Below are 288,358 nucleotides of genomic sequence, written 5' to 3'. Positions count from 1 at the left end.
TTCATCTACACAGTATGTCAGTTTGACCCACTGCAACAGATAAACCCCAATCTGCTAAAAGCATCAAATATCGGAAGGCTTGAAAACATTTTTTTAAGTGCATACAGTTTTAAAAAATCAAATATTGTATTATTTTTCAGATAAGGTGTTTTTGGTGTGTTTTTTAAAGAATCAGAGTGTTACTTTGATGTCCGATTTGGCTCTGTCTGTTACCACTTCTGAAGACAATCCAACTTCCTTTTGTGTGTAGGCTTTGGATTGAACGCCAAGTAACCAAATTTTTGTTTTCTTTGGATGTTACTTTTCAGTGCAACACTAGAGGGAAGAACAACAACTGTGATGTCCAAAAGAAAACTGAAGGAGGCTTCCAAAGCTGTGTGAACTTGAGGTTCAAAGACGAGCTCTCAAAACATTTTAGTCCATCTCCTCAAGAGTGTTAAATTTCATCTTTGCTTTGCTCTCCTGAGCTCCTTGTTTCTGCCACACAGAACCTCCTCCAATGTAGCATGTTATAGTTGTTGATTCAGTTTTTCAAACTCTCCTGAGAATGAATACAATGGTTCACACAGATTCAGCCACAGTGATCCATGTACATATGTATTGTAGACATGTGGAACTTCTGCAGCCCACATGCTACACATATGAAGACAGAAGGTCTTTCAGGTATCTTGCTACCAGGCGGTTTTAAGGCAGGGATGGGGAACTTGGACCCTCCAGATATTGTTAGATTCCAGTTCTCATGAGCCCAGCTAGCATGGCAAAGGGTCAGGGTTGATGGCAGCTGTAGTCCAACAACATCTGAAGAGCCTCAGGTTCCACTTTCCTGGATACTTTATAGACCATCATTATTGGCAATATCAATATAAAGGCTGGCTTTTGTTTGTAGCAATGAATGATAGATGTACTGAAAGAAGATGCATTTTCAGAGGTTTAATAACAGTGCGTTCCTTAGTCCATCATTTCACGAAAGCATTCAACTGATTTTCATGCTCTGGAAGACACAGGGGAGAGGTGTTTTTCCAATCTCATCCAATGATGATGCTGTTCTTGGACTTCCCCTTGCAGGCTGCCTTCTTATACTCAATGGGAATGGGCAATTGAGCTTTCCTTTCTACACAGTGCAAGATGGAGCAGTCTACACTCTCAAAACTAGCAATTTTGACTAAAGATTGGGAGAGAATATGCTTGTATGTCAACAGCAATCTATATGCAGCCCATATTTTCATGTAAGGATCTAGGGACTGGAACCATTTTATTGTTGTTGTTAGTTATTTAGTCGTGTCCGCCTCTTCGTGACCCCATGGACCAGAGCATGACAGGCACTTCTGTCTTCCACTGCCTCCCGCAGTTTGGTCAAACCCATGCTGGTAGCTTCAAGAACACTGTCCAACTATCTTGTCCTCTGTCGTCCCCTTCTCCTTGCGCCCTCCATCTTTCCCAGCATCAGGGTCTTTTCCAGGGAGTCTTCTCTTCTCATGAGGTGGCCAAAGTACTGGAGCCTCAGCTTCAGGATCTGTCCTTCCAGTGAGCACTCAGGGCTGATTTCCTTCAGAATGGATAGGTTTGATCTTCTTGCAGTCCATGGGACTCTCAAGAGTCTCCTCCAGCACCATAATTCAAAAGCATCAATTCTTCGGCGATCTGCCTTCTTTATGTTCCAGCTCTCACTTCCATACATCACTACTGGGAAAACCATAGCTTTTACTATACGGACCTTTGTTGGCAAGGTGATGTCTCTACTTTTTAAGATGCTGTCTAGGTTTTCATTGCTTTTCTCCCAAGAAGCAGGCATCTTTTAATTTCGTGGCTGCTGTCACCATCTGCAGTGATCATGGAGCCCAAGAAAGTAAAATCTCTCACTGCCTCCATTTCTTCCCCTTCTATTTGCCAGGAGGTGATGGGGCCAGTGGCCATTATCTTCGGTTTTGTTTTTGTTTTTTGATGTTGAGCTTCAGACCCCTTCATGGATCACTGCCTTGCCGTGGCGAAGGGGCTTGAATAACTCAGAGAAGCTATGAACTATGCCGAGCAGGGCACCCAAGATGAACAGGTCATAGTGGAGAGTTTTGACCAAATGTGATCCACCTGGAGGAGGAACTGGCAAGCCACTCCAGTATCCCTGCCAAGAAAACTCCATGGACAAAGACAACCATTTTATTAGTATTGGTTATCTATGCATGGTACAGATTGGTGAGCAGGACCCAACAAGGGTCTAGAAGAATTCTGCTAAAAGATGCATAATTGAAAACATCCTGGCTGTGGATAAGATGCCCTAGGATAACCCTGTTATCTGTCATTCTGACCTGTGTTGGAATGGGATGAGGATCTATCATGATTGCAGTTCTATATACTCAACCTGAAGCCATTGTTGAGTGGCATCATTATAAATAAAAAGTCTGATGCACTCATAGTAGAATTAAAACGTCTTTTTTTCCAAATTAATTGTAACTAATTTGTAGCACTTAAAACCTAGATGAGAGAGTTTAAGAGAGAGTTCTTCGCTGCTTTTTTTTTTTATAGAAACCCTTCTAAGTTCAAAACATCCAGGAGGATCAACATAGAAAGTTTGTGTAAGTGGTGATATTTCTTTGGATAACTTATCCATAAGACAGTGGAAGTTTTGATGTCTTACACTCTCTCTGCAGGAATTGGCACCATGATGCAAAAGATTAGCGGAGCTTCAGCGACAAAGAAACATAAACCAAAGGGAATTGAAAGAAAACAACAATCCTTATCCAGATCATCTCACTGTTAATTGTCTCAGCTCTTTATACCTTACTGTAAACAAACATATTTCAAAAGTGTGAGTTAAGTAGGCTGTTAAATGTATGCAGTCTATTCAGTCACATTTGCTGCTGTACAATTAGCGTCTTAAAGTGATTAAGGAACACCTGGTTTCTTAGCAATAAACTTTTTGCAGTGATAATCGCTCCCCCTTTCCACCTCTTCTCCCTTTTTCTTTTTTAAAAAACAATATTAGCAAATATACGCACTATAACAAATATTGTAGCAAAACTATGCTAGGTTGTGTTTATGTAACAACAGGTTTGCACAGACCTTGCTGAATGGGCGTTTACAATTTAGAGAGAGATTGGTGTAGTCACTAGACAGGGATATTAAAAGAAGCCTGATGTTTTAACAATCCCTTTATCTTCCCAGGAATTTCTGTGAGGGGAATAGGTCTCTGATGACAATTCTTAGCACCTTTAACAAACTACCATTCTTGGGGGGAAGCTACAAATGTTTAAGTGATAAGATACAGTGGTACCTCACAAGACGAATGCCTCGGAAGACGAAAAACTTGCAAGACGAAATAGTTTTTCGTTTTTTGAGTTGCTTCGCAAGACAATTTCCCCTATGGGCTTGCTTCGCAAGACGAAACATCTTGCGAGTTTGTTTCCTTTTTCTTAAAACCGTTAATACCAGGGTGCATCTGTGCTTCGCAAGACGAAAAATCCGCAAGACGAAGAAACTCGCAGAACGAATTAATTTCGTCTTGCGAGGTACCACTGTACTGCTTTAAATGCATAGTGCAGGTGGGGCCACAGTTGCAGAAGGCAGGAGAGATTGCGCAACATCAGACTGACAGTGCAGTGAAATGTTTTAAGGATTACTATTGATTCTGAAAGCTTCTTCAGAAACAAAAAATCTCTGAGACAGCAGATCTTCCCATTTGCTACCCCCACAGTATTGTCTGGCTTTATTTTAAAAAATGAAAGCTAACAACCCTTTAAGAAGATAAATATATGCCATAAGCACTGATGTCAGAAAGAAAAGCCTTAGAAACTTGCTAAATAAATCAATAAATGCACACACAGACTTAAAGTACATAATTCCATCAAAACATTAAACACCCACAATAAGACAAGCCCATTAAAACAGCACAACGGTGAGCACAGTTAAAACGGCAATTATAGCAGGAGGTTCAGGGCAGGAGATCAGGGACGCACAATTCCTTTGCCTGACAGGCCCTGAAATCCAACGCAGAGTTCAGAAAGACGTCTGAGTCCCTGACGAGGGAAATGATGTGAAGTTCAAGTGAAAAGGAGAAAGGGTTAAAGAGAATTGTATTACTGTACTTCTGTGCAGGGCTAGTGTGACTGGGCTGCCCCTGAGCTCTGTGCTTGGGTGGTCTGGTACAAATTCTTATGCGGCAATCTATTGGGGCATCTAGCAGCGTGATTTATGCAGCTGTCAAGCAGCCTTCATCAGCACAAGTGAATTGCGGGCACCGTCAACGAGCGCAAACGCCATCCTAGCGTCTAAAGAAAAAGAAAAACAGCCCAAGGTACCACCCACTCATCTTCTCAGTTCTTTAATGACAAGTTCCCTCTACAGAAAGGGGGGGGAGCCCATACAGCTGCTCACATGAGACCACACTTACAGAGACCCTACTGTCTAATCACAGACAGCCCATGAAAAGCTCACTTTCAGGGGCTGCACAAGAGCAAAGCAGGAGAACAGGGCAGATTGGCAGAGCTCCACCGCAAATGAACAGAGGGCTGGTGGCAAATAAGAATTTGATGCAGGAACACATTGGTTAGCTTTCGTAATAGATACGGTGCTATTGTTTTGTAAGGAAACAGCTTGCATAATTTCTTGACGATATACATTTGACAAGTGGAATTGCTAGGGGTTTCTTAAATTGAAAAAATATACCTGAGAATCTCGGTACACCTATGGAAATAACACGTCTCGGGTACATCCCAGTTTCAGGAGTGTGATGAACAATTGGTACAATGTACACACTTGGAACAAGAACTGGAGAATGGCAGGGAGCACGGCGAAAGAGCCGCACACCTTCACTTGACTCTCTGCCCCAGGGATTGGCAACTTTCACAGGCCAGGGGGCACATTTGGAATTTTGAGAAAGCACCATGGGTGCCAAGTCACAAAATGGCTGCCAAGGTGGTGTGTGACATAACACAAAATGGCTGCCACACATTAAAAAGCAGGGGGGAAAGACAGGAACCAAAAAGAGTGTGGGCATGCCTTCACCATCAACCATCTTCAATGATGGTGAAAAGGCACCACCCTGCCAACACATAGAGCGAAGCTCCTTGCACCGCTCCTCCCCTCAGTAGGGAATGATGGGTAGGAGCCCAATACTGGCGTCTAATGAAATGTGTTTAAGGGGCCTGTTCAATGCAGGAGAACATGAGCCACTGCAAACAGGAACCAAGGAGGAAAAGCAAACAATCTCTTGTATATTGTAGAATTTTGAGGGTATATTTACTGACATCTTTTGCGGGAGCTTGGGGTGGGAGACTGGGAAGCAAGTGTCAGTGACCCTTGGTCTGTACACACATACAAATTGTACTCTCATAGTGTTTGGACTCTGCCTTCCTCCTTTCATGAATGCATTTGTGTCTCGTGATCAGGGCTTGTGTGGATGTGTGGCAATATAACATAGGTTGCATGGCTTTGGCCTGTGATAAACTTAAGGGTTCACCTACTATGAAGTATAGCAGAGGAACCAGGTCAAGAAAATCTTATTTGTGGATAAGTCAAGGCTGCAGTCTGTAATGCAGCTGTGATCTACATCAGCTGTTACCATTTACTTCATGACTGGCAGCTGAATATGGATTGGTTGGAGATAGCCCTCTGCCCACCTATCAGAGACTGGGCAGAGGAGGAATGGTGGAGACGGCCTCTCCATCCTGACTCTTCCAGGGAGGAGAAAGAGGGAGACAGTCTAGATTTACAAAAGGGGTTTGAGGGAGGTCACAGCTCAGAGGCAGGTGAGGGGGGAAGTTGGGCAATAATGGGAGATGAGGCAGGACCAGAACGGCAGCTGACTGACACAGTGTCTTTAGAAAGCATTCCAGACCTTCCGTCTCCCAGAACCTGGCGGGCCTTAAAAGTAGGAGAGCAAAGAGCTCAAAGACAGAGGGCAGGTAGCAGCACCCAAGTGACGAATGAGAAAGTGGGAGAGACGTGTGTGTGTGTGTGTGTGTGTGGAGATTCACTCCGGACAACGGCATTATCCAAGAGGCTGGGTTCTATAGCCTCTCTCTGTAATATTGAAATAAAAAAGGACAGTAAGACACTTTTCCTTGCCTTTATACTTTCCTGGGCAATCAGCCGGGAGCTGCTAACAGCATTCTGACACTACGCCTGCTGACCTCTCGTGGCCAACAGGTGGGTAAGGGCCACCAGTGAGATTGCACACACACACACACACACACACACACACACACACACAAAGTGGCAACCAGTGGGAAACTCTGAAATGGAGCATTCCAAGGCTGTGGAGGGGCTCAGCTAGCTCAGGATGCCTTGGGGCCCAAGGTGGACCTGGTTGCTATGCCAGTTTCAGGTAACTTTCTTTCCATCCCAACTGGGCTGCACTGCAGCCAGGGTTGCATTGTCCCCTAAGCTAGCTGAACTTAAGCCACATAAACAGTATATTTTAACAGTACATTGGAAGCGTGTACACACCCACCCAGCAAAAAGAGGGAAAAAAGAATTCTGTGTTGAACCAAAGGTGAACTATTCCAGAAGCTTTGCTAAAAATGCCATCTTGGTAGTCAAATAACCCCCCAGTTAATTGGTAGTTGCTGTAGCAATAAGTTCACATTCACTTGCTTTGATATAGGCTAATTGGCTGGCTTTGATGCTATCCTTATCTGTGGGCTTGGGGTGCTGGGCTCAGAGCCCAGAAAGGGAAACTGTTTGTAGGACTTGGGTATTTGCCACCTATGCCCTCACCTGGGCAGGTGAAACAATGGGGAAGTAAAAGGTAAAGGGACCCCTGACTATTAGGTCCAGTCGTGGCCAACTCTGGGGTTGCGGCGCTCATCTCGCTTTATTGGCTGAGGGAGCCGGCATACAGCTTCCGGGTCATGTGGCCAACATGACTAAGCCGCTTCTGGTGAACCACAGCAGCACACAGAAATGCCGTTTACCTTCCCGCCGGAGTGGTACCTATTTATCTACTTGCACTTTGATGTGCTTTCGAACTGCTAGGTTGGCAGGAGCAGGGACTGAACAACGGGAGCCCACCCCGTCGCGGGGATTTGAACCTCCGACCTTCTGATTGGCAAGTCTGATTGGTTTAACCCACAGCGCCACCCACGTCCCGAAACAATGGGAAGCCCTAGGGAAAATCAAGTATGATGCTTTGTGTATAAAGAATTATACATGTGTTTGCTTGGATGCAGACAAGCTACCTCCTTGCTGAAGTGTCCGCCCCGCATTTGTAAAGCCTAGGAGACCTGGAAGGCTGATTTGCTGTAAGTCTACACCTTTCTTTAATAAAGCACTATCATGAGCTATACTGATGTTTATGACATCCTTCTTTGGTATCCCTGCCCCCAACCATTCCTAGAGTCCTCCTTTGGGCCTGCAGTTCAGAACAACTGTAGTTTAAGGGTTGCTGGGAACTGTAACTCTGTGAGTACCATGGCCAGAATTCTTTGAGGGGAATATGTGGGCTTGAATGTGCTTTAAAGGTTTAGTGTGTATGCAGTTTGTTAATTCCAACTGAAATCAGTGGGACGCATTAGTCATGGCTTAAGTCTCATTGATTCCTGAGTTCAATTAACTTTGTTTTGAAAATATCTTTACTTCCCTCAAACTGTTGTGCAGAAAAGATTCAGGCAGCTGAGTTGCTCTGGTTTCTTTTATCCTTTTGGTTTGTTTGTTTGTTTGTTTGTTTGTCTCCCACATTATTAAGCTCAAATGGTAGAAAGCATTTCCAGGCAGCCTTCCAAACAATGAGATCTATAAAAAGTATATTTTGGATGATAATTTATTCTGAAGAGTCTTTATTCGACTGCCTGAGAAAGGCACCCATAAATCAAAGAGATCAACAAACAAGACAGGACTTCTTAATTTGCATCAAAGTGAAAAGCGACATTTCTTCTAAGAACGATTTGTACCTCAAAAAACACATAAGAGATGGCCCCCCATGAAAGCGTTTTATGAGTTGACGCAAATCCAAGGGCAGCCATAGAATGCCAGAAATATTCAAGGCTTCAAATGCTGGATTTGGAAGCACTTTAAGCCTTCAATGTGTTGACCATTTGGGCCACAAAGCTCTTATGTGAAATAATAAATTCTCAGTTAATTGAAAACATTGTTTTTATAGCAGAAGATTTTTGCCTGATGTTTAATTACACTGTATGCTCTTTCATTTAAATATTATAATTACAGACACACACACATAGATAAACATAAGCACATGGGCCCATGTTTTCTGGCACTAGACTTCGGGCTCATAGTGGATTCACAAATTCCTGACGTAGATCACACACGTCCTGACCCAGGAAAGGCTGGCCAGTGTGACTAGCTGTATGTCGTGCACAAAACCTAGAGTAAGTTTTGTGGAGACAATACACCTTGGTGGTGGCGGTGCCATCTTGAGTCCTAGGATTACCACTGTCTTTTTCTTCACTGGCCTCCTCTGATGTTGTAATGGAACGGGGGGAACTTTTCCCATTGCATTATCTATCTCTGGGTAAAATTTCACCTGCTATAGTTCAGCATGGCTGAGATCATGGAAGCAGGGATGGGGAATCTGCAGCCTTCCCAATGCTACTCCAGCTCCCATTAGCCTCAGGCAGCATGGGCTGATGGGAAGATAGGAGTTGTAGTCCGGCAATATTGGGAAGGCCACCCATGCCTGTGTTACAGAAGCTCCACATGCTAAGTTTCTGTATGGCAGACTGTCTTAAAGGCACAAGAGCATTAAAAGAAAAACTAATGACAACAATCTGTTCTGAGGACTCCAGATACTGCAGGAACCCACGTGCCTACAGGTTTCAAGCAGGGAGTCTTTCCCAGCCCTATCCAGAGATGCTAGGTGTTAAGTTGTGGGTGAACATATCAGACGACACAGCGATTCTTCAAACAGCTCTTGTTTATTCACAGGCCAGAACAGAACTGGACTGAAGGGTTCAGCCAACATACTTATATAGAGCTCAACTACAAGGCAACAGTAACAACTTTCTGTAACTATCCAATCACTGAACGTCACTTTCAATTCCTTATTTGCATATGTGGACCTGAGTGAAAACTATCTACAGTATCCCCCTGCTGGCCCAGGGTGAGAACTTCAGTACATAACACTAGGGATTGAACTTTGTACCTTGGGCATGCAAAACAGATGCTCTCCCAGTGAGATGTTTATTCAGGGGTTCCCCAAGTATCATTGTTTAGTATTGCAGGCTTTCCAGGGAAACACGTTTAGGATCAAGCATGAAGCAGTCAAAGGGGAAACACCTTTGCCAAATGCGACTAGATCAGGCATAGGCAAACTCGGCCCTCCAGATGTTTTGGGACTACAATTCCCATCATCCCTGACCACTGGTCCTGTTAGCTAGGCATGATGGGAGTTGTAGTCCCAAGACATCTAGAGGGCCGAGTTTGCCCACGCCTGGGCTAGATGGTCTGAAGAAGCCTGGTTTTAAATAAGGAAACTGAGATCATCACTGGTGCTGATTTAGGAACATGGGAAACAAAGCAGCTGCTCAGTCACTGAGCTACGGCCAATCTCCAGCAATGGCCAAAAGTAGCTTATAATTCACCTCACCTTATATATCACTAATCAGTCTGAAATGAGAATTGAATTTCTGAGCAGAGCCACCTGTGAGTACATCAGTACAAGAGTACATCAATAACTTGCCAAGAACAGAAAATACAAAGCTATTTCCAAAGCAGTATCCAGACTAGATCTGGATAAAGTCTAGATTTTTCTAAGCAAAGACTTCATAGGATTTCTAAAAGCACTGCTTTTAGAATATTCTTAGTGATATCCAAGTTTAGTCATGCTCAGCTAAATCCCTTGCGTGACATTCAATCAAGTTTTCTTCAGAGTAGACCTATTGAAATTCATGGCCCTAACTTAGTCATTCATTTCAGTGGGCTTGCTCTCAGGAAAACATAGCCATATACTATCCAATACCATAACCCAGTGCAAATATTCAGTAATTAGATTTTTAAAAACAATGCTCAAATGTTCTATAGCATAAACATCTGGAATTCGTTTTTAAGTCTTTCTCCAGTCTCTTGCAATCTACCCATTCTGATTTTTTGGATCCTGTTAGATATTTTTCCACTCATAAATTGTTGGGATGTTTTGTTTTCAGATTTAAATAATAGCGAAAGATTTGTTCCCGTGTTCAAAGACAAGGGTTGGTATGGCTTCGATTTTGATGCAAGCATAGATGAGAGAGGGGTGTTGTTCTTGTATTTTTTGCAGCCTTTTGTTGTTACAGTATATAGAAGAGAGATAAATTTTACATGCAAGAAAGTATATCACAATTTGCATTTATTTTTAAATTTGTGCCGCACCGCTTGGCTTAAAGTATTTCCCTTGTTTATAAGAAAGCGTTAAAAACCAGGGCAGAATTCACAACAGCTTCCTCCATATAAACTCCAGTGAAATGAATGGCAGCTGTACAAGGCACAGATGTTCTTGCACAACTCCCTGGGGCTTGTGCATGTGAAGCTTCCAAATGTATCAAATTTCTTCTCTCTCTCTCTCTCTCTCTCTCTCTCTCTCTCTCTCCCCCCCCCAACTCCCCCCCAACCGGCCCAGTGTCAGCCCAGGGGGGAGGAACAGAAAGGCTGAATGTCTGCAGTCACCCAGCTAAGAAGAACTGGGTATGTGCAGCCAAGCAGGAAAATTGGTGGCTGCAGTTTGCGTGTCGAGGTCCCCAAGTCACCCCAATAAAACGTGGGATTTTTGTTTAAGGTTTTTGGCATAATTTTTGGGCACAACTTTATTAAAACACAAAAAATGTGAGTGGTTGCTTAGGCATCGGTTGCGACTATCTGACCCCGCATGGGGACAGACTGACATTTGCATGACCGTGAAAGTCAGAAAGGGAAAACATTTTGGGGAGCGCGATGGAGCAGGGGACCTGCCCTCACCTCTCCCCAAATGCCCCCAGGGGCTCTTGAGTGGCCCTAGCCCCTTGCCAGGGGTTCGGACAAAAGCATGGCGAGCCCCTGGATTCCTTTAATGGAATACCCTTGCTGCAGCAGCATTAGAGGGGCAGACACAGCCAATCCATGCCCCTCCACCAACCAATTCATTAAACCAATGCCTAACCGCAACCTTACAAGTTGTGACGATTTGCTACGCAATAGGCAAAAACAAAATGGCACCTGCCAATCAGCCAAATGGACAAAATTCCTACCGGGCCCCTGCCGCAAAAGCAGACAACCCCATGACAGGTATAGCAAGGTCAACGCGAACAGCCCGAAATATAGGGAGGGTGGGCGGGTGATACACGCAGCGAAAAAAGGAAACTCAACGCTGTGCGCAGGGAGTTTGAACTCTTCTGGCTGTCAATCACCAAATGGCAACATCAAAATCTCCCCAACAATAAGGGGAGCCCAATCACAATGGTGGCCAACTAAATTTTACCCACCCAGCAACAGTGGGGTGTCATGTTGGCTCCCACCACAACACGTTCTCTCCATGAAGGAGAACACGCTTTCTTCAATGTGCATGCGTTGCCATCTACCCGGCAACTGACAAGCTGCCCATCCATCTTGCTGTGTGTGCCACCCTCCACACAAGAGACGGCGGGTCTTAGTGCATCAGGTGGTATGTACCCATGCAAGGCATCAAGGAGAAAGGAGTAGCATAAACAGTAAAATGCCAGCTGAGTAAGTGTTGCATTTTAAAAACCACATTTTCCACTCCCTTGTTGCCCAAGGTCTGTCTAGCATTGAATTCAATTTAAAGCTACTATGGGAATATCTGAGAAGTCACTAAAGGGCTGAGAAATATTTGTTTTAGGGCTTATCCATGCTGTTGTTTAATGTGGATAGTAAGCTTCCAGTATCTCCATTCATTCTCCCTTGTCCATATGCTGTTCTCCTCTGAAGTGTGCCTTCCCACACTTTCTTCTCTCTCAATCTGGATTTTTAAAATATTGGCTCCTTTTTGAAATACTTTATTGTCACTTGTACAACTTGTATACAGTGAGATTACACGAGCGCCCCCCACTCAGCTCTCTTAGTCTTAATTCCCCTTGTTTACTGACGCACACCCACCAAACCTGAAAGCTGCGTCCAACAAAGAGAAAGAGAGAAAGAGAGGGGAGGGGAGTAGAACTAGGTATTATGGAGTATTGTTTTTAAATAAATTCCAAGAAACATGGGCCAAACAATAACAGCCACTGGGTTATTGAACTGTTCAGGACACCAAAGGTCCTTAGCTTCATATTGCTGTTGGTTTTAGTTTTTTAGCACCAGACATTTTGCAAGCATGCAATTTAAACAATCACAACAAATTACCCTGGTCCATTAGGGCAAGAGGGGCACTGCCCACCCTAAAGCCTCAAAGCCTCTCTGTTCTGTACATTCATATTTGATATAGTACCTCACATTATAAAATATGAAATACTTTATTGTCACTTGTACAACTTGTACACAGTGAGATTACACGAGCACCCCCCACTCAGCTCTCTTAGTCTTAATTGCCCTTGTTTACTGACACACACACACACCAAACCCAAAAGTCAGTTGCCCTGTTGTTATCTTTTCATTCAGCAGCCTAACAGCCCACGGATAGAAGCTGTTCTTTACCCTGTTGGTCTGACTAATCCTGCTTCTATATCTTCTGCCTGAAGGCAGGAGATCAAGAAAGTGCCGGCCAGGGTGTGAATCATCCCTGAGAATTTTCCTCACTGTCCTGAGGCAACGTTCTTCTGCAATGTCACAGGATTCACAGAACAGGCCATAATATCTTGTGCTGCATTCACCACCCTCTGTAGGCCCTTCCTATCAGATGATGTCAAACCAGCGTACCACACCGTGATGCAGTATGAAAGGACACTTTCTATTGAGGACCGGTATATTGGGAGAAAGTGTGCTAAAAATACATATATTGACGAGCACTAAAATGCTGTCAAATGTTTCACAAAAATAACTGTCACAGTCTGATGGGGAAAGGTGGAGAACTGCACTTAAGAATGTGAAACTAAAATTAACAGATTTGCCCAACCCTATTCTGAAGAGAGAGAGAAAATCTGAATGATGCTGTCAATATCAGCACCTGCACCCTAAACCTCTCACAGTATTGTGCAAATACAAAGGGCCAGATTCAACTAACTGGTCCCACTAGTGGAAGCTCACATAAGGACTTCTGCTAGCACAGCAACACTGCCCTCATGTGTCCCTGTGCCTTCCCCCAATTGGATCAGAGGGATCGGGAGAACCCCCAGAACAGTGAACAAGCCGGGGATAAATGCACAAGCATTTATGTTTGCCTGATGGAATAATCTCCTTAGTGCTAGGACTCAGCTATACAGCTGCAAATAAAATGTTTGAAGTGTGTTGTAAAGTGCATTATACATTATCTGACACTAGATGGCAATGGTGAGCTATGGAAAATCCAATCTCTTTTTCACAACGTTTTTTAAAAAACCATTTTCACAACGTGTGTTTTTTATATGTCGAGATTCCACCCTACACTGAATTCCTCCCCAAATCTAGTGTGACTGTTTTCATTTTAACATAAGTAGAAAGGGAAATGAATGGAAGAGGAAGGTGTGGCTGCAGAAACGTTGCACTGAGGTGCTGTGTTGAAGAAGTCTCCTGTGTCTTCCTTCTTTAACACCAAATCAATAACAATCCCTTTGGGGATAAAATTAGCATGGAAACTGTTGAGGCGCCACATGCAGCCTCTATATTGATTACAACATTGTGGTTCTCACTCCACAGGAGTGCTTATTTTGTTGTGTTAATTTATGTACACCTTTGTAGGTATTTCCCCCTTTGGCACTCTCTGTAATGGCTCTGAATAATTTCTACATGCCCTTCACTTTTTGGAATTGTCAATGAGTTATTCTGGGCTGCTGCAAAATTCAAGGCTGCAAGTAGAATTTGGGAAATTGCTCCGGATGGCTCCAGATGTTAAAGTTCATGCATGAAGCATCTGAATCCCAGTTTAGGCTGAAGGAAGCAGCAAGACAAAGGTCCTGTCACACACACATTCAGAGTAGTTAGAAACATGATCACACAAAGGTTAGGGTGGTTATCATAACTGATTTGAAGACTGGCTCTTGTTTCTCATGGGTTTCAGCTGCCCCTGCTCTGGATACACGGAGCAGCTGTCCGAATCATGCTTGCTAATATATGCAGAATGGATGGAAATAAAAATAAATGTCACATAAAGCTTCACAGTTTTTTCCAAAAGTGCCTGCACTTCCTTACCTGATTTGTCTTGATTAGAAAACAGGTTGCAAAATTAAATTTAAAGGTAACAGAAATCCTACCCCAAATTTACAACTTACTTTTTGACTAAAACGGCCATGTTCTACATCGGGGGTCAGCAAACTACGGCCCGTGGGTCGGATGTGGCCCACCGGGCTTGTTAATCTGGCCTGCGAACCTTGTAGACCCTGCCGCCCGCTCAGTCAGTCCCTGCCCTAAACCAACGCGGCGCGGAGGCCTCGTCGCGTGGGAACTGATTTCAGCGACATTGAAGCTCCTGCAGCCAATCCAAAGCTGTGGATGCCTCTGGGCAACGCCCCTTCCTTCCCACTGAGGCCACTGCATATGGCCAAGAGCCGAGCGGGAGGAAGAGGTAGTGGGGAGGCTGCCTCCGCTGCCTAGGCCAGCGGCATGGGCTCTGTGCCCCACGGACCCCTGGCCAAGGCAGAGGACGATGACGAATCTGCTGAAGACAAGGCTGCGGCAGCATGAGTGGTGGCAGTGGGGAGAGGGGGGTTCTTTCAGGAGAGGGTGGGTCCAGCCCCCCGCAAGGTCTGAGGGACAGTGGACCGGACCCCTCCTGAAAAGGTTTGCTGACCCCTGTTCTACACAAAGAGGAGGCCATTCCCGGTTGGATTAAAGACAGAGTGGTACCCAGCGTGGTACCCACAGCTAAGCACTGGCACATAAAGGTAAAGGGACCCCTGACCATTAGGTCCAGTCGTGGCCAACTCTGGGGTTGCGGCGCTCATTTCGCTTTATTGGCCGAGGGAGCCGGTGTACAGCTTCCGGGTCATGTGGCCAGCATGACTAAGCTGCTTCTGGCGAACCAGAGCAGCGCACGGAAACACCGTTTACCTTCCCGCTGGAGCAATACTTATTTATCTACTTGCACTTTGACGTGCTTTCGAACTGCTAGGTTGGCAGGAACTGGGACCAAACAATGGGAGCTCACCCCATCGCAGGGATTCGAACCGCCAACCTTCTGACAGGCAAGCCCTAGGTTCTGTGGTTTAACCCACAGTGCCACCTGCGTCCCTAAGCACTGTCACATACAAACTAATAAATGAAGCACAGGGTGTTTCTGAGTTGTGCAGCACACATCTCTCTTTCCCACTGAGTAAATATGCAACACAACTGAGAACTAGAAGTCAAGGGTTCAGTGTGCATGTTTTCTTGGGAAGCTCAATTCCCCGCACGCTAAGGGGCAGGTGTCAGAGACTGACAGGATGCTAATGAGGGTGATTTGGAGGGGCGGCTGGAGTCTGACTCAGGAAAGGGGGGCAATGGTTTGTGGGGACCTGTAACATCCACGAAACAAGAATCAGAGGCAGGGGAAGCCTCAGAGGCAGGTTAGGGAAGTGAAGGGCTGGGTGCTTCCCCACCTTTCCCTGTACTGCTGTCTCCCAGAACCATGAGAGAACTGAAGTGGGAAGAGCATAGGCAGCTTCTCTGTAGGCACAGTCTCTGGCTACATGCACACAGCCCATTGGGGGAAGGTACCTAAACTGGTGGAAGAGGGGTTCGCCTTCTGTTGCTGCAACTGCTCCATAGGGAATAGCTGCCTAGACGCTAGATTGGTGTACATCCATAGCTGAAGAAGCCACTGCAAGTGTTGTCTTTGACAATAAAGAGCTCACTTTCTGCTATGTACATTCCTTTGGCTGGGAAACACCCTTGGCAGCAGGCAGGTGAAGAGGATGAACAATTTAGAGCATCATTTGTGGAGGGGACACGGGTGGCGCTGTGGTCTAAACCACTGAGCCTTAAGCTTGCCGATCAAAAGGTATTTTTCAAATCCCCACGACGGGGTGAGCTCCAGTTGCTCAGTCTCAACTGCCAACCTAGCAGTTCAAAAGCACACCAAAAAAAAGTGCAAGTAGATTAATAGGTACCACTCCGGTGGGAAAGTAAATGGCATTTCTCTGCGCTGCTCTGGTGTCAGTGTTCCATTGCGGCAGAAGTGGCTTAGTCATGCTGGCCACATGATCCGGAAAAACACTGACAAACACTGGCTCCCTTGGCCTGTAAAGCGAGATGAGCGGCGCAACCCCAGAGTCATTCGCAACTGGACTTAACTGTCAGGGGTCCCTTGACCTTGACCTTTACCTTGTACCAGGACCTAACCTTGGAACTTGTTTCACTATCAGGGCTGAATCCTAGATCTTGTGGAGCCATAACAAAAGATCTTCCACATGACCAGACTGTCATTCCTTCGCCGCTGAGTAACCACAGCCAATCACAGAACATTTGATATCACAAAAAGAACTTGACTTCCAGCCACCTACCAACTAAAGGATGTGTGTGAGTGTTTTTCCCACTACCAGGCCATTCAAGCCAGATATGAAGTAATAATCAAAAGAAAATGACTAGCAAGCCCAACTACACCCTCCTGGGAAGCAAACTCTGTATGCAGAGCACCTCAGAATTGTGTCTCCCAACCCTCTATTCAAAGTCCTAGTAGAGCGACCACATGAGTGAAATTTAAGATGGGGGAGAAATTCAGTTCGGTTCATAAGCTGCACTTCTCAAAACAATCTGTGAACCGACATGGAACTCTTCACACTTCCCTGACCAAAAACCGTGTACAAAAAGTGTGTCTGTTAGAAGAATATGTGCCTAAAAGGTCAAACGCTAGTGAAAACAGAATACAAAAATGCATTATATTAGGGAAAACTGCTTGCAACAATATTAGGCAAAAAAAGAGCTATATATATTAGAAGAAATGCACACTAATTTATGTGCATTTTATGTATTTTATGCTGCTTTTATAATTAAGTGTTTTAAATTTGTTGTTAGTTGCCCTGAGCCCGGTTTTTGAAGGGAAGGGCGGGGTATAAATAATTTTTTATTATTATTATTATTAAATTGCTGTGGGGGGAAATGTAAACTGGTGCAAATATGTGGTAAAATTAAGACTGAGAAAATGTGAAACTGAAATTGGCAGATTCATCCATCCCTGTGCACATTGCAAAGTTTTAATGAGGTTTTACAGAAGGTTTTTAAAACCCGAGAATGTGGACATTTCCAAGGCATTAATTTTTCTGGGATAACGATCCAAAAAACAGTGTCAGTCCAAAGTAAATTGCAGAGTTGTCATGTATGGCCTTGGCATTCCCATTGTTTTGTGTGTTGCCCAGTCTTTGCATTGCACAATCTGGGACTTGGAGTCCTGATGATCTACAGAGCCATGACTGAAGATGGGCCTGAATATTCGACTTACTCTGGTGATATGAAGCCTGTATTTAGTTAACACATCCAATAACTTGTGAGTAAAGGTTATGACTGCGATTCTGTTGAGCTGGCCAGGTTCATCTGGTTCTGATTTAGTTCCTTGACACAGGCTGAATAGCACGAGCTTGACTGTTTCCATTAGCTCATATGTTTTAGAACTGGAGTGAAAGTGTCTAGTTCCTTGATGTCACTGTGCACGCATTATCTGAGCAAAAGTCCCCTCAAAGCGTGCTGGAGAGAAATGCCATGAATCCAGCAGAGAGTTCAGTGGTTCTTAAGAGACATGGAAGGGTAACATGGAAGAAAATGTGGGTTTCACTTCCTCGGCAAAAGAATGTCTTGAAAGAATGCAAGAGAGTTTAAACAAAGGGAAGTTTGTTCTCATTATGCTAACTGTGTCAGGCTGTTTTTCTTTGGTAGAACAATTTAAGCAAACAAGGGATAAGCAGGGGTGCCAAAACTGTACTGCTGCTATTGTTTTCGCAGAAAAAGGCCTTGTTTGGTTTTTTTTTTCAAAAAATCTACTTCTGCTCTGACTGGTTTTAATATAGTGCAGTTGGTTAGTGTAGAACGATGGAGCTGTTCCATCAAGGACTGGTTAGCTCTGCCACAAAAACGCATATCCTAGAATTATTTTAAGTTACTGTTCCTCATTCACTGACACCAACAGCTGGAAGGAATGCCACAATTGTTCCAGTGTAACTTAAAAAGCACTTCAGCTCAGAGCCAATTTAGACATTAGATTCTAGCAAGGCTTTCCCCCCGTCCAGAGCCCCCACTCCCACCCCACAGCAATTGCCCAAAAAATTCCCACAAGGGCTTGATTTTGAACTAATCATGTCAACATTTTGCCTTCCCAATGCAAGCACTGCAGTAATTTCATTGTGTAGGAATTCTCTCACAAAGCTTGAACAGAAACAAGTGGGAAACTGGACTGATAGAAAGTTCATCAGCATAAGACACTCCAAGATGACAGGAACCCAGGGAGTGTTTCCCTTAATTTCCCCAATTACCTTCAGATTGGAGAATGTCCAATGTAAAAATTTGGGAGAGTTGCTGGAGAGAAGGTATAGTGAACTTAGAATCATAGAAATGTAGAGTTGGAAGGCTCATCTAGTCCAACCCTCTGCAGTTCAGGAATCTCAACACGTGGTTCCCCATCCAATTTGAAACCATACCGGACCCTGCTTAGCTTTGCAAATGTGCCGTCAGTTTTATTGCTGCACCATTAGTAGACTTGTGGCCTTTTGAGATGTTGTGAGACTGCAGTCTTATCTGCTTGAGCCAGTAAAGCCATCAAGGGCCAGGGATGATGGGATTTGAAACCCAACATCTGAAGTGTCACAGGTTCCCCATCCTCGTTGCAGAGCCTTCAGGAAATATAGTTAGATGTTACTATTTTCATCTTTTTCTTTATTTAGAAAAGCAATTATATACTAACCTCTCAAAAAATGCTTGCTCTGAAGGTAAGCCATGCTTGCTCTGAAGGTAAAGGTAAAGGGACCCCTGTCAATTAGGTCCAGTTGTGGCCGACTCTGGGGTTGCGGCGCTCATCTCACTTTATTGGCCGAGGGAGCTGGTGTACAGCTTCCAGGTCATGTGGCCAGCATGACTAAGCAGCTTCTGGTGAACCAGAGCAGCGCACGGAAACGCCGTTTACCTTCCCATCGGAGTGGTAACTATTTATCTACTTGCACTTTTGACATGCTTTTGAACTGCTAGGTTGGCAGAAGCAGGGACCAAGCAACGGGAGCTCACCCCGTCACGGGGATTCGAACCACCAACCTTCTGATCGGCAAGTCCTAGGCTCTGTGGTTTAACCCACAGCGCCACCCACACCACTGTACAGCAGTGTAAAAACTTTTTTTTAATTAAAAAACCTCATTAATAAGTCTCTTAGTGATCATAAGGGTTCATAAAATCCATTTTTGTTGCCGTGTCATCAGTGGCGTAGCGTGGGGGGTGCAAGGGGTGCCGGCCGCACCGGGCGCAACATCTGGGGGGGCGCACTCGCCACCTCCAGAGTCACCGAAGAGCCTCGGGGCTCAGCTCCTTTGGGAGGAGGGGTCGGGCTGGGTGACCAGGGGGAGCAGCAGGCGCCAGCAAGGAGGTCCGGAGCCGGAGCCTGGCCAGGATCGGGCGCGGGATGGGGCGCAAGAGGGAGGGGAGAGTCGAGCCTGTCTGCCCCGCGAGGACTGCTGCGAAGAGGCGGGAGGGAGAGGAGGCCCCTTGGGAGGAGTGGGCAGGTGCTGGGGCGGCAGTGCCGGGCGGGGGCCGAGGGGTGGGCACCCCCCTGCGCGGGCATCGCCTCGCCGCTGCCGTGGGCTTGGCTGGGCGACCGGCCGAGGGGAAGCGCCAAACAAGGCCAGGATCCAGGCACGCCCCGCTCTCCTTATTTGGCGCCCATTTCCGGCTCCCGGGTGGCCTCCTCCCACCCGCTCTCGCTACCAGTGGAAAGAGAGACGGAGGTGCAGCGGAACCCGCAGCCTTTGCAGGCGCTGCCGGCCGGGGGAGGGGAGCGCGGAGGAGCCCCGCGGGGCCTGGGCCCGGCCAGCCGAGGGATCTTGTGGCGAGGAAGGAGCCCAGTCTGCGCCCTCCTTCCCCACAGAGCTGCAGAGGGAAATCAAGGTTCTCCTGCTAGTTTCTCTTCTTCTCTCCCCCCCCCACTGCGTTACAACCGTGCCCCCCCCTCTCGGTGCACATAGCACGATTGCAATCTCTCTCTTACCCCCCCCCCAAGTTAAACTAATGGAGCAAGCCAGCGCCAAAGATTTGTAGAACTGTGAATACCCGGCCCAGGCAGCAGCAAGAAGCTGGCAGCGGCGGCAGGTTAGGGGTTAGGGGCGCAAATTACTTGCCTTGCCCCGGGTTATGGGGCGCAAATTACTTGCCTTGCCCCGGGTGCTGACAACCCACGCTACGCCGCTGCGTGTCATTATTCCCTGGGGTGTGGGGTGAGGATCCAATATGGGGTGTCCTTGCAAGTTTGAGTCCTAAGTTTTGTGCATGCGAAGACCAGCCAGTATTTTCAGTGTCCGGCTGTGGAACAGATCTGCCTGTAAATAATTAAAGATAATCTTTTAAAGAAAGAAAAAATCATTTTCCTTTTCGGTCACTCAGAATTCAGTATTTTTATGTCTCCTTTGTTAATTCATAAGGTAGTCCTCTTGGAATGGTCAGTTCTTCAGGATCAAAATGATAGTAGGACTAAAACAAAGAGCGAAGCAATGGCTGGCAAATAGCTGCTAAACATTTCAAGACAAGCAGAATTATCCATTTATTCCTTCCAATGTGACAGAGTTCTGCTTAATGTACAAATGAGCAATGAATGTTTTGTTTGACTTGGATTATGAGAACGTCACCATTACGCTGATTGTACTGTATGATGTTGCCATCTTGTCATTATTTATCATGGATAGATGCTCTGTGCTTTTAATACAGGGATGAAGCCAAGGGGTAGCAGGCCAAATTTCTCACTCTCACATTCACTACTCCAGCTTTCAGTCACAGTGTATTGAGATCTGAGCAGAAGAGGTGAAGAACTTGTGTGCTTCTCCAGATGATCTCGGACTCCAACTCCCACCAGCTCCAGTCCACATGGGTAATTGTCAGGGATGATGGGAGTTGTAATCCAACAACATGTTGAGGGCCACAGGTTTCCTAGTCCTGTTATATCTTGGAGAAGAAGAAGAAGAAGAAGAAGAAGAAGAAGAAGAAGAAGAAGAAGAAGAAGAAGAAGAAGAAGAAGGAGGAGAAGGAGAAGGAGAAGGAGGAGGAGGAGAAGAAGAAGAAGAAGAAGAAGAAGAAGAAGAAGAAGAAGAAGAAGAAGAAGAAGAAGAAGAAGGAAGAAAAAGAAGAGGAGGAGGAGGAGGAGTTTGGATTTGATATCCCTCTTTATCACTACCTGAAGGAGTCTCAAAGCGGCTAACATTCTCCTTTCCCTTCCTCCCCCACAACAAACACTCTGTGAGGTGAGTGGGGCTGAGAGACTTCAGAGAAGTGTGACTGGCCCAAGGTCACCCAGCAGCTGCATGTGGAGGAGCGGGGAAGTGAACCCGGTTCACCAGATTACGAGTCTACCACTCTTAACCACTACACCACACTGGCTTACATCTTTGTTCGCCTTATAATGGTCTTTGCCACTCCTTTGCTCCCCAAAACAGCTTTTACCATGCTGGGTAAGGGCTTTATCTGCTGAATTTCAACCTCTCATGCTTAAAAGTGCAGAGCCTCTGTCCATCAAACCTGAGATGAGCATTTTATAGCCCATGGCCCAATGCCAGCTTTTCTTGGTTTCCCACCTGCTAAGGCAGACCTGATGATAATTATGTCTTGCCCAGAGATTTAACCAAAATGATTACTCCACAGTGCCAGGAAGCCGTAAAGTTTCCTGACATAAACAGTTCAAAAGTCCCCAAGGCAAAAGAGTAGCTTTATTGCTGGCTCTGGAAAGAAGAGTTCTGCCAGCAAAGCAATGCAAATGAAACTATTGAACGTATCAGTTGCTTGCAATTCCGGTGTCAGTAGGAAGAGCCCTGTGCGGCTGAGAAACTTCTTGCAGCACTTTAAGCTTCAGTTAGTTCATCAAAAGATACTGTATGAAGGATGTGGTTATGCCAAGATTCAGAAATCAGTTTGGCTCATTTCTAATGCAGCACTATTCTTTGCAACATCTGCCCGGGAATTACTTGGTTTGTTTATGTCTGTTTCAGCTGATGTTGTCTTTCATTTTAGGAATTGGATCCAGTGCAAACAACTAAGATATGCAGGTCGAGACTATGCCAGTCCACAATTAGGGGAGTCTTATTTGTGCGTCCGCAAAGCAAAGTTACTATCCTTGCACCTGCATGCCCCAATTATGATCCCCTTCTCAAATGCAGCCCACAAAGTTTCTTGGGTTTACCCTGTGCACCTACCAGCATGGTTTGCAGCACCAACACAAAATTGTTATGGCGTGTTGTTAGTGAAGAGGGACAAGAAAACAGTGTGCAAGCAGCTGGGACCAGAGGAGGAAAGGAAAGCATCAGATTGTAAAGAACGCTGCCTTATCCTGAGGTCTTATGGACTCCCATTCACCACCTGCCATGTCCTTTAAAACCATGCAAACATTGTGGAGAGACTCAGACTAAGACTCAGTCCTGCATTCTGACTTTTTAAGTCTATATCATAATAAGATGAGCCATTGACCAAGCAATTAGGTATGTCTGATACAGATTGCTGTTCTTTAGTCTCTGAGAATCATGGCCACATCATTCGCTTTAAAAGCAAACTCATGTGTTGAGTGTTGACAGAAACAGAGCTAAAACGTGCTACTAAGAAGCAAGAGGACAGTATCGGCCTGCTAGCAAGAGAATACTTAGCTATGCAGAAGTACAAAATAACTTTTTAAAAAATAATCTAAAGTGGGAGGCAAAAAACCAAAAAAATACATGTTTTACAAGTATTCTATTTGCATATTCAGAAGGTGTTTGCATACCTGCAAAGACAGTAATTGACAATGCAGTAACAGAGAGACCACACCTGCAGGGAGGGTCATGTCCTCCAAATCCCTTTTGGAATATAAGTATCCTGTCCTTATGAAGAACCTGTGTGTTACTTCTTCAGAGACTCTAATTGGTAGTCAGGTGAATGACTCACTCCTAAATCTTCAGAGGTGACTTTAGTCCACATTGCTTTTAAAAATAATAATGCACGACTGAAATTGATTCAATTTTTTGTCAAAAGTTTCAGACTCAGTAGCACAGATGTTGTAAAGGCTGTTCTAAACAACCCCATTGAAAGTGGCAGTGGTTACTCAGACCTCGTTTCTGGTTGTGAAGGGGGCCCCATAACAGTTCAAGCTTTGTTGTTGTTGTTTAGTCGTTTAGTCATGTCCGACTCTTTGTGATCCCCTGGACCAGAGCACGCCGGGCACTCCTGTCTTCCACTGCCTCCCGCAGTTTGGTCAGACGCATGTTTGTAGCTTCGAGAACACTGTCCAACCATCTCGTCCTCTGTCGTCCCCTTCTCCTTGTGCCCTCCATCTTTCCCAACATCAGGGTCTTTTCCAGGGAGTCTTCTCTTCTCATGAGGTGGCCAAAGTCTTGGAGCCTCAGCTTCAGGATCTGTCCTTCCAGTGAGCACTCAGGGCTGATTTCCTTCAGAATTGATAGGTTTGATCTTCTTGCAGTCCATGGGACTCTCAAGAGTCTCCTCCAGCACCATAATTCAAAAGCATCAATTCTTCGGCAATCAGCCTTCTTTATGGTCCAGCTCTCACTTCCATACATTACTACTGGTAATGACCGCTCCCCGCTTAAAACGGGGGGGGCGCCCTTTGCGTGGACGCGTGCAGCCCCTAGATCTGGAGCGGCTCCAACAGCATAGGCTTGGCTTTGCCTTCCCTCAGATGGGATACCTGGAGGTCTCCGCCTACCTCAGTCAGTTGTCCAATCCCACCTGGGGGAAGCGTTGCCAAGGAGACCAGGCCAGGTAGGGGAGGGATTACCTGCCCACACAATAGAGGGAGGATCTTACCTGGGAATCCTCACTTGGCTCCAGAGCTTCTCCCACCCTACCCACCCTCAGTTAATGTCTTATTTTGCAGGTTAACTTTTCTTCACAGGTATGCGGGCGCTGCTACATTAAGGTCGATGTTAAAGGACCGGAAAGGAATTTCCCTGCATTGGCAGGTTTCGCCTTTCCCGTAGCAAAACGTCACAACTTTGGCGGTATCAGGCCTTGGGCGGAATCCTTTTGTCCATCTTCCTCTTTGCGGCGGCGATACCAGGGTTCCCCGTTAAAGGGGTTTCTGAAGGGAGGCTTTGACCGTACGCCAAAAGGTCGTCATTGCTCTCCCCTGCGGCGGCGGCGTAACGGGGGCGGCTATCTCTGCTTGAACATATGTTCTCCAGAGCTGACCCATCCCCCCCCACACACACACTGGATAACCCTGATGCTCCCTAGGTCCCCGTCTGGGGACTGGGGAGGGAGAACGCCCAATGCCTGAGCCAAGGTCTACCCACATTTGAAATTTACTAAAGTTGTGGCCAATTTAATCCCATAGCACGTTGTCTTGAGTCGTTATTCCACATGACGGGGGGACCACGCGGGATCTGGGGACTCCGCCTGTCCACGCAAAACCATAGCTTTAACTATATGGACGTTTGTCAGCAAGGTGCCCCACAAAATGCAGGTCTGCTGCTGCAAGTGAATCACTCGACTACAGAGCATCTCTTGACACAAAGGAAGCAGTGAGAAAGGAGACCAGCTTGCAAACATCATGCAAAACTGTTCAAAGTGTGTAATATTTAACATGAGGGTGCATCTGGCCACGCAACTCAGCACAATTTGTGCGCCCCACAAACATACCCACTTTGGTTCTCGGAACCAATGGCAAACAATTTAACACCAAATGAGTTCATGCCAAAGATGAGTCTTTCTGCAGCATGTTCATATGACAAGGTAGGGTGTCCCCCCCCCTTGGTTTAAAAAAATCCCCTTGGTTTAATAAAAGCTGTTGATACATGTATACCACCAGGAAATTCGATACACTGACTATTGAAACAGATTAGTTTTTTGTTTTTTAATCACAACAGGGCTAAGGAGGCATGATTAGTATAATTCTCTGATTGAAACATTTAAAAGCAATGATGCTTTCGGTGACAAGTGGCTAATTATGTTTAATAAATAAATGAACAAGCAAACTAATAAATAAATGAAATAGTGCCACAGCTTCTCTGCTGAAATGTGTTGCTTCTGGCCAGAATGCAGGGACAGCTGAGATGGTCACTCTCCTCAAAGATGGCTCCATGTTTCAAGTAAGCATGGGGTGCAAAAGGAGGGGGTTATTCTTCCTAGTGCCCTGCCTCTCTTACTCTCCGTGGCGCACCTGTCTCTCGTATGTCCCCACTTCTGAATAATTAAACTCAAGCAATGCTCATCAGCTGCTCTAAAGGGCAGAAAATTATTTTGAACATCTACATTGACTTCATCTGCTGTTGTCTAATCTCATTTCACAAGGGTGGCTATGTTTTACACTAATTAGCTAAAAGGTTAGGACATTAATCCACTATCAGTGAAATGCTCATAGGAGATGTAAAGCAGGGGAGAAAGTGATCAGACTTGTTCTGACTGATACACAAGAATTTACCCACCATCACACATTCGCCTCGCCGATGAGAATGAGCTGAACTGCTCTTCACGTTGTTTGCACTTTGCCGTTGGCTGGGGAAATTAAGGAAGGCCCAGCTGAAAAGAAGAAATTTTGCAGAGCGCCATAGGCACACTTTCATGCAAAATCTATTAATTTCACTCATCCTTTCCAAGTGGAAGTTCCTGGAGGTTGGGGTGATGTATGGAGGATTTATCTATGTTTAGGATGGTAACATGGAATAAATAAAGGTAAAGGTAAAGGGACCCCTGAGCATTAGGTCCAGTCGTGACCGACTCTGGGGTTGCGGCGCTCATCTTGCTTTATTGGCCGAGGGAGCCGGCGTACAGCTTCCAGGTCATGTGGCCAGCGTGACGAAGCCGCTTCTGGCAAACCAGAGCAGCACTCGGAAACGCCGTTTACCTTCCCGCCGGAGCGGTACCTATTTATCTACGTGCACTTTGACATGCTTTCGAACTGCTAGGTTGGCAGGAGCAGGGACCTAGCAACGGGAGCTCACCCCATCGCAGGGATTCGAACCGCCGACCTTCTGATCAGCAAGTCCTAGGCTCAGTGGTTTAACCCACAGCGCCACCCGCGTCCCGACATGGAATAAATAGTCTGAGTTTAATTGCATGACTGAACAAATACGGGTGTAGAAAAGAACAGAAGCTTGATTTCCCCATGAGAACTATTCCTTTATGCAAAGATTAGGATTTCAACCACCTATACACTTGTACTTTTCCTTCACCCATTTGTCCACAGATAAAGACCGCTGGTTTTCAAACACCACTAAAATCATACATATGATGTGTGTTTTTAAAAAGTTTTTAGCCCACTTTACTCCTAGGATTCTAAGCAGCTTACAGATACATGACATCAATAATGATACCACTTCAATGAAATCTGAACACCACCTCAAAATATGGCATGCTATAAAAAGCAGGCAGTGCAAAGGAATAATAAGAACAAGCCGGTCTTCTTGAGACCTGTTGGTCAACCTTCAAAAAAGCTCAATTGAACTGGACTGTTTGCATTATTTTGTAAAGTTTTGCAAAGTCATATACAGGTACTTCTCCCTGGGTAGATGATTCCAGAGAATGGAATGCACACAATAAAGGGAAGTAGCATATATTAGGGACTGGAGGACTTGTGGACTTCCAAAATTTTACTCCAGCTACTAGCATCCTCACCACTGTTCATGTGAGAGCTGGAGACCAACAACATTTGGAGGGTCTCAGACTCTCTGTACCTCAAACATAGATAGCCAAGAGCAGGGCTGCTGTCAAACATCCTAAGAGACTGGAGGGTTCTGTATTCTATTCCCACATACCCGGTCACTGCTAAGAGTTTAACCCAGGGGTCAGAAACCTAAGGCCCATGGGCCACTAGCAGCCCACAGGGGTCGTTTAACCAGCCCACAAGCCACTCATGAACCGAGCCACCCACAGTGAGTCCCCACGCGTGCGCTAAACCGGTATAGCACGGCGCAGGGACTCCACAGACGCAGGTGCCAGAAAACGCGATCCGGCCCATGAAGGGATCTCTGCTGGAGTGAACCGGCCCAGGCAAGGTAAACCTTGCCAACCCCTGGTTTAATCCATATCATCCAAAGTATAGAGATCTAGGCACCAGCCCCAGGATTGCCCTGATTTAAATCACCCTGTCTCGCAGGAGAAACCCATTTCTAAAGGTCTCAGTTTAAAAGAAGCTGGTGAGAATGCAGTTGTTGAGAGGAGGGTGGTTCTCACATGAATATATTGGCTAAACCCAAAGCTACAGGACAAGTATCATTAGCAGAAATGTTGTGTATGCATTTCTGAAATCTTGGTATCTTTTGACTTACTGTGATGTCAAAATCTTGAATCAGTGACAGTTATCATTTCACTGAAACTCTTATTATTGTACAGTCAGACACAGATTAAAGCTTCCTATGTAGAGTAGCTCATTGGCCAGAAATCTAGGACACTATCCAACTAAGTACTGTACATCCCCTAGCACAGGGATTTCTGCTGGCTCAATGGAGCTTCCCCTCTCTCCTGTCTCCACACGCCCCCTCCCCCCAGTGCTCTCCCCAAATCTACCCTGGATGGTTGGGGGGCAAATCCAGAGCAGATTTAAGGGGGCATGGGGGCAGTGCAGCTAAAAGTCATTGCCCAAGTGGATCAGGGTCTTTTGGGGGGAGGGAACTAGTGTTATGTCATAAAAATGTATTCTCTTGTTGTAGTTGCTGTTTAGCAAACCACATCAATTTATGGAAAAATAACTTGCATTCAAAAATTATGAAGGGAAGATAATTTTTTTGTGAAATTCTGACAGGTGGGTGCAAAGTTTTTGTTAGGATTACCTTACTTTAAAGGTAGACAAAGGATGTTTGTGGTTGAGTTTTATATTATTCTACAAATTAACTCTCTGGTGGTCAGAACTCTGCAAACTTCTTGGGTGTCTGTGTTACCTAAAAACTTGACTGGGCTTTGGAGTAAGGGCAAGAATTTACAGAATTTACAGCGTCATCATATGTTATCTAGTTCAACCACGTGCTGAGACAGGAAATCTGAGAGAGAGAGAAGGAGAGGGGGGGTGAACCAATTCATATCCTTTTCAATCACTGGAGCAACTGAGACCAAATTTCAGTGGCGTAGCGTGGGGGTGCAGGGGGGGCTGGCCGCACCGGGTGCAACATCTGGGGGGGGCGCACGGAAGAGACTCAAGTGCTAAAATCCACGGGTTAGGGGGTGCAAATTACTTGCCTTGCCCCGGGTGCTGACAACCCACACTACGCCACTGCCAAATTTGCTCCATTATCTATATGGAATCTTTCAAATATCTGAATATGTCTATTATAACGCCTCTTCCCCAGGCTTAGATATACTTCAGCATCCCCCCCCCCCCCCGCTCATTGCTTGATCTCCATTACCCTCCTTGGGACATGTTCCAGTTTGTAGATATTCTGCTTAAACTATGGTACCTCAAACTGGACTTCTTGCAATCTGAACACGATACATTTGCTGATGTTTATTTTATTAGATTTTTTTTTTACCCACAAGATAAGGTTGCAATAAAATATACAATTTTAAAGTAAAATAAATAAAAGTTGCAGCCGTAAAACAAGAAAACCTGTGCATAATGAGAAAACTTTGATGAACTGAATGTATTCATAATCAGTTTAGCATTATATTGGTGATGCAGGCTAAGGCTTAATCGGTAAGGAATGGGTTTTCTGCCACCTAGTGGAAGCAAACATTATATATTTTAGGAACACAGGAAGCTGCCCTATACCTCAGTGCTGTCAACACTGACTGGCAGAAGCTCTCCCATAGCTGTCAACTTACAGATTTGAAAATAAGGGACCAGCAGCCTCAAAAATAAGGGATTTTCCAAGCACAGGTATGTTCAACTTCTGAGCCCCTCCGAGCCAAAGGCAGAAAGCCCAGCCAGCAGCCAAACAAAGCCTCAAGCGGTGGTTCCCACAGCGCAGCAACCCAGCAAAGGGGATGCAGCAAGGAAAACCACCGTCACCTCTCCGCTGGGAAGTGCTGAGCAAAGGTGAGTCCCCAGGCAATGCAGCTGATTTGATCGGCACAAGGCATGCAAGCTCCACCCCCCAGTCCTTCTTAGACTCCTTACTGGGTGAGCAACGCAGCCAAGCAACACAGTTGGAGCCTCCCTGGCCGGCAGGGAGGGAGGGAGAGGAGCTGCTTCCTTTGAAACCCGAGAAATTTAAGGGACATCATCAATAAGGACAGCAGCGGGACATGGCACTGGGATAAGGGACTTTCCCGCCAAATAAGGGACAGTTGACAGCTATGTCCCAGTCGTATCTGGAAATGCTGAGTATTGGGTCTGGGATCCTCTGCATGCAGAGCAAATGCTTCCTCACAGAGCTATAGCCCTTCCCCTTTTTTCTTATAGAACATCCCAACCTAGAAATATTTCCCCACACACATTACTTTACTGTATTTGCTGGCTACGTTGCACTGTAAATTTCATCTTATAGAAAAAGGTGTGGTTCATTCTCTGCAATGGGGGTGAAGAGGGGGAGGTCAACAGACCACAAATGAAAGGGATAAAAGCAGCTTAATTCCTAAGCTTTCATAAACTGCAAAATTTATAAGTGCTTCACTCTGCTAAAAGGCTTCACAGCCAGTTTTTCCTTTTGTATTTCTCCCACACAGTTGGGATAGAAGGTTTAGAATTCAGGGGTCAGCAAACTTTTTCATCAGGGGGCCGGTCCACTGTCCCTCAGACCTTGTGGGGGGCTGGACTATATTTTTTGGGGGGAATGAATGAATTCCTATGCCCCACAAATAACCCAGAGATGTGTTTTAAATAAAAGCACACATTCTAGTCATGTAAAAACACCAGGCAGGACCCACAAATAAACCCAGAGATGCATTTTAAATAAAAGGACACATTCTACATGCTGATTGCGGGACAGATTTAGAAGGCAATTGGGCCGGATCCAGCCCCCGGGCCTCAGTTTGCCTACCCATGGTTTAGATCTAAAGCGACAAATTTAATCCACAGCCCATTTCCCACACTACCACTGAGCTAAAACTCCCTTTCCCAGCCTCCAATTTAGGAAGCTCTGCTGTAACAAAATTTGAATAATTGCCTGGATAATACAGCAGCATATCCCTAATGCTGAATGCATTAATTTTTCTTAATCTGATGGGCAGCAGCAGTGGGAATGAACTCTATTCAGCATGCTCTTCGTTGGGGGCAGGCAGAGGAACCAAACTTTGGTTGGTACTTCGGAATAATTGTGGCCCAGTTGCATCACTGGCTTTTCCTCACCGTCTTATTTTGGGGGGGAATCGGCAAATGAAGCGGCTAACCTGACACTGCCGTTCAGCCGCCTACCTGGCACCACAGCCAATGCATCTTGCCATCAGGTATGAAGCGTTCACAGGTAGCAACAGGTAAGCATAACTCATCCCTGTAGCTTGAGAACAAATTGAACCAAACAATTTTGACAACCTTTTGCAAACTCCCTTGCGGCAATCGGTTTATTTGCACTCCTGACTGGCACAAGTACAGAACATTTTACGCAAGGAAGCAAGGGGAGGAACGATGCCAAGTTGAAAAGGAAAAACATTTCAATCAAATTATTCCAGCTCTTTTAATCTGCTGTACAGTTATTGGGGATCATTTGTAGTAGAGATTACTGAAACATTTGATTTTATTAGTTTTACACACACACAAAGTAACTGTGCTATGATGTTGCACTACAAATATATCTTTTAAACCACAAGCCAGTGCATGTCTACTCAAACGTAAGGCCTGTTGCGGTCAATGGGTTCTACTCTCAGAAAAATGTGCGTAAGATTACAGACTGGATGTGTAGTCCTTTATATAATCCACGTGTGGCCAACCTTTTGCCCTCCAGGTATTGCCGAACTACAACTCCCATCATCCCTGGCCATTGGTCATGCTTGCTGGGGCGCAAGAGAACTGTAGTTCAACAACATCAAGAGGGCCAAAGGTTCCCCACACCTGGTCTACTCAGAAGTGAATCCCATTTAATTCAAATAAACTTCTTTCCAGCCAAGTGTGCTTCTTGGCTGTGAGTCTGGGAAGACCTGCTCCCTGAGAAGATGGGCCTGGACTGACTCCAGCTACAAAAGCTGAGGCTGCTGAATAGACTCTTGGGGGTGTTGTTGGCAGGGGGCAGTTGTTGTTGCTATTGGTTGTTTTTATCTTAGACGTGATTTATGTGGAAATTGTTCGGTTTTATTGTATATTTTTAAATTTTGGTTTATTGTTTATGATTACTCGGTCCAGTATACCTGAAGGAGCATCTCCACTCCCATTGTTCTGCCCAGACACTGAGGTCCAGCGCCGAGGGCCTTCTGGCGGTTCCCTCACTGCGAGAAGCCAAGTTACAGGGAACCAGGCAGAGGGCCTTCTCGGTAGTGGCACCTGCCCTGTGGAACGCCCTCCCACCAGATGTCAAAGAGAAAAACAACTACCAAACTTTTAGAAGACATCTGAAGGCAGCCCTGTTCAGGGAAGCTTTTAATGTTTAATAGACTATTGTATTTTAATATTTTGTTGGATGCTGCCCAGAGTGGCTGGGGAAACCCAGCCAGAGGGGCGGGATATAAATATATTATTATATTATTATTATTATTATTATTATTATTATTATTATTATTATTATTATTATGTATGCATGTATGTATAGATTTGCAGCTTTACAACAAATCCAGAAATACTTTTTGCAGCCTTGAGTTGGAGTTGTTTTTGCTTTTTTAAAAAAAAAAGTTGTGTATGATGTATTAAAATACCTGTAAGCAAGGGCCTGATCTTTTTTTCAGCCACTGGTCATGTGTATTTTCAAGGAAAAAGCCACAGTATGTACATAGGCATGTTCCTCATAACTGACATGATGCATAATGTATTTTGCATTCAGAAGCCAGAACACCAATATACATTACTCAAAAGAAGCACCATTTTGGATACATTTGTGCACCTCTTCTTGCAAACGCTTCATGTTGCATTTTTTCAGGTTGCGAACGCGGCAAACCAAGAAGTGTTTACTTCCAGGTTTTGCCACACACAGAGAAGCGTTCTGCATGCTTTGCACATGTGCAGAAGTGCTCTATCACGCTAGGTACATGCGCAGAAGCACCGCTCTGGTTGCAGGCTTTTCGGGGCGCAAATGTCACCCCAGAACGGATCGTGTCCGCAACCAGAGGTACCACTGTACAGATCTGTTCTGGAGCCCCATTCGCATCCTGAAGTGAATGCAACCCACGTCTGGGCATCACAATTTGCTGCTTCCGCGCTTGCGCATGATGTCATTTTGAGTGTCTGCGCAAAACACGGAAGTAAAGCATTCCGTTACTTCTGGGTCACCGCAGAGCACTCAAACTGCAGCATATTTAACCTGAGGTATGACTGTATGTGGGGACGCGGGTGGTACTGCGGGTTAAACCACAGAGCCTAGGACTTGCCGATCAGAAGGTCGGCGGTTCGAATCCCCGCAACGGCGTGAGCTCCCATTGCTCAGTCCCCGCTCCTGCCAACCTAGCAGTTCGAAAGCTCGTCAAAGTGTAAGTAGATAAATAGATACCTCTCCGGCAGGAAGGTAAACAGCGTTTTTGTGCGCTGCTCTGGTTTGCCAGAAGCGGCTTAGTCATGCTGGCCGCAAGACCCAGAAGCTGTACGCCAGCTCCCTCGGCCAACAAAGTGAGATGAGCGCCGCAACCCCAGAGTCCGCCACGACTGGACCTAATGGTCAGGGGTCCCTTTATGACTGTATATAAATTCAATTAATAAAATAAAATAGTATCTTGGCTACTGCTTTTGGTTTGTTTGATGAGAAACAAACCATAAGTCCATATTCAGACAACATGGCTAGCCAGGCACTAGTTTTATCTATGGCTCAGCGCTAGCAGGAAGCAGGGAGGAGCTCCATGGGACTCAAACTGCTCATTCCCATTGAACAAACTGTGGCATGCCAAAGGGGCCCTAGGCAATGCTATAGTCAATCTTTTTTGGACTCCAGGAGGCCAGAAAGAATTCAGCATGGAGCTGATTAAAAGCTGCCCTATATTTCCATTGTGGGAAGAGGAATGATATAGTGGGCACCAAATGTGAAGCAGTTTCCTGCATGGCAAACCTGAACCGTGTTTCTATTTATCTTGATCCCTTTGGACCCCTTAGAATGTAAGCATATGTTTATGTTTAAGCAAATGCAAGGGTGATTTATTATCACTGTTGGATTTACACACGTGATTAACTTTATTGAATTAGGACACCAACTTGTCAAGGCAACAGTGCCGTTCATCCTATCAAAAGGACTATGCTGTAAAACATTATTTATGCCTATGCACCCCCTCTCAAAAAAAAAACACAACCAACCCAAAAAAACTTTGAAGGCCTTTTTTCTCTTTCCCCCCAGATTCCCCCCCCCCCGATCAAGGGTTTGAAGCAAAAGTATTTTTGTTATATGACTTCTTAACAAAATGTTTTATTTGCCTGGTTCCATGAGTCTATTAACTTTGCCTCTTGTCATGGTATTTTTAAAAATCTGAACAACGGGAAGCAATTTAGCCAACTTTTCTCCCAAGAGCTCAAAGACTGGAATGCAACTTTCTTAAGGGCTTTAAAGGGAGAGCTTTGACTGATCATTCATGCTGACATTTGGTTCTCGCACATCGCTTTAATAGGCCATAAGGTTCCAATTTTTGTCTTCAAAAGGTAAAAAGTATCTTTGAAAGGTCTGAGTTTGGAGAGCTAGGCCTAACTAGTCCTGTTTTATTACCCTTCTTTCTTCAAGAGACTACAGGCCTGCATATGAATCTGACGTTTGATTGGATCCATTCAGCCCAACTTGGGATCTTTATTTTTCTCCTGCAAATGATCTCTATAAAATGCAGGAATTCACACACTCAGATAAACAGATGTTTGTCTATTTTTATCACTCTCAAAAACCAGGGCAGAGCAAGGCTCTACTCTAGTTATGGCATAACTAAGCTGACAGATTAGCCATCATATCCTATATGTTCTCAGTATAGGAGGAGAGAAGCATACAACCCAGAAAATCTTTAAAAGATTGCTGAAACTTATTTTCATTTTCAATTTAGAATGGTGCATGACTGTCTTTCTGTGCAGAGTATTTCATGTAATGACAGGATTTCCAAAAGCTACTCCATAGGTAAGAGGCATATCTGATGGATCTATCTGATGGAAAACTCAGCAGTGGCCAGAGGATTGGAGAAGATCAGTCTACATCCCAATCCCAAAGAAGGGCAGTGCCAAAGAATGCTCCAACTACCGCACAATTGCACTCATTTCACACGCTAGCAAGGTTATGCTTAAAATTCTACAAGGAAGGCTCAAGCAGTATATGGACCGAGAACTCCCAGAAGTGCAAGCTGGATTTAGAAGAGGCAGAGGAACCAGAGACCAAATTGCAAACATCCGCTGGATTATGGAGAAAGCTAGAGAGTTCCAGAAAGACATCTACTTCTGCTTCATTGACTATGCAAAAGCCTTTGACTGTGTCGACCACGGCAAACTATGGCAAGTTCTTAAAGAAATGGGAGTGCCAGATCACCTCATCTGTCTCCTGAGAAATCTCTATGTGGGACAAGAAGCTACAGTTAGAACTGGATATGGAACAACTGATTGGTTCAAAATTGGGAAAGGAGTACGGCAAGGCTGTATATTGTCTCCCTGCTTATTTAACTTATATGCAGAATTCATCATGCAAAAGGCTGGGCTGGATGAATCCCAAGCCGGAATTAAGATTCCCGGAAGAAATATCAACAACCTCAGATATGCAGATGACACAACCTTGATGGCAGAAAGTGAGGAGGAATTAACCTTTTATTGAGGGTGAAAGAGCAGAGCGCAAAATATGGTCTGAAGCTCAACATCAAAAAAACGAAAATAATGGCCACTGGGCCCTTCACCTCCTGGCAAATAGAAGAGGAAGAAATGGAGGCAGTGAGAGATTTTACTTTCTTGGGCTCCATGATCACTGCAGAGGGTGACAGCAGCCACAAAATTAAAAGACGCCTGCTCCTTGGGAGAAAGGCGATGGCAAACCTAGACAGCATCTTAAAAAGCAGAGACATCAGCTACAGACAAAGGTCCGTATAGTTAAAGCTATGGTTTTCCCAGTAGTGATGTATGGAAGTGAGAGCTGGACCATAAAGAAGGCTGATCGCCAAAGAATTGATGCTTTTGAATTATGGTGCTGGAGGAGACTCTGGAGAGTCCCATGGACTGCAAGAAGATCAAACCTCTCCATTCTGAAGGAATCAGCCCCGAGTGCTCACTGGAAGGACAGATCCTGAAGCTGAGGCTCCAAGACTTTGGCCACCTCATGAGAAGAGAAGACTCCCTGGAAAAGACCCTGATGTTGGGAAAGATGGAGGGCACAAGGAGAAGGGGACGACAGAGGACGAGATGGTTGGACAGTGTTCTTGAAGCTACAAACATGAGTATGACCAAACTGCGGGAGGCAGTGGAAGACAGGAGTGCCTGGAGTGCTCTGGTGCATGGGGTCACGAAGAGTCCAACACGACTAAACGACTAAACAACAACAACAACAACATCTGGAAGACCACAGATTCCTCTTCCCTGACCTAAAGGCACCCAGTGAGTAGATAAATGATCACGACGTTGAACCAATCTATCCCAGTTCCATGATCCAACCACTGAAACATGCATGTCTCCAGTTTGAACTCAGTGTGTGTTTATTTCTGAAATTTCCTTGAACATGTGATTATGTTTACAGTGATTTTAAGGATCCAGTTCAAGGCTTCCATTCAGGCAAGATTTTCCTCTCCTTCAGTGACGAACCATTAAATATTTGTCTATAACAACCAAACCATCATAGCATAAATGACACAAAGATTAAAAATGACTGGCTTGGGTGGCCATTGTCATTTTACATGGGGATTGCTAATGTCTAATCTACCCAACAGTACGCTAAGCATTGCTCTACTTTTGACAGCTTTAACAGGAGTAGGATTAAACTGGCATTTTCAGTGAAAAACTCTACAGAGGTAAAATGTACTTGTAGCTAATTAAGAACATCTGGATTCCATCCAGGGGTGGATTATGCAAAGTGACTTTTGTTGTTGCTGCTGTTCTTTAATAACGGAGAGCTTGAAAGGTATTCCCTGGGGTTTATGCACTTTTCCAGCCACAGCAAGACATGCTAACTTTGGAGCTGCAGAAAATTGGCTGACATTAAATAAAACTGTCAACTTCCAGCTGTTTCCATCATCACTGTTCGCTGATTGGGCCAGAGTCAATATTTAAGTCAATACTTGTCATATAATAGTAACCTAGGATAGACATATTTCATGACTTTCCAGATGTGATTATGACAGTAACATGTAAAAGCAGCCCTGCTAGGTAAGGCTATCTAGTTCAGCATCCTCTTTTCCAACAGTGGTTAGCCAGGTGTGTATAAGCAGAAGTTGAAGACAAGAGTCCTCCCCCATTGTTTGTTCCCAACGTTGGATATCTCAGCCGATATGCTGTTTCTGAACACAGAAGCTCCATTTAGCTTTCAATGTCCTTAGCCAATTCAGCAGAGGTAGCAAATGTTGTGCCTTCCAGATGGAAGGAACCAAAGGCCTGGAGCCTAGGGCTGGCCTTAGCAAAACCTCTGTACACCTTGCCACTATGTTATGATAATGTACGCAACAGTTGTCGTCTACAGGTATTGCATTTTATCAATAGGCTGCACACTCACCCAGTACGTGGTATGTGAGCTCACTTAAAACTAAATTAATAGACTGCTCTCAAGTCTTAGGCCTCCCCAACCCCAATTATGATCCTAGTGTTAAGTTGTGGGTGAACGTATCAGACAACACAGCGATTCTTCAAACAGCTCTTGCTTATTCACAGGCCAGAACAGAACTGAGCTGAAGGGTTCAGCCAACATAAATGTCAAGCAAAGATTGTGACTCGTGAGGCAAAAGTGGCCATGCGTCACAATTATGGTGCTCCAGATAAATATGCTTCCCCATTTACTGATTAATAAAGTTGCTAAATCACAGTGCTATCCTTATAAATGTTTACTCACAAAGGAAGTCGCAAGTGAATTGTGGCATAGACCACCAGTAAGGGTATAGCACTGAAGCTTCCAACTTTTAGTCTCACATTGGCACATTCGTAAGACAAGTATGCCAATATATCGATATACCAGGTTTATATTATCCTTAGATTAAGCACTTTCACTAGATTTTCCTGCTTATTCCCCCCCATTAAAATAATAATAATATAACATCTAAATGGAGGGGCCTAATAAGGCAAGAGGTGAGATCATCTAGCCATATATACTCTTATTTGCAGTGGCATAGCGTGGGGGGTGCGGGGGGGCCGGCCGCACCGGGCGCAACATCTGGGGGGTAGGGTTAGGGGGCACAAATCCACGGGTTAGGGGGCGCAAATCCACGGGTTAGGGGGCACAAATCCACGGGTTAGGGGGCACAAATCCACGGGTTAGGGGGCGCAAATCCACAGGTTAGAGGGAGCAAATTACTTGCCTTGCCCCGGGTGCTGACAACCCACGCTACGCCACTGCTTATATACGACCCAATTAGAAATAAGACCATAAAGTTTGATTGAGATCCAGGTCTTGTCTGTAATTCTAAAAAAGATACAATGGCGTGCATTAACAATACCATCCATGCCTTTTTATTGTTATTAATGGGAACAGTACTATTGTTGGGAACATTTGAAGCCTAGGAACACCTTCTTGATTCTGCTCTTTCAACTCTGCTTTCACTTCCTGTCTCTTTCATCATCCTTTTTAGCAATCCCCTCTTTTTTTCTTTAGAAGATTTTGACCTTTTAGAAATCAAATGTGAGTGTTCTGGGTTTTTCTTGGCAATCATCCACTTAATTATATGCTGAATTAGATAACACTGTGGTCGCTGTTCCCATTAGGTTCAACAACACTCTTATCTCACACCAGGTCCTGAGCACCACTTAAGATTATGTCTGGGATGGCTTCCTTTCTGCTTGGTTCAGTGACCAGCTGCTCTGTGGCACAGACATTTAGGACAGCTGCAGATTTTATCTGCTTGTCATTGTCAGAACGTGCATTTCCCCAGTCTATGTTGGCAATGTATACAACCACTGCTATGATATTTACACCTTTGGGTGCCTCATTGATTTAATTCCCCATCTCAAGATCACCATAGACATTTTAGTCAGGGGAGCAACAATATTCTCTCAGTACTAAATTACTCTTGAGGATCGGTATTGGCTCCTGCAGCAATAGCTTGCTCTACTGTGTCTTCTTTGCTGTACAGAGTGACATCACCTGTACTCCCTGCCTTCCTATACAGTTTGTATCCAGAGATAACAATGTCCTGCCTGGTTCTCTCCATTCCACCATGTTTCTGTTATACAGTGGTACCTCGGAAGCCGAACGGAATCCATTCCGGAAGTCCGTTCGACTTCCAAAACTTTCAGAAACCAAAGTGCAGCCTCTGATTGGCTGCAGGAGCCAATCGGAAGCCGTGAAAGCCCTGTCAGATGTTCGGGTTCCAAAAAACATTTGCAAACGAGAACATTCAACAGATTGAGGTTGAATCCTTACAAGAAAGAAGTACTGTTTTGGGGGGACAGGGGGCAGGCGGGTGTGGGGGACTTCCTGGTCCTGAATGGGGTAACTGTGCCCCTGAAGGATCAGGGGCACAGCCTGGGAGTCATTTTGGACTCACAGCTGTCCATGGAGGTGCAGGTTAATTCTGTGTCCAGGGCAGCTGTCTACCAGCTCCATCTGGTACGCAGGCTGAGACCCTACCTGCCCGCGGACTGTCTCGCCAGAGTGGTGCATGCTCTAGTTATCTCCCGCTTGGACTACTGCAATGCACTCTATGTGGGGCTACCTTTGAAGGTAACCCGGAAACTGCAATTAACCCAGAATGCAGCAGCTAGACTGGTGACTGGGAATGGCCGCTGGGACCACATAACACCGGTCCTGAGAGATCTGCATTGGCTCCCAGTACGTTTCCAAGCACAATTCAAAGTGTTGGTGCTGACCTTTAAAGCCCCAAATGGCCTCGGTCTTGTATTCCTGAAGGAGTGTCTCCAACCCCATCGTTCAGCCTGGACACTGAGATCCAGCACCGAGGGCCTTCTGGCGGTTCCCTCATTGCGAGAAGTGAGGTTACAGGGAACCAGGCAGAGGGCCTTCTCAGTAGTAGCGCCCTCCCTGTAGAACCCCCTCCCTTTAGATGTGAAGGAAATAAGTACCGTATTTTTCATCCCATAGGACGCACCAGCCCATAGGACGCACCTAGTTTTTTAGGGGGGAAATAAAGGAATAGTTTTTTTCTTTATTTCCCCCCCAAAACCAGGTCGGGAATCCAAACCAGGTCGGGGGACAGCGGTATGGCGGCACTCCGCCTCCCCGCTGTCCCCCGAGCTTGTGGGGCTGCCTGTGTCTGCCCGAAGTATGGGGCGCTCTGCTTCCCGTGGGCTCCCCAGGCTTGCTGATAGCTTCCTGAAGCCTGGAGAGCGAGAGGGGTCGGTGCGCACCCTCTCGCTCTCCAAGCTTCAGCAAAAGCCTGTATTCGCCCCATAGGACGCACACAGATTTCCCCTTCATTTTTGGAGGGGGAAAAGTGCATCCTATAGGGCGATAAATGCGGTAGTTATCTTATATTTAAAAGACATCTGAAGGCAGCCCTGTTTAGGGAAGTTTTTAATATTTAATGTTGTATTGTTTTTAACACTCTATTGGAAGCCGCCCAGAGTGGCTGGGGAAACTCAGCCAGATGGGCGGGGTATAAATAATAAGTTATTAAATTATTATTATTCACATCCAGGTTTGCGGCATTCGGGAGCTAAAACGTTCGAGAACCAAGGTGTTCTGGATCCAAGGTGTGACTGTGCTCACAGAGCACTCCCATTTGCCCATCTTGGCTCGGAGGCTTCTAGCACACCTACACACAGCATGTTTTGTCTCTTGTACAGGCATATTACTTTGGCCTAGTTGGATTGCTATGAAGGAGCCAGGCAATTTACTTGACTAGTTCTCCCCTTCTCCCATTTGGGTAATCATGAACATCAGATGGGCCAATGCTTCAGAGAGAAATTTTGGCAAACCTAGTAGAAAATGTTCTGGTTTGAATCACTTCTATGCAATACCTTCCCTTAGTTTCTAATCTTGACTAATTCCTGGAAAATATAACTATGGAGACTCAATCCTCAAATATATCATTGGCAGCAATTCCTCTATGCATATCTTATTAACTTTACTGTGCTTTCCAGCATTCCCACTTTTGCTCGGAAATCTAGCAGCTTAGAGTGGGGAAAATGCTTGTTCTTAATTGAGTTCTATTATATTTTAAGATAATTTTCAATGGATTTTTTTGGGGGGGCAGTGTGACTTGCACAATTCTACTATAATCACTATGGCTTAAAAATTCTACCACCAGGTATTGCTTAAGTGGTTCAGCCCAGACTGTGAGCCCATTGCCACAGGAGACAAAACTGAGGCAGGTCATACTTGAGAATGTTTATAGAAACGTATATACTTGGGGCATCCAGATCTTGTAAGTTTTTATGGAACCAATAAAAGGAGTGCTAGAAAAGTAACACTGCAGACAATGAGTTCAGACAGAGAAATGTGTGTCACTGTCTGTGACCTGCTCTAGTCTACAGATGTTGCTGGACTCTAACTCCCTTCAGTCCAAGCTAGTATGGCCAAGGGTTAGGAATGCGGGTAGCTGGTGTCCAGCAACCTTTGGAGAGCTAAGGATATCCCTGCTTTTAGGATATTGAATTTTCTATTCTGCATGGAGGCTTCCAGGCTATTTATTTAAGCAAGAGCTCACCATCAGCTCCTTGAACTAGAATAGGGAGAAAGGACTGCATCTGGGCGCCTGGGGTTTCACAGCCATCAAGACCAACTTCAAGTTGGCAAAGGGAGCTGTGAGACAGGAACAGAAGCCTGGAAAATACTAAGGTCACCATGTTACTCTTGGCAGAACATCAACAAGTGTATGGCAGAGAGCTGGGGCACAGATGCAGGGCAGGATCCGAGTGCACAAAGGCTGGCACAATATGTGTTAGAATTCCTGCTCCGTGACTGCAGTAATGGGATTTTTCTATCACATGACGGTATATGTTTTGACTCCACAAAGTGGGAAGTGATGGAAACAGGATGTTTGTGTTACTGTGTTCCATAAAGTGGGACTATTGTCTTTTGTTCTTTTTTCTTTGCTGTCTGATGCTAGAAAGAGAGAGGGAGCCATGGTGCAGTGCTCTGTGTGTGTTTATATGTAAATAAAGTAGATTAGCCAAAATACTGAGTTGCTGAGGTCTGTTACGCAACTGTGAAGACTCTGTGGATCCCTAAGTGTGCCGGTGACAGTTGGCATTGGTCACTGTGATGTTTGGGCTGAAGAAAGCTTTTGAAGCTCCCGAAAGAAAGACCAGGAGGCAGGGAACATGCCAGTCAGGCATGTGTCTCTGCAGTGGCGTAGCGTGGGTTGTCAGCACCCGGGGCAAGGCAAGTAATTTGTGCCCCCTAACCTGTGGATTTGCGCCCCCTAACCCGTGGATTTGTGCCCCCTAACCCGTGGATTTGCACCCCCTAACCCTAACCCCCATATGTTGCGCCCGGTGCGGCCACCCCCCACACTACGCCACTGTGTCTCTGCCAGAGTCCTACTTGAGTGTAGGCTGAGCTCCTGGCTTCTAGTCCACTCTTTTCCTGCTACCTCCATTTTCTCCTACCCTCTTCCATCTCTGCTCTAACTCTATCATGCCTACACATGCTGTTACACAAAATGAGAGACGTGAAAGCCCAGGCGGGGAGAGGGGGAAATGTTCTCCTCCACCCCAGCCCATTTTCTTCCAGGCCTTCAAATGTCTATTCACAATAACAGAGGCCCAAAAGGTGATGCCGTGTCCCAGTGCCAAAATAAAGATGCGTGAAACTCATAATTCAACAATGCCTACACAGGTGCTTTCAGACAATGTGTTATCAGCTGTGTCCCATAATAAATAATAAACCATAATTCCATGTCTTTGAAATCTTAATAATGATGCTCGTTGAAAGCTACTGGGTTGGCCGTAGGAAGTTGCTCCAGAAACATGTGGAGTGGCTACCAAGAACCAGTTGAGCGGCTCTTAAGTGACAACGGTTTAAAGACAGTGGCAGCTCCAAAGTTAAGAGCCCTTTGTATATACCCCATTACTTAGGTTCCCCAGCGCCGCCTATAGTGAAACTATCGCCCTCCAGATGTTAGACTCCAGCTCCCATCAGCCTCCGCCAACATGGACAATGGTCAGAAATAACAGTAATTTCAGTTTTTGCAACATCTGAAGGCCACGGGTTCCCATCCTTGTTTTGGGCCAAATGTTTTGGTGATTGATACGGAGCCACAAATAGTGCCCCACACAAGTCAAGTTGCACAATGTACAGTGGTACCTCAGGTTAAGAATTTAATTCGTTCTGGAGGTCTGTTCTTAATCTGAAACTGTTCTTAACTTGAAGCACCACTTTAGGTAATGGGGCCTCTCACTGCTGCCGCACCACCGCTGCATGATTTCTGTTCTCATCCTGAAGCAAAGTTCTTAACCCGAGGTACTATTTCTGGGTTAGCAGAGTCTGTCACCTGAAGCGTCTGTAACCTGAAGCGTCTGTAACCTGAGGTACCACTGTACTAGTGCAGTGCCAAACTCTGTCCTCCAATTTCTCCAACGTTTTCTTCTTCTGTGAAAGGCACTTCTGTTTTTCGGCATCATTCTCAGGGCACTTTAGATTTTTTTTAAGCATTTCAGTAGTGAGTACAGGGCTAGGCCTTATTGCAAAATGGCCAAATGCGGTGTGTTTCCCCCAGTAAACATTTCTTTTGCACTATGAGGCAAGTTAGGCAGAGTGGTGATTTACCCAAGACTAGCCACAGAGCAAGGATTTGAACCCACATTTTCCTGGGTCCAAATCAAGGAGTCTGGCAACTATAATACACTAGCTCTCAATGGCTGGTGGATGGTGGATGGTCGATTTGCCAGCCACTTCTAGCTATAAGGGAAGTCACAGTAAGATTAGTAGCTATTCTTATGACTCACTAATGGCAGCCCTAAGACATGTAGAACTGGAATGCTACACAGGACAGGGCATGGCATTAGGTGTGGACTTTGTGAGTTACTTACAGCAATTGACAGTACAAACCTTGAGAAATCTCCCCAGTGAGAGGATATCACTTCAATTCTGGTGACGTCAACATAGTAATAGAATCAAAACTGGGGTTTTCCACATGGGAATGCCTTGCCAAACTTTTTTTTTTTCCCTTACCACAATTATTACGCAGGGTTAAAATATATGGATTGAGGGACAGGTTAACAAGACGGTTCTTTGTGATAAACCCCAAATATGAAGCTCGCAGGGAACCACTAGACTTCATCTCAGGCGCTGCCAAACCACAAATTGTATGTGGCTTCTATTTGAAGCCATGAACCAGTCCTGGTTTGCTTGAAATTAGTCCTAATATAACTCAAAACATTTTTCAAACTCTATTTAACCTTTCAACAAACCTGTTCTGAGTTTTGCATTTCTTACAAAATATAAAGACATTCGTGTTCCACATGGTTTGGCCTTTTGATGGGAACATTTCCTAGTTATACAGCACTGAGAATAATAACCATTTATTATGTGTGAGGAGAGGAAATGCAACTGAGGCATCATTCCTTATTCAGAATAACCAGAATACAGGCAATATTGGGGCAGAACTGATTACTGGCATATTAAGTGAATGCTATTTAAAGCTGCAGTCCTTAGGACATAAGTTGAGTAGAATGTCCCAGTTCAGTTCAGTGAAACCAAGCACTGGATTGGGGGGTAGGGATTTGATTCCATTCATCTTTACAGATGTGCTTACCTAATTTAAAGGTAAAGGGACCACTGACCATTAGGTCCAGTCGTGACCGACTCCGAGGTTGTGGCGCTCATCTCGCTTTACTGGCCGAGGGAGCCGGCATACAGCTTCCAGGTCATGTGGCCAGCATGACTAAGCCATCCAAAACAATATGCAAACTGAAAAATAGCCATCCTTCAAAATTCATACTTTTCTGCATAAACTAGTGTAAAGTGTGCGTATTTAATGCATATATCAATGGAAATATCATGCAAAATGCATGCTATGGAAAATTGCTTTGCATAAATGTGCATGGTAGCCAAAATTGCAGATAAAAATGTGTATATTAGGATAGATTTACATTAAAATGCTGATAAATTCTCAAGGGGACTTTTTATATGTTTAAAATATAGCAAATAGATGAGGAAATGTGGAGAAAACTTAAAAGTAGAAAAATAAGAAATGGAGAGAAACCGAAATTGACAGTCACACAATCTGCTCCTTGCTACTACCTTTGTAGATCTGATTTGTGGTTTGTGAGGTGAGGTAGGGTACGGCTTTATTATATAGTCTCGGATGGACTATAGAGCAATAAAAGTGGGAGGGGGAAAAATAACCCAGAAAACTTGTGATATGAAGAGTAATGGGATTTCAGTAGGAAGTTACAGAATATGCACTGACCGGAAATCAAACGGTATGACTGTCCCAGGCATAAATAGTATTGAAAGCAGGATTGCGTATAACTGCCCTAATAGCATCATGAGCACAAGTCGTCATGAATACACAGTAAAAAGAAATTTGGAGAGGCCCTAATATATTATTTCGCAAGTGCTAATGAATGTGTTGAACTGTAACAATGTGAAGATATGAAGTACGATATAAACAATGATTACAAATAATTATATCGAGTTTTCAACAATCAGAAGAAATAGGAGAACAAGCACACAGGTTTTGACTTGATGAGAGAATGCACAGATGAAATTTAAACCAAATAGAGGATGTAGCAGAATTATTATTTTTAAAATAATCTCTATATACAGTAAAATTTCAAAGTTTTGCATTGACTATTGCTAAAGTCATGTGTTGAAAGAAAAGAAATCTTTTTTTGGGCTGCTTTCCAAATGTGGTTGAGGCATTCCTTTGTATGTGCAATTTGAAGCTGTCAAAAACTAATTAAATAATTACATGGTTGTTACTGCAGCTGTGTGAATTCTTCATTACATTAGAGGGCTGCAAGTATGAGGTGCTCTTCGGCTTGGGGTTTCAAAGTATTGGTAATGGAAGGTGTGTTGCCAGTGCATGTTCAGCTGTTGCCAGAGAGAGCAAAAAAGGAAAAGGGAAGCTTTCCACATACAACCCACCCTGTCAGGATCTGTCACTCACTTAAGCCTAGGCACCCTGTGTATATCCCAGGGGCATAGAGAAAAAGCCCCACTTGCCTGAGAGTTTCAATATACAGTGGTACCTCGGGTTAAGTACTTAATTCGTTCCGGAGGTCCATACTTAACCTGAAACTGTTTTTTACCTGAAGCACCACTTTAGCTAATGGGGGCCTCCTGCTACCACCGCACAATTTCTGTTCTCATCCTGAAGCAAGGTTCTTAACCTGAAGCACTATTTCTGGGTAAGCGGAATCTGTAACCTGACGCGTATGTAACCCGAGGTACCACTGTATGGCTTGCAAACAGAAACAATCCAGCCGTGGGACTACAGGAACTGATGTGATTTCCTCAGAATTTGGCTGCATCAGGCTTTGTCAACCTGGTGCCCTCCTTAAGTTTTGGACTACAACTCCTGTCAACTCTAACATGTCTGCTACCTCTTTAGCCCACACTATGTGGGAGCAGTGATGACTGAATAGGACTAAAGACTGCAGAATTCTAAATAGACATTGCATGGTGAATGTGTAATGTGTAGTCAAGTTCTGAGAATATCAGAGGAGCCTTAAAAAGTCAGTCTACTTCTCACTGTGTGATTGTCAAAAGTCGTCCTGAGATATCTCTGGAACAGGCCGTCTTGGGGGGCTCCCGGCTGGAACACAAGATTGGCTATTTGTAGGCTAAAAAGGTAAAGGGACCCCTGACCATTAGGTCCAGTTGTGGCTGACTCTGGGGTTGTGGCGCTCATCTCACTTTATTAGCCGAGGGAGCCGGCGTACAGCTTCTGGGTCATGTGGCCCGCAGGACTAAGCTGCTTCTGGCAAACCAGAGAAGCGCATGGAAACGCCGTTTACCTTCCCACCAGAGCGGTACCTATTTATCTACTTGCACTTTGATGTGCTTTTGAACTGCTAGGTTGGCAAAAGCAGGGACCGGGCAATGGGAGCTCACCCCGTCGCAGAGATTCAAACCGCCGACCTTCTGATCGACAAGTCCTAGGCTCTGTGTTTTAACCCACAGCGCCACCCACGTCCCTTATTTGTAGGCTGGCCAGATACAAAAGAGAAGAGGCCTCCTGTGTCTTTAACAGTTGCATAGAATATGGAATTTCAGCAGGTGTCTCTTGCATGACTTGCTCCCAAGTAAGCGTGCAGAGGATTACAGCCAAAATTACTGGGTTGGCGCAAAGTATTTCCTGACTCCTCTTCAAAGATTTTTTGGTAGGCTTGTTCTCGCCTAGGATGATTCCTGTCCCTCCTATTTTGGAAACAAACTAGATGAAATCATGGGTTTTCCTTCACGCTAGCCAGGCCTGACACATCCCTGACAGACACAGAAATTGGAGAACGGATTTAGACTTGTTAAACACAGGCCAAAGACAACCACATTCCCTGGCTTTTCTGTGGCATGAGATATGCCCAGGGCGGACAAGTAGCGGCGCAATCTTTTTAAATTCTGTCATTAGCTCACAAGAAGCCACATGCGCAATGCATTTTCTGAATCAACACATCGTTAGTTACTGATGCTGCTATTCAGATTGTGCACCAGAAGTGATGTTCAAGCCACAGCCTCCCTCAGTTCCCTGAAGTGAGCATTTTATATGGGAATGAGCTAGCAGGAGGGATAGAAGTACGGGATTCACAAATACAGCTGGCCATTAAGTGGCAATTATGCTTAATAAGACTTTGGGGACAAATTCAGGTGTGGTTTTTTAATAGATTTTCCTTTGCCTTATTAAAATGTCTCAAGCTAGGTACAGTTGCCTGTTGGGCTGCCACTTTAGAAATAATATCAAAGCGGGGGAATTTGAAGCTAAACATATATTGCAATGTTCAGTTTTAAAAGCTCTCCTCCTTCCCTACATTTATGATTTGAACATTGATAGATTACTGTAGTTGTTTCCCAGGGCATCTGAAAGCATCTGTGCAGAGCGTCAGGTTCAACAATATTTATTACATTTTCATCTCTTCCACAGAGCTCACGGCAGTGCAAAGTTGGTGTCAAGGGGCAGCATGCTTGGGCACCTGCTGAGGTCCATAGAGCTCTTCTGGATCAGGCCAAAGGTCCATCTAGTCCAGCATTTGTTACCACAGCAACCAACCAGATGCCTGTGGGAAGCCCACGAAACGGGACATGAGTACAACACAACTCTTCCCAGCATTCAGAAGCATATTGCCTCCCACAGTGGCAGTATGTCTCCATAGAACATAGCTGTCATGCCTAGCAGACACTGGTAGCCTTATCCTCCATTGATAAACTGGAGACACTGATCCAGAGAAGGTCCTAGCATCTGTGAGAAAGACAGAACTAAAAAGAGTCACTCTGTCGCCTATTGTTCCATTAGAAATTGGGAGATAATCCAAAGGTTTTCCTATATGCTACTGTAGCTGCAAGGATTGCTACACATTGGAAGAGCAACAAAGTACCCTCCAAATCAGAGTGGCAATTGAAACTTAGAGAAAATGCTGAGCTAGATAACCTTTCAGGAAGGATCAAAGATAAGCCAAAGCAGGAGTTCACCTCAAATTGGGAAGTTCTCAATAAATATCTTGAGAACAGTTGTTGTGATTTAAATTCTGTAATAGCCTTTGAATATCCTCCGTAAACAATTCGTACAAAAAGAGAATGATATAATTATTTGTACTTTATTTACAATTGTTTAAACAAATGGACAAATTGATGCAGTAGGTATCAATAGAACAAAATATGGAAAAGACCGGAAGTCTGATGCTTTGGAAGAAAATTTATTGTTAAAGAGAGAGTAGCGACCTCATCATACTAAAAGCGTCAGAGGGAGTTGTACTTTGTGGCCTCCAGGCATTTCTCTCAATGGGAAAATGAGAACTCATTCCAAGGTTCCTGTAATGGCAACAGGGGCTTTGGAGCAATTCCCCCCCCCCCATTTTTCCAGAATTTTTTTTGTGCCATCATGCTGATAAAAAAAACCCCAACTTCCAGTGGGACGAGGGCAGGAAGAGAGCAACAATGGGGAACATGGAGAGGAAAGGAGCCACAATTAGAATAGGGGGCAAGTGCCGCAAGAAAGGAGTGGTGGCTCACAAACAACTTGTGCCTGAAGGCCTCACAACCCTGAGAGGTAAGTTGAGCTCTGTCAGGTTTCAAGTCCATTTTGAGCCAATGACCCAAAGGACACCAGGCCTGGACTCAGCCTGGGCAACACCACCCAGCTCGGGTCAAAGGACAGAATGGAAGGGAACTGGCTTCAGCACTAGCGAAGGCAGCCATCTTGAATGGATGTAAATCACAGGTCAGTAGCTCAGTGGTTCCAAGTGACCCTTGCTCCTCATTCTGCGTGAAGGAAGAGTGATACTGACTTCAGCCAAGAACACTCAAAATAAATAAATAAAATCCTTCCAGTAGCCCTTATAGACCAACTAAGTTTGTTATTGGTATGAGCTTTCATGTGCATGCACACTTCTTATGAAAGCTCATACCAATAACAAACTTAGTTGGTCTCTAAGGTGCTACTGGAAGGAATTTTTTTATTTTGTTTCGACTATGGCAGACCAACACGGCTACGTATCTGTAACAAGATCACTCAGTTAGCTTCATCGCCAAATCAGGATTTGAATACAGTGGACACTTGGGTTGCAAACGTGATCCGTGAGGGATGCATGTTCGCAACCCATGTGGGTTGCGATTTGGTGCTTCTGCGCATGCGCAAAGCGCGATTTAGCACTTCTGCGCATGCACGACCGCCGAAACCCGGAAGTAACCCCTTTCGGGTTTCAGTGGTCTGTAAACCAAAAAAACACAACCTGAAGCGGCAGTAACCTGAGATATGACTGTACAAATCTACCCTTATGCAAGGACATAACTGACACGACTACAGCACACAGACTACATTTTCAAGGATGCACATTATACCAGTGATTTTCAGGTATTGCCCTCAAAATCCAGAAGGGATCCTTTGGCTTTCCCCTCACAGACCTTGCAAATAACTACTTGGTAATTAGATACATGCAATTCAGAAAGCAACACCTCTCTCAGAAAAAACAACCACCCCAATTTTACCTTTTTTAAAAAAAACAACAACCCAATTCCCATGTTCCATTTTTACAGGAGAACATAACAGAAATGTAAGTTTTATGTCTTGTCTGCTCCCCCTGGTGGTACAAACTTAAGGCTAGTGATGTTTGAAGCAGGATTCTAAAGCAAGAAACTTTCAGACTGTTGCTATTCTCCAGTGAGATTCAATCACGTACTGGTAAGTTCAGGTTGCATACCGTAACTAAAGCTAACATAACAACAAACTGACTGCCCCACCCCCCAATCTTTTGCAATAAATGACAGGAAAATGCCCTGCAAAGTGTGGAGTTACACTTGCTTGACACAATGTCATATAACCTCCCCACAAAAACATCAGAATTAATGCTCAATAAAGGGTTGGCACCTTATAACCTGCCAAGAAACTCTGTGCAAATAAATCAGTTCAGTTTCTTCATAAACAGATTGTTTGGAAGCAACCTCAATCTTTCCCCCTATAAATGGAAAGGCGGTTGGAGGGTCAATTTTAAGCAGACAAATAGCTAGCATTGTAAAACCCAGCAAACCTTTTTAACTAGAGGCTATATTAGGATAACTGTAACCACTTTAGGCATACACTCTTAGGTCACTCCTAACAGGAGCATTCTGCACATGCTTCAGTGAGTCAGTTATATCTGCATTCACCAGTAATACTTTTTTTTTTTCAAAATATAGTCCGGCCCCCGACAAGGTCTGAGGGACAGTGGACGGGCCCCTGCTGAAAAAGTTTGCTGACCCCTGATTTTGACCATTGTGGAATGGTGGGGTGGATGGAAATTTGTACTGTGGGACAATTAAGCATTGCCATGGCACCTCCAACTCTCTGAAAAGCTATACAGTGGTACCTCGGGTTAAGTACTTAATTCGTTCCGGAGGTCTGTTCTTAACCTGAAACTGTTCTTAACCTGAAGCACCACTTTAGCTAATGGGGCCTCCCGCTGCTGCCACGCTGCCAGAGCACGATTTCTGTTCTCATCCTGAAGCAAAGTTCTTAACCTGAGGTACTATTTTTGGGTTAGCGGAGCCTGTAACCTGAAGCGTATGTAACCTGAAGCGTATGTAACCCGAGGTACCACTGTAATATGCACACCATCTAAAACTGCTGAACATGTTTATTATTAATAATAATAATAAGGATGATGCAGATGATGGGTTCAGGTCAATCTTGAGAGCAATGTGCACAGATGCCCTGAGGAACCACGTACTTTCTGTTCTTTCATTCTACGATTCAGACTAGTAGTTGCTGCAAAGCCATGTGAAAAATGGCAAAGTGCTTTGGCACTAAAAGAGAACTTTCGTTATCTCACTTTTCCAGAACTCCTGGCTACTTTATATACCAAGACCCATAACACTGGTGCCTGGTGTAAACTGCTTTGCTCTCCATTTTCTGATTTTCTGAACTGTGTCACTTTAAGCTGCTACATTTGGGCAGAACATTTATGCACCTTCAACAGTTGGAAAAACATCAAAAGGAGGTGTTAAATTTTCACTGGATTCCAATTCCATGTGCTTAATAGTCCTTGGAACAAATTTCCTCATGTCAAACAACACACCAGAGAGAATGTGGGCTAGAAGCATATATTCAGCCAAAAAAACAACCACCTTGATTTACACAATTCCTGCACCCAGTCATAGTCTTAAAGGCCCAGTTCTTTTCCACAGATGGAAACCCAAATTCTATGTATCTAACCCAGTTCTCTACTTTGCTTATGTTGCTTGCACTGGAAGCCTTAGAAAACAACTTGAGTCAAGATTCAGTTTGAGCAGTGCTGGCTGAAGATGTGAATGTCAGGCCTCAAATAAGCATCTCACCAAACTATTTGCAACTTCTCCAGATTCACCTTTAACTCCAATGTATTTTTGACCTTCTCCCTTTTCCAGTCAGGTCATCATGCCCACTTTGCAGTAGTTCAAATGCCCCAGCTCTTTTTCCCAGATGCTCTCTTGTTTTGCTCCTCTGACGTAAAACCTTGGATCAGGAATTGGGTGTGTATGTAAGATTGTGGCCTTTTGAACTACAACTCCCATCACCCCTTGACATTGGTCATGTTGCCTGGGACTGATGGGAGTTGGAGTCCAACAGCATGTGGAGGCCACCAGTTCCCTTTCCCTACTTAGCCTGCATTGACTCAGGCCACTTGCAGACTAGTCACTATTTTCTGGTGGGATTCAATCACATATGATCAAATTCAGGTTGCAGAATTAAGGCTGATTTGGAGCTCTCGCCCAACAAACCTGCTTTCCAAAACCTGCTTTTGGCAACAAGGAAAGTGATGGGGAAAATGCACTGGAAAGTGTAGCCCTAAGTTTTGCTTTGACATAACGTCATTAACTTTTTCATCAGCAACTCAAAATGAAGGCTCATGGGTTAAACCACAGATCCTAGGACTTGTCGATCAAAAGGTTGGCAGTTCAAATCCCCGCGACAGGGTGAGCTCCCGTTGCTCGGTCCCAGCTCCTGCCAACCTAGCAGTTCAAAAGCACATCAAAGTACAAGTAGATAAATAGGTACCACTCTGGCGGGAAGGTAAACAGCGTTTCCGTGCGCTGCTCTGGTTTGCCAGAAGCGGCTTAGTCATGCTGGCCACATGACCCGGAAGCTGTACGCCGGCTCCCTCGGCCAATAAAGCGAGATGAGCGCGCAACCCCAGAGTCGGCCATGACTGGACCTAATGGTCAGGGGTCCCTTTACCTTTACCTTACTTTCCCTGAAAACAAATCAGAATGCATGCTCAAACTGTAAGTGCCCTGACGCTGCTCTTGAACAGTGCCTAAAATTAGGGAATGACTTAGGGAATCTGTCACAAGCCCCACAGTCTAGAATTTTCTATTAGATTATTTTCAATTGCATCTCAAAAGTGGTGTTTTGACCATATTTTCATGCCACTTACCTAAAGTCCTTTTAGTGGCGTAGCGTGGAGGGTTCAGAGGGGGCCGGCCGCACTGGGCGCAACATCTGGGGGGGCGCTCGCACTCGCAGCTCTCTGCCCCTACCTGGCTCCACGGGTTAGGGGGCGCAAATTACTTGCCTTGCCCCGGGTGCTGACAACCCACGCTACGCCACTGAGTCCTTTGATGGAGACAAAGAAAGGAGGCAGTGGAAGCAGAAATAAATCCTAGGTTACAAACAAAAGCCTCTTGGTATTTTGTGCCTGAGGACAAACTAAGTAAAGATAACTCAAGGCCAAATCTTGTTACTTTCCTCAGATCAGGTCAGCGTAACTGCATATTTATCTTTTAATGTCAAATTCTTCCTTTAATGATACTTCTGGAGTGTCTTCCATTACAGGAAGAATGAAGCATGGGGAAGACCTTGGCATTTCAAATTTGTGGTTGGTAATCTCACATTGTCATAGCTTTACCCCTTTTAACCAAAGTTTGTTTTCTAAGCAAAGATACTACATGGGTCCTATAAAATGTGGTGGTGGTGTCCTGTTGGCCAGAAAAATGGATCAAATAAGGGGCTTGCATTTACGTAGACCACAACTATAGATGGCCTTTGAAAGGTTTGCACAACTGTTAACACATTAAACCTAACAAACCCCTCCAGCCATGTACAATGGGGACTGCCAAGGGCTTGGCAACCTTTGTTTTGCAGATTGATGCAGGGAGAAAACCAAGGAGATTTGTTCAGCCCCTCGTGGGGCATGCTTGGTTTGGATGGGTAGATCTCAAGCAGTGTAGGCCTGTTCTATGGTACACATCTGGAATGGGGAAACTGTGGCCCTCCAGGGACTACCATTCCCATAATCCATGGGCAGTGACTATGCTGATGGGAGCTGGAGTACAACAACATCTTGAGAGCCACAGATTCCTCGCTGTAGGTATACAGTGGTGCATTGCAATGTGCCTTTGTGTGCAGGAGATTCCAGTGCCCTCCTTCCTTTGCAGAGCAATGGAACACTGTGATCTTCCAATGAAACATTTCCCTCCATGACAGTATTTTTTGGAATAACTCCTTTGGAAAATATTGTGCATCGAGAAGTCATTCGCTCTGGTTTTTCCAGGAGGCACCTGTGAAGAGGAGCTAGCCAGCAGCAACCTATGTGGTAATGCATGCTCTAATCCCCAGCCATCACTGCCAAACAACAACCAACATAGGACTGGCTGCTCTGCATTTTCACGTCTTGTCACTTTTCAGTGATTCTGCAACCAGGTGACTAACAAGCATAACAAAAACAGTAATTAATAATTTTAAAAAACCAATACTGAAGAAGAAGGAATTTAAGCAAGTGCCTATTTATTTATCACTGTATATAGCAGGCACCCCCAAACTCGGCCCTCCAGATGCTTTGGGACTACAATTTCCATCATCCCTGGCCACTGGTCCTGTTAGCTAGGGATGATGGGAGTTGTAGTCCCAAAACAGCTAGAGGGCCGAGTTTGGGGGTGCCTGGTATATAGGAAGCTGCCCAACTACCTCTTCCTCAAAAACTTTGAAAGGTGTATGTGCATCTGGTTAGCCTTTGCAGATCCAGATAAATTTTGTAATAGAAAGTACCACCACATATTTCTCCGATGCAAATAGGGATGTCCCATTTCATAATGATAATTTTACTATTTATATCCTGTTATGTACTGAAGTTCTCACCCTGGGCCAGCTGGGGGATACTGTAGATAGTTCAGGTCCACATATGCAAATAAGGGATCGAAAGTGACGTTCAGTGATTGGATAGTTACAGAAAGTTGATACAGTTACGTTGTACTGGAGCTCTATATAAGCAGGCTGGCTGAGCCCTTCAGTTCAGTTCTGTTCTGGCCTGTGAATAAACAAGAGCTGTTTGAAGAATCGCTGTGTCGTCTGATATGTTCACCCACAACTTAACATATCCCATACAACTTACTGGGTTGCCCCAGCCACTCTGAGCAGCTTCCAAGATATATAAAAACTTAAGTAACATTAAACATTAAACAAACTTCCCTATACAGGATTGCCTTCAGACGGCTTGGAGGTTGGATAACTCCAACATTTCTCCAGTGAAAATGGGGACATCCTAAGGATAAGTGGGACATTTCAGTATCAATTCAGAAACTGGGATGGCTTCTGTAAATGAGGGACGTCCCTGGAAAATAGGGACACTTGGAGGGTCTGCACTACTGAAATGAATGCTTTCAAGTACAATGCTTTCAGAGTTGTAGGGCAACAACAACTGGAGGGCCGCACGTTACCCACCCCAGATTTGCATTTCCCATTGAAAGCAATGGGCCTTGATAGTCAACTTCTTTCCTTTCATTCCAGTTGGGCTTCATTGTGAGTACTAACTGTAGCAGGATCAGGGCCCCAAAGTTCTACTATCAACTGGTATGACTGTGTACTTTTGTAGTAATTAATCATATACATCCATAACGATGATTCCACCACCAAAGCAAAATTGCAATAAACTGTGGGCCAGATTACTGGCCAAAGTAAACTAACGCAGTCCATTACAGCAGAACCAATTAGCATTGGCTATGTATACATGTTAGAAATAATTATATTTAATTAGCTCTTTTCCTACTCCCATCCCAGTTGTATATACTTTGCTGGGGGGAAATGACTCAGACTCACTCTAATGTATTTTTAACACCTTGTGTTTAACTTGCCATATTTTGGGAGAAATTAGATAACATGGCACCGGGCAAAAAGAGAAACAAAGAAAATGAAAATGTGGTCTGCAAAACTATCTGGCAAAATAAAACCGTAATAAAATATTGCATCTAGTTTACACACTTAGATGGCTGGAAGGAGTTATGACTTAAGGTTTTCCACTGCAGCTGCAACTTTCCATGAATACATCAGCTGCTATAAGGAAAGAGAGGCAGGATTTATAGGGTGAGGACATATCTTGAAAAATCATTGCCACTGTCAGAACTGACGCATTTGGGAATCATTGCCCCTTTGTGGAACATGCATCCAACCCCATCAGCTCAGAAACATTTGCCACTGTGCCTTTAAAAACAAACAAAAAAGCCCACCTGTAATCAAGCTCACAAACAGACAGTTTACAACACAACAAAGCCCATTGATTTCAGTGGAACAGAAAAATAACAAGAACAGCACAATCTGTCCTCGATGTTATACATACATACATAAATGTAATTTTAATTGCCTTTCTACATTTCAAACTCAAGACAGCTGACAAACGAGAAAAATACTTTAACTACAACATAACAAAATTAGCCATAAACAATAAATGAAACATTAGGAATACACAAGCAAACGGAACCATTTCCACATGGATCGAAACAAGATCTAAACTAAAGATACAAAAAAGCCAAGAGCAACAAGAGCGACAACCCCACCCCCAACGGCAAACCCCCAACAATACCCCAGCCCAAGCGTTTGTTCAGCAGCCTCAGCCGTGGGGAGCCACTGGGAGCCCAGGCCAGAGTTAAAGCCACAGTTTATTTCTCACAAACAGCCCCTTCTGTTCATCTATGAAGAAAGTGCTACATGGAACTAGTGCACAGGATTTTTTGTGAATATTATATCCAGTGCTTTTTCCCAAGAATGAAAGGTGGCAGTACTCACCATGAAGATGTTACCCTCATCTTCTCGAAATCGCTTCCTGATTTTTGTTATCAACTGCAGATTCCCATCATCCCTAGCTAGGAGGACCAGTGGTCAGGGATGATGGGAGTTCATTCATTCAGCCTTTATTGGCATAATGAATTATGGGAGTTGTAGACCAAGAGGTGTGGACCCAAGATCAATAAACATTGGACAACGATTCTACAACTCTACAATCGTATGACCCTGTTGCTTAATTCTTGACATCTGGCTCTTGCTTTGCGCAAAGTTTTCAGCAGCTCCGAAACACAGCTTTAGAGCATCCCTCAGCTTAAGGGGTCTTTACCTCTCCCCACTGCTTTCTCAGCTCCTCACCCAACCTCACAAAAACACCACAAGGGGGTGTTGGAGAGGATGTGAGTGTGAAATGCCCAGGCTGGTGCTCCCTAATGTGGAGGAAGGACTCTCTTTAACTCCCTCACACTTTTATCCCCTTAGTCGGGAGCGGCTGGAGAGGAGCGATGCCAATGGCCTGCACCTCTGGGCTCCATGGAGAGGGGCGGCCACATGCAGTGGTGCTAGGGGGAGGGGGACAATGCCAGAGGACTCCCTCCCCTCCCTCGGCACTCTCACCATTCACAATTCCTTGATGAGCACCATCTTCCCCGGAGAAATGAGGTTCCCTAGTTCCAGCCCAGTGGCACCTCATTCATCCCACCTTCCTGGATTTGAGCAAAGAAATGGTCCCGGTATTGCATTCTGGCGCGTTCCACCAGAAAAAAAGCACTGCTTATATCAGGATTCTAATCAATAATAGTTTTACATGCATGTTTGAATTTTTCTAGGGATGCGGGTGGCGCTGTGGGTTAAACCACAGAACCTAGGACTTGCCGATCAGAAGGTCGGCGGTTCGAATCCCCATGACGGGGTGAGCTCCTGTTGCTCGGTCCCAGCTCCTGCCAACCTAGCAGTTCGAAAGCACATCAAAGTGCAAGTAGATAAATAGGTACCGCTCCAGCAGGAAGGTAAACGGGGTTTTTGTGCAATGCTCTGGTTCACCAGAAGCCGCTCAGTCATGCTGACCACATAAACCTGGAAGCTGTCTGCGGACAAACGCCGGCTCACTTGGCCAATAAAGCGAGATGAGAGCCGCAACCAAAGAGTCGGTCACGACTGGACCTAATGGTCAGGGGTCCCTTTACCTTTACCTTTAATTTTTCTTTTATTGTTTTGTCACTTGTTGCTTGCCACCCTGAGCTCCTTTGGGATAAAGGGTGGAATATAAATTTAATAAAGTAATAAACTCATAAATATGAAAATTAGTATGTTTATACATGCTGGGAATATCTGGTCAAGAGCAGCTTTCAAGTTTACATACAACTGTTTTCAGCACATATGTTAGCTATTCACAAAAAAGGCTTAAATAAAGATTCCTTTAGGAAACTGACTACTGAATAGAAATTATGTTGTGTATAAAATGGGAGGGACCGTTTCACAAGGTGATGTGAATATACATCAGAAATCTATATTTGGGCTGCAGCTACAATCCTTTTTACACATTACCTTGAATCTGCTGCCATCTAGTGAGAATTGTTGATTTTAAAACGCTTGCCATTCCAAATCAGATTTGTACGCAGATTGAATTGATCTTGGAGGTCAGTTGCATGATTTAGTGGGAAAGCAAGCGAGTTGGCAGACACAGAAGGAAACTGACAACTCTTGAAACTTCTGAATTATCTCACAACAATGTTGTGATACTATAATGATTACCATTAAAATGAAACTGGGAACATCGTCCCCAAACAGTCCCAGCTTTGCTTCTGTCCCTCACCTATACTTTACAGTTTTGCATTATTGTATTCCATGGTCCACCATCATCTTGCAGTTGGGATGAGGAGTAGTCAACTTCAGGTCCAAATGCAGACTTCTGGCCTTCAGAAATCTCCCCAAGACACACTGCTCACTGCATCCCAAATATTTTTGTTTGGCTAAAATGAGTCCACGAACTCTGGATGGAGAACAGAGAGGGATGTGTAAGTGTGAGCAGAAACTGACCTACTGGACATGTTATTTTAAACCTTTTAATGCTTCTATCATATGGGTTTTGTGAATGTTGTAAACCACTGTGATATATATTTATGTTTTACAGTGGTACCTCGGTTTAAGGACAGTCCTGTTTACGAACAATTCGGTTTACGAACTCTGCAAAACTGGAAGTACTGTAGTGTTCCAGTTTGCAAACTTTACCTTGGTCTACGAATGGAAACCGAATAGTGGAAGGGCACCAGGGGCGGGTGGCCTCATTAGGAAAGTGCACCTCAGTTTAAGAACGGATTCAGTTTAAGAACAGACTTCAGGAACGGATTAAGTTCATAAACCGAGGTACCACTGTAGTGGTATGGGGTGCTGAATAGCGATGGAAGGGCATTTTCCTTCACCACTTTATATCATCCTTATACAGCCTCTTTCCATACATGTGGGGTGGCTAGATACCAAAGAGGACAGCTCTTTTGCTCTTCTACTTTTCCATTTTAAATGCAGGCCTTACTCAAAGGGTAACCTTTGAGGGTAACCTTTGATATAAAGGGTATCCTTTTGATATAAAGGGTAACCTTTGATATAAGCAAAGGAGTGCCTTTAATAGTTCTGTGCCTTTAATAGCTTTGAAGAAGAGGGAATTCACTTATATACGCCTACTGAAATTCCCTCCCTGACAGGAGCCTTGTCCTCTTTCCTTCCTTCCTGTTTCCACCCAACCTCTTCTGAAGCATTCCAATGGAAATCGAACACCAATAAGTGTTGTGCCTCAGGACTTTTCATTGCTCAGGGTAGTGATCTGAACACATCAGCATCAAATATAAGTTATGTGAGCAAGAGAGCAAATAGTGTTGGAATCTAACATTCCTTAAATATTTCCAGTATTCTGCTGCTGGTTCAGGAAACATTTCTAGCAAAAATTGATTGATTATAACCAGGGCTTTTTTTCCCCCAGCTGGAACTCACTGGAACTCAGTTCTGGCAGCTCTGGTGGGTACCAGTGTCATTATAAGAGAACAAGGGAAGGCTTCATGGTGAGTTCCGGCACCTCTTTTCTAGAACAATAGCACTGATAATAACCACTACAGAGAGTGAAGAGGCAGAACTTAGAAGAGTCAAAGTTACCGTATTTTTCGCTCCATAGGACGCACTTTTTCCCCTCCAAAAATGAAGGGGAAATGTGTGTGCATCCTATGGGGCGAATGCAGGCTTTTGCTGAAGCCTGGAGAGCGAGAGGCATCGGTGCGCACCAACCCCTCTCGCTCTCCAGGCTTCAGGAAGCTATCCGCAAGCCTTGCAAGCCCGGCGGGAGTTCCTGCAGGCTCACAAGGCTTGGGGCGGCAGCTGCGGCTGGGGGGGGGGGGAAATAATTGTTTTTTATTCATTTCCCCCCCCCCCAAAAAAAACGAGGTGCGTCCTATGGGCCAGTGCGCCCTATAGGACGAAAAATACGGTAATCTAGGTCTGTATTTCTAGTATTGAAGGGACCAGCTAAAAGCAATGGTTTCTCTTATAGTTCAGCTATAGTCTGACTATTTTTTTTTTAATATTAAGTGCATGATTTAATAAATAATCAACTAAATCTGCATATATTTGCACATGAATGAATGAGTTATAAGCACAACATAGTAGACATCATTTTAGAAGGGGCATTCCCTACGGTGTGACAAAAAGGAAAATCCCTTTTCTAAGCTGGCCACACACCTACAATTTTTATGTTATATTAAACAATACAGTACATTTTTAAAATCTCATGTTTGATGCATTGGAAATCATAATTTTAGTCAGTTATAAATGGCTATACAGTACTTGCACTTAGGTGTCTTCCTTCTATGTGTTTGCATGTGGTGGCAAAATCCCACCTTTTGGCATTTCAATCAAAAAGCCTAATTTGTGTGCCCCCACCCCCCATGTGTGAGGCTTAAATAGCTTTAAAGCCTATATTTGCCTATTGGTTGTAGTGTTTACATGCATGAGGCTTAAAGCACCTCTCCCTCTCTTTCATGTTAATATAATTGTTCAGAAGAGAAGGGGGAGAATGCAAATGAGCATTCAACATAAATTTTACCTTCAAGAACCCATCAAAAACTTTTTTAATCTCAGGTAGGACAACATAGCTGGCAGCACTGTGCGCCGGTTTGCACCCTTCGATAATAGTGTACTAGTCAGTATCTCAAGCCTTCTCACACATGCTCTGACAGCAGATGTAAAGGAAAAGCCAGCTATAAACACACCTTGAGCAGTGATTATGTTTTGGAAGCAATTTTGGCAATTATTTCCAAGGAGACACTGTCTCATCTAAGTCCTTTTAATCAGTCCATGGATGAGGTTAAGAGTCATTCATATATGCTAGTTTGGCCTAGTTTCTGCTTGGGTGTGGTGCTATGTCGCAAAGACCTTTATTTTAAAGAGATTACTGTGCTATTTCTACTTTAATATGTAGATGAAGAGGCTGTAAATCATTAAAAAAAAAATCAGAAGGCCATCAGGCAATCCTATTAAAAACAGCAACAACTAGTAAAGCTGGAATACTGGACTTCATCTTCTCTATGGCCCTTCTAGACATGCCATGTTTGTAGTTTTTGCCATTTGTTGAACACAACAGAAGGAACGAAGCTCATGCCTTCCTTCCACGGGAATTACAGTTCCCCCTGAACATAAATCACAATGATGAGTGATGGTTAAATACAATTTCATCCCATCCACAGCCACATTATTAGGATAATTTAGAATTCTTTGACTTGCCATCGCATGAGTAGCACAGCACCTAAAGATTATTCTCCCCTTCCCACCCAATTAGCCAACTGTGGCCAGTATTCAACAATATTTCAACAACATTTAAAGCACAGATACATTTCCTGAGCAAGTTGACAATAAAGGTGGAGCAAAGAGCAGAGCTTGTACCCTGCCAGCCTCATACCCACCGACCACTGATGCCCTTGCATTTGAAGTAACAGCTGTAAAGTGAACATATACATAGCAGTCAACTTTCAGATCTGCAGCCTCACCTGTCCCAGGGACTGTCTATGGGATAGGAGTGGGAAGCAGCGGGAAACGGTGCTGGAATAAGGGAATTTCCTGCCAAGAAAAAGGGAAGGTTGACAGCTATGCACACATATTCTGCTGCAAGTATGGACACTAAGGCAGGGAATGTTTTAAATATGTGTCTGTGCCCAATAGCATGAGATGCCATTAAATAAGCAGGGCGGAAAGGCCGGGCAGGAAGAAATCTGTCCTCCCTCCGTCCTTCTGTATCTTTTTCTACTACCATCTTATTTGTGCACCAAACAGCTTTGTGAGGGGTTGTAACCCCTTCAAAAAGCAGACTGGAACTCTATTCAATGAATATTATGATGCGATTTTTTTTTCATGTTGTAAGCCGCCTTGAGCGTGCTTTTGGAAAGGCGGCATGTAAATAAAACTACGTAAAATAATTCACAATATTTTTTATTATTTATACCCCGCCCATGTGGCTGGGGTTGTAGGTATGTGGTGTGGGGGTGTTTGTGTGTTTTTCCGGGAGGCGGGGGCTTTGTTTGTGTTTTGTCAGCGCGCCTTCGTCGCCCTCCTCCTCCTCCTCCGACGGCGAGGCTCCTTTCGACCATCCGCGGAGGCCGAGAGAGGCGTCTCCCCTGCCTCTCGTGTCATGGCGCCCGCAGCCCGTGAGGTAAACACCGCGCGCCGGATGGCGCGAAGGCGGCGCGACGGGCGCTGCTGAGGGGCGGGGCAGAGGAAGGAGGAGGAGGAGCTGGAGGGCGGAAGGACGAGGAACGAGGAGCGGCGGCGGCGGCGGAGGGGGGGCGGCGAGGATCTCGGACGGTTTTGTGCGACGGGGGCTGCTGCTGCGGGCGGCTTCCGCCTCGGTACAATGGAGCGGCGATAAGGCGGCGGCCGGGGCAGCGAGGAGGCGAAAGCGAGGAGGCTGCGGCCCGAAGGGCGGTTAGATCGGTTACCGAGTAAGTTCATCCTCATAGCCGTCCGGCCGCCGCCGCCTCTTTCTCTCCCCCCCCCCCCGCAATGGGGCTCGGACTGGCTCCCGGGTGGGGACGGGGGAGCGCGCACCCGCCGCCGGTAGTATCCGCGGGAGTGCGAGGGAGACGGGCGGTCCGGCGTTGCGCCCGGGGGGAGGGGAATGGGGGGTCTTTGTGGGCCTGAAGGGCTCTCCCCCCCCCCAAAGTCACCTCAGCCTGGGCAAGGGGAGGGGAGCCCACGGCGACACCCACCGCCATCACCCCCGCTCGGTGCCTGAGGCGTTTTTTCCCGTGTGTTGTTGTTTCACGGACTTCGGCTTAAAATCTGCGCCCCCCCCCGGCCGCAGGAAATAAAATAAAATAGAATCGATTGGGCTGTGTAGTCAAGCCTTTAATTGGAGAATAATACTCAGATGTGATCACCGCTCGCCTTAAGGAGATGAAACTCCCGAGACTGGCCATCCATCCTTAAAGGGGCTCAGGGAGGTTTGCAGAAATCGGTTTGTTCATTGGAAAGGTAGCTCTTTTTCATAAGAGATTTCACATCTGTTTGCGATAGGGACTGAAATGTTACCTGCACACACAATTTTTATAAAGTAATGTAGGCCTCAATGTACATTCGATTAAGGAATAGGCTTTATCTTCGCTCTGTCCTGCTGTAGCAATCATATGTGAAAGACAAAGCAGGGAAGTTTCAGAGGTGCCTTCTGTGTTAAAAAGCTCTGCCTGCCGGCTTCTGCCTTAGTAATTACATATTTACTGAGCTACATGTATTTGATGGGTCCAGGGAACAACTCCCTTGTGAGTGATGACTGCCAGAGTTTATTGTTGGTTGGACACTTTCAAGTATAACATGTGCTGTTCCTGCTGCTTGGCAGCTGTAACCACCAGCACTTTTAAAGGAAAATGTGGATGGACTCAAGGTGAGGATGAAGCAGAAATATGGAAATTATGTTTCCCTGACACTGTGCCTTTTTGTGTGACAGTTAAAATAGTGGTCAGCTCCTACCCCAGACATGATTAGAAAACAGAAGGGTTGAAGATATCCTTATGATATTCTCTCATCTTCATGGAGAATCTGTTAATGTACATAAAAAGAAGCTGAATGACCTATGGAAAGAGCTAGTGTCAGCCTTATAATGAAGTCCACAAAAGGACCTAGCCTGTAGATTTTTGTTTTTCTGTTGTATTGGCCTCTAAAGAGGCTAGTAACTTATATTTCCATACTGGCCGTGGAGGGGAAGCCCCCTCATCTGCAGCCAAAATGGAAACACCAACAAGTAGGGTCTTAGCAGGCTAGTTTTTCCTGTCAAACATACTTGTGGAAGAGGAACAGAGTGATCTGTCACCTCACATTCCATGCTGGATGTGGAGGGATACATTTTTGTTCCTTTGCAGCTAGCACAGCAATCATCTCAGTTGGTAGATGGGCAGCACGCAACCCAACCCTCCTTCACTAGCTTGCTCACTTGCAAGAGCCAGCAAGAAGCCCTGGCAACAAGGAAGTTTGTCACAAATACTGCTTGCCCAGGGATGAGTCAAACCCACACTGTGTATTTAAAACACTTAGACAGCCATGACTTCTCCCAGATAATCCTGGGGACTGTAGTGCTGAAAATTATTAGGAGTGCCTTTGCAGAGCTACAATTCCCAACACCCTTAACAAACTACCTTTCCCAGGATTCTTTGGTGAAGCCATGACTTATGGTGGAATAGGATTGCTTTAAAGGTATCGTGTGGCTTTGACCTATGGTCCCTTCCCGTGTAAGGTTGTGGTGTGGTGGTTTTGCACAAAGATTCACTTTCGTGTTCAAAGCAGCTAACTTGATATACCAGTTTAAGATGAAAGAGAAGTCCTGCTTTTTAAGGGAAATAACCTTAGCTTTTATGTGCACACTTATTGTAAGTTGCATGCACATTAAATTGCTTAGCAGGTGTTGGTTTCCTTAAGAATGCATGAAGATAAAGTGCCCTCAGTCTCAAGAATGATAGAACAGGTGGGACTAAATCTCTTACAGTTTTGCTGCATGTATAGAGTTAATGCTTTTGTCTGATTGCTGCCTGCTTTTATTTTCACTTAATTCTCTTTCTATGTGCCATTTTATACAGTACACTTTGAATTCATGTTCCAAAGGTGCTATCTGTTGTGCTGTTAATTTTGGCTGCTTTCTGTAATCCTGTCAGACAGAGGGGTGGGGAATTTTGACAGCTATGGATGTATGTAATTCTCACAGCTACAAGCCATGCACACTCATCGTAGGATGAGTTAAGACTGATGCCACTCCTTTTCTCCAACTTCTGCCTCTGTTAATACAAGAGCAGGAGGCAAGTCCTGTAATTTGAAGTTCAAAGTGCTAGTTGCCTCATCAGCTTCTTATTTGCTGTGCTAGTCTTTAGAGTTCAGTGCTCTTTGTTGGGTGTTGCTTATGTTTTCCAGGTCATTAGCAGAATGATAGAGGTTGAGGAATGTTGGTTGTGTACCCACCCACACCCTTCAGAGGAGCTCTTAAAGGCAATAGTCTTGCTGGAGCTGCTAATCCGCTGCAGTTTGTATAAATCTGGATATATTACAGTGGTACCTCGGGTTAGATATGCTTCAGGTTACATACGCTTCAGGTTACAGACTCCGCTAACCCAGAAATAGTACCTCGAGTTAAGAACTTTGCCTCAGGATGAGAACAGAAATCGTGCTCCGGCGGCGCGGCAGCAGCAGGAGGCCCATTAGCTAAAGTGGTACCTCAGGTTAAGAACAGTTTCAGGTTAAGAATGGACCTCCGGAACGAATTAAGTACTTAACCCGAGGTACTACTGTACAGTATTAGTGTGACCACCTAGGATGGTCACAATACTTGGCATAAATTTTATTCTGTGACCCATTTCTCTTCTCTCTCACATTTCATGCTATATTTCAAAATCTGACAATTGGTTTGTGTAGGGGGTAACATATTTTTGTTCGACCTCCACAGTCAGAGGCAGTATGACTCTGAATACTGGTTTTCTGGGAATCACAGGTGGGGAGTGTGCTCTTGTGCTCAAGTTCTCCCTTGCATGCTTTCTATAGACATTGGGGTGCCTACCGTGAGAACAGAGTGCCGGACTAGGTGGGCCTTTGGACTGGGCCTCTCTTATGTGGGATAGCTCAGTTGGTAAAGCTTGAGACTCTTAATCTCAGGGTTGGGCCCCCCATTGGATAAAAGATTCCAGCATTGATCAGGGTTGGATTAGATGACTCTTCTGGTCCCTTCTAACTCTACAATTCTATGAATCTATGTTTACCAATACAGTGGACACTCGGGTTGCGAACATGGTCTGTGCGGGATGCATGTTCGCAACCCGCAGCTTTCGCAACCCGCAGCTTTCGCAACCCGCGTGACCACCGAAACCCGGAAGTAACCTGTTCCAGTACTAACGGGTTTCGGCGGTCCGCAACCAGAAAAAACGTAAACTGAAGTGGTTGTATCCCAAGGTATGACTGTAAAAGCTTGGCTGGGTGAGAGAGAGTAGTTTGCCCAAGGTGCCCCAGTAAGCTTAGTGGAAATTTGACGCTAAGCCTCCCACATAGTCAAACGTACCCCTGCCCTCTTCATGGCATCCTACCTGTCCCGTTTTGAACATGTATTTCTTTCCCCATCCCACAGGGAAAGAGCGAACAGCTAATATGATGGGAGATGCCGCAAAACCGTGCTTTGCCAGACGTAATAAGGAGCGGGGGATTTTAAATGAGGAGGATTTCCAGAAGTGTGCTTTACGTCACGATTACCAAGCAATGGATGATTATGGAAATGGACACGGCAACAAGATGGACATAGGGATTGAGAAAAGAAAGGGAGCACTGGGTCACTATGGAACAAGTCCCCGAAAGGGAGCACACGGTGTTTCAAATCACCCAAATTCTTCTAAAAACACTGTTCACAATCAAGGGATGAGGATAAATGAAGCCTCAAAAGACCAAATTAAAAAGTGGGTGTCTGACAACCATCATGCTAATTTAGACAGTTGGAGAGAATACAGATCTTCACCCCGGGCTCCTGTGGTTAACAGGACAAGGAAGGATTCTTCTCATGAGTGTGAGAGCCAAGGAAACAGAAATGGAAGGAAGCAGCTCCAGAGAGACTTAACAAGTGACGATTTATCAGATAGGAAAGGAAATTCTGGTAATATAAACACCTTTGGATCATTTTCTTGTATTTTAAATTCAAATATTTTGGGGTGACTGTAGTCTTAAGAATTGTCTTTAGGTATCTTCTAACCTTAGAAAATATAAAATCTACAATATTTCAAGATTTGCTAAGTTATGGCTAAGTTCTATTGCTAAATTATGGCACAATACCTGCTAATCTAAAAAACAACCAAAGAATGACTGGGTTGATATCAATCCTATATCTTGCTTTAGCTGTTGTGGGGTTTTCTTTGTAGCAATCATAGTTGTATCCTGTGTAAGGTAAGTGGCTAAAAGCTGTGTCGCTATCTGCCTTCCCAATAACTATGAAACCCACCAGAAAAGGTTGGGGGGAAATATTTCAGATTCATAAACAGTTGTCCCAATATTTTATGAATGTCGTCTAAAATTTAACAGTAGGCCCTTAAATTTACACAGTATTGCACAAATGCCCATGTGACAGAATCGGTACTTGGGGACAAAATCTAATGGGCAGCTGTGTTGCACAGTTCTTACTGAAATGGTGATGGTCATGCCCAGCTTACACAAGAGAACTTTGGCGTGTATTGTACCCTACATGGATTGAGTAAAACAAGCGTCTGAGATTTTTCCATCTTCAGCCACCTGCTGTAGCCAAATCAAATGTGCACTGGTGCCAGGGGCATATGGGTACTTCCAAAGCCCTGAGTGGGCGCACTTAAGGGATAAAAATATGTTTAAGTAAAAGCTTGATTTCCGGCTTAAGGCATTGGTGGGAACCCTGCTGGCCTTCTGTTGCTGTTGGACCATGTCTTACATCATCTGCGTCTAGCATGGGCATTGTAGTTCAACATCTGGAGGACCACAGATTCCCCATCCCTATCTTAAAACTACTTGATTTCCTCTACCGCCACCTGCATTCATGGCTGTAAGTTAATGTAGCATGAGAACAGGATGCTTAGGATAATGCTGTTTTCTGTTTGGTGACACAAATATTAAGAGATGCAAGCTTAAATTCCAAAAATTCACAGTTGGGTAATACCTTTAGTAGGATCAACCAGAATGTTACAAACTAATAACAAGTTTTGAGTTCTGCAGAACTCTTCAACAACTAAGGTGTTGGTGGGGGAGGACAAACAACACACACACACACACATGCAAAAAGTAGGCCAGATGCTGTAGCCATAAGGTGATTTTGTAGACTCCTTTCCAAGACGGAGGCTGAATAAATTTTTGCTAGATGCTACATAGATCAGGTTACACACCTAGGATTTTGGAATAAAGAAGCATTGGCCACCTCCCATTTTTTAAAACAAAAAGCCTAGCTGTTACCAAGATTAGTCCCGCACCTTAAGCAAAACATACAGGTGCCTAGTTGGGTAGAGAATTTTAAGGTGATCTCATTTTTTTTTATGCAATTCAGATGACCAGGAGCTGTTTGGGAAACTTTGGAAAGAAAAACAAACCACTTTGAGATTTTTTTGAGATATAAAGTGGTATGGAAATGATTTAAGCAAAAAATAAAATCATATCAAGTTAACTCTTTTTCACCACTTTTTGACAGTGCTTATCTGCTATTGGGGTTCAGTAGACCCCTTTAAAGTTGTATCTGAAAATAAAGGTTAAGGGTAATTTGACAACTATGTTTTACTTCGAGTAGTCCCACTGAAATTAAAGGATCTAATTTAGTTATGGCCATTAATTTCAGTGGGTCTACTCTGAGTAAAATTTAGTTCAATACTACCCTGAGATTGATTTCAACACTATTCTACTTTAACAAAACAGGATGTGGTATCCCATTTCAAAAGCGTAGACTAAAACAAACTGTTGGTCCCCGCCTAAATGTTAATGAAAGGGAAAGCAAAATGATGCCTGTCTGAAATTCTGGACTCATAGTAAATAATGGAAGAAATCCAATGTACCTGATAGCCTAATAGGCTATGTACCTGATAGCCTAATAGTCCTCCCTGCCTCCAAAAAATTCAGATGACAACCATTTTAGGTGCATCCCATTGATGTGCAGTCACTGACATTTGGGTTCTTTTGGACCTGGAAAATGGCAGAACGAGGTGGGGGCCAGGTATGGAACCCCATGCAAAATGATCACCACCTATATTACAAAAAAGAAATCAGTGTTGTGAGTCTGCACTATGTTAAGATAAAAGCCAATTTGGAGCAGAATCATAGCTGTCAACTTTTCCCTTTTCTTGCGAGGAATCCTATCTGGAATAAGGGAATTTCCCTTAAAAAAAGGAAAACATTGACAGCTATGAGCAGAATTAACGTGTGTGTGTGTGTGTGTGTGTGTTAAAATTGACTCCTGGGATCCTTTATAAGTTTTGTGTGTGCATAGGAACGTACATTTTGTTCTGTTTCTATATATATGATATACACATACAAACATAAAAATCTATTACAGTGCTTTTGAAGTGGTATAAGCACATAAAAATGGAAATTTTGATATAGGCAAAATGCTAAGGTTTTCCTACCCTATTTGGAGAAGTTGCTTGGGGATGGGGTGGGTCTCAATGAGCTTAGGCATTGATAGTTTCACTTTCCCATTTGTCCCGATAGGTAAATTGGACCCATAAGTAAGTGAAACTTTTTTTTAAACTGAAAAACAGGGCAACACAGGACAGCTGACCCCATAATTGTTGAGGAGTACACAGAGTGTGAAGTGGTTCACATGGCAAAAAAAAGGTTTGCAAATACTGTAAGCCTGACAACTTGCACACATTTAATTTGTGCACATTCAGCTTTATGTGCTTGGCAAATAATTAAAAAATAAATAAAAAAGGGGACAGGCGTTGGGGGGGAGGGGGAAACAAGCAGTCCCACCCATATGCAACTTTGGCTTTAAGTGCAAGTAACCCCAGTGTACGTTGAGGGCTTACTGTATTCCAGACAGTTTCTGGGGTCCACAGCAACCCTATTGGCATTTGAGTCCAAATAAAAAATCCACTTCAATGTACTTCATCATTTTGTTGGTTCTGTTCGCCTGTCAATTATCTTAACATGGTTTGCCTTCTTATCACGTATTTCCACTTCTTTAATAAGTACCGTATTTTTCGTCCCATAGGACGCTCCGTCCCATAGGACGCACCTAGTTTTTTTGGGGGGGGGGGAAATAAAGGAAAAAAATTCCCTTTATTTCCCCCCAAAACCAGGTTGGGGAAACCGAACCAGGTTGAGGAACAGCGGGATGGCAGCGCTGCGCCTCCTTGCTGTCGCCCGAACTAGTGGGGCTGGACGATGTCTGTCCGGCGGGCGGAGCGCTCTGCTTCAGGGCGCTTATTGCGCCGGGCGGCAGGCTGCTATCCGCAGCGTAGGGAGCCCTGTGGGACCTCCCGCAGGGCTGCCTAGGCTGTGGATGTGTTCCCGAAGCGCCGGGCGCTCTGCTTTCAGGGCGCCCATCGCTCCGGGAAGCAGGCTGCTATCCACAGCGTAGGGAGCCCTGTGGGACCTCCGCAGGGCTGCTTAGGCTGCGGATGTGTTCCTGAAGCCTGGAGAGCAAGAGGGGTCAGTGTGCACCGACCCCTCTTGCTCTCCAAGCTTCAGCGAAAGCCTGCATTCGCCCCATAGGACGCACCCAGATTTCTCCTTCATTTTGGGAGGGGGAAAAGTGTGTCTTATAGGGCGAAAAATACGGTACATTAAAAAGGTTCCCAAAACAGCATTTGTAGGAAGATAAAAGCAGTGATACTTTAAGACTGCAACCCTATGCACAGTAACAGCAAAGTTTTATATATGGCTAGTGAGAGGGCAAAGGGACTTACTCCCAGGTAAGTGAGCAAAGGATAGGGTTGCAAATGAAGTCTTGCTGGGTACAATGGGGGCATTGGATGGTACTGCACATCTTTTCATATTCTAGGTGCCTTATGTTATGTTGTGCCTTCCCTTGTTGGGTTGCAAACTCAAAGAGTTTTTGCATCGCAACTGTAGAGTCCATCTGAAGCTTGAATGGTTTCTCAATGATGGTTTGTTTAGGTGCGGAAATGCACTAAGGTCACAGTCGTTATTTGTGCCGTGCACTTACAGCAACTTTGTTCTAATAACTGTTCCAAAGAAACAAAGAAACATAGAAAGCCAAGAAGATCAAGACGGATAAGAAAAGAAGAAAACGATCAAGAGGAGGATATGGACGGGCCGGTTATAGATGAGTCTTTGCTGACAGCAAAAGAATTGCTAGGGCTTCAACAGGCTGAAGAGCGACTTAAGCGAGACTTCATTTACAGGCTGAGGAAGGTAGCTATTTCTGCAATATATATATTCTTGTTTTGGGGTGAAATGTGCAATATTGGTACTGAAGAATACCAGTTAGGAATATGCTTGGCAAATGAGAAGAGCAGCAGTGGTGGGAAAGGACTTGGGAAAGCAAGGAACATGTTTAACCACAGATTACTTTTATGTATTTGGAAATGCTTACAAGGGGATAGTGCTCCTTGTTCATTATGATGAGTAGCAATAATTTGGATGAACACCTGTAATTTATTACTTGGGTTTAATGAATCTTGCATTGGGCAGAGTAGACCTACTGTATGAATATTTGAAGGTTTTTTTAACATTCAGCAAAATGGTCAATAGGTAGAAAATCTAAAGAGCAGAGACATAGCTGGAATGCTATATAAGTATTCTTACCATTTCTGTGATACACTGATGATCTGATGTAATTCATGCTAAACATCATAAGCCACAGTACTATCCTTAGAATAAAAAAATTGGAAAAGCTTACCCAGATCCTTCTTAAAAGTCACATCTCTGTACGGTTGCAGACACTTTCAGGAGGGTGTGTGTTGAGAGTTAGTCCGTCTAATTCTCCCCTCTCTTCTCAAGGAAAGAATTCCTTTGAAGTGGTTAACTCCCATGTCCATAGTCTCTTGTAAAAATTCAAATCACACAACAAAGTCATTAACATAACTTAAATGTTGAGCTGATCCAGGAATATGAAATGTCTGGGTAATTTTTATTAATGAAATTCTCACTTGTCATCACAGATATTGAAGCAATCAATGTGCAGCTCAGATTTAGGCCCAAGGAATGAATATGTAAAAATCATTTCAGATCTGAATCAAAGGCACATTATTGGACCTTAAGCAATTTTTAGAGTCAGGGGAGCTGCCTGATTTAATAGGTAGTACGTAGATGTTTCAATATGAGTATCATGCCTGTGCAGGAAAGACCATGCTGTTAAGTGAACTGGAAATAAGGTCCGTTCAGCATGAATGGAGATACATATCACAGCTTTCCTATAGGACTGAAATGCTACTTCTCAGTGCTATTTAAATTATCCTAGATGTTTTCTGACAAATGGTTTGACTCTGAGTCCAGGTGACTCGTCTTGACAGGAACACTGTGAAATGATATATTTGTAGAAGCTTTGATTTGTTTTAGTCTATTTTATTGTGGTTTAAACTTGGTGTATACAGTCGTACCTCGAAAGTCGAACAGAATCTGTTTCAGAAGTCTGCTTGACTTCCGAAACGTTTGACTTCCAAAGCGCGGCTTCTGATTGGCTGCAGCAAGCTCCTGCAGCCAATTGGAAGCTGGAGAAGCCCCGTCGGACGTTTGGCTTCTGAAAGAACATTCAAAAACTGGAACACTCACTTCCGGTTTTTGATTGTTCGGAAGCCAGAATGTTAGACTCCCAAGGCGTTCGAGGTATGACCGTATTTTAAATTACAGTTGAAATTTTTCTGTAAACCACTTTGAAGTTGTTGTTTTCTACCATCAAGCGGTAAATAAATTTTAGGAAATAAATAAATTAAAATCAATACATTTTAATACATTGTGTTCTCCTTAGCGCCCTCGAAGTTACCCAACAGCCAAATACACTTGCAAATTATGCGATACTTTGATTGAGTCGGTGGCTTTTGCTCATAAGCATATTAAAGAAAAGAGACACAAGAAAAACATAAAGGTGAGTCAACGCCCAGTCAGAGCTATAGAAGCATTACAGGGGTTTTGTGTGTGTGTGTTTTGCAGATTATTAAGAGAAAGCTCAAAATATCACATGTCAGTATGGTAGCTGATGAGCAGCAGCAGCTAAACATGGGAGCCCCTACATTGCCCCCTCCTAGCAACCTTATTCCAACCTTCCCTGCTTCGGGGCAGGATGTTCTGTGCTTGGGACCTATAACTAGTGGGGAGGGAGCAATAGAGATGACGCAGGGAGGGGGAATAGGTGCATGTTGTGAGCTGCATGTATGTGCAAGAGGAAGTGGCCTGCAGCCAAACATGCAGTCCTTGGGCTGAAGCAGGTGAGCCATGCTTGCTCTGAAGGTAAAGGTAAAGGGTCAATTAGGTCTAGTTGTGGCTGACTCTGGGGTTGCGGCGCTCATCTCACTTTAATGGCCGAGGGAGCCAGCATACAGCTTCCAGGTCATGTGGCCAGCATGACTAAGCCGCTTCTGGCAAACCAGAACAGCGCACGGAAACGCTGTTTACCTTCCCGCTGGAGTGGTACCTATTTATCTACTTGCACTTTGACGTGGTTTCGAACTGCTAGGTTGGCAGGAGCAGGGACCAAGCAATGGGAGCTCACCCCGTCTCGGGGATTCAAACCGCCGACCTTCTGATCGGCAAGTCCTAGGCTCTGTGGTTTAACCCACAGCGCCACCCATGTCCCATGCTTGCTCTAGGGAGTTGATTAGGAAAGTTGTTGACTCAGTAGTCCAAATCCCTACCGGAAAAGATTTCTTCGGATGGTGGTGCAAGGGGGAAATAGCAAGGCCATTTGTGGGAGCCAGAGACCTTGAGGAAGCTGAGGGAGGTTGAAACGCAGGAACGAATGTTGCAGCCAGGGATGTACTTGGCTAAGAGAGCCGAGATCAGAAAGTGGCAAGGTTGTGGAAGCCTTTCGAGTTGGAGCATTTGGTTCATGCTGGATCTGGGCATGAGCAGGAAGCCAAGGTACGGATTTGAAATCCCCTGCTTAAAATGGCCTCCCTTGCCCTCTTTTTGGTGGGGTTTTTTACCATGTCATGAATACCTTTCTTTTCTCTTGGCATCTGGCTTGCCATGTTGATGCCTGTTACCCTTGCTGTCATTTTTCTAAACAACGTTGAATTTATGTTGTAAGCTCCTTGGGTTACCTAGGGACCTTTTTGTTCTGCAAACTGTTATGCGCATTACTCCCACAATACAAATAGGAGTACATAGTACGTCTTCCTACATTTGTTTCTCTTGCACAAGAAATGCTTTTCTGTGAGTAAATATTATCTGTGATGTTTTAGCTATTAAGAGGACATACTTTTGGAAATGCTCTTTGCAGGGACATTAGAATTGGTTCTCCCGCCCAAAAAAACAACAACACAAAATAGTATGGAGAAATAAAAGTAGGTAAACTGTACTTTTTACATTATTAAAATGATTCTGAGAGAAAAAAATTATATATTTCTTGCATATTATCTCTAAAGGAAAAGCAAGAACAACAACTGCTGACTGCCCTACCTCCACCAACGCCTTTGCAGATTGAAGCTATTGGTGTTGCCATTGAGAAAGTAGTGCAAGAGTTTGGTTTAAACAATGAAGACTTGGAACAACGGCTTGGAGTTAAAACTGCCATGGAAAGTGTATTGCATCAGAAATTGCCAGGTAACATTTTATTATAATTGTCTTTAACAAATGGTGATCCAGGTTGTATTTCCATGGTATCTTAGTTAAAAAGGTAAAGGTACCCCTGCCCGTATGGGCCAGTCTTGACAGACTCTAGGGTTGTGCGCTCATCTCACTCTAGAGGCCGGGAGCCAGTGCTGTCCGGAGACACTTCCGGGTCACATGGCCAGCGTGACGAAGCTGCTCCGGCGAACCGGCACCAGAGCAGCACACAGAAACACCGTTTACCTTCCCGCTATAAAGCGGTACCTATTTATCTACGTGACTTAAGGGTGCTTTCGAACTGCTAGGTGGGCAGGAGCTGGGACCGAACGACGGGAGCTCACCCTCCCGCAGGGATTCGAACCGCCGACCATGCAATCGGCAAGTCCTAGGCGCTGAGGTTTTACCCACAGCGCCACCCGCATCCCAGTATCTTAGTTACTTGATGCAAAATATAGACCCAGCTCTGTAAAATAGATGAACTGCTAAAGGAGAAGCCGGCATAATGGCTAAAAATAAGCAGTGCTTAAATATCGCTAAATCAGATTCATATTCATGTCCTTTAAACATGGATAGAACATAGTTAACCAGGAATGGATGTGGGGAGTGTAAACTCCTGTTATTCCTGGATCTGCTCTGGTCAGGACTTCTTTGTGGAGAAGAAAGTATTTTCCCTTGTTCTGCATTTCAAATTGAAATTTTCCATTTTCATTCACTATAGATTGTTCTCTAAGACTGTATGGCTCTTCTTGCAGCAGATTTGGTTTCAAAAACTCAGATGTAAATCTAGATATCCAGTTTCCAGCTAATGTAAGTAATCATTTTCTTCAGGAAATATTGTATAAAGGGGATGCTAGCAGCTTTGCTGCCAAATTAAGTTTACATGGTTCATAGCAGCCATAATGGTACTATAAAAATCAACATGCATGCCTACAGTTCTGGGAAAATTATAAATTTGAGCAGTTTATAAAAGCAAAGCAAAGCATAGCAAAGATGCATATACAAAACCTCAAATAACTATTGATGTGAACTGAAGTTTTAATGAGATTCTCTTTTTTAATATGGTTATTGGTTGGCATCCATCTGTCTCCAGAGACAGTGGAAGAGTCAAACCATTGGAGAGTTACAGCACATGCTGTGGCTGTGAGACCGATATGGGAGAGAGATGTTTTGTTGCAACTGGGGCAATTGAGGGTGTCTGGTTGTGCTGACACAGATGTACCATGGTGTTTCTTCTTTCTGCATATTTCCCAGCAGTCATTCCTCAGCTGATTACAGGTCACTGCTGTGAATACATGCACTGAATGATTGTCTGGTTATCATAATTATTATTATTATTATTATTATTTTGCATTAAAGCCACCTCTTCTTTTTAAAGTACCAACCACCGGACAGCTAGTTTTCCCAAGTTAAATGTCACAAAATACTATACTAATATTTCAAAATAAATAATAACATCAGTAAATGTTAAAATTTTATAGTTTTGTTTTGCTGTTCTTTATAGATGTCCCAACCAGATGTTCTCTTACTTGTACAAGAGAGCCTGAAGAATAGTGGTAAGGCCCATTCATTCATATCTCGACTTAGCCATGTCCTCACCTACATTGGGTGAGAATGTCATTTCTGTGCAAGTAGCACCAAACAAATATCTCTTGAGGGTAGGCAGTGGACAGGACTGCCTGTATCTAATGATTGGTGCCATTGTCCCTAGTGGCGTAGCGTGGGTTGTCAGCACCCGGGGCAAGGCAAGTAATTTGTGCCCCCTAACCCGTGGATTTGCGCCCCCTAACCCCCAGATGTTGTGCCCGGTGCGGCTGGCCGCCCCTGTACCCCCCACGCTACGCCACTGATTGTCCCTATTTTCATACAGCAACTAAGAGGAGAGAGTATTAACACAGTGGTGGAAGTTGGTACTAGATAGATGTCTGGATTGGAATGGTTGATTTATAATTCTTTCAAAGCAGCTCATCCAAAGCCCAACAAACCATAGCTTGAGAAAAAGAATGGAGAAATCATATGGATCATAATGGCTCCCCAGAAATTTTGGCTACAGGAGAAAAGTATAGCCAAATGTTTCTTAGAGCTGATGGGGCCTAGGTGTTAGCATGTATCAGGTAGCAGAAAAAGAGGCAACACCTCTATAGTATGCACTTGGCCATACACAACCGCAACCCATCAACTCGTTGTTGTTAAGGCTTCATTCAGGATATGAGGAAAAGGCTAAAAGAGATGGTTTATAAGGGAAGATTGAAGGAAAATGGAAGTGATCTGATGTCTGGATGGCCACTGTGAGAACAGAATACTGGACCACATGGGCCTGATACAGTGGGCTCTTAGGTTCTTATATCCTTGTACTCTGTCTTGATTTATGTGGAATATTGACTGCTGGTTCCACAGGCTAGAATCAGGAATTGCCACTTCACCCCAAAACCTGCATTAAGATGGTGGACAAAACTCCACTGTAACTATTTTTAAGAACCCCGAATAAAGCAGATTGGCTAACGAATACCAATAATTAAAATAAGGTTTGTAACACGGGCAGTCCTTGGCATTTAATGCTAGTTGGTGCATCATTTTCTGAAACAATCGTTCCTGATTTTATATACACCAACAGAGGTGTCACTTATACAAACTGATCAGTAAGTACAACCTGCGTACTACTAAGCCACACATTTTATTGTGAGTGTAAACATAGCCCGTAGACTTGTCTCGCCAGTCATTTTGTTGGTTCTGTTTGCCTGTCAGTTATCTTAACATGGTTTGCCTTCTTATCACATACTTCCACATCTTTAATAAATACATTAAAAAGATCCCAAAGAACCTTCATTGGCTCCTAGTTTCCGAGCACAATTCAAAGTGTTGGTGCTGACCTTTAAATCCCTAAATGGCATGAAGCCACAAAGAACCAGGCAGAGGGCCTTCTCGGTAGTGGTGCCCTCTCTGTGGAACACCCTCCCTTCAAATGTCAAGGAGATTTACACAACTTTAAGAAGACACCCCTTTATCGGGAGGTTTTTAGCGCTTGATGTTTTTAGATCTGCTGTAAGCTGCCCAGTGTGCCTGGGGAAGTCCAGCCAGATGGGTGGGGTATAATTAATAAAATTATTATTATGATTACTATTAGCAGTTACTCCTGAGCCATTGCTTTATGGGTGTTTTTTCAAGCTCAGCCACCTAATCAGCACCATGTGGACCAAGCGTCATGTCTGGATAAAGATATTCATTTGCCTGTTTCCATTATGCTTATAAAAACAGGTAGCTGGTGGCCCTTTTTTAATACCTTGGTAATTAATAGAAGCTGACTGAAGACAAAAATATATGTGTGAATTGAAACTTAGATAAGTACCTTAATCTTCAAATGTATGATTTAATATGGCAGAGATACTACTGTGCCCAAAAATGTCTGTTTACTTACTCAAAAGAGAGAAAGAACAGGCAAACACTGCTGCATTTATATCTCTTATTTTAAGGGCCTGAACCACTGGTCAAGCTGTGACGGATCAGGCCCATGGGTTTGTGTGGCTTAAGCGGAACAGTTGTTGTTGTTCCTGACTAGTTTTATTTATTCGTATCATTAGAGGGTTTCTTCTGGTCTTTAATTTTTGCAGTCTAAGAATGGATTCAGATGACCATCTGAAGCTCCATTCATTTGGGCAAATGTTTTGCCCACTGACAGCTGAACCCTGTATGTATTGAAGAGGTATTTATCAGGAGAACCAGCACATTATAGCATCAATGGGATGGCTGTAGTTGTCACATGAAAACTGCATACATGTGAATGTACAGTGGTGCCCCGCAAGACGAATGCCTCGCAAGACGGAAAACCCGCTAGATGAAAGGGTTTTCCGTTTTGGAGGTGCTTCGCAAAGCGAATTTCCTATGGGCTTGCTTTGCAAGACGAAAATGTCTTGCGAGTTCCTGTGGGTTTTTTTTCCTCCCCCCCCCCCATTTTTCCAAGCCGCTAAGCCGCTTAACAGCTGATCCACTAAGCCGCTTATCAGCTGATCCACTAAGCCGCTAATCCGCTAAGCCACTAATGGGCTTGCTTCGCAAGACGAAAAACCGCAAGACGAAGAGACTCGCGGAACGGATTCTTTTCGTCTTGCGAGGCACCACTGTAAAAGACCAGCAAGGGAGTACAGTGGTGCCCCGCAAGACGAACGCCTCACAAGACGAAAAACCCGCTAGACGAAAGGGTTTTCCGTTTTGGAGGCGCTTCGTAAAACGAATTCCCCCATGGGGTTGCTTCGCAAGACGAAAAAAATCTTGCATCCCCCTGCGGGTTTTTTTCACTTTTTTCTTCCTTTTTTTAAGCCGCTAAGCCGCTTATCAGCTGTTCCGCTGATAAGCCGCTTAACAGCTGATCGCTGGAAGCCGCTTGACAGCTGTAGCGCTAATCCGCTAAGCTGTCAATGGGCTTGCTTCGCAAGACGAAAAAACCGCTATACGAAGAGCCTCACGGAACGGATTAATTTCGTCTTGCGAGGCACCACTGTAGAAGATTTTCCTCTGCTCTTCTGTGTGTGAGACAGTTTTTGCATCTTATTTTTCTTCAGTACCATGATTAATGTGGCTTTCTTTTTCCCCTCCTTAGAATCTTTTGTTGATGTTGATGCAGATTTCCATGCTAGAGTGCCTGTGGTGGTGTGCAAAGAAAAACAAAGGTCTCTGATAGCAAATTTGTGTGTGTGTATAGTATTGAACAATGTAAATTAAAGATCCACACATCTCTGTTGGCTTCTGTATTAAATCATTCCAAATATATTGATTCCCATAGTAATGGGAGCAAACAAATTAGAATCTAACAGTAAGGGCTGCTTCTTCCACTCTCGTCAGTGCCCTAAGAAGCACTTCAGTTCTGGACCCTTGCCTTCAAAGGGCAAAAGAAACAAAACAAAAAGAAGCAATTTCCACATGTGATGCAAGCATAAAGTCTTATCCCAGCTGTAGTTTCTTGTAAATAAGTTTAGGGTTAGGGTCTTACTAAGATAACATCAAGCTAAGTCATGCTCATAGTAGACTCGTGACTTAAGTTACTTAGGTCTATTGACTTTGATGAGACTACTTTGAATATGACTAATGTTGGATATCTCCCCAAGGCTTCAATCCTGTTCCTGCTTACCTGGTAGTAAGCCCCATTGAACTCAGAACTTCTCAGTAGACACATTTGTGCTATGAGAAACATCAAGAACAGCTGGCACAACTTTAATATTAAACAGGGAAAGGACTACACTCTGGTATATTTTTCTAACCATTTACATAGCACCACTTAAAGCTGTTACAGTTTATTAATATGTTAATATGTTAATAAGAGCCATAGCCTAATTAAATGGTTTACATTTACATAGCGCTTGTTTACCAACTGAATTAAGTAAATCATCTATTAAAAAGTAGGCTAATGTAGTTTTTAAGAGTCATTAAAGTGCTGTTCCAAAGCATAATTGTCTGTTAGAAAGCTAATGCAAGTAATGACTGTAATTAAGCATAATCCACGTCACATCAAGTGAGTTTTATGCAGTCATAATGTATATATTTATTATAGCTTCAGCACAGACATTTAAGCAGAAAATCTTCTAGCTGCTTCCTTGTTAGGATGACAATCCATTAGCCTGTCTTTCTTCAAACCCTACTAATGAGGATTCACCATAGTATACAGATGAGCTTTCATACAACAATAAAGCAAACATAAGTTAGGATCCAATAACTGTGATTGTTATATATGCAACACTGGCCCCTGTTATCGCATGTTAATCCAACCGCCTGATTCAACTCTAAATAGAAAAATCTCGCTCTTCAAGCAGGTATCTCATCTGTGAATTAACAAACATCATGGCGGCTGTGATTTAAGTCTTTAGAACCACCCATTCAGTGACTGCCACTGAAAATACCAGTTTCACAGCTGTTCCGCTTCCTCACCTCCTGAATAACATTTAGTAGAAGAGCATGTGATGCAGCAACATTGTAGTCATGATGTCATATCTTGCTTATTTCTGCCATATTTCTGGGAGAAATAAGGAAATGCTGTTTTCTGCGGTATCCACTCATTTCCAGTTCTACCCTTAGTTTGCTTTTCCTAGGGAGTGAAAATATGGTTTTTACATATCTGTCTCTTATCATTTTAGTGGCCTTGTTTGCAGAGTAAGTGCTGGGAATGAAAACGCTTGGCTGACAACAAATCACTTGGCTAAACTAGGAAAACTAGAACCTCCTCTTGTGTCCCTGGTAATTGCCTTTAGACACTGGGCCAAGGTAAGTCTGGCTTTGTAGCAAAGCACAAATACTTACATTGTTTGCCATGATCAGTGTTCAAAAATCCCATTGTTCTAGGCGCATTTTGCGACAGGGAATTTTATTAGCTCGAGCAGTGTCTGAGCTCTGGGTTCAATACTGCACCTAAGATTTCAGATTAAAACTGCAGAGTAGAAGGAAAGGAGGACCTTTTTCTGTCTCCCTATTTCCAGCTACTCTGAAGACTGGAGAAGAGACCCTCTTAAGAATATTAGCGGGGGTGGGGGGGAGCAGGGAAAGGACCTAGACCATGTGAACAAGGAACATAATATTTTAGCTGCAGTTCGTTCATTTTCAGCTTTGTATTCTTGTTATTAAAAAGCACACCTAGACATTCCGTTGTTGTGCCCATAACCTCGGTTCAAAGTGCCATGTAGCTCCTAGCTTTCATATCTCGGTTTCTAACACTGGCCATGATTAAGGTTGTGTGTACAATGTGTACTCTGTCCTTTAATTTTTAATTTTAAAAAAACTTTATTCTGTATATATAATTAATTTAAGCAAATGTACTTAACGCTTTGGAGCTAGCTGAACCTTTCTGCATTCATGATTGAATGTTGCATGCCAGCTACAATAATAATAATAATAATAATAATAATAATAATAATAATAATAATAATAATAATTTCTTATTTATATCCCGCCCATCTGGCTGGGTTTCCCCAGCCACTTTATCTGAAATAACGTGTTTCTTAAACATGGGGGGGGGGAGTTAGCTTTAGACAATCACAGCTAAATTTTCCAACACCTGAACTCTGTTTAGTAGCATTTGAATGTTGGATTAGGAAACATACTTCTTTCTGAAGAATTTGTGTGGCCTCCAACTTGCTATAACTCTGAAACAATAGTCCTAGCAAGTGATTGGAAAATGGTAGAAACCTGAGGCAGCCCCTTCAAGTTTAGCTATTTTATATATAGCTTGGTGCTTCAAATCAGGCAAGACCTTGGAGGTAAGACTTGTTTCACCTATGTATCTATATCTAACCAAGCACAGAAGTATTCCTAAGGTATGACATAAGTTGGAACAGATAGCTTCTGTTGTAATCCTGGCTTTGTGTGATCATAACTATTCATGGGCAGAGTCAAAGTCAGCACACTTTTTTTGTTCACTAAAATACATTGCCCAAACTTTCAAAGCCATGTTTCCTACCTCCTTAAAAAAAAAAGAACACTCAAATCAGGGATCCGAGATCTGTACCCAATACTGAAGTCCACTGAAGTATAGACATTATGTTTCCTGATATCATAATCACAGTTAGGTGATTGGAAGTGCTCTTTGAGCTCACACACCTTCCTCTTCCCCCTCTTCTGATGTGTAACTTCTCCCATTCTGTTCATTTTCAGAGCTGATAATGGTAGTGTGTTAATAGCTACAATGATGCTTGGCTAGCCATGGATAGAAGTGGGTTTGCAAGCAGTTTTATCTGAGTGAAAGTTCCTGTTCATATGTAACACTTCTCTATCTTTGCTCTAAACATGAAAGGCGTGGGGGGGGTTTCACACAGCGAAAGTGGGGGACGTAGAAGGATGTGAGCCTGCGGGGTGCTTGTGATCTCCATACTATAGCAGCATTACCTTAACAGCAGGCCACATCTAATAGGATTCTGAAGCTTGCTCACAGTGCTCTTCAATGATGTTTCCTTTTCCTTTCTTATAGCTCTGTTGTGCAGATCGTCCTGAAGAGGGTGGATTACCACCTTATGTCTTTGCTTTAATGGTCATTTTCTTTCTGCAACAGAGGAAAGAGCCCTTTCTGCCTGTATATTTAGGATCATGGGTAAGCGCGCCTTGCATAAAGGTTTCTTAAACTTCTATAAAAAGTATTGAAGAGAGAGAAAGAATGCATTTCAAACAGTAGCAGCATCTAGACATTCCTCCGAGTTCCACAAGCTCAAATGTTTCCTCTTGCCCTCCTCTCAGCTTTAATACACCCCAATCTGATGAAATCATGGTTTGCAATTCACATCTGATCTGGCAGATGTTATATGAGGTTTCTAAAGGTTTTGAAGAAACTTCTTTACCAAAGACTCCTAGGTGAACTAGCAGTTATGATGTAAGATATATAAAAAAAACCCTCTTCCAAATTGTTAAGTGGGAGAGAGTTAACAGTGAGGTCCCACAAGGACCTGCATTGATACCAGTGCTACTTAAATTAATAAATTACCTGGAGTCTGTCTGTCTGTCTCTGTCGGAACAGCGAGGTTAGCAGATGACGTCACAGCATTCAGGTTGATGAAATCCCAAGTTCATCTGGTTCAGAACATGGTGATTGAGTTATTAACAGAGATTGTGATGATGACCATATCTTCCAAGCACAGTTCAAAGTGCTGATGTTGAACTTTAACACCCTCAACTCTTTGGGTCCAGAGTCTCTGAAGAGTCGACCTGTTCACCTGTGCAAGATTTTACTCCTGCTATAACAATAGTTTTGGTTTGGCTCCTGTTTTTATATGTTTAGATTATTTATTGTTTTTATATCGATGATCTTGACAAGCTATCTCGAGTGCAGTTTTAGGAAGGTGAGGGTGTGTGTGTGTGGTTTTTTAAAAAAAAAACAAGAAAAAAAAACAAGAAAGGCTGACACAAAGCACAAAATTAAGGTAGCAGTATTGGCTCATAACAAAAAATCCAAGTCATCTATAAGCCATGTGACTAGCAAAAGTAATGTCAGAGGAGATAACATTGTATGTGCAAAGCGATGAGGAACTGGAAGAAAAATTTATAGTCTCTTATGAAGATTGATGCGGGACGTGGGTGGCACTGTGGGTTAAACCACAGAGCCTAGGACTTGCTGATCAGAAGGTTGGTGGTTCGAATCCTCATGACGGGGTGAGCTCCCGTTGCTTGGTCCCTGCTCCTGCCAACCTAGCAGTTCAAAAGAACGTCAAAGTGCAAGTAGAATAAATAGGTACCGCTCCCATGGGAAGGTAAACGGTGTTTCCGTGCCCTGCTCTGGTTCGCCAGAAGCGGCTTAGTTGTGCTGGCCACATGACTTGGAAGCTGTACGCCGGCTCCCTCGGCCAATAAAGCGAGATGAGCGCCGCAACCCCAGAGTCGGTCACGACTGGACCTAATGGTCAGGGGTTCCTTTACCTTTATGAAGCTTGATGGGGTCCAAGTGGACAGTGACTGTTCGGGGGGGGGGGATCCTAGACTCACGGGAAGCTTGCTGAGAGGAATTTGACTTCTAATCCTTTTCTCTTCCCCTGTTGCTAGATTGGAGGGTTTTCATTGAACAAACTAGTGAACTTCAATCTAAAAGAAGTTGAAGATGACATTGTGGTCTGGGAGCACAATCCTGCTGTTGAGGATCCTGCCTCTTCAAAGGAAACCTCTCCTAAGCGGGGAAAGGTATCAAAACTGGAATTTAAGTTTTAAACCCTTCACACACTTTTATTTTTAAAAAGTAGCAGCAATCTAGAATTAAACAAGAAACGATTGTGCTGTTTTTTATATTGCCTCAAACACTTTCTTTAAACATATGTCTGTTGAAGGTACTGTCTGATGATTTTGAAGAATTATGTCAAAATGTTTGATAGAGCCTGTCTAATGAAGCTTGTGCTCTGATAATCTGATGTTTGAAGTCAAGTGCAGTGGTACCTCTGGTTGCGAATGGGATCCGTTCCGGAGCCCCGTTCGCAACATGAGCAGAACGCAACATGCACAGGTCGCGATTCACTGCTTCTGCACATGCGCGTGACGTCATTTTGCGCGTCTGCGCATGCGCAAGCAGCGAAACCCTGAAGTAACCCTTTCCGGTACTTCCGGGTCGCCGCGGGACACAACCTGAAAATGTGCAACCTGAAGCAAACATAACAAGAGGTATGACTACTTCCAGCTGTAATAATGTCAGATAGAAATTCTGTTGTCTGTCTTTGGGTCCCTAAAATACTTCGGTACAATGGTGCCTCGCAAGACGAAAAGAATCCGTTCCGCAAGTCTCTTCGTCTTGCGGTTTTTTCGTCTTGCGAAGCAAGCCCATTAGCGGCTTAGCGCTATTATCGGCTTAGCGGGCTTAGCGGATCAGCTGATTAGCGGCTTAGCGGATCAGCTGATAAGCGGCTTAGCGGATCAGCTGATAAGCGGCTTAGCGGATCAGCTGATAAGCGGCTTAGCGGATCAGCTGATTAGCGGCTTAGCGGATCAGCTGATAAGCGGCTTAGCGGATCAGCTGATAAGCGGCTTAGCGGATCAGTTGATAAGCGTCTTAGCGGATCAGCTGATAAGAGGCTTAGCAGATCAGCTGATTAGCAGCTTAGCGGATCAGCTGATAAGCGGCTTAGCGCATCAGCTTATTAGCGGCTTAGCGGATCAGCTGATAAGCGGCTTAGCGGATCAGCTGATTAGCGGATCAGCTGATTAGCGGCTTAGCGGATCAGCTGGTAAGCGGCTTAGCGGATCAGCTGATTAGCGGTCTAGCGGATCAGCTGTTAAGCGGCCTAGCGGAACAGCTGTTAAGCGGCTTAGCGGATCAGCTGTTAAGCGGCTTAGCGGATCAGCTGATAAGCGGCTTAGCGGATCAGCTGATAAGCGGCTTAGCGGATCAGCTGATAAGCGGCTTAGTGGCTTGGGAAAGGGGGGGGAACCCTGCAGGAACTCGCAAGACATTTTCGTCTTGCGAAGCAAGCCCATAGGAAATTCGTTTTGCGAAGCACCTCCAAAACGGAAAACCCTTTCGTCTTGTGGGTTTCCCGTCTTGGGAGGCATTTGTCTTGCGGGGCACCACTGTATTATCTAATCCCATGATTTTTTTGCGCATCTTGCTGATCTGAGTACGGGATTGCACTGTACAGCTGCAAATTTATTCGCCCTTGTCTAGGGGCTGCTGCCTCCGCCCATTTAGCTTTACAGCTTGGCCAAAAGAAGCTTGCCTACCCCTGTGCTCTCCTGCTACCACTGGTGGTGGGTGAAGGGGAGCAAGTCTCCCCCTCATGTCCCCGTGCTGTTCTGCTGCCTCCCAGAGAAGGAAGTCTGCTGTTTTTAAATGCAGACTTCCTTTCCTTGGTGACAGTGAGGGAGAGACGAAGAGGAGAAAGGCTTTCTTCCCTTCATTCTCCAGTGTGGGAAGGCATTCCTAGGCCACCTGCTCACTCCCCTGGTGGACTCATTTGGGGTACATACTTACTTGGTCCCAGCATGACAGTCGATGAATGCAAATACAGTACAGGGAGCATATATGGTAAATTCCGAACTACAGCTCTCTTTCTCCTACAGTGGACCCTCTGGATACGGATTTAATTCATTCCGGGGTCCAAAAACACCCCCCAAAAATCCATAACCAGAGGCATCGCTTTTGCGCATGTGCGCAGCACAATAGAGCGCTTCTGTGCATGTGTGTGGTGCGCAGAGTGCTGCGCATGCGCAAGCGGCGAAACCCGGAAAAATACTTCTGGGTTTGCCGCTTTCGCAACCCGAAGATTACGTATCCAGAGAGATACGTAACCCGAGGGTCCACTGTACTTCACTTGAACTTAAATCTTCAAAATCTAGGCCAAAGTGTGATACTGCCTTTTTTTCGGCTTTGGAGTGCAGATGCCAGGCAAATAAGATAATCCAGCCTTTGTTTTAATTGGCAGGTTCCTTTAGTGTTCGATTCGGATCATCAATGTTTAGTCCCAGTTGGACAGCTCTGGGTTGAACTGCTTCGTTTCTACGCCCTGGAGTTTAATTTGGCTGACTTAGTCATCAGCATACGCCTCAAAGAAAAAGTGTCTCGTGAATCGAAGGACTGGCCTAAAAAACGGATTGCTGTGGAAGGTATTTGAAAGTAGTTTGTTTGCAGGAAGGTCCAATTTGAATTGCCTGTTGGAGAAATGTGTATTGTTTGGCATTTAAAGCAGGCTATCCTTTCCCCCTCTTTTGACATTCTTCTTAAGCAGGTACCCCTCAAATCATAGAATCTGCAAAGGGACCCTGCGGTCATCTAGTCCAACCCCCTGCAATGCCGGAAGCTCGACTAAATCATATATGATAGCCACCCAACCTCTGCTTAGAACCCTCCAAACAGGTCTTACTGTCAGTATTAGCTACAGCTGAGAAAACTCAAACTAAGTTTTGTTTTGTTGTTTTCTCTATTTGCGTTCATTACAACTGTCTAAGGACTCTTGGTTTTGGCCGTGGCGCATAGAACAACAGTTCAGCTGAGCATGCCTTTACATTGGTCTCCCATCACTATTGGTTCTTTGTGGCAAGCCACCTCTGTGCACCTGCTGGTCATGGGTTGGAAGGGACCTCTAGAGCCATCTAGTCCAACCCAGTGTAATGCGAGAATCTCAACACACGCCTTTGTTCCGCGCTCCTGGGCTGCTTCGGGGGCTGGGGAGGGGAGCCGCATGATAAGGTTGTGAATATAAGCCACACTTTAACTTCTCATGGCCTGAATTTAGAAAAAAAATTGTGGCTTATATTCGGGTCAATGCAGTCAGCAGTTTTATCACTGCATCACTTGGAGGTAAAGATTAGGTGGTTTACACACACACACCGCCCCACCTCACCTCAAGCAGCTGTGTAAACTAGCTCCTAGAGAATCATTTGCTGCAAAATATTTCTGATAAACATCTATTTCATGAAAATAGTTTTCTTATTGTTCATCCCTGTGGAGACCCTCAGGGTGGCTTACAGTTGCAAGTATAAAGCAATAAAACCATCAAAAGCAGAATAAACTCAAGTAATAACCACATTCCATGAACAGTAACAGTAAGGTAAAGGGACCCTTGACCATTAGGTCCAGTCATGGCCGACTCTGGGGTTGCGGCGCTCAACTCACTTTACTGGCCAAGGGAACCAGCGTATAGCTTCCGGGTCATGTGGCCAGCATGACTAAGCCGCTTCTGGCGAACCAGAGCAGTGCACAGAAACGCCGTTTACCTTCCCGCCGGAGCAATACCTATTTATCTACTTGCACTTCGAGGTGCTTTCAAACTGCTAGGTTGGCAGGAGCAGGGACCAAGCAACGGGAGCTCACTCTGTTGTGGGGATTTGAACAGCCAACCTTCTGATCGGCAAGCCCTAGGCTCTGTGGTTTAACCCACAGCGCCACCCGCATCCCTTTGAACAGTAACAGTAGCACCCCCCAAAACCAGGGCAGTTGGACTCAATAAGCATGCTCACCTAAATGAAAATGTTTTGACCTATTGTCAATGAGGCATTGAACAGAATTTCACAGTCCAGGCATAATGACCCTTATCACCTGGTGGGCAGGTTTATTGTATTGGGACTCTCAACTCCTATCAGCCCCAGTCAGAGTAGCCAGTGGTCAGGACTGGTGGCAGCTGTATTCTCAATGGGATCTTGGAGGGCTAAAGGTTAGCCACTCATAGTTTAAGCAGCTTGCTGTTGGCCAAAAAGCTTCATTGCTTTCTCTTAAGTTCAATGATTGAAGTAAATCCTGTGGGTTTTTAATAGCCATCTGTTTATGTAGCTTTAAGTGTGTTTTATTCATGCCTCAGATGTGATAGATAAATCTGTGAAGTGGGTGTCTGCTATGGAGAGAGGCTTCCCAGAGTTGCTCACTTGATGCCTCCTTTATGATCTTTTGAGTGCCAAGAGGAAATTTTATTATTCACCTAGACCTTGGGGGTTGGAGATGATAATATTAAGACCTGCTGTAACACTTTCAGTGAGATATAGTTGACTTTGACTCTTGTTTTCCCCAGATCCTTACTCTGTGAAGAGGAATGTGGCAAGAACCCTTAATAGTCAACTAGTTTATGAGTACATTCTTCACTGCTTACGGGCAACTTACAAGTATTTTGCCTTGCCCCATAAACAAAGTACAAAAAACAACCAAAAGAGACCTGCTGAATCCTTGGTACTCTCAGAGCCGGAGAAGAGCGCTCTTAAACCTGGCATCCCTGACATACAAAATGCACATGATGAGGCAGAGAAATCGCCAATGGACAGCTGTGTAACTGCTAGCATGAAAAGTTCTTATTTTCCTCAGGAACCTGCGTTGGATCCTTCTCAGGTGTTTGGTGCTGAAAGCTTTGTGGAAGAGCAGTTGGCAGACGATATAGAGCATTTAGGTGTTTCCCATGAGGACTCAGACTGCATAATTGAGGAATTTATTTCGGGCGACAATGAGGAATATAAACCGAGCTGTGAGGAGACAGAGAGTGGAAATGAAGAGGAAGAAGAAGATGGGCACGAACGTGATAGAAAATGGCAGGGACGTTTGGGTATCACTCAAGGTTTGGATGAAGACAGTGAAAGTGGAGATCTTGCCATTCCAGCTGGTGAGCATGATGTTGAAACTGACAGCATTTCTGATATGGAGAATTTTCAGAATACAGTAGCTGCTGTTGATGGGTTTGGTTCAGAATGCGGCGGTGGACTAGACGACAAGGTTGACATGGATGCAGAGAGCACAGAAGGAACTGATGAACTGGATGATTCCCTGATCAAACTGGAACCAGCAACTCAGGAGCAAGTATTTGAAATGGATAATTCGGAGGAGGAGGAAGTGGAAGAAGAGGAAGAAGAAGAAGAGGAAGAGGAGGAGGAGGTTCACAGTATCATAAACCAGAGACAACTTGGTAATGTTATCAATACTGAAGATGATCTGGATAACACATACACTGGATCTGGCGTTGAAGAGCCTCTATCGGAAGAGGAAGAGTTGTTTATTTCTGTCAAATATGAAGACAGTGAGTTTAGGAAGAATGCAGATGAACCTCCAAGGGCAGATTTGGATAAAGAAGATAATGTTGAAAAAGAAGCATCTTTGGAAAGCAACATGCTCATAGACCAGTGTGGCAAATCTGACTTCTTCTATGAGTTTAATAAATACTCTTTCACAAAAGGCAAGGTAATAACATCTAAATTGTAAAATACTATTTATGCTGCAGTTCCTTCATTCCATTGCATGTTAATCTGTAGAGGTAGGACTAATCTACATTAGAGGCTGTGTGTTTGGTCCCACAAATGTCATTTAATTCCAGAGTCATAAATCGGGACTAGAGGAGCAAGTTTTTTGTTTTTTAAATAAAAAAATTCCATTGATGCATTATAATTTTTACAATCCATAATCAAGCTGACTGTTATTTTGAGTTTCTTCCACATGTCAAAATATTCACAGGTTTGAGCAAATAGCATGGCAGGCTTTAAACACGGTCAGTATGACATGACAGTTGGAAGTTGCAGTCAGACATGTATAATATGATAAGCTGTTAAGAGGATTTTTGTGTTTTCTTTTAATGTGTTTTTTTTTCTTTTCTGTTTTTCTTTTTCTCTAAGTTAATTTTTTGTATTTTTTGTATTTTATAACTTTGTATTTTTGTGTATGTGTTTTTTCTTTTTTCCGTTTGTTGTTATTCCTAAAACTTAATAAAATATTATTTTAAAAAATAAAAATATGATAAGCTGTTACTGATGTACAGAGAGTGTCATTGACCATAGTCTGGCCATTCCTGATAACAGATATATTCATTATCTCCCCATTTATACTTTAAGCTGGGTGATGTTTGCTGTCTCCTACCAGGCCTTGTTCCCACGTATCATTTAGCAAGCTTGAGAGTGTAGTTTAGCTCAGAGAAGAAAAGTTTTCAGTATGTCTTCCTTTCTCTTTGATACAGTCACCTACAGTTGTGTGTAGCCTATGTAAGCGAGAAGGTCATCTAAAAAGGGACTGCCCAGAAGACTTCAAAAAAATTGAGCTGGACCCGTTGCCACCATTAACACCCAAGTTCTTAAATACTTTGGATCAAGTGTGCATCCAGTGTTATAGTAAGCTGACTGAACTTCATTTTGGTTGGAATTTTTTGGAAATTAATACTTGTACAAAATAAACAGGGTCAAGTAATTTTTCTTAGTTTGGGCTATTTTCCACTCAACAATCTTCTGCCACGTTAGAGTTGGGGAGTGTGTTTGCAGATGGCTGGAGAAAACGATTTCTGGAGGTAGGGTTGTAAGATGAGAGCAGAAGAAAGTTGAAAGTAGTTGGAAGAATTAAGTGCCTCTGTTGTTGTTGTTTAGTCGTTTAGTCTTGTCCGACTCGTCGTGCCCCCTGGACCAGAGCACGCCAGGCACTCCTGTCTTCCACTGCCTCCCGCAGTTTGGTCAGACTCATGTTAGTGGCTTCGAAAACACTATCCAACCATCTCGTCCTCTGTCGTCCCCTTCTCCTTGTGCCCTCCATCTTTTCCAACATCAGGGTCTTTTCCAGTGCCCCTACCTACCTGCAATTTTCTCTGCTGCCTATCATGCCATCCTTCACTGTTTTGCAGCTATTTGGCAATTTCCAAACCAGGTCAACTGCTGAGGCTGTACACTAATGCATACTGCTTAAAATCCACAAAACAGTTTTAAAATATACAGGTGAAACTCGAAAAATTAGAATATCATGGAAAAGTTAATTGATTCCAGTAATTCAACTTGAATGGTGAAACTCATAGATGAGATCGACTCATGACATGCAAAGCGAGATCTGCTTCTGCTTCTCAGAGGTCCAATCTTGCTCTATTTGCATCCTTGTTTTGCTGATTTCATTGAATATTCTAATTTTCTGAGATTGTTAGTTTGGGATTTTTTTCAGCTGTATGCCATGATCATCGCAATGATAACAAATCAAGGCTTGACATATCTCGCTTTGCTTGTCGTGAGTCAATCTCATCTATTAGTTTCACCTTTCAAGTTGGATTACGGAAATCAAGGAACTTTTCCACGATATTCTAATTTTTCAAGTTTCACCTGTACATTCATTGGGAAGTTGTATATTGAGTAGCATTTAATATAAAATGCAAAGTATATGTCTTTGTTCTTACATCACTGCTTACCACAATATAAGATACAGTCTAATCGCAAAGTTTTTGTCCAAAAATGTAGATTTATATGTTGTAATTGGTTCTGTTACTTTAGGCTAACAGCATTGGGTATTGCATTATAGATTTCATATTGATGCCTCAAGTTAACTAGATATACCGTCAGTCAATTAACGTGTAGCATAATATTCTTATTATAAAAGAAATTGTCTTTCTAGTGCATCTACTTGCTATCATAATTCTGATTCTAAATGAATATATGCTGTCTCTTCAACAGAGGACTTTGCTCCAAACATTATAGAAGACCAGGCTCGTGAATATATACGGCAAAATCTTGAAAATTTCATCAGACAAGAGTTTCCAGGTGTTCTTTGTGATTATATTTATTTTCAAAGTACTAAAGTATTTTTTATGATGTCCTTAGGTCACTAATCTCAAACCAGTTACTACAGAATGTGTTACCTAGCAGAAAATTTAAGGATATGCTTTATATTTACAGTGGTGCCTCGCAAGACGAAATTAATTCGTTCCACAAGTCTTTTCGTCTTGCGAGTTTTTCGTCTTGCGAAGCACGGTTTCCCATAGGAATGCATTAAAAATCAATTAATGCGTTCCTATGGAAACCGAACCGCCTTCAGACCAGGTCTGGGGACAGTCTGTCCCCCGACCTCTTCTGAAGGCTGGCGGGGGCGAAAGTCTTTGCTTCCCCCCCGCCTGCCTTCCCGGGACAGTCCCGGGGGCTTTTAAAATGCTGGTGGGCGGCAGCGAAGGCTTCGCTGCCGCCCGCCAGCATTTTAAGATCGCCCCGGAGCAGCGGAGGAATTCTCAGCTGTCCCGGGGCTATTTAAAAGCCCCCGGGAAGGCAGGCAGGGGGACAAAGACTTTTGCCCCCCGCCCGCCTTGGGAAGAGGTCCCAAGTCTTTGCTCCCCCCTGCCTGCCTTTCCGGGAGAGCGGGAAGGCAGCGCTGCCTTTTCCGCTCTCCCGGAAAGGCAGGCAGGGGGGAGCAAAGACCTTTGCCCCCCCGCCCGCCTTGGGAAGAGGTCCAGGACCTCTTCCCAAGGCGGACGGGGGGCAAAAGTCTTTGCTCCCCCCGCCTGCCTTCAAAAGCCGTCCGGGATAGCGGGAAGCACTTCCCTGCTATCCCGGGCCGCTTTTAAAATGCTGGCGGTGGGGAGCAAAGCCTTTCGCCCCCGCCGGCCTTCCTGGACCTCTTCTGAAGTCCGGAGGGGGGGGAAAGGCTTTGCTCCCCACCGCCAGCATTTTAAAAAAGGTCCCCGAGATTTCCCTATGGGCTTTCGTCTTGCGATGCAAGCCCATAGGGAAAATCGTCTAGCGAAGCGTCGCAAAAACCGAAAAACCCTTTCGTCTTGCGGGTTTTTCGTCTTGCGAGGCATTCGTCTTGCGGGGCACCACTGTATTACAGCTTGTTTTCTTTATTCTTGGCCTAATTGTCCAATATTTATTACTAAGAAATGCTAATGTGCTCAAATAATTCTCTGAAATATATCCTCCTTTACAGGCACTAAATTAAACTTATTTGGCTCTTCAAAGAATGGATTTGGCTTCAAGCAAAGTGATCTCGATATTTGTATGACAGTTGATGGTCTGGAAACAGCTGAGGTAGCCTTTTTAACATGAGCAACACGACAAATACAAATAAGTGTGTTTATGGGTGATACTCAGTTGCACAGTGGGCTGTTTCCCTTTCCTCTTGTTCCCCTTCCCCTCCTCCTGAGGGTTCTCCAAACCTCCAGTACAGATTGGGGGGCAGTGCAGGGGGCAGAAGAAGGGGAGATTACATGGTGCCAGCAAAAAGTTCATTCCTCTGGAAGACATAGGCTGATCTACTAAGCATCTTTCTCAGGTTTTCCCCCCTGAGCTGATAGTGTTCCATGTGCACACACAGACATGTCTAGTTAATCATAATTTATTCAGTGCAAGAAAACAAGAGAGGCTGATAAATGAGCAAGTTCACTCTTTTAGATTCCAGATAGATTCCAGATAAAGCCACTTTCTTTTTCTTTTTACATCAAAGTGGATATTAAGTAATCACCTACAATGCTCAAACAAAAAAAAAATTGTACAGGAGCACCTTAGAGACTTCTTCATGCACACGAAAGCTTATACCAAGAACAAATTTACCGTATTTTTCGCACCATAGGACACACTTTTTCCCCTCCAAAAATGAAGGGGAAATGTGTGTGCGTCCTATGGTGCGAATGCAGACTTTCGCTGAAGCCTGGAGAGCGAGAGGGGTCGGTGCGCTTCAGGAGAGCCCCACCGCCAGCCCCACAAGCTCGGGGGACAGCGGGGAGGCGGAACGCCGCCATCCCGCTGTCCCCCGACTCGGCTAGAAGGCTGGCGGGGGGAGAAGCCTGCTCCTCCCCATTGCCAGCCCCGCAAACTTGGGGAACAGCGGGAGAGGCGCAGCGCGCCCTTCCCGCTGTCCCCCGACTTGGCTAGAAGGCTGGCGGGGGGGAGACGCCTGCTCCTCCCCGTCGCCAGCCCCGCAAACTCGGGAGACAGCGGGAGAGGCGGAGCGCGCCATCCCGCTGTCCCCCGACTTGGCTAGAAGGCTGGCGGGGGGGAGAAGCCTGCTCCTCCCCGTCGCCAGCCCCGCAAACTCGGGAGACAGCGAGAGAGGCGCAGCGCGCCATCCCGCTGTCCCCTGACTTGGCTAGAAGGCTGGCGGGGGGGAGAAGCCTGCTCCTCCCCGTCGCCAGCCCCGCAAACTCGGGAGACAGCGGGAGAGGCGCAGCGCGCCATCCCGCTGTCCCCCGACTTGGCTAGAAGGCTGGCAGGGGGGAGAAGCCTGCTCCTCCCCGTCGCCAGCCCCGCAAACTCGGGAGACAGCGGGAGAGGCGCAGCGCGCCATCCCGCTGTCCCCCGACTTGGCTAGAAGGCTGGCAGGGGGAGAAGCCTGCTCCTCCCCGTCGCCAGCCCCGCAAACTCGGGGGACAGCGCTGGGCTCCCGCTGCTTGCGGAGAGTTGCCTGCATGCTGAAGCCTGCGCGCGCTGAGCTCAGCGCGTCCAGGCTTCGCAGATCTCTCAGCAAGCAGTGGGAGCGCTCCCACGGCTTGCGGAGACTTGCCTGTTTGGGGGCTGGGGTCGGGGGAAGCTCGAGCTTCCCCCGCCCCAGCCCCGCGCCTGGGGGGGAAATAATTTTTTCCCCTTTATTTCCCCCCAAAAAAACTGGGTGCGCCCTATGGTCCGGTGCGCCCTATGGTGCGAAAAATACGGTAGTTGGTCTCTTAAGGTGCTACTGGACAATTTTTTATATATTATATATTGATATATTTTGACTGTGTCAGACCAACACGGCAACCTACCTGAATCTACCACTTAAAATGCTGTTGTCGCATTAATACCAGCATAAAACCACCGACATCGCTCCTAAAATAGTAGTGACACCTTGATCATGGTGACTGTTTATTTCTGTGGTTTTAAAAAATTGCACAACTTTCAGCGGCAACTACTTCAGATGTGTTAGGTGGAAAGGAGAATAAACAAAGTCACAACAATTTGCACTTGAAAACAGTCTATTCGTTATGTAAATCTGGTGTAGTTGGGTACAGCAACCTGTTGCATGGAAGGCAAAAAGGAGACACCTGTGTCTTGCGGGCAACCTGTACACGTTAGTGCTGTTGCTTGTTCACGATGACCAGTCTTTTCCCAATAGTAGATTGGCCTTGGTTTGTCTCTTGCAGGAAACAGAAAAAAAGTGTCTTTACTTTTCTCCCCCTCCCTCCTAGCCTTTAACAAGAAACTGGAATTATGAAAGGTTTCATTGGGAATCCCCTTGTGAAATTTTACCTGGATAGCCAGATGAAATTTGACCAGGGCTGTGAGATGTTGAGTGCAACAGCAAGTTTATTTTTGCCGTTTTCTAAATTGGAGGTGCTAAAAGCCGTATGGATTGATCTGTTACACAGTCAGGTTCATGATAGAAGAAAAGTGCAGTATGAATGAGAGGACCTTTAAAAAAAAAACCCCACCCACTGGGTTACCTCCAGTGAAGTTGTCCTGTAAGCAAAGGAGTTCTACTCACCACATTGGGAGTGATCTTTCTCTTGCTCTCCTCTCCCGGTGCATCGCTCCCAAATCCATTATGTGGGTTCTACCAGGCCTCTGAAGGGATGGGGGAGCATATAGAATCATAGAATCATAGAGTTGGAAGAGACCACAAGGGCCATCGAGTCCAACCCCCTGCCAAGCAGGAAACACCATCAGAGCATTCCTGACATATGGTTGTCAAGCCTCTGCTTAAAGACCTCCAAAGAAGGAGATTCCACCACACTCCTTGGCAGCAAATTCCACTGTCGAACAGCTCTTACTGTCAGGAAGTTCTTTCTAATGTTTAGGTGGAATCTTCTTTCTTGTAGTTTGGATCCATTGCTCCGTGTCCGCTTCTCTGGAGCAGCAGAAAACAACCTTTCTCCCTCCTCTATGTGACATCCTTTTATATATTTGAACATGGCTATCATATCACCCCTTAACCTCCTCTTCTCCAGGCTAAACATGCCCAGCTCCCTTAGCCGTTCCTCATAGGGCATCGTTTCCAGGCCTTTGACCATTTTGGTTGCCCTCCTCTGGACACGTTCCAGTTTGTCAGTGTCCTTCTTGAACTGTGGTGCCCAGAACTGGACACAGTACTCCAGGTGAGGTCTGACCAGAGCAGAATACAGTGGCACTATTACTTCACTTGATCTAGATGCTATACTCCTATTGATGCAGCCCAGAATTGCATTGGCTTTTTTAGCTGCCGCGTCACACTGTTGGCTCTATTGCACACTACTATTGATCTTTTTCGATGTGGTGAGGAAGTCCCATTTTGCAGGTGTAAATTTCCTTTTTGTTTTTTACAATTAATTTTAATTAGGTTTTGCCTCTTACAAAAATCTAAAAGAAAAAACATTCCAACAAACAGAACAAAAACATTTTGCAGATGTAACTTCCGATCCCAGTGGGGCAACTTCACTAGGTCTGCATGTTGTAGCCATTGATCTGCCTATTGTAATGCTGGCAATTGTAATATTGGGGAGTAATTCTTTTCCTTAAGCTTTGTCGTATTGGTGTGTTTTAAAAGCTTTAAAAAAGGATTCTGGTGTATTTTTTTTTATCACAGGGACTTGACTGTATAAGGATTATTGAAGAACTTGCAAGAGTGCTCAAGAAACATTCAGGTAACTGTTGCTAAAAATGTGGTTGGCTTGTATGTTGTTGTTGTTTTTTAAACCATGCACACAGGAGCATGAATTTTGTGAGGATGTTTGTGAATTTCAGATTCTGCAGATGCAAGACACTCACAAATGGATTTTAAATTTGGGATCAGGCCTTTAATGCACTTTAGCCACAAGAGCTTTCTAGTATGTCTGAAAACCATAAAGCCACTTTCATTGACTTCTTTTTGCATATCATTTATGTGATAAATGAATGGAGAAATTTAGCTTAGTTATTGGTGGACTGGCTATCTTCTCTGATTTAGCATGCATTCATTTGATTTTTGGTACAGAATCCTAACAATCAAATTTTAATTTCCCCCCCAAACCCTCCTGGATGCACAATACTTGATAGTATTGGTCTGTCTGCAATAATAGCGATACATTCTTAAAGTCTGTTAGCCCACATACCTGCAACTCTGTCTGCCCTTAGCCATTGGCCCACAGTCAAAACAAAAACATGCACGTTAGTTGCCATAAAGTGTGAAAATCTGTTCTTGCAATGACCTAAAATGGTGGTGATGGAATAAACCTAACAAAAAAAATAGCACAATTAGCATAGCCTTTGTCTGCATAAAATGATGAAGATATTAAATTTAGGAGGAATAATAATAATGAAGCCGGGTCTTCTTGTAGCCAGGCTGCTAGCACTTCATAGATATTTCTAAAGCTAAAAACAAATACACTAGACAGATCTGTGTGGATTCATCTTGATCTCTTTTGGAAGCACATTGTAATTGTCAGCTTGGTCATAGTTACCGTATTTTTCGCCCTATAGGATGCACTTTTTCCCCTCCAAAAATGAAGGGGAAATGTGTGTGCGTCCTATGGAGCGAATGCAGGCTTTCGCTGAAGCCTGGAGAGCGAGAGGCGTCGGTGCACACCGACACCTCTTGCTCTCCAGGAAGCTATCCGCAAGCCTTGCACGCCCGGGAACTCCCCCCGGGCGCGCAAGGCTTGCGGGCGGCAGCCTGCAGCGTGGAGCACGGGGCGCCCTTTGGAGGACGCCCCGTGCTTCGCGCAGATGTCGGCAAGCCTTGCGCACCGGGGGGAACTCCCCCTGGGCGCGCAAGGCTTGCGGGCGACAGTCTGCAGCGCGGAGCACGGGGCGCCCTCCGGAGGACGCCCCGTGCTTCGCCCAGGTGTCCGCAGCCTGCCGCCCGGCGCGCGGGACACCCTGAAGCAGAGCGCCCCTTGTGCCTGGCAGACATCGGCCAGCTCCACAAGCTCGGGGGACAGCGGGGAGGCGCAGTGCCGCCATCCCACTGTTCCCTGACCTGGTTTTGGGGGGAAAATAAAGGGGGGAAATTCCTTTATTTCCCCCCCCCAAAAAGTAGGTGCGTCCTATGGGACGAAAAATACGGTAATTAGGGCTGCCATACGTCCGGAATCCACCAGACATAGGCGAGATTTATCCGCTGAAAATGGCCTCTGGGTGGAATTGTTGTAGCCCACAGCTTTAAAACTTTTGGGGCACGTTATAAGGCATTCGTACAGTGTGCTAGACAGGGCTTTGAGGCCTTGCCTTGTGCTCCGTAATACACTCAGCACTCCCCTGTGGGTGTAAATTGCAGAAAAAGATCAATAGTGGTGTGCAAGTTGTCTGTCTTCTGTTACTGTTCTTCACATTGACGAATCCCTGATAAGCTTCCATGGAACCCTAGGCTTCCTAAGTATGTCTTGGAACATGGTTGAAAACCACTGCCAAAAATGAGATGTGTTCAGTTCAGTGAGATGTATTCCTGAATAACTCTGTATAGGGTTGTGGCCTAAGTATCATTGTGTACTTAACAATGCTGAATTTCAGCCAACATCATTCTTATGGAGTTCAACTGGTATAAATCTTCATTTTTGTACTTCCATAGGTCTAAGAAATATATTACCGATAACAACTGCTAAAGTGCCAATTGTCAAGTTCTTTCATGTACGAAGTGGTCTTGAAGTAGACATCAGCTTGTATAATACATTGGTAAGAACATCTCCTAGTTGAAATTGAAGCACTTCTTCAAATAGCCACTGGAGATATAGTAAATGGGATATGGGGCTACTGTTATGGAGGAAAAACAGCTTTCCAAATTACATTGATGAGTTCTTCCGTATTTATGATGAACAGAAATGGGGTTCATGTGGACAACTGATCAACAGAGTTTGGGAAATAAAAAAAATATATATGTCAAGGTAGTTACTTCAGTGTCTTGTAGAAATGGTTGGTATTAAAATCTGTCCAAACATGCACTGTGATTTTCAGCATATTTTTGTTGAAATTATGTGTTTTATTCACTTGGTATTTTTAAAACAAGGTTGTTTAATTTTTAGATAGCAAGTAAAAAAAATATTGTGGCTGTGGTGTACATGCTCATTCCACGTTCCAATCGCATGCTTCTGAAATAATGCTGTTTCTGTTGACTGAGGTATTTCAGAGAGCTTTCCAAGTCATACAGTTGCTGTCCTCCTTCACCAATCCATCTCAAAATTCTAATCTCATTTCTTTCTAGGCTCTGCATAACACAAGACTCTTGTCCTCTTATGCAGCTGTTGATCCAAGAGTAAAATATCTCTGCTATACAATGAAAGTCTTCACAAAGGTACATCAATGTTCTAGTTAACTGGGGGAGAAAAAGTGTCAGCCGTTAAGTTTTTCCACTAATTTCTACTCCACCCCTCTTTTCAGATGTGTGATATTGGTGATGCATCTAGAGGCAGCCTATCTTCCTATGCCTATACTCTAATGGTGCTCTACTTCCTTCAGCAGAGAAACCCTCCTGTCATTCCTGTTCTTCAAGAGGTACACACTTTAAGCCTGTGTGTGTTTGTGCACAACATTGTGCATAGGGACTTCGCCTTTCCCTCCTTCTTGTAGCCCCTAGTAAAGGTAAAGGGTCCCCTGACCATTAGGTCCAGTCGTGGCCGACTCTGGGGCCGACTCATCTCGCTTTATTGGCCAAGGGAGCCGGCGTATAGCTTCTGGGTCATGTGGCCAGCATGACTAAGCCGCTTCTGGCGAACCAGAGCAGTGCACGGAAATGCCATTTACCTTCCTGCCGGAGCGGTACCTATTTATCTACTTGCACTTTGAGATGCTTTCGAACTGCTAGGTTGGCAGGAGCAGGGACCGAGCAACGGGAGCTCACTCCGTCGTGGGGATTCGAACCGCCGCCCTTCTGATCGGCAAGCCCTAGGCTTTGTGGCTTAACCCACAGCGCCACCCGCATCCCACCTTGTAGCCCCTACAAACAAAAACTGCTCTGCACTGCCGGGAGACCCTCTGGAACAGATTTTGGGAATGCGGTGGGGGCTGGGGAAGAGAGGAAAGCGAAGTCCTGTTCCAGCACTGGAATTTTGCTTGCACAGCATTGGATTCTACCCTGTTATGCTTGCAGACTCAAAAGCACTAAGCTCCTGCCCTGATAGTCTTAATATTTATTTTCTTAGATTTACCAAGAGCCAAAGAAACCCGAAATTCTAGTTGATGGCTGGAATGTCTATTTCTTTGACAAAACAGATGAACTGGTGAGTGACTCATACAAAAACAACTCTGCTATGTAATCTTAAGTAACCTCCTAACCTTTTTAATGAGGTCAAACTGGCCATGGGAAATTGGGGGCGGGGAATAAGTAAGTTTGCTCAGACTTAACAAAGTATGTTACCTTGTGTTTCATGATCCCAGTTGTAACTTTTTATAAACTGCAGAGGACATTGTGAGACTGTTGGTCATTTTTACCTCAATTTGTATGGAATGAAAAAAGGGCAGTACTGTGCTCATAAGATCCTAAAGATCTAGTGGCCTCTTAAAATGATGTTTAAGTTATTCATTAATATTTATGTCAGCAGATACTTAGATCAGAACCAGTTCTGTTCATTTTCTTCATTCATTGCATTTAGCTACTTCCTTTTTGCCAAGATAGAAAGAAAACATTATGAGAGCATACACAGTGAAATGTAGAATGTGTTGGTGACAAGGAAAAAAATATAGATATAAAAGGAGTTTGGGACAAGTCTTATTTGGTGAGAGAACTCCAGCAGACAGTTTAAATCAAAAATATTCAACAAAGTGTGGAAATATAGTCTGTTAGACCTTTGAAATATGCCCTTCTAAGTTCCTTCCAAAGATTCCCTCTTTCCTTCGCATAGAAAAAGACCACATGTTTGGTAAGATAAAAATGGTTCACATAAACTGTCCAGAGGTCAGATTCATGTTGCATAGGCAGTAAAACTTAGTTTAATTCCAAACTGGTGAAAGTTCCTAAATTATTGGTACAGGAACTTAAAAGAGGCTTGTTAGAGCCATGTGGCTGGAGGGAGCAGCTCAGAACTCTTTGCACACTGGAGTTCACATGTAGGCTAGAGGGAAACAAAGGCTTGATTATTAGTAATTCCCGAGGTAAGCTAAGCCTGGCCGGACAGCTTACTCTATGGTCTTAACCCCTTCATTAATTAGACTTAAACGTGTTGATTATATGAGGCAGATTATCCCACAGAACATTGTTGATTTACTTAAGTATTAATTTATGTTTGTGCAAAAATATCACTGCAAAGGCTTTTGGGGAGTTAATAAAAGTAAGACCCTAAAAAACCCCTTACAAACCTGAATTGTGGTGTATATCTTTAGCAGTTGGAACCTTCCTTACATGAACCATCAAAACAGTTTCATTCTTATCACACCTATTTGCAGAATTCATGTTGGAAATGCTTGCCAATCATGTAGATGGGGTCATTATAACCCATCATTTATTTAGTAGCTCATGATTGGCAAAATATTTGCAGCCAGATCCGAGGATCTCAGCAGACGTAAGATTTGCTAGCAGTTCTCCGTTAGGAACCCTCCAATTTACTTAAATTAGTAGAAGACTTGTATCCATCCTTTCAATCCAATGATTCTCAATGTGGCTTACGATATATTGTAATAATTTACATAAACACAAATTCAATACCTTGACAGCCCAGCAGCCCACTGGATAGAGCTAGGCCATGGGTAGGCAAACTAAGGCCCGGGGGCCAGATCTGGCCCAATCGCCTTCTAAATCCGGCCCGCGGACAGTCGAGGAATCAGCGTGTTTTTACATGAGTAGAATGTGTCCTTTTATTTAAAATGCATTTCTGGGTTATTTGTGGGGCATAGGAATTTGTTCATTTTCACCCCCCCCCAAAAAAAATAGTCCGGCCCCCCACAAGGTCTGAGGGACAGTAGACTGGCCCCCTGCTGAAAAAGTTTGCTGACCCCTGGGCTAGCGTGTGCTTCTCTTTAGCCTGGCAGACCCAGGGTAACTGGCAAATTGACCCTTTCTACAAGTGGGAACAATTCACACATCTAGGCAAAGAGTGACAAGAGATCAGTAAATTGCATGCTATTGTCTACACCTGAAAAAGATATATACATATATATATTTCACTTCCAGCCTACAGTTTGGCCAGACTTTGGTAAAAACAAAGAATCCATTGGTGAATTATGGCTAGGACTTCTCCGTTTCTATACTGAAGAATTTGATTTTAAAGAGCACGTTATCTGCATCCGAAGAAAAAGTTTGCTTACAACATTCAAGAAGCAGTGGACTTCAAAATACATAGTTATTGAAGGTATTCCTCTAAATTCTGAGAGCTTTATTCATCATTTAACAAATATATTTGAACAACAGGGCCAAGTTTGGTGAAATGCTTAATTTCTGTTGGGGGAGTAATACAGTTAAAGGTCTGTCACAGTATAGGCAGCAAACTGCTCGAAGGAATTTGCATTTTAGCAACCTGATTCGAAAAGCATTGTACTGGCAAATTAGTTTTAAAAATACACCGCGAGCTGTTGTATGAACACAGCATCATGAGCTGTGATGCCACAGTTATTGGATGCTGACTGTAGACTAGCAATGCCTTGGCACAACTGCCACTTTGCTCAACTGAATATGGGAGGGGAGGACCTAGGACCCTTACCAGCAGGGGTGGGAAGAGACAGCAGACACCACAGGTCTGTTGCTTCAGCACTGAGCCCCACCTGGCATGAGCACAGATGAGATCACTGACTCGCCCAGAACAGAAGGTTGGTGGTTTGAATCCGCACAACGGAGTGAGCTCCTGTTGCTCTGTCCCAGCTCTTGCCTACCTGGCAGTTCGAAAGCACACCTGTACAAGTAGATAAATGGATACCAGTGGCGGGACAGTAAATGGTGTTTGCGTGCGCTCTGGTGTTCACGGTGTTCCATTGCACCAGAAGCGGTTTAGTCCTGCTGGCCACACGACCCAGAAAGCTGTCTGTGGACAAATGCCAGCTCCTTCGGCCTGAAAGCAAGATGAGTGCTGCATCCCCATAGTCGCCTTTGAGTGGACTTAACCATCAAGGGGTCCTTTACCTTTAGGATAGGCGTTATGTTAAACAATGGGATGTGAGATATAGGGGGAAGGAAACACCAATACACCAAGTTAGGTAAAGGTAAAGGACTCCTGAACAGTTAAGTCCAGTTGCAAATGACTCTGGGGTTGCGGCGCTCATCTCGCTTTACTGGCTGAGGGAGCCAACGTTTGTCCGCAGACAGCTTCCGAGTCATGTGGCCAGCATGCCTAGCCGCTTCTGGCGAAGCCAGAGCAGCACAGGGAAACAGTTTACCTTCCCGCTGGAAGGTACTTGCACTTTGATGTGCTGTTGAACTGCTAGGTTGGCAGGACCGAGCAACGGGAGCTCACCCCGTTGTGGGGATTCAAACTGCTGACCTTCCGATGGGCAAGCTGAAGAGTCTCAGTGGTTTAGACCACAGCGCCACCTGCATCCCCAGACCCCAAGTTAGATTGGTATATAAAGTGGACTGGTGGAGGTGTTTTGTAGTATGCCATCATTGGACTCAACCTGCTTCCTTTGATCCTCCATTCTGTGTCTTATGAACTGTCATGGGCCATGCTAGCACGTGATATTGGCCATCAAAGGGTAGCCTTTTATCACTCCAGCTTTCTTGCATATCTTGTTGCCTTGATTTGCATTTGCTCTAGCTTTCCCTTGAATAGACATAGAATATTATTGGCTAGCTGTCAGGGAGCTCATGCTGGTAATCCACAAGTGACTAGTTCTGTTTGGCTGTGCAGTGTTATCTATATAATCCCTGCCTCTCTATTCTTAATAAACTACGGTATTTTTCGCTCCATAAGATGCACCAGACCACAAGACGCACCTAGTTTATGGAGGAGGAAAACAAGAAAAAAAATATTCTGAATCTCAGAAGCCAGAACAGCAAGAGGGATCGCTGCACAGTGAAAGCAGCAATCCCTCTTGCTGTTCTGGTTTCTGGGATAGCTGCGCAGCCTGCATTCGCTCCATAAGACGCACACACATTTCCCCTTACTTTTTAGGAGGGAAAAGTGAGACTTATAGAACAAAAAATACGGTAGTAAATACAAGGATCGGGCATGCTTTACTGGTGGTTCCTTTTCTGCCTGCTCCCTCTGCCTGTGGATTACTATACAGGTATCTCCCCACTTGTGTGCGATCAGAATGCACATTCCCACTGACACATGCGCTGTTTTTGGCGCCCAAAGATGGTATGGTGGGGGCAGAACGGGGGAATCTCCACTCGCTCTGCTCCACTCGCAAACAGAACCCCTGAGTAAGTAGGGGTTCCCCTGTACTACAGTTTTTTCTCCTCTATACATGTTTTTTTTGCAATAAAATGATTGGCTTACTTTTTCAGTTTGAACAAGTGTTGCTTTCTTGTTGAAGGTTTTTCCTCTTCTTGTCATCAAAATCTTAGATCACTCTTCAGTGTTTTCCCTTTCTTTGTACATGAGGAAGGGAAAGTAATCTGTTTTATAAATGTGGCTCAGCATTAAAAATGTAACCAGCATTCCCATTGGTTTTTTTGTTCTTTGGATTCTGTTTGTTCACGAGCTCTTTTAATATGGGTTTTGTTAAAACCTGCAACACCCTTCTTGCAGATCCTTTTGACCTGAATCACAATCTTGGAGCCGGTTTGTCAAGAAAAAGTAAGTGATTGCCATAAATTATGTTGTAAAGAGATATACTTTTATATGACTCTGTTTCCATTTAATTGATCATTGTTTTTGTTTTGATTACTCTAGTGACAAACTTTATAATGAAGGCTTTTATAAATGGTAGGAGGGTGTTTGGCACCCCGGTAAGAGGATTTCCTAAAGAATACTCTTCAAAGATGGTGAGTGTGTTAGATTTCTAACAACATTTTATTAAGATGTTCTATGCTGTATTGTACTGCATTACAATTTGAATTATATAGATAAGAAATAAAAGTACAGTGGTGCCTCGCAAGACGAAAATAATCCGTTCCGCGAGTCTCTTTGTCTTGCGGTTTTTTCGTCTTGCGAAGCACGGCTATTAGCGGCTAAGCGGCTTTAAGAAAAAGGAAACGAACTCGCAAGACGTTTCGTCTTGCGAAGCAAGCCCATAGGGAATTGCGTCTTGCGGAATGACTCAAAAAACAGAAAACTCTTTCGTCTTGCGCGTTTTTCGTCTTGCGAGGCATTCGTCTTGCGAGGTACCACTGTACCTAAAAAAAATAAAGTTTAAAATCATTATAAATATTTAATATGGACACCCTGCAAACTACCTGAATTCAGTTTGTGAGCCACACTTTAGGAACCCTGTCTTAGATGTTTCACTAGTCCTTGCTGAAATTTTCAAACACAGGAATATGCAACCAGTAGTGTTTGCTTGTTTTGCACTAGTCAGAAAAAATTGCCCATTTCAGTTCAATGCTAACATTTTGTATTTTTGTTAGGAATATTTTTTTGACCCAGAGGTGCTGACAGAAGGCGAACTGGCCCCAAATGATAGATGTTGCAGGATTTGTGGTAAAATTGGGCATTTCATGAAGGACTGTCCCATGCGGAGAAAGTAAGTACACTTTGCCTCGCTGAAGGATAATATGCCTCTAATTGTGCAGATTTTTTTTTACTGACAGTAGTGCAGAAATAACGCTCCCCATTTCCTAACCATTGTTAGCGGATTGGAAATATTATGAGTGCACTGGGGAACGTTGGGTGTGAAACCCCTTGGTGTAGTAATTCTTAGCACATATAAATGCTTTAGTGTGACATTTAGCAAGCCTTAAGGGAATTTTAGTCCATTTTTTCATATTCAGGCTGCCTTAAGATAAATTTTACTGTGATTCATGCATTCTTAGACCCAGAAGACGGCATGAGAGTGAAGATCTTAAAAACCAAAGATACACAGAAAACAAAGAAAAAAGAAGTAAAGAGGAAAAAGAGACCCCTGTTAAAATTGCAGAAAGAGATGTCCTGCTAAAAGATGGGAGATTGCAGATATGTACACCTAACAAAAACAAATTGGGTAGGGGAGCAATGGAAACTGCAAAAGAGAAGACACCGAAGCAGCCAGCAGAGAAATGGAAGCGACAGGAAGACAGAGAAAAGCGTTGCTTTATTTGTGGAAGGGAAGGACATATTAAAAAGGAGTGCCCTCAGCACAAAGGAGCTGCAGGTACTCAGCCCAACAATAATAGTGTTCATGGTACTAAAAATATGTTTTAAGGTCAACAGGGAATTTTAATGACACTTGTGGCCTTCTCTTCTCTTCTCTCTTTTCTTTGCAGACGAGGGCAACCGATATGAAGTTGTTTTTTTAAATTTTCAAGAAACAGGATATAAGCTTCAGCGTAACATTGTCAAAACAATTAGTTCCCCCTCCTCCCACAACAGATGAATGCAGTAAATTGTCCCATAAAACTTTTCTAAAGTTGTGGTTCTGAAATACTTTTCAGTAGAGAGAGTAAATGTTTTCAGATGTTTTGTTTGATTCCTAGGAGTGGCTCGTAGCTTTTTAACCATTTCCCTTTATGCCATTTCCTTGTTGAAAAGCTCCCCCACCGAAGCTGCCCCCCCCCCTTAGGAAGAGAGAGAGAGAGAGAGAGAGAGTAAAAGCAGCCTAAGATATGCAATATTTTCAATGGGAGCATGGGGCAAGGAAAGCCCCTACTTCAAATGTCAGCCTTGGTGGTTGTCAAATACAAAGCCGGGGGTGGGGGGATTTATTTTTATTTTTAAAAAAATAAATAAATCAGAACTGCCCTGAAGGAAGAAAAAAAAAATTTGAAAGTTGACCTTTGGCATGCTTTTTACTGTTCCAATTAATAGGTGGATTTTTCCAAAGTAGATTTTTCTTGAAAGGTAAATTTTAATCTCATTAGATTTTAACTTTCCTAGGTGCCTTGAAGTTGGAAAGTCCATGTGGGTCCCCTTTATCCAGTGCTGTTAAGCACTCTGGTCGATTGAATCAGGTAAACAGTTACCACGTGTGATATATCTATTTTAAAGTAAAAAATTAACTTTTGGCCGCATAGCACAATTCTTATTTTAAATGTTATGCTGCTATTACATCTTGCAATAACTATCTTCAAATGGTCACTCCTGGCTTTTCTTTTTAAGGGACTGCTTTTACATGAAGAAAAAAAGAAACAGAAAGGAAGAATATTCTTGAGTCCCCAATCAGGTTTGTGAACTAGACTTGGCCTATGCATAGCATTCTGCACGCATGAGAATCAGCTAGTCGTTTGTTGTACTGGAGCATTCTTCACAAGTCCCTTGCATAGCACTCCACCAGTCACATCTTTACCTGTGGGGCTACCTTTGAAGGTGACCCGGAAACTGCAATTAATGCATAATGCGGCAGCTAGACTGGTGACTGGAAGTGGCCGCCGGGACAATATAACACTGGTCCTGAGAGATCTGCATTGGCTCCCAGTACATTTCTGAGCACAATTCAAAGTGTTGGTGCTGACCTTTAAAGCCCTAAATGGTCCTGTATACCTGATCTACTGTTATGTAGAAGGAGCGTCTCCATCCCCATTGTTCAGTCCGGACACTGAGGTCCAGCTCCAAGGGCCTTCTGGCAGTTCCCTCACTGCGAGAAGTGAGGTTACAGGGAACCAAGTAGAGGGCCTTCTCGGTAGTGGCGCCTGCCCTGTGGAATGCCCTCCCATCAGATGTCAAGGAAATAAGCAGCTATCCTATTTTTAAGACATCTGAAGGCAGCCCTGTTTAGGGAAGTTTTTAATATTTAATGCTGTATTGTTTTAAACACTCGATTGGGAGCTGCCCAGAGTGGCTGGGGAGACTCAGCCAGATGGGCGGGGTATAAATCAATAATAATAATAATAATAATAATAATAATAATAATAATATACCTGTCTCACTTTTGGTGTCATGTTGTATCAGGTGTGGGTTAGGTGGGTGTGGCTTGGCAAAAATAGCCCTGCAGGCCAAATGGGGAAGTCTGGCAGGCCAGAGGTTCTCCACCCTGGTCTAGAAGAACCAACAGAGTTGGGGTCCCCTCTCCTTCCATCAGAGTGATCAAGACAGCACTAGTAAATAACAAAACCAGTTGAAATAGATCCAGACAAAGTCTTATCCCAGAATGCCTGCATTTGCACGGCAACCACCACCACTCAAGCACTTCAACAAAGAATGGGATACTTGGAGCTTTCCCATAGCTGCTGCAATATTTGACATCTATCAAGGCTTTGTATGAAGCGCTAGATTGGAAACTTCAAGAGAAACAAATTTAGTGACAGACCAAAGAAAGGAATACAGAAGTGGAGGCATGCTGGTGCCGCTGGATAAATATACCTTGAGATCATGACAGAGACATGCTTAGAGAAAACAAAGAAGGTGCTTTAGTGTAGATGTGTAACAGGAGGTTACAGTCAAAGACATGGTGGGTAGCTTGGAAGAGACTTGGAAGTGTCCAAGTGCCCCCGTTTTTCTTGGCTCTGCTGTGTTTGCATCATTGTAACCTAAAAACCTATGTTACTAAAAAAATTAACTGGTTTGGATTCTACCTATTTACTCATTTTTGTGGTCTTTCTCCCCATATACAGGCAGCCTTTCCAGTAAATATATGACTCAGGGAAAAGCTTCACAGAAGAGGCCTCATCAAGATTCATGAGGGATCGAAGCAATCTTACATTGCAATACAGACCGTCCATTTCCTTAAATGTTTATTTTCTTTATAGCCTCCAGGTTCACAAAACAGCAGCACAGTCTTCAATATAAGTTTAAAGAAAACACATTTTATTTTAATTAAATTGCTAAAGATAAAAAGCAATGGATTTTAATGTTTGTTCATACCATGAATCCCAGCTCTTAATAGATGAGCATTTTAATAGAAAACCATGTTTTTGTATTTACTAGGTAAAACATGTAGATCAGGGAGGTTCCTAACTCAAACCACTTCTAAGAGTTTCTACATTCGATCAGAATGTTTTGAGTGCACTTAAATGATGTGCAAGCCAAATATAGTGTCTCCTTCAAAATATTATATTTGAAGGATTAAAAGGGTATTTATTAATTATGATCATTTACTGATTCCTTGCGTAAAAGTGTTTTGAAATGTTTCTGGATTGCTACTGCCGTATTTGCAAATATTTTAATCTGTGGGGAGCTAACACATGGACGTAAGCAAACTTTTATGTAAAATCTCTGTAGAAAAGCAGTGCCATTGAATGAATTCTTCCCTTTGTTGTTTTATGGTTTGATATGCTGCTGTGCTTCTGTACGGAGAGACTGAGAGGCTGGTTCTGTTTGCTGCTGCTGTAATATTTTCCCATTGTCTGCAACACACAAAAAACACAAAACTCCTATAAGGAAACAAGAGGTATATTTGGCAGTTAAAATGAATCCACTTCTGCTTTATTGAAAAGTGAAGAAGATCCACGAAGTAGACAAGGATTTGCTTTTTTATTGTCATCAAGGCTTAATGTCAGGTTTTCTGGATATGGTACAACATACCCCTTTCCAGGAAAAATATACAACAAAAAATTAGGCCACTGTTATTTATGACCTTGAAATAAACCAACCAAGTGAAAACTTTAAAGTTCCTTTTTTTTTGTATTGTAAGAATCATAAAGAAGATTTAGTCTTATTTATTAGTTACTCATCCTTTCAATGTATCCTTCCAAGGCAGGTTGCACAAAACATTAGACTTTACATTTTTTTAAAAAGAGAGAACAATGTCCTCATATAAGAAGTCATCTGGGTCGTTCCTACAGAGCAGCTGGTGGTAAGAATGGCCTTGTGGTTGGGAGGGAAAAGTCCAGTAAGAGCAGCTTGCTTCCCTCTTGCACTATAGACTGTTACAGGTATTCCAGTTGAAGCTAATAATTTTTCAGAGTTGGTTTGGCTTTTCAAAGGATGTAAAACATTAAGTAATCGGCTTCACTGACAATCTCTGATCTGGAGATGAGTCAATGGAAATCAGGTAGACAGAAATCAGAAGTTACTCATCCTTGGAATATCACTTTCAGTGGGATGGACTGCATGCGTCCAAGTCTCTGCTGTTTAAAGTACTACAGCACAGATAGACGATTTCTGCATTTGGTTGTACTTCAGGCTTTTTCTTACAATTCCTGACACTGTACATTTAAGTAAGCATCTGAGCAGTTGACCTGCTATGCGGAGCTTGATATACAATTTGCAAACGTTTAGTAAGTTTAGTCACTGTGTTGTATGTCAAAATCTCTCTGGTCAACTGGTGGAAGTATAAAAATTACTGTGAAGCATTTCTAATCACACGTCCCCAATATCTTTAGATCATAGTAGAACTTGGTTCTGTTTAATAGGTTTTCACGCCACCTTTGACAGATGCCCTCAAAGTAGTGTTTACAAAAGTGAAACCTTGTTCATATAAGCTCCTTTATGACCCAGCAAACTGGCTTTCTTCTGGAATCTGTGGTTCAAGGATAGCTGTAGAATAAAGGATGTCTGTTAACAGAAGTCTGCCCCAGCCTGGTGTCTTTTAAATATTTTTTTAGATCATTACTTCTGTTACCCCCAGCCAGCATAGGTGGTGATCAGAAAGAATGGGAGCTTTAGCCCCAAACAAGACACTAGGTTCAGAGAGGCCAAGTTCCAGAACCCAGAAAGGATCCTGCTCCACCTACATCAGGAATAGTTTAGCAGGTATTGCAAATGGGGTCAAATAACTTTTTTGCATATCCTCGTCTTGGATGGATTGTGCAAACTAATACAGGGACTGCTTTCCAGAAAGCTGCGGGAACTAAAAACAACAGCGGACCTGAGGAAATGGAGTCAGTCTGCCAAAACTTAATTAATGGTTCCGAATTCATGATATTGCAATTGGCAGTGGGACATGGGTCCAAACCACTGAGCTTCTTGGGTTTGCTGATCGGAAGGTCGGCGGTTTGAATCCCCATGACGGAGTGAAGCTCCTGTTGTTCTGACCCAGCTTCTGCCAACCTAGCGGTTTGAAAGCACACCAGTGCAAGTAGATAAATAGGTGCCGCTGTGGTGGGAAGGTGAATGGCATTTCCGTGCGCTGTGGCACTCATCACGGTCCTCTGTGCGCCAGTAGTGCCTTGGTCATGCTAGCCACATGGCCCGGAAAACTGACTGTGGACAAACACTGGCTCTCTCCGCCTGAAAGCGAGATGAGCGCCGCAACCCCCGAGTCGCCTTTGACTGGACTTGACCATCCACGGGTCCTTTACCATTTACTGCAATTGGTCAAAAGGCCTCTCAGTTAATTTATTCAACAATCCTATTGAACGAGATGCCAAATTACGGTATGTCTTTAAGAGTGCAGCTCATTCTACCAAGTTACAGGGAACCAGCCTTCTCGGTGGTGGCACCCGCCCTGTGGAACACCCTCCCACCAGATGTCAAAGAGAAAAACAACTACCAGACTTTTAGAAGACATCTGAAGGCAGCCCTGTTTAGGGAAGCTTTTAATGTTTAATAGGTTATTGTATTTTAGTGTTTTGTTGAAAGCCACCCAGAGTGGCTGAGGAAACCCAGCCAGATGGGTGGGGTATAAATAATAAATTATTATTATTATTATTATACCTTTGCTCAAAGTCTAGTCTCACTGCATTGAATGGGATTTACTCCCAAGTAATATCAACAACCTCAGCTATGCAGATGACACAGCACTGATAGCAGAAAGGAGGAATTAAAGAACCTCTTAATGAGGGTGAAAGAGGAGAGCGCAAAATATGGTTTGAAGCTCAACATCAAAAAAACGAAGAACATGGCCACTGGTCCCATCACCTCCGGGCAAATAGAAGGGCAAGAAACGGAGGCAGTGAGAGATTTTACTTTCTTGGGCTCCATGATCACTGCAGATGGTGACAGCAGTCACGAAATTAAGAGACACCTGCTTCTTGGGAGAAAAGCAATGACAAACCTAGACAGCATCTTAAAAAGCAGAGACATCACCTTGCCAACAAAGGTCCGTATAGTTAAAGCTATGGTTTTCCCAGTAGTGATGTATGGAAGTGAGAGCTGGACCATAAAGAAGGCTGATCGCCGAAGAATTGATGCTTTTGAATTCTGGTGCTGGAGGAGACTCTTGAGAGTCCCATGGACTGCAAGAAGATCAAACCTCTCCATTCGGAAGGAAATCAGCCCTGAGTGCTCACTGGAAGGACAGATCCTGAAGCCGAGGCTCCAATACTTTGGCCACCTCATGAGAAGAGAAGACTCCCTGGAGAAGACCCTGATGTTGGGAAAGATGGAGGGCACAAGGAGAAGGGGACGACAGAGGACGAGATGGTGGGACAGTGTTCTTGAAGCTACAAACATGAGTCTGACCAAACTGCGGGAGGCAGTGGAAGACAGGAGTGCCTGGCGTGCTCTGGTCCATGGGGTCACGAAGAGTCGGACACGACTAAACAACAACAACAACAAAGTGTACCTAAGATTGAGGCACCCCAAAATAAAAGAATGCAACCTGGGTTTCTGACGGACCTCAATGCGCGTGGGAGGAGACTTTTAAATAAGACAAAGCAAATGTTTCGTTATTGCTATTGTTATTGCGCCAACTACGTCCTCCTGAGTATTACACCTCCGCGCAGAGAACTAATCCCGGCGCCCCTCGGCCTCGTATCCCTCCGCAGCGGCGAGCCGCTCTCTCTCTCTCTCCTCAAGGGCCGGAATCGAATTCTTCCCGCCTCTCCCGCTCCTCCTCTCTCCGCTGATTGGTCAGCCATCCTGAGAAGGACGTGAGGGGGAGGAGAGAGCGCGCGAGACACCTCCTTCATGGCGGACTTCCCACTGGCCCGCTGCGTACCCAATAGGAGCGCGCCGTCCTTAAGCTCCCGCCCCCTCCAGTGACGCCACCCGCGCGCCGTGACGTCTTGCTGTGCGTCGCTCTGTGCGCCGTGTCCATGGACAACCTCGGAGGACGGGGCTGACAGGGCGGAGCGGGAGACATGGCCTCTTCCATGGTCAGAGCCACCGTTCGGGCCGTGAGCAAGAGGAAGATTCAGGCCACGAGAGCCGCCCTCACACTGGTCAGTCCATGAGGGGGGGGGGTGAGGGAAGGCGGGTGCGCGCGCACCTCACCTTTCGCTTGGGGGCGGGGCTTCTCGACCCTCCGCTGGCCGGTAAACAAGAGGACTGCGCAGGCGCAGTTGCGGCGTGTTCCAGGGGCTGGGGGAGGGGCACATCACGAACTGGGGGGGGGGGGCAGGCGGGAGTTCGCAAGGTGAAGCGTTTCCCCTCCTTGCCTCTTTTGGTAGATGCCATTCGCCACAGGAGGGAGGGAGATCTTGCGCTGTTCCTCATGCAGGTTATCTTGCAGGGCCCTTTCATGCAGTCTCGTTGGTTCCCAAGCCTTGGTTTTAAAGGAATTTTACTGGGGAAAGCCATGTTTCCGCTAAGGTGGAGCAGATACATAATAATAATAATGGTATCAATTTATTTATACAGTGGTACCTCGGGTTACGGGGATGCGGGTGGTGCTGTGGGTTAAACCACAGAGCCTAGGACTTGCCGATCAGAAGGTCGGCGGTTCGAATCCCCGCGACGGGGTGAGCTCCCATTGCTTGGTCGCTGCTCCTGCCAACCTAGCACTTAGAAAGCACGTCAAGTGCAAATAGATAAATAGGTACCACTCTGGCGGGAAGGTAACCGGCGTTTCCGTGCGCTGCTCTGGTTTGCCAGAGGCGGCTTAGTCATGCTGGCCACATGACCCGGAAGCCAATAAAGCAAGATGAGCGCCACAACCCCAGAGTCGGCCATGAGTGGACCTAATGGTCAGGGGTCCCTTTACCTTTTTACCTCGGGTTACAGACGCTTCAGGTTAGAGACTCTGCTAACCCAGAAATAGTACCCCGGGTTAAGAACTTTGCTTCAGGATGAGAACAGAAATCGCATGGCAGCAGCGAGAGGCCCCATTAGCTAAAGTGGTGCTTCAGGTTAAGAACGGACCTCCAGAATGAATTAAGTTCTTAACCCGAGGTACCACTGTACTCTGCCCATCTGGCTGGGTTTCCTCAGCCACTCTGCCAACAGAATATTCAAAACACGATAAAACATCAAATATTAAAAACTTCCCTAAACAAAGCACACAGGGCTCTTCAGACAAGTTCCAGCCACTGAATATGTTACATGCAACCATTGAAGATTTAGGTTAGTCATCCTCTATGTCTGATCATTGGAATATCCTTTTCTTTTTACAAAGTGGGGGAAGAATATGAGAAAGGAATTTTTTTTCATTGGCCAAACCCAATATGAGCAGTATGGCATGTTTTTTCTTTCTTCATAAACCATCTTCTCATATTCTGGACAACTTCTTTGAGGAATGGATGCAGGGAAGCAGGATGGCACCTGCTAGGTGTGCCTTACACTTCTCTCCCCCTGCCAGCTTACACAGATTGGTTGGGTAGTCCTCAACCATAGTCAGTAAGGCAAGAACAAATGTGGCTTGTTTTGTCACCTGAATTGGATATAACACTATGCCCAAGATCGTGGTTTGTTCTTCCTGTTTGGTAGCAGGAAGGAGCAATGTAGTCAAGATCAGGAACAATGTAGTCAAGTTCATGGTAAGCTGTTAACTATGATTAGCATATACAGGTTGTGTGGTTGATGTCATGGACTGGCTGGACATCAAGGAATGGTGAGAGGCACCAGCTAGAGAGCCCCCAAGGGATGATGGCTCAGAGGCTGGGGATTGGTGGTGGGATGACAGTGAGTGGTCAGAGGGAGAAGCCTTGGGAGGAGGATGTCAGCCTGGATAGCTCAGTTGGCTAGAGGTGTCGGAAGAGGGAACAGGGTTTAGTGAGCAGGGAGAGTCTGTGGCAGAGAGAAGCAGAAGTGGAAGCAGGAGAGGATGGAGGCCAAGAGGCAGAGATGAGTCAGGCTGGTGAAGAATCCAGGGTGTCTCCTCCTGCTGCTGTGACAGGCTGCCCTCCTCCCCTGGTCTCCCAGGACCAAAAGAGGTATGAAAAGGGAGGAACAGAGACAGGTGCAATGGCGAAGTTTCAGATTGCTTGGGAAGGACCCAGGAGAGGAGGAGTTTAGGTAGTTGTGGGAAGGCTGGGATCTTTAGCCTCTGCAACTGCCTCATAGGGGCAAGACCTACCAAATAATTGCTGTGCTCATTAAGCCTAGCGCTTTTGAGCTCACCTTGTTTCTTCTAATGAAGAGTTAGCTTCACTTACTCGGGGTGATGTATTCCTGACAGTTGATTCCTTTTTTATACTTTACTGAAGTTTATGCTTTTCTCAGAAATTTGCATTGGATTCTGTGCTGCAGTGTTTGTGACAATTATGGGTAATCAGAGTAGAATCCATCCCAGAAAGTCACCTTATTTATGTACAGTGGTACCTCGGGTTACATGCGCTTCAGGTTACAGACACCGCTAACGCAGAAATAGTGCTTCAGGTTAAGAACTTTGCTTCAGGATGAGAGCAGAAATTGTGCTCCGGCAGTGGGGCAGCAGCAGGAGGCCCCATTAGCTAAAGTGGTGCTTCAGGTTAAGAACAGTTTCAGGTTAAGTATGGACCTCCGGAACGAATTAAGTACTTAACCCGAGGTACCACTGTAATTGAAGATGTTTAGAACTAGTGACATTACCTAAGTTCATGGTTACTTGGTTTGGATTACAAATTTATCCAACTCTTAATGCTCACTCTAATTTCATACAAAGCAACATCTCTCCAGAAAGTTGGTCTTGTGCTCTGTTTATTATCCGAGCTGATGTGCCTCCCTCTGTGCACTTTGTGTGTTACAGCAGCAACATAGTAGTCTCCAGGACACCTGATGTCTATCTTAAGGATTTGGGGAAACTATTTTTCTCAGGTGCCTGGGAAGTTGCCTTGCAGCATCCAGGGATTGAAGTATCCCAGTTGCCATCAAATTAGGGAAATGGAAAGGAAAGGAGACATTGGGCTGGACTCAAAGATGGGGGGTGGATTGAGACCATGTTATGCCGCTGGAAGTGTGGCAACCAAATTCTGGGATTGTGCTTGAAAAAACTAGAGTTGCTGAGCAGTTCTGTTGTTTGCTGAGCCCAGTTTTGAAGTAAACCAAGTGAAGTTCACAGATCTCTAGTTACAACCTAATCCTAAAATATCAAGAAATCAAATAGTTGCTGTTCATTGATAGTATGAGCTGTTTATCGTGGGGATATGAGAATTTGTACTGAACCTAGGCTCTTAAAGTGGTGGGGAAAACAGGTTTTGATTTAAGATAACAAGATGCAGCTGAGTATTCATCTAATCCAAAGCTATTCCTAAAAACCTTTCAGACCCCATCTGCTGTGCAGAAGATAAAACAACTGCTTAAAGACAAACCTGACCATGTAAGTAGAGATGGAGAGTATGCCTGACATTACTCATCTGTTTAATATTCGTTTACATGTGCTGCTGGTTGTTATAGTTCTAGCAGATACCCTTTGAATTAATACGTTGTAAAATAGAGTGAATTTGTATTTTAAATTTGAAACTGTACTAATCTAGCAACTGCATGTTCAACAGTGGAGAAAGGCAATGCTGTTCCTGGTGAAAATGGTTTTAGGGTCTGTTGCATATTGATAGTGATGAAGCCTCACTGTTGTTTTTTCACATGTATTAAAAATATAGTGAAATGTTCTGAGCTTCTTGATAACATGTGAGAATGTCTGGAATAACATGTGATTCATTCATTATTAAATCCATTGTCCCAGTCCTTAAAACGTTAGTGCTGTTGGGATGTATCCAGTTGTGTCCCACTGCTGCTAGAAGGCTCTTAGATCCAGCAAAAGCTTCCATTTGAAAGCAGGAAATGTGTGGATTGCTTGCTTGCAGATTCCATTGGAGAAGGGCTGAGGCTCAGTGGAAGAGAATCCATTTTATAAGCAGGTTCCATGTTCAACCCCTGGCATCTTCAGTTAAGGCTGGGAGAGAACTCTGTCTGGAGATCTGCAGTCATTCAGTATAGACAACTTTGAGCCAGGTGGACCATGGTCTGACTCTGTATGACAGCTTTCTATGTTCCTATAACCCCCTGCACCACCTCCTCTGCTGTTTCAAAGGGTATTTCAAATTTCTGCAGAAGGTTTTGGGGTAAGGGGTGCTGGGGACTGTAAAGGAAAGGTAGAATTGGCAAAAAATATCACCACTTCCCTTTTACACTTAGACAAGCATCTCCTGGATAAAAAAATCCTATCAGCAGATGGATACAGTTGGATGCAGCTTATGAAATCTCCCGGGCTTGAATCATGCACAGATTGTTGATGTCACTGAAACTTAATTACCTTTTCCTGATTGAGAGACCAGAGAATGTCAGGCCTTTGTTTCTATGCAGACATGAAATTGTAGTAGATTCATTGACTGTTGCCTTGTAGGCTTGCTGTATTAACATTCTGTACCATTTTAAAAAACATCTTTTATATGTTATATTTCTACTTTGTGTGGCAGTGTAAATGTACTAATCATATTAGCTGAGGTCATGCATGTTTGAAAACAATTTCTATTTCTGCTGATGCTATGAAATTTTTAGATTAATTAAAAATGTTTTCTTACTGTTTTTTTAAACTTACGTTTCAGGTAGGCGTTAAAGTTGGTGTCCGTACAAGAGGCTGTAATGGACTTTCTTATACACTAGAATACACAAAATCAAAGGGGGACTCTGATGAGGAAGTAGTACAGGATGGTAAGTGTGTTTTGGTATCCTTTAAAATATCGTTAATGCCATTTAATCTCAGTTGTGCAGGTTTCTCACTAAACTTGGTGTCTGTAAATTAAAAGGTAACCCTAATTCACTTCATTGATAAATTGACTTTCTCTCAAATAAACTTGGTGCTGTCGCCAGTCAGACTTGAGTTCTTTAACTAGCCATTAAAGGTCCAGTACAGTGGTATCTCAGGTTACAGACGCTTCAGGTTACAGACGCTTCAGGTTACAGACTCTGCTAACCCAGAAATAGTGCTTCAGGTTAAGAACTTTGCTTCAGGATGAGAACAGAAATCGTGCTCCGGCGGCGCGGCAGCAGCAGGAGGCCCCATTAGCTAAAGTGGTGCTTCAGGTTAAGAACAGTTTCAGGTTAAGTTCGGACCTCCGGAATGAATTGAGTACTTAACCCGAGGTACCACTGTATTTGAATGTACTTCTTATGTGGTAAGTTTCACATACTGCTGGAGCAGCACTTCTAAGTTTATGCTTTGAATCACAGCTTTAAATGAACAAAAATCAGAATTGAGACCACCAAGTCATTTTAAAGAGATTGAAAATAAATCACTAATAGATGGCATCAGCTTGAGCTGACTAGAATTATGCTGAATTATGAAGAAAGCACTTTTTCTGCAGTTAGAGCAGGACAGCCATGCAACGGCTGCAATCTAATTTGTGGGGTGGGGTGTTAAACTGTAGTACAACAGGCCTGAGGTGTTGGTAGCTTGTCTGTGGGTGAAATAATGTGTCTTGATGCATGCTAGGACAAGGATTAGCTGTTCACAAATATTTTGCATAGGGGTGGGATCCAGAATTTGCTCTCTTTCAAATCTCATAATTGTTTCTTCTTCTTTTTGTCAAGGTGTTAGAGTGTTTATTGAAAAGAAAGCGCAACTCACACTTCTAGGAACTGAAATGGACTATATAGAAGACAAACTGTCCAGTGAATTTGTTTTCAATAACCCAAACATCAAAGGAACGTGTGGTTGTGGAGAAAGCTTTAACATCTAAAACATCAGGACTGTAACTTTTAAGACCACAAAACTGCTTTCCTGAAGTAATCACTCAGTGTGTGTGTTTTCACATCTTTAGGCTTTGTAATATACAGCTGCCTTTCCAGGAGAATAAAAGTACTGTGTTTTGAAAGTGTAATCTGTGTGTTAAATTCTAGCCCTTGCATATTTTGGGTTTAAGAGTGTGGAGAGGAATTGGTCTGCAGAAGCTCAGAACGCTTAGGTTTACTGTGAGATACCTCTTCAAATTTCAATCTGCAAAAAGCTCCTGTCAGTTCTTTGCAAGACTGAAAAATATTGTATTAAGGCCACATGCCTACTTTTTAAATCTTGGATTAGAAGGAATTCCAGTACTGTAGGCCTAACATTAATGCATGATTTAAGGCAAAAATAATCCTAGCATGTACTAGAATTTTACAAAGTATTTTTAGTACTTTCTCTTCAAATGTTAAGTCTTAATTTTGAGGGGCATATGATCTAATAGAGTTGAGGTGAGTCACAGTGCAATCCTAACAATATCTACTTTGGAGTAAGTCCTCTTGAATTCATTGGGACTTACTCCCACGTAAGTAGGGTTAGGATTGCAATCTAATCTGCATTTCAGACATCATACACATGCGGATATTCTGCCCCCTCTTCTCTCCCACCTTCCTATGTTATTCTAAGAGGCATTAATTTTTGGTTGCCACTAGGAAAGTCACTAATATTTTAAGGAACAATGTAGTCACTGTGATTTTAAAGAAGGTAATGCAGAATCTTTGACATTGCTTGTTTTAATCAGTTTAAAAATATTCTGAAGCTAATTCTAAAACCACTCCCTACATTTTCTAAGTCTAGATATTTTATTTTATTTTTATGTTCCTGTCAAGCAGCAGAGGACACTATTTTTTCTGGGTGATGTGATTTTGTTACCCTAATAACTTGTGGCCTGAGTTAATTTTAAGAAGTCTTCAAATTACAACCTAAATAAGAACAAAACATCTTACTTGTAAAACCAACTTTGAATGTTGATAACAACTGTCCAAGTGGGGAGGGAGTATTTTTTTTAAAATCTACTGTTTTTATTTTAATGAGATTTATTATGTTTCATATTAAGAATGATTTCTTTAAAAAATAAGCCTGTTTATATGATCTTCCAGCTAACATACTGTTGCACATAAGAAGGTGGTGGCTGTTTTATTAGTTTGAGAAAACTCAGAGCCATTTTTTCACCCCAGTACACTGTATTTCATAAGGCTTTGTATAACTAATGTTCTAACGCTGACAGTTATCTTATATAGACAGGCATTCAGCTATGCTTGATGTGAGAGGGATATGCAGTGTTAGGAGGATGGTACATGTGTTTCAGTGCAAGATTACTAGTGCAATAACCTTATCAGCTGCCACAGTTCTGTCCATTCAGGCCTTGGCATTTAGGTTAAACATTGGGAGTGAGGGAATCTTAACTGTGAGGACAGTTCGGCAGTGGAGCAAACTGGTAAGCTGTGGAATCCCTGCCTTGCAGACTTTCTTGAAAAAGCTCAAGGCAGGCTTTTCCTACATAGTAATTTAAATGTGCAACTAGGTAAACTGTGCACAAACACCGGCTCCCTCGGCCTGAAAGCGAGATGAGCACCGCAACCCCATAGTCGCCTTTGACGGAATTTAACCGTCCACGGGTCCTTTACCTTTTTTAACCAAATGTGCAACTTTTAAAAATGCTTGAAAGAGGTGAAGACGGTTCTGTTCAACTTTGGCATGTTGGCACACTAGAACTCATGTGCTTCTTATGTAGCAGTATGTTGGAAGATTCAGGACTCAAAAGAAATTTTTCCAAACTGAGGTTTGGGGTTTGTTTCCTCCCAAACAAACTTAGTGATCATGGTTGGTTTTAAGGGAGCAAACATGAGGCTGGGTTTGGGTGACAAGAAGTTAGACTCTGGCTTGTTTCATTTGGTGTGTCAGTAACAGGAATGAAGAATAAGCACTACATAGAGTGTGTACCAGTGTGAAACTCATTTACATTAAACCATGGCTTAATGTACTGTGCAAACCAGGCCAGTGACTAAGAGCATGTCTGAGACTATTAGAACCTTTGCTTATAGGACTGTTGCATTTCTACCCTGTGGAAATTTTGGGCTAGTGCAATCAAAAATTCCATATGGAGAACAGCCCCAGCATTTGACTGCTTCTTAATGAATGAAGAGAGGACACTGAATGTAGACAGTACTGTGTAAAAATGGTATTGCTGTATTCTTACATCTTAAAATTTTTAGAAATGTTGTATATGCTGTGTTTTATGAAAGTGTGCACTTCAGTACTATGAAAGTACATTGTATTTAAATGCCTAATGCACAAATTGGAAGTAAATTTTTGTTATCAGTAGCTTAAGAGATTGTAACTATTAATCATCTATCGCGTGTGCAATAATGTAATGTTGACATGTAATAAATATTACCTTTTGCTAAACATGGAAAACACGTTTTGTAGTTTCTACATCAAATCCTAAATGATTTTTTTTGATTTCTGTTTTATTTTAAGGATCTTTACCCTACACTTCAGCCAAAGCAAGGCTCCTCCCAGCAGAGCTTACAAATATCTGTAAGACCATCTCTGCCTTCCATTTTATAATCTAAAAGCAACACTCAAGGAAAATGGATTGGTAGGGCGGAGGAAAAAAAGGAAACCCAATCACTAGTCATTGGTTACAGAGTTCTTGTAACAATGAGTCAGAATGGAAAAAGTTAAAAGGAGTGGAAGATCCAAAAGTTACTGATCTGTCAGCTGAGCCAACAGTGAGACCCTGCACTCATCTCCCGCTGTTTTGTTCTCATGGTTGCTCTGTGTATAGAGATTTAGGCGTTTCTAGGGATTTAATAAAGACATTACACCAACCTCAAGGCACATGTCCCACAAGCCTGGCTTCTAATAAAGGCCCATTACTTAATTCCAACGCCGAGCAAATAAGGAACCCTCAAAGCTAAATAAACATCAAAACTTGGGGGCCAGGTTGTATTTTGGCATCTAAAACTTCCGACTCTGGATCAGGGCCAGATTTAGGTTTGATGAGACCCTAAGCTACTGAAGGTAATGGGGCCTTTTATATGCCCAGCTGTCCTTTATCAACAAATTGTCACTGTTTTTTGTGTTGAATATATGCTCTATGGTAATTTATGGACCTAATAGGTATCTAAAGCCATTTGCACATAACAAAATATGTATTTTATCAAAGTAATTGATACAGAAATGAGCACACCAGGGATATTTTAGGAAGCAGGCAACCAGGCAGGGCCCATGACTTGCATCATAGGAGCCTACACAACACAAAACACTTGCTATATGTAGGTTTTATTTTATTTGGTTTTTATCTTATATTTTGGAAATGTACATCCATTGGTTTTTTTTCTTTAAATTTTTTTGGGGACCCCATGAGAGTGGGGCCCTAAGCTATAGCTTGTTTAGCTTATACGTAAATCTAAATCCAGCACTGCTTGGGATCCTGTGCAGCAAGCAGCAACAGCAGGGACAGGCCGAGTGTCAACTCTCCACTCGAAGGTTGGCCCTAATTATTATTTATTTATTTATTTATTTATTTATACATACATACATACATACATACATACATACATACCCTGCTCTTCCTGGTTCAGAAAACCGGTCTCGGGGCAGCTAACAACGAATTTAACACTTAATTGATGCAACAAAAAACGTGACTAACAATAAATTCAGAATTCAAAAACCAATTTAGGAGGGAAATCCATCCAATAAACATTAGAGGATCACCAGGGCTAGCTGGCTAAATTAGTCCTATTTGGGCCAGCGAGGAGAGCAGGGGAGAATTAGCTGTGGGATCCAGAGAGGGTAATCTTCATAAAAAGGGGAGGGGAAGGGAAGGAAGGGGAATAAAAGATCAGGCTAAACTCAATTTGAAAGCCAGGTGGAATAGCTCAATCTTACAGGCCCTTAAGGGAATCCCGAGGTCCCTCGCAGCGCAACTATTTTCCGTGCCTCTTGCATTCGGCGGGCGGGACTCGGTGTGCCGGGAGCACCGTTTGGAGAAGGGCAATGCTCGGATCGGTTCCCTCCAGCCGAAATCAGCAGCAGCAGCCCCGTCTTTGGGTCCTGAGTCTGGGTCAGGAGGTGATTGGAGTGGCGGGGGCCTTGAAACATGAGATATTGTATGGACCTTGGTTCTAGCTGTTGAGTGTTGGCTGGCCTGTCGAGAGGGAATGGGGGCATGGTTGGGTTGCCCCCCCCCCCCAGACGTGCTCTTCAGCATCTTTAGCATTAAAGAATATGAAGAAGAATTGCAGAAAGGACTTGGAAAAGATTTAAGAGCCTCGGACAGAAGATCTCCAGGTTGATGAACTATAGGCAATGGACGGAAATGACTGGCAGAATCCGAGACCAGGGAGAAGAGATGGTGGTAGAAGATTGGGAAAGTTTAAAGTTTGTATATAGAAATATTGTAAAATTAATGAGTGTTTGAAAATTGTTGGAATGAAACTATGGCTTTAGCAGAAATGTTATAAGGAGTCAAGTATAAATAAGTACTTTAGTATTAATTGAAAATAAGGTTAAAAATATGAGAAAGATGGAAAGGAATTGCTGAAACAAGCAACAGAAGTGGAATACGAAAAGGGAGGTGAGAGGAGGTCGGTGAAATAAGGGAATGAAAGATAGAGTAATGAAATGGCATGTTATATGTTTTGTTTTGTTTTGTTTAGCTTAGTGTTAAGGTTGTGTTTTGTATTGTTTATTGTATTGTTTTTCTTTTGTTATTTTTTCTTGTTTGCTCTTTTTTTTTGTCTTTTTCTCCTGTCTTTTCTTTTTTCTTTTCTTGTAAGTTTGAAAAGTAATAAAGATTATTTCAAACTGAAATCAGCAGCAGCCCGGCCCGATTCCCTTCCCCGCGCCCGGGCGTCCTTCCCCCGTGCCGCCCGCCGCCCTGCAGGGAAAGGTGTGGCGTGATAATGGGGGTCGCTATGAAAACCTCTCCCCGCGCCGACGGCTGCCGGCCTCGCAGCGCCTGCTGGCCCGCGGCTGCTCTTCTGGGTAGCACCAACGGGGATCCGGTGGATCGGCGCCCTTCTGCAGCGCCGACTCGCCCCGTCGGTTCCTTGCAGCCTCGACTCCGCCCCGTCACCCAGTCCAAGGATTCAAGGCTTTGCTTTTTGACGCTGGTGGCAGCATCCTTTGCTCGCCCCCCCGTCTCCTAGCAACCCAAAATGCACCTGCCCTGAAATCTTCTGGTCCGAGATCAGGTGGAAGTTGCTTTCTGCATCAATCCCGTGAGTTGCTGGCACGTGTGAAGGATAAAGAGGGCTCCTAGCGCAGCCGGGAAAGTTGGGGAGCTTCCAGACTGGGTGGGAGGGTTCACTCTGTCGCCCATGTAACCAGGGTGAGGCCCCCCCCCTCAAGTAAATAAAAATAACTAAAATTGTAGAAATATTAAGACAGATTTTACTGAGCACTTGTAAAGGTAAAGGTGAAGGGACCCCTGAGCATTAGGTCCAGTCGTGGCCGACTCTGGGGTTGTGGTGCTCATCTCGCTTTATTGGCCAAGGGAGCCAGCGTACAGCTTCCAGGTCATGTGGCCAGCATGACTAAGCCGCTTCTGGTGAACCAGAGCAGCGCACGGAAACGCCGTTTACCTTCCCGCCAGATGAGTACCTATTTATCTACTTGCACTTTGACGTGCTTTCGAACTGCTAGGTTGGCAGGAGCAGGGACCGAGCAACAGGAGCTCACCCCGGCACAGGGATTTGAACCACCGACCTTCTGATCGGCAAGTCCTAGGCTCTGTGGTTTAACCCACAGCGCGTCCCCTGCTGAGCACTTGAGGTCAACAGAAATTTAAAACAACTGTGATTGAGACATTTCATTCCAAAACTGCTAGGCCAGTGGTTTTCAGCCAGTATGCCGTGGCACCCTGGGGTGCCTTGAATGATGGTCAGGAGTGCTGCGGGCAACACTGGTCTCTGTCCCTCCTTCCTTCCCTCCCTCCTCCTCGGATGCCCTCTTCTGTCTCTGCCTCCCAATGGTGCCTCTGGGAAGCACCTCTCTTTGGGGCAGGGTTGGGGGCAGTGGCGTAGCGTGGGGGGTGCAGGGGGGGCCGGCCACACCGGGCGCAACATCTGGGGGTTGGGGTTAGGGTTAGGGGGCGCAAATTACTTGCCTTGCCCCGGGTGCTGACAACCCACGCTACGCCACTGGTTGGGGGGCAGTTCAGAGACCAGGGGTGGCAGCAGTGACTGCCCAGAGGCAGTAGCGTAGCGTGTGTTGTCAGCACCCGGGGCAAGGCAAGTAATTTGTGCCCCCTAACCCGTGGATTTGCGCCCCCTAACCCGTGGATTTGCGCCCCCTAACCCTAACCCCCAGATGTTGCGCCCGGTGCGGCCGGCCCCCCCTGCACCCCCCACACTACGCCACTGCCCAGAGGACTCCCAAGGAGAGGGGAGAGGAGAGGGAGCCGAGGGAACAAGCCCCACAGAAGGTGGTTTGAAAAAGGGTGAGAGGTTGCAGGCAAGGTGTGACCTAACTGGGCTCATGAGCCCCACAAGCGGAGCTTTTTTTTTTCTGTGGGGACGCAGAGGTACGCATACCCCTAAACATTTTGTGAATCTTTGTACTTTTGTCCATTTACAGTGGTACCTCAGGTTAAGTACTTAATTCATTCCAGAGGTCCGTTCTTAACCTGAAACTGATCTTAACCTGAAGCACCACTTTAGCTAATGGGGCCTCCTACTGCTGCCGCGCCGCCGGAGCACGATTTCTGTTCTCGTCCTGAAGCAAAGTTCTTAACCTGAGGTTCTATTTCTGGGTTAACCTGAAGCGTCTGTAACCTGAGGTACCACTGTACTGTATTTATTTCCCCCAAGTTGAACTATAAAATGGTGATTTTCTTGAGTCAAAATGAGAGTACCCCTAAACATTTTTTTAGGAAAGAAAATAAAAAGCACTGCCCACAGGGTTGCCACAGAAAGAATGTAGTTGGCTAAGGGAACTGTGGACTCAAAAAGGTTGAAAACCTCTGTGCTAGACAGAGCCAAACAGAGGATGATGACTGGTGGTGTCGCCAATTGCAGGGGTGGTAGGGATTCAGTTGCATAGAGGCAAATTCAGATTCTACAAATAAGGTTGGTTAAGAATGTAAAAAGAGCTTGCTGAATCATGCCAGAGGCCCCTCTAGTCCAGTGTCCTGTTTTCACAGAGGCCAACCAGATGCAGAGCATAGCCTTTGTGGCTAGTAGTCATTGATAGCTTAACAACAACAACAACAACAACAACAACAATTTATTATTTATACCCCGCCCATCTGGCCGGGTTTCCTCAGACACTCTGGGAGGCTTCCAACAAAATATTAAAATACAATAGTCCATCAAACATTAAAAGCTTCCCTAAACAGGGCTGCCTTCAGATGTCTTCTAAAAGTTTGGTAGTTGTTTTTTCTCTTTGACATTTGGTGGGAGGGCGTTCCACAGGGCGGGTGCCGCTACCGAGAAGGCCCTCTGCCTGGTTCCCTGTAACTTGGCTTCTTGCAGGGAGGGAACCGCCAGAAGGCCCTCCATTAATTTGCCTCCTGTGTGATATGTTCCATAGCTCAGTTGGGCACTGCATGAAGTACAGGATTTTGTTTTACCTGTCCTGAATTTTCTGGCAACTTCACTGGATGTCCAGGAGTTGTGGTGTTATGAGAGACGGGGGGGGGGGGGGAATATCTATCCACGTTCCCTGCAAGGCATGCCTTTGTAGACTTCTATCATGCCATCTCTTATCGGTATGTAAACTAAAACATCCAAAATGCTGCAATCTTTCCTTACAGGGGAGTCACTCCACATCCATGATCATTTTTTATTGTACTTAAAAACAAAATAAAATTGCACATTTATTTGATATTAAAGCAAATCATAACAAGACATTTCACAACACAGAGTAATAACCACTATAAGAATCAAAATCAAAAGTTACACTACGGCTTTGTCCAATGCCATAATACCACAGAACAAACAGCCCCTCCAATTCTCATTCTGCCATCACTGTCATGTTGGCTCCAGTCGGCACCCAACTAACAATCTGTTTACTAGACATTTTCAATCATGTCCACAGAAAACTGTGATGATGGTGGCATTGAAATACCTTGTTCTTCTTCAATAAAAGAGTAAAAGGAGACCAAGTTGTTTCAAACTATCTTTTTCCATTATAGTTTTGATTGCCCTTATTTGTACCTTTTCCAAGTCTGCAAAATCCTGGATTTGAAACTCTTTGCCGCAAACTTGCTTACCTAAAAGCTTTTGCAGTAAGGAAAGTGATGGGGAAATTCAGTGGGAAGTGGGATAACAACACTTACTGTGAAATGGACAAAAGGTCATCTTGCCTCCTCACACACAAATCAGAGGGAATGCTCAGCAAATAACTCCTCTGGAGGCAACCAAAATTTCACGCTGACATTTTCGCTCAAAATTTCAATAGAGTGTCACCTGCTTTATTCAACACCTGTCATCCTGATGTTTTTGCAGAGGTTATGTGGCATTGCCAGCTAATGATCCTAGTGCAATTTCCCCTCACTTTTCCTATCAGTTTTGTAATTTTGATGGGATAATTGGTCTACTAGAATAGGTGGGATAGCAACACTATTTTGTGTGAATAAGCAGACCATCAGGAAGTGCCTTTGTGCACACGTTGGAAAGAGGATTAAGGGTGCATTTCACAGAAGGGGCTCCTATGCTGGGACATTTACAAACAGGTGGGATCAGTTGCGTAGCGTGGGTTGTCAGCACCCGGGGCAAGGCGAGTAATTTGCGCCCCCTAACCCGTGGATTTGTGCCCCTAACCCTAACCCCCAGATGTTGCGCCCGGTGCGGCCGGGCCCCCCTGCACCCCCCACGCTGCGCCACTGGGTGGGATTCGGGTTGTGTGATTGAAGTTGACCTGGAACTCTTGAGCGACAAATACTCTACCCTTCCCAAAAAGAATCAGACATTTAGCAATGAGGGCAGTTATGAGAAAATGCACTGGAAAGAATGGGATAACACTTGCTTGACACAATTTTATATAACCTCCCCACATACAAGTCAGAAAGGGTGCTCAAAATATAGCCAATGCCTTCCAGCCTTACTGCAAACTTTGAGCAAACATATCAGGAGAAATGGAAGCAGCCTTCCATCTTTTGCATTAAAAGCAACAAGAGTTTTTTGGTACCTTGAAGACTTGCAAATGTATTCTGGCATGGGTTTTCATGGGTCAACAGATGCATGAAGCATAACCCTGAATTAGTAAACAGCCAGGGCCAGCCCCAAACCTTTTGCTGCCTGAGACAAGTCATGCTACCCAAGTATAGTATATGTATAGTACCCAAGGCATGCCAAGTTATTCTGGCATCTGCGAACCCTGTCAGTATTTATTTATATATTCAATTATATTTTTTTCTATTTGCCCCTCTAGCTGTGGTTTTGTGGGGGGGGGGGGTTGGGCAATTCACAACATGTTAAATCCAGTCAAAGTGTCATTTTCAAGAAAACCCAACATTGCGTTTAAAACAATATGAAGAAGCAACTAGAAATTTCCTCTGGCCTTGTAACAACATTAAACTTCAACAAGTCCATGCTGCATATCTCTCTTTTGTCTTTTTCTCCCCAGAACAGAGTTGTTTTGCATTGCCATAAAGTGCAGCCATGATGAGTCAAGCTGAGGATAGCGAGGGAATAGACGATGGGGAGAAGAATGAGTTATTTCCCTTCAGCTACGAAGTGAGTGATTCATAATGAAAAAGCCAAAGAGAATTCTGCAGTCGCTTCCACTTTATACATCTTTTTATTTATCTGTAGCTTTCCTTTCTGTTTTTTTAATCTTTTATCAGAGTAGGGGAGAAATACACAAAACACTTACCTGGGAAACAAATGAAAACCAAAGCATGTAGATACCAAATTCAAAAAAGAGATTGTGCTTTAATAGCTAAGAGAGAATTATTTATGATTTGTTGAAAGAGAGGTTTAACACACACACACACACATACGGATTATAATGATAAAATTGGCAACATCTCCATTGTGTGCTTTCCTTAGGAATCTGTTCTATTTACCATTCACCAAGTAAGCGTAGTTCTCTGGGTGACTTAAAATGATAAAGCAAATCTAAAAAATAACAAGTTCCAAATCAAACTTAATTCTAAATGGCACCATTTATAGAGTGAAACCTGTCATATTTCACAACTGGAGAGACTAAAATGAATGGCTTGGGAGCCAGTTACCTAAAGGAGCACCTGCCCCTGTACTGTCCTGCTTGTCCTTTGCGACCTGCTAAGGAAGCACTTCTGATAATAACATCAACACGTGAGGTCAGAGAACCCATTATTCACCAAAGGGCCTTCTTGGTGGTGTCCCCTTGGTTGTTCAACACCCTCCTGCCCCCAAGGTTAGGCAGGCACCAATGCTGTCTCTCTTTGGGTGCCAGCTTCTTCCACTCATTTTGAATATGTGTGCAGATGGCCTGCACAGCAAGATGGTGATCAGTGTTTTGCTCTGTGTTTTATTTTTCCTACTGGAATGAGATCATCTATGGTGAAGAGAGGGATCTAAATCTCAGAAATAATAACTAAATAAATAGCTAAAATTGGAGCAAACACCCATTAATGCAAGAGCCTAACAAAACACAATACACAGGAGAAAACCAACCATTAATTCTGAGAGTTTCATATTGCCGCAAAGAAGCTGTCACGGTTTTAAATCTGGTTTTAGCTTATTTTGCTTTTAATTATATTTTGAATGTTTTAAATATTAAAAAAGACAGTTGAAATCAACTGATAGTTTTATTGTTTATTCTTTTTTCAAAACACTTTGAGGTTTTATTACAATCAAGCAGTATATAAACTCCGTCAAAATAAATACTTGGGTGTAATCCAAGTTAGCTAACCTCTCTATGCTATATACTAAATTAAAAGGTGAAAGTGGGAAGCCCTATCTTAGGCCTTTTCTAAGGGTGATAATTTCTGATTTCTGCCTTCCAGAGCTCAATTGTTTTCTTTTTCAGCAAAGTGCAGCTGAAATGAGTCCAGGTGATGAGCCAGCCAAGAACAGCTGCAATGTGAGTGGTTCACAATGAAAAAGCAACAGACCGTTCTGCAGTTTTCTCTTCTCATAATTTTCCTTTAAAAAGAAGATTTATAAAAGCAGAAAAAGGAATTGCCAGTGGTCAGGGATGATGGGAGTTGTAGTTCAGCAGAATCCATGGAGAGTCATCATTCCGCCGCCCCGCCGCCCCCCCCGATCTGGTGCTGTTCAGATGATCGAACAAGCCGATTTCCACAAGCTTTCTAACATAAAATGACATTTCCAGAACAGGTTTCTCCAGGATAATTCCTCTCTAAAAGAGCATGCTTTTTTCCTCTCTGGAACAGTATTTATGGCAACTGTGCTTGGCACAAGTAAAGGGTAAAGGTAGCCCTAACCATTAGGTCCAGTCGCAGACGACTCTGGGGTTGCGCGCTCATTTCACTCTATAGGCCAAGGGAGCCGGCATTTGTCCGCAGACATGGTCATGTGGCCAGCATGACTAAGCAGATTCTGGTGAACCAAAGCAGCGCACGGAAACGCCGTATACCTTCCCACCAGAGCGGTACCTGTTTATCTACTTGCACTTTGACATGCTTTCGAACTGCTAGGTTGGCAGAAGCTGGGACCGAGCAACGGGCGCTCACCCCGTCGCGGGGATTTGAACCATCAACCTTCTGATCGGCAAGCCCTAGACTTTGTGGTTTAGACCACAGCGCCAACCGCACAGGTACAACAATCTTAACACGCTGTTTCTTCCTTCATGCATTTCCAGTTCAGGGCCAGCATCGTAGGAAGGCAAATATATTAGAAACAACTTTTTAAGTTTGCTACTGATGTATGGGAAGCCAATTTTAAAAACATAAGCTGCATTGCATGTTGTTGTTTAGTCATTTAGTCGTGTCCGACTCTTCGTGACCCCATGGACCAGAGCACACCAGGCACTTCTGTCTTCCACTGCCTCCCGCAGTTTGGTCAAACTCATGCTGGTAGCTTCGAGAACACCATCCAACCATCACATCCTCTGTCGTACCCTTCTCCTTGTGCCCTCCATCTTTCCCAACATCAGGGTCTTTTCCAGGGAGACTTCTCTTCTCATGAGGTGGCCAAAGTCTTGGAGCCTCAGCTTCAGGATCTGTCCTTCCAGTGAGCACTCAGGGCCGATTTCCTTCAGAATGGAGAAGTTTGATCTTCTTGCAGTCCATGGGACCCTCAAGAGTCTCCTCCAGCACCATAATTCAAAAGCATCAATTCTTGGGCAATCAGCTTTCTTTATGGTCCAGCTCTCACTTCCATACATCACCACTGGGAAAACCATAGCTTGGCATAGGACTGTGAAATACTAAAAGCCTTTGAACCCTTTTCTGCACCACACACATACACAACAAGGAGGTATCAGCCAACTCAAAACCACACAGATTTTTACTGGGGGGGGGGACAGATCTAGCAGGAATTAATGCATTAAAGGGGGAAACCGCCAAAGCAGCCCAATGAAAACTCATTTCATTGTTTTGGCAGGTGGTTTCATGGTTCACACTGAGGAGGTATTTTTAAATGTCTCCAGAGATGGAAGCGAAGGGTACCCATAGAAATCAACGGGGGAGCCCCAATTGTTCATGATGTCGGAAACAGATGCCAATGTACACAAACACAAAACCACACCTCCTCCCCAAAAATGGAGAGGGGAAACCCAACTGGCCCATGAGGACTGAGCATGCTCAGTGGGCATGGATTGCTGTTGAGGAGTGTGAAATTGGTAAGGGGGAATAAAGGGAGCTGCTGGGACCTTGAACAAAAACACTCCGCACTGTAGCAAGCCCTCGTTTGTTGATTCCTTTTTCCTTTCCTTACATTAAAACCATTGAAAGAAGTGATAAGCCGAACCCTAATTGCTCCCAGCCTGGAATACCTTAATGCAGGGATGGATTGTTCTTCTGATGATGCTGAACTACACCTCCCATGAGCCTCAACCAGCATGACGAATGAACAGGGGTGGGTGGGAGCCTAGATCTGTATCTCCCCCGGGTCAGATGTATGGTTGGTGACCATAGTGGGCAGAGACTTCTTAACAGTGGCACCAGGAGGGTGGAACTCCCATCCCTTCCTTTAGGTTCCAACCAAAGGTGGAGCATTCTCCCGAATAGCTTCCAAGGCTCACTGAGAGATTACTGTTGCTGCTGTTTCTCGATTTGTTGCATTGTGCATTGCTGTGCTTTTTCAGTTTTATTGATTTTTGTCTTCATTCAAGCACTGCCGTTAACTGGCTTGTAGAATCCATAGATCAAAAGGTAGGGTTGAAATGTTTTAATCTATGACTACATGCCTCTGGCCATTGCTTGATATAAGGGCATCATGTCTTTTTTTGTGCAGGTGTCGGAACTGATAATGACCTCTGAAAGCGTTAAACAAGGGCAAGGAAAGCGTGTTGATAGGCTGCCTTTTATGGAGTCCCATGCATCTCTTTTCCATGCCATCCGTTCAATCACAAAATCTATTAGACAGTTTGGAGAGCATGAAGGTGGCATAACCTTGAAGGTCACAAAACGTCGTCACCTGGACCTTGGCGCATCTCAGGATGAGGTTGTTATAAAGGAAGATATTGATTTGGCTCAAGATTCACAGGATTCTGATAAAGACTCATTGAATCCTGACTTGCTGAGTCCTGTTATGGTTACAGATTCACAGGATCGTGATTTTGACTCAAAAGCTCATGACTCAAAGGATTCTGATTCCATTAAAGACTCACAGGATCTTGTCTCACAGGAATCTTACTTGGCTAAAGCTTCACAGGATCTTGACGTACGGGATTCTAAGTCAACTAAGGACTCAGAAGATTCTGAGTTGACTAAGGACTCACAGGATCTTGATGCACACGATTCTGAGTTGATTAAGGACTCACATGATTCTGATCTGGATAAAGAGTCACAGGATCGTGATTTGACCAAAGACTCGCATGGTCCTGAGTTGGCACAGGACTCCTGGGATCCTTTCACATGGGTTCTTGAGTTGGCACAGGACTCCTGGGATCCTGACTCCTGGGATCCTGGTTTGGCTAAAGGCTCATGGGATGTTGATTACTGGGATCCAGATTTGGTTAAAGCTTTTCTGGACTCTGATTCAAGTTTAGCTAAAGACTCACAGGATTCTGATCTGGCTAAAGACTCACAGGACTCTAATTCACAGGGTCCTGATTTGACTGAAGAATCACAGGGTCCTGATTTGACTAAAGACTCACAAGATCCAGATTCATGGGATCCTGATTCAACTAAAGACTCGCAGGATCTTGATTCGGCAAAAGATTCACAGGATCTGGATTTGGCAAAAGACTCACGGGATCCGGATTTGGCTAAGGAGTCCCGAGAAGCCAAAGATACTTCTGCACCTGTGCCTTCCAGTCAGTCTAAATTAAAAAGCAAAAGTGTTATTTCTAGAACGCAACAGAAACGTTACCTCATAGAACTGCCACCAGCACACCTGCTTCCTTACCTGGTTTTAATCAAGAGGGTCATGTCCTTGCCAATTTCCGCCATTCAAAAGCAGTGTCTTTCAGGAGAGATATTGTGCAGAATACAGTATTTTACACTGAAGCTGCAGAAGAAGAAACTACTGTCTCGGGCTACATTAGCAGAACAACCCACTCATAGGCTACCAATAGTTCGAGGTTAGCAAATTTTATTCAGTTATGTACAAGTAGGAATGAAGGGAGCTCTTAGGCTCCAGTACAATTTACAGCCTAGTCAAATGAGTGGGATTAAGTGAAAGTATAGATAATTAAATAGTTTATGGTTGGCAATGGGAAAAGCATGACATGAAGACTGCAGGCAAGCAGAGACTGGATGTTCAAGCTTTAGTTCAGATCATAAACATGACTGTGAGGTGGACTTTCAAAACTATTTGGGCCTGATTGCTACCATGATGAAAGCACCCCTATAGTGGATCCCACCACTAAACCAGTTAATATGTAGTGGATTCACCCCGCTAACTGCCCCCAATTAAGCATAGCAGACCCACCTCATGGTACATCAGTTAAATGAATGTCTACAATTTACAATTTCTTGAGTGAGGAGCACTTTTTCCCTAGTTACCCACTCTCTTAGCAATCCCATTCCTGAGGTATTCCAATTAGTATTAAAGACCCAGGGGATCACCTCACCCCTTGTTACTGGCTTGGGAGTCTTCTTTTCCTAGAAGAACTCTCCCCTCCTGACTGGAACGAGACCCAAGTAGACAGTATCCTCACAGCTTCTACCTCTCCTGACTCAAATTTAGCCCTCCAGTTAACTCCTGTCTGTATACTTTCCCCAGACACTTAACCCAGTCTAAGCTGTGAGGCTCTTTCCTCTTGCTATAGTCTTCTCATTGTGGATGTTCCACTCAAATCAGAACCAGTTCTCTCTCAGACAAATCCTATTTCTCATCTCCATCCCTCTCTCTCAAACAGAACCCTGTCTCCCAGGGTATGCTGAGGGAGCCGGCATACAGATTCCGGGTCATGTGGCCAGCATGACTTAAGCCGCTTCTGGCCATAGCTGTCAACTTTCCCTTTTTTGCGGGAAATTCCCTTATTCCAGTGCCATTTCCCGCTGCTATCCCAGATTGTTAAATATCCCGTAGACTGTCCCTGGGACAGGTGAGGCTGCTGATTCCTTATTTTCGAGGCTGCTGATCCCTTATTTTCAAATCTGAAAGTTGACAGCCATGCTTCTGGCAAACCAGAGCAGCGCACAGAAAGGCCATTTACCTTCCCGCCAGAGCGGTGCCTATTTATCTACTTGTACTTTGACATGCTTTCAAACTGCTAGGTTGGCAGGAGTAGGGACCGAGCAACGGGAGCTCACTCTGTCGTGGGGATTCGAACCTCTGGCCTTCTGATCAGCAAGCCCTATGCTCTGTGGTTTAACCCACAGCTCCACCCACATCAATGAATCAACGAATCAATGAATCAGCTATAAAAGTGTCCCTTCTTAACTGGGCAGCAGGGAAAATTACAAATATATAATTAGTAGCAGTAATTGTTGCAGAGGTAGTAGTGCAAGGGGGAGCTGCAACAAAATGTTGCAATGTATCAGGAGTGATCCTATTCCAGGGGTTCAACTAACTAGACATGACCTCCAGGATATTGTAAGCCGTAAACGGCAGAACCAGGCCATTTCCTTCCCTTCCCTTTCTCCCATTTTCTGTTTTTGTTTTCCAACAGGTACACAACTTTCCATGCCTACTGGGCACACTGAGTCCTCCTCACTGGACTATGTTTGGCACTCTTGGGGTTGGGTTGGGTTGGCTTGTTCGTGGTTACTTTTTAATCTATTTCTGCCATACCTCCCACCACTCCCTTTTGAATAATAAAAGCAATGTTTGCATCTAGTGTTCTTCTCTCTTTTTCTTTTAAGAAACAGGCTATGTAACTTTTGATTGCCTGAGGGATCTACAGTGGAAGTTATACAAAGGCATCGCAAAACGGAAACCCAAAACAATTGGCGTGGAGAGGAAATCGTCTTACAGCTACGGAGTCACAGGAACCACCTTTGCCAAGTTTACAGAGTATGTCCTCCCCTTGATCCCGAAGGGCTGGATAGTTGATGACTCTCTCAAGTTTTCTGAGAATATGGTTGTCCTGTTTGCACAAAACACAGACTTACTGGAGGGCAGGGTCTGACAGTGGAGAAAAATCTGTCTGAAATGGCATTAAACACCTTTCGGTCTTGGGTGAGTTGTGTGGTGCTACTTAGCCATTTGCGTCTGTGGGCATTTTGGCATCTGCCATGACCAGGAACGGGGGATCAGATGTTGTGGGACTCCAACTCTCATCATTGCCAATGGTCAATGGGGCTAGACCAAGCATAATCCTTTGCTGCTGCCTCTACCTCTATCGTGCGACAACCTTGTATTTGGGTTATTAGCACTTCTCTGTAGGGCCACCTGATCACTGAAAGATCTCACCTTTTTACATTCAGAAATATTTTGGATCTGGCTGCAGCCACCTTCAGTGCAGCTGTGCAACCAAGGGGAGAGTTTGCTGTCCTCATTTCCCTTCCGGAGAATCAAATTGCCAAAAATCTGCCTTGCTGACACCAGACAGAATCACTTGTTTCTCCCATCACTTACCCTTTTTATCCCCAGATAGCTTCAGCTCCACATATGTATATATGGCATCATGTATATGAAGAGGGCACTGAAAGGGCAAAGTGAAGAGACACTGTGATATATCAGCATATTGCATATTTAGCTGCTGATATATTGCGATGTTGAAAACCAGATGTCACCCAGCCCTGCTCCCTACATGTAGGTACAGTATTTGTTTTAAGAACTTAAGACTGCCATGTAGCAGCCACGTCACTTACAAACAGGTTGTCTAGTTTGTTATTGGGAGAAGTTCCAATGGTAGATTGTTCATGGGAGTTGCAAGTGCTGCAGAGCAATAGTTCTACCTCCTAGGCAAGTTTCCTTTGCAATGAGTAGGGGGTTGGGCTCAATGACCTCTACCAGGGACCTCCTAAATATATTATTCAAAGTTGTTGAGTAATGAACATGACAGAAGCTGTACATAGCCCGGAAGTGAGAGGCGTCATAACTTTGTCATGTTACTGATGGTCTGGAAAATGGGAAACAAAGCAATTAATACACTATTGCAACTTAACCATCAAGTTCCAGAGTTATCATTAATAATCTGTTAATGATCAAAAGTTATTTAATAGATGTTTCATTATGTATTTTTTTACACTTGAAGAACCAGGGAGAATCTTCCTTTAAGGTGTTGCTGCCCAATCTAACAATCTGCTTTGTGAAGCAGATATATAAAGGAGTCGGTGCAAAGAGCAAAGACAATAAAAAGGGTAAATAAATCAACACAACTGAATCCCAGACTAGCACAGAATAGTTAAATAAAGCCATCTGTCATGCTGCAATGGCTAATGGGTCAAATCTCAGAACGAATGGTGTCTTGAATTGGCCACGAGATGGCAGCAGCTTCATGTCATTCCTAAGCAGAACCACCTTCGCTCTCTTAAGTCAATGTTGCAATGTTGCGCTTTGTGATTGCACCCATGCTCAGCCAAATCCTATGTGGTTTGGTGTATTTATGGCCTTTGAGACACCCCAAACCGCATAAGATTGGTCTGATATCAAAACATCTGGAATGTCGTTGCACTGGCTGATACAGCAACTCAGGTTACAACAGCAGCACCCTGTAGAGGCTTCTTCCACTCAGATGGGAGAAATTGGGGTGGGTCATTGCCAAGCTAGAAGACAAGGGTCAGTAATGGATCAATTGCACTGGGTGCACCAGCGCCACCATAAAACATTGACTTGAAACTGTGAGCTCCAAATCTTTAAAAGTGCATCTGATTAAGCTGTGTCTAGTCTTGTTTGCTTTAAGTCAGGGGTCAGCAACCTAAGGCCCATGGGCCAAAAGTGGCCAATGGGGGTCGTTTAACCGGCCCATGGACCCCCGCCACCTGCTCGGTCAGCTCCCATGCGCTGTGCTAAACCGGCACAGAGCAGAGCAGGGACCGCCTTCTGCAGGAAGCTCCTGCAGCCAATGGGAAGCTGCGCATGCCTCCACACTGGAAGGAGCGCCGGAAATAGCGTTTGCACATGTGTGTGTGCGCGTGCACACTCCAGCTCACTGCAGCGTCTGGGGGACCGTGAACCGGCCCAAGCCACAAAATGTTTCCCCTGCTTTAAGTCCTTGACCCTCTTTAACTCCTGTACTGTTTGTGATGAGGAGGGGTTAGCAAGCAGGAAAGGGGGGTGGAATAAGAGAAAAAGTGTGGCTCTCTGGGTCATGATTGTGACTCACCCTATCATGGGATGAGAAATCTCCAACCCCGCAGGTCGCAGACCAAACCTGGCCCACCAGGGATTCAAATTTGGCCTGTGGGACTGGTTTTGTGAAACCACACCCACCTGCCCCACACATGACAACACAGGTGATGTCAAGTGGTGGGGCCAGTAGAGATATAACTGCTGCATGGATAGGAAGCTGACGCTTGCAGACATTATACTTTGGACCTCCAGGACAGATTCCCCTTAGTGCTCACAATCCTGTTCAAAATTAGACACACAAAGAATAATGGTGGCAACCATTCCATTTAGCATCAGCACACACAACTTAAAAATAGAGCACACAGAAACCATATTTGAATGCATATTTTAATACGTTGAGTATGTAATTTTGGAAATAATGTTGCAGTGCTGTTTTTAAAAATGTTGGTAAAAGTCTGTTTTAGCCTTTACTGTATCCAAATAATACAAATTTCTATCTTCCACTGAAAAATAACATCTATTAGGAAACTTAATTTTCATTTCCGACAATGAAAGGAAACAATCCACTTAGATGCCTTTAAAGGATGCTCCTTTTGCATTCATCTCTTTAAGGGCAACCCTTAAAAAAATAACTGGGAGGTAATACATCAGTTGAAAGAAAATGTTTAAAATGGGGGCAACGTCATGTAGAATTCAGTCATGTGTATAATATTCTGCTAAAACCTGGAAAGTGTAATTCCGCAGGGAACGGCTGACATACAAGTGCTATTTCCATGCTCCTCTATTTAAATGTTTTAGGATGTAATTCTGATCTAAGCTCTGGGATGTGCTCACAAAATCCTTCCTCTTTATATTCCGGCTTGCATTGTTTTTGCATGTAATCAGTGTCCGCATTAATAAAGCATTGAAAGGGGATGGAGAGTTTCTAAGAGCTGCTACCCGAAGCACATTTTGCCCATCCTAGTCTGGGTATTAATCCTTATATTGCCCAAACGGCACCATCTGGGCACAAGAGCGAGGTATCAGAAGGCTTGGGGAAACTCCAAAGGTTGCAGAAATACAAAAGGAAAAAATAAATGAGGGGAGGAGGAACAGCCCAATGATGGCTTGGCTGTCAGGTGGGAGGGTGGGGTAGAATCTGGAAGTGTGGGAATGGAACGAAGTTTCTAGGAAAGAGCAATTTGGACTATGCCCTCCTCTTTTGAGATGTGTATTGCTGTTTTGTTTTTAATATTCGGTTGGAAGCCGCCCAGAGTGGCTAGGGAAACCTAGCCAGATGGGTGGGGTATAAATATTATTATTATTATTATTATTATTATTATTATTATTATTATTATTATTATTTGGCTGGCGCCAACACTGCAACACTACTGGTATTTTGGAGTGAGCTTAAAAACCTTTCTTTTCCATCAAGCTTTCAGTGACATGGGAGTTTTGTGAGTCTACACCAAATGTATCTATAGAAAAAAGAGGGAGATATAATATTTACGAGATTTATATAGTGTCAATGTTTCATTGATGATGCATTGTTCTCTTGTTTTACTTTTTTGGTAGCTTGCCCTCTGATAACTTGTTTGATGAAGGGTAGATAGGAATGAACACGCCTGACACCTTTCCTTCTCATCTGGTTCCCAATACCAGTTCTCCCCCCACCCCACCCCCAATACTACTTTGAGAGGAGCACCACTCCTTAAGCATCTATTATGTTGCCTCCAACTCTCATCAGCCCCAGCCAGCATGCCCAATGGTCAGGGATGATGAGAACTGTCCATACATACATAAAACAATGTTATTTTTATGCTGCCTCCAGCAATCACCTGCAGTGCGGTTGCCTCTTGCCAGAGGGAGTTTTGCTATAGTAAATTTACCCCTCCAAAGGGAACAGTGGAGCAATACCCTTGCTTTAGGTCATGGGTAGGCAACCTAAGGCCCAGGGGCTGGATGTGGCCCAATCGCCTTCTAAATCCGGCCCGCAGACAATCTGGGAATCAGTGTGTTTTTACATGAGTAGAATGTGTCCTTTTATTTAAAATGCATCTCTGGGTGATTTGTGGGGCATAGGAATTTGTTCATTCCCCACCCCCACCCCAAAATATAGTCTGGTCCACTGTCCCTCAGTCCGGCCCCCCACAAGGTCTGAGGGACAGTGGACCAGCCCTCTGCTGAAAAAGTTTGCTGGCCCCTGCTTTAGGTGCACCCTTGAAATAACTATTCTAAAGGTGCCATGTTTAATGTTACTAAAGTTAAGTGAGCATCTGGGGGGCGGAATCATGATTTTGGGGAGAAATCACCACTGGAAGGATACTTTCTGGCACCCACTCTAGCAGTTGGTGTTGTGCATTTCCAAGGGACAGTGCAGTTTTGCCAAGTTGGTTAAGAAACTTCAGTGCCTCTGGGACAACGGCAACCAGCGAAGGTTTGCTTGCTGGGTGCGGATGTTTAAAGTTCACCTCCCAAGCTTCTGTTTGTTCTGGCTGCCTACTGTTCCTTCGCCCTCTGCAGCTCGTGGAATGAAAATGGTTTTGTGTTTTTTTTTTATTTCTGAGGGTGCTTCCAGGTTGTCACAATATTGTGGGAAGGATTGAAGTTAATACCAGATATTTACCTTTGTGCAGTTTAAATGGATTGAAGTGCTCTGTCACCCTAGCGCACCAAATCTATTAAAAAAAAACAACATTGACTTTCGTGGTTAGGAAAGGGATGGGATGAACAAAACATTGATGGGAAGATATGCATGCAAGCAAATCAGGATGAATGCTCATTGTCCTATAATTCCCCTCTAGAGAAATAAGAATAAACACTGAGTAAGCTTTGCAAGGGGGACACAGGTGGCGCTGTGGGTAAAACCTCAGTGCCTAGGACTTGCCGAACGTATGGTTGGCGGTTCGAATCCCCGCGGCGGGGTGAGCTCCCATCGTTCGGTCCCAGCTCCTGCCCTTAAGCACCCTTAAGTACAAGTAGATAAATAGGTACCGCTTTATATGAGGAAGGAAAACGGCGTTCCCGTGTGCTGCGCTGGTGCTGGCTCGCCAGAGCAGCTTCGTCACGCTGGCCACATGACCCGGAAGTGTCTCCGGACAGCGCTGGCCCTCGGTCTCTTAAGCAAGATGGGCGCACAACCCCAGAGTCAGACACGACTGGCCCGTACGGGCAGGGGTACCTTTACCTTTAAGCTTTGCAAGGTCCATATAGTTAAAGCCATGGTTTTCCCAGTAGTGATGTATGGAAGTGAGAGCTGGACCATAAAGAAGGCTGATCGCTGAAGAATTGATGCTTTTGAATTATGGTGCTGGAGGAGACTCTTGAGAGTCCCATGGACTGCAAGATCAAACCTATCCATTCTGAAGGAAATCAGCCCTGTGTGCTCACTGGAAGGACAGATCCTGAAGCTGAGGCTCCAATACTTTGGCCACCTCATGAGAAGAGAAGACTCCCTGGAAAAGACCCCGATGTTGGGAAAGATGGAGGGCACAAGGAGAAGGGGACGACAGAGGACGAGATGGTTGGACAGTGTTCTTGAAGCTACCAGCATGAGTTTGACCAAACTGCGAGGCAGTGGAAGACAGGAGTGCCTGACGTGCTCTGGTCCAGGGGGTCACGAAGAGTCGGACACGACTAAATGACTAAACAACAACAACAACAAGCTTTGCAAACCAGGATGAATGAACAGGCTGTGGAGGAGCCCTAAAAAATCAGATGCAAGGCCTGCTGCTATACATCTGTTTGGTGCCCACAGATGTGCTTGATGCAGCACATCTGTAAGCACTAAAGTTCCAGCCCTATAATGGTTCCTTGCAGAAAGGAACATGTGTCCATGTGCAAGGCATTTGTATTATCACGTTGGCAGATTTTTAACCCCATGGTCTGATCCTTTGTCATAGGCTTTTTGCACCTTAAGCAGACCTGTCTTCTGTGGAACGTTTTCATCTAAGCCTTTAGGTGAAAATGTTTAATGCAATCTTGCTAAAAGGCACCTGACCATGTGAAGAACCAGATACGTTTTCTGTCAGCCTTGAGATGTCATTCCTGTTTTGGTACTGATAAAGGAGCAAGTATCATCCGAGTAATTGTAGAATATAATTTTCAGACTCACTTGGGATACAGAGATCCAGGCTAGGTATCTCTAGAGATAAGAATCAAAATTGAAAAGTGCAATACCTCAGGGATCATCTAATCCCTGACATAGTGATGCTGCTGTCAAGACTTCTACTCTGCATCTAACAAGATGAGGGGAATATTAGATGTTTCTTCTCCCTTCAGAATAAAAACTATCAAATAAAATCAATTTATAAACTAAGATCAATGCATTCCTAGCCAATACAGTGGTACCTCTGGTTAAGTACTTAATTCGTTCGGAGGTCCGTTCTTAACCTGAAACCGTTCTTAACCTGAGGTACCACTTTAGCTAATGGGACCTCCCACTGCCGCCATGCGATTTCTGTTCTCATGCTGAAGCAAATTTCTTAACCCGAGGTACTATTTCTGGGTTAGCGGAGTCTGTAACCAGAGGTGTTTGTAACCTGAGGTACCACTGTATAGGCAAATAACAGAAAAAGAAAACAAAGGGCCTTTCACTGGCTGAACAAATCTGGTATGCTAAGGTTATGTTAAACAGGTCTGCAATCCTAATCATCTAGCTTAGATTTGATCAGACTTTGTTCTTGCATTAAAAAAAAACCATTAGGAGCCTTTCGGTCATTTTGGAACAATAGGCTTCCCATGGAAGGCATGGTTTGGAATTGTGCCAGCCATCCCATTTCATGTTTATTTTATGAATATATGCATCACTGAGGGCTAATGTTCTCTGCTGCATCATGCAACTTTTAGTCGGCAGCAGTGTGTTAATAACGTTTGGGATCACTTCTACTGTGTTTTAAACCTGCATATCTCGTTTTTGCAAACCACTAACGGCCCTTCATCTTTCGTATTACTATTGCATTTGTGCATTTTCTCGAGGAAGCGTTCCTCCCCCCCCCCCCCATTTCCTAAAATGCTCCCTCTGTGCGCCCTAATGTGTACCTTGACCCCCCCCCCCACGCTATTGAGCGCTGCAGGGTCCCCCAGAAAGGCTCGCGTGGTTTGGCTCCACCGGCTACTGTCTCGCCCTTCTCCGGAGGAGCCTTTGTTCGCGGGCCCGTCTTCCCCAGACAGGAAGCGGGCGGCGGGCGAGAGGGAGCAGGTGCTGCAGGACGGAGCCGGTTCTTCCTCCTCCTCCTCCTCCTCCTCGGAGCGCGCGCGCGCAAGCGGCTGCGGGGGGCGGCGCGGGGGCAGCTCCCGGCGCGCAACCTGCCCGGCCATCCTCGCCAGCTCTTCCCGCCGCTTCCTCGCCGCCCGCTGCACTTCCTGCTCTGCCCGCAGTGCCTCCTTGCAGCAGCAGCAGCGCCAGCTCCTCCGGCTCGCCTCTGGGCTTCCCCACCGCCGCCTCCTCTCCCTCAGTCAGACGCTCCGGCCGGCGGCTGCTACTGAAGGAAGGCGGGGAGGCTTGCCAAGGCGCCGGGAAGGAGAACCCTTCCCCGGGGCAGCTTCTTCGCCTTCTCCCCGGGGGCAGGGAGCGGCGCTCGCCCTGCTGCTCCTCGGGCAGCCGGCGGGAGGAGCGGGCCTCGCCGGTGAGGACAGGCGGCGCGGAGCGCGGAAGGTGAGCCCTCGAGCGCGGCGCCTCCTCCAGCGGCCCTCTCCGCCTTGCGCGGCGGGCAGCCTCTCCTCAGACCCGGCCTTCTTCTGCGCCGAGGAAGGGGCAGCGCCGAGGAATGAAAGCCGGGCAGGAGGCGTCTCCGCGCAGGCCGGCGCTTCGAGGCGCATCGCGCACGGCCGGCTCTTTCTCTCTCTCTTGCGCGCGCGGTTCCGCCTGCCAAGGGGCGCGCAGGAGCGCCGCCGGTCTTCCTCGGGGCGCGCCGAAGTCCCCGCGCGAGGAGGGCGCGGGCGCTTGCCCTGCCGGCGGGGTCCCCTGGGCGCGCGGCCGCCTCTCCCTGCGCCCCCCCCAGACCTCTCCATTTGGAGCGAGGGGATGTGGGGGCGCGCCGAAGTCTCCCCGCCTTCTTCTGGTCTGAAGGGGGCTCTGTCTTTATCGGGGGCTCCGATGGCGCTTTAAAGCGAGGTCAGCCCCCCCCTCCTCCCAAATCGAGGCGTCCCCAGCAGACCCCCCCTCTCCCACCAGACGAGAGAACGGTGGGGATGGGCGCAGTGGGAATGCGCGCCCTTCCTTTCCTCGGGGAGCCTCACCTGCGCTCTGGCAATGTCTCCCGAAGGCTTTCCTGCCCATCTAAAAGTCGAAAAGAAGCGCAGTCCAGCAGGATTATTGGCTCCTCACCCCTTAAAAAGACTTTTGGCTTGAGAATGCGATCTGACATTTCTAGGGAGTGAAGTAGCTCATGGTGGTTGGAAAATTAAACCTGCTCAGTCATGGTTGCTCTTAAGAAGAGACCACTGTTGACGTTTGCACCTCTGAAAGGGGCATGGAAAGAAGAAGGATGTAGGTTGTGGGATCTCATTACTTGTACTGGTTGAAAAAGTCATCCCATAAATACAGAATGATTCCCAGTTCTGGTTTATGTTTGAGATACTTCAAATTGCCACGAATCAAGTTACGCTGAAGCCATTAGCTGATTTTTAAGAGGGCCTATGGAATGTCTTGAGATTAAGACCCTACGGTTAAATAATTTACTCTGTGATTCAGATAGTATATACTGAGTGTTTCAGGTTGTTACATTTATTAATATGTCTTTGTGCTTTTGTGGAAGAGTCGAAAATGTTGAATTGCTGCATGGTATCTTTGAAGTACTTCCTCTTTGATGTTCAGATTTTCATATCTACTGTAGTATCTAATTTCTGTTAAAGCACAGAGCCTAGGGCTTGCCGGTGGTTCAAATCTCCTGACGGGGTGAGCTCCCATTGCTCGATCCCAGCTTCTGCTAACCTAGCAGTTTGAAAGCATGAAGTGCAAGTAGATAAATAGGTACCACTCTGGCGGGAAGGTAAATGGCATTTCCGTGCACTGCTCTGGTTCACCAGAAGCGGCTTAGTCATGCTGGCCACATGACCCGGAAGCTGTACGCCGGCACCCTCGGCCAATAAAGCGAGATGAGCCCCGCAACCCCAGAGTCATCCGCGACTGGACCTAACGGTCAGGTGTTCCTTTACCTAATCTTTAACAAAAACACAAACTTCTGATTGCTCAGTTGGGCTATATGTACAGCAGTTATGCAGATAGAAAAAAATCTAAACTAGTTTACTCAAAATTACCCCCCCCCCCTTTAGCTTCTAAAAGTTTAACATCACTTTGACAATACAAGTAGGCTAGTTTTAACTTGAATTGCTGCTGTTAGTTATTCTTTTGGGTATAAAATACTTGTGTTGCAAACACAAAGTGTTGGTGGTTATTTTGTATGCATTGCTTAATCCCTCTCTTTTTGTCCCGATAATACATAGATTAGTCTTAGTACTTTTAAGGAATTGAAATGCAGTACACTAAAGATGACGCTAATGTTAGCTTTAAAACATACCACTTGAGAAGACATGCCATTTCTTAAGAATTCAGCATTATTTTGTACATGGAAAAGATAAGAATTCAGAAACAAACATTTCTCATGATGAAGACGAGTTACCCTCATCATGTGGGCTGCAGTCAACCAACTTTATACGGCCCTTTAGGTGTATTCAAAAAACAATGCCAAATAAATACATTTTCTAAGTAAGTATCAGTAGTGACACCCGAGGGGGAGTTATTTATTGGGGAGTTGCATTATTCTATAGGTGGATTACACTGCGCGTGATTATGATAATGAGTGATGCTTTATTTTATTTCTGCTGTTAGACAGTGTGCAAATTATGACACAACAATCCAAAAATCACGTCACTGTGCATCAGGTTTAAATTATTTACAGAGTAATTTCATTGCATATTTATGGAGGGAGGGGGAACCTACAAGGCATGGCAATAACCACTTCTATTGCCCTGCCATTTTGCTGCAGGCAGTATGGGTAGGGTGTGTGAGAAGCTTTTACTTCTTCCTTTCTGTTGATGATGCACGCAAGGGAATAAGATTGCCCAACCAATGTAGCTTTTTCTCTGACGGTGTAAATCACTAACATGGCATCCTGAAATCACTCAGCCGACTTTATACTGAGCAGAGGATTGTCCCCTTAGAATTAAACCTCATGCCGACTGCAACTTCAATTCTTTACACGTTGACTTTGAAAAAATAGAACTATTGTAGTGTAATTTATTATGCTTTGATGGGAAAATATAGTTCATTACAGTGAGCATTTTTTAATCAGTTGGAATACATATGAAGGCTTGGATATTAACTTCTTCTTTGGCGATCACTCGCAGCCGAGTAAGATTTTCTTCCATGAACACTGTTTTAACAGAGCCGTAAGTGACTGTGGAGGCCAGTTCTGGATCCACACGTCCTTCCACAGTGGGGACATAGGTTTCCGGGCGGGAGTTGAGCACGGCGATGGTTTGCCAAGCGTGCCTTCCTCTTAACACGTTTCTCCCTTTCGCCCTGAGTTCAAGCGTCTTCAAAGCCCACGACACCTTCGGTAAAGGCTGTTCTCCAATTGAAGCGCTCGCAGGCCAGTGTTTCCCAGTTGTCGGTGTTTATACTACACATTTTTAGATACTAACATAATGTTGGATATTAACATCTTACAGGCCACCCCAATCTCTGCCGAGCAAGAGTTTTCCAGGGGTCTTGGCATTTAACTAGGGTTTGTGTTCCTTTGGAAAGAGGCACAGCAGAGACTAGCATCTTTTTCAGAAATATGGTTTATTTTACACAAATTTACATCTAAAGCCTTCTGTGGAGAATGTGCATGCAGAACATTATGCCCTTAGAGTGTCTCTTGTTTCTCCCCCTAATAGCTTCAGCAAGCTTGGATCCAAAGCAGCGGCCATCCACCCCCCTGCCCCCCCCCCCGTCTCTAAGTTCAGCCTCCAGCTAGTGCCTTTCATCTCTCTTAACCTCAGTTTCAAAAGCCTACTGCAAAAAAACCACTTTTACCCATGATGACATCACACCCACTGTTACCATGGCAACTTTTCCCTGTGTGCCTTCTGCCTATGGGGCTAATGGCTGGCTATCATCAGCACCATGGTTTCTTCAAGGACCCGCCATCACCAGGTGGCCTCATGAGGAAGTTATTCCCTGCCCTTGAAAACAAACATACCGGTACTTTTTTGAGTTTGCTCAATTTCTGACCCTTCCCTGAATGTACAGTTTATGGGGATCTGAAAAGACTTCAGGGGATATTGGTGGCTGCATACTCATCTCTGTGTGTGTGTGCTTGTTTTGCATTGTGCATAGATTGGCATTGGATATGTAAAATAAGTACCTCTAAAATCTACTGTACCCCAAGTTATGGGAACAAAGTAGCAAAGGTTTGACTGGGGTCTGTGGGAAAAGGGGGGGGGACACATTGGGGGAGAGTTTGTAGAACAGCATGCATGCTCTCTCTCACAGACACGCTCATGCACACACATGCTCAACCATATGCAAAGTTTGGTGAGGGTGTTTAAACTTCTCAACTACTTTTCTAAGTTGTCAAGATTAGACTCTTTTCTGATGTTTTGCTTATAAAAGCAAAAAGTGAACAAAATGGAATGTTATTGATAAAGCAACCATCCATACCACGCAGGATCTTTGATAATATAGCAAAAGACAAATGCTTTTTTAAAAAAAGTTATTTGGTAAAGAATAACCAATTTCAGTATGAATTACCACCAGATTCTTGGTTTGGTCAGAGAACTATGCAATTGCAATTGTAAAGCAGTAGTATAGTACTATAAGTGTTACTCATTAACATTCCATTTACATTTCAAAAAGGAAGCTTGACTGTTAAAGCAAATAGTGTGAAAATGCTCCTTTTAGCAACCCTTGACACACACCTGGTTTAAGATTTTTGTATCTTTGGATCACAAATAGAAGGCTTTTGGGTTAAACAAGCAAGCAAAAAGCAGCAAAGCTTCAAAGTAGTTACTGAAAATATAAAATGTACCATTAAATGGTACAGTGGCTAACACATTTTGGTAAAGACTGAAGAACAACTATATACTGGTAAATAAACAAACCGTAATACAGATTATATATGTATATATTATATACATCATTCACTAATTATAATTTAACAATTTATGTTAAAAAGCATACTCCTTTCTTAGGCATCACTTTGTGGAGGCATGTCCCCAGAAGGTTGCTTATAAATACCTTGAAGAAATTATTAACTGTTTTTATATTGTTTTGTTAGGTCCTTTTAGTGATTTAGTTTTTGTAAGCTGCTCTGAGCCAGTCAGTGTCAACACTGAACTACATGGACTTGATATACCCATGTTTCTAATCTTAAAATACCAGTGAGTACACTGTTACTTGTTTTAGTGGCTAAAATTTAAACATATTTGACCTAGACAAATCCTGCCACCTCCTATTTGAATACAATCAGTACTGCACAGTGTTTTGGATGAGTCCAAAAGCAGAAAATATGTGTGCAAACCTTAAATTTCCGAGTGCAGCAAGGTTTTTCTTTACTGTTCCTCCAGTTGTCCTCTCCTGTCATTTGAACCCCTTTCCCTGCCTGTTGATTTCAGCAGGACTCAAGGCTAGAAATAGTAGCTTTCAAAATAGTTGGAAGACTATGCAGCAGAAGTGAGCCAGACCATGTGACCAGGGCAGAAATAGGGAGTAGAAGCCATCATTTTTGCCTCTTGCCTTGAGGAATATACTCCTATTTTCAGGGTTGTGAACTGGCAACAACATTGCATCCTGTTCTTTACAAACATTTCTTGTTTTGATTTGTTTTGGTTTATACACCTCCCTTCATCATAAGGTCTCAGGGCAGTTCACAGAATTGTTGGACACCATTGTCTGGGCCAGGGGTCAGCAACCTTTTCAGCAGGGGGCCGCTCCACTGTCCCTCAGACCCTGTGCGGGGCCGGACTATATTGGGGGTGGGAATGAACGAATTCCTATGCCCCACAAATAACCCAGAGATGCATTTTAAATAAAAGGGCACATTCTACTCATGTAAAAACACGCTGAATCCCGGACTGTCTGCAGGCCGGATTTAGAAGGCGATTGGGCCGGATCCGGCCCCCAGGCCTTAGTTTGTCTACCCATGGTCTGGGCTGTACATTTTTGTAATGCTCTTTCTGTTGTTAAGGAAGTTTCCTTTATTTGCTTTAATTTGTTTATATTTTAGAAATGTTTTGGTGTAATGCTATCCAGAGAATATTTATTGATAGGTGGCCATATACATTCAATCAATCAATCAATCAATCAATCAATCAATAAAACATTAGCCTGCTGTGTTTGGGTTAAAACAGAAATCCCAGTGATTTCTGCCATGTGTTCCACAGATCCCACAGAGATTTATCCATTCTTGGCTTGAGTCTCTGTTTAGTGATTCAGCATGTACTTACCAGTCCTTCCTCTTTTCCTCCCATATGGAAACTGTTCCTCTAGGGAAAGACTTTCTGGTTTTCCTGATAACTGAAGCAAGTCATCCGCAAGCAACGTCTACCAGCCGTATGCTGTCAGAATTAGACTTTCAGATAATTCATCAGATAAATAGCATTTATTTGTGACATCACTGCTTTCAAGTATGATTTGCAGCATGCAGTAGACAAGAGTAGAATTGATTTGCAGTGTTTTTATTGTTGTTGGGCTTAACTTCAAGTCAGACATGGTGATGTGGAATATTTGCTTTCTGCCCTACGCTGTTGGTTCAGTACAAATCATAAGGGGAGAAAACGATGTGTTCCTTATTAAAAAGCACTTTGTTTTGAAGAACTTCCAGAACTGGCTTTGATGAAGCTCAGAAGCATTCAGTATCTCTTCATTCTCTTACCTCTTATATTTGACATAGTATTACCAAGATCCTCCTTGAGGATCTTGTTGATCGTAAAGGTAAAGGTAAAGGTACCCCTGACTGTTAGGTCCAGTCGTGGATGACTCTGGTGTTGCGCGCTCATCTCACTCTATAGGCCGAGGCAGCCGGCATTTGTCCACAGACAGCTTCCTGGTCATGTGGCCAGCATGATTAAGCCGCTTCTGGCGAACCAGAGCAGTGCACGGAAACACCGTTTACCTTCCCGCCAGAGCGGTACCTATTTATCTACTTGCACTTTGACGTGCTTTCGAACTGCTAGGTTGGCAGGAGCAGGGACCGAGCAATGGGAGCTCACCCCGTGGCGGGGATTCGAACCGCCGACCTTCTGATCGGCAAGCCCTAGGCTCTGTGGTTTAGACCACAGCGCCACCCGCATCCCTAGTTGAACATAAAGATTGCCTTGGGAGAGGATAGTGATGATTAGCATCCACCCTGGTATGTTGCTCAAGGACCAGCCTATCCTCAGTCACACAATATCATCACCAGGGATGGGGAGAAACACCATGGTGAAATTGTCTCTTCATTGTATTCCATGGCATCCCTTATCTGGCTTTGCAGTGATTGATGTCCTTGCTGAAATGAGCTGTATGAGAGAGTAAAAGCATTCAGTCCTAATAGGTCTCTCCTGTATGTCTTAAGTGGAACCAGTAATAGGATGTGATGCTAAGCAAATATAATGCTGTGAGCGAGCCTGCCATTTCCTCTGGGCGGCTACTTGTTCATTATTGCTAGGTTGCTCTGCTGTTCAAGGCATGTAGGGCCTATGGTGCTGAAGGAGACTCTTGAGGGTCCCATGGACCGCAAGAAGATGAAACCTATCCATTCTGAAGGAAATCAGCCCGGAGTGCTCACTGGAAGGACAGATCCTGAAGCTGAGGCTCCAATACTTTGGCCACCTCATGAGAAGAGAAGACTCCCTGGAAAAGACCCTGATGTTGGGAAAGGAGAAGGAGACGACAGAGGACGAGATGGTTGGACAGTGTTCTCGAAGCTACCAGCATGAGTTTAGATAGATAGATAGATAGATAGATTCTTTATTGTCATTACACAAGTGCAACATTGCACAAGTGCAACGAAATTGGATGCCATCCCTTAAAAAACAACAAAAGCAAAACAACAACAACAACCAAACAAACCACATTCCAGCCACACCCACACCCACACCCATCAAACTCCCAGGTCACGCTATCGAGTTACAGCATTCAAAAAGGCCACAGCTCTTGGATAGAAACTATTTTTCAGTCTATTTGTCCTTGACTTGATGTTTCTATATCTCCTGCCAGAAGGCAGTAGAGCAAACAGACTGTATCCCGGGTGAGATGAATCCTGCAGGATGTTGTTTGCTTTCCTAAGACAACGGGAACCGTACAGTTCTTCCAAAGATGGGAGAGGATGACCAATAATCCTTTGGGCTGTGGTTATGACCTTCTGGAGCACCTTCCTCTCCCTAGCTGTACAACTGGAGAACCAAGCACAAATACAGTATGTGAGAATGCTCTCTATGGAGCCTCGGTAGAAGGACACCAGCAGTCTCTCACTCAGATTGTTCTTCTTTAAAAGTCTGAGGAAATAAATTCTCTGCTGGGCCTTCTTCACCAGAGCAGTGGTATTTGCGCTCCAAGTCATGCCCTGATCGATAGTCACTCCCAAAAACCTGAATTCCGCCACCCTCTCCACCCGTTCCCCGTTGATATACAAGGGCTGAATGTCCGCCTTTTTTTTCCTGTAATCCACCACCAATTCCTTGGTCTTAGCCGTATTAAGAGCCAGATTGTTCTCTCCACACCAAACACAGAGCCGCTCCACCTCGTCCCGATAGGCGGACTCATCCCCTCCTGAAATGAGCCCCACCACCGTAGTGTCATCAGCAAACTTGATGATTTTGTTGCTGGAATAGATGGCTGTACAGTCATACGTATAGAGAGTATAGAGCAGGGGACTCAACACACAACCCTGTGGTGAGCCGGTGTTAAGGCTAAGGGCTTTGGACATATGTGACCCTACTCTAACCCTCTGAGAACGTTCTGACAAAAAATCCAAAACCCAGAGACAGGTGGAGTTGGAGAGTCCAATCGCCTCTAGCTTGGACACCAGTCTATGGGGGAGGATAGTGTTAAAAGCAGAGCTAAAATCCACAAACAGCAGCCTCACATAACTCCCCGGCTGCTCCAGATGGGACAGAGCAGCATGGAGAGTGGTGGTGATAGCGTCTTCTGTGGATCTATTTGCCCTGTATGCAAACTGGTAGTTGTCAAAAGTTGATGGAAGACAGGAAATAATGTGACGGCGCACCAGTTTCTCAAAACACTTCATGATGATTGGAGTCAGTGCAACTGGTCTGTAGTCATTCAAACTACTGATTGTGGGGTTTTTTTTAGGCAGAGGAACAATAGTTGACGACTTCAGGCAGGGTGGGACAATAGACTGGTGTAAGGACTTGTTGAAGATCTTAGTAAAGACCCTCGCCAGCTGATCCGCACAGCCCTTCAACACCTTTCCAGTGATGCCATCAGGTCCAGCAGCCTTCCTCGGATTCACCATCCTCAATACCTGTCTCACCTCGTGCTCCTCTACAGTGAATGAGGGAATGAGTTTGACCAAACTGCGGGAGGCAGTGGAAGACAGGAGTGCCTGGCGTGCTCTGGTCCATGGGGTCACGAAGAGTCAGACACGACTAAACAACAACAACAACAACAACAACAAGGGCCTTGGGCAATTTAGGGCTGGCTGACCTGTGGCCCTCCAGATGTTGTGGGACTCCCAACTCCCATCAGCCCCAGTCAGCATGGCCAGCGGTCAGTGATGATGGGAGCTGTCACCTTCAGGGCCACAAATTAGCCGTCCTTGGCTTTAGAGGTTACATTTATCATCCTGGGTCTGTGCTTGGAAGGCTGACTTTGGAACCCTGGTGTAATTTGCATTCTGTACCACTGTACAGTTTTCAAGGGCAGCCTTAATAATTGTTGATGCAAGATGTAGTCTGATTTAAAAACCAAGAGATATGTGATCTGAACCAGGGGGGAAATCTTTGCCACAGCAGTTAAAAAAAGGGCACTTTGGCTTCCAAGGCACATTTCTCTTTTTTTAAAAAAAAAATTAAATTAAATTTTCCATTTTAACAGTCCAATCAAATCACTTTAAATATTCCAAATTATACAGATACATATCATATAGTCCAAATATTCTGCCAAATTATAAATTTTTATTGGGACTTCTCATGCTTCAAGTTCGGGGGGGCTCTGATCATCTTATATCTCTACTGCCGTGAGTTTCCAATAGTTCCTTTAAATCTTCCTGTTGTTAACCTTCCTTCTTTCATGGCCTCTGAGTTGTTTCCACAGGCGAGGTGAAGTAAGCAATGATGTGTTTCTGTGTGAATTTTGTGTGCTTGACTCTCCTGTTGTTGCAGTATCTCCTCACACGCTGGTGTTTATGCCGAATCAATCCAAAAGTCATTTCGCTGCTGGCAGATGCCATCTTCTCCCAGTTCTGATGAAATCAAATCTAGGCATTTGCTCATTAATTTTCCCACACCGGTTGCATCAAACATTAGCCTTTCCGGGGAGATTTGCCAAATCGGACTTAAAGTGCAGATATAATAACAAATTAAGAGCTCACCTTCCAAAGCACATTTCTCAATTTCCCCACTGAACTTGCTGATAGCCCATTGATTCTCGGTTTCCGAATGTTTCGGAAGTCGAAAGGACTTCTGTAACGGATTACAGTAGAACCTCAGGTTGCGAACGTGATCCGTGCGGGAGGCACGTTCGTGACCCACAGCATTTGCAACCCACAGCACCACATCTGCGCACGTGCATGACACAATTTGGTCCTTCTGCGCATGCGCAAAGCGCGATTTAGCGCTTCTGCGCATGCGCGATTGCCGAAACCCGAAGTAAGCTGTTCCGGTACTTCCAGGTTTGGCGTGTCTGAACCCAAAAACGCACAACCCACAGCGATCGCAAGCCGAGGTATGACTGTACGTTCAAAAACTGAAGTTCCACTGTACAAGTTAGATAATTCTGTGTAAAATTCAGAACTGATACGACATGACCTACCCAACTTTGCTCTCTGAGTGTTCCAGCTGAGGCGGCTCTCCCCTTCCCTAGCAGCTACTCAAGGAAATACAACTGAAGATGATCAAATATGCGTATATCAGTTTCAGTAACTAAGACCTTTTCTGCCTCATTCATTCATTCTACCAACTTTATCTTAAAAATATCTCAAGCTTTCATGAACAGTTAAAAAAATAATTATTGAGTGATGTTAATAGGAGATACTACATAAAACAAATGGTAGAAACTTTTTAAAGACTATTTCATTTGTTTACAGATTATATTTGTGCTTTGTTCATCTTTGTAGAACAAGAGAACTGGAATTTATAAGATTTAAGTGTTGAAATCAACAGGATTTACTTCTGAGCTTGTAACTGGGCTGTCAGCGTCTCTGGTGTGACGTGGATGCAACTGCAAGTTCAGCGAAGGGAAATGTAAATATGCCTTTTCCCCCTTTCAATCAACAGATATTAGTATCTTCACTTTGAGATGGTGGGACTAGGAAACAGCCGTCGCGGGATGAAGTCTCCACCCCTCCTAGTGGCGGCGCTTGTGGCTTGTATAATAGTCCTGGGATTCAATTACTGGATTGCAAGTTCCCGCAGTATTGATTTGCAGGTATTACTCTTCTATTGGTTTTCCACATTGATGGAATCAGCAAAGATGTTTGTTCAGAATTGCAGTGAATTATTGAAGTTTAAAAAGCACTTCAGGGTTTCCAAATCATCATACCTGACAGGAATTTGGATGCTGGCCAGGAGAGCAAATAGTGAGAGAAAAGAGAAGTGCCTGGGAAAAGGTTGTGATGATAGTAGTTAAATACTGGATCCTGCTCAACCAGGAAATTGTGGAGCTTTATGCTACCCTTGCTGCCTGGTATATCAATGTAAAAAACTCCTTCTGTTTCTCTCATTCCTATGGATACACATATATGAACACAGACCCAGAGACAAAGTTGGGACTGGCTGTTTTGAATTAGTGTGTGGAACAATAATCCAGCTACCCAACACTTCTGCCCCTCAGTCCATTTTCTGCCTTACTCCCTACTTAAGAGAAAATAGCTTCTTCTGTGTCCCTTCTCTCTGTTCTCAGTGTTTTTGCCTCACTTCCTGCTAACTACACACAATCCTGTCTGTCCCCAACCCAAGGAACAAGAATCTTTCCTCACATCAGCACTGATTATCAATATTCCTAGTGATTTTTTCCCTTACCATCCATCCTATCCCATATTCTAGAAGCATTTAGCATGGGCTCACAGGTGACTGGTAGTTGTGCGGTGTCCAATTTTGTTTTCTGCAAGCATAGATCGGGAAGTTAAAATTTTGATTACACACATTTACAGCAGAGACTGCAAACGTTCTCTTCTGAATTTTTGTATCTGCTGCCTCTTAGAACCGCATAATGGAGTTAGAAGGAAGAGTCCGCCGGGTGGCTGTAGAACGCGGTGCTGTAGAAATAAAAAAAAATGAATTTCAAGGAGAGCTGCAGAAGCAGAGGGAACAGATTGACAGAATTCAGAGCCTGCATAACTTCCAGATGGAAAACACTAACAAAATACACATGGATGAGAAGGTAAGAGCTATTTATTTATCCTTGTCGCTCTGCTCTGGGCCTCTCTATGCAGCTCCTCCTTTGTAATAATGCTGCTAAGTCTTTCTTTGCAAAATAGACCGTAGATTTATCCAGTATTATTTTAGGGTCAAAAAAATCCCAGTGCTGCCTCTTTTCTACCATAATGGAAAGGGCCTCGCCATTGTAGCTGTCCGTGAAAGGGAAGGTGCCTTAAAACCGTATAAATACTATTTAATATAAAATTATTATTTATTGAATAAAGAATACTCTTCCAAATGAGCCCAGGGTGGCAAACGCAACATTCAAAACAATGTGGTTAAAAATAAAAAGGCATTTTAAACATTTTAAAGGGAGTTTATTATTACTTACACACCTTGTGCTGGAAGCAGCTTATTGAGGGGGAAAAAACGTAAGAGGAAAACTGAAGTGGGGTGTTGTGAAGATGGCATGACAACCTGTGAGACTACCAAACACATTGCGAGGGATGTGAAATGTCATACTTGGTGGGATCATTTCCATCTACTGGCAGATTGGATTAACAGTCTGAACGTTGATTACTAGCCGTTTCTCCACAGTGGAAGAATTGTAGCACACTGTCCTTTCAGTGGTTGAGTCATAGGTGTGACTTCATCCTAGAAAAACCTCAGCATCTAGAAAGATCCTAAAAAGGTACATGCAAATGTACATATTTTAGCAGAGAGTGCCCTTGTGAGGTTTTTGGTAGGTTTCTTGGGCTGCGTACAAATGTACCTGCAAACGCAACCTGGTGTGCTTTTTCTCCACTGCAGAGGGATGGGGGATTTGCCCAAAATTGGATGGAAGGATTGGCCAATTCCTTTGTACTGTACCATACATTCAGGAGGTCCTCCAGCGCTCTAGAGCAGTGGCTACCAATTAGCTAAGTACTGCAGACCTCCCCTTTTTCAAAAGCCAAGCTTTTGTTGTGTGAAAGGTGCCACTGTGCCACGGACCTCCTGGGTGGGTTACGTGGGAGCCCTGGGGTCCACAGACCACCAACTGGGAGCCACTGCTCTAGAGAGGGTCCTTGGTGTCTACATCAGGGAGAAGAGGAAGAGAAAGACTGGACTGCAAGCTGCCTTCTGCCCTTGCAACCAATGGATACAACTCAATGGCCTTGATTCACAGGCAGCACTAAGCCAAACCATGCCAGTGTGTGAAGCCACAGGCGCTTATAGTAAAAACGGCAGCCATTTTGTTCCTTGCTTGGTCATCCTGCTACTGCTGCACTGCCTGGAGCTGAGCCAATCTGTATTGCTGCAGGCCAAACATGAGCTGTAGGCCAAGGTTTGTACTGTTTGTAGTTTGGGGGAGTCTAAACATGAGCCAGGCTTGGGCAAACCATGGCTTATCCATCTGATACCTATAATTCTGTATTTGCACAGTAGCCCAGCAGCCTTGATCATCATAAACTGACACATGTATACTACAGATACACAACGAAGTAGTTTGTATGCTCTGAATTGATTATTTTTATGTAGCTGTTCTTTCTCCAGGAAATTACTACCAGCAGTATTATACCATCTGCCTCCCAGCTGGAGCAAGACATTTTTGCAAAACTAGCTACAGTTCAACTTTGTGATCGGATATCTAAGCTCTAGCTGTAATAAATGAATCGGCTCTCTTTTTTACACAAACAAGGGCTTGCTGTATTATTTTAAGAACGAGATTTAAAGGAGAGCTAAAACAAAAGGCCTTCTGTGTGTGCTGATCTCTCCCTCTCCTGTTGCCTGTGCAGGGTTAGCTACAAGGCGTTCGCCAGATCTTATGCCCACATAATTAAGCGGAGTTTCCTAGCTAGTTTGAATTTGAGCTCCATGCGGCTCCACAGGATTTTGTCAAAGCAGCAGCAAATGGTACCAGCCATCTCAGTGGTCTCTCTCTTCGTGAGGAGAGTTTACACACACAGTTTTAACTTGTAGGCTAAATTGAGGTAGCTTGATAAGGAAAGAGCTTCATGCTTGGGGATGAATTAAAAGTGCAGTATACCGATTTGTCTATGGTTGCTGGATGCTTTGATGATCCTGAGAATCACAGCTGAAACGGTTATAATTATTCATGTATATCATGGGTAGGCAAACTAAGGTCCGCAGGCCGGATCAGGCCCAGTTGCCTTCTGGATCGCCAGCGCACACGTTCTTTCCCTCTCCCTCACACGGCAGTGGCTGTGCTCCCTTCCTCCCTCCCTCCCTCCCTCCTCTTGGTTTCTCCCTGCCCTGCCTAGAGGAGGAAGGGGGCTGGGCTTTGTTGGTGCCAGCAACAGCAGTGCTTGAGCGGCCGCCATTTTAAGCAGCCCCTCTCTGGAGCCCTTTTGCGTGCCGCTCATTGTCCCTCCACCACCGCCAGCCCCTGTCGCTCACAAGACACAGGAAAGCAGCCACCGGGGCTCCTGGTGCTCTTGCATCATTTCCTCCCCCCCAAAAAATATAGTCCAGCCCCCACAAGGTCTGAGGGACAGTGGACCGGCCCCCTGCTGAAAATGTTTGCTGACCCCTGATGTATATTCTACCTATCCTTGTGCTAATCCCGCCCCCCAAGATGATTCTTTATGCCACTTGGGGATAATTTTTTTGTTTAGGTAGCATTCCAGTGGAGTCTTCTTGTTGGCCCCATGGCCAATCTGCGATCTTTGCTCTTTTGATTTTCCTGCCTGGTGAACATAGGCAACAAATATAGAGGGCTGGGATAATGTAGAAATGGAAACCATTGTTTTTCAAGCACTCAAACAATTCCTTCCTTCCTTCCTTCCTTCCTTCCTTCCTTCCTTCCTTCCTTCCTTCCTTCCTTCCTTCCTTCTTTCTTTCTTTCTTTCTTTCTTTCTTTCTTTCCTTTTTTCAGGCAATGCTGATGAATAACATTACAACAAATGAAAGACTGATCCAGAATTTGAAAGGTAAATCTCAGCAAAGCACCATCTACACAGCAATTAAGTTGGCTTATTTTTATACCTTCGCCCATTGTATGTCTACTGATACATTTCCCCCAAAGCTGGAGTAGTAGGAAAGTATGGGGACGGCTGTAGCTGTTTCAGAATATAACCCCCCCCCACCCGCTTTAAACAGAGACAGTATAAAACTGTGGGACCTAGAAACTTACTACTTGAAGACAGAGCCTTGGGTCAACCTAGGAAATCCTTTTTTTATTTTCTTAAAAGAAGCCACAAAGGGACTCTTTTATTAGATCAAGATTGTCATTCTGGGGGAGGGTTTTGGTTTTTTAAAACCTTTCTCAATGCTGTTTTTCTTAGTAATATTGCCATGGTGCCCCTGCCAGTTGCTGTTTGCTCAGTTGGGGCTAGTTTTGGGGAAAGGGAATAATCATCAATTAAATGCCATGGTAGAAATGTTAGCTCCCTCTCTCCTCCCCCTGTCCCCAGTGCGATAGCCTCATTTCAAATTTGGCTACTTATGGCTGTGTTTTCAAAAATTTAAAGAGAGCTAGACATGGCTGTCCAACATCTCATCTAGTTATGCTTTTAAAGGTAAATGTAATGGGACCCCTGACCATTAGGTCCAGTCATGACCGACTCTGGGATTGCGGCGTTCATCTCGCTTTATTTGCTGAGGGAGCCGGTGTACAGCTTCCGGGTCATGTGGCCAACATGACTAAGCCGCTTCTGGCGAACCAGAGCAGCACACGGAAACACTATTTACCTTCCTGTCAGAGTGGTACCTATGTATCTACTTGCACTTTGATGTGCTTTCGAACTGCTAGGTTGGCAGGAGCAGGGACCGAGCAACGCGAGCGGCGTTTCGAACCACTGACCTTCTGATCAACAAGTCCTAGGCTCTGTGGTTTAGAGCACAGCGCCACCCGCGTCCAGTTATGCACTTAATATAGTTCTAATGTAGTAGTTAATTATATGAACAGTGATGAGAGAGCTGAATAAATAAACCTTATTTAACCAGACATCAAGGGATCAATAACTGTATCCAGGGAGGAGAACCTTCATCTTAAAAAAACACCGATTTGTGAGGGACTTAAAGGTTGTTGCAGGAGATAAGGTCCACAAATCTCAAGGGAAAGGAGCCAGGCGGAATAGGAATGGAAGTCGTAGGCTACTGGATTTCAGGCTAGAATCATACAAGACTATAAAGATTAACTCAGAGTTATATGGAGGAAAATACGGTTAATACTCTTCTTTTAAAAACGTGCATTTTCAATATTCTCCCAGTATTTTTTGGTGCAAAAGCAAACAAAATAACCCAAAGTGTTTTTTCTTTTTTTGGAGGGAGGGGGAGCTTTGCAAAAGTATGGGAGGGAAAAGTGGATCTGCACTCAGGTGAACAGAAAATTCTTCTTGCAGATGGAAGTTGGGATGATAGCTTCATGGTCCCTTGCAATAATGCTTCTAAGGCTGCAATCCTTATTGATTCATGTATCGGGTAATATTCAGTTGTGCCCGTTCACCAGCAGAATAGGCTTCTGCTAGCACACCAGAACTTCTGTTACCCCCTCCCCCCCCGCTACTGCCCCCAAACCTGCTCCAGATTTTGGGGGCCGGAAAGGAAGGAGAGGTCGCTGGGAGCAAATGGAAGTCTGTTTGTGCAGTATGGATTTCACAGACACTAGACAGTAGTCCATTGAATGTAGTGGAATTTGCTAAACATGCATATGTTTGAGCTACACAGGTCACATAGACCGAAAAGACTTAAGCAGCATTTTAATCTAATTACTATGAATAATTGGTGAAATAAATAAGAATGTTCTTTCCTACTCATCGTTCATCATTTTCTCCTTCCCGCTTTTCTGTTGGTTTTTAATAAAATTTAATTTTTACTCAGAAAACTTGAGAGGTCTGCAGAAGGAATGTGGAAGGCTCCAACTTGACATTTACAGGTTTAAGAAAAACCAGACAAACCTTCAGAAAAAAATTACGTACGACATGTAAGTATGTGATGATTGGCCAGCTTCTGTACAGGCAAAATGGCCACAAGCCAAGTTATTCAAGCACTAGCTTTTGATACATATTTAGATTTTAAACAATATGTTTCCTACATCGAAGTCAATGGAATTAAATAATATAAAAATCAGGCTTGCTGTTTTAATAATTTTGCTTCACTGGCTCACAAATCCAATAATTTAATTATAATACTGTACCTGTGAACAAACCAAAAGTTGGGTACGATTTTGCATTTAAATAGAGGATGTTTTTAACTTGCCTTACCTACATCCCTCCTCGGTTCTACTGGCTCCTGGGTCTACCAGAAAAGTATATCTGCTAATGTAGCTGGATTGTCATCATGGCAACAACAATTGGCCTGCAATTGGCTGAGTGGTGCAGAGAGCTGGTTGTCTCAGGAGTTTGGCAGAAATGTCTGCCAGGGTCGGACAGGAACAAGTGCGGCTTTGAGATTTTTGGGACCTTTTTTAATTCCTTGAACACTTTTTAATTGCTTGAACAGGCTAATGGACCAGCCTGTACTAACTTTAATCAGGGAGTGGGAGAAGTGAAAAGCAGAAACGATGCAACCAACTAAAACACTCAAATTCAGCAATTGGCAATACATTGCTGGTAGTCCTGTTTCAAAGATAGCCTCTCGGTTAACAATATACACTAGTAGATGGGAGGTTTCTCAGGACCACGAGGCCCTAATTCTGCACTTACTGTGCAAAGCTATAAATCTGCCACTGGGTCTGCACAATTTGTGACTGTACAAGCCCCACGAGGGGCTCAGTAAACCTCCAATTCATGATCTCTCTAGGAATACAAAAACACGGAGGTTGTCAGGCAGGCAGAAGGCAAGAGTATGTGTCTGACAGGCTGTGTTTGACTTCGTGGGTTTCAGGTTGTGCAGATCTTTCGTGTTTTAAAGATCACATTTTACAAACGACATTCTGTTGCTTGGTTCTAGGTCTCAGTGTATCAGTCAGATGAAGGAACTGAAAGAACAATGTGAAGAAAGGATAGAAGCAACCTGCAAGAAAGGCAGTCAGATACCAGAAGACATGAAGAATAGTTCGAAAATATTAGAGAGAAATGATCAAGTAAGTTTTTAAAATTTGTTTTAGAGGGGTAAGGTAAAAATAAAGGGAACCCTGACCATTAGGTTCAGTTGTGGCCGATTCTGGGGTTGCGGCGCTCATCTTGCTTTATTAGCCGAGGGAGCTTCCGGGTCATGTGGCCAGCATGACTAAGCCGCTTCTGGCGAACCAGAGCAGTGCATGGAAACGCCGTTTACCTTCCCGCCAGAGCGGTACCTATTTATCTACTTGCACTTGGACGTGCTTTCAAACTGCTAGGTTGGCAGGAGCAGGGACCGAGCAACGGGAGCTCACCCCGTCGCGGGGATTTGAACCGCTGACCTTCTGATCGGCAAGTCCTAGGCTCTGTGGTTTAACTCACAGCACCACCCGTGTCCCAAGTTTTAGAGGGGTATTTATACACAAATTGTAGTTGAACCAGGCTGGCTGAACTGATTCAGGCCATTATCCAGACCTCTATGTGGGGCTGAACAACTACAATTGTTGATGGCCCAAAGTAGGAAGAAGGTAAACCACAATACATCTCTTCCCATCTCCATTTTTTGAATGCATGTTCCTTCCATTTGTTGCTGCCTTGACCTTTTGGAATTCCAGTGTGCTCATTCAACTTTATAAGTGCCTAAACTTTGTCATGCTTATCTAACTCCTCAGTTAACTTAAAAGAATCAACATTGTTTCAGTTACATTATTTAAGTTCTTGAACTAGGACAAGGAACTTTCAGTTCAACACCTGTTGTTTGAAGATTTCTGACATCTTCTTCCTTCAAAACCTTTGACCCTCTTTTTTTATTTTTGTAAATAGTATAGCTCCATTCTATGCCAACAGGTAAACTTCCTCTTCCTTAACTGAGATTTATTTGTGGACATAAAAACATTTGTCACCATAGGTGACAGGGAGTGGCACATAAAAGTTGTACTTAGTACATTTTCATAAAGTTGTGAAGGTTTGAGGAAATGCTTAACTGTAAAAAATGAGTTTTTATAATGCATTTAAAAATAAAATTGCTCAGAAGTAGCCAAACAGCTTTCAAAGTTTGTTCCTGTGAGTCGTCACATTGCATGAAACCCAAAATTACCTTCTCTTCATATCTCTCTCTCTCTCTCTCTCTCTCTCTCTCTCCGCCAACTATATGAGAGAACTCTGACTGGATCACCTGAAGTAATAATCTTTTGAAAGCTGGCATGGGGAGGAAGAAGGCTTTATTCTCCCCACTGCCACAGACCTGATCCAAACATACAGGATGCTTGTTTGCTTTTCCCTCTGTGGCTAATAGCTGCTCTATGGGTCCCGTCCCGCCATAAGGTTATGGGGAGGTTGACTCTCCCCATACAGTGGCTTTGATTAAAATTGTCATCCCCCTGCATGAACCTTTCTTAAGAGCAGACAATTATGTGGAGAGATCCAATCACAAATCCAGCTAGATCCTGTCACAATGTGGTAAAGCTGAAAACTACCTAAGTCTCTTCTGATTTCAGTAGGAGAGAAAAGTGTTTAACTTGCCCCTAGAAATTAAGGGGACCTGCTCCCCAGGTCATAGGCATGCGGTGAAATATATGCATGTAGCTATTGTCAAATATAACTTCTTCCAAACATAGCAGGCTGCATTATCTTGTGGCTTGTGAAGCAGCCACAAGAAGGGAAAACAGCCGTCTGTTTTACTGTCATTCAGTTTCTAGCAAGGACTTTAATTTTGCTGTGAAACCACTTAAGGTAAAAATTCTAATAGTAGTAGTAGTCGTAATAATAATAATAATAATAATAATAATAATAATAATAATTTATTATTTATACCCCGCCCATCTGGCTGGGCCTCCCCAGCCACCCTGGGCAGCTTCCATAAAAACCAAAAATACAGTAAAATATCACACGTTAAAAGCTTCCCTGAACAGGGCTGCCTTAAGATGTCTTCTAAATGTCAGGTAGTTGTTTATCGCTTTGACATCTGCTGGAAGGGTGTCCCACAGGGCAGGCGCCACTACCGAGAAGGCCCTCTGCCTGGTTCCCTGTAGCTTTGCTTCTCGCAATGAGGGAACCACCAGAAGGCCTTCGGCGCTGGATCTCAGTGTCCGGGCTGAACGATGGGGGTGGAGACTCTCCTTCAGGTATACTGGGCCGAGGCCGTTTAGGGCTTTAAAGGTCAGTACCAACACTTTGAATTGTGCTCGGAAACATACTGGGAGCCAATATAGGTCTTTCAAGACCGGTGTTATATGGTCTCGGCGGCCGCTCCCAGTCACCAGTCTAGCTGCCACATTCTGGATTAGTTGTAGTTTCTGAGTCACCTTCAAAGGTAGCCCCACGTAGAGTGCATTGCAGTAGTCCAAGCGGGAGATAACCAGAGCATGCACCACTCTGGCGAGACAGTCCGCAGGCAGATAGGGTCTCAGCCTACGTACCAGATGGAGCTGGTAAACAGCTGCCCTGGACACAGAATTGACCTGTGCTTCCATGGACAGCTGTGAGTCCAAAATGACTCCCAGGCTGCGCACCTGGTCCTTCAGGGGCACAGTTACCCCATTCAGGACCAGGGAATCCTCCACACCTGCCCGCCTCCTGTCCCCCAAAAACAGTACTTCTGTCTTGTCAGGATTCAACCTCAATCTGTTAGCCGCCGTAGATTATTCATTTGCGTTGAAGAATTGTATGAATCAAGTAGGGCTGTTTTTTTGGTTTTGTTTTAGATAAATATTCAAGAGCCAACAGAGTTCGGGCAGCATGACCTGACAAAACAGGGAAATGAACTTCAAGGAAAACATTACATCTCTGATGATTCTTTGAAACTAGAAATCTTAAAGCCAACGCCACCCAGCATAAAAAATGTGGCAGAACTGGATTATCAAAGAGAGAAAGGTAAGAGTGTTGTAGCAAAGATTACCATTAATTTCCAATTTCTTCATCGGGTGTTAGCATCTAAAACAAATAGTCCAAAACAGAGAACGACTTTGCATGAATAAGATTTGTTTCCCAGTACAATGTTGTGACTTTGGCCAGAGTTGAAACAGTGATTCTGTCACTTTCAGGCTCTCAGGCTTACTATCTTCACAGTAGTCATGTTGTGAGCTTAGCAATGCTAGAAATATAGGCATACGAGTGTTCAGTTCTTGAAGCGATGCTTTCATTGCCTGTGCAAGGGAATGTGCTTTCGGTTTTTGTTGGGCTCCTGCTCACCCCACCAATGAATGAAATATGGTCACAGCTAATGATAGGGATCCTGGACAGTGCATTCTGGTGCTGGGTTAAAACCATTTTCCAGGCGTTTGATTAGTGGCCTCATTTTACTTCTGCTCTTTGCTGCTAGGTTTTAAAAGGGATTTTCCCATCTGCAATCCAAACCATATACCCTATTTGCAAGGCATTGCTGCGCTGGTATTTTTTCACAAACTCAGTCACTGCTCACATGACATTTGGAAACACAACAGTGTATCTCCCTTATTTATAATGCCATTCCATGCTACGTGTCATTGCAAGAAGTCAGCAAGAAGCAGGAAAGGTCTTAAGTCACATTTGCTGTACTGTATCTTTATCATGTAGGGACACGGGTGGCACTGTGGGTTAAACCACAGAGCCTAGGACTTGCCGATCAGAAGGTTGGCGGTTCAAATCCCTGCGATGGGGTGAGCTCCCGTTGCTTAGTCCCAGCTCCTTCTAACCTAGCAGTTCGAAAGCACGTCAAAGTGCAAGTAGATAAATAGGTACCGCCCTGGTGGGAAGGTAAACGGTGTTTCCGTGCGCTACTCTGGTTCGCCAGAAGTGGCTTAGTCATGCTGGCCACATGACCCAGAAGCTGTCTGCAGACAAACGCCAGCTCCCTCGGCCAGTAAAGCGAGATGAGTGCAGCAACCCCAGAGACCTTCACGACTGGACTTAACTTTCAGGGGTCCCTTTACTTTTACCATGTAGTGTGGAAGTGGCTATTGCTTGATAGGTCACTGTGTGGAATAAGGGTCTCCATTTTTGGACCCCTGTGCACATTTTGAATTCGGAGAGACTGCTGTGAGCACCAGCCACAAAATGGCTGCCATGAGGAATGTGGCATAACACAAACCACCCCGAAAACATGATTATATATCCACACACACACACACACACACACACACACACACAGAGTGAGTTGCTGGCTAATCAACAAGGATCATTCCTCAATATTAGGAAAAATATACAACACTAACTCACTGTACAGAAATAGTTTCAGAAGGTAGCTGCACATCTTTCCTCTTAACTTTCTTTCTTGGAGGACTAGAGATGATTATTTAAATGAAAACTCAGACTTTAGGACACCTGCCCTGCTGCACCAATGAAAGAAAGCATTTGCAGTGCTGCCTTGGTCCCCCCTGGTTCAGATGGTTAATGGAGAATAATCGTCTTTCTGGTAGCTTGCAGAGAGGGAAAGGTGACTGTACCCCCAAAATGGCTGTATAGGAGCTACTACCACAATCACAAACATTCTCTCCCTCATACAAAGTTAAGGCCTGGGGGAAAGGGCTTTCAAGTTAAGTGCAGTGGCACATTGAGAAGTAGCATCCAGTTGAGGGCAAAATGGCAGATAAAACTTCTTCATTCCTAAATGTACATAGTTGCATGTGTGCGTGCAGGTGTATATACAATACCATTGACCATACCTCCCGCTGGTATGTGGCCATCAGTTCGAAAAAGGTTAACCACCTCTGTTGTAAACCAACTGGCCTAAGCAAGACTATGTTTGTTGATGGTTGTTATGGCGAAAAATGTGCCAGATCCTAAGCTACAGGCACTGCTGCTTTCCCGACACTGCATGGAACATTCCACTCCTCTCTCGTTGATCAATCTGTTGCTCATGTATCTCTGCATACCGTTTGGACATTGGCACATCCTGTCCCAAGTTGTCCTCTGAAGATGGAACTTTGTCCCAAACCCAAATGAGATTCTGGATCCTGGGGATTCCCCCCCCCCCCCCCGCTTTTGATGCATCTCCTTGATTAATACCCCCCACCCAACTTTCTCTTGCCTTGAGGATGGTAGTAAAATCTGGTTACAGCAGGTAAATAGACTCAAGTGAGTCATACCTGTATTGCGTCATTGTGTATTTTGTGCTGCTATTTGTGAGATGAATGTTGAACATCTAGCTTGTGAGAGAAGCTTATAAAAATTTGCACCCATTTTGCTTATCTTAAGAGAAATATCCAGCTTGCCCAGAAAACTCTGCTATCTGTTCACTTGCTTTGTATTTACTGATTTTCCATCTTTATTCAGAGTCCTTTTTAAAGGATTGCAGGTGTGACAATGGGAGGTTTTACTGAGTGAAAAAGTCCCATCTCATTTGCCATCATGCTGATTCCTAGACCCCTGCCCAGTAAACATTAAGTAATACAAAATACACCTGGTGAAAGTTTCTCTTTATTTATCAACTATTACTATCTAAACTCTGAAAGTGGAACAGCCCATTGGAAGCAGTAAAACCGTACACATTGCCAGTTTCATTTTAATCCCTCAGTATCATGTACCTTGGGACGCAGGTGGCGCTGTGGGTTAAACCACAGAGCCTAGGACTTGCCAATCAGAAGGTCGGCGGTTCGAATACCCGCAACAGGGTGAGCTCCCGTTGCTCAGTCCCTGCTCCTGCCAACCTAGCAGTTCAAAAGCACATCAAAGTGCAAGTAGATAAATAGGTACTGCTCCGGCGGGAAGGGAAATGGCTTTTCCGTGCGCTGCTCTGGTTCGCTAGAAGTGGCTTAGTTATGCTGGCCACATGACCTGGAAGCTGTACGCCGGCTGCCTCGGCCAATAAAGCGAGATGAGCACCGCAACCCCAGAGTTGGCCACGACTGGACCTAAAGTTCAGGGGTCCCTTTAGCTTTATCATGTACCTTGCCAACACCTCTTCCTCCATTTTATACTTGATTTGACTGTGCTGGATACCAGGGCCTAATGAATGAAGAATGTTTTGGCATGGAGGATCTCAAGTCAGTGTAAAGGTTAGGTCAGGTTGCATGCAGATCTTTCCTAGCCATATACTTTCTCAGTCCATGAATATTAAAAGATAAGCTCAGGATGGTCTCCAGAAGTGGAACAATGTGTTCAGTAAGTGTCTTGTATGACAAGCTCCTTTAACCAACCAAAAGACTGCATGGACTTCTGGTTTCAATAGGTGGTGTGCCCATTCTGTGAAACAAGTTAGGCAAGGAAAAGCAGCTTAAGTTTTAAATACTTAAATTTTCATACCAATCCCATTCTTGCACTGTGTTCTTATTGTGCTTTTACAATTGTTTACAAAAGGAACTGCTTTTGCTGTCAATGAAAAGGAACCCAAGGAAGAGGAACACTCTGTTGAACAGGACAACCTACAAATAGTTGCTAAGCTTAACGCAGATAATAATGGTCTGCCCCCAGAACCGGGAATGGAACAGAAGTCGTATGAAGAAGTTAAAAATGTACTTGAAGTAGCAGCAGAAAAGCAGGCAGACAAATTGGCAGAAGCTATGCGCCAGCAAAATGCCAATCAACCAAAAGCAGACGATGAAGAAGTTGAACGAGAGCACCTTTTAAATGACGAGCTGCAGCAGGATGAACAGGAGACCAGAAAGACTGGTTAGTATAAAGGCTTGGCTGCTGTCCAGCAAGGACATATTTGAGGGTATAAATAAACAGCAAAGGAAAAATGTAACCAGCTGTAGTTTGACATCTATCACTCCTGAAAAACTGTGTTTTGGGTGTAGCACTTGGTGTCAAACTTCCATTCCTGTTTATAATTAATAGTTATGTTTACTTGTTTTTCTCCCCAGAATATTTGAAGTATATTATTTGTCTATATACCACTGGAAGCAAAATGGTGGAGCGTCTTTAGTTCCAAAACCATGTTTAGAAGTGAGCTTGTTTCACTTTGAACATACTACTTTCCCTCTTTGTGCTAGAGCCTATCATAGGGCAGGAGTGACTAACCTCGTTTGGGCTGCTGGGCCAGGGATCAGAGGCCAAAAGTGTGTGTGTGTGTTGCCAGTTTATTAAACACAGATTTTGGGTGGGGAGGTCTCAAACATCTTGGACCTGTAGGAATGGTATTTTTCCCCCAGTGGAGGAAGCCTTGAGGGCCTCACAGCATAGGAAGTCAAAATTATTTTTTAAATATAACATTTTGTGAGGAGGATGTCAATTTTCTTGGCAGTGCTGGATGCAGACCATTCCTGCAGTAGGGCAGTATGCTACACATCCAAAACTCATTCTACTGCATTGGCAAGGCATAGCAGGTTTCTAAAATAGATTATCCTAATTCCAAAAGATCCTTACCTATTGGTAAGAAGAGATCATACAGCAGACCACTTGAAGGAATAAAGAGGTGACTATAAGAATGTTTGATCTAGCATGCCAACAATGCAAATATTGCCTGTATCTCAAAGAAATGATCAGGTTGCAAGAGTTTACCAGGGTTATAAAAGTGTTGAGACAAATGAGCATTATCAGGTATTACAATATTTAAATAAAACCATTAGTAATCTCGCCTACCTACTGAAAATGTAACGTGCCTATGTTGGTTGGTTGATTGACTGATTGATTGTAATGAGCCAAGAAAGCCCAGTGTTAATATTGAATGCTCTACAGTAAAAGACAACTTTTATATTCAATAAGATTCATAAAAAGAATTATTCTGGCTTGTTTTTGTAGGTGAATTTGGAATCAAAACAGTAAACCAGGATAACGTAGTGGACTACAATTTAGAAATGAACGAAGCGGAATCTGAAACAGATAAGCAAGCTGCTCTTGTTGACAACCAAAATAACTTTAATGGTAAGTGGTGCATTTTCTGTTTGAAGGTCATAGTTCTCAAAGATATTCTAGAATACCTTAAAACTATTTTGCACAGTGATCAGTCAGATTTTTCATTAGTTCAGTGACATTTAAAACATTTTCAAACTGGGTATTTAGCGAACTTTGTCCCGATTTAGCAACATGGGACGTCATGCTGACAACTGCCATTATGTTGTGAAAAACCGTCAGTTGAAAATATGTAAATTTTGCACGATGACCAATAGACAGGCATAATGTTTATGTGTAACTATTTTGTGATTAAATATCTAATTAACCGAACTCTATGTATTTAGAATTTCATAAAATTTCTTCTTTTCAGTCCAGAAACTTGAAGATCCCAACATGCAAAACCACTTATTTAAGCTTGGCGAAGAACATCAACAGAGGCTGTGAATAATGAGTTGTTGCAGGAAACAACTACAAACACTGAAACAAGGCTTGAAACCTTCAAGGCTTGAAATGTTAGACTGAAGTGGATCAATTAGGGTTTATTTAAATAATTTTTGACCTTATTAACTTGTCTCCTCATGTAATGTTCTTACTATTCCTATGAAGTGTGCCATGAAAACATTTCAGGAGGAAGGCTTTTTTTTAAAAAAAAAAATTGAATCTATACCTGTTCTTCTGGTTCTTCTTGAACTGTGACAAAAAAGTCCCCAAATACAAGTTGTCTAGCTACCAAAACTGGAATTTCTTAAACTCTACCTATCAAAGAAAGACAGTTCCTCCCAATTATTACTGGATTTTGTACTTGTTTCCCATAGCAATTTCCTCCAGAAAGAAGACATCCTAGGGTTATACTCTATAAACCAGTTTTTAAACACTGAAATATTTGCCCACAGTAGTAGCCAAGAGCATGATTTATGATCTTATTGCAACTTGAAAACATGGAGAAGATGAATCTACAAGCCTCAGAAAGTATCAACTATTCCTTATGAAGTATCTTAATGTAAAACAAAGCTCAGTACTCTAATCTTATCACACGAATAGGAAAGAGCATGGTACTGAAGTGGACTCAGTATAGGGTCATAGAACTTTATACCTGTTGAAATTCATCCTTGACCGTAGTGGTGACCCTTAAAAATAACAGGCACATAGTAAATGTGGTACAAGCTTGTTGCTCCATAATCTTTTTTCATGTTTATCAACTAATGGTTATATCCAGTTGGTGCCCTTGCACAAGCACTTTTGAGGCAGGGGGTGGATACCCCCACCCAAATCCTATCCCCTCCTCCAGCTATTGAAAATCTCTGGAGAATCCCCCAACCTTCCATAACTGTCTTGGGGATGCTTGGTGGTGATAACAAAAATGGCCTCCCTTCTTTTGCAATTACCTTCCACTTGTGGCATAAGAACAAGGCTAACCCATTAGATATTCCATTACATATCTGATTTTGATTACTTCAATAAAACAGCCTAGTCTTTGTGAAATGAAAATCTATTTCGATCAATGGTGAATCAAATTAAAGAGTTAAAAAACCCAAATAGCCTGGTTGATGGTGTCTTATTCAAGAGGAATACAAAATGTACTATACAATGTGTCTGGATTTTAGGTCTCCTATTTAAGCTATGAAGAAGGAAACATGTATTCTACAGAACATTCCATGAAACTAGCTGGCTCTTTATTTGCATAGACATATCCTTACCTTTAATGCTGCTGTTTAGCTGATACTTCAAACTTTTAAACAAAAAAAATCCCAAAGCCTCAACTGTATTATGCTTCAAAAACTAAAATATGAAAACAGTGCACAGAACATTTAGCTAGCCAAATTAAAGTGGTCCAAATCATTTTAAGTCTTACAATTTACAGAAATAACTTGGTATGGGGGCAGCCTTTAAAACAAGTGGAGAGGAAGGCGCAACCATGTATGTATAACCATGTATATATAGAGGCTTGCCAAATAATGTCAAGTCCTGAATGCAAACTCTCAGCAATAAAATCCAAAGACATCTGTCTAGAATACTCAACCAGTGGCCAGAAATTTCACCCCCTTCTTTTGAAGATTTTGCCTTCCAAATTATTTCTTAGCAAAACTCCCAATACCTTTTTGTGTGTGTGTGTAAGTTAAGAACATTTCATATGTGGTCTAATGAAAACATGCAGCACATCCACAGAGCCTACCAGTGTTCCTTCAGAGGCGAGTTCTGCTTTTTAGTCATCAAAATATAACCACTCCCTTACTGCAGTGTACTTTTGAAGTGGGCAAGTGTGTTCTGAAATGCTTACAAATATTCAAAAGCCATTCATAAAAATGATTTATGGGTAAAACGGAAGTAAAACCAAAACATACAATGCTTTAACTATGAAGTTGTTAAAATCAGGTCCAATGGTAAAACATTACACAAACCACTTTAAAACAGCAGTTGTCACTCAGGCTGTGTGGAAGCCATAATCAAGCTACTCCCAATGCAACAGTACTTTTGTCCAAGTGGATCATGTCCCTTTTGAGCACAGTATAAAAGAGCCTACCAAAGCAGCTCTGTTGTACATATTATAGGTTGTTTGTTCTCCTAATCCTTTGCCTCAAATAAGCTTCACTACTGGGAAGTATCTGTGAGGGGAGAAGTCAAATTCTGGCGGAACCTAGAAGAAAAAGCATTGAGAGATACTTTAAAGCATGTCCAAATGACTCCTTAATTAAGCATTTTGGATTCCAAGAGTGAGAAAACCCTGAAGATGAACAGCAAAAAGGTGAAACAAAAAAATTCCTTCCAGTAGCACCTTAAAGACCAACTAAGTTAGTTCTTGGTATGAGCTTTCGTGTGCATGCACACTTCTTCAGATAACCAGTATCTGAAGAAAAGATAACCAGTATCTGAAGTGTGCATGCACACGAAAGCTCATACCAAGAACTAACTTAGTTGGTCTTTAAGGTGCTACTGGAAGGAATTTTTTTGTTTTGACTATGGCAGACCAACACGGCTACCTATCTGTAGCAAAAAGGTGAGACAAAGCACTCTTTACCTTCTTTTCCAGACACAAACCATACAGAACTTATGCAAAAATTAGATACACTGCCAAGTGCACTATATCGGACTAGGGATGGATGGGCCAGTCTTTATAAATTTCATGTGCCTTTTCAATACATCCTGATTGTGTGCAGACTTTTTCTGTTTTTTTTTGGGGGGGGGTTAGGGTTTGCTTTGGGGGTCTTCAAAGTACTTGCTATACAAGGGATGACTTTATTTTTCCCCATTTCATAGGCACAAACTGCCTGGAGTGACTAAAGCGCAGCTCCTGCCACACATTTTGAAAATGGGGTCGAAACTGGCTCTGGGAATAGCAGCTTATGATAAACCCACTGAGTTGTCCATAGCTGTCAACTTTGCACTTTTCTTGTGAGGAATCCTATTCAGAATAAGGGAATTTACCTTTTTTTTTAAAGGGAAGCATTGACAGCTATGGAGCTGTCATTTTCACTCATACAATGAACCTGGGAGGCTTTCCAGGACAATGCATGTAAAAAAGCCATTCTTTCCTCTATGCAAGTCTCTGAGAGGGATGCCATATTCTCATGACTTGCCACTCCAATGACAGCTTTATTTTCACCCTGAGTGGTGGGAGCTATGTTTTTGAGCCGTGCAAGGCAGCTAGTAACTTTTAAAAGAACAGAAAGCACTGACAATAGCCCTCAACCACTTCATACAAATACGGTGTGAGGATTCCTACAGAGAACTACATTCCAATCTGCACACTAGTCTGGGAAGTGGAGATCGGGTGTGTTCACTTAGGAAAGTAAAGGTAAAGGTAAAGGGACCCCTGACCATTAGGACCACTAGTGGCCGACTCTGGGGTTGCAGCGCTCATCTCGCTTTATTGGCCGAGGGAGCCGGCCTACAGCTTCCGGGTCATGTGGCCAGCATGACTAAGCGCTTCTGACGAACCAGAGCAGCGCATGGAAACGCCGTTTACCTTCCCGCCGGAGTGGTACTTATTTATCTACTTGCACTTTGACGTGCTTTTGAACTGCTAGGTTGGCAGGAGCAGGGAGTGAGCAATGGGAGCTCACCCCGTCGCAGGGATTCGAACCGCCGACCTGATCGGCAAGTCCTAGGCTCTGGTTTAACCCACAGCGCCACCCCCAAAACTGGTCGGTTGGTGTTATGTACGAATCAGGACATGGAGTTCAATGGGACTTATTCTCAAGTATGTTGGTAAAGGGCTGCAGCCCAACCAAGAGTTTTTAAGGTACAGTGGTACCTCGGGTTAAGTACTTAATTCGTTCTAGAGGTCCGTACTTAACCTGAAACTGTTCTTAACCTGAAGCACCACTTTAGCTAATGGGGCCTCCTGCTGCCGCTGTGCCGCTGGAGCACGATTTCTGTTCTCATCCTGAAGCAAAGTTCTTAACCTGAAGCACTATTTCTGGGTTAGCGGAGTCTGTAACCTGAAGCGTCTGTAACCCGAGGTACCACTGTATTACAACATAGCACAATGTCCTTTAGAATAAATGTATTAAATATTATACTATTAAGTTGTTACACAACATGCCCCACCAATATAGTTTGTTATCTGCCATTTTAACTGAAACTATGCACCAATTCTTGAGTATGCCATTAAAAATATACTATTTAATCATGGCCCGCTAGCATGTGACATATTTGCAATACATCTACCCCTTCTGATAGTCCAATGCTATGTTTTAAAAGCAGTGATATTAACTTAGCAACAATTTGCTTACTTTAGAATCCTTTTTGTGACCTCCTGCCAGCAGCTTCATGACCACAATATTGGGCTTAGCAACTTTAAGAATTCTGTTCACCTAAACAGAAATATTAAGTTTGATATAGTTCACAGACAGAAAAAAAAGAATTGAATTCACAATAAAATGGTACTTGCAGTGTTTACTGTATTTGTTTTCTGTATTATTTAAAAAGGAGCAAAACTTTACCCAAACACCAACACTCTGCTTTCAAGTTACCATATTTTTCACTCTATAAGACGCACCCAGTTTTTGGAAGAGGAAAACAAGAAAAAAAATATTCTGAATCCCAGAAGCCAGGACAGCCAGTGGGATCTCAGCGCAACAATTCCACTGGCTGTCCTGGCTTCTAGTTTAGCTGCGCACAGCCTCCTCAGCTGGGAGAGGCTGCGCGCAGCTAAGCCAGAAGCCAGGACTGTAACTGAAGCAATGTTAAATGCTCAGTTTAACAAACGCCCGAATCAAGTGCCAACAATTTATACAGCCAATTCTTAGTAATATATGTTAGAAAGGATCTCACCTCATGGTCTGGGTTAGGGATATTTTCCAGGATCATTTTAGCTTGCTGAAAGTGTTTGCTAGCAGCCATGTAGAGATCAGAGGACTGAGGTGGAGGACTGTATTTGTTTAGGTCAGACATTTCCTAAATATCAGAAAAATAAGCATCCTTGAAGAACAGCCAAAATCCCCCAGATAGATCCTTCTTTTGAATGGGGCGACACTTTAGAGACACAGAGGTGACAGCACAATGAAGCAAAATAGTTTCTACACATTTACTCCCTAGTTCTTCCTTGTATCATTTTGTAATTGGATAAAAGGCAATCTATGAAATAATTTTAAAAGATTTAATGCTTTGCAACTAATGAACACTTGGGAAATGGCTTTTTATTTCATGTGCTTTGGTTTTAAATATGGCATGCTCCCCAAGGTAGGCAGGCAAATAAAGAAGGAACCTTGGTATGTGCCTTGCTTAGTGAACAGTGTGTTGCCTGCCTCCATTACAATGGAGGGAAACCCATCAAACTGGTACAGATCCAAAAGGAAGGGGAAAGAAACCATATAATATACACACGTCCTGTAATGTTCTTGTGGCTCACCTTGAACTGCAAATAGTGTACGGGTGGTGGCGTGATGACACTGTTGAAAGGGGCAAACCTGTGCTCGTACCGAACTTGCTCACTATCGAGCTCAAACTTCGGCTTTCTCACTTTGCCATCCATATCAAAAGCAATCATAGTCTTCAGGAGAAATAGGGAGACAAGGAAGAGAAATGCTCAGAATGAGAAATCTGCTTATTGCAATGTACAGTGGTACCTTGGATAATAACTTAATTCGTTCTGGAGGTCTGTTCTTGACCTGAAACTGTTCTTAACCTGAAGCACCACTTCAGCTAATGGGGCCTCCTGCTGCCGCCGTGCCGCCGCTGCACGATTTCTGTTCTTATCCTGAAGCAAAGTTCTTAACCCGAGGTAATATTTCTGGATTAGCAGAGTCTGTAACCTGAAGCGTACGTAACCTGAAGCGTACGTAACCTGAGGTACCACTGTATCAGCAACAGAAGCACTGGCGCACATACAGACACAAGTGACTCCAGAAAGATGCCAGAGGAAAAATAAATGTAGCTGCAACACAATGAAACGTGACACATGTGGTTTCCACTCATTGGTCTCTTGAAAGGGGTGTTACAACTGAAATGTATTTACTAATCTGCCAAGCTGATTCCAGTAGCCTCACACCTTAGAGACAAATTTGGCAGTATTAAGGAGAGGAACTTCCAATACAAGTTGTACGGAACAAATCTGCGGGTGCTAGTTCTGCTTTGTCACCACAAAACAAAACAAAAAGAATGCCAACATTTCCTTAGGTACTTTCTGGCATATAAACTGCATCCCATCTTAATTGAGGACAAGCAGTTTCTCTGGATCATAATCTTTGTTTTTAACACCACAACACGCTGACTATAGTTTTATCCACACACTAACTCATTTGGAAAAGTGTCACGGAATGCAGACATAACACTGCTCATTCTAAAACTATAGCATCACATGCTCTCTCCCAGCACCAGAAATTCCCCTGGCAAGCCCAACCCATAGCTAGCTTTTGAGCTGAAAGAATGATACTAACCAGTCTGGGATCCAATATAGCCAACAACTGAAATTGTTTCATAGTTAAGCTATGTTTGCACTGTTCCTACAAAAGCATTACTTAGGAAAACATGCAGTCATTTAGGAGTGTTCAAGTACAGTTTTCTTGCCTTAATTCTGAAAAGTATCCAAATTTCATTTTTTTTTTAAAAAGTTATCTTTACAATCACAATCCACAACACATCACTCACCTTATACATTCCAGCACACATGTTTTGATAGGCTTGGCTCATGGTGATCTCTCTGCTCAGAGGACGAGCTGCAAATTCCGTATACAGAAATATTTGCCATGTAATGTTGATTTCACCAGAATTTTAAAAATCCAGGATGTAAACAACTACGGCAGTTTTTGCAAGTGACAGACCCACTACCCTGCAAAACCCAAAATTAACTACAAGGTTCATGTAGCCATAACAAAAATCATGCTTCAACTTCTCAGGGGCAGAAGAACTTGGGGAGGGGGGAATCACTGTTGCTGTATAAAGAACTAAAATAGGATGATTAATAGATGAATTATGAGTTTTATTACTCAACAATAAAAGTGAAGTGCCAATGTCCAGCCAATTAGTAAGGTTTCAATCACCGGGGATGTCAGGTGATTAACAGATGGACTCCCCCCCCCACACTTTCCAAATCTGACCTGGGGGTGGGGTAGTAGGGGAAATAGGATCTGGCCTACTGGCGAGATCTAGTTCCGTAATCCCTAGACTACAGAGAATGAAACACTTTATTCAGTGGTTACGTTTTGAAATGTAACTATAAATAGTTATAAATATTAACTATAAATAGTTATATTCAATTTCATCATTCAGTCACACGTAACAGTCTTATGAATCTACATTTTAAAATGGTCAACAACAAACATTAGACTCATACGATATGAAGATAAGGGAAATACCTATTGAACAACAACCACCTTATTTAGATGGCTGAACACAGGAAAAACATCAATTTCAAGTGTTCTTACAGAAACATAAGATGTGATATAAACCAGCTTGCAAGGTATTTGAAAAGCAGCTATACCTTTTTTCTTTTTCTTGGTTTTTTTATTACTCCGGCCTTTCTGCTGCTCTTCCATTATTCTTTCTTCTGCCATTTGAGAGCTATCAGCACGGCTGAGTGTTGACATTAGCCACGCATAGAGAAACTCAGAGAGATACCTACAGCAGAAAACAGTACTAAATTTAGGCGAATCTTGGTTACGTTGCTGGGATGAGCAAGACCTCATTCTTGAGTAGCTGAAGAGCACCCACTATAAATGCTTTGAATACAAAAACAGGTTTTCAGTATAAGCAGCACACCAGGCCTTGGCAATATGGTGACAGATTGTTGAAAACTAGTTTTGAATCCACATTGTGATAAAGCAGTTCAAAATATTTGCCCTGACAATAAACTGCTTGAAGCCAGAGAATGCTCTTGTCTGTTAACCGGTCCAGCTGTCCTCTGCCTCCTGCAAGGGGCAGCAAACCACAAAGCAGACACGGAGCAGGATCTTTCCTCTAGCTATCACACTACTAGCTCAGCTGAGGCACAGAAAGGCTTCCATGCCTCAGCTGAGCAGTTTAAAAATGTCCCTCTGGCTCGCACACAACTCGGAGAGGTATTGGGACTTGCCTGCTTCTTCCTACTGTAAGGCGGGGAGGAAGACGCTGATGAGATGCATTTCAAACATCGTGATACATCAGCCTATTGTTGTATTTACCTGACAATATATCACAATGTTAAAAACCAAATATTGCCCAGCCCTACAACAAACATCCTTGCAATTTACGGTAAATTCTTGCAAATCTTGTGCAGTATAAATAGCAGTTCAAAGAATGCACTTATGCTGCACTGCCTATTCTGCTACAGAATGCATTGTATTTTATTGACAACAGTATCTCCTCCCTGCTCCCAAGTACCATATTTTTCGCTCGGATAACGTAAACTTCGGGTTGCGAAAGCAGCAAACCTGGAAGTGTTTTGCCGTGCATGCATGCACAGAAGCGGTCCCTCCGGTTGCGGAAACCTTGGGATCTGACCGGAGCTCCAGAATGGATCCTGTCCGCAACCAGAGGTACCACTGTATTTCTTTACACAGCGCATAGGCTACGAGATTCCCTATGACAAGATGTAGCAACGGCTACCAACTTGGAAAGTTTAAAAAGGGAACTAGGACAATGCATGGCACTTAAGACCATGGCACTTAAGACTCAAATGTGTGCGCGTCCTATGGAGTGAATGCAGGCTCCTTGGCTTCAGCGATAGCAACGCGAAGCCTCCGAAGCACAGAGGGAGCGCTCCCTCCACGCTCCGGAGGCTTCATGTTGCTTTCGCTGAAGCCTGGAGAGCGAGAGGTGTCGGTGTGCACCGACCCCTCTCGCTCTCCAGGCTTCAGGGATAGACGCCTGAAGCCTTCGGAGCTCAGCGCTGTATTCTGGAGGCTTCAGGTTCCTTTCGCTGAAGCCAGGTGTGTCTTGCTCTCCTGGCTTCAGCAAAAGAAACCCGAAGCCTGAGGAGCGCAGCGGGAACTTACGCTGCGCTTGGAAGGCTTCAGGGATAGCCGTGCGCAACCCCTCTGGCAGGGAGAGGCTGCATGTGGCTATGGCTTCTTTAGCCCCGCGCAGCCTCTCCCTGCTGGAGGGCTTGCGCACGGCTAAGGCACAAGCCAAGACAGCGAGCGGGATGGATCCCGCTCGCTGTCTTCGCTTGTGCCTTAGCCGTGCGCAACCCCTCTGGCAGGGAGAGGTTGCGCGCGGATAAAGAGGAAGCCAAAATAGCGAGAGGGATCCATCCCGCTCGCTGTCTTGGCTTGTGCCATAGCCATGCGCAACCCCTCCAGCAGGGAGAGGTTGTGCGCAGCCTGTACGCTGCTCTTTGGGGCTGGGGGGGGGGAATATTTTTTTCCTTGATTTCCCCCCTCTAAAAACTAGGTGCGCTCTATGGTCCGGTGCGCCTTATGGAGTGAAAAATACGGTAATTTGTTCCTCTTACCAATATATGTAGTAGTATTCGTGCATACTGTAGAGTTCCAGTTCAAACCCACTCAGAAGATACTGTATCATGATGCGAAGGTTATGGTAAAGGACCCAGGTGCCCAAGCAGGCCAAGTGTTGCCTTTGGGGTTCTTGTTTCAGCAGCATACTGTGAAGCGCTGCGTCCACTTTTTCTGCCTAACAAGTTGAAAGAAGTGGCGTTATGCTCAAGTATCACGTCTGTAAATTGCCAAACAATATTGACAAAAGTCATGATTATGCCCGCAGCCACATTCCCCATAAGCTAGATGACAAGAATGTCATATACTTGAAACAGCAAAATTGAAGAAGTGTTCAAAGGAGTAGTAGGTCATGCTCAAAATATTCTAATTTGTATTAAATTAAGCACTCTTGTTTCCCAGAGGATGTCACACCCCAGAAATTTGCTTCTTAGGCACATTAATTTTTGTGTGTAACCTAGACATTTCTTAACCACTATAATCAACACTTCCCCACTGTGGAATGCTTTTCCTTTCACTAATCCCAGTGCATATTCTCTACTTTAATACACCTGTGTACTTTGTTATGCCACATCATTTTAAGGAGATAAAGCACTTGTCAATAAAACATACAGTAGTATGGCCATGTGTAAAGAAAAAAACATTTCCCCCCAAAGTTAAAGGTAAATATTCCTGGACAATGAAATTTGGATTAAATTTAAATGCTTTTTGAAACAGCAAGGAGAGTGCAACAAAGCAAGCCTGCAAATGGGGTCTTGGAGAAACGAGGAAGGAATAGCAGCAGCAGTTAGCTTGGCCATTAGAAACTCTGTCCAAGGTTCTAGTGCTGACTGCACAGCTTACACATTTGACAGTTACAAGAGCTGTTGTGGGGGAAGGATAGAAAACACAAAGCACTGTTCATGATCTTATGCTCTGTACAGTATTGTGTCTCCCTTTGAATTACCTCATCTTGCAAAGTAGCAAATTCCTCAAGAATATGGCCAAGTTTATCTCTCTGACGAGCCCTATTGTGCCCATGAATCTGAATCAAACTACAGAATGGCTGGGGAAAAAAAGAAAGTCTGGTGAATTTTTAGACTTGTACTTCATTTTCACACCTTAGACTTTATTTGCATTACACATCATAAGGCAGTTCCTTAAGTTAACTAGAGGTAGCCTGACACTTTGTTGTGCCCATCTTGGCCCTTTTGAAACACCACCAAAGGAAACCTGGCTGAGTTCTTGGCTCAATTGCAGTGCTGACTTAAGGCAGTCAGGGAGCTATTTATCTGAGTCGATGTGCTGGTTGGACAACACAGAGCCAAACACATCCTGCATATTGTTAAAACAAACAGGTATAGAAAGATGTCACTCATTTCAAAGACGATGCTTTAGCAAAGAAACCACAGGGATAAAAATTAGGATTTGGCAGAAACTTTTTCTTTTTCTCTGATAGGTCCATGATTAGCTGTTGGGAGGTTCACCAAAGACAGTATAAGATGAGGGGATCAGTGATTCAGAGTCTGAACATGGCTTGGGCAGAGAGGTCTGCCAGGCTGGAGAGAGGTACCTGCAATAGATATTGCTACTAGTGACATCTTGATTAAGGTGGGTGCCAGTTTCTTATCTCCCGCTGCCTGATATTTAACTTCACTGTTTCAGTAGAATGATGCAGTAACAAAATAAAAGCTTGCTACCAGTGCCTTATTATGGTAAAAGCTGGAGGCTCAACATTTGTGTTAGGATTGCTCTTCAGCATGCAGACTATGGAAACCTCTGCTTAGATCTCTCCAAGCCTTTTAAAACGTTAACATTCTATCCATCATCGAACACGGGCAAAGCTTGCTTCTAAAGGTTGATCTCACCCCAATAGCTCTTTCTTCTAATCCTCCATGGGGCAGGAATAGCAAGGGTCCCAATGCCCTTAGCAGGCATTAAGGGACGGTTTGTAAAGAGGGAGAAGGAGCCTTCAGAAGGATGAGGAGTCAGTCCTCTTTCTTTTCTATTTATTGGGGGTGGAGGAAGAGTAGGCGATAATGTTCTGAACATTTCCTAAGTATTTTAAGGTCTCCATCACAGAGATCTCTGCACCCTTAAGAGTTCTGCTTCATAGACACTATATTTTCCCATAGAACCTTGCATTTTTTTGGGGTGTGTGTGTGTGTGCTAAAGCCTGATCAGGTGCCTGAGGACCCAATGAGATGCCGCTTGCAGGGGAAGCACCCGACTGAGGTAGGTCTGTTTTACACAAAAACAAGCTGAGGTGACTTAGAATGCCCATCCAAACTATCTCTGTACTTTATCTTTTGCTGCCTCAACTGCTTCATCCAAGCTTGCAAAGTGTAAGTAACTTCAATCCCTACAGGCAGATAAACCGAAGGAACTCGAGGAAGAGGAGAGTAATCTGTGCTGGGGGCAGGCGACACTTGCTACTCAATCACAGCTACAGTAAAATCCAGAATTTCTCCATTTACTTCTGCCATGGGGACAAAACCCAAAACTTACTGTAACCATAACTTCAGGCTGGGCTTCCTCCTTTCCCAAGGAGTTATATTATAGATCATGGTCCTCACGCAGACGTTTTTCTCCCTCTGTCATAATATCAACCCCCAGTGTCACAGAAGGGATTCAGGAATGACCAGGGAAGTACAGTAGTATCTTGGCTTACGTTACCCTCGGATAACGTAAACTTCGGGTTGCGAAAGCGGCAAACCTGGAAGTGTGCGTGCATGTGCAGAAGTGGTCCCTCCGATTGCAGAAACCTCGGGATCTGACTGGAGCTCCAGAATGGATCCCATCCGCAATCGGAGGTACCACTGTACTTCTTTACAAAGCGCATAGGCTATGGGATTCCCTATGACAAGATGTAGCAACGGCTACCAACTTGGAAAGTTCAAAAAGGGGACTAGGACAATGCATGGCACTTAAGGCCATCAAAAGCTACTGGTCATGGTAGTCGTGTACTACCTCTCGGAGCAGAAGCAGCCTGCACCCAAATGTCGATGGCTGGGGAATGCAAGCAAAAGAGTAGCACTGCCCTCCTGCTTGTGGGCTCCTCATAAGCATCTGGTTGGCTACTGTAGGAACAGAATGATGGACTAGATGAACATTTGGTCCAACAGTCCTCTTTTTACATGAAAATATACCATCTTTTATACTTAATGTGCATAAGTGTTTAAATATTCTGTAATGCCATCAATACTCACTCGAACACAGTGCGTGACAAAGGAGTCAATGTAGTCCTTAGCCTGGTGGTTATTATATAGACAACATCTAAGAGAGAAGGGACAAAATTGTTCTAAGTGAAAATCCTGCAGTGTTGTAAAATCAAGGGGTTGGCTAACCATCCTGAATATGGCTGTGCCATATTGACCTCAGAACTGTTTCTAAGGGGATGTGTAAACCAAAAGCATTGAAAACTAGTGAGAGATTGTGTTCATTAGGGACTCCGTTCTTATGAAGTAGCTGATAGTATAAAAAGCTGCATGATCCTGAATGGGAAAATAATCAAACTTATTTTAGGTTCTAAGTGTTCCTTGCAGATTTACATCTAACATTTTTGTGTTCCTCTTTAAAAGTTTGGCATCACATGGGAACAACTGCAGTCATGCTGGACTGTCTGATGAGGAAGATAAATATCACCTCCTTTTGGCCTACTTACAGACATTCAAGGAGAGGCAAATGATTCGCCATTATTCACATACAAAGTTACAATGCAGTAGAAGGTAGCATCTAAGTCCCATTCTGGTATCACAGCCTGCAAATAATTGCCTTTTATAGACCCCAAAGCATGAACAATTTTCATTTAACTGAATCTAGTCAGATGCTGTATGATTTTTGTTAAATAATGAGACATGAGGTAAACATGCATATAATAACATCAAAACTAGATTTTGTTACTCACTTAGGTGAAAGTACTGGAGGACTGACAAAAGATCGCAGGGCATCTTTCACCATATCTTGCATGAGATGAGTACCAAATACCTTTTTGTTATCCACAAGAAAAGTAGTCTGCAACAAACAGTAAGTTTGTTACTTCACACAGTGAATTCACACACCTAAAACGTATTTTCTGTATACGTCATTTTCTACTTGCCTGTAACAATGATCTTGAAAGAACGCAAGGTGACTGTTCACTAAATTCACAGAAAAAATCCTAATAAACAGAATTTGAGAAAAATTATGATTAGCATAACACAAAGATTTACACCTTGAAGAAATAAAATTCAGCTCTGCAGTGAACATATGAATCCATTAGAAAGGACTCTCTATAATAACCTCCTAAATGCCTATAATTTGATTTGTTTGTCTACTCCTTGAGCACTTTGCTGATGTAGATACCATTAAAATGTTGAAAGGGAGAGGGTATTGGTTCTCTAATACATAGTGAGAGAGTTGGGTGAGTTTTACTATCTCCATTTGGTATGGAGAAATTTTTGGCAGATAGAATGAAAAGAAAAAGAAAAACTTCCCTGAGTTCTGCATTAACTGTAGGGTTGTAGCCAGCAGTGGCATGAAGTGGAAGCACTTCTGCCTGTGCAAGACTGGACACCCAGTTTGTTGGAGGAACTGGACATGGAGGAAGGGCTTAATTTCCTTCATGAGCACAAATCACCCCATGTATGAGATAAGCCAACAGGTCCAAGGTCAGCCAAGCCAGTTGCTATGACAATGGCCCAGTGCCGGCCTCAGCTCATTGTGTCTGGGCTCTTGTGCTGTCTGTGTCGGAGTCTGTCCTTCTGTGTCAGGGTCAACCATGAGAAGTGAGGTGGAGTCTGTGTTAAATCTTTAATTGCTGGAGCAACATACCGTATTTTTCGCACCATAGGACGCACTTTTTCCCCTCCAAAAATGAAGGGGAAATGTGTGTGTGTCCTATGGTGCGAATGCAGGCTTTCGCTGAAGCCTGGAGAGTGAGAGGGGTCGGTGCGCACCGACCCCTCACGCTCTCCAGGCTTCGCACACGCTGCTTGTGGAGACTTGACAGCATGCCGAAGCCTGCGCGCGCTGAGCTCAGCGTGCCCAGGCTTTGCAGACCTCTCCGCAAGCAGCGGGAGCGCTCCCACGGCTTGCAGAGAGCTGCCTGTTTGGGGGCTGGGGTCGGGGGAAGCTCGAGCTTCCCCCGCCCCAGCCCCGCGCCTGGGGGGAAAATAATTTCCCCCCTTTATTTCCCCCCCAAAAAACTGGGTGCGCCCAATGGTCTGGTGCGCCCTATGGTGCGAAAAATACGGTAAATACTTTGAACTTGTATATATTTGTATCTGCAAATACCTGAAGGAGCATCTTCACCCCCATCGTTCAGCCCAGACACTGAGGTCCAGCGCCAAGGGCCTTCTGGCGATTCCCTTATTGCGAGAAGTGAGGTTACAGGGAACCAGACAGAGGGCCTTCTCGGTAGTGGCGCCTGCCCTGTGGATGTCACATCCCACCAGATGTCAAGGAAATAAGCAGCTATCCTATTTTAAAAAGACATCTGAAGGCAGCCCTGTTTAGGGAAGTTTTTAATATTTAATGCTATATTGTTTTTAACACTCGATTGGGAGCTGCCCAGAGTGGCTGGGGAGACTCAGCCAGATGGGTGGGGTATAAATATTATATTATCATCATCACTACTCCTACTAGCTGTGTGAATATACAGTGGACGTTCAGGTTGCGAACGTGATCCATGCGGGATGCAACCCGCAGCATTCGCAACCCGCAACAGCGTGTCTGTGCACGAATGGATTGCGCTTCGGCGCAATTTAGCACTTCTGCACATGCGCGACCACCAAAACCTTGAAGTAACCCATTCCGGTACTTCTGGGTTTCGGTGGTCTGTAACCCGGAAAAAATGCAACCTGAAGCGTCTTTAACCCGAGGTATGACTGTGTCAGTGTTCAAAACTATATTACTGAAGCCTTATCTTCTGCAGCTGTAAACTATTTTGGACCTTAAGCTACTTCTGTATGATGACTGGCACTGAGAGCAACTTCCGTTACAAGGACATCTCACCTCAGATTCCCAACATCGTTGTCACAGATCCTTTCTAAATACTGCAGCCACACTCCCTGCACCCCTTGAAAAGCTCCTGCTGAGGGTTGTGGGGGGATTTGTATAACAAATATAACGAGGTGGACTGCCATGGGTGGTGATGAGGATATCAGCAAAAACTTGCCTTCTGTGAGAAGAATGCTTATGTCTGCCTCCACCGAATACACCCCAGTTTTCACACCAATATTCTTTCCCTAGTTTTCACCTAAGTTTTATATTCTAAGTTTCCTCTATGTTTATTCCATATGTGAAACAACAAAAAGTAAAATCAAAGAAAAAGTATGCAGATATTTGTGCACAAATCCCAGGAGCTATTCAAGTAACATTCTCTTATGTCCCTATGAACAAAAAGCTAACAGTTGATACTTACCAATATGCAGTGCAAATTAGTTAAATTGACAACTTCACAGACAGTTTTTATTCGGTCTATAAGTTTTGAAAAATAGTTGACCATTTCTTCCCTTTTAATAATTTTTGCATATCGAGGAAAAGTTGGAGGAAGCAATCTCTGATTAACAAGGGGTTCAAAACCCATCATAATAGGATGATCTATTAAAAAAAAAAAGACAAATGTTCAATTACTATTCTTAATCCCAACTAAGTGCTGTATCATGCACTAGTTACTTCATCGGGGGGGGGGGGAATTAGGGTGGGGGAAAAACAAGGCATTCAAAATATTAAGCAATTTCATCTTGTCAATTAAGCAATTTAAAATGAATATTAGAAAAATAATATGATTAAGTTAATTTAGACTTGTTAGTGGCATTGTAATTGCTATTATGCATTATGATTATTTGTACTGTTGTATTTAGACAGATTCTTTTTTTGCAAACTGCTTTGAGCAGTAGTGTACCTGCAAAAAACCCAGTATATAAATAAGTGACTATGATTTATGACTCTGCATTTTTCTTCTCAGAAGGGAAACCATTTTATGTGTATTAATGTATACTTTACTTTGTGCGGATGACGCTCAGAGCTACATGCAATGTGACTGGATTTTGGCCATGAGTTTTTAAGAGGGCCATAGCCCACTATGACTCATCAGTCGGGTGTTCTGAGAAACAACCTTGTACAGTGGTTCCTCGCAAGACGAAAAGAATCCATTCCGCGAGTCTCTTCGTCTTGCGGTTTTTTCGTCTTGCGAAGCAAGCCCATTAGCGGATTAGCGGATCAGCTGTTAAGCGGCTTAGCGGATCAGCTGTTAAGCGGCTTAGCAGATCAGCTGATTAGCGGCTTAGCGGATCAGCTGATAAGCGGCTTGGGAAAAAGGGGGGGGGAGGAAAAAAACCCCGCAGGAACTCGCAAGACATTTTCGTCTTGCAAAGCAAGCCCATAGGAAATTCGTTTTGCGAAGCACCTCCAAAACGGAAAACCCTTTCGCCTAGCGGGTTTTCCATCTTGCGAGGCATTCGTCTTGCGGGGCACCACTGTACCGATTCACACGTATCAAATCACAGCTAGTGAACTGTTATCAATGAGAGCCAGATGATTGCTTTTTCACAGCACCTATGCAAATCTCTGACTGTATCATGGGAAGTGTATGCCATCAAGCATGGTGTAGCATCATTCAATAACATCCAGAGGGCAAATGAGGTAAAAGATTGTTGCCAAGTTGGCCTACACCCACGAAAGCTCTGCCACACCCCACCTGTGTGCAGAGGGCAAGCATCTGGTGTGGGGCAGTTTAAAAACCGGTTCAGCAGACGGGGTGTTTGTACTGCAAATCAGTGGTGCCTGAAAAGCCCCTTTCAAACTGCTGAGCAAAATAGTGCTTTGAAAGGAGCTTCTGAAAAAAAGCAATATAGATCACCTGTCATCCTTGCACCAACAGGTGATTGATTGGGGGGGGCAGCTCTGTCACACTTGGCCCACAAGGGGTGGGAGAGATAGCAATCTGACCCACTAGGCTAAAAAGTTTCCACAACCTTGCACTAGAATAACCTCCCTAATGACATGTGAACTAGCTCCTTCTCCTTATTGAAATAGCTGCAATGCCCATTTACTTAGAGTGGTTTTTGCACATTTACAAGATGGGGAGCTACCTGAATGATTCTTAATCCACAGAATTTTGCAACCTTTTACATTCTGTGGACAAGAGTTCTGCATCTGTGAACAAGACTCCATTAGCTGAACAACCGCATATTATGAAGAATGTTCAATAAAAACATCTATGTCTAGAATAACTAGAAGGTAAAGTAAAAGACCAAGACAAAAGATCAACCTAGATGAGCGTAGCAACAGGCCACTGAGTGGTTTTATACCTCAACAGAGACAAAGGCAGAGAACACTTCTGAAGATAATTGCTTACCTCCTTTGGTTGTGTCATTCTGAGCCTGAATGCCATGGTGTAATGAATTGTGGATAGCAGAAAGCAAGTCAGCTGCCTGAGTCATCAACTTCTGAGCTTCTGCAACTGCACTAGTCTTAAAAAAGCAATTAAAAAATCTCTGTGAATGACACTAGGCAATAAAATAACACCAGTATTTCAAGAGCAACGGATAAATGTCTACCATATGGTCCAGTAACAAAGCAATAGAATTATGCAACAAAAATGTTATATATAAGTGTAAAAGTTTATCTCTAAAGCTATGCTTCTGTTTTATACATGCTGCAATGGATAGCTATGAGCCATGTAATCAGTAGGAAGTAATCCTACAGGCTTCATTAGTGTGGCATAAAACGGCTACTGGGACAGATGAAGGGCACATCCTGTCTATCATCCTGCCCCTCAGATGCTCATAAGTAGGACATGAACACAGCAGCCTCCTGCCCAGCACAACTATTCTTTGGCCCCAGCATCTTTATTCAACCATAGGGGGCCACTGAAAAGCGAGGTTTCACATACCATCTGCCTTTAACACTTGAAGCAGCAATACTCTGTAACAATCATACCTCTTTTTTGGTAAAAGCTATTAATACAGTCAGTAATACTCGGGTGAACTTCACTCTGCTGAATACTGCAAAGCACTGTTGATGCTATAGGGAGGAAAAAATAAATCCCAAAATTAATGATTTCCAAATTTCCAGAAAAATAACGTTTAGACGAAATGCTACAAGCACATTTACAACTCATATATACAAAAGTTGTTTTCCAATAACTATTGTTTTGCTGGGACTTTATTATTGATAAGATTAAATTATTGCATCTTATGTGATTAATGTATATTTAGATACTAGATAATCTGGTGCATACTTCAAGCCCTTTAAAAAGAATAAAAATAAACAACCACGTGATTGGTCTTTTTGCATAATTCCTTGTAGTTTCTTGAGAAATATTTTATTTTAGAGCATATTCTAGGTCACTAGAAGTAGCTCAAGTAACCTTTTTACAATCTGTAATAGCATGCAACCATCCTTACTTCAAGTTCTACTTCTGGATCTCTCTCTTCTCCTTGTCGACTTCGAGTGCTCTACAATAACACACATTAGAAACAATTTAATTATATATTAAGTGAAGTACAAATTTCACTTTTCAGATTCTGCTGATTCTATCTATACACACTGCTTAGAAATTTTGGATTAAGTAGTTTATAAAGTTTATAAAGAAATGGGAGTGCCTGATCACCTCATCTGTCTCCTGAGAAATCTTTATGTGGGACAAGAAGCTACAGTTAGAACTGGATATGGAACAACTGACTGGTTCAAAATTGGGAAAGGAGTACGACAAGACTGCATATTGTCTCCCTGCTTATTTAACTTATATGCAGAATTCATCATGCGAAAGGCTGGGCTGGATGAATCCCAAGCCAGAATTAAGATCACCGGAAGAAAAATCAACAACCTCAGATATGCAGATGACACAACCTTGATGGCAGAAAGTGAGGAGGAATTAAAGAACCTTTTAATGAGGGTGAAAGAGGAGAGCGCAAAATATGGTCTGAAGCTCAACATCAAAAAAACGAAGATCATGGCCACTGGGTCCATCACCTTCTGGCAAATAGAAGGGGAAGAAATGGAGGAAGTGAGAGATTTTACTTTCTTGGGCTCCATGATCACTGCAGATGGTGACAGCAGTCACGAAATTAAAAGAGGCCTGCTCCTTGGGAGAAAGGCGATGGCAAACCTAGGCAGCATTTTAAAAAGCAGAGACATCACCTTGCCAACAAAGGTCTGTATAGTTAAAGCCATGGTTTTCCCGGTAGTGATGTATGGAAGTGAGAGCTGGACCATAAAGAAGGCTGATCGCCAAAGAATTGATGCTTTTGAATTATGGTGCTGGAGGAGACTCTTGAGAGTCCCGTGGACTGCAAGAAGATCAAACGCATCCAATCTTAAGGAAATTAGCCCCGAGTGCTCACTGGAAGGACAGATCATGAAGCTGAGGCGCCAATACTTTGGCCACCTCATGAGAAGAGAAGACTCCCTGGAAAAGACCCTGATGTTGGGAAAGATTGAGGGCACAAGAAGGGGACGACAGAGGACGAGATGGTGGGACAGTGTTCTTGAAGCTACAAACATGACCAAACTGCGGGAGGCAGTGGAAGACAGGAGTGCCTGGCATGCTCTGGTCCATGGGGTCACGAAGAGTCGGACACGACTAAACGACTAAACAACAACAGTTTATAAAGTCTTCCATTACCTATCCCTCCCTAGTAATCTGTTTAGATGAGAGAACTCTATGTCCTCATTCACTAAGACAAGTCATAAGATAAAGATTGGTTCAGACAACACAATAAGCAAAACAATGGCTTAGATCAACAAAACAGCCATGAAGGAGCGAAGCCACCATGATCTCCTTCCCAGGTGCTTGTACATGTGAACTTGGCCTATATTTATAAATACTGCCTAGTGTCAGAACCTAAGACACGTTTTGTTATGACAGAATTTATGAAGAGCCACCAGATTGCAGATCTACTAAGAGTCAGCAACCAAAGCTTGAAGCTTGTGATTCTGTGTTTTATATTAGCTGCATTTGATTGTACTCTTTACCATTTTGGGGCTATATTTAGCTTGCATTAACTGTGCTACAAATTTCTATATAAAATTAAAAATTGAGGGGGGGGGGATGAAAGAAATATACCTTAACTCGCCGTTGCATGTCATCCTCAACATCCTTCAACATACCTGGAAAAATGTAATTCAGTTTAGAAGCATAAATGCCACTTGGCAGACTCCTTTGTGTATCTAAGTAAATATTTCCATGCTACATGCAAGTCATTCTAACGAAATCAGGGAGGGGGTACATGTGTCCCTCCAGATGTTGAAGCACAACTTTGATCACCCCCCCACTATTAAGAATGATGGCTAGAGTTGCAACCTAACAACATCTGGAAGGTCATAGGTTCCTTAGCCCTTAAAATCTTTTCAGAACCCTAAATCTATTATTTTAATTTGCCTTCACTAATTTAATGACAGCATTCTTATTCTGAAGGTATTGTATTTCAAATAATCCAAACCAAGATCGGACATAATGGCAAGCTTGGCTTTGATAAGACATTTGGAGGACCATCTCAATACAGCTAATTTATTGACCGTACAATCTGTGCATAATGACTGAGCGTTAGTACTTGTGTCAAAGTTCAATGGAGCTCAATGGAACTGGATCCTAGGTAACTGTGCATAGGACTAGAATCTTATCCTTTAAAACCTATGACGCACAACTTTCTTCCCAGAAAAAGGACCGAATTGTTTCAGCTCTTACCTGTAACGCGAAGATCTGTCACACTATTCGCCATTTTAAATCCATACGTCATAGACTGAAAATCTTCCTAAACACAAAAAAGATAAATTAAGTGCTATAATCAAGGTGTATCTACCAACAACAACAGCTTCCTTCACAACCTTATGCACAAAGCACTGAAAATCCGGCTCTAGTTTTAGGTGGAAGCTATGCCTACAGATAATTTCAGTAGATTGCTTTTAAAAAATGCAAGATGTGTAAAATGCAATATAAAATGTTAAAATCACCATTCCATCAAAGTACTGGGGAACAAAGATAACTATTCTAGGCTGTATATAATTTACTGGAATAATAATACAGCTGATATACAGGCAGTCTAGTGTCCTTCCAGATGTTCTGGACTACAGTCTCCAGCATGGCTAATGGTCTGGGATGCTGGGGCTTGTAGTCCATAACATCTGGAAGGCATCGTGTTGCCTATCCTTGACATAGTGTTACAAAACACTGCTGCCCATGAAGCTGTTTAACAAATCAGTTTCCCACACAATTTTTAATGATAATTTCATTGTTTATTCTTTTTGTAAGCCACAATGAGATTTAAAAAACCAACTGAAAGGTATATAATTTTTTTATGAAATAAAGAATTATTAAATAAAGAACTAGTTATGATTTTAAAACCAGAAGCTACAATTGGAAGACAGCAGCAAGCTAAAAAACGTTGTACACGGCAAGTTGTATTTACTAATAATGGGTAGGAGAAATCATCAGCTGAACAATGACTTACCTCTTCAAATACTGCAGCTTTGTTTACTTTTTCTCTAGCAATATCACAGATTTTGAGGATCCCCAGAGCAAATGCCTTCATGGCAGGATCTTCTATAAAGTCTGGATTATGAATATAAAGGCAAGTGAATACTGTCTGTGCCAAAGAATGGCCTTCCAACCATGTAATCTGAAAAAGAAATCAAGCTTACAGAATGAAAAGGGCAGGAGACCAATTTTTTTACTCAATTCATATTTTTTTCACTAAAGTGTAACTGAATATTTAACTTCAATTCCACGATCCAAAAGAGGTGGGAAAATGTTGCTTTGAATATTGCCTACTCCATTCTACAGACAGCATGAAAAAACAAAGATGCTCTGATTTACATCATTAATGTGTTTTACATCCATTATACTTCAGTGAATATTGGGCACCAAATAGGTTCTATAAAGTAGTAAGGCTCATGGACACAATCTGGAAACCTAGGCAAAGTCATAGAAGGTAGGGAGTAGAAAGTTCATGCACAAATGAACTTTGAGTGGCAACGTAAGAGGTGCTACCAGAAAATGGCATTCATTCTTAAGGATTTCAGGCCCAATGACCTTCCAACTTGCTCTACCACATTTTCACCAGGTATAAAACTCCACAATAAGCTGGACCTTAAAACAGAAGCCCCGTCAGAGCTGCTGTCAGAAAACTGCAATCCAAAGGAAGTCAGGGACAATGACCTTCCACTTGCTCTTTCACATATGCTCAAGGTATAAAACAGCACACTAAGCTTGGCCCAACAACGGACGCACTACCATGTCCTACAGGAAAGCATCTAGACATCAGTCAGGATCTGAGCAGGGAATGTTGATTCAGGACTAGTGCAGCTGCAAGATTGTCACTACTCTTATCAGGGCACTTGTATGTAGGAGGCTGTGGCATGGCAGACAGACCAGGGCCAAATAGGTCAGATCTCCAAACACAGCCTTATTCACTACAAGAGAATCAGTAAGGGCTGCAATCTACCTAGCCTTGGAATTCACCTTCCCTCCATAGGATGCACTAGCATAGTGGGTGATGCATGGCTGGTTTTCCGGAATTTTACTCAATGTTAGTTTACATTTATAAATTTATTTCTGCAAAGGAAACAAAATCTGGGAGGATGAAATGTAATACTATACATTTTTTCATTTTGTCAGAAGTTTGATTATCCAAACTGAGCCATGTTTTAAAAATTATTTGTTCAGAGGAAATATACCATAGCTCTAATCTGGACCCTAAGTGCACTCCTATACATGTTTACTCAGAAGTAATCCCACCCACATTAATAGAAATCTAGTAGTTGTGTTTAGAACTGCATCTCCAGAAATGCTGTAGAGTTAAAATTGATAAGCTGTTCTAACTAGTAACTTGACTGGGAACTTCTATCAAAACACTCCTGGAGTACTGTTACTCATACTAATCAAACATAAAAACGTAATATTCTTACCAAGCAGCAAAAACAAGTGTCCATGATCCCTATCAACTCAGGTAATGATAAATCTTTAATTTTAATGGTACCATCCTAAAAAAGAGAGAGTGCGCACATGAATTTCCATCATTGGCAAATTAAATTTCATCAGCCTACTGAATAAAACCACCTGTATGGGGGCAGGGAGGTGAAAGTGATGTGCACAAATGGAAGTGAGACTCTAGAAGCAGTGTGCAGCTTTCTGCTGAGTTTGTAGTGATAGAACAAGAGTATGTATGGAACTCCATACAGTCCTCTCTGCCTTCTCCCTTAGAACCTCTCCTCCATGCATAGTTTTATTGTAATGGTTGTATGTTTTAATACATCATCAACACACACACACACACACACACACACACACACACACACACACACACAGTGAGTTGATGTTTAACTGTTTTTAAATTATTGCTTCCCATCCCCTATGTTTTACACTGTATCTATTTTAGTACTAAGCTGCCTTTAGACCCTGTTGAAGAAAAAGGCGGGATATAATAGTGGAACAGAGCTGTTCTACACTCACGTAGATCTGAAATTGCACACTGCTTTAAATTTGAAGTTTAGCATATTAGAGTTCATTAAATGATGATAATCATTTTCATGAATCACCAAGCAGCTGACAAAAACACAAAGTGTGCCAACCTTGATAGCTTGTTCAAAGTTAAGAACTTTTCGATTAACTTGGTTTCCAATCATACCAGCATCCATCTTGGGATCCATCATTTCAATAGCAGACATTGCTTCAAAAAGACCAAAACTAAGGAGAGCAACACAAACAGAAAAGAAAACCTAAGCTGGGACTAATGAATTCATATATAAGGCAAAAGCTGTTTCAAAGCATAACTGCCAAATACTGTGAAATAAAATCAAAGAGTTTATGCAATGTATTCATATCATGCAACTCATGAGTAGTCACCTTACATTAGGTGAATAGCAAGATGCCCTAGTAAGATGCAGAACATATATATGAAGTCTTCCAAAACATTTTAAAGGAAGGAATTGGGATATTCAACACACTGAAAAGCAAAATACCAGCTAAATGCAGAATTAATGAAGCAGTAAGATTATTCATTACTATGTATATACCTTAGCAATTCAATCCTATTCATGACTACACAGAAGTAAGTCTCACTGTGACACTGGCAAGTGTACTTCCATGATACAGGGATTAGGAATTTGTTGCCCAACAGATGTCGGACTCCAGCTCCCAACAACCCCAACAGTACAGCAAATGGTCAGAGATGATGGAGACTGTAGCCCAGCAATATCTGGAGGGCCACAGAGGTTTCTTATCACTGATGTAAAGGAATTAGCATTCTCAGGGAGGAGACTTCATCTGTGTCCACAGATGTCAGAGTTTACATTGAAATCAAATCTGCTAATGGACTTAGGCATTCCATGCATGCATAAAATACATATATGATGGATTGAAATTACTGTGAATGTCATATCCACAGTGAAAAAAATAGAGTAAACAAATGTAACAAATATAGAGCATGAGTTTAATTGTTTTCCATAATCTGAATGATTACAATCTTCATCTACTTTTACAAAGCTTTTACAAATATATGTTATGTGCCCAAGGTTTCAAAGCTTTAAGAAATTGAGGACTTAACTAAGCAGCAGAATTAACAATTATGAAAGAGGCCAATTAAAACAGTTCCAGAGATTAATATTCTACCTATAGTTATTTCTGACTAAGCATGTTTGTGGCTGAGGCATAAGAATCTGTTTTATCTAGGAATCGTATACCCCAGTCCTAAACAGCTTATTTTCTTGAGCAGGTTATTAGCTGAAAGTATGACTATACCATCGAAATCAGATTGATTATATTCTCTGCAGCCAAAGATGGAGAAGCTCTATACAGTCAGCAAAAACAAGACCTGGAGCTGACTGTGGCTCAGATCATCAGCTTCTTATAGCAAAATTCAAGCTTAAACTCAAGAAAGTAGGAAAAACCACTGGGCCGGTAAGATACAATCTAAGTCAAATCCCTTATGAATACACAGTGGAAGTGAGGAACAGGTTTAAGGATTTAGATTTGGTGGACAGAATGCCTGAAGAACTATGGATGGAGGCTCGTAACATTATACAGGAGGCAGCAACGAAAACCATCCCAATGAAAAGGAAATGCAAGAAAGCAAAGTGGCTGTCCAATGAGGCCTTACAAATAGCGGGGGAGAGAAGGCAAGCAAAATGCGAGGGAGATGGTGAAAGATACAGGAAATTGAATGCAGATTTCCAAAGAATAGCAAGGAGAGACAAGAAGACCTTCTTAAACGAGCAGTGCAAAGAAATAGAGGAAAGCAATAGAATGGGAAGAACCAGAGATCTGTTCAAGAAAATTGGAGATATGAAAGGAACATTTCGTACAAAGATTTCCATAATAAAGGACAAAAGTGGAAAGGACCTAACAGAAGCAGAAGACATCAAGAAGAGGTGGCAAGAATACACAGAGGAATTATACCAGAAAGAAATGGATGTCTCGTACACCCCAGGTAGTGTGGTTGCTGACCTTGAGCCAGACATCCTGGAAAGTGAAGTCAAATGGGCCTTAGAAAGCACTGCAAATAACAAGGCCAGTGGAAGTGATGGTATTCCAGCTGAACTATTTAAAATTTTAAAAGATGATGCTGTTAAGGTGCTACACTCAATATGCCAGCAAGTTTGGAAAACTCAGCAGTGGCCAGAAGATTGGAGAAGATCAGTCTACATCCCAATCCCAAAGAAGGGCAGTGCCAAAGAATGCTCCAACTACCGCACAATTGCACTCATTTCACACGCTAGCAAGGTTATGCTTAAAATTCTACAAGGAAGGCTCAAGCAGTATGTGGACCGAGAACTCCCAGAAGTGCAAGCTGGATTTAGAAGAGGCAGAGGAACCAGAGACCAAATTGCAAACATGCGCTGGATTATGGAGAAAGCTAGAGAGTTCCAGAAAGACATCTACTTCTGCTTCATTGACTATGCAAAAGCCTTTGACTGTGTCGACCACGGCAAACTATGGCAAGTTCTTAAAGAAATGGGAGTGCCAGATCACCTCGTCTGTCTCCTGAGAAATCTCTATGTGGGACAAGAAGCTACAGTTAGAACTGGATATGGAACAACTGATTGGTTCAAAATTGGGAAAGGAGTACGACAAGGCTGTATTTTGTCTCCCTGCTTATTTAACTTATATGCAGAATTCATCATGCGAAAGGCTGGGCTGGATGAATCCCTAGCCGGAATTAAGATCGCCGGAAGAAATATCAACAACCTCAGATATGCAGATGACACAACCTTGATGGCAGAAAGCGAGGAGGAATTAAAGAACCTTTTAATGAGGGTGAAAGAGGAGAGCGCAAAATATGGTCTGAAGCTCAACATCAAAAAAACGAAGATCATGGCCACTGGTCCCATCACCTCCTGGCAAATAGAAGGGGAAGAAATGGAGGTAGTGAGAGATTTTACTTTCTTGGGCTCAATGATCACTGCAGATGGTGACAGCAGCCACGAAATTAAAAGACGCCTGCTTCTTGGGAGAAGGGCAATGACAGGCCTAGACAGCATCTTGAGAAGTAGAGACATCACCTTGCCAACAAAGGTTCGTATAGTTAAAGCTATGGTTTTCCCAGTAGTGATGTATGGAAGTGAGAGCTGGACCATAAAGAAGGCTGATCGCCGAAGAATTGATGCTTTTGAATTATGGTGCTGGAGGAGACTCTTGAGAGTCCCATGGACTGCAAGAAGATCAAACCTCTCCATACTGGAAGAAATCAACCCTGAGTGCTCACTGGAAGGACAGATTGTGAAGCTGAGGCTCCAGTACTTTGGCCACCTCATGAGAAGAGAAGACTCCCTGGAGAAGACCCTGATGTTGGGAAAGATGGAGGGCACAAGGAGAAGGGGACGGCAGAGGACGAGATGGTTGGATAGTGTTTTCGAGGTTACCAGCATGAGTTTGACCAAACTGCGGGAGGCAGTGGAGGACAGAGGTGCCTGGCGTTCTCTGGTCCATGGGGTCACGAAGAGTCGGACACGACTAAACGACTAAACAACAACAACAACAACAATGACTATACCATATTTATGATAAAACCTCAGCGCCTAGGACTTGCCGATCGTATGGTCGGCGGTTCGAATCCCCGCGGCGGGGTGAGCTCCCGTCGTTCGGTCCCAGCTCCTGCCCACCTAGCAGTTTGAAAGCACCCTTAAGTGCAAATAGATAAACAGGTTCCGCTTTATAGCAGGAAGGTAAACGGCGTTTCTGTGTGCTTCTCTGGTGCTGGTTCACCAGAGCAGCTTCGTCACGCTGGCCACATGACCCGGAAGTGTCTGTGAGATGAGCGCACAACCCCAGAGTCTGTCAAGACTGGCCAGTACGGGCAGGGGTACCTTTACCTTTACTTTAAGTCCTCCCAAGTTCAACAAGTGTGTATAATGCTGAAGCTCTAGGTTGCTTTAAACAGTTTTCAGATTGATAGCATAAAACAATGTTAATTAATGTTCTTTAACTAGCTAACAGATTTGTCAAGAGCACACGATTAAGAGTAAGCACCACAAAAATCAGTAGATGACACTTCTATGTGTTTGTTTCAGACTAAGATGCGAGAAAAACATTATGAGAACTTGTTTTTAATGGTTCACTCACAGTTTGTCATGAAGCAACTCGCCCAACTTCAATTCTACAAGGAAATTAAAAAAGAACAACTCAAAAACTTTACATAACTACTCTCAAAAACTATTATATATAATAAAAAAGAAAAATAATCTGGATTGGTTTTGACATAATGCTCACCCGGTTTAGTATTAAAACATCAAGCTTAACTTTCCCCAACCTTGGCTCATACATTCTCCATACTTTGTGAGCAACATGAGGCTTACATTTATATACTGCCCTTTACCAAAGCTTTTTGCATAATCTGAATTTACATGGTTGATCTTCATATGGTTAGTGGAAACAAACCAAGTTCAAAACATGAGTTTCAATCCTGGCTTATTTTCACCAAGCATAGTTTAGGATTTGGAAGACATACTATACTGCAATTAATCTAAAAGAGAAGTAGAATCTTCTGATTGTTTCCTTAAACAATTGTTTAAGGAATTTCCTTAAACAATCAGAGGCTGGCAAAAACCAGCTGTTGCCACTAATTAAAGTGGATTGTTGGCACATAAGGTGGGAGAGTGATGGAGGGAATGGGAAGGGAAGGGTCCAAGTCAAGTCCACAACTCTCCATAACTCTCTTCTAAGTTTCCGCCTGGCATGCCTCCCCATCAAAGCAGCAACAGGCAGCAGAGTTCATGTGACACAGACTCCACCTTTTTTTTAATATTACAACGACAATATCTTTCAGTTACAGAGATTGTATCATATCTGCCCTCTAGACATTTTGAGGGCATAGCATGGACTTGTGCAAAGAGAAAAACTTTTTTTTTGGGGGGGGGGCGTTATTTACCTCTACAGCAGTCCTCAAAGTCTTGGGTGATATCTATCCAGCTCGTGTTACTCTTTTCCATCTTCTCAGGTATATTGAGCTCCCATCCCGAATCATCATCTTCTACTGAAGCCTTCATAACCATGATCTTAACCTGCAAGGATTTTTTTTGGGTGGGGGGGACGGACACAGGAAAAAAAAAAGGGAGCATTCAAACCTGGTCCTGCGGAACCGGGGAGAGGAGTGGAAGGGCTTTACTTGAAAAGGGGCCTAACTCTGCTCATTTGTCCAGTCACTGCGGTTTTCTAGGTTTTAAGATTATCATGGGGGGGGGGGAGCCAGTTTTAAAACCTGGCCGTGACGTGTTAATTGCTGACACCCCTCCACCGACCAAGGCGGCTGGAGGAGAGACGCCTCAGTCCTGAGGCGGGGCCTCTTCCCACCTGCTCCGCCGGGCGGCGGAATGAGGCTCCCCGGCCCCGAAACGGCCACTTCCCTGTCCCGCCTCGGACCGTAACGGCTGAAAAGGGAAGGCTGGGGGGGGGGGAGGCGGCCGACCTTCTCCCCTCCCCCCCCCCTCCGCGGCTGCCTCACCTGAGTCGCTCGCCTCGCGCAGCGCAGCCGAAGGAACCCGCTTCCCCCTCCCACTCTCACAAGCGCGGACCAGAAAGAGAACGCCAAAGCGCCGGCCCGCCTGCTGCGCACGCGCAGGACCAACACATTCCCCCTCCTCGTCATGCGCGCGCACCTGCCTCCCCCGCAACGGATGCAGATGTCGCGCCCGTACTTCCTTTCGCCATAGAGATAAGAAAGCAGAAACTCTTCCCAGAGGCTGGGAGCGGGACTTCCGGGTCGCTTCCTTCGGGGGGGGGGCAGCCGCTGCTGGAAAAGCGGTTGGAGGAAAGCGGTGCTGGGGGGTCCCGACTGAGGGCAATGCAGGGCGGGCTCCCCTCAGGGATCGCCCCGGGCTTGTTCCTGGCGCTCTGGCAGGTGAGTGTCGTGCGCGAGAATGGCGTCTGACTCCTGAGGCGGGGAGGCTTTTTTGGGGGGGGGGGAGTCTCGAGGGCCGCGTTTGCTCGGGGGCGACCTTAATGGAGGGCGGACCAGGGCGATGGATGAAGTGCGGTCCTATGGCCGGGGGGGGGGGGCAGGAAGCTGAGAAAGGTTGGGTGTGAGGTAAAACCTGATGGCAGAGATACCCCGCTCCTCCTAAGGGTGCAGCCAAGTCTCTAGCTCTCGTCTTTTTTTAAAAAAATAATATATTTATTAAGTTTTCCATTTTATAATATTAAATACATCCTTATGAAACCCTTTCGCTATTAGCTCATACGAGCTAAGACTTCCCTCCATTCTGCCTCATAATTCCAGATTCAATGTTTGTAATTTTTGTTATGATTCTGCATTGGAAAAAAAATAATAATAATAATTTCCAGATTTAGGTAGGTAGCCGTGTTGGTCTGACACAGTAGAATATATATATTCTAAATCCTTTAGAAACTAAATCCTTTGAAGACAGAGGTCCTCTGGCTGGATCGGGATGGCATGGGGATGAGGGACCAACTCCCTTCTCTTGCGGGGGCCCAATTAGGGCCATTGCCTTCCGTTAAGAGTTTGGGTGTAATCCTTGACGCCTCCCTTTCCATGGAGGCGCAAGTTACAGCAACAGCCAAGGCGACATTTTCCCACCTTCGCCGCATCAAGCAGTTGGTCCCTTACCTTTCCCGCCCCGACCTGGCCACAGTGATCCATGCAACGGTCATCTCCAGGCTTGACTACTGTAATTCGCTCTATGCGGGGCTGCCCTTGAAGCCGTCCCAGAAACTCCAGCGGGTGCAGAATGCTGCAGGGGTCTCTGCCATGGGAGCATATTCACCCAAGTGCTTTTCCAGCTGCACTGGCTCCCGGTGGAGTACAGGGTCAGATTTAAGGTGCTGCTTTTGACCTTTAAAGCCCTTCACGGCCTAGGACCCTTGTAGCTACGGGACCGCCTCTCCTGGTATGCCCCACGGAGAGCCTCAAGGTCCATAAATAGCAACACCCTAGAGGTCCCAGGCCCTAAGGAAGTTAGATTGGCTTCAACCAGAGCCAGGGCCTTCTCAACACTGGCTCTGGCCTGGTGGAACGCTCTGTCTCATGAGACCAGGACCCTGCAGGATCTGATTTTTTCCGCAGGGCCTGTAAGACAGAGTTGTACTGCCTGGCCTTTGGCTTGGAGCCAATTTGATTCCCTCCCTCTCGTTCCTTTTTCTTTTCCTTCTCCTCCTGCGATGAGGCTACATTTTAATATTTTAATATTCCATTATTTTAATGTTGTATTTTATTTTTGTTTTTAAGTTGTAATCATTCATCTTGTTTTTATTACTGCTTGTAAGCTGCTCTGAGCCCGGCCTTGGCTGGGGAGGGCGGGGTATAAATAAAAAAATATTATTATTAATATATATGTGTGTGTGTGTGTGTGTGTGTCCGTGTCCAGTAGCACCTTAGAAACCAACTAAGTTTGTTCTTGGTATGAGCTTTTGTGTGCATGCACATTTCTACAGTGTGCAAGAACAAACTTAGCTGGTCTCTAAGGTGCTACTGGAAATTTTAAAAATGTTTTAATATATATTCATAATTCCAATTTTACGTCATAGGATTTGTACCTTTTCCAGTTTGTTTCCCTGCTTCATTTTATCACATATTTTAAATAAATGTTAAACGGTAATAAACCCCAGCTAAAAACCTTGCAACCTTTGCTGTCACCTGCTTATCTTTGTCTGCCAAGAGAAAAGACACTGTGGCAGTGGTTGGGCGACCCGGAATGGACAATAAAAGAGGGGTGAAAACCTCATTCCTCAAGTCTTTATAAAGAGTGCAAGTCAGAAGGGCACGCGCCAATGATTCAGTACTGCCATCTCCACCGGGACATAAGCGTTTTTCGTGTGGAATCTGTTGGAATCACCCCTCAAGAACAGCCGAGGGCAATACATTCAATCTTGCGAGAGTAAAAGCGTGTCTATATTTTAGAATTCCTAGGTTATGCAGATAAGGTGATCCTCTCTGACCATTGGCTAAGCTGGCTGGGGATGATGAGAGTTGTAGTCCAACATCTGTGCACCAGAGGTTCCATGAGCTCTCTAGGGTTTGGGGCAGGGGACATTTCCAGCCCTATTTGGAGGTGCTAGGAATTGAACCTGGAAGCTTCTCCATGCAAAACTAATGCTCTAGCGTCGTGGTATGGTGGTTCTCAGACGTGTTAGTTTACTGTTGTTCTTTCAACCATTGTGGCCATATCAACTACTGGTTAAAAAAAATACACGCTAATACAATTTAAAAAACCACCCATCAACCAAAATATATGTTTACATTGACACATACCAATAATAATAATAATAATACTAATAATACTAATAATAATATACAAAAGGTTAAAAAAGAAAATAATTGAAATATTAAAAAATAAAGGAACTTGGACAGTATGGTTGTTCTCATCCTTAGTTAAATCTACCTCTGCATTTTCAAAGGTTTGGTAGTCTTCAGTGGCGTCTCTAACTAAGGCATAGGCAAACTCGGCCCTCCAGATGTTTTGGGAATACAACTCCCATCAACCCTGAGCACTGATCCCTGACCACTTGGCTTTCAAAAGTATATTTATCTGGTATTGTTCCCTCTAATTCAGATGTCCAGGTATGAGTTCCATTGCCTGGTACTACACATATGCAAGAGGGAAGTATTGGCAGTCTTGGGGGAACCCCAAGGTATGTGGCGCATCCAAAATACATAAAATATTAAGAACCCTCAAGGGGAAAATTGCCAAATCATCCCACTGATAACTGAGCATGCTCAGTGACTACATCGGGAACAATACCTGGAACACTGCATTGGAAAGGAAATCGAACAAAGTAGTCGATGAAGAAGAAACACTTCACACTGCAACATATTTATTTTCATAATTTATACCCCACGCCTGAAACATAAATTTATGTTTCCAGGGCAGCTAACGGCATAGTAAGAAATGAAAATGTAATAATCATAAATAATAATAAAAACATACAAACTAATACAGTAGATTTAAACAAAGCAACTACAGCCCATTCAAAGAGACAGTAAAATCAAACGTTTGAGTTAAAATGCTTACAGTAGCAGTTCTCTTTATTTTTGCTGCATATCTCATTTGATCATGTAAAAAGGCAAAGTTAAACTTGATACAGAGCTACAAATACATACGGTAACCTCATTTAGAACACACAAAGCATAAGGAGTTGCAAGTGCACACTTCTGTTGCACTTTGCACAGGCTTCTTGTTTGTCAAGAAATATTCTAGGCTGCTGCTCATCCAAAGGATCATACATATAGATCCAAGTCCCAAACAGGGTGAAGTGGCCACCTCAGACGGCATCCTCAAGGGGTGCCACCCTCGTTCCACCACCCAGATGGACTGGCAGCAAAGCTCTGCAGAACGCCTCCCCTCCTGCCAAGTAGACGAAAAGGGAGGTGTTCAGCCACCTAGCAGTGCCATGGAGTTTTGCAATGGTAGAATATCACAAGGTGGTTAGGTAGTGCTGCTGAATGTGAGCATATGACAATCACTTCTGAAAGATCTGCGCTGGTTGTATTTAAGGTTTTGCTGATGCTGTTTAAAGTCCTAAACAACTTGGGGCCAAGCTACCTGCTACCTGAGAGAGCACCTTCTCCCGTATAAACCTGCCTGACCACTGAGGTCTGTAAATGAAGCCCTCCTGGTTATACCGCAGTCTGTACATGTTCATCTTCTGGTAAATAGCAGGAGGGCTTTCTCTGCCATGCCAGCCACTCCATGGAATCACTTCTCCTGAAATTAGGCAAGCTCTGATGGTAATGTGCTTCTGACACTTGTTGAAGACCTATTCATTTACTCAGCCTTTCGGCCCCATTAAGTGGTTTACTGCAATTTAGTTACTTGTGAATTCTCATGTACATTTTATCGTATTGGTTTTCATGTACTTTTATTTTAGTTGGCCATGTCTCTATTTTTTTGATCGTGGGCGGCATATAAATGGTATTAATAAATTGCAATGTGGAATGTCATTTTTAATGTACCATGGTAACAAGAAATAAGTTTCCAAAAAATGAGTGATGAATAACAATACAGTTAATTATGTGTAGAACTCTTAAGTGTAGAAAGTATGAAGAACAACTATGCATACTCTGTGGATTAGGAAATTATGAGGAATGTGTATAAAGGCTCCAAGAAAAATGTACAAGCGTGGGAAAGACGATAACCTGCTACAGTCTATAATTAGTATGTTCATTTTAATTCCCAAAGGCTAGATTATTTCTATTTGTTATTTAAAGATTGCCATTTTTCCTATTCAGGAAACATTCAGAATCAAAGTCAAACCATTCCAGAGTATCCTTTTGGTTGGGATACTCTCTGGAATTCTTCTTAACCTAAAATAAATCTAGAGCCTGTTTTGCTGCTATACAGACATTCAAGTCAAATTTGTAAGCCACCATAACACAATATGAGAAGCCCCTAACAGAAATGAGCAGTTTGTAAATGCACATATAGTAAAGATGACACGAATAGCAATTAAAACCAGTAATCACATTAATATCACTGGGCATAGATGGCAGGGGATTGTGTCTGGGCAGGGAATCCAACAATTGGGGTCAGGGCCAGACAGACCATGCAACCAGGGGGAAGCCTGCTTCAGGTAGCCAGGCCCTCAGATAGATTCAGAGAGGCCTGAGCTACTTCCAGCTTTTGAGGTTCTTAGCCATAATAAAAATAAAAAATGATGGTGCATTTAAACATAGTAAGGTACCGCCTTTCAAAAAGAAAAAAGAGGAGTTGTTTGTTTATAGGAACAGCTGGTCTAAGTGAGTTCATTGCTCACTTCCTGATTATGTGCCAACAGATCAGATAGTGCTTTTTTGTTATTTGATATCAATTTAATAGTTTAATATGTTCAAATCTAACTCTTACCAAATCCTATCTCTCTCTTGAATCTGCAGCTCTAAGCTGAGAGTGTATGTCACCTTTTGGTTCAATGCACATAAAAACAAATGCACACTGTGAAGCTTATCAAATGTCAAAAACTAATGAGCATCTAAATTTAAAGCCCTCTTTGAGCTTGAAGCCCACCCTGGTCCTGCCTCTGATTGACTCTTCCGGCAGCACCATGAGGCAGGGAGAATAAATGAAGGCAGAAATCGGTATATGGATGGTGCAACAAAACTAAACCTTGGCCCTAGCAGGAGGGATGATAGATAGCTTGGGGACCAAGACGACGATGCAGAACCATGTAGCATAAATGCCACAGTTGAGCATTTGTCCCTGAGCAACTTCTGAAATATACCAGTTAGATATGAAAAGAACCACCAGGCCTGGTGCATCCCACTCCCGTTCAAGGCAGAAAAGCCAGAAGCATAAGAAAGGATGCACTCAGTCTCGGAGCGGGCCATCCACTAAAGTTGCCAAAGTCATTTCAAAACCGGTTTGGAAGCCAGATGGAAATGAGACCAGATACGGTAATCTGTATCCTCCAGACAGAAGTTGCACCAAAAGGGTTTACTGAAGGCAAGGATCAAAGAACTAGCCCCAATAAGGAAGACAATTAAAACTCAGTATGTGAATGTACAAATCACTTCATCTTTGCCTTACTTGAATAGCCATTACCTTACTTGCTAATGCTATGTGCCAGTAAATAACACCTGACAGTGTGATCCTGTACAAGACTACTTAAGAGTTCAAGGGGGCTTACATTCTGGCAAGCAGGTATGGAATTGTATAGGACTTCCAACAAAGGAAACGGAGTCACCTAGTGACAAGCAATTGTTAAGATGGATGGAGAAAGGACTGGGGACTTTAGAAAACAAAAATTGTTTTGTTAAGCTATCAACTGCGAAATCTAGAGCCACTGTAGACCCCAATACTAAATACATTTATTTGGAAGAAAAGCCTATAGAGTATGCGTTTAGGAATGGGTGGTATGATTGTGTAAATATAGAGGATAAATAAAGCCAACTGCAGGATTGTGGTTCACAAACATTTCTTCTGTTACATGCTGTGCTATGTGTTTTGGTCCGCTTTCATTATTGGAATACTAGATTTGGAACGTGTACTGCCACAATTATCGCTATATAGGCGGTTCAACATTTCTAGTTGTCATCATCAAAATAAAGGCCACAATCCAATAGAGTCAAGTACACTTAAAACCATTAATTTCAACAGGCTTAAGTGCTCTTAATGCTCTCTTGGATAGTCACCAAACTTTTGCTCATTCTGTTTATGTATGCACAGAAAGAGACCAATTTACTTTGACGTATGTGAATAGTGATTCATTTTATTAATGTCTCCTGAAACAATATAAAACAGATGACCTCTTGAATTATGACATTTATCCAAGAGTACATCTACAAGTGAAACTACACTGATACTTTTCATATTTGCCTGCAATCATTTATAAAGAAATAGCAGAAAGTTGCCCTTGTAATTATCCTCTTTTCCTTAAATGATGTTATTACTTTTGCAGTAAAATTCTCAGTCATGTTACATACCCAATGAACATTTTGATATGAGTATGATTATGATGCTTTATACATTTTAATGGTATTTGGTTTGACTAGGAATGGACAACCTTGACAGCATATGCACTCATATAGTTGTGCCTTTCCGTTTTTTTCAATGTTCTGAAAGGAGATAAGTCATATATGAATATTATTCCTTTCCCATATTGCCTTGCACCTTTTGCTGTGGGCTGCTACCAGCTTGAATATACAGTAGACAATAGAGGGTTTTTATTGACCTTGAAGAAATGCAAGAGTATAGAGAGTAATTTGTAGCATTGCATATTTAGCATTATTGGACAGTTGGAGCGGACCCACTCTCCAAGTGGTATACATTTTAAATTACATTTTTCTGCAGCCCTGATAACCTGAAAACCATATTTTTAAATATACTGTATATAATCTTGAACTAACGTTTTTGGGTACCTTGCTACAAAGACAGTAGACTGTGATTCTACAATTATTATGCCAACTCACTAATACAATTATTAGTGAGTTGGCATTTATGTATAGGATTGTACAAGTTCTAACTGAAAAATGTTCTAACCTCCCATCTCCCCTTAAAGTTATGTTATTAAAATGCACTTTGCAACCTGTGCACTGAGATCTAATCTCCATCTTTATGAACATTTTCATTCTCAACTGCTAAATTATTGCATTAGTAATTTTCCTTGGAGTACTGTTGTTTCTAAGGGGCTATTATATATAACTGATTCTCCAGCAGAAGTCCCTTGAAAAAGGGAAATCTTGCATATTTTCTTCTTCTAATGGACTATATTAGCTGCTGAACCAAGGATATATGCCTATCAAAGATGTTCCATTCCTTGAAAACCAACTTAAGCTGGGAAACTGAAAAACATTGTCTTAAATGCCCTAGAAATGGAGTAGCGAAACTTTTTTTAAAGTGTTTAATGAGTTGATGGCATTATATATTTTACATCAGGATGGCTGATATTGGGTTCTCTAGCTGCTGTTGGGCCCTCAGTTCCCATCTTCTCTGGCCATTGGCCATGCTGGCAAAGGCTGATGTGAGCTGGAATCCAACATCATCTGTGGTGGGGTAGCTAGCGCTGGACTAGGGCCTGGGAGACCAGGATTCAAGTCCTCATTATGCAGTGTAGTTCACTGGTCCGACCTTGGGCCGTTTGTGAGAATAAAATGGGGGAGCAAAGAGAACCATATAACCATTGAGCTCCTTGGAGGAAAGGTGGGGTATAAATGTAACAGAAGTAAATAACAATATTAGAAGGGCCACTTTGCATAAAGGAGACTACCGAGGGCTCTGTTAGCAGTGCACTTAACGCCCCTTAAAATGTCCCTGTCAACACACTGCTTATTAATGGTGCGACATGTTTTGTCTGCAGAACAGAAGCAAAACAGGTCGGGGCACCGGCCATTTCCCTGGGTAACTTTATAGAGCCCCAAAACACCTTTAGGCAGGCAGGCAGCCTCTTTCTGAAGCTTGGGCTTCTCTCTGCTGTTGTGCTGGAGGCTTCAAGTCACACACAATTCTGTTCCAGGGCTCCTTGCCCTGATGAAAATTCCTGGGTGGCAAACATATAATAATAATAATAATTTATTATTTATACCCCGCCCATCTGGCTGAGTTTCCCCAGCCACTCTGGGCGGCTCCCAATCAAGTATTAAAAACAATACAGCGTTAAATGTTAAAAACTTCCCTGAACAGGGCTGCCTTCAGATGTCTTTTAAAGATAGGATATCCAACCTCCCAAAATTTCAACACCTCTTGCGATGGTTTGACCCCTTTCCGTATTTAACAGTACAAATTCTACAAACACCTTCTATATCTCCTCAAAATAATTTCTCTTGCATATTCCCTGTCTTACCTTAACGGCACATGTTAATTTATCGTTAATAGCTATATCCCACACCTCTTTATACCATTCTTCCATTTTATATCCCCTTGCCCCTTTCACTTCCTAGCTATAATATTTCGCGCAGCTGTCAATAAATTGGTGAGCAAGTCCTTCATAGCCTGTGAATCATCCATAAATTGATAATAATTCAACCTCTGGATTTTGGGTCAGCTTTATCCCAGTGATTTCTGTTATCTCCTTAAACACCCTTTGCCATTAAAAAAAAAAATCTTCTGCATATCCAAATTAACTTAATTTGCTCATTTATTCATCTACTTTAAATATATACACTTATAAAACTGCAGATTATTACAATAATCCTACCAATGTTCTTATCTGTTTACAATTTATCTGTAAATATTCAATAAATCATTTTCATTCTTTTATAAAAAGTTTGTTATCTTGATTTCACCATTTCTGCACATTCCATTAGTTTTTGTATCCATTCTTCCTTTGCTGGGAATTCTGCTTCTTTCCATTTTGGGGTTAGTAACATTCTTGCTGCTGTAGTAGCATACATGAATAACTTTCTATACAATTTAGGTACTGTAGTTCTGTCCCTATAATTCCCAAAAGAAAAGCTTCTGTTTTTTTAAAAAAAACATTATTTTAAACATCCTTTTCAATTCATGAATATATCTTTTCCAAGTAAGCTTTAACCTTACTACAAGACCACCACATATGATAAAAAGAACCTTCTCTTTATGTTTCCCACACTTATTTGATTTAGATTTATACATTTTTGCCAATTTACTTGGTGTTAGAAACCACTGATATATCATTTTCATATAATTTTCTCTTAGACTATAGCATGCTGTAAATTTTATATTCATATTCAGGGTGGGTTTTATTTAAATCAAATCGATTTAAATCACTAGTCAGTAATACTTGATTTAAATCATTTTATTTTTTTTACAGAAAAACTCATTCTTGCTGGTATAATCTTAATATTAACCAAATGAATAATAAATTTTTAGAGTAGTTTTTACACTTATATAAAAAATTACTGATTTGGTTATATTAGAAATACATAGATAATTATGAAATTACTGTGAGGTTTATGTTAACTTTATATTTGGACAACTTTTCTGCTGTACTTTATTGGAAGGAGAAAAATAACCATTTCCTTTAACAATTTATTTAACTAAAACATTAACATTCTAGCATATGCATCCATGTTTGTTAACTGATGTGGTTAAGCGATTAGCACACATGACAAACTTAAATCCTTATTTCCTGATGAATAGCCTTTGGGCTATAATGTAACTTAAACAGAAAACTATCTTTAGAAAGATTTCTCCTCCAAAAGCATTTTATTTTTAAAATCCAATTTAATTCAAAAACATCATTTTTTTAATCATTGATTTTTATCCACCCTGTCTATATTCCACAATCATTCCCATGCTTCCTTGTCTATATTTGCCCAAAACACTAGGTATTTACACCCCCACCACATGTGAACCCAAGTCCTTATTTTCTATTTACATTATTTCTTCGCCCTCCCACCAGATGTCAAAGAGAAAAACAACTACCAGACATCTGAAGGCAGCCCTGTTTAGGGAAGCTTTTAACAGATTTTAATTTTAATTATTTTAATATTTTCTTGGAAGCTGCCCAGAGTGGCTGGGAAAACCCAGCCAGACGGGCGGGGTATAAATAATAATAAATATTATTATTGTCATTCTTATTTATAACTGAAGGACAACCTGGGTGCCCACTCGGCTTTGGGCTCCCGGGGAGTGGCGGCCACAGCTGCCCGTCCTGAGGGCGACGCGGTCGCGAGCGCGCAGGAGAACTAAGGGCGCAGAGAGCGCGCGGCGGCGGCGGCAGTCGTGCACGCGCGCGGGGTGGGGACGGAGAACGCGGTGACGTCTCCAGGATGCGGACAGGTTCCTTCGCCGCCGCCGCCTGAGCTGTGGGCGGGGCCCGAGGTCCCCCCTCCTCCTCCTCCTCCGAGCGGCGTTCTGCGGCTGCGCAGTCCGGAGCCGGCCCGCCGCGGCTCACCTGCCTCGCTCCGTGGCCCGCCCGAGAAGAGCCTCCGCCGACCCTGCGCTGAAGGGGGCCCGGGCGCTGAGGAGGAGCGCCGCCCGCCCTTGCCGGAAAGGAGGTGAGGGGAAGAACGGGCGGAGGTCGCGGCGACCCCTCTGAGGAGAAGGAGGCGAGGGGATGGGGGGCGGCTGCCTGGTTTGTCCCCTCAGCTTCTTCTCCTTAAAACCTCCTTTTGACGAAAGGCTTCACGGTCATCCAAGTTGGTCCTTCCTCCTTTCCCAAAGCTGCTGTCCCCCCCCCCCCGGGTAGCTTTGAAATCGGCCCCGTTGCGTTTCAATGCGGCGCTCCCGTTTAGTAAACAAACTTTGATTTATTGTTAGTGGCCTCATCAGCTGCTGTTTTTAATGGTTTTTTAAAAAATTTTTTAAAAAAATATTTAATGCTGTCTTGTTTTTAACACTAAGCCGCCCAGAGAGGCTGGGGAAACTCAGCCAGATGGGCGGGGTATAAATAATAAATTATTATTATTATGCTCGGCCCCTATGCTTTTCCATTCCATGAGAAGCTCTGGGGGTGGTTTGCGCTGGCAATAATAAGATCATAATGCATTGGCATTTAAAAAAGGGATCAGATCAGTAAGGCACAGGTGGGTCGAGCCACCTGTGTAGTGGGAATTCCCATAGAACAAAATAAAACCCTCTTCTTGCCCTTGCTTCTTGTATACCCCTGTTAACCAGGCCTGTGTGGTTCTCCCATTCTCCCCAGCCACTTCTCCCGCTCCACCTGATGCAGGTTGTGTGTATTCTGGAGAATGAGAAGCTTGGGCCGAGGATGTGGGAAGTGTGTACAAGCTTTTCATCCCCCTAGTCTAAATAGGTAAAGGTAAAGGGACCCCTGACCATTAGGTCCAGTCGTGACCGACTCTGGGGTTGCAGTGCTCATCTCGCTTTATTGGCCGAGGGAGCCGGCGTACAGCTTCCAGGTCATGTGCCCAGCATGACTAAGCCGCTTCTGGCAAACCAGAGCAGCGCACGGAAACGCCGTTTACCTTCCCGCCGGAGCGGTACCTATTTATCTACTTGCACTTTGACGTGCTTTCAAACTGCTAGGTTGGCAGGAGTCCCCTAGTGTAGCTGGCCATGATCTCTGTGTTCCTAGGCAAGGGTGGAGACAAAAGTGGCTCTAGTGAACCATAGGAGAAACCTCTGATTGCAGATTGTGCCTTCACTACGAATCAATCAAGCCCCTGATATACAGCGAGAGCAGAAGCCAGGTCTCATCATGCTATTTTCCAAAGGTCCTGAAACAGGATGGTTCATAAGGTCTTCGTGATCTAGCCCAGTAGGTTTCGCAGTTGAGAATTTCTACAAATGAGGTGTCACTGTTGGAAAAGCTTCACTTTGAATCAGTGCTTGCCCTTCTGGGCTTCAGCTGGAGAACTTAGTCAGGCACCCCCAAACTCAGCCCTCCAGATATTTTGGGACTACAACTCCCATCATCCCTAGATAACAGGACCAGTGGTCAGGGATGATGGGAGTTGTAGTCCCAAAACATCTGGAGGGCCGAGTTTGGTGATGCCTGATCTTAGTGCTCGTATGGGAGAAGGCACTTCTGAGGTATTCTGGAGACAAAATAATTTAAAGCAGAATAATAAGATTGGTTGTCGTAATCATTTTACCCGTAATGGTGTAGAGTTCAAGATTTGAGATTCTTGGTAATATGATTAATCAAATAATATGGGGTGGAGTGACTCAAAGATCCAGGAAGCCCATGGTTTGCACAGAGATTCAGTGTGGCTGAAGGTCTGCATTTTGAGCAGTTACAAACCTGAGTGACTTTGGAAGATTGATTTGGAAGACTGATGCTGTCTCTGAGCAACTATAAGCCATATTTGTGTGACCTTCAAAACTTTCTCATAACAAGTTTGGATTTTAGCACACACATTCAAAATGAATTTACGTAGCAAAACTGCAATGTAAAATGTTTAAAGTGGAATTGATTAATGTTCTCTAAAGTATTTATAAACAATAACTCACTGCTTGCTTATATTTTATTTTGCCAGTCTTGAAATTACATTGCAAGTGCAACTAAAATTAGGTCAGATACTATTAAAATGGTTAAACTCATAAAGTTGCTGTTCACAGAAGCCACTTCTATCCATTGGAGATTTCCCTGAACTGAAGGGAGAGGAACGAGATTTCTAATAATTTCCCCTTTCTACTGCAGTCTGATGTAGCACCATCTATACTTTTCCCAAAGGGCCCGTCAACAACTATCTGGAACAGAGTTTGGTGTTCATGGAAGCCTCTGCTGGACCCAAGAGCCTTCTATGAATGGAAGAACATTGTTAGATACAGCTCATAGTAAAGTCAAAGCAGTGCAGTCTATCTGTCAAATCACATGGGCCTCCTGTGCAGCTCATTGCTTGTGTAGGAGAGGAACAACACCAAGACAAAACTAGGAACCACCAAAAAATGTGGTTTCTTGGGCCCACTGTGTTTTGAATGGGGGAAACATGGGGAAATTGCCTTCCACGTTTTTTACCACAAAGTAATTTTGAGGAGCAGGAAGAAAAAATAATGAAGCTTCCTCTTATCTCCTTCATTATTTCTTACTGCGAGCATTTGGGATTTGGAAGCAATGCAAAAGGACACCAACAAACTAGGCCGATGCCCTTTAGCATCACTTGTTGGCAACCACCCAAGACGGTTTGCATTGCTAACAAAGCTCTTAAGCTCTTGGCTAAGCCCATCCCCTTGTCCCAACAGAGGGAAAGCGTCAAGTCTGCAGTTTGCAATAGGCAGTTTTGTTCATCTGTAGTTACGGGTTTAATTTTACAAGCATTGAAATGAACTGATTATGGAATTCTGATTATTTTAGTTTCCATCAACTCGCCGTAGCCAAAATGTATTTGTTCAGCGTTTTAAAAATTATTCTATCAAAATCAACTAGAGAGATGGTTACCTTTTCAAATGGACTGTGTTCTGTGAGATATTACACCACCTTGTTTTTCTTCATTATTCTGAATTTCCCTTATAGTGTTTTTTACATGTCAGCTGCAGATCTTTCAAAAATTTACAGGGCAACCACAACTGAGAGTCTTACTGTGCTTCATTTGGTTATCACCTAGACAGCTTGCTCACTCCACCCTAGTATATGGATGTGTCTGTCTGAGATTACGGTTCTTGATCTATGTAAAGGTCTCCAGGAAGATATCTACTGTCTTCATAGATATCCTTGCCTCACTCGGTTTGCAGAAAGAAGCAAGCTGTCATTTTGCATCTGTGAGCACACTAGAAGTCAAAAGCTGCTTTTTTATTTCTCCATGTTGCTGTGAGACTGATGCACTGAGTGGCTGTAAGAAGATAATTCATGTTATATTTGGACAGAGATTTAGCTGATTTATCCCTTTATATTATCATATGAGCCATTTGCCCTTTATTTCTTACAGCAGCTATGTAGAAATGCTTTTTTGTGGCTCCATCTCATTATTCTGCTGAAATGTTTGATCCTGACTGTATGTTTAAAGCCCTTTAATTTCAAGAGTTCTTCTCATGCAGTGGCTACCCAGTGAGAATTAATGCTTGATTCTCTATGTTTGCTGTTGAACAGCAGCAGCATGGAATAATGTCATATAAAAATGACTCCCATGCTACTCTTACAACATATAAAAGGTCTCCGAGAACTGGTGAGTGTTGATATTTGTATATAGCAAATGTTGTAGGACCTGTTTAGGCAGAAAACAGACATTCTGGACTAAGCAAAATTGAGAAAGAAAGAAGGAACGGGAATGATGTAAGAACTGTAAGCAGTGTCACAAGACACCGTATAACAGTATAACATCAATCCTCATGAAAGACACTGGCTATCTAATTGCTGCTAGGCCCAATTCATGGTGTTGACTTTAACATTGAAAGCCCTAAATGACTTAAGGCCCAAATACTTGATGGCACTCCTCCTCAAATCAGCCAGGTCAGGCCCTATGGGTCTGTCTTGTGGGCCCTTTGATTAATTATTTAATTTCTATGCTGCTTAATATGTTAAAAATTGTAGAAGAAATTGACACAACAACAGAAACTTAAAATATTGCAGAAGCACACAGTTACATAGACATTAATTCAGGCTTCCTCAACCTCAGCCCTCCAGATGTTTAGAGACTACAATTCCCATCATCCCTGACCACTGGTCCCGCTAGCTAGGGATCATGGGAGTTGTAGGCCAAAAACATTAATTCTATTTATTTATCTATATAAATCAATAGCAATTCATTTTCCTTCTGACACACCCTCACAGCCTCCAGGTTCTCACGCAGAGTCCAAACAAACTCTCAGCTCACCCACAAAAGTCTCACCCCATTGCCTCACTTAAGACTTGCTTTTTCTGGGCAGGCCCAGGGTGGATGGTGCTTTCTCAGACTGCCCACAGCTGTGTCCATTTAGCTGCACTGTGCACATCCACTTCCAGGTACAGCAAGTTTGTTGAGTTTTCTAAGGCAAAACTATGGGGGCATAGGAAGTTGGTTTATATCTAAATCAAACTATTGGTTCATATAGCTAAGTATTGTCTACACTGACTGATAGTGACTGTCCAGGATTTCAGACAAGGTTATTTCCCTACCCTACTTGGAGATGCTGGGGATTGAATGTGGGAACTGCTTAATTGTTTTGTAGTATTTTTCTGTATATTAGCTATTATTATATCTGTTGAGTGGGTGTTTTTGTATTTTAAAGTTTTACTTTGTAGTAAATTCAAGTGAGTGTTGTATCTCCAATTTTCACCTTCAGTTTTAAATTTTATTCGTCCTATGTGGAAGTGTCAATACTATACATTCACAAAACAGTTGGTCTATTTGGGGAAAGGTTTATGATTTAGAAAAGTGAAATGCTCATGAAAACAAAGTCCACCACAGCCAACCACAAATGAACAACCACACCCTAGGCCAACCCCACCTCTCTCACCACCAAAGGAACACAAGTGAACAGCAGAGAACCTGCACAAGCAACGCTGACACCAAACCCTACATATATTAAGTAAAATAGAAACATCACCACCCATCTTCCCCCCTCCACCTCTTTCCCCCCTTTCTTCCTAATGTTTCAACAAATGAAACTGATTTTACATGGGGGGGGGGGATTGCCAGAGAGAGACATTGCACACACTTGTAAATCAAGAAAATCTTTAAGAAAAGAAAAGTGAAATGCACTTTAAGGTATTTGATACTATGAAAAGCAGAACAGTGGTTTATATGGAGCATGAATTGGTTTTATAATACAACAGCCAAAATCAAAATATAGCTGGAAAGGGTGGCTAGCCAAAGATGTTATCAAACAGTGCCCTGTATGGATCGAGCATTTCTTAGCCAGCAACCTTTGGAGCTTAAGTACTTCTTCCCTGCATATCTGACTGCAAAGGAAACTTCCTGGTTAAACCACATTTTCTGTGCTTGGTTGTCATGGCAAACATGTGGTTTAATAAACCAGGAAGTTTCCTCTGAAGTCAAGTGTGAGGAAAGAGGAAACATTTGAGTTCACAGCTCATTTATTTTTCAAGAAACCATACATCTGAGTCAGGCAATGTCTGATATCAACTGACTTCCCTGTCATGAATCTTTCATATGGGGCAGTGATTTACAGGACATAGGAACACACAGACTGTTTGTTTTTGGCCAGGATATGATCCTCAGAGAGCACTGAGTTGCTTTCAGAGCGATTTGTCTGACTGTGAGGATCCAGAATCAGAGTAAATAAGGGACATTCTCTGCAGGACCTGGGAGAGTTCCTCCTGCAAAAGAACAGGGTTTTTAGCCAGTAGATGCAGAGCATGCAAATTGCACAATATCTGGTTCCCATGCATTTCTGAAACTCCCCAGGCCTTGGCTGCCTTGAGGAAGGATTGTGTTATGTCAGCACGACATAATTTTTTTGTGGATTTTGTCTTTAGTATATAAACTCCAGTTTTGCTGATATAAGTAAGCTAAGAACTTTTTGGAGTAGAACTGAGGACTAAATGAGATGAGTAACTGATAACTCCCTGATACACAACTGTTGAAATAATGTTTCTCCAGTAAAAAAGGGGGGCTTATCCATTAAAAATGTTAGCTGGAACACATGGATGGCACCTTCTTAGTTCCAATTTGTTATGAAAATCTTGATTTCCCAGTAATGGTAAATGCAAGCAAATGACAACTTGGTGTCTGTTATGAAATCATTTAAAGAATAATGACAGTTTAGAGACCCCTATTATAAGTAAATCTTTTGTGAATAGAAATTACAGGGGTGATTATGAAGCAAAGCATATTATTCCAGCAAAGTAAATTATTTTGAATTTACTTAGTAAAATAGTTGAGAACATACTAGCATCTATTAACAAAAAAAGAGAAAAAAAGCTGCTCACAGAGCTGGAAAATTCGGTATTCTGCGAAACATTTTCCTTTTAAAGCAGGTATGCATTCAGTAATAAACTGGATTTGTTTATCTGAAAACTACGACTAGACTTTGGAAAAGCTTTTGGTACTAATAGCTTCTTATATATAATTGCTGATACCTTGTTTTGATTGGGTAATGTTAATATCAAGCAGCTTCTATGAGGGCTGGTCAGAAAATATTACATGTGGCATTTCCTGAATGGAAAGTACTAATTTTCTTCAGGATTTTGTATGGAGCTGCAGTTTTTTCAATTTACCATTTTGGGCCAGAAATGAGTGAAAAACTTCAGCGTGGCAAAACCTCCCTATTGCCAAGAGGTACAATAGTCTCCTATTACTCTCCCCAGCAGTATTTTCCACTGATTGCTTATCCATGTCTTTTTCCGCAGCCTCTGCCATCTTTGTCACTGCTACACCCTCTTTAGCAGGCACCTTTGCTTTTTGCTTAACCAATGGCTACAGCTCCATTTCCCCCCTGACATTTTTGTTCCCAGGCCCTTATAAGGCTCTATTTGCTGGCTATCTTGGTTTCTGCAGATGGTGTTATTTCTGCTGTGTTTTCTCAAACATTATCCTGTTTCTCACACTAGAATTTGAGTATACTTACACACACTTCTTCTTTTTTCATTTTTGCCGATCATTAGAGATGTTGCTGTGGAAGAACTAAGCTTTCCAGATTGATATGAAGAACTTTACATGATGAATAAAGTAAAAATGGCATCAGAAAAAAGGTAAGGGGATTGGGGAGAGATGCAGATGTTTAATCTTCCTTGCAGGATTTTTTTTCAACCAGCTTGGTTTGTATTCCTTGAAGATAGCTTGTAAATGAACCCAAAGCTATCAGGCTTATTCAGATGATTAAGAAAAAGATTTTCCGTAATAGTTGGTGGCCTGTAATTATAAATTTTATTTAGTTTTTATTGTGTACATATAATTGTCGCTTTGATATTTAAATGAACTATACAAGTACTTATATGCTATCCATGTAATTTTATAATAACCCATTGTTTTTTGTTTGAGCAAAACAAACCATGATCCCTGGTTTGGAGTAGATACTAAGATAGAGATTACGATGCAATGATGGCATCCTGTAAACTGACACTTACTATGATCTTGCATGTGTGCTTATCACTGTTGAGCTTATCACTGGTTCGGGTTAGTAGTGAACATATGCTTAGAAGTTGCAGTTAGTCGTGATTTCAGTTGTATATAATAAACACAATGGAAATTGATGCACCTCTGCTGGCACAATAGACTTCTGTGTGTGCAATGGAACTTCCTCTTTGGTCTGCTCAAGCTCCCTGCACACCCTCAAAATCAGCTCCAGATGGTTCAGATGTGCAGTGGGAGGAGAGGAAATGAAAGCTACTAGCCAGCTGTTAGAAAGGAGAGTGCTCTGGTACTCAGGTCCTACTTGTGTCTGATTGGCCGCTATGAGAACAGGGTGCTGGACCAAATGTTGGCCTGATCAAGCCATATGTAAGAATGTAAGCGGGGCTTACATTATGCCAGTGGGACTAAGCACATGGAGCATTGGATACATGTGCTTAAAATAATCTGAACTGCATATAAGTTATATAATACGTCATCCATTGAAGTGCCAGTTATTTTCGAATTGGTACTTTGTGGGGCCATTCTTCACCACACATATATTTTTTTAGGAAACTTGTTTGCCAATAAATCTAAACATTTCTTATGCTTATTCCAGAATCATTTTATTGAATCCAATAAAACTCTCTGAGAGTGTGTAAACGTAGAGGAATTGTAGCCTTATGACACAACATGGTTTCCATGGTAACTTCCTACGATGCAATTGTGTCTGGGTTGGACTCTAGAATAAGGTCACTATGTAAGAAATGGTTAAGCTGTAGGTTGCACTTAGTTTGTAGCTTGGTCAAAGGCATTATTAGCGGAAATAATGCAAACATGAGGCGCAGCACTCGGATCCATATCAGAGTCAGGATGTTTAGACCACTTGGGAAGTGGGTAGGATCTGACAACTCTTCTCATCCTTGGCCTGTAGGAACTAATCCCCGGTGAGTGGAAGAGCCTGTGGAATGATGATAATACCAAGGGAAACATTCTTACTATTTATTTAACGTTTATTTATACTTACTATTTACTTAACATCTATTTTTGCTTCCAGCTGCTCAGTTTATTTTCATATCAGCCTTGAGAGTAGTTGGGATCTCCATAACAATTTATTTTAAGACTAGTCCTAACAGGGTATCTGTTTCCAGTTACTTAAGTTTTGCTGGTGCTCTAAGTATCCTAAAAGTAATTCTCTAGAAAGTTCCTATTTCATATACTATTAGTTGTTGGTCCCAAAACAAACTTCCATATATCACGTGGAAGAGATTAATCTTTCTGAAAGATGTAATAAGAGAGAATGTTACTTCCTCTAAACTTTTAAAATATTTTGTCTTTAAATGTACAAAGCTGCACCCCGTTTTCAGAATAGGTTGCCTGTTTAAAACACCTCAACTCCACTCTCAGATTAATAATAATAATAATAATAATAATAATAAGTATTTATATATGGTTTGGAGGGGTTTTTTCCAAAACACATCTACTTTTATATGGATGTCATCCTTCCAGATTGTTCGGCGGCTTTAATTGTGCAAGTGGCACATACAATTTTGTAATCAGGATTATGCCAGTTGTGCGAAGTTGCCAATTTTGACGTGATGTAATAGAGCTTGGAACCTTGAGATAGCTTTTACCTGCTACACTGACCCTTGGTTATTTGAATGTGTGCCAGTGTATCAGTTTCTGTGTTGCTGCATGTTTTACTGCAGCATCTATGCAGGAGTACAGTGGTACCTCATGTTGCGTAACCTCCAGGTTATGCAGGAAACCCGGAAGTGGGTTTGCCACTTGTGTGTGCGCAGAAGCAGTCCTTCGGTTACGAAATTTTCGGGATACAGCTGGGCCTCCAAAACAGATCCCATTTGTAACCGGAGGTACCTCTGTTTGTGGCTGCCTCTTACTAGAATATTTTTGTGAATTTTAGATGAAGCTTGTTTATACCCCAACCTCCACCAAGTTCCTGGGGCATCTTACAAGTATTTGATTGAAATACAGCCATATGTCAGCAGGGATAGCCAGCACAGTACCCTCCAGATGTTGGTGGGCTCTGACTCCCTCTATCCCTGGCCATTGGCAATTCTTGCTGGGTTTGGCGAGAGTTGGAGTCCAACAACATCTGGATGATCTCTGTCTTAGAGCAACTTGGTGGTAAATACAGAATCATTTTCTAACTGCAGTTGAACTGTTTTCAAGCTGCTGAGTGAAGAATACTAATTTATCATATCTCTGGTAAACCAGCAGTGGCAGTATTTATTAAACTAGTGCCATATACTTTTAGTTTTATTGCAGCTAACCATATTTCATTGTAACGTGTATAACAAATTGTCACTTGCTGTGTAAGCTATCTGCATGGTAAGCTGACAAGCAGAATGGCTTATGGTGCCAGTTAAATGGAACAGAAGCATTTTGTCACTCTAGAAAGGCAATGGCAAAGGAAAGTTACATAATGATATCACTCCAAAAATAATGTGTGTACTTTTACCAGTGGAGTCACATTTTGGATGTCATTAATGGCTTAAAGATTGTGTTACACTGTAGATGCTTAGAGGTAAGTTGAGGTGTGTGTGTAAAAGTGTGTAAAAGATCCATGGCTGTTCTGAGCCCTGATGATGACTCAGTGGACTTGTTAGGAGTATTGCCATTTGAGCATTCCAGTAAATAAAATAATCTGTTTTCAGATAATAGGTCTAGAATTCATGACAACCTCATACTAACTCAATTGCTTAAAAATACCATCCTGGGTTGAAACTGATCTGTGAACATTGCAATGATTATCTCAATCTATGCAAAATCAACACTTCTTTCAAACCAACCAACCTAAAGTGCTATTTGTATCTAGTCCAGTGCAGCCCTGTCTCCATTGATGATTTGGTGTATCTTCTTGCTTTAAAGCAGGTATGGGAAGCCTGTGGTTCTCTATATTCACTCATTCCCAAGGAGTGAATATTGGTTAGGGCTGGTGAGAGTTGGGAGTCAGCAACAACTGGAAGGGGCAGCATGTTAGCCACCCCTGCCTTAAAGGCTACTGGTAAAGACACAGACTGGTAAAGATACGCCTAGCCTGACAAGGCAAAATGAATTTTGTCCTGAACTGGGGTGAGAGGAAGAGGTGAACATAGAGGTATTCTCACCTCCTGGATTTCAGATCAGGTAAAGCAAGATGTTAAGTGATATCATTAGCATCAGATACTTGAGTCTGCCCCTGATGTGAAATCCAGTTGGCCTATTTTAGTTTGAGAGTTTCAAAAGACAGCTGCCTCTGGATCCATGACAGAGAGTAGAATTACTTTCCTTTAAAATGAAAACATTTTACGTTATAAATATTCTTAATTAAATGTATTATAAAATGAAAAACATTGCTTAATCACATTCCCGCAGCTCAATGTGGAAGCCAATATACAGTGGTGCCTCGCAAGACGAAATTAATTCGTTCCGCAAGTCTCTTCGTCTTGCGAGTTTTTCGTCTTGCGATGCACGGTTTTCCATAGGAATGCATTGAAAATCAATTAATGCGTTCCTATGGAAAAAGCCTTCCCCCGACCTCTTCTGGCGGGCGGCATTTTAAAATCGCCCGGAACAGCGGAGGACTTCTCCGCTGTCCGGGGCGATTTAAAAGCCCCTGGGAAGGCAGGCAGGGGGGACAAAGGCTTTCCCGCCCGGCCGCCCGGCTTCGGGACATCGTTCCGATGCCGGGCGGCTGGGGGAGGCTTTCCTGCCCCACCGCCCGGCATCGGGACGATGCCCCGATGCCGGGCGGCTGGGGGAGGCGTTCCTGCCCCACCGCCCGGCATCGGGACGATGCCCCGAAGCCGGGCGGGGGGGGAGGCTTTCCCGCCCGGCCGCCCGGCTTCGGGACAACGTTCCGATGCCGGGCGGCTGGGGGAGGCTTTCCTGCCCCACCGCCCGGCATCGGGACGATGCCCCGATGCCGGGCGGCTGGGGGAGGCTTTCCTGCCCCACCGCCCGGCATCGGGACGATGCCCCGAAGCCGGGCGGGGGGGGAGGCTTTCCCGCCCGGCCGCCCGGCTTCGGGACATCGTTCCGATGCCGGGCGGCTGGGGGAGGCTTTCCTGCCCCACCGCCCGGCATCGGGACGATGCCCCGATGCCGGGCGGCTGGGGGAGGCGTTCCTGCCCCACCGCCCGGCATCGGGACGATGCCCCGAAGCCGGGCGGGGGGGAGGCTTTCCCGCCCGGCCGCCCGGCTTCGGGACAACGTTCCGATGCCGGGCGGCTGGGGGAGGCTTTCCTGCCCCACCGCCCGGCATCGGGACGATGCCCCGATGCCGGGCGGCTGGGGGAGGCTTTCCTGCCCCACCGCCTGGCATCGGGACGATGCCCCGAAGCCGGGCGGGGGGGGAGGCTTTCCCGCCCGGCCGTCCGGCTTCGGGACATCGTTCCGATGCCGGGCGGCTGGGGGAGGCTTTCCTGCCCCACCGCCCGGCATCGGGACGATGCCCCGAAGCCGGGCGGCTGGGGGAGGCGTTCCTGCCCCACCGCCCGGCATCGGGATGATGCCCCGAAGCCGGGCGGGGGGGGAGGCTTTCCCGCCCGGCCGCCCGGCTTCGGGACATCGTTCCGATGCCGGGCGGCTGGGGGAGGCTTTCCTGCCCCACCGCCCGGCATCGGGACGATGCCCCGATGCCGGGCGGCTGGGGGAGGCGTTCCTGCCCCACCGCCCGGCATCGGGACGATGCCCCGATGCCGGGCGGCTGGGGGAGGCTTTCCTGCCCCACCGCCCGGCATCGGGACGATGCCCCGAAGCCGGGCGGGGGGGGGGAGGCTTTCCCGCCCGGCCGCCCGGCTTCGGGACATCGTTCCGATGCCGGGCGGCTGGGGGAGGCTTTCCTGCCCCACCGCCCGGCATCGGGACGATGCCCCGATGCCGGGCGGCTGGGGGAGGCGTTCCTGCCCCACCGCCCGGCATCGGGACGATGCCCCGATGCCGGGCGGCTGGGGGAGGCTTTCCTGCCCCACCGCCCGGCATCGGGACGATGCCCCGAAGCCGGGCGGGGGGGGAGGCTTTCCCGCCCGGCCGCCCGGCTTCGGGACATCGTTCCGATGCCGGGCGGCTGGGGGAGGCGTTCCTGCCCCACCGCCCGGCATCGGGACGATGCCCCGAAGTCGGGCGGGGGGGGGAGGCTTTCCCGCCCGGCCGCCCGGCTTCGGGACAACGTTCCGATGCCGGGTGGCTGGGGGAGGCTTTCCTGCCCCACCGCCCGGCATCGGGACGATGCCCCGATGCCGGGCGGCTGGGGGAGGCTTTCCTGCCCCACCGCCCGGCATCGGGACGATGCCCCGATGCCGGGCGGCTGGGGGAGGCGTTCCTGCCCCACCGCCCGGCATCGGGACGATGCCCCGATGCCGGGCGGCTGGGGGAGGCTTTCCTGCCCCACCGCCCGGCATCGGGACGATGCCCCGAAGCCGGGCGGGGGGGGAGACTTTCCCGCCCGGCCGCCCGGCTTCGGGACATCGTTCCGATGCCGGGCGGCTGTGGGAGGCGTTCCTGCCCCACCGCCCGGCATCGGGACGATGCCCCGAAGCCGGGCGGCTGGGGGAGGCGTTCCTGCCCCACCGCCCGGCATCGGGATGATGCCCCGAAGCCGGGCGGCTGGGGGAGGCGTTCCTGCCCCACCGCCCGGCATCGGGACGATGCCCCGAAGCCGGGCGGCTGGGGGAGGCGTTCCTGCCCCACCGCCCGGCATCGGGATGATGCCCCGAAGCCGGGCGGGGGGGAGGCTTCAAAAGCCGTCCGGGGGCTTTTAAATCGCCCCGGACAGTCCCGGGGCGATTTAAAAGCCCCCGGTTAGGCAGGCAGGGGGGGCAAAAGTCTTTGCCCCCCCTGCCTGCCTTCAAAAGCCGTCCGGGATAGCGGGAAGCGCTTCCCTGCTATCCCGGACCGCTTTTAAAATGCTGGCGGTGGGGAGCAAAGCCTTTCGCCCCCGCCGGCCTTCCTGGACCTCTTCTGAAGTCCGGGGGGGGGGAAGGCTTTGCTCCCCACCGCCAGCATTTAAAAAAAGGTCCCCGAGATTTCCCTATGGGCTTTCGTCTTGCGATGCAAGCCCATAGGGAAAATCGTCTAGCGAAGCGTCGCAAAAACCGAAAAACCCTTTCGTCTTGCGGGTTTTTCGTCTTGCGAGGCATTCGTCTAGCGGGGCACCACTGTAAATCACTGGGCTGCCTGATAAAGCTTCCCCTTTTTTGCAGTTTATATTTCTTCTCTTGGGCTATGTTAAGGCTACATAATGGATTAATTAATGGACCTTTTGATACTAATCAGAACTGAAATTCTGCCAAGATGGGAAATTCTTCTTGTCTCAACTAGAGATGGTGTGAAAGTCTGTCTGAGGCTGGCTTGAAATAGAAACCAAGGTGTCAATAGGACCTGAATCCAAACCGGAAACAAATCTTCAAATGTCTATCCTTCCTCTCCAGAGCTTTCAGGAATTCTTAGAAGATGAAGTTTCATGCCATCACCAGCACTCCCTCCCCTGCTTTTCGAAAGCAGCAGCAATGTCAAAAGGCAAAAGGGAGGATTTTTCTCTCCTGTTTTCCCATCAGAAATTCTGGGTGTAAGGGATTCTAGGATGGTAGCCCTGGCTAAGAGTGTGATGTCACAATGGATAACTGGGACTTGTGGTTCATTTTCAGTTGCTGGAACCTTTAAACCAGGGGTCACCCAACTTTTTTGGACCAATGGATGCATCACAAATTTTGAGAGGGTGTTGTGGGTGCCAGTCAAAAATTGGCTGCCAAGTGGGTGTAGCATAACACCAAATGGCTGTGATAGGGTGGCATGGCATAACAGAAAATTAGAGAGTACAGTAATTGCTACTCTCTGTGATAGGGTGGCATGGCATAACAGAAAATTAGAGAGTACAGTAATTGCCCCAACAACATCATGGTTATCAGTAGAAGTCGGCTTCTGGCCCTGATTGTGAATGGGCTTAACTTGTTCAATTTCTGCTTTACATACAGCCCTTAAAGGCACAAGGACCCTGTTTTTCCACAGTGTCAACCTTAAACAAAGACCAAGGCTACATTCTTACCTGAGAGTAATTAACTAATTATTAATTTTTGGATCATCACCCTAATGTTAAGCGTTCCTAAAATGCCACTCTGAAAAATGCCTGTCATATTAAAAGTGACAGTATCAAATAATAATAATAATAATAATAATAATAATAATAATAATAATAATAATAATTTTATTTGCTCCAGTCTAACAAACAATTCTCGGATTCTGAGTTTGCTGTCGCAACTGGAAAAGATCAACACAGAATGTTTGGTGGAAGCTGACACTACCAGATATGTTACATCAAAAATTCTCCACCTGGCTCAGAGTCAAGGTAAATATTTGTACATTGAAATCAGCTTTTAAATTTATATGCACTTTATTCTTGAAAATATTCTGTATATACTATATGTATGTCATCCCATATGTCATGGTACATTGTTATGTTCTGATTGTAAATTGTAGTCAGTATGCTTGCATACATAGAACAAAACACTTTTTTTCTTGCTTAGAAGATGTAGTCACTTAGCTCAGGCTGGATGTAGACATGTCAAAGAAGCGTTTCAGTTTAAAATGTTGTAAATTTAAACTGGGAAAACAAGTAGAGGAAAAATGGGACTCCACCATCGCCATCTGGTGGCACAATGTTATATCACATATATAACTTCCAGTAGCACCTTAAAGACCAACTAAGTTAGTTCTTGGTATGAGCTTTCGTGTGCATGCACACTTCTTCAGATACCTCTTCTTCAGATACTTCTTCAGGTATCTGAAGAAGTGTGCATGCACACGAAAGCTCATACCAAGAACTAACTTAGTTGGTCTTTAAGGTGCTACTGGAAGGAATTTTTTTGTTTTGACTATGGCAGACCAACACGGCTACCTATCTGTAACTCACATATATAACGCTTGCCTTTTCTTTACCAGTCTAGCTGAGTTCTCAATATTTAAAAAGTTCCCTTTTTATAATGAGGTTCATTCCTAATAAGGGGACGCGGGTGGCGCTGTGGGTAAAACCTCAGCGCCTAGGACTTGCCGATCGTCAGGTCGGTGGTTCAAATCCCCGCGGCAGGGTGCGCTCCTGTTGCTCGGTCCCAGCGCCTGCCAACCTAGCAGTTCGAAAGCACCTCCGGGTGCAAGTAGATAAATTGGGACCGCTTACTAGCGGGAAGGTAAACGGCGTTTCTGTGTGCTGTGCTGGCTCGCCAGATGCAGCTTCATCACGCTGGCCACGTGACCCGGAAGTGTCTGTGGACAGCGCTGGCCCCCGGCCTCTTAAGTGAGATGGGCGCACAACCCTAGAGTCGGACACGACTGGCCCGCACGGGCAGGGGTACCTTTACCTTTACCTCGTTCCTAATATTAGTCTTCTTTTACTTTAATTTCTGTTGAAGCAGATAGGTAGGAATTATTACATTGTTAAAAGGAATAATTTCAAGCATCTGGTATTTTTGCAATGTAGATTGTTATTATTAATTAAAGTAATCACCATTGGGGATTAAAAACATTTTTTACTATTGAACTTTATGCTTTTCAGCAGCTACTATCTGGTTGCCCACATTTGAAATTAATATCCTGGTTTATCAAGTGCTCACATGTATTTAACTTTCAGAAAAAATCAGGAAGGAAATGACTGCAAAAGGTTCAACTGGAATAGAAGTTATTCTATCAACTTTAGAGGTACTATTTTTATTTTAAAAACTAATTTATGGTAAAATAGTGGGTCAGTATGACTTAAGTTTCTTGCACAGTTTGAATTTCTAAAGTTTCCTTCTCATTCAGAGTAGTCACTCTGTTCACTGGATTTTCATGTTTGGGATAGAGTAAGAAGTTTGTTACTTTCCTTTAAAGTAGATGTTAGAGATTTTAGCTATAGCAAATTCTTTTTAAATTAAGGATTCAAAACTTAACACAAAGTTGATGGTGTCCCAAAGTAGTGGCATTTAAAAGAATTGATACTTTTGGTTAATTGGCCAGTGCCACTGTTAAGATGTGATTTGAAAACCTAGTGTAGGGCATTGATGTCAGAGATAGAGCTGTCATTTTTTATATCTAAAACAGGCATAGGCAAACTCTGGACCTCCAGATGTTTGGGACTACAATTCCCATCATCCATAGCTAACAGGACCAGTGGTAAAGGATGATGGGAATTGTAGTTCCAAACATCTGGAAGGCTGGAGTTTGCCTATGCCTGATCTAAAATATTACTGAATGTTCATGGTCCTGATTCTGGAATTTTTGTACTTTTTAAAGCTTTAAGTCAAAGCAAGGGAATGTGTGGCCCTCCAGATGTTGTTAGACTTTAGCTGCCATAATGCCTGACCATTGACCACAATGGTGGAGCAGATGGGAGTTGTGAGGGCACTAGGATCCCCATCCCAGTGCTTTAAGAATGCATGTTTGTATATCATGAAAGGTATAATATGATAACTAAGAAATACTCTGTTCATTTCAGAATACCCGAGATCTTCAGACTACACTAAATATCTTGAACATCCTAAATGAGCTGGTGGCAGCAGGTGTGTTTTTATATTGAATTGCAAATTTGTAACATCTGTCTAGGCTTGTAGTGTGTTTTATCTAATAAATGTGAATTGTTATAGTCTTAGACAGTTTAGAAACACTTACATAGCTAAGGTTTTCTGCCATAAAGAGAATAAATACTTCATGTGGCCTTTTATATATGACCGGCCTTATACATGTGACCTTATACTTGTGACTATATTATTAAAAAGTAAGAGTTGGTAGTAAAATCTGAATACCTTAGCATTGCTGCTAATGGCTCACGTTCTATTTTTAGGCAGTAGCAGAAGAACAAGTGTTCTTGTTTCTAGAGGAGGGACACAGATTTTACTGCAATTGCTTGTGAATGTCAGCAAAGATTCCCCTCCAAATGAAGAATTAATGGTGCTGCTTCATTCTCTTCTTGCAAAAATTGGCCCAAAAGGTAAGTCAAACCTAACTAAAATCCTCTTGCATATGTTGTCTTTGTGGAGCTGCCGTTGCGTGGCTTTCCTAGGCTCAGATCCCCTGCAAAAACAGAACTCATTCTGCTACTGGCACTGTTCAATAAAAACCGTGACTGCTTCTTCTGCAGGTCTGTTCTACTAAGGATTAGCAGATAGTGACATTCCCACTTGTTTTTCACTTTGACTGTGTTCAGGACTGGACACACAATGCAAACTGGGCCTAGTTCCCTCCCCACAAAACTGCACCCTGCCATTGGAAGAACAGTGGTAGATCTGAGTGGGGAGGCGCCAACATCTCGCTCTCCTTCCTGTGGCTACTGCAGGTGTGATACCGTTTGTATGCAGCGAGATTGTGTAATGGAAGGGGGGAAATGGATAGCAAGGTGGAAAAACAAACTGAAGGTACTCTAATTTAACTACATGGCTATGAAGGAGGCTTTCAAATTCATATGGGAAACAGTTTTGGCAAGATAAAGCTAAACTGGGGCCACTTGAGGCACCTGAATTAGTAAATTGGTTCTTGCATCATTTGCACAGATTGGCTGTAGGTTGTGCAGGTCTCTTTTCCCAAAAAGTCCATGGCCAGGAATTGAATCTTGGGCCTCTGCTTAACTTGGGCTGTTCTACTGAGCAATAGCCCTATGTAGGGCCTTCTTGGTACCAAACTATGTTACTGAGATCAACCCATGCACGGGGCTGGAAGGGAAACAAATCAAGTGAATATTGTTCAGAGACTAACATGAACTTCTCTTCCACCTTCTGTGGGTAATTCATTGTCCTGTGCTGTGTGATTTGTGGGTTCTGTCACTGCAGTCTCCCTGTTTTGGTTGCCAGTTTGTTTCTGGGTTCAGTTCAGTCATCACATCAGTGTTTAAAGCCCAGTATGACTTAGACCAGAGGTTGGCAAACTAAGGCCCACGGGCCATATCCAGCCCGCGGGGGTCATTTAAGCCGTCCCCGAGCCGCCTCTGAACCTTGCCGCCCGCTTGGCACGTCCCCGCGCGCTGCGCTAAACCGGCGCAGCATGGCTCGGGGGCGCGCACACAGATACCTCCGCCGCGCCTCCTTGGTGCCAGAAATAGCGCATGCGCGTGCACACACAGACATCTCCTCCACACTGGAAATAGCATCTGTGAACACGCATGCAATCTGGCCCGCAGAGAGAGCTCCAGGGGAGTTGACCGGCCCAGGCTCCGTAAACTTTGCCGACCCCTGACTTAGACCCCAAATATCTTGTAGTAGTTCCACCACCCCAAAAATTGCAGGAAATGGTGGCCGAGGAGAGGGATTTCTCTGTGGCAGCCCCTAAATTGTGGACCCTCCCTCTCCACTGAGGTGTGTCTACCACCATCATTATTCAGCTTCTGCTATGTGCTGAAGATGCATGTCTTTACTAAGGTCATTGTAACCTACCCTGGATCTGGTGGTAAGGCAGGAAATTTTATAAATAAGAAAATAAGTACTGCCGTTTTTTTAATCTAAAAAGCTGTGGCCAGCTAACCCCCACCCCAAATTATAATTTGCATGGGTTCTAATATTGCTGCTGTTCCTTTTGAATTTCCAGATAAAAAATTTGGAGTAAAAGCCAGAGTTAATGGTGCTTTAAATATAACTCTTAACCTAGTGAAACAGAACTTGCAGAATCAAAGGTTAATATTACCTTGTCTCCAAGTTTTACGAGTCTACTCAACTAATTGTAAGTACCATGACATTCTTCTCTCAGTGTATCTCAGTTTTCAAAGATGTTTAATATGAAAGATCAACGGACCTTCATCTCCCATTTTCATTAGTGCTGAAAGCTAGTAGGCATTCTCTTTTCTTATAAAAATCTGTATGTTGGCTTTCTAACTCCTGAGCATGGAATCTTGCTGAGGAGGTATGTAGATCTAGCAGTTTTAGTGGGTAGAGGGAGAAAGATTTTGCCAGCCTTAAAGTTCAGTTCTGCACATGTGTACTTTTGCCCCATTGAATTCAATTTTATATACAGCCTCCACCTTAGTTAAATGTTTAATTGCTAACATTAATCATACTTAATGATAGCCAGGATTCCCTTGAAGAGTTGCCTGCAAACCTGCACTAGCGTTAGCCATTATTAATTTACTGCCAACATAACCCTCAAGAATGGTTAAGGACAAGGGGAATTCAGAAACAGGTGGAGAGGGGCTTAGAATTAGGATTCTTTTGGCCCAGTGCCTTAATCACAATTAAGCAAGAATTGTGTCTCAGCATAGTAAAATTTCCAGAACTGCTGAAGCTGTGAAAAAAAGTTTCAAAATGTTCAAAAACCAAGGCACAGGTTCTGATAGGTGCAGGTGCTCTGGAAACAATAGCCAACAGGCGCATATCTGCAAAACATAGTTAACATTCCAGTGTAATAGCAGATGTTCTGCATTAGAGTTTACACATATACCGTATTTTTCGCGCTATAGGGCGCACCGGACCATTGGGCGCACTTAGTTTTTTTGGGGGGGGGAATAAAGAAAAAAAATTCCCCCCCAGCCCCAGAGAGCAAAGAAGCCAAGACAGCCAGTGGGATCCATCCCTTTTTAGCTGCGGGGCTGGGGCGGGGGAAGGTTGTGTGCAACCTCGCCTTCGCTCCCGGAGCTTGCTGCTATCCCCTCGGGCTCTGAAGGCTTGCGGATAGCTGCCCAAAGCCCTGGGTGCACAACGCTGCGCTCCCCAGGATTCGGGCTGCTGCCTGCTATCTGCAAGCCTTCTGAGCCTGGCGGGAACTCCCACCCCGCTCCGAAGGTTTGCGGATAGCTTCCTGAAGCCTGGAGAGTGAAAGCCTGCATTCGCTCCATGGGACACACACACATTTTCCCCTTCATTTTTGGAGGGGGAAAAGTGCGTCCTATAGAGCAAAAAATACGGTAAGTAGCATTTAGGTATCCTGAAACTTCACTAGACATGTGCATACAGAACTGCAAGTTGAATGCTTAGTTTTGGGATTTTTATGCTAAATTAGTGAAATATAAATAGGTAAGATGGTGTTTTGGTTATATTTGCCTTGCTTCAAGTGTAAGCATTTATATCTATAACTTTGCACTTTGGTGTAACTTTTTTTTAATAAAATTTCAGCTGTAAATGCTGTATCCTTGGGCAGGAATGGACTCGTGGAATTGATATTTAAGATAATTGGTCCTTTTAGCAAAAAGAACACCAGTCTTATGAAGTGAGTAGAAAATCTGAATATATATATTTTTTAATATCGTGGACCATATTTATTTTAATATAACATTGCTGTTTTGTGCTGCTGTTTTGTTAACTTTGACATTTGTTCGTTTTATAGTTTTGTTTTACAACTTTAATGTAAATTGCACCTGATTTAATTGTGATACTTTTTGTAACCCACCTTGGGGTCATTTGGTGAAGAGTGGGATGTAAGTACAAACAATAGATAAATAAAACCCAGCGGTTGTGGTGCGGAGGAGAATGTGATTTGTATGGGTCAGTTGAAGTCATTTTGCTAAACGAGTCTTTGAAAACAATTGAATCATCTCTGTTTTCAAGTATTTGTCCTTGAGATATAATATACTGAAATAGCCTATCTACTGCTTTCATAGGCCACAATCCAGAGAACCATGTGGCTTGTTCTGTGTGCCCTACAGGGCTTTGGGTCCCGTCCCCACAAGTTCCTTCTAGCAAAAACCAGCACCTGATACATTCACAGAACTAAGGAAGAATGAATTGATGATAACATAAATGCACCAGACAATCTATATTTAACATCTGAATTCTTAATTACGTACCCAAAAGACATGCAGCCTGATCATTTGCACATGTGTTTTGAATTAAGGCCCACTGATGTCCATGAGATTACCTAAGTTTTTTCTTTTTTTTCTTTCCCCCTCATTACTTCTGAATTTTATTAACCAATGAAGATTGGGTGGTATTTGATACTCAATTGTTTATTGGATTTTTTTGTTTTTTTTATTCAAAGTTATAACAAGACATATTATCCAAAAACATATCCTTATTCCCCCCCATTTTTCCTCCCTCCCCTCCCCCCACCCCCCACCCCACCTCTCGACTTCCCTCAGTTCCAGTCTTTGGTTTCTCTAATATTGCTATTTTCTGCATGTTACAAAGTTGTATAGATCCTCAAACTGTTTAGCTGATTATTATCAGTAAAAAAAAATTGTGGATGTTCATTCAAAACCTGCCAAGGAATCCAATTCGCTTTGTTGCGTCTTCAGATACTTTGTGAAAGGTTCCCATTCATCCTTAAAGTCACAGTTATCCTTGTCCCGTAGCTTATATGTCAATTTTGCCAGTTCTGCAAAGTCCGTCAGTTTTTCTTGCCATGATTCTTTAGTTGGGGTTTCTTCAGTCTTCCATCCTTGTGCGACCAGAACTCTTGCGACCGTGGTTGCATACATGAAGATGTTTTTCAACTTTTTTGGCAGGTCTTTCCCTACAATCCCCAACAAAAATGCCTCGGGTTTTTTTAACAAATGTTAAATGGAACATTTTTTTCAATTCATTGTATATCATTTCCCAAATATTTTTAATTACCTTACACTCCCACCACATATGATAAAATGGTCCCTCCTTTTCCTTACACCTCCAACATATATTTGAACTAGTTTTGTACATTTTCCCTAACTGCACTGGTGTTGTATACCTCTGTACATCATCTTCATGTAGTTCTCTTTCAATAGGGAACAGTCTGTAAATTTTAAGTCAGTTTTCCATAATTTAACCCAATCTTCCATCATAATGTTGTGACCTACGTCTTGTGCCCATTTAATGAGATTACCTAAGTTATTTCAACACGAGTAGAGAACTTTTAGCCCACAGGTTGGAAATGACTCGGGCCCTCCCCATCCTGTCTGTCGCCTCCTCTCCTCTGCCCTGTCCTCCCATGCGCTAACTAAGCTTTAAAAAACTTCCGCTGTGCTGAATTTTTGTGTTGGAGGGGGGCAAGGTGGGGGGAGGCGTGGCAGCTGGGAAAACATGGTGAGTATAAATGTTCTCTGTGCCCGGTTCTTGTGCATATTAGTCATTCAACTCACACTGCCCCCAAGATACTTGCTGTTGCAGGTAAACCAAACTTATGGAATATAAAACAAATTAAAATTCATTTTCAACACTTTTTTTTATAATAATTTTTATTGGTTTACAACAAAAACACATATTAATTTCACATCGAATTTTTCACAAATTCTTCTTTTTCTGGACTTCCTTCAGCTTTTCCGTAAATCATCCAAAGTCATTATTTAAGTTACGCATTCCTTAGGTTTATATTGACATTATTTATATCTTTCTTTCTATTCCCTTTAGACAATACTTCTTAATTTTTCACAGTGCTTCTTTAAATCCCTCTAGCATTATCTGTCCCTCACTTATATTTTCCAGATATTCCACAAATTTCCCCCAGTCCTCAGTGAACTTTTGGTCTCTTAAATATCTAATCTTCCCTGTCAATTTGTCCAACTCCGCATAGTCTAACAGCTTCATTCTCCAATCTTCCACTGTCAGTATTTCCTGTTGCTTCCAATTTTGGGCCAGTAACACTCTTGCGGCTGTTACTGCATATTGAAAAAAATTACAGTCCTTTCTTTTTATCTCATTTCCTAGTATCCCTAACAGAAAGACCTCTGGTTTCTTTATGAATGTATATTTTAAAATCTTCTTTAGTTCATTATATATCTTTTCCCAGAAGTCTTTCACTTTCTTACATTCCCACCACATATGGTAGAAAGAACCTTCTTTATCTTTACATTTCCAACACTTATTGCATGTCTTATACATTTTCGCTAGTTTTACCGGTGTTATATACCATCTGTAAAACATTTTCATAACATTTTCTTTTAACGTCATACATGCTGTAAATTTTAAGTTCTCTTTCCAAAGTCTTACCCAGTCCTCAAATTGTATATTATATCCAAAGTCTCTGGCCCAGTGAATCATTACCGTCATTTTCAACACTTTATCATGTTTAGAATTTCAGTCACATGCAGAGGTAGGATGCATATCAATGATCAGGAATGTTACCTAAATCTAATAGTTTGTCTGTTTTTTGTTTGTCTATATTTATATTCGCAGAGTTGCTTTAGACACCCTTGCTGCATTGCTAAAATCAAGTAAGTGTGTGCCTTAATATTTCAGAAGATATGGAATGTGAGCAGATTAAAATAAGTTTTGCTGGCAATCACCCTGTGTTTACACAGGTAAAACTGAAAATAAACATTTTAAAGATTGCAGATTAGTAGCCAGTATTGTGCATTGAAAGACCCAGCAATTCCGTGATTATTATATCAGTGAGCTGTTCTGATGAGGGAATAGAACAAAATATGCAGAAAATGCATACATCTGTTAGGCACACTTTGGATTAATCTCTGTTTTGCAGTACTCATCATGCTATTTGGAATTGCTTCCAATATCTATTTTTTATTGATTGAGGGTTATTAAAAATTGCAGTTTGTTTCCTAAACTTTCTGCAGTTTGTTCAGAAATGTATACATTCACCCTGGCCTTCCATTTTAATTTTTCAACACTGTGAGGTTGGGATGAAAGAACATTAGATGGTCCTAGGGCACAGCGAGTTTAATAGCCTAAATGGGGATTTGATTCAAGTGTCCCCAGTCTAAGTCTAGTACTCTGATAGCTACCCCACACTGACTTCTGTATGTAATAACTCTTCGTGACTATTGCTTGGTATGGGCAGATAAGTCTATTTCTTGTCTGTGCCAATTTTGCATATGTTCATACGTCCATTCCATCCTGTAATCACAGCAATCAGCAAAGATTTTTTTAAAAAGCATATAGGGGAGGAAATATTTAAGTGCATATTTTATTACAAGATAATCTCGGTGTATGCATTTCTAAATGTACTTTATCCTAAAAGACATTTTTTTAAAAAAAAGATTTACATTTTTTGGTACATTTTGGCATGTTGTTACTACTTATAGTTTCTTGAGATCTCTTGATTTTTCCCCCCTCCAAGAAACAAATGCAAGGAAAGCCGTAGACAGAGGCTATGTCCAAATGCTCTTGACAATTTACGTCGACTGGCATCGCCATGATAGTCGGCATAGACACATGTTGATCCGCAAGGGCATCTTGCAGTCTATAAAGAGCATTACGAACATCAAGTTGGGAAGGAAAGCATTCATTGATGTCAATGGGATGAAAATTCTGTACAACACTTCACAAGTAAGTGTTTAAAAAGCTTATATTACTATGAATGCACAGCGAAGCATATTTATATGTACCATTAAGATGATAATACAAAGTTGCCTGTGTGCCTGTCCCAATACATGGGTAAAATCTTAAAAGTTGTATTATTGCTATTCTGCATCAACTGAAGAATCATCATACCTCACAGGAAATGCATTCAATCTCATCCACTACTTCTGACATTATAAATTTAAATTAATCTGTACTTGACAGTTCATTACCCAATCACCTCATCTCTTAAGAATTGATATCCCTGTTCTGTATTAATCTGTTTAGTCTTCTATGAATCTTTATTATCCCTATCAAGGAATCATGCTCAAAAAAAGGGTAGTGGTGGATTTTAAGAAAGGGAAGAAGTACGCATATAAAAATATATTAAAAAGATGTTTTTAAAGAATTGTATCTTAGAAAGGGTTATTGGGGAACTTCAGATAGTTTTTGAGGGAGATTCAGATATTTAAACCAATTGGAGGCAAAAAACTGTTTTCAGCATAGTTAAGTTAAAAGCAATATGATGGCATCAACGTCCACAGCATTTTTGGTACTAAGGCTGAACCAGAACATCTCTATCTACTGCAAATACAGCAGCAAAATGAAATGCAAATAGCCGCTAAATATTATGCCAGTTCTTCCCTCAGTCTTCTTGGGAGCAGATTCTACACCTGTGCTGCTATTAGTTTGTTCCAAAATGAATTATGCCATTCTAGTTTTTACAGTTATGCAAGGCCATTTGTCTTGAAATTGGATTGTATACATCAGGGCTGTCCAACAGGTCGAACGCGATCTACTGGTTGATCATGGGATGTTCCTGGTCAATCGCGGGATGACCCCCCCAAACAAAAAACAAAAGCTCAAAAAATTTGGCTTTCCCAAAAAACCTAACCCCCGGAAAAAAAACCTCAACTCTGGGGAGATCACTGCCAGTTTTTTTAATAGTGGTTGTAGATCACAGTCTCTTGGAAGTTTGACAGCCCTGGTATATATTATTGGGTGCTTGACCTACTTGAAGTTGGCTAATATACGTAATCGGGAATTTGGTCATAGACTTTATGCAGAAGCATTTGAACCAAGACTGAACATATGTCCTTTGCAACATTTTGCAGTATGTTGGTAAACTGCAGTCATTTCTAGTGGAAGAACTTGCTTGCTGCTTGAACTTTGATTTTAATTCCATTAACAGTTGTGCTTCAGTGATTCCAGCATCTCTACCTTGTATCAGGAGGACATGAGATTTACCTTGTTCTTTCCCAACTTCCTTGGGCTATGGCGCCCTTTGAACTTGAGCAATAGTTCATGAATGATGTTCATTTCACTAGAGTTATGCTACTATTTTTACTGATAACTCCAAGCCCCACGGTTATGTGGCAGTTAGCAGTTATGTGTCACTGAAATTTGGGTTGGTAGTTCCTATTCTTTGGAGCTCTATCCCTGTATGTGTTGCACAGGCACCAAATTTATATATTTTTCCAACACTTACTGAAAACTTTCTTTTTTTCTCAGGCTTTGATTAGACTGCATTTTATCTCCATTCTAAGTTTACTCTATTATATACTTAAGTTTGTGATTTGTATCTGTAACTGTCTTTTATTGTATTCTGTATATTGTCTATGTGAACTGCTTAGATCAGGCATGGCTAAACTTGGCCCTCTAGATGTTTTGGGACTACAACTCCCATCATCCCTAGCTAACAGGACCAGTGGCCAGGGATGATGGGAATTGTAGTCCCAAAACATCTGGAGGGCCAAGCTTGGCCATGCCTGGCTTAGATCATTTGAAGGTATGTGTATATTAATAATGACAATACATAATCAAGACAAATATTCCATCATAAAATGAAGAGATTTCTTCAAGAGTTCCTATTCCTAGCATTTTACCCCAGTAAAACTATAGTGCACAAACAGTGAAATTATTTGACATGCAGTGCTTTGTTTTATAATGCTTGTTTATTGTACTAGGAATGCCTTGCGGTAAGGACGCTTGATCCACTGGTCAACACATCCAGTCTAATCATGAGAAAATGTTATCCTAAAAACCGTCTTCCACTGCCAACCATTAAAAGTGCTTTCCATTTCCAACTACCTGTCATCCCTGTTAATGGTCCAGTGTATCAGCTGTATAGTTTGCCTCCTGAAGGTATGCTTAATTTTGAAACATCATGGTCTTGTGTATATCTGCTTTCCTATGATAATTAGGGAAAAACATAGACACAGAAGCTTACAATTATCTGGTTGTTCTAGCAGCCTACTATTGAAGTCATAATACTACACAGTTCAATGCAGAATGTCGTTATTTTATTTTTTTAAAAAAAACCAACAACCTTATATCCCCCTTTTAAAGAAAAGATTATATATTTAGATGCTTGAAATTTATGCCTCATAAATAGACCAAAATGTGACACCTCAGTTTTCATTTTGATTAAGTAAAATCAAAAACACAAAGATAAATTCTGCAACAAAGTTTGTTGCCTTTTGAAATCTTTAGAATGTATAACAAGCCTGACAGATCCAAAAGAATGAGTCTGAAAATGTGTGCTGTATATCCTGAATTCATTTTATTAATCCAGCATTCAAAACATTAAAATTATAATTTGCTTGTGTATCTCAGAAGTGAAAGTACTTTCACACTTCATCCACTTAAGGTTTGAGGTTGACAATGAATGGGTGCATTGGGGAGTATTGTCTAGTGTACAGCCATGTGTATGGTCTTCTTGAAGTGTATCTAAAATAAAAAGTTGTGCTGCCATTCATGAATTAAAGACATACACTTTGGTAGAAATGGTGGGTATGGAATGGGTTAAGCCCACAGGCTATTTTTCTCACAAATACAACTTTTCCTGAATCTGCATTGCATGCATGCATGCACACATACATAATTTTCTTTGTATGCCACCTTTCCCTAGTTCAAACTATGTTCAAGGTGGCTTATAACCTGAAAAACATTTACATAATTACAAATATAACAAATGCAGTCCTAAACAATAAATAAAACACATCAAAATGTACACAACCAAATTGAAGAATTTTCACTAAACATAAAGATACCAAAAAAATAAATAAGTAACAACAACCACCACTGCCCGCAACACACTCCCTGAAGCATTGCCCCAGCCCAAGAGTCTGGTTAGCAGCCTCAGCTTTTGTAGCTGGAGTCAGTCCGGGCCCCTCCCTCCCAGGCCAGGTGGAAAAAGGCCTGCAAGGCAGGGAACAGGTCTTGCAGGACTCACAACCAATGCAGGTTTTGGAGCATGCTTTTGTCAAGATAAATGTAATTCCACCCTTAAAAGGCCTTGCTGTAAAACTGCCGAATTTGTTCATATTTAAATAATCCTGTATAGGAACAGTTACATAAGCCATCATTCTATTCTGTACTCCCCTGGGCTTCTACTTGAGGTGCCTTATTCAAGGATGCTAGAGTGCTACCAGATTTCTTTCTACTCTCTGGATGATACAGAGAACAGCTTTCGATAGCTTGCATAGCCTTAGCTGTTCTGCCTTACATTGTTCATGTCCTCTTATGTGTAACAGATTTGTTTCTGTAACATTGAGAATCTGTGTAATTACATATGCAGCATGTGGTCTCATTTAATTTCATAAGTAGTATTAGGTTTCAGTTGGAGAGTGAAAAGTTTCACATGCATCATTTCTTTTCTGGGATGTACATGTTGTAGAAAACGTACATCTGCCCTACTTATAGAGCATTTTATATCACAGTGGATGACGTAGTAGATGAAAGTGATGACAATGATGACGCCGAAACAGAGTCTGAGATTGAAAATGATAATGAAGATGACATAGATTTTAAGGTTAGTGGAACTGAGGGCATACTACTCAGATATTGTGCAATTATTTTCATTAGCTTTCAGAAAAATTGCTTTTGTGTGCATCAAATCATAAATATGCTTGTTTTTCAAATCATAAATATGCTTGTGAATTAATTGTAAAAACGGCCGGGGAAGGGACAGGTGTTGCATTGTCTTGTTCCAAGCAAAGCATTTTGAAAATGCGCGTTGAGCCATTTGTCTGAACACACTCTCTTTTTTTTTAAAAGAAATATTTATTAAAGTTTTCCAAAAATATGAATACAAAAATACATGAAAAAAGAAAATTAAAAATACAACATACAAAAGGCAAAAAGAAAATAAGAAAAAAATTAAAAAACAAATCCGTTTTTCATAACTTTAAACTCATTTGCTTGTTTCTTTGACCTCCTCACACTTCCCCTTCTTGTATTCCCATTTACATAATCAAATCAGAAATCCTTACCCTCTTTCATTTATCTTAACTCTATATCATCACATTTTATAACTCTATATTTTCATCCATTATAAATTCATTTTTGCATATTCTTATTAACTTTGTTGCTAATGCCACTTATTTTCAATCCAACATCATTTTAACATCCATTAATTTTACAGTATTTCTGCAGATAGTCATTTGTCTGAACTCTCAATGTGTGGATAGGGGGTAGTGATATATACATGGAAGCCACAACCCAACATCATTCTGCATATTAGCCCCCCGTCTCCAACCATCCCCATACTGTGTGACAAAGGAAGCTTCTCTTCTCTTCATTTGATCATTATCTGTGTATATTTTTCCTCACAATGCATCACAACACTTCCAACAAATCAGGGCATTAACCAGTACGTTAGCATCTTGTTGTAAAATCATTTCAGTGGGTTGAACGGAGGAAGATTCCTTCTTTTGGGATCCATTCCAGTATCAGCTTACCAGTCAATAAGAGCTTTTGTGTATTTTCTCTTGAGGTGCAAAAGAACCTTATTTGCAGTATGAAGAAAATACTAGACATTCTCAGTAACCTTAAACTGGAAATTGTATCATGTATCCCACAAATCTTTTAGTAATGCAAGTTCACTTCCTCCCTACAGAATGATGACATAGAGACTGATATCAACAAACTGAAACCAAAGCAGGAATTGGGGCGATCAGTGGAAGATCTGAAAATGTATGAACAGTTCTTCCCAGAACTTATAGAGGACTTTCAGGTACAGACATTGATATCTTTAAAGAATAATAATAATAAAAGCATAGTTTGGGAGTCTTGCTAAGATGCGTTTTATTTGGCTGCTACTTCTATTGAAATACAAATCAGCGTTCAAAGCTTGCAGAGTTGCTATTCAAACAACTGAACTGGAGAAAGAAAATGAATTGCCACAGTAAGTACAAGCAGAAACCATTTTAGGTGTGTCCAGTTGACACAATATTGCTGACATGCAGGCCCTTTGGTACCCAGAAGAAGGCAGAATGGGGCATGCTTATTCACATTCCACCGATGTTCGCAGGGGCTGGGAACAGAACCCCCATATGAATTGGTTTCTACCTGTAAATAAACCTGCACATTTGTGATTCGAGGACCTGATCCCCGCTTGGGGAATAAAGACACATGGACACAGTATATTAGGTTAATGGGCAAGAAAAAGGCCACAACTTTATTGATTACAGCATGTGAGAAGGTATTGGCTTAGGCATTGGACCACAGACAATTTGACTCCACCCACTCAGAGAGGGGTGAGTCTGCTGAGGGTTTAACCACCAGTAGGGAGAGCCTGTTGATGCTCTCCCCTGATGTCACCGGGGGTCGTGCCATGGCCCCCCGCCACACGGGCATCGGACAGGATCCACGACCACCGGATTCCTTTAACGGAATACCCAAAAGTGAAGGGGTAGGCGATGGCCACACCTTGCCTTTCCATACACCAACAACACATTCCAGTGCCTAACTGCCAAATACCAAGAAAGTTGTGACGATTGCTATGAGGTAGGCGAAAAAAACCAAGAGGCCGGTGCCAATTTGCCAATTGGAAAAAACTCCTACCAGGCCCCCTGGGCAACCTGGGCGACCAATCATGGGTCCATAGCAAGGCCAAGAGAGAAGCTACGCCCTAGAGGGAGTGGTGGGTGGGTGACACGCGGTAGATCGGGAGCGAATGGCGGGGAGAGCTGGCACGGCCGCATTTGAGCGGCTAAACCACATCTCCCCGGTGGCACCCGATTGGTTGCCCAGCCGGGGGGGGGGGGCGTGGCGCGCCAGCGAACATGAGGGCAGGGGGCCGAACGCCCCCTGCATGACGCAGGAATCATCTCCCGGTCACAACCCCTCCCCTCCGGAAGGAGGAGAGGCTTTCTGTAAGTTAAAGTGGAGATCTTAAGGCAGGGATAGTCCGTGTGATGCCCCCCAGGTCTTGATTGACTCCAACTCCCCATCAGCCCCACATAGCAGGGCCAATGGTCAGGGATGGTGGGAGTTGGAGTCAGAAACATCTGGAGGGAACAGCATCCTCCTTTGCCATAAGCTGTTAGAATGCCTCTTTTGACACTTCCTTAGCATGCCCCTCCTTTTTCTTCATAACATTGCTCACTTTCTACTCATCTGATTTCAGGCTTGTTGAAAGAAAAACACCTAATTAGACCTCCCTTTTTCTTTTGCTGCTACCCTTTCATCTTCCCTGCGTGACTCCTTGAATGAATGGCCTTCACTTAATGGAATGCACTGTAACCAAGATTTCTAATAACCCTTTTCCAGCTAATTGTTTCTTCTCAGCATTCCTTCTTCAGCTATCTGCTGCTTTTGTTAATTTGTTAATTGTGTCTTTGGTTTCTGTGACACTTTTTCTTCCTGCTTCTCTCGATGTCTTTCTGAGTGCTGTCCCTTTCTGATGATTTCCCCTACTTTAACGGTCTTTTGACCTTATTTTTCCATTTTGTTCCTATGGCTTCACCAAGCACCTTTATATTGCTGACTCTTTTCTTTTTCTCTCCACTTCTTTTTCATCCCCTGTCCTATTTCGCATCTTACTGGAAGCGGCTCCTGAGTGAATTTTTAAATCTAAAGATAACAAACTGATCTTGCCAATGGTGGGGCTCTTCATGTCCTGCCAAAGTCCAGCATACCCTTTGCTGTCAGACTCAGGATATTCTCTTTCCCTGAATGTAGCCTGTTGTCAGGATCTACTCTTTTCCTTCTCAGAAATGAGCCCGGCCTTGGCTGGGGAGGGCGGGGTATTAATAATAATAATAATAATATGTAAGATAAGATATTTGCTATTTGTACCTATTGCTAAATTGTTCCTTATGCTTGTAAAGTGATTCCTTTTCCATTTCTGCATTAGTGTGTAAGCTCTTTAGAAATACATCTCTAGTCTCATTTTTTTCACATTCTGCTTGTTTTTGCAAACAAGTTCACCTGCATTTGGCGCCTCCTTTTTTATTCTGCTTCTAGGTATTCTGCTGCTGTTGCCTGGAAGTTTCTCCCTTCTTCCACTTTTGAAAACTTAAGACTGTAAGGTCTCTGGGCAGGAGTTTTGGTGTTATTTATGCATTGTTAAATCAAGTGTCTAAATAATGATTTTCCCTTCTCTTTTTTCCTTTCTCTCCTTAATGTTAAGGAGTGTGACTTAGTTTCCAAGGAACCAAAGCCTTTTTCACCCAATGTAACCCTAGGCGGGCCTATTGTTGTCCCTACCGCTGGAGAGGAGCCATCTCCAGCAAACCCTGCAACAGAAATTCCCGTGAACGAGGGCCCTCCTCTACAAACAGAGGACTGTAACAAAAGACCCATCTTTTTGGGTCTGGTAAACCGTGATAGCAACACGGACAATAGCTTACAGAATCAAAGCGATCGCAAGAAATTGTTCTCATCATGCCAGTGCCTAAACCATGAAATAGTTAGAGACTTTGACAGAATTTCGTTGCAAAATGCTTCCAAAAATGAGCACTCTTATAGTACAAGGGCCATGACCAAAAAAGAGTGTAAAACTAGCCTCAGTGAAGTTGCCTGTAATAAACCTTTTCAACACGCTTCATCCTGCGGAAGTGTGTTGTTTGAAGGACGGTCTGTCCAGCTGGGGAAGCTGTGCTGTTCTGGAGCGGAGCCTGAAGAGGAGGAAATTTCCTGTTCCATTTCGATGGGAGAGCAAGTGATGCTGGAGGCGCCTGATAAGTTACAACTCCACGACCCAGAACTTTATATTGAGGTAGTGAAAAATACGAAGTCTGTTCCTGAATATTCAGAAGTGGCTTATCCTGATTATTTCGGACACTTTCCACCTCCGTTTAAAGAGCCTATTCTTGAAAGGCCTTACGGTGTGCAGAGGTGAGTTTCCAATTTCTCTTAACACGTTTCAAGGATCATCTCAAGCTACGATTTACAGTGGTACCTCTGGATCCGAACGGGATCCGTTCCGGAGCCCCGTTTGCATCCTGAGCAGAACGCAACCCACATCTACGTGTGTCGCAATTCGCTGCTTCTACACGTGCGCGTGACGTCGTCTTGAGCGTCTGCGCATGCGCGAGCGGCGAAACCCGGAAGTAACCCATTCCGTTACTTCCGGGTCGCCGTGGAACACAACCTGAAAACATTCAGCCTGAAGCATATTGAACACGAGGTATAAATGTACTGTGAACAGTAAAGTTAAATAAAATTTTGTTGGGTTTAATACAGAGGATTTTTTTTGTGAATGGAAGAGACTTTGAGCCAGTGCAGAGGAGGCCATTTCCCCCTATATCCCCCACAATTCAGACTAATTCCCCCCACAATGCGAACCTCCCTGAAACTGTCTTTGGGGATTTAGAAGGGCTACAGAGGAAGTAAAGAACTGATAACACCCTGTTCCATGAGTGGCAACTCCCTTTGTGACTATTGCTCTTAGCTAATACAGGAGAATGTTTATTGAACGCAGAATTTTGTTTTCTCTTAAGCTCCTTCCCCCCTTAACAATAATGAAGCCCACTGAGAACTTGAAATAAATATTCTGAAGTATATATATAAAGCAGGAGATAGATGTATGCAGTAGCTCTCATTCTGCCATGAACCTAAGTAATCTGTTAGCTTCAGTTTCTTTATTTGCAGTGTTTGATTATAACAACAACCTGTTTCACAGGGAGGTGGTATAGCTTACTGGGTTAATGTATATAAATTGCCGTGAACATGCTAAAGTACTATGTTAATGCTAAGTTCTGTTGTTGTGAAAAAGAAAAAAAAAGGAGTTGGACTTCACAGGTGTTTCATAATCTCAAACTTTATTCCCTTTCTTCCACAAGGAAGAAGAGAATGGCTGGCAGTCACATGCGAACTCTGATGTATGTGAAAGAAATATTGGATATTTCTCCTTCATAACATCGGGGTCTCTTGAACTCCTTTTTGGCAATAGTTGGCAGTGAATGGGTGTGTGCAGTTTCCTTGAACCTTATTCTAAATTGATAGGGCAGAAGATCAATTTTTTAAAAAAATGATCTTGGTTTCTCTCTTCTCTTTCAAAATCTTCCTTTCTTTTTCATAATGTCAAAAACACATGGGGTTGCTCTAATACACAGTGTGAATTGCTACTAAAGCTTGTGGTGTGGTGCTACGTAGAATCTACAGTCATTCCAGAGTCCCAGCATGGTGTGCAGATAAGTAGAGCAACTGATGCTGGTCATTTGTTCACAAAACACTCAGAAAGACTTTGGGGAACGTTAAGACCCTGCTTTCTTTTTTTCATAGGGCACCAGATGCACATGTTCTGATGTCCTCATCTTTAAACATTTTTGTGCTGTCATTCTTGGTTCTGTGTTTAAGGTTAGAATTTGACTACAACAAGGATTACATTATTGTGAAGGTGGACTGTACCTCAGATTATTACCTGAAAGGAAGTGTTTGCCTTACAAATTAGATCAGGTTACATTTGCTACCGGAAGGGCCAGAGCTAGAAAATGCGTTGGAGATGCCCTCTGCACCTCAGTTTTGGTTCAACATTACTCCTTCTTGTTGCATGTGTTTTGTGCAGTTACAAATGCAGTGACAACTAAGATTCCAGCACCACATTCATAACAGTTCCAGAGAATTTCATGTTAACATTGTGCAAGTTACAGATAAATGTAGCAACATTCATAGTTAAAGATTTGGTTTGCCTTGCACTGTACGTTCAGTGAGTGAAAGATTCAAAGATGTACTAGAAGTGTTGACCCTTCTGTTTGTTAGTTAGTCATGGCTCTAAAGAACCAAAGTTCCAAAATAATAAATAAGTGTAATTACAACTTGACCACTGAGAGATATTCAGTGTCTAGCTTAATACTATTTTTCAGGTCTTGGCAATACCCCCAAATCAGATAATGTTGGTCTCTGGTATTGAGAAAAAAATAGGTAAGATGATTTCCCCCCAAAAATTGAATTGACTAGCGTCACAAGTAGATTTTGAAAGCATGTGCAAAACTATTCCATTAAAAGATGTGTTTTTTCCTACTTTCCTTCTGAAACTATTTTAATATAATGACTGTGTTTACAGAATGCTGAACTATGGTTTGTTCAACAAGCCAAGGGCCATCTTGCAGAGAAGCAAACAAATTAAGCTTTTTTTTAAAAAAAAAACAAAAACCACACACACAAACAAAAAGTTGCCATTGCCATCTACCTTTGTAACCTGGAATGTACCGAGGTGGAGTTGCCAAACAGGCCATATCTATTGTGTTCAGCCCCTTCATGGATCACTGCCTTGCCGTGGCGAAGGGGCTTGAAGAACTCAGAGAAGCTATGTACTATGCCGAGCAGTGCACCCAAGATGAACAGGTCATAGTGGAGAGTTTTGACCAAACGTGATCCACCTGGAGGAGGAACCGGCAAGCCACTCCAGTATCCCTGCCAAGAAAACTCCATGGACAAAGACAACAGGCATATAAAAGTTACGACGCTGGAAGATGAGCCCCTCAGGTCGGAAGGCGTCCAACATGCTACTGGGGAAGAGCGGAGGGCAAGTACAAGTAGATCCAGAGCTGATGAAGCGGCTGGGCCAAAGCCGAAAGGACGCTCAGTTGCGGATATGCCTGGAAGCGAAAGGAAAGTCCAATGCTGTAAAGAAAAATATTGCATAGGAACCTGGAATGTAAGAACCATGAACCTGGGTAAGTTGGAGGTGGTCAAAAATGAGATGGCAAGAATAAATATTGACATCCTGGGCATCAGTGAACTAAAATGGACGGGAATGGGTGAATTCAGTTCGGATGACCATCATATCTACTACTGTGGGCAAGAAACCCGTAAAAGAAATGGAGTGGCCCTCATAGTCAACAAAAGAGTGGCGAAGGCTGTACTGGGATGCAATCTCAAAAATGATAGAATGATCTCGATACGAATCCAAGGCAGACCTTTTAACATCACAGTAATCCAAGTTTATGCACCAACTACTGGTGCTGAAGAAACTGAAATTGACCAATTCTATGAAGACTTACAACACCTTATAGAAGTGACACCAAAGAAGGATGTTCTTCTCATCATAGGGGATTGGAATGCTAAAGTAGGGAGTCAAGAGATAAAAGGAACAACTGGCAAGTTTGGCCTTGGAGATCAAAACGAAGCAGGGCAAAGGCTAATAGAGTTCTGTCAAGAGAACAAGCTGGTTATCACAAACACGCTTTTCCAACAACACAAGAGACGACTCTACACATGGACATCACCAGATGGGCAGCATCGAAATCAGATTGATTATATTCTCTGCAGCCAAAGATGGAGAAGCTCTATACAGTCAGCAAAAACAAGACCTGGAGCTGACTGTGGCTCAGATCATCAGCTTCTTATAGCAAAATTCAAGCTTAAACTGAAGAAAGTAGGAAAAACCACTGGGCCGGTAAGATACAATCTAAGTCAAATCCCTTATGAATACACAGTGGAAGTGAGGAACAGGTTTAAGGATTTAGATTTGGTGGACAGAGTGCCTGAAGAACTATGGATGGAGGCTCGTAACATTATACAGGAGGCAGCAACGAAAACCATCCCAATGAAAAGGAAATGCAAGAAAGCAAAGTGGCTGTCCAATGAGGCCTTACAAATAGCGGGGGAGAGAAGGCAAGCAAAATGCGAGGGAGATGGTGAAAGATACAGGAAATTGAATGCAGATTTCCAAAGAATAGCAAGGAGAGACAAGAAGACCTTCTTAAACGAGCAATGCAAAGAAATAGAGGAAAGCAATAGAATGGGAAGAACCAGAGATCTGTTCAAGAAAATTGGAGATATGAAAGGAACATTTCGTACAAAGATTTCCATAATAAAGGACAAAAGTGGAAAGGACCTAACAGAAGCAGAAGACATCAAGAAGAGGTGGCAAGAATACACAGAGGAATTATACCAGAAAGAAATGGATGTCCCATATACCCCAGATAGTGTGGTTGCTGACCTTGAGCCAGACATCCTGGAGAGTGAAGTCAAATGGGCCTTAGAAAGCACTGCAAATAACAAGGCCAGTGGAAGTGACGGTATTCCAGCTGAACTATTTAAAATCTTAAAAGATGATGCTGTTAAGGTGCTACACTCAATATGCCAGCAAGTTTGGAAAACTCAGCAGTGGCCAGAAGATTGGAGAAGATCAGTCTACATCCCAATCCCAAAGAAGGGCAGTGCCAAAGAATGCTCCAACTACCGCACAATTGCACTCATTTCACACGCTAGCAAGGTTATGCTTAAAATTCTACAAGGAAGGCTCAAGCAGTATGTGGACCGAGAACTCCCAGAAGTGCAAGCTGGATTTAGAAGTGGCAGAGGAACCAGAGACCAAATTGCAAACATGCGCTGGATTATGGAGAAAGCTAGAGAGTTCCAGAAAGACATCTACTTCTGCTTCATTGACTATGCAAAAGCCTTTGACTGTGTCGACCACGGCAAACTATGGCAAGTTCTTAAAGAAATGGGAGTGCCAGATCACCTCATCTGTCTCCTGAGAAATCTCTATGTGGGACAAGAAGCTACAGTTAGAACTGGATATGGAACAACTGATTGGTTCAAAATTGGGAAAGGAGTACGACAAGGCTGTATTTTGTCTCCCTGCTTATTTAACTTATATGCAGAATTCATCATGCGAAAGGCTGGGCTGGATGAATCCCTAGCCGGAATTAAGATTGCTGGAAGAAATATCAACAACCTCAGATATGCAGATGACACAACCTTGATGGCAGAAAGTGAGGAGGAATTAAAGAACCTTTTAATGAGGGTGAAAGAGGAGAGCGCAAAATATGGTCTGAAGCTCAACATCAAAAAAACGAAGATCCTGGCCACTGGTCCCATCACCTCCTGGCAAATAGAAGGGGAAGAAATGGAGGTAGTGAGAGATTTTACTTTCTTGGGCTCAATGATCACTGCAGATGGTGACAGCAGCCACGAAATTAAAAGACGCCTGCTTCTTGGGAGAAGGGCAATGACAGGCCTAGACAGCATCTTGAGAAGTAGAGACATCACCTTGCCAACAAAGGTTCGTATAGTTAAAGCTATGGTTTTCCCAGTAGTGATGTATGGAAGTGAGAGCTGGACCATAAAGAAGGCTGATCGCCGAAGAATTGATGCTTTTGAATTATGGTGCTGGAGGAGACTCTTGAGAGTCCCATGGACTGCAAGAAGATCAAACCTCTCCATACTGAAGGAAATCAACCCTGAGTGCTCACTGGAAGGACAGATTGTGAAGCTGAGGCTCCAGTACTTTGGCCACCTCATGAGAAGAGAAGACTCCCTGGAGAAGACCCTGATGTTGGGAAAGATGGAGGGCACAAGGAGAAGGGGGCGACAGAGGACGAGATGGTTGGATAGTGTTTTCGAGGCTACCAGCATGAGTTTGACCCAACTGCGGGAGGCAGTAGAGGACAGAGGTGCCTGGCGTTCTCTGGTCCATGGGGTCACGAAGAGTCGGACACGACTAAACGACTAAACAACAACAACAACATTGTGTTCAGACATAGTGCCAAGCCATAGTTAAAGCAAACTGTACTTCATAAGTCAATCACCACTCATGGTTTCACATTGTGGTTTGTTGCCGGAAAATAAACCATGGTTAGTCTGCTAAGCTGGGTTCAGACATTCAAATAAATTACACTTTGGCTAAACAAACCTTGACTTAGTGTTATGTGCGAGCTGGGCCACTTACCAATATGCAGAAAATATTAAGGCATAATAAAATAAACAGGGAAGCAAACTTAGAATATGTATGTCAGTGATTTGTTTAGTTGTAGAGGAAGAAATATTCTAAGATAATTTTAATATATAAGAACTGAATCAAACAAAACATTATTTCCAGAATAATTCCAAACATCATATTAAATTATACATTACATTATATTATACATTATTATTACATTATATTATTCCTGTAATCCTAAATATCAGGCTTGTCTTAAGAAACAAGTTTGTATGAGCCTAGTTAGGCTTGATGGAGAAAATAAGACTAATTTCTGTAGCAATGGATCTTTAAAAAATGTCAGTAGTCAGATGGGTCCTTAACGGTGACATTAAAAAAAAAACTAAATTGTGGCAAGTGTGTCTAGGTTTTACTTGCTAACAATTCTAAACTTACCTTCTTGACATTGTATAAACATTACTTTTGACAAGAGTAGAAGAGTGAAGCTGTGAATTAGATGTTAGTTATTAGTTTAGCTACTCATTTCTATATTTTGGTGCCTGTGCACCATATGTCTTCTGAATGATAGTTTACAATAGGTGTTCATTTTGTTCACACTGTCAGCTTACCACACAATAACTTCATTCTGTTTTGGCACAACTTCTGCATCCCATATCAAGGCCAGTCGGGATATATTTTCAGACACAGAATGGCAATTGAGAAATATATTTCAATGTCAAAATCTGCCTCTTTGTTTTTATTATTGTACGTGCTTTTCACTCTTTACTATTTAGCTATTGAATAAAGCTAATTTCCAGGGTGTTCAACTTTTCTGATCAGGTATTTCCAACTGCATAGGCTTTCTGTGCCATGAGGCATAAGAAGATTTCTTTCTGACATAGACAACACATTTGTGTAGGGAATTTTGTGTCTCCTGTGCACATGGTTACGGACATGTTTGTACATCTGGTTCAAGAGTTCTTACAGCATATATATATGGCAGAATAAAAGCACCAGATATAATGCTCCACAGAGTGGGAGCACAGAATTATTTTCGCAGAAATGATAGTCGTGTCACATGGTTAATCTTGCATTAAGTGTACGTTTTATTTATAACCTCATGTTTAAGTAGAGGTTTTTGTAGGTGAGAAGCTCGCACACTAACCCAATCACTGCACAGTACTTTTTGAAACTTTATTTACTTCAGCTGTAATTGCATGAATTGCTAATATAACTTAATTGTTCTCAAAGCTTAATTAGTTTTAAACTAATAATACTAATTGATATAATAATTGATATCTGATATTATGCACTTTGGAAAGAAAAGGAATCCAACATTTGATCTTGAATCTTTGATGTCTTCTGTACAGGTTGATTCTCTCCATAAGGAAAATAATTGGGATGTGTCCCCCAGATAGATAATCACATTCTATGCAAAATTAGATACCTCATCTGATGGTCTTTCCTTACCTTATAATGTATTTTTAATAACTGGTGTTGTACCTTTCTCACTGTGAAACATGAGTTAAGGGCTCTCTCTGTTTTATAGGACAAAAATTGCCCAAGATATTGAAAGGCTGATTCATCCTAATGATATCATAGACAGAGTTGTGTATGACCTTGATAATCCCAGGTAGGTTTCACAGGTAAAGTTCCTGTTTTAACTGTTTTCCTTTCGTTTTAAATTACTTTATGCATATAGAAAATAAGTAAGAAAATGCAGCTGATGAGAAAGTGAGGTTATGGTAGCCGGTTGCTTTTCTAGACTATTCATATAGTTGTAAAAGTTCTGGGAGTTAATTCCTGCTCAAATGAGATGCAGTTATAGTTAAAATATCAGTTGTAATTGTTTGCATTTAAACAAGAATTAAAAGAACCTAAAACTCACTTTATTAATTGGTAAAATAGGTTGATTTGATTTACTATTATATTTACTTCAAGCGGTTTCAAATTTTGCAGCTTCATGTAACCCATTACAGTGGTACCGCGGGATGTGAATGGGATCCATTCCGGAGCCCTGTTCGCATCCCGAACAAAACGCTAGTGATGTCATTTTGACCGTCTGCAAATGCAGCGAAACCCGGAAGTGACGCGCTCCATTACTTCCGGGTCGCCACGGAGTGCAACCGGAAAGCGCTCAACCTGAAGCCTATTTATGACTGTATATGCCTCCCTATCTGCTGAGGTTCCTCTCTATGTCTGCAATGAAGCACTTGTGGGTTGCCGAGCATTCTGGGAAAGTAACTCGCCATTGGTCCATGAAATGTGAATTGAAAATACCTAACACCCTCCTATAAATGCACACTGCAGGTGAAGAGTGGCGTTAGTGATTTACAGGTGGTACATGACCCCAGTCAAGCTTGCAAAAATTTATCATTTGCCCGATAATAAATCTTGGAAATGTAAAGAAAATGAAGGTACATTCTTTCACCTTTGGTGGACGTGCCCAAGGATTAAGGCTTTCTGGGAGATGATATATAATGAAATGAAAAAGGTATTTAAATATACCTTCCTGAAGAAACCAGAGGCCTTTCTCCTGGGCATGGTCGGCCAATTGGTGTCAAAGAAGGATAGAACTTTCTTTATGTATGCTACAACAGCAGCAAGAATACTCATTGCAAAGTACTGGAAGACACTCTGGAAGAATGGCAGATGAAGGTGATAGACTATATGGGACTGGCAGAAATGACTGGCAGAATCCGAGACCAGGGAGAAGAGTCAGTGGAAGAAGAAAGACTGGAAGAAATTCAAAGACACTACAGAATTCTACAGAAACACTGCAAAATTAATGAATGTTAGAATGATGTTGGATAGAAATTAAGCGGTTTCCAGCTGTAATGTTTTAAGAGAATATGGAAAAAAAGGTTTAGAAGCAGGTTAAAACTTATCGATAAGGATTTGCTGAACTAACAATTTGAATTGGAATACAAAAGAGGGAGGTATGAGGAGGTCTGGGAAATAAGTTAATGGAAAATAAGTTATGGAAACTTTGTGTGTTTTTAATTATTTTTATTTTTGTATTTTTGTTATTTTTTCTTTTTGATTTTTTATTGTATTAATATTGAAAACTTTAATAAATATCGATATACGTGTAAAAAAAAAAGAGTGGCGTTAGTGAGCAAACTTCTAAAAGTGTACTTTCGCTGCCTCTTACTAGTCATCTCCTTGACAAACTCCATAAAAGCTTCCAAGTTATTCCACCTTGGAAACTTGAAAAACACCACTTTTAGCTAGTAGAGCAGCAAACTGAAGCAATTAAATAACTTAACGTGTGCCGATTTAACTGCACGCTTAGATATTCATTATGCCAAATATTCCCATATTCTTGTTTATATGGAATGTGTTACTCCATTATTTCTTGTCAAGTTAAGAAACTTTTTTAAAGAAATCATATGGGTGATTCCAACGTCACATGAATGGACGTGACGGGATTTCCCTTTCCTCTCCCTCCCCTCCGTAGCTATGCACGCCCCCTCCTGCAGTCTGCTGCAGAGATCCCCAACATTTGTGTGAGCAGAGGTCTATTGCATCAGCAGGTTGACTCCACTGGAAGTCACTCCAAGAGAAACAAAGATTACTCTAATATTTAAACATCTTCTTAAACATTTTTGTTGGGTTTAAGGAAATCCCTGAATGAGTTAATTGGATATTTTATTTCTGCAAATAACAGGTATCCATTTGAGGTTTTTGCCAAACTCTTTGTAAGTTCAGTGAGAATAAGATTGGAGAAATGTTATTCTCTGGTGAACACACATCATGGTGGGTTGTGCTACCTTATTGTGTAAGAAGACCAGAAAGGTTGGGGAAAGTAAAATGTATGGCAGCCATTCCCAGCCTCAGATGTTTTGGACTACAACTTCCATGTGGCTGTGTCAACACAGACATATACTGCCTGGGACTGATGGGAGTTCTAGTCCAAAACATCTGGAAGGCCACCAGGCTGGGAAAGACTGCTCTATGACACTGAGCATTACATAGATACTTCAGTTGATGTTCTTTACCCTAGAATAGGGACACTGGTGGCGCTGTGGGTTAAACCACAGAGCCTAGGGCTTGCTGATCAGAAGGTCGCGGTTCAAATCCCCGCCATGGGATGAGCTCCCGTTGCTCTGTCCCCGCTCCTGCCCACCTAGCAGTTCGAAAGCACGTCAAAGTGCAAGTAGATAAATAGCTACCACTCCAGCAGGAAGGTAAACGGCGTTTCTGTGCGTTGCTCTGGTTCGCCAGAAGCGGCTTTGTCCTGCTAGCCACATGACCTGGAAGCTGTACGCCGGCTCCCTCGGCCAGTAAAGTGAGATGAGCGCCGCAACCCCAGAGTCGGCCACGACTGGACCGAATGGTCAGGGGTCCTTAAAAAAAAAAACACCCTAGAATAATCCTACTGATGAGCAACATCCAAACTCCTGTAGGCTCTGCCTTATTGGTTGAATCAGATTCAAAAGAAACCAGGAATATGAAGCCCTGAATAACTAAAAGTGATTATTTGTAGCCATCGTAAGGAGGAACTGTTATTATTTATTATCCATCACCCTCTTCATTATATGCACCCAGCCATATTTATAGTATAGTATAAAATTGGAATGATAAATATATATATATAACTTACATTTCCCTGTGATTTTATTTCTTTAAGCTGTCCAGTGCCAGATGAAGGAGACGTCCTGAAATTTAACTCCAAATTTGAATCAGGAAATTTACGCAAAGTTATTCAGATCAGAAAGTAAGATGTTTTCATTTGTTTTACTTCGTTTTTAATTTTGAAGCTGTTCTTCATTTTAAGACTTGTTTCTGTTCATCTTTAGAAATGAGTATGATCTCATTCTGAACTCTGACATAAACAGCAATCATTATCATCAGTGGTTTTACTTCGAAGCCAGCGGAATGCGAGCAGGTGTTGCCTACCGATTTAATATAATCAACTGTGAAAAGACAAATAGTCAGTTTAATTATGGTAAGACCTGTTTTTCTTCTCTTATTCAAAAGAAGTGCCTAGGGAGAATGTGGATTTATTCAGATGTACAAAACCTTCACAGTGCTTTCCCCCCTAGTGATAAAGAAATATATATTTTGAAGGGTCAGATTGTTACACAGTTTTATCGACTATTAGCAATCAAAATGACACTCAAGCTTAGTTGATTATTTATCTTGGCATATTCAGAATGCAGAATGATAACTTTTTAATATATTAGATGGTATTTTCCTTGATTAAAAAGTTATGCTTTCCTTTAACTCTATGCTCGCTAAACCATGGGTAGGGAAACTAAGGCCCAGGGGCCGGATCCAGCCCAATCACCTAAATTTGACGGTCCGGCAGTCAGCGTGTTTTTACATGGGTAGAATGTGTCCTTTTATTTAAAATGCATCTCTGGGTTATTTGTGGGGCACAGGAATTCATTCATCCCCCCCAAAAAATATAGTCCGCCCACCCCCCAAGGGCTGAGGGACAGTGGACCGGCCCCCTGCTGAAAAGGTTTGCTGAGCCCTGCTCTAGACGGGTATATTTCTTCACTGAATACAGTACTTTCAACCATGTTGAATCACGTAATATATTTTGCTTGAAGGTATGCAGCCCCTTATGTACTCTGTTCAAGATGCACTAAATGGCAGACCCTGGTGGACTCGTGTAGGAACTGATATTTGTTACTACAAGTAAGTATAACTGTAAATGGAGGAAATAAAAGATTGAATTAAATGGGCTGAAAAACTAACTTAAATATATTCGTAATTAACACTGTTTTAAAAACTAATAATGTTAGGGTATATTGAACTGGCTAGATTAACAGAGGCAATTAGAGATCACACTAGATAAGAGTTTCAAAAAGCACGGGGAAAATGCAGAGAATACTTCACAAAACAGCGCCCTAAAATACATACCTGGACTTGTTTCGATTAATGTCTGCAGGAGACTTTGTGGATATTTAAGTTATAATTAGAAAAATATTAATAATTATTCATAAAGGAAGCAGTTTATGCTTCACGTTTATCGAGGGTGGATTTGTGTATTGGGGGTGGGGGTTTGTGTTATGTTGTAAATGAAATTCCAATAAAAATTTAAAAATAAAAACTAATAAAAGGAGAATTCAAATTTCAACCTTTGTTAATTTGTACTAAAGGTAATAGTTGAGTGAGTGATGCATCTCTGCAGATTATTTACCATAAATTGTAGCATGCACTGCATCTTTAAGCTAATTCTAACATGTTGTTTCTAGGAATCACTTTTCAAGAAGTTCCATTGCAGCCGGTGGCCAGAAGGGAAAATCCTACTACACAATTACCTTCACTGTCAGTTTCCAGCATAAGGATGATGTTTGTTACTTTGCTTACCATTACCCATATACTTACTCAGCTTTAATGGTGAGTTAAGTTGAGCTTAGGTAGAGGCATAATTTGTTTATGCACATTTTTACTTTAACGATTTCAGGTATTTTAGCTACATGGTTTGATAGTGATCACAAAAATAGCTAGATGCAAAAGCGCTTTCTGTTTGAAAACACCTGAAATGTTCATACGTAAAGTTTAGGAAAGTTAAAAAAAAAATTACTAGTAAAGCTCCTGTAAACTAATGCGGTAAAAAGTTTAGCATTAATTCTGAATAACCAGGACTTTGCAGATGTAGAGCACAACGTTGGCTCTAGTTGATTTGTTTCAGCTGTAGGCCATAGCAATGCAGATTAGAGACTGGGTTTGACAAAATGATGTTGGTACAAAAATAAGAGATGTAAACTTTAATGCATTCAGTTTGCAAGAGGTTACGGTCCATAAATGTAGGAATACATATAACACTTTACAGATGTCAAGTGGGCCCCCCCCCAAAAAAAATGTATGGTGGCCTCTGATAACAAAGGAAGCAGTTTTCTGTCGGGCGGGGGGTGGTCTTCAGAAAAACTCTGTTTTGAAATAAAACTGCATTGTTTTACAAATATACTGGTGGAGAACAGTGCTAGAACTGCTGGTGGTGTTTGCTGTCTTTTAAGCACAGGAAAAGCTAAACCTGTAGTTATGGTAAAATATGAAACAAACCCTGGCTGTAGGCTTACAGTCTAATTATTTTTGTCACGAAGATGCATCTCAAAAAACTGGACTCCACACACAATCCTCAGCAGATATATTTTCGACAAGACGTTTTGTGTGAGACTCTCTCTGGAAACAGCTGTCCCATAGTAACTATAACAGCCATGCCGGAGTCAGATTACTATGAACATATCTGTCAGTTCAGTAAGTACAAGGTTTTTCTCTTTCTACTGAGAATTTATATACCGTATTTTTTGCTCCATAACACTCACTTTTTTCCTCCTAGAAAGTAAGGGGAAATGTCTGTGCGTGTTGTGGAGCAAATGCCTACAGATGGCGGGGGGGATCTGCTGCAGTCATGAGCAGAGGATCCATGGTTCCCCTTCCTTCCCTCCTCCGTGGCTCGCTTTGCTCGCTTTGAAACAGCAAAGCGGGAGAAGAGCTGCTTAGTGGGGAGAAGAGAGGGACAGAGAGCCTGGTTACAAAGAACGGATCCACATGGATCCTCAGGATTTTTGCACTGGGTCACCCCAAATTCACCATCAGATCACATAGCATGTCCATGGCTATAGCTTGCAGCAAAAAAACCACGCACCCACTGTTGCCTGGGGCCGCAGTGGTGCAAAAACGTGGTTACAAAGCATGGATCCACATGGCTCCTCAGGATTTTTGCATTGGGCTACCCCAAACTCACTGTCAGATCACATGTTTGTGGCCACAGCATGAACCACAAAAATCATACATCCACTGTTTCGTTTAGAATAATTCTTTTCTTGTTTTCCTCCTCTAAAAACTATGTTATGGTCGGGTGCGTGTTATAGAGCGAAAAATACTCTGTGTGTGTGTGTGTGTGTGTGTGTGTGTATATATATATATATATATATATATTTGCTTTCGTAGATTTTCACGGGTACAGGAATGCAGGTTTTGGTGTCCTCGGGTGTCTTCCCGTGTAAAAGTTGGGGTGTCTAGGCGACGTTTCGACGAGGTCTCACTCGTCATCTTCAGGCTGGTGCTTTCGGCTTCTTGTTACTGGAACAGAGCAGGATCTCAGTGTTTGAGTTCCTATAAATACTGTTGAGGGGGTGTGGTGTATAGCCTCCAATGTTCTGGGCAGAGAGGAAGTTCCCAGGCTAGTGTGCCTTTTCTTCTTTTGTTCCTTAATTACTTGAGGGATATCTTGAGTGATTTCTTGAGTGATATCCTGAGTACCACTTAGGTGGGTCATTAGGTGTGGATTAGTTGCTAAAGTCTTTGTGTCTTGACCTCTTGAACTTTGTGAAGAGTTTTTCTGAGAAGATGGCTGTACTGCACTTAGTTGTGCTCTGGCTTGGCTTCGTGTATAGGGGCGAGCTGTGGTTTTGTGGCCTGTGTCAGCCAGATCTGTGTAGGGATTGCAGGGGGGTGCAGCATCCGGAGGTGCCACCATGGTTTGGCTACTGGATGGTGTCTGTAATTTATCTGTGGAGAGGGTCTGGGTTTGGGTCTGGTGTGGTTGATTGGTGATAGCGTTCTGTGTGCCTCTGGATCTGGTGTCAGTTTTTGTGGGGAGGGCTAATTTCCAGATGTCTGGCAAGCGGGATGTGTCGTCACGCTTGTTCATGTTGTGAGGGTGTTTCTCTATCTCGATGGCTTCCATGATTATTCTCTTGTGGTGATGTTCCATGTTAAAGAGCAATTTGGAATCTGCAAAATTAATTTCGTGTCCTGTTTCTTTCATGTGTTGGAAAAGAGAGGAAGTTTTTTCTTCTTTTTTGACGGCATTCTTGTGTTCTGCGATACGTGCATTTATTCGTCTGTTTGTTTGTCCAATGTACGTGGCTGGGCAGACTTTGCAGGGTATTTCATAGACCCCTTGGTTTTCCAACTGGATTTTATCCTTGGGGTTTCTGAGGATATTGGCTATTTTTTGGTTGGTGCAAAAGGCTGTTTTGATATTGTGTTTATGGAGGATTTTGCTAATTTTATCTGTAGTGCCCTTGATATAAGGAAGGAGGGCCATGCCATTGTTTTCTTCTGTGTCTTGGTTTTTGGGGGGTGTTTCTTTTTGGATTAGCTTCGTAACCCTGTTTTGCTGGTATCCATTGGCAATTAACACATTTGAGAGGTTCTGTAACTCAGTTGTCAAGTGGTCTTTGTCAGCCAGGCGTTTGGTTCTGGAGATGAGAGTCTTGGCTACGGAGTTTATTTGTGCAGGGTGGTGGTGTGATTGTGCATGTAAGTAGCGGTTGGTGTGTGTTTTTTTCCGGTAGATAGTGTGTCCTAGGGAGCCATCAGGTTTTTTGTAGATTAGGACGTCAAGGAAGGGAAGTTGGTTGTTGGCTTCTATTTCCATAGTGAATTGTATTTTGGGGTGTAGGCTGTTGAGATGTGTGAGGAAGCTATCCAGTTTTTCCTTCCCGTGTGGCCAAATTACAAAGGTGTCGTCAACATATCTGAGCCAAAGTTTGGGTTTGTGTTCTGACTTGTCTAAAGCATTGGTTTCAAAGTGTTCCATGTACAGGTTTGCGATGACAGGTGAGAGGGGTGATCCCATAGGTGCTCCTTCTATCTGTTTGTATCTTTGTCCATTGTGGATGAAGTACGTGTTGGTTAGGCAGTGGTTGGTCAGGTCCAAGATGTATTCGGGGGGATTGTATTTGTTTTGAATGGCTGTCAAGGCTTCATTAATGGGCACTTGTGTGAAGAGAGATACAACATCGAAGCTCACAAGTAGGTCATTAGGATGTAGGTTTTGCTTCTTTATTGTTTCTATGAACTGGAAGGAGTTTGGAACGTGTGAAGAGATGGATTCTGCATAGGGCTGAAGTTGCTTGGCGAGAAATTTAGCGAGATTTTGTAGAGGTGAGCGACACATCCCGCTTGCCAGACATCTGGAAATTAGCCCTCCCCACAAAAACTGACACCAGATCCAGAGGCACACAGAACGCTATCACCAATCAACCACACCAGACCCAAACCCAGACCCTCTCCACAGATAAATTACAGACACCATCCAGTAGCCAAACCATGGTGGCACCTCCGGATGCTGCACCCCCCTGCAATCCCTACACAGATCTGGCTGACACAGGCCACAAAACCACAGCTCGCCCCTATACACGAAGCCAAGCCAGAGCACAACTAAGTGCAGTACAGCCATCTTCTCAGAAAAACTCTTCACAAAGTTCAAGAGGTCAAGACACAAAGACTTTAGCAACTAATCCACACCTAATGACCCACCTAAGTGGTACTCAGGATATCACTCAAGAAATCACTCAAGATATCCCTCAAGTAATTAAGGAACAAAAGAAGAAAAGGCACACTAGCCTGGGAACTTCCTCTCTGCCCAGAACATTGGAGGCTATACACCACACCCCCTCAACAGTATTTATAGGAACTCAAACACTGAGATCCTGCTCTGTTCCAGTAACAAGAAGCCGAAAGCACCAGCCTGAAGATGACGAGTGAGACCTCGTCGAAACGTCGCCTAGACACCCCAACTTTTACACGGGAAGACACCCGAGGACACCAAAACCTGCATATATATATATATATATACAGTGGTGCCCCGCAAGACGAATGCCTCGCAAGACGAAAAACCCGCAAGACGAAAGGGTTTTTCGGTTTTTGCGACGCTTCGCTAGACGATTTTCCCTATGGGCTTGCATCGCAAGACGAAAGCCCATAGGGAAATCTCGGGGACCTTTTTTTAAATGCTGGCGGTGGGGAGCAAAGCCTTCCCCCCCCCCTCCGGACTTCAGAAGAGGTCCAGGAAGGCCGGCGGGGGCGAAAGGCTTTGCTCCCCACCGCCAGCATTTTAAAAGCGGTCCGGGATAGCAGGGAAGCGCTTCCCGCTATCCCGGACGGCTTTTGAAGGCAGGCAGGGGGGGCAAAGACTTTTGCCCCCCCGCCTGCCTAACCGGGGGCTTTTAAATCGCCCCGGGACTGTCCGGGGCGATTTAAAAGCCCCCGGACGGCTTTTGAAGCCTCCCCCCGCCGCCCGGCTTCGGGGCATCGTCCCGATGCCGGGCGGTGGGGCAGGAATGCCTCCCCCAGCCGCCCGGCTTAGGGGCATCGTCCCGATGCCGGGCGGTGGGGCAGGAACGCCTCCCCCAGCCGCCCGGCATCGGAACGATGTCCCGAAGCCGGGCGGCCGGGCGGGAAAGCCTCCCCCCGCCGCCCGGCTTCGGGGCATCGTCCCGATGCCGGGAAGTGGGGCAGGAACGCCTCCTCCAGCCGCCCGGCTTCGGGGCAGGAACGCCTCCCCCCGCCGCCCGGCATCGGTGCATCGTCCCGATGCCGGGCGGTGGGGCAGGAACGCCTCCCCCAGCCGCCAGGAATCGGAACGATGTCCCGAAGCCGGGCGGCCGGGCGGGAAAGCCTCCCCCCGCCGCCCGGCTTAGGGGCATTGCCCCGATGCCGGGCGGTGGGGCAGGAACGCCTCCCCCAGCCGCCCGGCTTCGGGGCATCGTCCCGATGCCGGGCGGTGGGGCAGGAACGCCTCCCCCAGCCGCCCGGCATCGGAACGATGTCCCGAAGCCGGGCGGCCGGGCGGGAAAGCCTCCCCCCGCCGCCCGGCTTCGGGGCATCGTCCCGATGCCGGGCGGTGGGGCAGGAACGCCTCCCCCAGCCGCCCGGCTTCGGGGCATCGTCCCGATGCCGGGCGGTGGGGCAGGAACGCCTCCCCCAGCCGCCCGGCTTCGGGGCATCGTCCCGATGCCGGGCGGTGGGGCAGGAACGCCTCCCCCAGCCGCCCGGCTTCGGGGCATCGTCCCGATGCCGGGCGGTGGGGCAGGAACGCCTCCCCCAGCCGCCCGGCTTCGGGGCATCGTCCCGATGCCGGGCGGTGGGGCAGGAACGCCTCCCCCAGCCGCCCGGCTTCGGGGCATCGTCCCGATGCCGGGCGGTGGGGCAGGAACGCCTCCCCCAGCCGCCCGGCATCGGAACGATGTTCCGAAGCCGGGCGGCCGGGCGAGAAAGCCTTTGTCCCCCCTGCCTGCCTTCCCAGGGGCTTTTAAATCGCCCCGGACAGCGGAGAAGTCCTCCGCTGTCCCGGGCGATTTTAAAATGCCGCCCGCCAGAAGAGGTCGGGGGAAGGCGTTTTCCATAGGAACGCATTAATTGATTTTCAATGCATTCCTATGGAAAACCGTGCATCGCAAGACGAAAAACTCGCAAGACGAAGAGACTTGCGGAACGAATTAATTTCGTCTTGCGAGGCACCACTGTATTTGTTTTCCTGAATGCAGGCTGCTTTGTAAAAGATATGTGAATTGCATATAGATGTTCTGGAAAGCGTAATTTGTGGGCCTAATTAAACATGCCAGGCGGCCACATCTACCTGTTCAAAACTTTATGCCATATGTATATTCTACTTTAATGAATTCAAGTTCTTTAATTACATGCATTTCATGTTCTAGTTCATACATGTCAATTTGTAATAAGCAGGCTGCTGTGACTTGTGATTGTATCATGCTTGTGCTGTGTTGTTCTTTTTTAGGAAACCGCCCTTATATTTTCTTATGTGCTCGTGTTCATCCTGGAGAGACCAACGCAAGCTGGGTTATGAAGGGAACTTTGGAATATCTCATGAGTAATACTCCTGCTGCCCAAAGTTTACGAGAATCCTATATTTTTAAAATTGTACCAATGCTTAATCCTGATGGGGTCATTAATGGAAAGTAAGTTTTTAAGTGTATTCAGCAGCAAAGATAATGCTTAGGCACTTCCACACCAAGTTTAGGCCATGGACCTTTTGTCCTTTTGCCTCAATATTCAATGAACAGCGCAATGAAAACGTCAGCCCAATATGCAGCAGCTGTGAACTCCATGTTAGGGATCAGTAAAAAGCGATAAAAATGAATATCAGAATAACTTTATACAAATCCATGGTGTGGCCACACTTGGAATATAGTGCACAGTTCTGGCTGCCCCACCTCAAAAAGGATATTGTAGAGCTAGAAAAAGTCAGAAAAGGGCAACCAAAATTATCAGGTGCTGGAACAACTGGCTTACTGTATAAGGAAAGATTACAGCATTTGGGGTTACTTGCATTTCTGAGAACATGATTGATGTGTGTAAAATTTTCCATGGTGTGGAAAAAGTATACAGTGGTACCTCTGGATGCGAACGGGATCCGTTCCAGAGCCCTGTTCACATCCTGAAGAGAACACAATGTGTGCGGGTCATGATGCGCCGCTTCTGCGCATTCGTGTGACGTCATTTTGAGCGTCTGTGCATGCGCGAGCGGCGAAACCTGGAAGTAACGCGTTATTGGAACGCGTTACTTCCGGGTCACCCCGGAGCGCAACCCAAAAACGCTCAACTTTAACCCGAGGTATGACTGTATAGGCTTTTTCCTGTCGTAACACTAGAACCCGGCGTCTTCCAGTGAAGCTGAAATGTGGGTGAAAGGGGTGCCCACTTGAATTAAATATTGGGGGGACTCAAGGTAAGCCCTGCCCCACATAATTATTCACATGATGTGGCACACAAACACCATTTGAATGGTCATGCCCATCAGCTTGGGGGGCAGTGCCCTCAAAAAAAAACTTTGGGGGGAGGAAAGGCACCTCGGCCTCTAAGGGTTTGCTCTTATGGTGGGAGATTTAGGACAGGCAAAAATAAGCACTTTTTCATGCAGCACATAGCTAAACTGTGGAATTTACTATCACAAAATGTAATAGTTCCCACCAGTTTAGACAAATGCTGGATACAAGCACACTAGCTTTCTAATATCATGATTCATTTTCACTGAATGGTTTTTAAAAAATCAAACAGTTAAAGCAAGACTTTAAAGAGCCGCCTTTTTTGTCTTAATAAAATAGCACAAAATATCCACAAAAGTTGTCTCACAAACTTACTTGGAGGGGGAAACATGTTTGCTTGGGACAGTAAGAACTTACTGAGATTGTCTTTCTCCTGTAGTCATCGCTGTTCTTTAAGCGGGGAGGACTTGAACAGACAATGGCAAAACCCCAACCTAGATCTTCACCCCACCATTTATCATGCCAAAGGCCTGCTCCAGTATTTGGCTACCATAAAACGTTTGCCCCTGGTAAGTGTTCGTATCCGTGTGCTCACCCAGTTCACTCCACTGAAGTAAAAGCATCGGAAGTCATTCTGGCATTGCATGAAAATGCCCCTTCCTCTCCCAAAATATATGAAATCTGTGAGGGAACTCTTTTGACAGATGTTTCTCCTCAGAAACTTCTGCAGTTCTATCTCTGCAGATCCCATGCTCTGCTTTTAAATGTGGTCAGTATTAGACAGATGAGACTCTTCATGTGGTTTTCTGTAGGTGTGGTTTTCAGGAGTGACTAATTGTTTTGTTGGTCCAACGGCCATATTGACGCTTTGCCACCCCCCCCACAGGCCTCATGTCAGTAGTGTGTGCGGCCAATGTGTGTGCATGCACACATGCGCATACGTAGACATGCAGGTGCACAGTACTGTTTGCTATGCATAGGTCATTCATAAAGGTAAGGGACTGCTGACAGTTAAGTCCAGTCATGAACAACTCTGGGGTTGTAGCGCTCATCTCGCTTTACTGGCTGAGGGAGCCAATGTTTGTCCGCCGACAGTTTTTCCAGGTCATGTGGCCAGCATGAATAAGCTGCTTCTGGCAAAACCAGAGCAGCACATGGAAACGCCGTTTACCTTCCCGCCGAAGTGGTACCTATTTATCTACTTGCACTTTGACGTGCTTTCGAACTGCTAGGTGGGCAGGAGCAGGGACCGAGCAATGGGCGCTCACCCTGTCACGGGGATTCGAACTGCTGACCTTCCGATTGGCAAGCCCTAGGCTCAGTGGTTTAGACCACAGCGCCACCCGCATCCCAACATAGGTCATTCTAGGCAACATAAAAAGCAGTATTTATCCCTACTCCAGCATTGGATATATGTGGAAATGTTGCATTTCCCTCTGAAAAAGCAAGCAGGTTTTATTCCAAATCTTAGTTCTGTGGTGTTTCATGCTAAGATCAAAGGTCTCTCTTTAGAGAAAATCTTTGAAGAGCAGGCAGAGGAAATTAGACTTCAGGATCCCAGGATGTTTGTATGTGAATGGAGGCAGAATGTTGGTGAAAAGGGAAAGACATGAATGCTTCTGTTACATTTAGTTGGGCCTAATTTTCGTTCTTCCTTTTTTACATAGTTGAACCATCTGAGAGAATGTAAAGAGTTTTTAGACTATTTCTCAGGATTTATTACTTGATTTCGTTTTTATGTCAAGTGACTTTTAAAAATACTTAATTCCATTTCATTCATTTCTTTTTTGTTATGTTTCCTTCTCTCTTTTAAGCCAAACTTCACGCTTTTGTCCTTGTTCATATGTAACAGTCCTGATCTGATGAAATATTGTGTGCTCCTTCTTAGCCCTTCCCTGTTGCACAACCAAACTGGGAATCTGTGACTAAGAGTTCCCGATTAAAAGCAGGATCTGATTCTGGTTTCATATCCTCATTTGGAGGGAACATTTTAATAACGATTTCCCAGTTCAAGCATCATAAGAAACTGGTTAAAGAAACAGATAGATTCACTGTAGCTGCTTATGTGAGGGAAGGCAGGAGCATACAGTTAGCTCCTGAGCCAATAAACCATAGTTTATTAGCCTGGGATCATTACATCAGAACTTGGCCTTTGACTCCTTGAAGAAATGGGATTCATTACAGAGTAATAAAAGACAGCACAGAAATTGAACAAACGGTATATAATTGATGAGCTGGAATATTTGTGAAAATATCTCTGCCCCCAGTTAATTGATATTGTTATAATTTGGCTATTATTGGGGGAATATTTGAAAACTAATAAAATATCATTACAAAAAAAGACAATATCTCTGCCCCACTACAGATACAAGAAAGTTGCATCTTTTATAACTTTTGAAAACTTTATTTCTCCTAGGTTTTTTGTGATTATCATGGTCATTCTCGCAAGAAAAACGTGTTTATGTATGGCTGCAGCATCAAGGAGACCATGTGGCACACTAATCTTAGTGCTGCTTCTTGTGATGTCGTTGAAGACCTTGGCTATAGGGTAAGTTGTTGCTTTAAAAATCCAAACAAGGCCACAGCAGATTCATAATTTCTATTTCTATTTATTTTGTCTAATCCTCATGTGATAACACTGCCAGTAGTATGCCAGTAGTATTTTGCCCAGAGGAGATCCATTGAAATTGAAAGACCTAAGTTAGTCATATCCACAAATTCCAGTGGGTCCACTCAATGAGCTTTGACTAATATGAATACAACCCACTGTTTTGGAAAATTTAACTATCTGGTTTTTAATTGGTGAAGTGAACATAAAACAGCTTCCTTAAAAAAACAATAAAATTTCATGTAAGAAACTATTAAAACATTGGGGATAGATAGATAAATGTTCTATATATTGTTGATATGCATCATATGTAAATATATTTTAATTAATTTTCACTGTCTGTTCATTCTACGGCTATAGCCTGAAACCCCAATAATATATTATTACTGTACTAAGGAGAATGCTGTATTGTGATGACAGCAGAATTATAAAGGATAAATAATAGAAGTATATTTATTTTATTTATTTTTAAATAATTTTTATTGCTTTCCCAATAAAACTGCCAATCAACATTTCTGAATCATAATCAAATTAAAAATAATAAACTAAACTAAAATTAAAAAACAACCAAATTGTAATCCAAAATGTAAATATTAATTTTTCCGGGCTCCCCGTAGTCTGGACCTCGGAAGCATATCTCCAATAATAATAATAATAATAAATTTTATTTATATCCCGCCCTCCCCAGCCGAAGCTGGGCTCAGGGCGGCTAACAACAATCAAAATAGTCCAACATTCTAAAAACATTCATTATAAAATTAATTAAAATCAAATTAAATTAATCTTCGTTCCTACCTCTTCTCATTGTTTTCATATTTTCCGCCTTAAGAATAGAAGTATATTTATAATACAATTGTAGAAGAATTGGCAAGCCAGATTCTCAACAGTTTGGGCAAGTCTCACGAGGCTAGAAGCTCCTTCCCCTCCGTTCTACATCTGGTATCACTGCAGTAGGATATAAAATCACAGCCTCCACACGCTGGGTTGTATCTCATACTGCTGTTCCTCTCACATAGTGGACTTAGAAACTGTGTAAATAGGGAATGCCCTGCTTTTTTGCTTTTTTTCAATAGCTGGGTGGTAGTCTCATGAGTGGCCACTACATCACAAAAGTTCCTCTCATTTTTTGTGTAGTTTTCCCTGACTCTGGCTACTTTTAGGCACACGGTGATAACTTTTTTTATTCTGCCAAGTCTTCGTGGTGTAATAATTTTTCTGCTAACCATCCTGCTGTTTTATTACGGTCATTTTCTGTCTTTGTATTGGTATTTTAAGTGGAGCTTTTTGCTGCTATTGTATTTTGTGTTGTTATAATTATATATTTGTTAACTGCCCTGGGCTCGCTTTTGGGGGAATAAATCGGTTGAAATAAATTATTGGAATGCATCCTTCTTCTATCCTTAATTTTTTTATTTATTTGCATCTAAATAATATGTAGCCTGAAATCCACAGGAATTCAGTTCCGGTTATATACTTTTTCACATATTGAAAGTGGACCAAGTAATGCACCTTTTAATATTCGGTGGTTTCTTGACTTTGTACCTGCTAAACTTTTTAACAGTTTCAGACTGTTGCTAAATACTCCCTTCCTCTAGACCCTTCCAAAGATTCTGAGTCAGACAGCTCCAGCATTCTGCATGAGCAGCTGCAGTTTTGTGGTAGAAAAGTCCAAGGAATCTACAGCACGTGTTGTCGTTTGGAGAGAAATAGGCGTTCAGAGGAGTTACACCATGGAAAGCACATTATGTGGATGTGACCAGGGGAAGTACAAGGTAAAAAATAAAACCGAATTGAAAAAATGGCATCTGTATATTTAATGAGTCTGAAAACATAATCTTGTGCATTGCCTGGATTCTCTTTAGAGGAACACTTTGAAATATGTATTATCTAAGGGAAACAAACATTTTTAAAAAATGGTTCAGCCTGGCCACTTTCTTTAAAAAGGGAGGTGGAAGGGAAAAATCTGTCAGGTCTCAATCTGGGACATGCCACTGATCTGGATTGTGTCCCTGCAAAGGTTTCCTGCCAAAAACTGCCCCTAACCATGCCTGTAATTTGTCCCTGAATGTGCTTTGCAGTAAGCAATACCTTTGGGGGTTAATAGCAGAGGAGATTTTAAAGCAAATAATAGGCCAGAAGCATGTTCAGAATAAAAGGGATGTGGGTGGCGCTGCAGGTTAAACTACAGAGCCTAGGACTTGCCGATCAGAAGGTCGGCGGTTCAAATCCCCGCAACGGGGTGAGCTCCCGTTCCTCGGTCCCTGCTCCTGCCAACCTAGCAGTTCGAAAGCACGTCCAAGTGCTAGTAGATAAATAGGTACCGCTCCGGAAGGGAAGGTAAACGGCGTTTCCGTGCACTGCTCTGGTTCGCCAGAAGCGGCTTAGTCATACTGGCCACATGACCCAGAAGCTGTACGCTGGCTCCCTTGGCCAATAAAGCGAGATGAGCGCTGCAAGCCCAGAGTCGGCCATGACTGGACCTAATGGTCAGGTGTCCCTTTACCTTTATGTTCAGAATGGTGTCCCGCAAATGCTTTTCCTTCAAAATAAAGTGGCCAGTTTAGCCTACTTTTTGAATGGCATGTTTATCATAGCTTGTATTCTGGACTCCAAACACATCTTATAAAGATATAAACTTTGGGGATCATCCGGTTTTGCATTTGTTGCTTTAATACTTTAATTAGCTGGTCTTGCATCTCTTAGTAAGACAAACTGTGCCAGGAGTTATTTTTAGCAATAGCATCAGACATAATTAAACTAACCACTCGGTGAATATGTTGTTCTCTAATTAGGGCTTACAAATTGGGACACGTGAACTCGAAGAGATGGGAGCCAAGTTCTGTTCTGGTTTATTGCGTTTGAAAAGGTTGACATCACCACTAGAATACAACCTGCCATCTACGCTCTTTGACATTGAAAATGAATTGATTGAATCCAATTGTAAAGTGACAAGGTAGTACGAGCTTAAAACGTTGTTGTGCTAAATGTTTATTTGTTTCAGAATACTTAAATTCCACTTATGAAGTTGTTTTCAAGAGATTCTCACAATGAAAAAAATACATTCAAATCTGGTAACAGGAAGAGGAATACCATGGTGACCCTGTGGTGCCAGGTTTATGCAGCTAACGTTTCCTTCTTTCATCCTTGCCCTTCCTGGTGTTGCCCCACTGCCTCCGCCTATGATACTGCAGACATCACTGATGATCTGAGAGGCAAGGGATAGTGGATGGAGCAGCTGGGTCTCATCCAGTCCATGATGGAGGCAAGTCTTCTCTTGCCAGGCAACAGTTCTCAGTGATGTCCTATGAAATAGCTGGAGGCGGGGAATTTAAAATGAAAGAACTACAGCAGAAGGCAGATTTTAGTGCAAATTTTTTTTGGGGGGGCAGAATGTCTGTAACATAGATGGAGAAAGAAAAGCATTGCTCCCAAGACACGTCCAAACTAATTTTTCTATGTGTGCATGTAAAGAACACTCTGCATCCGCAGCCTGGGTTGCTGAATCTGGATCAGGATCTCTCTGTAAAGAACACAATTTCAGACAGACATTTTGTAGTATGTACCTATCTATGGCTTTCTCAGCTCTTTAATCATTTTAACACCTAAAATGAAAGGACCAGCTTCCTTTCAGAGGTAAGTTTCAAATTATCTTTGTTGGATAGGTTTTGAGATTGATTTTTGGTAGAGTCTAGTGGCACATTTCACTGCTAGAATTGATAGCGGGCAAAGATTCTCATGGCCTGGGAAATGGTGAGATTTCTCTTTTGTCTTCAGACATGTGAAGACGCTTCCCTTTTCCCACTGTCTGTGGTTTCACTCACCTACTTCAATTGCTTTAAAGCTTTTTGCTGTGCTGTCACAGTGAAGTGATGCACTGTTTTCATTTCTGTTGTCTTTGTGTGATGCACTTTAATCGGTTTTATATGAAAGTTGACCTGACTTGCTCTGCAAAAATGTTTTTTTTTGGGGGGGGGGACCCTTCTGTCACATGGGAAGGGTAAAGCTTCAGTGAAGAAACTTGTCTTGTAGAAAATGTCCTCCTGATTGAATCTCCAAAACCTGTTTCCTTAGGAGACCACATTGATACCCATTGCTTATTTTTCTTTACTTGACTGCATGTTAATAAAAACACATTGAAATCTCAGTAATCTTGGAATAACTTTTGTTATAAACACTAGCCTCAGTTATGTCGCTGTAGAAATTACTTTTCTATTTTTGGTTTGTTTTTTCGTTCTGTGGCTCTGACAAACTAGTTGGTACAGTTCGGCATGCTGTGAAAGGGACAGTTATCCAGTGTATAAAAATTCCCTATTCTGGTGTCTGCCTAAAAATGTGTTGATGGAGGAGTGAGGAAGCATGACTGGCCCCCACATTCCCATCACTGCTGGCTGCAGCCTTGGATTCTTTGCATCTCCAGCTGGATGCGCTTGGGATCCTTCTTGCAGTCGGGAGCCCTGATCACACAGATCTCTGTTCCCAGGAGGCTTCAAGAGAACATGCAAGACTCCTCCTTCAGACCTTCCTTTCAGTGCGCAATGTCAGAGGTGGAGCCACCAGGGCTGATCCATGCAGAGAGGATAGAGAGAATGCATATGGCCTTTTCCCACATAGGCTTCATGTTTCTGGGTCTATGTGTTGAGTGTTTTGAAAATTCAGAGTTCAGAATGTTTTGTTAATATAAGATTCATATTTATTGATGAAGGGTTTTGTAAGACGCTGCTGCTGCCAATTTTGGGGGAGAATGGTAATGCATCTCCTATATAACATTTGGCACTTAATGATACATAGCTGTCAACCGTCCCTTATTTGGTGGGAAACTCCTTTATCCCAGCGCCGTGTCCCGCTGCTGTCCCGGATTGATGTCCCTTAAATTTCCTGGGTTTCATGCTTGCCCGGCTCAGGAGGGAAGCAGCGGCTTGGGGTCCTCCACCTCAAGAGAGCGAGAGAGAGTGTGCACACGAGCTGCCGCGTCTCTTGTCTCTTCCTTTTCCCCCTCGGGTGCGTCATGAGGAGACGGGTGGAGGCAGGAAGCCCCTCTCTGTGAGGCTTCCACCGCGCTGCCAGGGGAAGCTGGAGGCGGCAGCGGCGGCCTGAGGGAGGAGGAAGAGGAGGGGATGAGGAGGGACGCAGAAAGGCGGCGCTTCAGCGGCCACCGCGGCGCCGCAACCGCCTCATGCCGGGATCACGGGCGGCGTGGGCGAGAGTCTCCCTCCCTCTCGGGTGGGGAAGAGCTGATGGAACTCATAAGCTAAGCAAAATCCCTTATTTTGGCTGCTGATCCCTTATTTTCAAATCTGTAAGTTGACAGCTAAGCAATCATAGAATCATAGAATCATAGAGTTGGAAGAGACCACAAGGGCCATCGAGTCCAACCCCCTGCCAAGCAGGAAACACCATCAGAGCACTCCTGACATATAGTTGTCGCAATGATAGAATGAATGGCTATAGTTATCATGTTATTGATCCAGAGCCTCTTGGTCACATTTTAGAAAAACTAATTAGTTTTTTTATTGCGTTAAATATGTTTATGCTGGGAAGCTGCTTCACTTGAGCATAATAGACGATAAGCCTCCTCTCCTGGTGTTCTTGCTGCAGCCCCACTACGTACGTCCTGGAAGAAGATGAACCTCGCTTTCTTGAAGAAGTGGATTATAGTGCAGAGAGCAATGATGAGCCAGATGTTGAGTTGGCCAATAATGCTGGCGACTATGAACCCAGTCTCCAAGAAGAAGGACATTCTGACTCTGAAATTACAAGGACGCATTTGCCTTGAGACATCCTTGGAGCACAAAGAAGAAATTAAATACTCTGGATTGATTATGGAAGATGGACACGGAGGGGTATTTAATCCTGAGATTTTGCTCGAGCAAATTAACTGCAGTCAGTCCAGTTCAAAAACAATAAATGTCTCTGGCTTTTAAATGAGTTGACACTTGTTTTATTTAAAGAATTTAGTTCTTATCCTGAGCACTGAGCTTTATCACTTGATTGCCTGTTAAATATTGTTGCATGGCTATTTGTGTTCATCCCTATAATTACCAAAAAAAATTAAGTAAGAGGTTATTGGTGTTTCAGAAGGCAGCTGCTACACTTTATTCCTTATGATGCTGACTTCTGAGCTGGTTTCTGAAACTTACATAAACAGAGCTTTGTTGGTTTTGTGTGTGTTTGTGTGGACATTCCCCCTCCATATTTTGCTGTTTGTGTTTAACACAGTGCAGGGCTCACTCTGCAGTAGTTTGTTTTGCACTTAACTGAGAAAGAAAACGGATGTACTGAGTGATGTATATCTTGAGCCTTAAATAAAATGTGATTACATGATTTTATTATCTGAATATCTAATTCAGAAAATATTTGTGTTTTGCACAGTAATTCCTTTTGCCAGGCAAAGGCTTTGATAGTCTTTGTAAAAACACATCCATCTATGGCTGTACTATACCACTTCATACAACAAGTAGGAGCTTATATGGTTGCAAGCTTCTCCATATAAAAGCAGTTACTGAGCATAGGAAATCACCATGGAAAACAGGCAGGAGTCTGTTCTTCATGGCATAGCATTCTATGTGCAGCAATTTGTTGTGTGTTTTTTAATGGAGGAGCTTTCTGTCGTGTGCCTCTCCCCCACTTGTAGATTGAAGTGGTATAGTCCAGACATACAGTTGCCATCTCACCTGCTTTTTATGAGAACTAAGCCTTCCAGGAGTTATATATTTTATATATGCATTCATAACCTTCCTCCTGAACTAAATATGAAACTTGGGAAAAAACCTGTTTTATTAATAAGTATAAACTTTAATTGTATGTATATTTAGTGACAGATACCAATAACCAATAATTGAATTGTATTCAATTAAATCATCCCATTCATGAAAAGACTTCCTCTCTTCTTCCAAATATGCGGGTTTGGAAGAACCCACAGAACAGATTTAGAGGGCACATGGGGAAGGGGGGAAAGGTATGCTGTGAAAGAGAAGGTCCTTGTACAAATGGGGCAATGTTGCTGGATACCATGCCTTAGTCCTGCTCCCCATTTAACATGCCCATAGCTAAAATAAATGGTGTGTGTACTCCTAGAGGGATTGTGGTGTCCATTTGGAATGGAGTTTCCAAATGCATATTTGTTGTACCACTAGAATTCAGTGTGGTTCAGAGAAAATTAAAATGAGAATTGAGAATGTTTAAATGTGGTACCTAAATATGCAGATGCCCTAGATCAGGGGTCAGCAACCTTTTTCATTCAGCCGTGGGCCAGTCCACCGTCCCTTAGACCATGTGGGGGGCCGGACTATATATTTTTTTCGGGGAGGGGGGGATGAACGAATTCCTATGCCCCACAAATAACCCAGAGATGCATTTTAAATAAAAGCACACATTCTACTCATGTAAAAACACCAGGCAGGCCCCACAAATAACCCAGAGATGCATTTTAAATAAAAGGACACATTCTACTCATGTAAAAACACACTGATTCCCTGCAGGCTGGATTGAGAAGGCGATTTGGGTTGCCCTAGATGCTCAAATTTTCATTTTGTCTTGGGTATACCCAATTATAGCTGCTGTTTCTCTCCCACCCTACCCCGCATCTTACTTTCTTGAGATTGTAGATCAAATCAGATGCAAAATTGGCACCAAGACATGAATACTGAGAGGGCAGAATTCCATGTGTTACTTCCCTGTTGCATCTTCCTAGACAAAACACACCTGTTTACCCTCACAAACACCTATCTCTGATTTGGGTGACATTAGAAATGGAGCTGGTTTGCATTTTTATTTTGTTTTGGTTTTTTGCAAATTAAACCAGCTGCTTGTTGGTCAAGAGGAACTGGTTTAATTTTGTAACTGGTCCTTCACTTCTGGAAAGAAATAACATAATCAAAGCATTCTTTCACGCGTGTTTGTCAAATGATCTTTTTTTTAAAAACCGCATGGAAGTGTTTCACATTGTAAGGTGAAATGAATACATTTATGAAATGCTTTGAACTGAAATATCGAGAACCAAGAATTAGTATTGTAGTTCCAAACCGGTATAAAAAATATTAAGGGCCCAACCTGCCACTTTCGCTGCACTTTGCAGCATTGCAGGATGCTGTGCCAATACTGTTCCCTGGGACCCAAGTATACAGAAATACTCTCCTAGTGGTGATATTACATTTCTGGCTGGGAGGATGGGGCATGCAATGACTCCTCCTGGCAGCAGTAACATCCTTGCAACCAGGCTCCAGGATTCCCTTCTCCTCAACAGATGTTTGAGGAGCTAACACTCAACCAGTATCTGTTGCTCTGTGGTTCAGTAAAACTGTGGATCAGAACCTTGATCCATCCCTTTTGTGACTTACAGAAGTGGTGGGGGGGGGGATATATTGCCATAAACATAAATGAGAATTAATTGATTCTGTACCTATTTGCTGTTTGCATCGTCCTAACAAACGTCTTGTGAACATGGGGTTTTATAAATTACATTGGCATAACAAGCAGTACTTCATTTCTTTTCCCCATCTCCTTAATCTATGAGGATTTAACAATCTTGCAGGCAATCTGTGAATCTTCTGGAATAAATCCCTGTGTTTTTAAAAGCCTTTTAACCTAATTTTGATTTTACAAAGTGATTTTTGATGCAAGCTTGAAATGGTGCAAGCATATAGATTTGGGTTGTACTTCCCTATTAACTTTTCAGGACTTCCTGAATTTAAGAGAGAAGATTGTGTATCTTTCCAGTAATACATTTTAATGAATGCTGGAATCTTCCTTTTAAAGTATTGTACCTCTCAGGCAAAGGTTGCCATTTGTGCCAATTTTCAGATGTTAGTATCATGTGAAATACTACACTTCTCTTAGCTGATGAAAGGCAGCAAATACTCAAATTAGGCTGTCAAAACAAAAACGTTTGTAGAAAAGTCAGGAAGCCCAGGTTTTAAAATAATTATTCAATGTAATGCTGTAATGATAAATTGTGGCAATATTATTGTGCATGCCCCTGCAGATATATTATTTATCAAGTAAGTGTATAATAAAAAAAAAATACTCTCACCTGGTTTCAGTACTTTTTTTTGCTGGAGAGTGTAAAGAATCTTTAAAGTGCAAAAGTCTTGGCATGTTTTAAAAGACATTGTACAGATTACTAATGTTGCTACTAAGACATTTTTGTGATTCTGTTAAACTCGAAAAGCAATGAATCTGATACGTTTCAAATTCTGCTTCATGTCAGCATGAATATACAGTAGATTTCTTGTCAATGCATGTGTTTAAAACGGATATCCTATAATCAGGCACAACTCTACATAAGTGGTCTACTGCTATATAGATGTGGTAACTGTTCCCTCTTCTGTGTATTTCTGCATATACCATGCAGAGAGAAAATAAACCCAAATACCCATGCATTTCCAAAATTTAAAGGCAGCTTCATTTCCATTGCCTGTTGGGATTTTTTTTTATTGCTTGTAGCATTTTAGACATTATTCCATTAATATATGAAATACTGATCTCTTCAGCTTGATAAATCTATTTCAAAATTAATAGATGGGTAGAACCTTCGGACTATACTCACTGAATTGGATACAAATATATAAATAACCAGTGAAAAATGAACAAATAATCAAAAATGCCTTTGATGGGCGACAAAAGAGAAACAATAGCTTTTTTGTACAAATACATGAAATAGATGTGCTCCATTGTACTTTGTGTTGAAACATTACAGACATTTCTTCTCCTTTAATGAGTTAGTTATGATCATCTTTAATGCAAAAAAAAATTAAACTCTTCTCCTTTCCTCTCTATTTTAATTTGTCCTGCATTTTGTGTATTGTTTTGGTTTCACTTGAAAATGGGCCTTTGCTTGATACTTTAAACAGATATATATTTGAAGCTAACCACCAGTACTTAAAGTTTTACTTTCCTGACTATTCAGTAACAGTAAAAATTTGGGGAAGGACATTGTGAATTAAACACCCAAAAATGAATTTTCTTTGTTTTCACAATCTTTTTGTCATTAGAGCTCTGAAACTGATGCAAAAGAATTGCAGAAGCCAAAGGTTAAGATATAGATAGTGAGGAAATCTATTAATGTATGAAATAAAAACTGTCCCTCTGGTCTCCCACAAAGCAATTTCCCCCCTCTAGAGTCTAGTGGAATAGCCATTCACTGCTGGCTCCACAATGTGCATTTTTGGTTTTAGATCAGATTTTTCTCAGGCTCTCACTCGTCTCATTATGGTATTTGCCTGCCTAAGGCTACAATCCTATATGCATTTACGTGGGAATATGTCTCATGGGATATACTTCTGTACAGACAATTACAGCACTGCACTGTAAGCTAGTATTTTCTTCATTCCAATATATCATCTAAGGTCATGGCCACTCTTGGCCTATCCTGTTTCTCATGACCACTTTTGCACAGAACATGCGAGGGAGCAGGGAGAAAGAAAACTCTAGACAAAATCATCTTTAATAGCTCTGTGGTCAATCATGAGACCAAGTCTCTAAAGAGTCAGAACATTGTTTTTCGTAGAATGAAGACGACGATCATTTTGGGATCAGTTGGGATAATTTCTCCCATGCTGCTATAGTTCTGGTGGTAGTTTTAGTCCCAGGCATTCAGCAGCAATGTGTGTGTTTTGTACACTGCCTGTGTGTTGCCTGAAAGAACCTTGCCTGAACCCGGACCTGCTTGTGAGAGAATCTTGTTTTATATTCTAATTTTTTAATTATTAAAGGACCTGCGAAGTCTGGTGCTGGACAAGAGGGAGAGCACACATTTTTCAATGAAGGAAATGTTCTTATTAGAGGAGTTGTTAATATTTATTTTATTTTATTATTTTATTTTATTTTATTTATGAATAGTTTCCCTTGAGGCATCCTAAAGCAATTCACAATATAGTAACATATATAAAACAGTTACATATGTAAAAACAGTTAAAGTGATGATTGCATATATAAAAACAATTTTAAAAAGCAATTATAAATATAAAAACAGTTCTTGAATGTGATGATTGCATATGTTTGTGTTTGTGTATGAGCCCATGACTGAAAACTATGGCCAGAAAACCCACCTCGATTGGACTGTCATCATCCCTTTTGTATCAACTGGGCTATGATACACCCCTTGTATCCCTGAGGCAAAGGCTTTGGGACATCTCACATAGGGACCTGCGATCCAGATCCATTGTAATCTGTGGCCCGACTGCAGCTGGAATCCAATACGGGCACGACTTTCAGTTAACCTCATATTTGCCCATACCCACCTACTGGCCTTTATTTACCAAAGGCAGATTAAATGTACTTCCACCGGAAGTTCTAAATGGTAGACTGAGACACATCCCCTATCAGAATATAGGCTCTGTTTATGTTCTTGGGACGTCGATTGCATGAAGCATAACCTACTGCATTGTGGGCAGTATGAGCAAGCAAGGGATCAACTGATCAAACCCTTACTGGCAAATTTGCCGGGAAAATCGGAAGCCTCCCATATTAAATACCTTCTGGAGGATCGGTCAAATGATATTACACTGACGGTGGCAAAGTTTCTTTCGGAAGTCACAAGAAACAAAAGACCATCATGCTCTAGACATAACAAAATGACTACCTCAGTCGCTTCCGCCTGTTGTTTGGTTGTCTTAACTGTGTCTTGTTTTGAAACTGTTCTGTGGGTCTATGGACCGCGATAAAGATATTTGATTTGTGTGTGTATGTGTGTGTGTGTATAACAATTTTAAAAAGCAATTGTAAATATAAAAACAGATCTTGAATGACAGAGCACTGTTCAAAGAAAACAGTAACCTTTCACTATTTTTTGTGTGGTTCTTTTTCTCAGGCTGCAGGGCTGTTGTGTGGTAAGACAGGGTGACACACATGTTTTACGCTCATCTGAAAAAGAAAAAGCCTTTCAAAACTGCTTCAAATCTAGGGCTTGTGGAGAGGGGTGTACTTTTGCTATCAGAGATACCACAGGCCCTGTCAAATAGCTTCCAATAATAGTAGCATTGCTTGCGTCGCTGAGTGAGACAGGGTTTGGGTTATGACAGGATATGGTTGACGAGTTTGCATGTGACAGAATTGTCCCTCACTCCTAATGCACATGGTTGCGAGACAAAAGTGGTTCTAAATCTCTAGAAAATGTAACTTGAAAAAAGAGACATTGAACCTACTTTTGCAAATTGTTAATAAAAATATGTTTTAAAAAATAAAATCTCTGAAGTGTACTATGACTTTAACCTGACGACTTTTCTGCAGTTATGTACTGATGTGTCTCCTGCTCTAGGTGGCAGTATCCTCCCGTCTGTTGCTTCACATCAGCAAGATTCTGCTTTTATGGGGAAAACAGTAAAGCAGGCAGTTCTAATGAAATGGAGATCCACGTTATTCAGGTTGCCAAATCCCTACTCCAAAAATGCCTAATTATGAGAGAAGTCATACCTCCCAAATCCTTTCTGCCCAGCAGCAGTTTAGATGCACCCTTAAAGGTAGCTGAGCTGACTGCACGATCCTATACATGCCTACTCAGAAGCAAGTCCCACTGACTTCAGTGGGGCTTACTCCCAGGTAAGGTGGTATAGGACTTCAGGCTCGTTTGGAGCATTCATGTCATCCTTTCATTTAGAAAATTATAATGTGATTCAGTTCAAAAATCAATAATACGTACACTACGAACTGGAATATTTTCTCAGTAGGCATTCCTCTATCATTATAGCAACCTTGCTCATCTGTATCATACAACCCAAAAACCAAATTGTAAGGTTTTGATTACTTGTAACTCTGATACCATGGGACGCAGGTGGCGCTGTGGGTTAAACCACAGAGCCTAGGGCTTGCCGATCAGAAGGTTGGCGGTTCGAATCCCCACGACAGGGTGAGCTCTTGTGGCTTGGTCCCTGCTCCTGCCAACCTAGCAGTTCGAAAGCACGTCAAAGTGCAAATAGATAGATTGGTCCCACTCTGGTGGGAAGGTAAATGGCATTTCCGTGCCCTGCTCTGGTTCACCAGAAGCGGCTTAGTCATGCTGGCCACATGACCCCGGAAGCTGTACGCCGGCTCCCTTGGCCAATAAAGCGAGATGAGCGCCGCAACCCCAGATTCAGTCACGACTGGACCTAATGGTCAGGGGTCCCTTTACCTTTAACTCTGATACCTGGAATGAAAACTGACACTGCAGGATGTGTTCTGCTCAGTAAGTACGTTCAGTAAGTCTATATAAGCGATACAACAACAAATCTAGGATTCAGCTGAGGTGTTGCAGCGGTATATCGTCATGCAGCACAAATTTCCTTCAGCAATGAGAATTCCACAGGATTTAGCTAGAAAGCATTGGAGACTTACTGTATGCCCGTTATATCTCTTTGCTTCCAAATATGCAAGCAGAACAGGCTCCTAAAGCAGTGCTACCATTACTTGCAAAATGGAACCCCACGTCCCTCCCCAATTTCCAGAGCCGCTCCCGATCCAGCAAGACCCACAGCTGTCCGCTGTATGGCGGACATGTGGACATAGTTGGACTGGGATCGCTGTCTTTTTCTGGGGTGGGGGGCACTTTCCCAGCTGATGTGTTTTCCATGTGTTGGATGCACTAAACAGGTATGCTTCCGTTACACTTTTGGGGGGACACCAATCTATGACATGTCTCTGTTCCGAGGCATTTTAATTCATGGAATGCCTACTGAATGCTTTTAACCTGCCGCGTCGTATGATGATCAACACTCTGGTTTTTATTGTACATTTTAGTGTTTTCTATGACATATATTTATTTATATGCTCATTGTTCACCGCCCTGGAATCTGCTGGATGAAGAGAGGCGCGCAACTGTTTTCAATAGAACGCCAAAACAAATGTTCTGTGCCTTACGAACAGCTTTGAACATGTGTCTGCTGACTGCTGATGGTTCAGAAAAGGAAGATCCCAGTGGGACATTGTCTGGGGCAGAGGAGACATTTTGGATCCTAGAGAATCCCTTGTTCTTCTTTCTGTGGTTTCTGGTTCTTTCCCTTTTTGCTGCTGCCAGCTCAGCTTCCTACTTTTGTGGTTATGTTGCCACAGTCCTTCCTAAAATTAGATTGGACTGCCTGAGCCTTAGACTAAAGCTGTGCATACTTTCTGCAAAATACGTCTCCTTGAATACATATCAGAGGGCTTACCTCTGAGCAAACATGCTTACGAGTGAGTTGTAAATGACCTGGGGACATGATCCAAATAGGGATGAGAAAATGGACACACCTCTGTTGACCTCACCAAATGATGAAGGAGCTCATCAAATGCTACCTAATTAAGCCCCACTGGAAGCCAAGCTATTCAGTAACAGTATTCCTTCTTCTTTGGCTATCACTCATAGCCGAGTAAGATTGTCTTCCGTAAACACGGTTTTAACAATGAGTCCTTAAGTGACTGTGGAGGCCAATTCTGGATCCACATGTCCTTCCACAGTGGGGACATTGGTTTCCGGTTGGGAGTTGATCACAGTGTGGATTTGCCAAGCATGCCTTCCTCTTAGCACATTTCTCCCTTGTGTCCTGAGTTTGAGTGTCTTCAAAGCCCATGACACCTTTGGTAAAGGCTGTTCTCCAACTGGAGCGCTCGCAGGCCAGTGTTTCCCAGTTGTCAGTGCTTATATTACATTTTTTAAGATTTGCCTTGAGATAGTCTTTAAACCTCTTTTGTTGACCACCAGCATTACGCTTTCCATTTTTAAGTGCGGAATAGAGGAGTCGCTTTAGAAGACGATCATCAGGCATCCACACAACATGACCAGTCCAACAAAGTTGATGTTGAAGAATCATTGCTTCAACACTGGTGATCTTTGCTTCTTCCACTACACTGATAATTAGTTCACCTGTCTTCCCAAGTGATGTGTAAAATTTTTCAGAGACCCCACCCCACACTATCATGACTATCTTGCTGTGGAAGGAGAGAGAGGGGTTCAATACTGATAAAAGATGAGTTGATTTGGGAGCATGCTTTAAAGCCTAATCCTTAATTCCATGTACCTTTTTCTGAGGTAAAAAATTTCACACAGGGCCCAGTTTAGGCTGGATGTGGTGGCAAATTTTTGGAAACCTTTAAAGGGCAGCAAATTGTCAATTATTTACAGTATTCCATTAATTGTTAGTAGGAAAAAAGTTTTATCACGTATAATCAGTTGACTCAGGAACAATTAGTAGGACAGTTATGAGTGGGATCTGATACAGGAAAATAAGCCTCACCCAGGACTGCCCAAAGTATATTTCTTTATTTGAAAAAGGGGCAGAGGAAAAAGAGAGAGAGGAGGATATTTAGGAGGATATGCCGGGGGCCACCATATTCCCCTCCACCCCCATAATGCCTCACTTGGAACAGCACATGGAGTGGAAGAATGATAGCCTTTTGGATTGCTGATAACAGGGCTGACACCTGTCCCTGATCACAGAGAAATAATGTCTGACACGAGAACAAGCAGGGGCAGGCTCCCCCACATGTCCGAGTAAGTACTCGAGCACTGAAAATGTCTCTTCCCCCTCTTCCACAAGGCCTATGATAACTGTGTCTCGCACTGAATGCAACTGCCATATAGAAAGGATTCTATGAATTGAAAAAAATAGATGTTACAATATATACAGTGGTACCTCTGGTTGCAGACAGGATCCATTCCAGTGCTCAGGTTGGATCCTGAGGTTTCTGCAACGAGAGATGTCTGTTCTGTGCATGTGTGCGGCGCAATAGAGCACTTCTGCACATGCACAAGGGGTGAAACCCGGAAAAATACTTCCAGGTTTGCCACTTTCGCAACCCGAAGTTTACGTTACCCGAGGGTAATGTAAGCCGAGGTTCTACTGTACAGTGGTACCTCGGGTTACATACGCTTCAGGTTACAGACTCCGCTAACCCAGAAATAGTACCTTGGGTTAAGAACTTTGCTTCAGGATGAGAACAGAAATCGTGTTCTGGCAGGGCGGCGGCAGCAGGAGGCCCCATTATCTAAAGTGGTGCTCCAGGTTAAGAACAGTTTTCAAGAACGGACCTCCGGAACGAATTAAGTACTTAACATGAGGTACCACTGTATAAGAGAATGTCTTATTCCCCTGAAGAAAGCACTGGAGACTGACGTTTAACCCCACTTTCATGACCTATGAATGGGGTTGTGGGAGCAGGTGGTAATTTCAGCTCAACAATAGACTCCCATCACATCCCAGAAAAACCAGGAGAACATAACATCTTGTATTTCAAAAAGTGAAGGCCTTTTTAAGGCGAGCTTGTGCTCATGTTTATAACATGTGACATTTTCCTTCAAGTTTGACAATGTCTTGTAATCTGGGGGAGAGACATCCAGTTCTTGTATGTGGTGGGGAGAGGAACACTCATCATTCAATGAAGCAAATGTGAATGCGTATGCGACCGCCAGATGCAAGTCATTATCATCCCCACAATTTTGCTGCTTGGACAACACAAGAGGCAGCCTGCGAACACAGGGCTTTTTTCTTTTGGTGGTTTTACGTAGGGTGTCGTGCATTATTTTAAAAAGCCCAGCTGAAATTATATGGCAAGTGAAAAAAGACTTTGGATGAGGAACATTTTTTAAAGGGGGTAGAACAAAACATGGCAACCTTCAGCTGTGTCCTAGTTGCTGTGGTTTCTATGGTTACTTCAGATGCATTGCTTTCTGCCGCTAGTTAAAAATCAGCTTCAGAATTTGATGGGTTTAGACGACTCCACCAGGGATCCACTGGCTGAGTCGAGAAAACTGATAAAGGAGGGAATAGCATGGAAGGAGGTTATCAGACTAAACTGGCTGTCCTATAGCAAATTCCGCCCTCGCTCAATGGACTGTCAGGTAGCAGATTTACCAGTGAGGTGGAGCAATTGGCTCCCTGTTCTGAGATTTGCCAAAACGTAATGGTGGATTTCTTCAGAGGTGATGCAATGTTAGCAATTGATTTCTTTAATGCTAAAACTTTGCAAATTAATATCCCTCTTGATCCAGAAATGCATTTGTTAACCTTCTTGAAAGGTAACAGTCCATAGGGATAAAGAAGTGGGGGGAAAATCTTTTAATATGGTCTGCAACACAAAAGTAGCATGGCTTTTGAATGCTAAATACTAGAAGCAAAAATAAATCCCTTCCATTAGGGCAGCGGTGGTATACCTCAAGGCTGCGGGGCCAAATGCAGCCCGCTAGTCCTTTTTATCTGGCCCTCAGGAACCTCCCCAGACTATTGGCTGTGGGGCTGGAGGGAGTTGTGGTCAAAACATCCGGAGGGCAACATGTTGGCCACCCCCAAAAACTTCAATGTACCCCCTGAAAACATTCTTGTGGGGTAATGTGGCTTTTGGCCTAGAAAAAAAGACTCCACGCTGGATTAAAGTGTCAAGTTAGGACTGTGGAAACTCTGATTTAAATTCCCACTCCAACATGAAGTTCACTGAGTGACTCAAGGTTGTTGTGATGAGGATAAGAAGGGAGGGAGAACAATGCATGCCTCCTCAAGTCCATGGAGGAAGGGCAAAATATAACTGTAACATATAAATATGGAAGTGAGAGCTGGACCATAAAGAAGACTGATCGCCGAAGAATGGATGCTTTTGAATTCTGGTGCTGGAGGAGACTCTTGAGAGTCCCATGGACTGCAAGAAGATCAAACCTCTCCATTCTTAAAGAAATCAGCCCTGAGTGCTCACTGGAAGGACAGATCGTGAAGCTGAGGCTCCAAGACTTTGGCCACCTCATGAGAAGAGAAGACTCCCTGGAAAATACCCTGATGTTGGGAAAGATGGAGGGCACAAGGAGAAGGGGACGGCAGAGGACGAGATGGTTGGACAGTGTTCTCGAAGCCACTAACATGAGTTTGACCAAACTGCGAGAGGCAGTGGAAGACAGGAGTGCCTGGCGTGCTCTGGTCCAGGGGGTCACGAAGAGTCGGACACAACTAAATGACTAAACAACAACAACATATAAATACCCCCCACTGTACAAAATATGTAAAAATACATGGGAATGGGATGCAGGGGAGGTGTGAAAATGGGAATGAAATGCAAAAGTACAGTCTGCAACAGTCCTTTGTGCACTTTAAGATAAACAAAGAGACCGGTCACAACAGCAGTAATTGCTGATCACACAACCCATCCTAATTCTGCTATGTTAATTAACACCCCTTGCGGGGCATGAAACAATTGACTCCATTCAAGTCTAATCAAATAGAATCAACCCTCTTGAGTAATTCAGCAATTTCAAGCTAGAGAATAGCAACTTCGATGTCAGCAACAGAGTGTCTTGTGAGATTGCAGCCTTCTCCCGCCGGTATCTGAATGCTGCTATTTCTAATGTCATATTGATGCCTGGTTATTCCTCTTTTTGCAGAGCAACAAACAGGGCTGCACAAAGATCTGATCAAGGGCAGCCAATCAATACTCAGATTTTACAGGCAAGGAGCATTGAGGCAAGCAATTAACACTAGGCCAGCCATGGCAGAAAGATGTTGTTGTTTTTGAAACTTGCTGCTATTGAGTAATTTGGAATCAGAAGGACTTTGATCAAATTCAACATTGTTCTCCCCCTGTATGCTGTTCTGGAGGTTCTCCTGACCCCAGACCCAATTTTGGTGGTGTTGGAAAGAGGAAACGAGGGAAAAGCCCTGCTGCACAAGCCCTTGCACAAGGTTTGCACTTGGACACAGGAGTGAAATTGGGTCCTGTTCTCATTTTAATTCAAACCTACCTAATTTGCACTTTCCAAAACAATACATAAGCAAGGGCACAACTTTTATTCAAACTATTATTCAAAATTCACACACTTCTGAATTTTGTGATACATTTCTCCAACAAATGGGCACAAAAATTCATATAGTGGGGGAAAGTGTGTGCAAAAGTACATATAGTGAGAAAATATCATACAAAATTGCATTGTATTAAGAAATGTTACTTGCAACATGTGGATATTAGACAAAATTGTGTCTGAACTTTTTGGATTTGAGAAAATGAGCACCAAAACTTTGATGAATTTTCATGAAGTGTGTGGGTTCTTTTTAATAATAATAATAATAATAATATCACAAACTGATGTGGAAATGTGGCATATTTGAGACTGAGCAAAACCAAAACAGAAAGATTAATCCCTCCCCATTAAGGGAGCATAGAATAATAGCTCCATGTCCCACTACTATTTGTTTCTTATCTCCTGATCTCTCCTAACTGCCTGACAATAATATGTAACCAGGGATCACCAATATGTTTGATCCAGTGGACGCATATATAATTTTGAGTGCTGTGAATGCCATCCACAAAATGGCTGCCGCTGTGGCATGACAGAGCAAAAGATTACTGCTGTGGGGCCATGGCATAACACAAAATGGCTGACACATCTAAAAAAGTAGAAAATGGTGGGCATGCCTTCCATAAGCCTGCTCCCACACGCATGAAGGGGAAAAGCAATCAGTATTTGCCCCTGAATTTCTTCCTCACAAAGAGAAGCTCTTTTCACCTCTCCTCTGTTCAGAAGAGATAGGAAGGTCTCCAATGCTGGTATCCAGTGAAATTTGGCAAACAGTCTCTCATGCTTTGGGGCTTTTTGAGGAGATTTTTAGTGAAACCATTAACAGGTGTCATCGGAGGTACTGACAGGCAACCGTGGTGACATGCTGTCTACCCCATTGTACATCACTTTCTTGCAGTCAGTCAGGAGCTGCAGAATTTTACCTCACATTTGAACTTTCGCCCGCTTCATGTATGGTGTAGAAAGCCTTATAAACACAGACACAGAAATGGTTTAAGGTTTCCTCTGTCCTAGGCAGCCCTTTAATACAAGGGAGGGAGGAACTGCTCTGGAGCTCCCACAAACCTTAATTTTGCCCTATTGTGAGAGTATAAGCCTATAAGGCCGGCATGTTCTGTAATGTTTTTCTTGACATTATTCATCCAGGGAAAAGGATGACCTGGACAAGAGCAGTTCCCATTACCATTCATTACTTAATCCTGGACATCTGGGAGCATTAGAAGCCAATTTCAATAAGAAAATAAACATTGCTGGCATTATTTCCCCTGATTTTAGGAAAGTATGTGTAGCAAGTTCCTGTCTTCCCAAGGTCATTCTCATTGTTTAGTTGCTCCCCACCGCAAACTAGTCTAGGGCCTTCCCGGAGTTCAAAGATGTGAGTGTGACTCCTTTACAAGATGGCTGTATCCTGCCAGATACATATTATAACTAAGGGAATATTTGCATGGAGGTTCTGGATGAGTTCATGCGTCTGTCTAATGGACTTTTCATGGCGGCGTAACACACAGATGCCATTACAGCGCTTCCTCTCCTCCCAATGTCCGCCAACTTTTCAACCTGCTACTATATATGTATTTGAGTCTTCAGTATTTTTCCTTTTACAGACTCCCATGCATCTTGGACTACCTTCTCTGAGGATTTCTGACCATGGTCTCTCACCCAGTAGCTCCTTAAGCTTTTTGAAATTGGCCTTCTTGCATGAAGGGGTTAAGACCACAGAATTGTATTCCTAGACACAGTTGGGTAACACCCCTCGCCTGGAAGGAAGGAATTTAAGATTGCTCCCTACTAGCTCAGACTGCGTGTGTAGAGCTATTTCACCATATTTTGCACCCCTAGATTTCTGTCTGAGTTTAGTTGCTGCTGCATGGAATAATGTGTGAATCTGACCTTTGGAATTTGTAAGTACAGCATTTGGAATTTGAAACAGGGGAAGCACTGTAAGCAGACTAAACAGAATGTTTAAAAGGTCTAACAGCCTATTATTCCTTCACTGTGCTGCATGATTCTGTGATTTTAATACTTTGCTGAGGACTCTCTCTTGCCCCATGCTTGGATCCTAGGGATCTTCCTAGCTTCCAAATGCCTACTGTATATCACTATATTATGCAGTATGACTCAGTCAGGAAACAGGAGCAAGCAAAGTGCATTGCACCACACTGTCTGAAACTCATGTTGTGCAAGAGTTGCTTCCTGTCAAATGTGGTATTGTGATTTTATAGTTTGGCAAATTGCTGGCAAGTTAGTCCAAAGTCAAAGAATGTTATTGGAAAAGCAACATTTGTCTGACCAAATGCATATGTCAGGGCCACTGGAATTCAATGCCATTAATATCCCTGCTTGAATCACTTTTTCCAAAACCAAGACATATGCATTCTTTTAATCTGTTACCCATCTTCTCTCATACTTGGCTCCTACCAACTTTGTTTTCTGTTTGGTGTGCGGCTGAGGTTTGCTGCTGTCATCTGTAACACAGAAGTCAGGCTTTCTGATGGCAGAATATGAAGATCTTCTTGTACTTGCTAAATTCCAGTGTGATTTGCTAGCTGATGTTGACAGCAGACCTTTATCCTTTATTCCATAACTTCTAAAATGTACCAGGGAAAGCCACACAGAACCACTTTTAGACTGATCCACGCATTCTACTCACAAAGACAGTCCCAAAGGGAAATATTTTAGATTGATTGGCCCTGTCTGACCCTCTCAGCTCCAACTCTGAGTACTGCCAAGCTTGAAGTAGTACTACATGTGCACAAAACTACATTTTAGCCTTTTGAGGTTTTCTTGTGGGGAGCCTCCCAATTGCAGAGCCAATGCAGAAGCAGCAAAGATGTGAATAAGAAGTTTAAAGGGGGGGGGGAGGAATGAAAAGGTGCCACAATATGCAGGGGGGAAAGTAGGTTTCTTGGTTGAAGCAGGCAATTCAGAGTGGGTTTTCAGGTTTTTTTAGTGGAAAGGAGTTAAGGTGAACACATGTCCCAATTTACTTAGATGTTGTTGGTGTGAAGGCATCCTCTGTTTGAAGTGCTATTGGGCTAAGACCATAAAGAACCATAGGAAGAGAGAGCAGGGACCTTGTAAGCTGCCCATTAGCAGCAGATTACCATATTTTTCACTCTATAAGACGCACCAGACCACAAGACGCACCTAGTTTTTGGAGGAGGAAAACAAGAAAAAATATATTCTGAATCTCAGAAGCCAGAACAGCAAGAGGGATCGCTGCGCAGTGAAAGCAGCAATCCCTCTTGCTGTTCTGGCTTCTGTAATAGCTGCGCAGCCTGCATTTGCTCCATAAGATGCACACACATTTCCCCTTACTTTTTAGGAGGGAAAAAGTGAGTCTTATAGAGCAAAAAATACGGTAATCAGGCACATGGTCACCCGCTCATAAGTTTGTGATGAGATGTGCTGCATTTCTATTTAAATTCTCACAATCATTTCAAAATGTGTGTGCATGTGCTGGATAATATATGCAAATTTTGTGTGAAATGCTGGCATCATTTGGCTATGTGCTTGTCAGACATGCAGGCAATGCAGAGCTGGCGGCAAGGAAGGAAGGCAAGATGGCTTCAGAAGGAGGCTCAGCTGGAGGAGGAGGCGCTCAGGCTTGCAGGAAACTGGCCGCAGCGGCAGTGACTGCTGCTGCGTCTGAGGCTGCAGAGAAAGGCTATCCTCTCTCAGCCTGCTGATCTCCAGGATCAGGGCCTTGCAGAGCCAGGCAGAGGCCCACGCCAGGTAGATAATGTGCCCCCCCTTTTACCCTGGGGATAACCGAAGTCTTATACAGGGGTACCTCTAGATGCGAACGGGATCCGTTCCGGAGCCCCATTCGCATCTAGAAGCAAACGTAACCCGTGTCTGTGCGCGCACACGGGTCATGTTTTGGCACTTCTGCGCATGATGTCATTTTGAGCGTCTGCGCATGCGCAAGCGGTGAAACCTGGAAGTAATGCACTCCGTTACTGCCGGGTTGCCGCGGAGCACAACTTGAACATGCTCATCTCGAAGCATATTCAACCCGAGGTATGACTGTAAATAAGTAAGTATATAAACACTGGGGATGCTTTTCTCTTGCGCTGCCAGCCATGGCCCCAGGGAATCCACCCACCACCATCACCGCCTTTGCGCCTCCGCATTTGCCCCAATGCATCCCCTGCGATTGTGAATATGCTGACCGAGGCCCCCTTTGAAATTGGAGGCCCGGACCAAGTGGCCCATATGGCCCCCCCTCTGCCTGGGCCTGTCCAGGATACCTCGTGAAGCTCCATGCACTCACGGCTGAGGGGGAAAGAGTGCCTCTGAGCATGAGCAAAGCACTTCTCTCTCTCCCCCCCCCCCGTGTCGCCTGACACAACAGCCAGGCTTTCCGGCTCTTTCAATTCTCCTTTTAAAAACTAGCACGAACCCACTGTATCGTCAAGCCTGAGGGGATTTATTCCCCCTCTGAAAAATATTTCTAGCTATTTGAGATAGGGTTCAGCCCTGAAACCTGAGGAATTATAATTATTAGATAATTAATTTTTTGTACAGGTATTTCTTTTCCTCCAAATAATAAACTTCCAGCTTTTTACTGGATCCTGTCAAGGGCTTTGATTTTTGGCCAGGAGCACAGGAGTGTACAGCCTGGATCCCATGAAAATCATGTCTCCTTCGAAAACAGAGGTCCTTTGGCTAAGACGGGACGATATGGGATTGGGGGGGCTACTCCCATCTCTTGTGAGGGTGCAATTAGTGCCAGCATCGTCCGTTAAGAGTTTGGGTGTAATCTTTGACACCTCTCTTTCCATGGAGGCACAGATTACAGCTGTAACAAAGGCGGCATTTTTTCATCTCCGCCAAGCTAAGCAGTTGGCTCCTTACCTCTCTCGCCCTGACCTAGCCACTGTGATCCACGCGACGGTCACCTCCAGACTGGATTATTGTAACTCGCTGTACGTGGGGCTGCCCTTGAGACTGACCCAGAAACTCCAGCGGGTGCAGAATGCTGCGGCGAGACTCTTTACGGGGTCCTCGCCGTGGGATCACATTCACCCGGTCCTATACCAGCTGCACTGGCTCCTGGTGGAGTACAGGGTCAGGTTTAAGGTGCTAGTTTTAACCTTTAAAGCCCTATGCAGCCTAGGACCCTCGTACCTACGGGATCGCCTCTCCTGGTATTTCCCACAGAGGAACTTACACTCTTCAAATAAAAACATCCTGAAGGTCCCAGGCCACAGAGAGGTTAGGCTGGCCTCAACCAAAGCCAGGGCTTTTTCGGCCATGGCTCTGAACTGGTGGAACTCTCTGTCACAAGAGACTAGGGCCCTGCAGGACCTGACATCTTTCCGCAGGACCTGCAAGATGGAGCTGTTCCACCAGGCTTTTGGCCAGGGCACAGTCTGACCCCCTCCTTTGGTAATCCTCACAGAACTTTAGCCTAATGGTTGCCATCAATTTGATTTGAATTAATTTTATAGTGAAATGATTTTAGAATGTTGTACTATTTTATTGTTGTTAGCTGCCCTGAGCCCGGCTTCGGCTGGAGAGGGCGGGATATAAATAAAATTTATTATTTTTATTATTATTATTATGGATAATAAAACATGATTATTATTTTTTAAAAAATGTCCCCGGATTCATTGGAAAAAAATCTGGTAACCATAGATTAGAAGGATCTTGCATGTAACTTCCTTCCTTCCCCACAAATTTATAACAATACAATTTAGGCCATTCCTCCTATAGCTTTCAACAAATTCCTTTTTATTTAAGGAAACCATGATCTTTTCATAAAATTAGAATTTATAAGAGAAATAAATCTCTCAATTGTTCTCAAGGGGCACAGCTGCTTTAAAGTGTAATCATGGGAACTGAAACAGGTTTCCTCCTGCAATAACATTTATATTGGTTTTCCTGACATCTTACACATTGTATAAAAGGAGCTTTTTAGAAGCAATTTCCATTAAAAGCAAAACAGAATAGCCAAGTACTCCGGTTGCTAAAACAGGGCTTTGGAACAAGTTTCCCTAAGTTCTTTAAAGCTTGAATCACTGCTATGCACCCAAGTGCAGGTTTTTAGCTTATTCGTTTTTTTAAGATCTAATTTATCTGTCTGTCACCTTCTGAGGAAATTTGACTAATAAATTATATAAATAAATCATGTGAGCCATATTTTCTCATTTGCTAAGCCTGGCCACAGCCAAAAATATGCACAGCAAATTTATCTTGTGTCCTGTGGGTGAAATCTCTTCTTCATGAAGTTGACTAGGCAGGAAAACACACAATGCAACTCTCTGCTGCACAATTGGCCTATGAGATGAGCCATCGACCAATAGATCAGTGTGCCAGAAAGAACAAATGAAACTGCGGGATCATTCCTCCAGGCGATCTAATAGTTGAACATTCATCTTAATTTGCTTACACAAACTTCACAAGGATGTTAGACTATATCCAGTTTTATAGTGCATTCATCCCAGTTTGTTTGCAGAGTGGTTATACAGCAACAACCATTCATCCTGCTATGCTCTTGGGATGTTTATATGTCTTTCCACTTATCATCTGTTCATCTCACATATTTCCCTGTCAGTTTTCTAGCTGCAGAAAAATAGTTTTTTTGGATTTTTTTAGTTTTAAAAATTTCCAGTATGCACTTGACTTCCTCCCACAAAATACTGAC

General features: G+C 43.4%; 6 protein-coding genes and 1 long non-coding RNA gene across 12 annotated transcripts; 5 read left to right on the top strand and 2 right to left on the bottom strand.

The window, feature by feature from the left end:
- Positions 1 to 61,629: 61,629 nt before the first annotated feature.
- On the top strand, positions 61,630 to 108,654 carry TUT7 (terminal uridylyl transferase 7). The gene is made up of 29 exons (XM_081930370.1): positions 61,630 to 61,802; positions 65,456 to 65,971; positions 70,022 to 70,200; positions 71,756 to 71,872; positions 73,371 to 73,548; positions 74,273 to 74,361; positions 75,056 to 75,107; positions 78,146 to 78,215; positions 79,674 to 79,800; positions 81,497 to 81,616; positions 83,056 to 83,190; positions 85,416 to 85,596; positions 87,495 to 88,645; positions 89,412 to 89,562; positions 90,874 to 90,960; positions 92,117 to 92,217; positions 95,723 to 95,780; positions 97,682 to 97,785; positions 98,312 to 98,401; positions 98,488 to 98,601; positions 99,249 to 99,326; positions 101,213 to 101,390; positions 103,725 to 103,772; positions 103,869 to 103,960; positions 104,543 to 104,658; positions 104,948 to 105,264; positions 105,987 to 106,060; positions 106,209 to 106,272; positions 107,660 to 108,654. Exons 2-29 carry the CDS (start codon positions 65,476 to 65,478, stop codon positions 107,725 to 107,727), a joined length of 4,635 nt encoding a protein of 1,544 aa, XP_081786496.1. The 5' UTR covers positions 61,630 to 61,802; positions 65,456 to 65,475; the 3' UTR covers positions 107,728 to 108,654.
- On the bottom strand, positions 107,832 to 111,856 carry LOC309380663. 2 transcript variants are annotated; one of them, XR_014172998.1, is made up of 4 exons: positions 111,475 to 111,856; positions 110,643 to 110,683; positions 109,444 to 109,523; positions 107,832 to 108,391 (listed from the first exon to the last, which is right to left on the bottom strand). It is a non-coding gene; the product is annotated as an uncharacterized lncRNA (long non-coding RNA). The 2 variants fall into 2 exon arrangements; XR_014172999.1 differs by lacking the exon at positions 110,643 to 110,683 and having other exon boundaries at positions 111,643 to 111,849.
- Positions 111,857 to 111,922: 66 nt separating this feature from the next.
- On the top strand, positions 111,923 to 117,883 carry ISCA1 (iron-sulfur cluster assembly 1). Its single transcript, XM_081930833.1, has 4 exons — positions 111,923 to 112,090; positions 115,330 to 115,383; positions 116,609 to 116,714; positions 117,594 to 117,883. The coding sequence occupies exons 1-4, from the start codon at positions 112,010 to 112,012 to the stop codon at positions 117,740 to 117,742; spliced, it is 390 nt and encodes a 129-aa protein (XP_081786959.1). The 5' UTR covers positions 111,923 to 112,009; the 3' UTR covers positions 117,743 to 117,883.
- Positions 117,884 to 127,181: 9,298 nt separating this feature from the next.
- Positions 127,182 to 134,478, top strand: LOC309380545 (uncharacterized protein). Its single transcript, XM_081930628.1, has 4 exons — positions 127,182 to 127,472; positions 128,752 to 128,805; positions 131,142 to 132,432; positions 134,162 to 134,478. The coding sequence occupies exons 1-4, from the start codon at positions 127,398 to 127,400 to the stop codon at positions 134,425 to 134,427; spliced, it is 1,686 nt and encodes a 561-aa protein (XP_081786754.1). The 5' UTR covers positions 127,182 to 127,397; the 3' UTR covers positions 134,428 to 134,478.
- A 7,318-nt stretch (positions 134,479 to 141,796) lies between these two features.
- Positions 141,797 to 168,416, top strand: GOLM1 (golgi membrane protein 1). The gene is made up of 10 exons (XM_081930713.1): positions 141,797 to 142,170; positions 152,940 to 153,090; positions 153,865 to 154,044; positions 156,901 to 156,955; positions 158,847 to 158,949; positions 159,918 to 160,050; positions 162,730 to 162,898; positions 166,301 to 166,612; positions 167,684 to 167,806; positions 168,147 to 168,416. The coding sequence occupies exons 2-10, from the start codon at positions 152,962 to 152,964 to the stop codon at positions 168,218 to 168,220; spliced, it is 1,278 nt and encodes a 425-aa protein (XP_081786839.1). The 5' UTR covers positions 141,797 to 142,170; positions 152,940 to 152,961; the 3' UTR covers positions 168,221 to 168,416.
- A 1,654-nt stretch (positions 168,417 to 170,070) lies between these two features.
- Positions 170,071 to 197,645, bottom strand: NAA35 (N-alpha-acetyltransferase 35, NatC auxiliary subunit). 2 transcript variants are annotated; one of them, XM_081930559.1, is made up of 23 exons: positions 197,550 to 197,645; positions 196,977 to 197,109; positions 196,172 to 196,205; positions 192,184 to 192,298; positions 191,521 to 191,595; positions 190,065 to 190,232; positions 189,302 to 189,368; positions 188,681 to 188,724; positions 187,020 to 187,070; positions 186,553 to 186,636; positions 185,969 to 186,083; positions 184,031 to 184,209; positions 181,727 to 181,786; positions 181,535 to 181,641; positions 180,837 to 180,903; positions 178,595 to 178,693; positions 177,648 to 177,826; positions 175,698 to 175,834; positions 174,866 to 174,933; positions 173,628 to 173,768; positions 173,051 to 173,173; positions 172,510 to 172,590; positions 170,071 to 170,411 (listed from the first exon to the last, which is right to left on the bottom strand). In XM_081930559.1, the coding sequence occupies exons 2-23, from the start codon at positions 197,098 to 197,100 to the stop codon at positions 170,352 to 170,354; spliced, it is 2,178 nt and encodes a 725-aa protein (XP_081786685.1). In that variant the 5' UTR covers positions 197,101 to 197,109; positions 197,550 to 197,645; the 3' UTR covers positions 170,071 to 170,351. The 2 variants fall into 2 exon arrangements, with proteins under 2 accessions (XP_081786685.1, XP_081786686.1); XM_081930560.1 differs by lacking the exon at positions 197,550 to 197,645 and adding an exon at positions 197,399 to 197,423.
- Positions 197,646 to 197,861: 216 nt separating this feature from the next.
- AGTPBP1 (ATP/GTP binding carboxypeptidase 1) lies at positions 197,862 to 268,907 on the top strand. 4 transcript variants are annotated; one of them, XM_081930395.1, is made up of 27 exons: positions 197,862 to 197,945; positions 215,420 to 215,506; positions 223,085 to 223,212; positions 224,491 to 224,558; positions 225,334 to 225,397; positions 225,679 to 225,825; positions 227,412 to 227,543; positions 228,929 to 229,022; positions 231,899 to 231,936; positions 232,800 to 233,008; positions 234,988 to 235,165; positions 236,743 to 236,834; positions 237,921 to 238,037; positions 240,438 to 241,144; positions 242,092 to 242,130; positions 248,449 to 248,532; positions 251,533 to 251,619; positions 251,702 to 251,850; positions 252,461 to 252,548; positions 253,109 to 253,253; positions 253,961 to 254,114; positions 259,390 to 259,570; positions 260,817 to 260,946; positions 262,794 to 262,925; positions 264,581 to 264,757; positions 265,778 to 265,938; positions 268,581 to 268,907. In XM_081930395.1, exons 2-27 carry the CDS (start codon positions 215,472 to 215,474, stop codon positions 268,756 to 268,758), a joined length of 3,714 nt encoding a protein of 1,237 aa, XP_081786521.1. In that variant the 5' UTR covers positions 197,862 to 197,945; positions 215,420 to 215,471; the 3' UTR covers positions 268,759 to 268,907. The 4 variants fall into 4 exon arrangements, with proteins under 4 accessions (XP_081786521.1, XP_081786522.1, XP_081786519.1 ...); XM_081930396.1 differs by lacking the exon at positions 242,092 to 242,130; XM_081930393.1 differs by lacking the exons at positions 197,862 to 197,945; positions 215,420 to 215,506 and adding an exon at positions 216,616 to 216,811.
- Positions 268,908 to 288,358: the final 19,451 nt, after the last annotated feature.

The sequence above is a fragment of the Podarcis melisellensis genome, assembly GCF_964234715.1.
Source record: "Podarcis melisellensis genome assembly, chromosome: 11".
NCBI classification, from domain to species: Eukaryota; Metazoa; Chordata; class Lepidosauria; order Squamata; family Lacertidae; genus Podarcis; species Podarcis melisellensis.
This window is presented reverse-complemented; position numbering and strand designations above follow the sequence as displayed.

Excerpts from the sequence above, each read along its gene's own strand:
- NAA35 (XM_081930559.1), bottom strand. The coding sequence starts at position 197,100 with ATGGTTATGAAGGCTTCAGTAGAAGATGATGATTCGGGATGGGAGCTC. Across the intron at positions 180,904-181,534 it reads CCTCCAGTACTTTCACCTAA|ATGTTGTCTATATAATAACC; the intron begins GTGAGTAACAAA and ends CTTCTCTCTTAG. Across the intron at positions 178,694-180,836 it reads TTGTCACGCACTGTGTTCGA|CCATTCTGTAGTTTGATTCA; the intron begins GTGAGTATTGAT and ends TTTTTTCCCCAG.
- GOLM1 (XM_081930713.1), top strand. The coding sequence starts at position 152,962 with ATGGTGGGACTAGGAAACAGCCGTCGCGGGATGAAGTCTCCACCCCTC. Across the intron at positions 153,091-153,864 it reads CCCGCAGTATTGATTTGCAG|AACCGCATAATGGAGTTAGA; the intron begins GTATTACTCTTC and ends GCTGCCTCTTAG. Across the intron at positions 162,899-166,300 it reads GGATTATCAAAGAGAGAAAG|GAACTGCTTTTGCTGTCAAT; the intron begins GTAAGAGTGTTG and ends TGTTTACAAAAG.
- TUT7 (XM_081930370.1), top strand. The coding sequence starts at position 65,476 with ATGATGGGAGATGCCGCAAAACCGTGCTTTGCCAGACGTAATAAGGAG. Across the intron at positions 73,549-74,272 it reads ATTGCATCAGAAATTGCCAG|ATTGTTCTCTAAGACTGTAT; the intron begins GTAACATTTTAT and ends CATTCACTATAG. Across the intron at positions 74,362-75,055 it reads ATATCCAGTTTCCAGCTAAT|ATGTCCCAACCAGATGTTCT; the intron begins GTAAGTAATCAT and ends TGTTCTTTATAG.
- AGTPBP1 (XM_081930393.1), top strand. The coding sequence starts at position 216,702 with ATGAGGCGCAGCACTCGGATCCATATCAGAGTCAGGATGTTTAGACCA. Across the intron at positions 235,166-236,742 it reads GTATAGTTTGCCTCCTGAAG|TGGATGACGTAGTAGATGAA; the intron begins GTATGCTTAATT and ends TTTATATCACAG. Across the intron at positions 265,939-268,580 it reads TCCAATTGTAAAGTGACAAG|CCCCACTACGTACGTCCTGG; the intron begins GTAGTACGAGCT and ends TTCTTGCTGCAG.
- LOC309380545 (XM_081930628.1), top strand. The coding sequence starts at position 127,398 with ATGATGAGTCAAGCTGAGGATAGCGAGGGAATAGACGATGGGGAGAAG. Across the intron at positions 127,473-128,751 it reads TATTTCCCTTCAGCTACGAA|CAAAGTGCAGCTGAAATGAG; the intron begins GTGAGTGATTCA and ends TTTCTTTTTCAG. Across the intron at positions 128,806-131,141 it reads CAGCCAAGAACAGCTGCAAT|GTGTCGGAACTGATAATGAC; the intron begins GTGAGTGGTTCA and ends TTTTTTGTGCAG.
- ISCA1 (XM_081930833.1), top strand. The coding sequence starts at position 112,010 with ATGGCCTCTTCCATGGTCAGAGCCACCGTTCGGGCCGTGAGCAAGAGG. Across the intron at positions 112,091-115,329 it reads CGAGAGCCGCCCTCACACTG|ACCCCATCTGCTGTGCAGAA; the intron begins GTCAGTCCATGA and ends AAAACCTTTCAG. Across the intron at positions 116,715-117,593 it reads TGAGGAAGTAGTACAGGATG|GTGTTAGAGTGTTTATTGAA; the intron begins GTAAGTGTGTTT and ends CTTTTTGTCAAG.